The sequence below is a fragment of the Accipiter gentilis genome, chromosome 15 (genome assembly GCF_929443795.1).
Source record: "Accipiter gentilis chromosome 15, bAccGen1.1, whole genome shotgun sequence".
In the NCBI taxonomy this organism is placed as follows: Eukaryota; Metazoa; Chordata; class Aves; order Accipitriformes; family Accipitridae; genus Astur; species Astur gentilis.
The window spans coordinates 20,979,983-21,223,775 of record NC_064894.1 but is presented as its reverse complement, the minus strand read 5'-3'; the positions used below and the strand labels follow the sequence as shown (position 1 = coordinate 21,223,775).

Genomic DNA, 243,793 nt, shown 5'->3' with positions numbered 1-243,793 from the left:
CCTCTGGGGTACAGAAAATCCATTCTCTGAATTCACAAAAGCTTTGGGTGCATGCAGCTGCAAAGAGGCATCAGTGATTGCTGTGCTCAGAATAAATGAAAGACTGTATGATATACAGTAGACCACACTGTAGAATTGCAGGACCCAGAAGCCTTCAGGTGGCCACTCAAAATGAGTTGTCACTTTTGATGTTAACCATTTGGTTGAAAGTACCTTTTCAGCTCACAAGGAGGCGATTCATAAACCCCTCAGCTGTGCCACAGCAGAGCACCATAGGACAAACCTACAAGGAAACAGAGCATGCGGTAAGGCCTACTGGTGCCACATCCCAAACAACTATGGGGAAAAAAAGAAAAAAAAACAAACCCAGAATGCCCATATACTGCAATTATCATAGAATGGTTTGGGTTGGAAGGGACCTTAAAGATCACCTAGTTCCACCCCCCCGCCATGGGCAGGGACACCTTCCACTAGACCAGGGTGCTCAAAGCCCCATCCAACCTGGCCTTGAACATTTCCAGGGATGCGACAATGAAAATATAAAAATATGAAAATAGGATATGAAAAAAACCCCCACGAAATAGAAAACATGGCTGTGTAGCTAAAGACTACATGTTGAACACTTCATGTGGGAACCTGAACTCTCTTGCCCGTTGGTCTCTGTACGCAACACTGGGAGCAGACAAAGCACGTCCCTTTCTGCGGGTCATCCCCAGCCAGCCAAGGGCCCTGGCCCAGCGCGGGGAGCGCTTCTCCTCCAGCCGGGCCCTCTGCCCGGCCCACACACACCGCTCTGGGAGGTGACAAGCACCGAGGGGGGAAGAGAGGCGGCAGCCCTTCACCCAGCGGAAGGGCTTAGGGCGAAGAAAAAGAGGAGATGTACCCTGCAGGGCTCAGGGCCGCTTCCCCAGGAGCCGACCTCCCTCATCCAGACGCCCCTCACCTCCGATACCGCTACCCCCCGCCAGACCGCCACAGCCGTCAGGCGAGGAAGCCGTGTGGGAGGGGGAAGGGAGAGCCTTGCCGCCCTCGCTTTACGGCCCGGCGTGTTTTGCGACGCCCAAGATGGCTGCCCCCAGGGCACAATGAGCCCGCTCCGGCCGCCGCCGCGGCCGCTGCGGGGTCCCGCCGCCCGGGGCTGAGCCGGCCGCTGACGGCGGGGTCCTCTGGCCGCAGCGAGCGAGGAGGGGGACTCGTCCGAGGCCGCTCGGCCTGCGGGGCCCCGCCGGGGCGAGGAACGGGAGAGAGGAGCCGGCGCCGGCGGGCCTCCCCGGGGCGGCGGGGAGGGGGGGGGGGGGGGGGGATGTGGGCCGCCTTGCTGCGGCGCGGGGGCCGCGGCGCCGGCGGCCTCCGGGGTCTGGCGTCGGGCGGCCCATCCTGGAGCCAGGTGGTGTCGGAGGCCGAGAAGATCGTGGGGTACCCGACGTCCTTCATGAGCCTGCGGTGCCTGCTGAGCGACGAGCTCAGCAACATCGCCATGCAGGTCCGCAAGCTGGTGGGCACCAAGCACCCGCTGCTCGACACCGCTCGGTAAGCGCCCGGCCCGACGTGGAGAAGCTGCCCACCGCCCCGCCGGCTGCGGGTCGGGGTGGGGGGGGGGTGGGGTGTCCGGGGGTGCTGGGGTCTCGGCGGAGTAAGGGCCGGCAGCCCTCCGGAGGCTTGTCAAAACTTGGGGGAAGTTTCGGCCTTCGCTAGCGGTCAGGAGCCGAGGCCTGGGTCGGTGGTCGGCACCGGGCCCTCGGGCGGGTGGGCGCCGTGGCCGGAGCGGGTGCCCGAGGGTGGCTGCGGAGGTGCCGTAACCCCAGCGTGTCCCCAGGGAAACCCTGCCCCGAGGCGCGGGGTTTTGCGTGGGCGGCTAGCTCTCCGCTCCAGGACCTTCGTTTCCGCAACAGGTCTTCTCTTCGGTTACTCTCTGTCGCGCAGAAGTTGCTTCGGCCTAATGCCACGCTCAAGGGATGCGCTTCCCCACGCGACGTGCAAAAACGTCCCTTGATAGTGGAAGAAATGTGGCTATCTCGCTGACGGTTACGTGGTTTTTTAATATTAAGAACGATGTTGCGAGGAAACCAGTGGAGAAAACGGAGGAACTAGTCAACTTCAAAGCCCAGAATGACGCTGCTCTGAACCGTGTGTTTTGTTACTACGAGCTTTAAAAAACATTGTCTGTTATGGAATATCCAGCTGGGAGTTTTTGTATACTGTTGAGATTTTTAGGGTTGCTAAGCTGGTTATCCGTACTTTCATTTTTAAGGGAAACTGATGGAAGACTTGCATTCCTGCCAATAAGCAAAAGTTGGAATTGTTGGGCAGTGTTTTCTTTGACTGTAAAACAAGAACTGATTGGCAGTGGTTTTTTAAACAATGAAATGCCAGAGGCTTGACAAAAGAAGTGCAATTTTCCAGGGGCATTGAGTTGTGGGTTTGGTTTTTTGGGTTGGGCTTTTTGGGGGGGGGGGGGGGGGTGAGGGGGTGGTGTTTTTTGTTTGATAGAACTTGTTTGCTATAACTGCAAACATAGCAATGTTAATAGAACCCAAGTTTAATATGCACAGTATTTTTGAACAGGTGTAAACCAAAAATGAGCATTTGTTCAAAACAAATGTTCTGCTTTTCTTTTAAAGAATAAAAATTGTAGCTGTGTAGTGGTCCTTGGCAGCTCCACAATTATGGTGTAACGATATAAAAACAAGGTTTGTTTTTCAAGCTCTCTGTCTCTAAATCTGGTTGTCTTGAGTGAACAAAGGGAGTACAGGGGACAAATGTAGCTTTTTAAATAAACATTATTTCCAGGGATGGGAATTTAGATACTGGCTTTAAGTAGACTTTTCTGAAAGAAACAAATCAACTTCTTAATAAAAATGGAAAATACCTGACTTTAGGAAATGCTGGTGGAGGGGATTTTGTTGAATTGTTAATAAATGCAGGTTGTGGTATTATGATAAGCTTAGCAAAGATTTTTGTTTTCTTTTCTAAGAGGAGGGACAAGAAGAAAATGTTTTTCTGCCTTTGGATCCAACTTGTAAGGTTGGTTGATGGAATGTGGGGAATAGGAGGACCGAAGCGTGATGTGTTTGGGCTCTTAAGCTTCCACTGCAATTGTAGAAATGTCATAGAGACCCGCAGTGCTAAAGTGGAACTTCAATGTTAGCTTTAGAGAGTCTGTTTAATGTGTAGTGGTTGCTGGCTTATTGTGAGTTAAGTTTAAATACAGTACTTTGGGGCATGGTTGGAGGTTTCATGGTGGAGCTATGATGTGTAGGGGGTTTTTTTGTTGTTTTAAGTGGGCTGCTTCGGGCTGAATTCTGTAAGCCTGTGGCTTGTGGACACCAGTAGGAATACAATCATGCACGGGGTCAGTAGGATTGAATCAGTTCATTTTTTAAATTCATATGTGTTTCAGAGTACACTACTAACCTGATGTGTTGTGCTGGAAAAAAAAGTCAGTATTTACTCTCATAAAACTGAAACCGTGTGCCCTTATTTTGGATGTTCTTATTTGGCTTCACTGGTATTTCCAGAGGCTTCGTTGCAGATGCATTTCCAGTGGCCTTGACTTTTGTATTGTAAGAGGAGTTCATTTCCTGCTGACAAGTTTTAGTACACCTGTAGCAATGCACAAATTGTACCTCGCCTTGTTTTATGGTATGATTTTGCAGTAAGGTGAATTTTGACCTTGTTCTTTCTTGATAATCTCTTTCTGAAATTTGGCTGTTGTATGTTTGACTGTAAATGTGATTGATTTTAGTTATGGGTCTGAGATCCGTAGCAGGTTAGGAAACAGGTCTTGATTTTTCGATACTAGATACATGTTTTAAATCTCTGGCTCATTACCCATGCTTATAGAGTAACATAGGTTTCCCCTTGTGTGTTCAGGCAAATGTTTTAAAGCATGGTTATCTAAAATATGTTCTTTGGTGATTTTTTTTTTTTTTTTAAATCTTAAGTGATTGATATGTTCTGCAACTCTAATCTTTCAGAGTGTGAGTGCATAAATACTGTGTACATGTATTAAGTACTCCAACACTTAAGGGGATTTTTCTATTTGTGGGAACATCTGAAAAATCTGAGCAGTAAAATTGATTAATTGCACGTGCCGTTTCTCAAGTTTCTATTCATTTATTTTTGAGATTATAAGTGGTGACAATCAGATTATGATTGCTTGCTGTCATCTCCAGGCAATATTAATTTTCTTTAACCTTCTCTGACTGGTAGCATTTTGTCATCAATGTTTTTGTGTCTACCCTCCCTTCCTGTCTTAATGCTTTGCTAGCCTTTGAAGACTTCCTTAGACCATTAGAGGCTTCTTAAGCATTGGTAGAAAACCCTCTGCTTTATCTGTACAGAATAGGTCCTGAGCTGAGATGGCATAAGACATAATTGCCACCACATTGAAAGCCTTTAGTGTAACAGGAGTACTGATGAGCATTTTTAAGATTTTGTCGAGCTTTGAGTCACTAGGCTGTTGCAACGTGTAGTCTGTGCTGAGAGACTTAAAGAAGGCAGCTTAAAGATAACCGTCCACGTGAGACGGGACATGTGGAGGAACAGCTGTTGGGGCAGTATACGTTTCTCTGATGATCCCATCCATTTCTTCCTCTCGTTTGGATGTGACGGTGGCAGCTCCTGGATGTAAGTGCCTGCCATGAATCAGGACTGTAGCAGGTGTTCTTCTGGGATGATGTGTGACCCTGATACCTCCTACCAAGCCTGTGCCTGGCCAGCAGCTTTAAATCTGTGAGCTATTGCTGACTCTGCTCTTGGGAGGGCAGACATGGGTAACTGAGTCCTACAGTGAGGGATTTGGGAGTTCTGTAATCCCTGCGCTAAAGTGGAGTTCATCTCTTTTTTTTTTTTTTTTTAATTTTTTTTTTTTGATATCTTAAAAGTTGGCCACGTGAAGTGAACGTCCTCAGTACTAGCTTTGCCAGACTTGTTAGAAAGAGGGTGAAATGTGAGGGAAGGGTTACATTTCATTTGAGAAAGGCTAATGTCTAGTGGTTTGCAGATCATTGGAAACTGGGGTGTCTGGATTATATTCACAGCTGTGCTTTTGGCTCTCTTGACTAGGGCAAGTCACTTAATTTTTCATACATGTATTTACTGTAAGATGAATAATGCAGCATCTGTTTTCTGGAGGTGTTACACTTCATTCATTACAGCCTATATTGATCACTGTGATCTCTGAGTGGAAAATGGTGTATAAGAAATATTAATAAAGAATACTTCAAACAAATGCTATCATTAAAATATTCAACTCTAATGGATACTCTGGAAACAAAATTGCAATCTGACTACTTCTGGATCTTTCTGTTTGTAGTCCTGTGAGTCACTGTACAGTTCTTCAGAGCTTTCAGTTTTCTTTCCCTATAACAAAGTGTTTTCAGCAGCTACTCAAAACTAACGTTTAAATTTTTTTGCTCTTCAGGCATTGTTGGACTAAAGGAAAACTTTTTCAATGCATGAACATATGACCTCCTTTTCAGTTGGGAAGCAAACAAATCTCCAGTCTTCTCTCTCCTCTTTCCCTCTCCTTTCTAGGCTAGCATACATCCTTCTTAATATAGGAAAGAATCTGTAATTGGCACAGTGATCTACTTTTCTCAAATACATAGTGTGAATAACGTTTTCTTGGTTATTTAATCTCCCGTGAGAAGGGTATAGCTTGCTGCAGATTGTAAACAGTAAACATTATGGCCAATGCATCACTTTTATAATATCACTAAATGAAATGGAACACTTCATACACGTAAAATTATTATGGGATACCATTTAACTGTAGCCATTCTGTCATTAGCATGTGGGAGGAATGATTATATTTTAGTTCTGTCAGAATTGTTTGTTGGTGATAAATGCTTAAGTAGACTTAGTTATGGTTTACGTGGATTATTACAGAAATAAAAAGCCTCAATAGACCAGGTTTTGTTCTGTTGCAGCCTGTTCCATGTAGCTCTCTAGCCATTTTAAGCACTGAACATAAAATGCAATCCAAAGTAGCTTCAAGATTACATGCTTTTCAGTTAATAAGTCAGACAACATTGGTTTCCTGATAGCTCTGTTTCTTGTAACTTGTATCTTGTAACTTCAGATGCGGTGTGCGTTTGCCCTCCTATGTAGGTGACTGATTTCAGCATAGACCTAGGGATTTGTTCCAACCTAGTGTTGGTAGAATTGTTATTGTCAATTTTATATTTTGTCTTAACAGAATAGTGACCTTAAAACTATCCTTTTTTATAATTGTAGATGCTGTGTTTGACTACAGGTAGCTTTTTAGCAACTTGTTTCAAATGTTTTTTTTCTGGGCTAGAAAAATAAAAGTGTCTATTTACTTGGCAGTGGCTAATGAGGTAACTTTCTCTGAAAACAGCCAGCAGCTGGATGCTCAAAGGGACAAGCAGAGAGTCTGGTCAACTTACAGCTTCTAGAACCAAAACGTACTACAGTCTTTTTAAGTTTTACTGAATTGCTCAATCTGTAACTGACCTTGGGGGCATAAAGTCCCTCTCCTGCTGTTGCTGGATCAGAAGTTAAAACACATATGCATTCACTAAATTTTATTATTTTTTTCAGCCTACTGTAACACTTTGTAAAAAATATTATTTGTGGTAGAGAGATGTGATTTTTATGACTGTGGTCACAATGCCTGTGAAGTTAGCTATGAGGTAGCAGTTGTGTCATTTCTTATGTTTACCGCAGAGATCTGTTGGAGTTTCTGGAAGCACTGGCCACCAAAGCTAGCGTGCAGGGCACCTCTGCAGAAAGTCTTAGCAGTGATGTCAGAAATGCAGAAGTGTTGTTCCTGCTTTTGATATGTTTGCTACTATTTGCAAAACTACTGAAGTTCTGGCACTTATAGGAAGTTTGCCTTTGTCTGGGAAGACTATTTCTGAAAGCATTCTGTATAGGTGATGGAAACAGAGGTGCTCTCAGGAGAGCTCCAGTTGAAGCACTGGAGTTAAATTCTTGCTTTGACTCACCCCACCAAGAAACTTCTCTCTTTTAAGAAAGGCTGGTCTCTCTTAGCTAAGTTAGGTTTTGTGAATATCTTTCAGTCAGTTTTGATAGACTTTAGTAACTTCTAAAACCTTTATCCTGTTACATCTCTTATAAATGTTGGTACTCCCTAGGGGTTTCTGTTACCATACTCACCATCAGGTAAACCGTTCTTAGACACCGAAAATCACTTTCTCGTGTATTTTGGCTGAATAAACTCACAAAGAGTTACTGTGGAAAAGTTAACTTTGGAAGGTAAAAAAGACATAGAAGAAATTAAACTGTTGTAGGTTCACATAGGCACTGAAACTTCCTTCTATATCTGATTCCTTCCATGTTCTTGTACCTGTGGCCTTCTCTGTGGTTTTCAGTTAGCCACCACTTAATATTGTGTTGTACAGTTAAGGGGAAGAGAGAATCCATTTTTGTAGGTCACACTCATCTTTTACGCTGTAGTAAGGTGGCATGGCATGAATAGATGTGTGCTGTTTGTTCTTTCTCCCATATTTTGTTTTTTGTTTCTCTTCCTGCGTAAGTTTCACTAGTGTACATTTTTTATTCGTTTTCTGCACCAGCAACATTACATTCATATACTTGAGTACTCATATCTGTCAGTTATTACTGCTCTATTGAAGAGCTGTCAGTAGACTCCAGAAGATGAGAGCTGTGTCAGAATTTGTACACTTGGGCTTGAGGTTCACACTTAACGTTTAAGAGGCCTTAACTTTTTTTTTTGGTAAAATGTTACATTTTTGTTGGGTTTGGCAGCAAGAACTCATTCTTGAAGGTAAAGCATATTTGCCAGTCGTGTGTGTGTATTAAAAAAAACAATTAGGAACCTAAACTAAAAAAAGCCGACATATATACAATAGTATTCTGAATGAGATAAGTTGATGGTCTTAAGTTGTAGTGGCCTTCCTGTTTGCGACCTCTGTAGTGGGCAAACTAGTATAGTGATAAAGGCATCTTGAAGGAATAAAACAGTGTTTACTCAAGTTTGGTGCTTTTATTCTCAAAGATTCATTCATTCTTCCTGCCACCCCCCCGCCCCCCACGTGAGTAAGCCCTAGCTCAAGAACTAAAGGTAGTCATTGTCATGATCATGGGTTTACTACAAGTGTTGGGAGAGGCTGAACTGATGAGTAAACAGCTAGTTTTCAGCTGTAGTGGTGCTGAATTCTTGTCTTGTCATGCACTGATAGTATTTGTGTGGAAGAATTTATGCAAAGGATGTTTAATTGTGTGGTACAATACCCAGTTTTGCTGAATATTTTGCCACTATAAGCAAAGTAGGATCAAGCAGCAAATATGCAGTATGGATGTGCAAAAGCGAGGCTGCAAATGAAATTCTCTTGCGTTTGAATAACTGTTTTTTTGCAATGATTCTCATTTAAATATCTGTGTTGAATCCAGGTTTCTGTGCTTATGAGGAATGTATTATTTCAGCATGTGGGGTAGTCTTAGTAAATGAAGTGTGTTTGGTAGATGATGCTCTTTGGGATTTTCTGATAGAATTATTTACAATGAAAACTGATATGCTGTCCTGATATTGATAATTTCTAGTATTTTTTATAGGAAACATGAGTCTGAAGATTTCAGCAGAATTTCATGTACAACTCATTCTGATTAAATGAAAGACTTTGAGATTTCTTAAGCTTGGGTTTCAAGCATGTGAAAAAGAAACTGAATGTATAATGAGCAGATCCAAGTGCCAGTCAGTCTCGAAAGGACGTAGTGTACCACACCTAGAGAAGACTTGGTTTTACTTTATGCACACAGTAGCCTAAGTATCTTTTTAAAATAAAGGTAATTTTTGAAGTCCATATCTGTTCTTTCTTGCTTTCAAGTACAATTGATTCGGAACGCATGTGAATATTGAATACCAAGTTTAATGTACCAGTGAATGACTGTTATGTCAATGTTTGCTCTACACAGGAAAAAAGTACTGAGTAACTGGAAATAGTTTCAAAATAATTCTTTCTGTAACCCAAAAGAGGGTTACCAAAACTGCGTTTATGTAAAGCTCAAATGAGAACCAACATCAAAGAGTAATCAAAATTCATATTTGGGTCACTGGAAATGGTTTTCACTCAGTGGATCTTCTATTTGGCTATGGTAAGTTAACTTCTTTGACTTAGAAGAATAAGGGGAAAAGTACTTTTCCTAGGGCTTTTACTTTTTCTTAGGTCTATGTTTTGTAGCTTGCAAAAGTGTTCTCCGCTACTTGAGGTATTTCCCCCTTTTGCCGCCTTTTTTGTGGATGCTGCCTCCACGCTGGCTTCTCTCATTGTTTTGGAGATGCTGACAGAAGCAGGAGACCCTGTTAACAAGTCACCATGAGCATTTTCAGAACTCCTCCAAAAAACATGGGTAACACTGTATCCTCTACAGCACTTTGTAAATCTATTCAGGAAAATACAGAGTTCACAAAGGACAAACCTAAGCTCAGGAGTTAGATGTTTCCATACTTACACTATTGCTTTCTCCTAGGGGTGGCAGACCATTGTCTTAAATTATTAATATCTTTCCTTTACCCCACATCTGAGTGTCTTAGTTTCCCTCAGGGTAGGCAGACTGTCTGCAGTGCTTGCCCTAAAGGAACTACTACTAGAGACAAACCTGACAGACTATAAAGGAACACCATGAATTTAAAAATCGGATCTATTACAAAAATTAAGTTTAAAATCTGTAGCAGCTGCTTTGCTGTCCTTGAATTGTCCCTGCCAATTCTCTGGCATTGACAATCACTTTAGCTTAACTTTTTTTCTTCTCTCTTGCTGTGTGAAAGATTCGTTTAAGGAAAGAAAAACCGATCATATAGGAAAGCTGGTGAGACTCATTATACATGAGCTTTTAGCAAACATGTGCTGTGTGAAGTAGCTAGATTTTACTTATGATAGATAGGGCTTAGAAATTTGCCTCAATACCTAACTTAACTGAGAAACTCTAGGACCTGTTCAGCCTGCTGGATTTTCTTCAGGTGAGCCACAGTCATGATTTCTTCAAACCTCAGCTATTCCTAAAGAAGCATCAGGGGCTCCAGCTTTTCCATTCGTTTTTCTCATTTCTTTTCCACTTAAATGACAAGTGATGGTTGTTCCCGTTTTGCTTTCTTGTTCCTCCAGTTCCTTTCTTCAAAATAGCACTAGTTAGTTCTTCTCCATGGCTGTTCTTCCATTTTGGGGAAAACAAAGAAAGGTCTACAGGTAATCCCCTGTTTCTTAATAGAGTGGAAGTGTATAGTAAACTTCTAGCTTTTGTTCCCCTCTTCTTCTTCCCAGCTAGGCAAAGAAGTCATACTTGGAAACTACTGATTCAGCTTTATACTTCTAGTTGAAAAACACGAACAAGCAAACCCCATAGCCTTCACCCCCAATTTGTTTCAAAAAGTACTCCCTTTAGAAGGAGCTTTCTTCAAGATCAAATAGAAATGATTTTTGATTATTTATTTCTTAAACAGTCCTATAAACATGAATTGATAGGCTTGATAGCTGCCACTAAGTATGCTCAAAATTAATTAATTTTCTAGAATTTGAACACTAAAAAAAAATAAATAAATTTCCCCTAACAACTGCCATTATTGTTTTCCTAGACTTTCACACTCATGATACAAACTTGCTGGAATGACAGCTATCTTTTTGATTAACTACCTGTTCAGCACACTCTACAAAATAATTGTTATCAAAGGGTTAATACTTCTATATGTTGTCACTGGTCCTTGAAATAGCTTACATATTGCACCTTTTAAAAAAATATAAAAAAAATCTGTATTTCAATCACAAAGTAGGTCTGGGTCTGTAACAGGATGTGCTTGTGTAGACCCATCCTGCAAATGCATAGTCCCGATTAAGGCAATTTGAGGGTAATGGTCCGTGCCAACACGCTTTGTGTCTGGTTGTCATCTGAATGATTAGCTAGTAGCAGAAGCACCATAAGTAGTTGATTTGGTAAGACTGCTTTTAATCAAATTTAACAGAAAGTTCAAGTTGCTAAGAGCTAAACTGAATACTTGTTAGGCCAAATACACAAGGCAAAGCTTTGTGATCATAAGTGGAAAATCATCTCTCTTTTGTACGTTTGAAAAATGATTGTGCTAGCATGTATGTTTGTTAGTGGTTATTTTTTTTCCCAAAGTTGCATTGTGTTCATGTTAAATTAGTGTTGAACTTTGAGACTGAGTATGACAGAGCCACCACTTTTTCATATTATGAAAATTCATATATTTTCATAGGCTAGAAAATAAAGGTACCTATGATATATCAATGCAGCCTGTGTGCAGTTTGTAATACAGGGGGAAGTTTTCATCTCAGTAACATTCCCATCTCTGATTCCCAACTGCTTTTCATTTAATGTGGTTTGTGAAGATGAAGGTATACTGTGTGCATATTTTAAAAGGATTTTAGTGATGTTAATGCTACATTATGAAGTTCATATTTGGATCATTCTTTTAGAAGTCGACTTGTGAATGTGAATCTGTCTGGTATGACATATTTCAGTAATTAAAAATTAATCTATAGGAAAAACATAGCTTCCCCAAACCTGTGTTGCCCTGTGGAGGTGAAGCTGAAAGTGTAAAGAGCCAAGAGATCAATTCATCATCTGTTCTTGGTCCCCGGCTGTTAAAGCCAGAAATACCAGGGAGGATGTATACTTCATGGTTTTTTGTCCACAGGAAGAATTTGTCACTTTCTGATTATTTGTAAGTTTAGGTAGCATGGGAGTGATTGACAGGCTCTGCAAGAAATCAGATGTCATCTATCAGTAGGAGTGATAATGCAGAAAGACTGTTTTCAGAAATAGGGCTCAGAAGACTTGAGGAAGCTGGAAGTATGGAGACCTTTGTGGTAATTGTGGGGGAAACCTTTCTTCCAGTACACATTTATGCAAGGAATGGAAGGCATTAAAGAAGTTTCTAGTATGAGAATTTACAGTATATTTTATGTGTCATTTGTCCATAATACAACTTCATAAAACTGAAACAAATAGTCTTGCCAGTTGGAAAGCAGGAAATGAATCCATGTAATGACTATGATGTGTTATAGCAACCAAGTTTTAAAATAGTCAAATTCCAAAATAATGTTACAAAAATGACATCAGAGGGAAAAAAAGTATTATGTGTTATGTTATAGCAACAGAGACATAGGCTTGTTTGTTTGTTTGTGAATCACTTGGGATCATGTTGCTGCCTGTGGATTTGGGGGCGGAGGGGGGAGGAGGGCTGGAGTGTATGTCCTAACACATAGCGCATGTTCGAAGGGGTGTGTGGGATTGTATTTTTTGGCCATCCTTGTTCCTGTGACACTTTGAAAAGAGCTGAAGTTAGGTTTTCCTGTTTTGAATTTATTTTCAAATAAAATACTAACTGAATATTCACCTTCTCATTTGCTTTTCTACTTTTAAGACTTTAGGAGTTCCCTCGAATCTTCTGGGTCTTTTACCAGGGCTTGTCAGAAAATGATCAAGCTTTAGTAGCAAACTGTTACGAATGTAACTTTAAGAGGTTTGGTTTTTTTTATTAACGTGAGCGTAATGTTATTGATGGATGCCAGCCTGCAGTGTGAAGTTCTTGCGCTTCCCAGAGCAGCGGTGAGATTCGCAGTGGGGGTGCATGCATCCCTCTGCTACCTTGCGCTCGCACCGGGCTCCGAGCCGGGAGGAGCTGCCTGGGTGGCGAGGCAGGCTCGCTCTCTACGCCTTCTTACCCGAGTGCCAGCGAAGACTATGGAGATCTCCTTGTAAGGAATCGGCTTGCGACCGCAGTGTATGTCTAATAACTATGTGACTGTGAATGGTTGGTAGCATAGCTCTGTGTCAGATTCAAAGTGTGGACCCAGAAATGGGATGGGTTGTATCTTGCTCTACTTGCACAGATGTTCTGCTCTGTAAGATTGGTGCATGCAGTATAGCTCCTTTGTTTTCATTTGAGGGCTTTGATTTCTAATTTTGACAGGTCTCATCCTCAGTGCACAGCGTTCTTTCAGATATACCATCTTCCTGATAGTTAATTTATCCAAAAAAACTTTTTCCGATAACTGCTAAGAATTAAACATGCATTGCAACCAGAAGTTGAGGTGTCTTCACAACTAGAATTGTTCTCCTCTCTTTCCTCTTGTGTTGTAATTGCCAGGTGACTGGCTTGCAAGAAATATCAAGTCTGGATTAATATATTGTCCCTGCGTGGTACCACTGCTTCACATTACCTTGGTGTGCATGTAGGTATTAAATATTGAAAGCTGTTTTCATGTTCTCATGTGGTGAAGCTCTGTGTAAACAAGTCTTATTTACTGAGCAGTTTAGGAAGCATGTACACACCGGTATGCCTTAGGAAATCTGCCATTTAAGCCTTTGTCCTCATTTTCTCTGGGTATGATAAATGGAGTGGTAGACAAGGAACTGTAATAGTGAATGTTATTGAGAGGAAGAAGCATTGTCCAGAGAATGTGAAGAAAATCTGTTTAAGCTCATGAATAACTTAAATGCTTACCAAATACTGTCACTAGACCTCATGAAACATTTTTCAATCTGCTATTCAAAGGAATTTGAAAGCAAAAGTCTCTCGTGTTGTATAAAGTAGTATCTTTGTGCTTTAAAGGTTCGTACCCCATGTTTTAAATCTGGAGACAAACAAATATAAGCCTTTCTTAAAAACGTAATTATTAGGAAAGCAAGAAGATCCATTGAAGAATGAAGATATATTAATACTTTAAATCTACATAGAATGGATGTTGCTGTGCTGCTGTAGAATGTAATGCAAACATTCAAAACCTGTGAATGGTGTTGCTAATTACTGAGGGAGTGCAGTTGTGTACTTCGCATTTAAAACATCCAACCAACAAAAAAAAAAACCAACCCACTTTGGGAAGTGATGATGTGCAAGTTTTATTTGTTTTCAATCTCCAAACATGTATTGTTAAAGACGGCAGTTGCTCAAACCTTATATATGTTTAACCCTTGCCTTATTATGAGTGATTTGGAGATGTTTTTACACTTCTATATGAAGAATGGAAATTCCTTTCCTTCTTTGCTGGGTGCTGAATGAACCTTTCAGAGCTGGTCTAGGTCTAGAGAGTTAGAGAAAGAAAGAGCTAGGTAGCTCTCTTTTAGCTCTAAATTCCCTATTTATGATTTTTACGAATTCACAAACCATTTAATATTTATTTATTTTCACTACTGAGACACAAAAGGCAGAAACCTGCAGGCTGGTTATGGCTAAAGGAAGTGTAACTGTGGGTAGCCTATTGTGTTTCCTTACCTGATGTAATTTTATTTAAAAATGAATTTTTGCATTAGGTTACCTCAAAAATGTCATCATTTGTTGATGCAAATAATTTTAAATTCTTCCCTCCCCTGTGAATGATGAATTATTCTTTCATGAGAGATCTAGATTATTTTAATTAATTACTTGGGGGTTTACATCTTTAAATTTTAAATTAAGTTACAGGTGAGTTAAGCTCTTCCCTGAGGAGCTTTTACTGTTAGCAGTGGAGAAGGATAATATTTGCTGCATAATTCTCTAATGGGCTGTTGTATGCTGCTCCTTTGAACGAGACTGCTGTTTTGCTTTTGATTTCTGGTCTGTGTCCAGCATTTCAGGGAACAACTTGGACAATTAGAAGATATCACCAGAAACATATTTTCCTGTCAGCTGTGGAAGAGAAAGATTAAGACCTATTCAAATATATTGCTTTGTGCAGTTGTTGAGGACTGCAGAAATTTAATGGAAAACTAAATGAGGCACTGATAACCGCATACATGAAATTTTTGTAGACAATGGGCAAAATACAGTGACAGGTTTATTGGTGTTAATTTCATATCCTGACTTCAGTAGGTATTTCCCTTGCTTAAACTATTTGTCATGTATGTATATCACTATATACAGTTATAAAAAGGTAACCTTATCAGTTGCTTATGGGCTGTGGAGATTGAGCCAATGCTTATTTTCCTCTACTCGAGTATGATTACTTGTTGAAGGTACGATACATTTAGGTCATATCTGGCATGTGTTTAAACTGAGCCTGAGACTGATTTATGAAAAAGAGGGAATAACAAACCTAAATTGTGTTTTCCCTTGTGTGGCTATTGCAGCCAAGCTGCAATTTATTTTGTAGTGTCTTAAATTATGATAAAAGATACATTCATAAAATAAAGTAGGGTAAAGAGTTCAGTGATTAAACTTTTTTTTTATTGTTTTAAAAGTTAGCTTTCATCGTTGTGCCTTTAATTGTGTTAATTACCTCAAAGAATTTTCTTGGAGGCTAGTTGAAGAGCAGAATCAAAGGGGAAGGGAAATTGCCTTAAGCAAAGCCTTTTTAGTGAGAACATTCTTACAGTAAGGTATGGGAGACACATCACTAAAACAGTCACTTTTAAAATCCCCGCCTCTTCATACTTTTTTTTATTCTTAATATTTTTGGTTTCCTAATAATCTTCCAGAATACCATATTTCAATGCCTGCAGCCAATCGTAGAGAGCAGTGTTTGTCCTGTAATTGAAATTTTCTCATGTATTTTTATTTTTGGTATCTGTTGAGGACAGGATAGTAAGTTAGATGAATTCAGTTGTAGAATTTGTTGTGCTCTCTGGGCTACTTTTTTTACCTCCTCCCTCAATGTTCAGCGGTTAGAGTGCTAGCTTCCCATGTAAGAGGTCCAGACTCTGTTCTTCATTCTGCCTGTGTGACTGTTGGCAAGTCTTTTTTTCTGGGTAAATTGTGGCAACTTTATTTGCGCAGCACCGTTTAGGGATATGGGCCCAGAACCCTGGCAGGAGCACACTGCCCCAGATACCTCGAGGTCAGAACACATGTGTACGTTCTGCTTCCCACTCCATTGTGCTGTGGCAATCCCCTGAGGAGGGGGGGGAAAAAAACAAAAAAAAGAAAGCCCTAGCCTGGAGCCACTGCTTACCAGGGTGCAAGAACTGGAATATTAACAGAAAAGTTCATGAAAAATTTTAATGTGGGTAATTGCATTTTCTGAAGGTGGGGGTTTTTCTGTAGTTGGGTACCCTAGGAAGCAAGTGGTTGGAACTCGCCCATGATGTTGTGCAACTGATATACTTCAGTTCTGTTGTGCTATTTTTTTAAATTATTTTTTTTTTTACCATCAGTATTGTGAAGTCCTGCATTCAAACACTACTTGCAGTCACTTCAAAAATGCTTAGGTTTTTTCACTACAAACGACATAAGATTGCTTTGGTTATTACAAATTCAATATAACTGTAAGTTGTTAATGTTGGAATATGGTAACAGTTTGGGTTGTCAAATAGCGAAAACGTTATTTACAGGGAATGTTGAAATTCTTGATGCCAAGTAAATGGGAACTTTTTATGGGCATCCTGTGATACGAAAAAAAAAGAAAGTCTTTGTTTATTTCATGTGTAAAGAAAGTTACATCCAACCTGATTTACTTATTTTTTGCTTCATGCACAAGTGGTCCTAACACACTTTTAGACTGAGGCAGAAAGTAATCTCCAGGTAACAATATTCTGTGCTATTTTAAGGATGTATGCTCTACTGATGATTTTTAAAGCACAAAATAATGATGACATACCATGCAGAGGTCTTGCTTGCCTGAGGCAAATGGTCTGAATGCACTAGATGCAGACTTCTGTTTGCTGATGAAAGTGTTGAAAAGGAGCTAGGTTTCATTGGTTTTGGTTGGGGTTTTGTGCTTTTTTTTTTAAGTGACATTTATCTCTTTTAATTTGCTATTAATTATAATGCATTCAATTAACAGCTGAAATTTTATACACAGAATAAGAAAAGAAGCATAAGACTTCTGGGAAAGAAGTTTGAAGCTCAATTTTGGCAAAAGTAAGGTTCAGTTGATTGCTTGATAATGGCAAGAAGAATGCCGGGCAGTTTGGACAAAGTGTGCCAAGCCAGGGGCAAGGTAGCTTTTCAAGCAAAGTATAAGGGTTCTGACAGCTTTCCTAGCAAGTGGGGAATAGGAGTGTTACCACTAAATTATTAGAGGAACAGCTAATGAGAGAGGAAGGAGTCAAGAAGGCTATGAAACCTACAGTTTTCAAGAAGGAAAAGTAAGAGTACATTACAGAGGTCAGATTAAAGAGGAGTCAGGTGGAGTGCATGTGTGCTAAGGGCTGATTGTGGTGAGGTTGTCAGAGATATGTATGAATCAATTCCAGTTTGTGTCCAGAGCATTCCAGTGGTTTCAAGAGGTTTTCGGCTGTGTAGTGCTTTTAAAAGCTAAGCACGGTGTATGCTCTTTTCATCACTTTAAATTGAAAACAACAGAAATATGTAGTTCAGTGGACTAGCAACATCCCTTACGGACAGCAGTTCATGAACTTTATTTGTCTTGCAGTGCACGTCTGTATTGGGCATACGTGGTCTGACAGCCTTTTTTCAGCATCAGTGTATACCTGTAGAGTAAAATTGGAAATACTTAGAATTTTTCATACTAATCTTCAGAGAACATATGATACATAGAGGAATGCAATGTGACTTTTTATAATTGAAGAGGTATGTGAATAATAAGCTAGAAGAACTAAAGGGAAGGATAACCTTTACTACTTAGAACCTTTACGACTTAAAACTGTGACGTAATACAAAAATAATGGTGGTGTCTGAGTGTGCAAGTGATCGATCATTAGTGTATTGCAAATGTATTTGGGCACAGGAATAGGAAATGCTTTCCTGTTCTGTTGGAACTTACAAATATTTAGTGTAATAGCTTTCTATTCTGTAGTGAAGTAATTTCAATTTTAGTTCCATGATTTGCTGAGGGATTTAATAGTTCATCTGAATCTTGTGTTGACTCTTGTAACAACTCTTGCAATTTGAATCTCTGGAATAGAGGTATTAAAACTCTGCAAAGCTTTTCCTTTGGCAGGGGAAGTTCTCAGGTATAGTGGGCTCTGAGAAGTTTTACTCCTGTTGCCTTAGTCATTGCATTCTTGCTTTTCAGTCTTCTGGTTCAAAAGAGCTATATAGAGGAAAAAAAAAAATATATCTGTAGCAAAATGAGAGAGAGCAAGAAAATCCCTAAGAAATGGGAATCTCCTTTTCCTGGAGGACAAATGAACGCTGTACTGAAATTGGGGAATATTGTGGAAAATGAGGTTTGCATCAGACTACTGTGTCAGAAATTGTAAACCATATAGTCACCAGAGTTCAGAAATAAATCAAACCAAATGTTTTTTTCTTAATTTAGTATCAAGAACATTTGTTCTGTATAGGATTGGTACATAAGATATATTTATGATTGCCATATTATGGTTATTTGAGTTTTAATTGCCTCTTTTTGGGAAGAAAATTTTTCAAGACGGAAGGAGAAAAAAAAATCTTTGCACCTGTGAGAGGCTGGCTGATACTTTTGTGAGCTTCTATATACTTGAGTTTTTAATGATTCAGGGGAAACTTGCAGATCAACAGTTTTATTGACTTAAGTGAAAATCTTCTTTCTGGATATATTGCATAGTTTAGTTCAGAAAGCATGTGAGAAATCTTTTTGTTTTGCTTGGCTGCTAAGTGATGCAGTAGGATAGTTTTAACAAGTGGCTTAAGGCTCATTGTGTTGAGTGGAAGAAGCAGAATTGGCCAGAGAGATCTTGGATTGTGGTTTCACAAGCAGCTGAGTTGGTCTGATGGCTATTACTGCTGGAACGGAGAGATCATGCTTTTTTCTTCCCTGCTCTTGCCTCTGCAGGTCTACCCCTCCTGTGCATTGGCTATGGTGTTGGCCTGGCCTTTCTGTGAACTACTGTAATTTGTTAATACAGGAAAAGAGAAGAACAGATGTTTTCTTAATTTTGTGTTTGTTTTCTGTTGTGCTGATCTGATTCACTGGTGGAGGTGATTTAATACGTACTCTCTTTCAATACATAATATTTAGGTTCCTTACTGAGGCTGCTTTGTTGTGGAGAAATTACTGTTTCCCTTCCTGTGTCGGCAGTCTGTAAGGACACTCTTGCCCTGGCTTCTGAAGTAGAATCTGAGCTTCTGAACTCTGCGGCACCTCGTGTGCTTCTTCTAGCTCTCTGCCATTTCTTCTTTAGCTAAAATGAAAGAAGCTTTAACAGTTCTCAGTTTCTCTCCTTGATTCCAAAACATGGATGAATGGCCTTGCATATTGTAGTTGTCCTTTGCTGTTGCTGTTACTGCAGATGGTTTCATTTATTAATGTAGTTCTACAAATAGGCAACAAAGAGTAGTATCAAGCCATGGTTTCAGGCATGTGTCTAGATTTTCTGTTTACTCCTTCACTTCAGGATCGAGTTAGTAGGGGAGCACAACTGTTGGCATTCCTCGTATGTGTCTGGCGGGAGCGATCCTTCTCTATTTCGTGATAATTTCATGTTAATACAGAGCTCAGTGTAGGAAAGGATGTGTTTGTCTTTCACAGGCTGTCTAGCCTTGTGAGGTGAATAGGTGTCAAATATGCCTTGAATATTTTAACAACTAGTTTTGTCTCAGCCTTAAAAAGAAAAGGTTACAGATTTAAGTTCCTCTTAAGGATAACTAAGGTCATGCCCAGTCACCTCAACATGTTTTCTGAAATTTAAGTTGCCTTAGGAACTAAATACATTTCAATGCTATTTTTTAAATACCTTGTCTAAATAATCTCAGATAAGCTGAGATGAGAATGGCTACCCTCCCAGACAGGGTAAGTGGGATGCTTAAAATCTTCCAGCTGTTTGTCAGATACTTAACTCTCTGCTCTGAACTGCTGTACCATCTGTCTAGCTAAAAAAGGTGCACTGAGCAAGAAGAAAAGCATCTTTCCAATTCAGATTAGTCTACTGCATCCTGTGAGATAATCAAGTCACAGATGATTACGGGAACAGTGAATTTTAAATTTTGTAGGAATAGCTTCATAAAAGACATGAAAGATGAAGTTTGAATGAATTCAGCTTTTGGGTATCTCAAAGGAGCAACATCATACCATCCTAAATTTAAAGTCACATTTTTGTCTGCTACGTGACTTTATTTGTTATTCAACCTTGCATCTAGGTAATAGGTTTTGTTTCCTCTGTAAAATGTGCCATTTTAGTCAAATTAATGGTGTTAACCATCCAGTATCTTATGTTCTCTATTACAAATGCCTTATATTTGATGAATAAAGATTTTTATTTTTTTTCCCCTGAAATTTCTGAAGAGATCTGAAAGGTGCAGCAGGAGGACAGGGTAAATTTTCTAGGTTTGAAATAATCAAGATGCTTAAAAGATGAATTCTACCGTACAATTCAATGAATATGAAATGAATGACGTGTAAAAGGCCTCCGACAAGAAAAATATGAGAGAAATTTCTTAGCCCCTAGTGCCATCTGCAGGGTTACTGCTGGAACAGCCAGGGAAGGTAGGGGAACAGAAATTTGGGTGGCAGTTTGCAGTGTCTGATAAGAAAACAAGAAATTGTCAGTTCCGACAAAACCTGATTAAACACAATTTCTTTGTCACTCTGAGTTTCATAACAATGTATATGTCAATTTGTTTTCAGCTTGTGGGAGGCATTAGGTTTTTGGGTGGGGAATACACCGTGTCATGAGGTTTCTCAACACATTTTGTTTTCTGCTTCTGCAATAGCAGGTGACTTAACCAAGCGTTCTTTCTTTAGACTGCTTAAAAGAAATATCCATTATTTAAAATCATACATCCACTATGAGCCATTTTTGGGATGACTGGCCGTTTGGCTCTGCTTCCTTTTTGAGAGCCGCCTCCTCAGAGGGGAGTAATGGACCCTAAGTATTTTCCTTATATTCCTCCATTGGCATTTATGTAAAGGTGCATGTCAGAAAAAATGCTGTAAATCTGCAGCTCCCCTGCTAGGTCTATTTTTTTGTGGTATTGGAAAAAATTTCTTTCCTCCACAGACCAGCAGACAAGCTGAGTGTAGACACATGTGCTAACAGTAGGCAAATGATGTATACATGAAAGGATATAAATAATAACCAAGAATAATCAAAGTTGGGGTTTTGGGAGAGGGGGGAGTGTGAACTGAAACCAAGTGAGGGTAAGATGGAGGTGATAGCGGTGATGGTATCGGGAAAATTGTTAAGCCCTGCGAAGTTGCTGTTGGTTAAGAGTACATACCTGCTGTTTGGCATGTGGCTTCAGCAAGACGTCTGGGAGCGTTCCCATCTGCTCTGCAAGAGCTTAGAATTCACAAAGAATGTTTTCTCTTGCCTCTTGCTGACAGGAAACTCTCCCTTGTCAGAAGCTGACCTGACCTCAATTACTTACCTATTCATCACTTTCCTCCTGACTATTGTAACGTGATCCTCCTGGGCACGAAGCCTGAAGCTCCTCAGAAGCTCCAGCTGGTTTAGGGTCGTCTTGTGTGTCATCTCGGCAGCACTGGCTGCCACAAGTTGAATCTGATCTTCCTTTCTATGTTGACTTTCTGCAGAACAGCAAGCTAAGGTATTGGTCCTTAATCTTCGGAGTGCTTGCTGATTGGGGTTCAGCGTGCACAAGTTGCAGGAAGCTGCAAGGGGAAAGCTGCGGCTGCTTGCTGTGCCTTCTGGCATACTGGAGCCCTTTGGCGTAAAAATTGCATGTGGCAGAACGTTCTCCGGGACTGGTCTCCTGCCAGAGAGGTAGGTCCCTTTGGGACTAAGGACCTCTTCAACCTGCATTGGGTAGTTTTCTGATAGGTGTCTGCTGTAAACAGAAAGTTAATCATGTAAATTTTTGGAGCATCTTGGACTTGGAACAAAAACTTCAGTCTGGGTGTTAACATGTCTATCAGGTTAATTTTTAGTATGCCAATGTCTGTATCTGAGCTAGTTGCTGTGGACAGCCTTTATAATGAGCATAGGGTAATAAGTGTTTCAGAAAGCACAATCTGTGGCACCCTGTGCTATGTTACCAACAAATTCTTGATTGATATCTTTTTGAGGAGCTATGCAGGAGAGGTGAGTGATGCATGCTGACAGTGTTTCAGGTCTACAGACATCACTACTTCAGCTAAAACTGTGTGCATCTCTAAAATTCAGTAGTTACTTTATTTGAAGGAGTCTTTGGATCAGTGTAGGGAAGTGGATTTGGGAGGGAAAGATTTCAAAGTGATATTAGAGGTCCATTGAGGACTTTATTGCTGCAGAAGTGGAGAACAGACATACAATGGTAAGTCAGGTGTACAGGGCGGTCCTGTTTTTTCATCGTGTGAAAATCTGAATCGGGAGACTGATTCAGAACCTGAATCCCAGGAGAGCAGATTTTTTTCCCCAGATACATGCACTACCACAGAAGGGACACCAAGACTTGCACAACAGAAGCGGGGTTAGTAAAGCGGCTTCAGCACTGAAGAGTTTACTCATGAGGCTGTTCTGATGATCTCCTGAAAGCAAGAAAGAAGCACTCTAGCAGGACCATGGATAGGAAGAGGCAGAGGCCTTACTTTTGTAAGGACTTTCTTTGTAAGTAAGCTTTGGCTTCTTTAAAAAAAAGAAAAAAGCTGTAGTAGAACTATGTGTGCATGTGAAAGACTGCCTCTCTGGCCTGATTAACCTAGCATTATGTTTCAGAATTGTAAGAAGTCTGCAATTTCTGAATCAGTTCTTTGCTTGCATCAGACCAAAACTAAAGTTCTGAAGTTAATTATTGCTCCTACAAGCCACCAGAGAAAAGTAAACAAATAGAAAAACTTAGATGTATTGTAAGCGTGCAGTCTTTGTCAAGATGCACATTAAACAAGTAGACTCGTGGCCTTGAGGTCTCCTAAGAATGCTATGCCTTTTTATTCTGTCCTTTTTTTGATGAAAAATAGAATATGAAAGTGAACTTCTGATGTAGATCAGCCATTATCAGAAAGCAAGTGCGTGAAGAAATGATGCTGGTGCTAAATGAACAAATTATGGGAAGGTTGCCATTGGGCAATTACTCATTCTGCACATTTGAAAGGCAAGTGTTTGCTCATACGAGAGCATCTGGAATGAGATGTTTCCATACAGAAACATCAGTCCATTTCTTGTGACAGTAGTATTTTAATCTGCAGGATAATGCTGGCTTTCACTGTTGTTTATGTCCTGTTTGTTTGATTCCATCTTGGTTTAGAATATTATTGGTGTTTAGAAAGCATGGAGGATAAAGAAGTCTCAAACAGCAGGTTGTAGTATGTCACATCAGTTCTGCTTCATTAAAAAAATTGTCCATTCAAATCTTTTAGAAGTGGAGCAGGAATCAGTGTTTATTTGCCATTGCTTATTAAGAGCTAAGTAGGAATCATAAACAGCTTGAGATCAGTAGAGCAGTTTGGGCAGAGCAGAAGATATTTCATTGTTTAAAGGTGGATGCTAAACAAAGTGTCGTGTACTGTTCTTTAGCTGAACATATATGTATATAAGCTCTCTCTCAATAATTGATTTCCAAGGGCCTGTGGAGAAGAGAATAATTCCATTAGGCAAGTTCTTGTAATGAAAACATATGTACTTTTGGCCCAAGTTGTCCTCTAATTTGAATTATTTTCTTCAAAAAGAATTTGCCTATGGATGCATGCACACTAAAAAACAAGGTTAACATTAGCATGAAAGAGTAAAAGCAGATGCCAAAGTTGACCCTCGATTAGAAGAGCTTTCCTCTCAGTTTTAAGTGACACGATTAGTCCTTCACAATGACATGGTGGGGAAGGTTTTCAGTGCAGCCTGCAAGAACTCAACAATGAGTTCCTGTTCACAATGGGAATGGCGTAGTTAAATCCTCATGCGTTGTGCTGAATGTCTGTCATATCATGTCAGTTATTAAGATATGAACCTACTGGGCAAACCAAAGAGTGAAACTTAAAACACTTTTCAGGATAGTGTTTTTACAGCTATTGGAAACTTTTATATTAGCAGGGCACCAAATTTATGTTAAGGTATTTGTGTGAATGTTTTTCTTTCTATGTCCCTTTATATGTGAGAACTTCAGAGGGTGCTGTAGAAGTTATTAGGACCAATAATTAATTTTGTAAGTTAGCTATACATGTATATTCGTTACTTGTTCTGTGCTGTGCTTGGATTGCAATGAATAAAGTGACATTTAAAAAAATCCATACAGTAGGGTGCTTATGTCCTTACAGCTTAAGTAGTCAACATTTTGGTATTTCTGTTCAAAAGCAAGAACATAGAGAAAGATAGAAGATTTTTCTCTGTAACCCTCCTAAGATAATTTGACAAAAACCAATTATTATTCTTCCTTTCATGGCAGTGAAAGAGCCTGCCTGGACTGTGAAGACTTTGGGTTCAGGGTTTTGGTTTCATCTCCTAGCTTCTTTGAGCCTTTTCTCCCGTCTCTGTCTTTTCTTGTTAAAGAAAGAAATAACTGAGGCACTTTTTTGTTTTGTTGTCGTTGGGGTTTTTTTTGTTTTGTTAACTGGATTCATGGCTGCAGGAATCGTGCTGGTAGTGAAAGTCCTGAAAGTGAATTTGTTTTTCTAGTGTAGGGCCAATCTCCTGACACAAAGCTTTTACTCAGCTAAAGACAGAAGCACCAGCTGATAAAAGTGGAAGATTGCTTTGTGGCCAGGAGTCAAGAGAAGCCCCAGAGCCAGAGAGAACAGGGAAATTTCCCTGTATGGATTCCTAGTTAAAATGTAAATTGAGGCACTCCCATTTCCTCTTACTTTATCTAGAACCCTCCAAGAGACCCTATACCATAGAGTTGTGGCCTGATGGGATGGTGTTTTGCTGCATTTTTGAGAAAAGAAAAGACTTCCATCAGAAGTCAAGTGCCTTTTGGAGAGGAGCAATCAACTCCATTAGGACACCTTTTACTCTGTTTCCTCACCTTTTTTTATTTCCTTTTTTCTCTTGCATTCGTCTTCCCTTCTTTCTGCAGCACCTTCCGCTTGTTCAACAGTTGCATGTTGTTCAAAAGGCTTCTGCAACAGCTTTCAAAAATGAAAAAGTGAAGAGCTCTGACCAGGAGCAGAGGAGATTTTTCTGACTGTGGGCTACTGTGCTTATCTTGAGAACTGCGAAGACGTGTATGGATCCATATAGATTAAAACACTTATAAAATGGACATTTGGATCTCTTAGAGTTGAAGGATGCTTTTATGGAAAAATTTCTGTTCTCTGAAAGTAGCTGGATCTTTCCAAGCTGTCATGAAATTAATTTGGGTGCAGATTGTAGGAATATCTCACTTTAAATGAGACACTGGTGTCATTTTTGTATCCTATTTAACAACAACAACAAGAAAATTAAATCCTACATGAGAAGAGGTGGGCAGATGTTAAACACAGACTCGCAGTGGTCCTTATATTGAAAATTCTGTGAGTTGCCTCCATGGATTAAACATGTATTTAGCTGCACAATAGTGACTTTAGCAAAACTGTGTGCTAAATTTTCAGGATCTGCCCTTTGTATTGTCAGTGGTAGCATACTGTAACTGTACATTACCTCAACACATGTGATTGAGTCTTAAAACCAGAATTGTTTATAAAGGGTGTGCAGTCAGCTTACTGCTCATAAGATGAGCTGTAAATACTGAATAATGTGCATTCACCTAGCCCAGAGCAAATGCAAAATAATGCAATGTAGCTTGACCTTTTCTCATTGCAGGTTAACCTGAGTCTAATTATCTTGGATTTGCCTCAGGCTAAGAGTGGACAGGAATCACAGCTTGGCTGAGTAGTAACTTTTTAATTCTTAGTAACTTGCTTTTGTGTTTACATCCTGGTCTACTAGCAGGGAGGCAAGGAATTGGGGGTGGAACAAAGGAGGATAAACCAAAAGTGCTTGTAGCAGCAGTGGTAGCCACCTGCTATAAGTCTTAACTGAAGTTCAGGACCCATCTACTGGGTGTTGTGCTATAGAGTCTTCAGTAATTTACAGTCCAAACAGCTTCAGGACCAATCCTGAAAATAAGAGGGGATCAGCAGCACTGGTTGGGTTTTTTTCTCTCTCTCTCTCTCTTTTTTTTTTTTTTTTTTTCCTTTTTGACATTGTGAGAAAATGAAGCTGAATTGTAAATGTGCAGTGTCAAAACTTACACAAGTGTCTAAAGTGAAGTTCTAAAGTTTTAATTTTGTTTGGCTTTGTGGTTTTGGGGGAACTACATCTTAACTATCACATTTATTTCTTTAAACTTGTGTAATATTTATTAACAGTTATGAACATGGTTTCATTTCATAAATCTGTTTTCTTCACTGACTCCAAATGAGGCACTGAATTGGGGATTCAGTGCTCCATCTTTAAAGTTTAGAACAAAGAAATATCCAGTTTTAAGAGATGCTTGTTTTTTTCTGTGCCCTATAAATTCATAAATTTGTTACTTTGCTCTGAAAGTACTCTAGATAGGCTTAACAAAGTAAGCTCTTGGTCATGTGCTGAGGTAGCTGTTGTGGCAATGCACTATCGGAACTTTCCCTTTCAAAATGCCAGTAGGTGCTTTTTTCTTTTTTTGAATGGTAAGTGCTTTCCTTGCTGTGTGTTCTGCAGTGAGATCTTGGTCATTGCAGCTTGAGATACTGGTTGAAAAATTTGTAGCTTATACTATCAGGTCACTTCCAGAAGTTCATGCAAATTTTTGAAGGTCTGAAAAACAGGAATTTCACTACCTTGTTGCAATTAATGTGTAAGGTCATGAAACTGAGAAATATACAGCTATATTCTAAATTTGCAAAGTGCCGTGTAGCTCAGCATGAAATTCTGTTTCACAAGTTATCAAAAAATTCACTGTGTAAGCTTAAAACCCCACACTTACAAATAACTTAGTTAAGCTAGTGATGGTATGTGCCAGGTATTCTCAATGTGTTTATGCCTTTATTTTGAGTGTGGTTCAAAATCTCCAACACTTCAGTCTAGTTTTTGTAGCTAGGAATAAATATACCAAATAAGCAGCCTCCAAATGGAAATGGATTTATGCCATAGCTTTTTATGCAGCCATAGCAAAATGAGAAGTGAAGTAGGGAAGTCTTGACTGATGAATTGGACTTCAAAACTTGCTAGCAAGTTTGCCATGAATTATTTGAAAATGCTGTGTATCTCTGGACATATGAGACTTTTCATAACGTGATGTGGACAATTTAATGCTACACTTGCCATGTGTGCAGCAGCTATAGCATCCCTGGGGACCTGTTGAAAAGATTCAGAAAAACATTCTAGCTTTATTTTGAAGAAACAGTAGTCTTTTTTTTTTCTTGTTAAGATTATGGCCAGCATCCATGTTATCCTGTTTCTTGACTTTGCTTTGAAAAAATAGTTTTGGTCTGGAAAATCACCAGTTTTACCCTGAAGAAAAACGTTTCTGTAGAACTGTAGGGAAAAGGGTGAAGTCTGAATTACAGTACACTTGCAGTTTTGTTGCATTTTTTCCTTCAAAAAACAGCCTTCTGTTTTCATCAGAAACAGCTTTACTTGAAAGTATTTTCAACACCGCTTCAGACTTATGTGGGATCTATAGCTGAATAAAAAACAGTATAAACCCATTCATTGATACTTTCAATAAAAATTTTGAGCCAAAATCTGCTTGTCCTTTTTGACATCAGGAAAAATTTGTATTGTACTTTGCAATTGACGTAGCAATGTACAGTACATCTATTAATACACAATATTTTGCAGTTGACCTAGGAGACAGAAGGATCAACCTATTTATTGATTGCTTAAATGAAAAACTAACCTATTCACAGCCCCCACTCCCTACATAAAACTAACACACTAGACCATGTGCACGTTTTGTTGGTAGTGGATTTTTGATGGGTTTTTTAATAGGAACCTACCTAGTAATGGTGCTTCGTCTATGCATGGAAATTGACTGGCACAACTATAGCACAAGAAGCTATTCTGGAATAGGGTGTAGACTGTCTTACAGAATAGAAGTGGCTTTATTCCATAACAATCGTGGCCCTTTCTGAAGAGTGCAATTATTTAAAATTGCTTTCTTAAGTCATGTTCACCTATAGTTGCTGACATGAGTAGTTTAAAGACCTGTAGCAGTGGTCCTCAAGCAACATCTTGTGAACAACTTGCTTATGTGATTCTTTGTAGCCCTGGGAAAGAAAAAGTTAAAAATGATGCTGCCACTGCTATATTGCCATGGAGAGCAAGTTACTGTGATAACACTTTGTAGGCCAGCTTGCTGAACATTTTCCCTGGGTCGGCAAATGTTTTGTGTCACTGCTCTCTAGTTACTAGTGATAAACTTCATTCTTTAATTTGCTCTGTTTTCTTGTAAGAGAAAACAGTTGTCATCTTTTCAGTTAATGGCTGGTGATGCTCAGGATGTGGTACACCTAACTGAATTTATCCTTTCTGCATGTGTTCCAGTATAAGAAGCCTTGATGAATGGTGGAGTCCGTGAATAGGGTTCAGGCCTCTTGAGGAAGAAAGCAAAGGAAAGCCAGTGAACATGAGCTGTGCCCTCTAGTAATGGATGTTTTGGTCTCCTCCTGAAAGAAAACTATTTGCCTGACTCCTTGAACGGTGCAGTAGATCACCTCATCTCACACGTCACCAATAATGTTTAAGGACATGCTTAACTGCTACCCAGTCTCTAAAATTTTAATTATTTTGCACAGAAATGGGATTGCTGATCACTGACCTGCAGTAGCATGTAACATTAGCCAACACTGTTGGATATTCATAACCCTCGGGTTTAGATGAGGACACATCTCTAGAGGCATTCAAAATGATTGGCCACGAAATCATGCAAGAGCTCAGTGCCTATAGTGCTTATATCTGTCCATAACTTTGTGAAGGATTATTCAGCTTGCCTCTGGTGGTATGGCAGGAGTGAGTGACCCAGCACTGTGGTGGCTCTCATCCTCTTTCTTCAGCAGAACCCAGCACAATGACTTAACAACAGTTATTCCCCTGCACTGGGCGCTCCAAGGATAGCTTCTGAGCTCTTCCAGAATAATGTGCTTCTTGGAAAGACAGATGTGAAAAGAGAAAGCAGGTATTGTTAGCTGAAGTGTTCTTGCTCTGCATCTTCTGGGACTTCAGTTCCAGAGGAGATGTAGGGAAATTTTGGAGTTTTATTATTCCTAGATAATAGCAAAAACTTTTGTTGAAAGATCGTCTCACTGAAAGAATATTAATAACTGTCATCTTTCACTAACCTTAATAGCCAAGGGGGGAAACCTGCCTCTAAATCAGTTGAAAGCAAGGTATATAATTGGAAAAGGAAAGTAAAGCTTTTCTCAGGCTAAGTTTTACGCTAAAATGTAACAGATGTCAGAGAACAAATGTACTCAAATGTGGAATTTTCTGTTGATTTCATGTGAGAGGTACAAAAAGTAGTGCTGGACCTCAGTCAGTTATATCCCAGGGTCACTAAAAGAAAAGAATGCAATTTTTGCCTTTCACTCTTTTCTAGTATGCAATGTTTTTTCCCTTTCCTATGTGCTTGATGGAATCATTTTGACTGTAAAATTTAATTGGCTTAATGCAGTTTGGCATGACTGCCACCTTTTCTGAGATGAGATAGGAGATTGTCTCTTCAGTGCTGCTTCAGCAGCCAACCTCTTCCTCCTCCTCCATTCCCAGCTTGCGCAGGGCTGGGCTGTTTCTGGAGAAGGAGTTGGTGATTGTTAATCTACCTACGTGTAACCTCTGCCACAAGAAGAGCAGCTTCAGTGGGTGCTGTGACCTGTGGCACAGCTGGCAGCCTAGTTTTGTCCTTTCTTCTTGCTTTCCTTTCAGTCCTGTCCCCCCCCTCCTTGGGCTATAAGAGTAAAGACAGGAGCTTTAGCATGTGTGGCAGTAACTGCTGCGGTGAGGATGAGCAAGGTTAATAGCAGCATGGTGTAGGCGAAAAAAGGGGAGGTTGGGAGCCAGCACTGCCGCAGGATGCACTGGAGAATGGTCAGTGAGGGAGTAGCCCAGAGCTCTAGCCCAACCACAGAAGTTGCCAAGGTTGTGTTTTACAAGGGCATCCAGAAAGTCTCTGTAGCCTAGATTAAGAAGTTGTTAACCTTAAACTGTATTGTATTTTTTCTTAGGGATTAAGGATAGTGGTGATGAGGAGAAAAATTCTAACTTCTAAAATAAAATATAGTGATAACAACAACAACAATAATAATAAATCAATTGGACACTGAGTCACATTCCCCAGAACAAGACCTTCTTGGTATTTGTGGCAATACTACCTTGTATTACACAGCAGACACACGTTCCATTGTGTATACAATGCTGCATTAGCTATGGTTCTTTTATTACATGTAGATTGTGTTGGGAGAGATCTAATTTGAGTTGCTGTGTGCTTTGCTACATATAATTTCCAAGGACAGTATCCTGGTGATGTCTAGTTAAGTAAGTCATTCCTCTCCCTTCCCCTCTATCTCACCCTTCAAGAAAACTGTGCAAAAATTTTTTGCTTAGAAAAAAAAGAGTAAATAGTAAGATACATGACTGGACCTTCAACTTTCAGGAAATGCTGATGTTGTGTTTGTAGTCTTGTATATATTCTTTGAATAGTCATGGTACCCTCTTAGATGAGAGAATAAAATGCATTGGATGCTTTTGGTTTTCTGTTTAGCTGCAGTAACCTCCAAACAGTAGGTTTGTAGCAGATACCCAAGAATAAGAGAGGGTGCCAGGAGCATCAAGTCCAAGCTATTTGAGATAAGAGCTCATTTTCTTTTATTAATGGTACTTCATGCTTTAGTTAAATCAGTCCTGCAAAGAAGTACAATCATACAAGCTTCATCACTCTGTTAGAGTTACAGGATGCAGCTACTCTCCCTGCAAAATTGGAAAGAAATACAATGTTAGCAAGGGAGTATTTGTTCCCATCTCTGTTCATCTCATAAGTTACACTGAAAACTCTGCTAAAAAGAGAGATAATTCTAAGAGACTGTCAGAAGAACTCTAATTGCACGGTCCTAAAACTGGGAAGTTACTATTCACTACAAACCATTTTTCACATGAAGTTGATGGAAGATCATGACTCAAAGGAAGAACTAAAGTCCCAAGACAAGCTCTTTTTGCATTAGCACATTGTATATTTACTACAGCAGTTTTAATAAGAGAATATAATGCAAGAGTAAAACTCTATTCTGAGTGTTTATGTTCATGGCTACTATTATATTTTAATATAACAAGCATGATCTATGTAGATATAAAAGTACTGCATAATTCCTACATTATGAAAAAGGGAAATTATTTGAAAAGAAAGACTTTGTGCTGTTTTATAAATTATTGACTTGAAGTAATTCAAGTCATCAGAGTCTGACATTTCAGTAACTTTGGATATACCTGGAATTACAGATTGTGTATGTTAACTTGTCATTTATACCAGCTAACTTGGATTTTCTACTTCATGCACTGTCTCAAATGCTCTTCTTCTTCAGAGCTTAACTGAAGTGCTACAAATTCCTAAGTCTTTGTTTTTGTGGATTTTGAAGACAGGTTTGGTAAAGTTGATGCAGCATCATTGACTGACAAAAAAGAATTTAGATGTTCCATGTTTAGGTGTTATCTTATATAAATGCTGTTATACACTTCCTATACTATTTTACACGAAAAAATGTTTTACAATTTTGTGTTATGATTCTTCTGCAAGCATAATAGGCCTGGTAAGAATGGGACACCAGTACTAAAAAAATCGTCACACAAGACTGGAGCACTAGTACTACAAAATCATTGTCACAGATGGTAGTAGAGAACTTGCAAATAAAAGTTAAAGACAGTGGGATATTGGGCTTATCTTAATGTGGAGTCTTTGAAAGACATATTGTCCTAATACTTGAATGTGCACTGGAATCCTGGTCAAGGACACTATATTCTAGTAAATTTAATATTAAGGTTAGCAGATGAAACATACCAAGAATGGGCATGTTTGTCCTCCCTTTTATTGCCTGGAAGAAGCATTTACGTTAAATCATGACATTGTCATTCAAGTCTCTAGATGGCATTAGCGATGTCCTCTGACAGTCACCAAATTTGTGTCAAAAATGAAGACTGTATACACTGTTTTTGTTCTTTTGTCAAAATAGGCTCCATGGAGGCAATTCTAAAAAGGTCAATAAGGGGAGCTAATTAAACTTTACTTGTTGAGAGTTTGCACCAGGATTGACATTTTCTATATACAGTCTATTAACATTTACAAGTTCTTATTTTTAGATTTCTGACTTATCTATAACTTTCAGATGCACCCTTGACAATTGAATTATCATTTTCGGTCATTAAAGCTAGAGAACAAGAATCTGATTACTTAAAGACTACAAACTGCAATTTGATCTCAAGTTCTGCTCAGTGAATATAACTAGTAGCTACTGTTGTTATTAAATTTAGTTAGCATGCGTCGTTCTAGATCCTGCCATAGTGTTAAAGTGCCCTCAGAAGTTGCTGTGTTTTCATAGCAGTGATTTTTAGTACATGAAGAGAAAGGACTTCTCATGAATGGGTGTTTCTGTATGTATTTGCAGTGGTTGACAATGTGAAATACATTTGCTTATGGATATCTTTCTCTGTATTTTTGCTGTGTAAGTTAATGAAACCATATAGTCTTCTCTGTGAGATAACAGGCTATCAGTAATTTGAAATTTAGACTCTGTCCAAGATGGGCAAAACTGTGGCTCTCCCCAAAGATGTTATTGTTGGGACTTATCCTGCTTATTGAGAAGTGTCACCGTGGTACTATCATTCTGTTTTGTAGCACTAGTCAGCAGAATTGTATTTCTGTAAAGAGAGCAGTGGTTTTCCAAAAGTGTGCAAATCCCAACATGGACCTGGAGGATCACATTTGATTTTTATCTGCTTCGCTCTCTTGCTCCTATTCCTTCAGGAATAGGAACCCTGACTCATAACTGATTTCAATGTGTGGAAAGAACCGATTTTGTTCTTTGAATTTTTAAATTTGGGAAAGTTAAGGAGAATGGTAGGCATAAAGTCTAGAAGAAAGCTTGCTGTAGTCTTATCAGCCTATAATTAAAGTTGTACTTCAGTACCTTTTAGTGTTTGGGGGGTTGAACTGAAAGCTTGCCTAGCAGGTTGGACAGAAAAGCCAGGCTAAGCCTCAATATATATTGATGGTCTTTTTTCATCACTGGCTATTGCAGGTTTATCTGAAGAATTATCCAGGTTATAAAAAACAGTGTGTGTGTGTGTGTGTGTGTGTGTGTGTGTGTGTGTGTGTTCTTGGGTGTTTTCTTCCTTCTGAGAGACTGAATAATGTTTGTGGCAGGAGGTGGTGGATCCGTAATTGTCTTTCCACATAAGCACCTCTCCTGAGGCTGGGCCATTAAGGAACAGTATAGATGGGTAGGAGTGCATATGCAGATGTTTTTTGTGAATTATGTTTTGCCTCTAGGTCAGAATGTTCATTGTGTCTGGCGATTTTTGTACAGTTTCTACTTTCTTTCTTCCAATGGAGTAAAGTGTTTTCAGTTTCCTCACAGCAGGGTTGCATGCCTCTGCAGAAGTTTATCATGAGAGGGAAGACCTTTATGATTTTTATTTTTTCTTCAGGAATGAGTAGCCAAAATAGAATAAAGCATAGAAACAGATACTGTTTTTAGGAGAGAATCCAATTTCTTCATTTTCTGTCTTTTCTTTATTTCTGATCACTGACACTTCACCACAAAATTCTAATCACATTTCATTTCAGAAACCTCAGGATCTGCTGTGGCTGGCCTCATTGGCAGAAAGGAGACATCTGAGCACAAACACAGAGGCACCAAAAGGTTCTAGCGTTCTAGCTGGCTACCTTGTAGTCTGGTGAAGAGAGAAAATGAAATCTGAAATTTTTTTGGAATGGCGTCTAACAATGCTAAAAGCAGTATTTGCCAACTGGCAAAAGCAAAGTTGATAGGTAAAGAAAATTGTTGAGAACGCTGTGTATTATAATTGTAGTGGTACTGTTAATATATAATTCCAGTGACATGCTTCTTAGATATCTGTACATTTTTCATTTACATTTTGACATTTAAATTTACATCATTTTATGATCCTGTAATTTTACAGCTCATCTTACATACGCTTTTTTCAATGGCAAATTGAAATAACAGATGAAGTGTGCTTAACTTGAGTAAAAAAGAAAAAAATGTTTAGTGGGATGGGGAAAAAAAAAAAGTCGTAGCACACAAACATATTCCTTGGCTGTAAGCTTGTATGTGCAAATTAGGCTCACTTATGAGAATGACCTTTTTCGTTTTTTCTTGTGCTAACATATCCAAAGGAAAGTACATATGGTTTCTCACAGTATTAAAACATATCCCACTGTTGGCATGGTAGGGAACACAGTTTGTAATACTAGAGAACTTGCCAGCAAACTTCAGTAGAAATATAACTGGACTATTGGATTTTTGGTGAAAGTTTAGCAAGCTTGCTAGAAGTACTTTGACTATGATCCAAAGTTAAGTTCTGTCTTTCAGATGTAAGATAATATAGGAGAAAAAAAATTCTTTATCTCTTTTGTCATGTTCTATCTCTTAATTTTTTTAAAAAAAAATAAATTATTTTTGTAAGTCAAGTATCTTGGAAGCATTTTCTGCTGACGTATGTGCCCTAATATTTGTCTTTTAAAAGAAACTTAATAATTACACACCTGTACATTAGAGATACTAAACAACACTGTTAAATATGCAGTCAAGTGGTAAGAAAATTTTATTTGAATGCACGGTATTGTTTTGACCAAAGATAGCCAAATAGAAGAATAGAACAGACTGGCATTCATAAATTTAAAATCGTGACCGTGCAATTTTAATGTTTTTTTCCCCACACTGAAATTGTGTAGAGTGTACTTTGTTCATCATATCAAGCATAAGCTCCTCAATTAATCAAATGATTTTATATGTAAGTAGTACAAAATAGCTATTTCTAAAATCTTATAGAATGATGTAGGAATTGAAGTGAGAGTTTCAAGGCTGTCCAGTTGTGCTGAGATGGTAGCTCTCTGGTCCTCAGATTCATTCACATTTACTTATGGGAATGTTTGTAGTTGCATGTCATAAGCAGAATGTAGTTAGCATTGTTGTAATGATAAATCAAGTCATGGCACATCAGGCAACGTGTATATTGGATTTTATCTTTTCAGCTGTCTCGTGAACTAAGTGAGGTCAGGCATAGTTGGTGTTTAGCTAAAGTAACAGCTGGAGAACTGGTAGAGGGAAAACCAATGTTAACAGGTAACTTGTTAACTTGTTTTTGCAAGTCAGCAGCTACCAATATTGACAAAGTATCATTTGGGAAAAACTGTTTCTTAGAAGCTGCTAAATTTGGGGTGAAAGTTTAAAAAGATCCTGAAATCTGAGATTTGATTTTCTTATATATTTTTTTCTGCAGATGAGATGTAGCACTACCAGTTCTGTGCAATAGCTGTTACATGTTTTCTGGAACATTTCTGTTTTTTTGGGAAGGTGGTGGTAATTTGTCTCAACCACTTTTTTTCCTTAAGGTCTTGCTTTAACTTTTTTGAGTGTATTGCTAGAGGTAATCCCGAAATGGTATTTGTATTTCATTCCAGAGGTGGCTTATATAACCGAAAAACTAAAAGATAAAATAATGGAATACTGGAAATCATTGTCTTTTTTTTCATAATTGTATTTCCCAAATTTTTATTTTTTTTTCTGAAATGTCAGTACACTTGAGAGAACAAAAAGCCTGGGAGTTGTCATAGTTTTCAGTGAGTTACGTCTTTATAAGGGTTCCTTTTGCCATTGACAATAGTAACAGTTTGCTTTTGGTATAACTAAAGAATATTTGAAATAAATGTAGAATTACTTTCAGAAGCATTTGACATCTTTTGTCAGTAGGGTGTTGTTGGTTTGCATAATGTTACCTTGTTTGGCTGCAAGCAGCATTTTGTTGATCTTCATTCTAGAAAAATTGAGGTGGTTTTTTTTGTTTGTTTGGTTGAGGGGTTTTTTAGGATAAAGGTTTAGGTATTTTTACCATAATGTTGCATTGCAGTTTATGTGAATGAGAGTATTAAGCAGAAACATTCTTTTAGGTCTTTAAAGAAGAAATAGATATTCTTCAAAATAAGCTGGACTTCCTGTAGCAATTTGAGTTCACATTTTTCATGTAACACAAATTCTATTATAATTTGTCTAAGATTAAGCTACTGCTGAAAATGCCAACTCTATCCTGAGTTACTCTCAATGGAAACTTTTAGTGTTGTGAGCTACGTGGCAGGATGTGTACTAGGTTAGAATAAAATGTCAGGCACACCTGGTTAATTACATAATAAAAACTGCATGTAAACTACATGTAAAAAACATTAGTTATCTTCCTGCATGTCACCAGCAAAGGTTTCTCTCTCCTCACACCCACTCCACTTCGTATTGGTAAAGGTTTAGTATTAGTGCTGTATTCCTTTGTCAGAGCCTGGCATTTCATTTTTATTTATCTCTGTATCTCTTGGAGGCAGGATCAGATCAGTGACTTAAATTTATTTCCTTGTGACTCTTAATTCTGGGGTAATTTTGCTTCTGGCAGCTTCACCTTGAGCTCTCCTCAGTTTTCCCTAGGTGGTGGACCTTGGAAGATCTTTATTTTCAGATTGCCTGAAGAAGATTCCTCTATTTTCACCTTTCCTATTATGATGTTTGTCTTGAAAGTTTTTCCAAGGTTGCCTGACTTGCACAGTGAGTAACAGTTCTCCTTGTGCTGTAGGCACCTGAAGTGGTAGATACGCTTCTTTAAAGCAAATTGACAAGTCTGGCATGTCATTAATTTTTCATTTTTCTTTTCATTCTTGCTTCTACTCCAAGAATGACATTTTAGTAAGGTGCCCTCCTTTTTGGCTGTTCGTTCTTTCCCCTCTCTTAGCAGTGCTGCTTTCCACTTATTTGTCATGCAGTCGAGGTCGCTCCAGTTGGGAGAAAATAGGTTCCTGCTTCACATTCCAGCATTGCTTCCTCTTGCCAGGTTTTTCTCGTGGAGTCCAGTAATTCCTACAGACTATGTTCCTTAACTTTGCCCTCCAGAGTCTGGCACCAGGCGGTCCAGGAAAAATTGAGGTGGTCAGTACCACCAATGCCTTTTCTGAATAACTACAAAACTTTAGTACAGCAGCTCCCTTTCTTCTTCATTTATGCTACTGTACTGTCTTGAAACTGTGGTTCATCTTTTTGTATTACATCTTATGTAAATAAAGCAGTTGGTGTGAGGGCTGTGTTGTCTTATGTTACACGTGACATGTTTTTGCCTTTTGCTCTCCACTCCATTCCAAATTCCGTGGTGTTCAGTATGCTCACCAAACCGAAGTTCAGGCCCTTCACACAATGCTTGTTCTGGTTTGTCCCCTCTTTTAAAAAAAAGGGCTCTGTGAAATTGAAGTCTCATTTATTTGGAATGCTAGGTAAATGTTTTACCCCTACCTATGTACTTCCAGCTATCTTTGTAGCTTCTTCTTTGCCCTTCTTGAGGGTAGGAGTGACACTTGTTTTGTTTTCTTCCAGTCCTTGGGAACCTCCCCAAGAACACCATGACTTTTTAAAGATTATGGAGTGGTCTGGCAATAATATCAGGTATTTTCTCCAGCACTTGTGGGTGCATCCCATTGACTTGTGCACATCTGATTTGTTGAAATGTTCCCTAACCTCATCTTCCTCCACCTGATATGGATCAAGCTTATATATTAAACATAAAGAGTAACGCTGAATTTATGTTATGGTGGAGCTAAATCACCTGGAGCATGAAAATGGTGGGGTTTGGTGTAGCCAGCAGGTGAATAGTATCCTAAAATGATGAAAATTTATTGGGATTGCTGGAATGTTGATCATGGCAGTGGGCAGTGGCTTGATCCATGAAGGCATAGACAAGAACAGGGACTTCTTGTCATCTGAAAGTGTACTTCTGAACGGCCTTGTGCAACGAAACCGAGCTAGGAATTTTATGCTATGTAGCATTAGGTATCTACAGTTTAAGCACTGTTGGAAACTGCTGGGATTTTGGCAGAATGGACCCAACTGATACCAGGCAAATGATACACAAATACAATTTAACAAACAGATAAATATAAAACTAGCAACACAAAAATTGTGTGTGATTATCTATCTTTTGAACTTCTTGCTTAACACAGTCCCATTTGATGTGCAGGAAGACTTCTCATCAATACCCTAGCACATTTCTGGCTTCTCTGTGCATATTGAATGCTTGTTATCCTCTTGATCTTTGTCAAACATACTCAAATCTTTAATAGTTCACACTTTTTGCAAAGTGTATTATTGGTTGTTTTATGAAGTTGAGTGGGTTTTGAGAGCTTTGCATTGTGTGTGGATTTTTTTGAATCTCAAGCTTATTAGTGATAACTGCTGTGATATTGGTAGCAGATTGGATAAGAGTGGACCTGGAAATTTGTATTTGGGGTAGAGAAAAGATAACTTTTGGGTTATTACATTTGTCCTTGAGAGATGCTACTGCTTAGGGAAAAAAACACCAGACTTCACAAATTGTCTATTGTTTATTTTTAACTATTTTGTGGGAATTGTATGTGCAAGCACTGATTGAAATGGCATGAATTTCAGTGGGAGTTGCATCAGAATTAGTGATATTTTTAATAGTTTGATAATAATTCGTAATCTGGTTAGAATACAGGTGATACTTTGATCTAAAATGTGTAATTTGGGCTCCTGACATGCAGTCATTACACCTGATGGGAGTTCTGCTTCTGCCTTTCCTCTTTTTTTTTTTCCTGATTTATGACATGAAACATATTAAACAGCTAAAACAGTGGAGGAATAAGCTGCATGCAATGGCAAAAATCTATGTTAGCTTGCGCTGTTAGTAGTGCTTCAGACTTTTCCAGAGAGGTACCAAATCAAATGCTGTACCAAATCAAATTCTTTTCATACTTCCAGCCATCTATGAAATAAGAACACTGGTATGTACAAGTGTGCCATAGCTACAACTGAAAGATTAAAATTTGAAGATTTTTTTTATTATTATTATTATTATTATTTACAAATCACCTGCAAGAATAACCTCTGCTTATTATGGCACAATGAAGGTAAGTTTACAGTTTGCTGCATCTTCTCTGAATAATTCCAAATGTAATACAACAAAAACGTAATTCTAAAGTACGCTTTAATGCCAGTGGGTGTAAATATAGTCACATTTCTATTTCCTGTTCGAATTCATTATTTTAATCCCTGTCAGATTCATATTTGTGGTAGTAATGTACCCTGCATGGCAAGTGCTGAGAAAACATTTATAAAAAGCTTTGCCAAGGAAATCTGACTATATAGACTACAGTGACTTTACTGTTGAGAATCTTCATGTGTTTATGGAAAAAAGGTACTAGTTAAGCAAGTCTGATTTGTAGATTTTTGTTGCTCAAATACCCAAATTACTTAATAATTCTAATACATGAGATAGGGTAGTACAGCAGTTCTATTGATATATTGGCAAAGAAACAAACATGACCGGTCTTTACCATCTGTTTATAATGCTATATAAAGAAGACCTTACTGGTTGCCATGGAAACCAGCACTTCCAAAACCACAAGTGTTTGCTTAAAATCTCAAGCCTTCTAAAGTCTTGTCTTTTCTGAGGGTAAAAGAATAGAAAATCTCTAAAGTTTTCCAGTGTTTTTATTTTTTTTTTTTCTAACGGTTGCTTCACTGTAAAATGCTTTCAGTATTTTGTGCTGTATCTTCTTTCATGACTTCATAAATTTAAAGCATACCACTGGTAACTTAATGAGCTTATTTGATGCTTAGCAATGATGCAGGAAAAGGGGGCAGAGATTTGTTGGGGTTTATGTTCATCTTTGTAAAAGGCGAACAAGCCTGATGGTGATACTGACACAGCGGAGTGAGAACTATGGAATTTGGGTGGAGGTCACGTTGAAAATACTTCTTACCTGAGTAAAAACCCAGATTTGTCTTAATTCTCAGAGTCAGCCACCTGGGTCTCACTGAAAAGACTCTCTAGAATCAGTAATCTAGAGAAAAACATCAAATGAAGATGATAATGGTAAGAGTTATGGTCTAGGTTTGTCTGTGTTCTCCACTGTTGGCTTAAAATTGATTTTTTTTTTTAATTTATTTTTTTTTACTTGGAATAAACCATTGAAAAGCCCTCAGTATATAGTATTTAGAAGTATATACATTTGTTGTAGTATCTGGGAGTATTTCTATTTCTTCCCATTTGTAACCATGTGTATGTATATCTGCCTTGCATTCTGTCCTAATTCTACACTGTGTTTAAGGTGGGTTTTTTTCCCCACCAGTTTACAAAAGGCTTCTGCTGTGTATAACCACTTAACTCTAGTAGATAGTGACACATGTAGAGGTGCTGCCATTTGGAGTAATGGTGCTGCCTGGTTTTCAATCACTTAAACCAATTTCTCTTTCTATTTAAAAGGAAGGTTTGTATTTACAGGACTCTTGGTGTGTATTTGGCTTAAGCTATTTACAGTACGTGAGAACAATCCATTGAAGCACAGAACTTGGAACCTCTTTTTCACGGCTAGTAAAGAGCCTTCAGTGTTTTTAAGGAATAAAGATTTATAATGAATTCATCTGAATAATGCTGAAGATCAGTTTGGTTATTTAGAAATATTGTTGAGTACAGAAGGTTAAAAGAACTTTTTCAATCATTCTGTAATGACAATACATATCTTAACATTTTTGCCTTTTCATGTTTCATCCATTTGTAAAACACGCTGTGAGCATTTTTAGTGTGAGATAATGGGCAGGAGCTGACCTATTTCATTGTTACATTTCCCTAGTAGAGTTTATTTAATGCGAAATACATTTTTATGACAGGCTTTACAATTACAATATTGCTGAAGTGACACTGGACCTCCAGAGGTGCCTGAATTCATTAGCCTTGTGAAGCTAATCATATTTCTGTCATTCACAGAACTTTTCCAAAATATTTGTATTGCTTTCACTAAGCAGAATATTCCTGTGTCTGAGAGTGCCTGTTTTCAAAAAGGTAGTCTTGTGCTTGAGTAGACCTGTTGATATTGGTCGACAGTGGGGTGCTAGACCTCCCACAAAGTTTAAATAAAGTCAATATTGATGGAGAAATCAGACACACCAAAATTAGGCTTCTGTCTAAGTATTTGTGGTTAGGAAAATAAGGGTGCCAGACCTGCAAGCTGCTGCTGGTCAGAGTAATTGCACTCAGACACTAACTGCATTTTTTGGTATTAGCTTGCCTGCTATCCACATCACATTCCAATATCAAGCCAAACACTGACCAGGAGAAACAGCAGAGACTGGCAGTTGGTTTAAAAATACATTTTGGTGGTTTGTTTTCTGTGTCCTGTCTTGAGTGTCATCCTTAAGGTAGTCCTTTTTGCCCTGCCCGTACCACTCATAAGATCTGATGGTTAGAGGGTAGAATTATTTTTTTTAAATAAAAAAAAAAAAAAAATCTCTGAATAATCAGTATCTTTGAGATAAATGTCTGATTATAGCTGCCCTTTATTTTTATAGTGGTTTTTTTCTATGTCCATAGTTGGCTGGTTTCAGATCTTAAATGACCATGCAACCTAAAACCAGCTCTTTTGAAACTTTGGTTTCAAACTGTTGCTGTGCGTCTTCACTCGAATGAAGAAGTTGGTGGTTCCCTTCTTTTTACCAAGCAAAACATTTTCCACTTCATCCTCAGCTGGTCATAAGTTTTGCAGAAAAATGGGAGTTTAGAATGTCTTTTTGTGTTGCTTTTTTTTTTGAACAGCAACTCCTCCCATTCATCCTAGGGGATAACCTATCCTAGAGGAAGCAAGTACATCAAAAAACCTGTAAAATAATATGCAAGCGTGTAGCTGATCATCATGGCAATAGTTCAAATAACCTCTGCCTTTGGGAAACCCAGTAAACCTAGTAGCAGTGGATGGTAGACTGATATGAGTGTCTAAATGGGATTCTACAGGATCCAGGAAAAACTAATTCTTTCAAGAATTTGAAGGCTGTATTGGTTTCTGGGAGCTGTAAATGCTCAAGTACAATGAACTGCAAGTACCCAGGGCCAAGTATCAGTATTTGCTTTGTACCTGCCCAAAAATCTGTAGTTTCTTAAACTTCATCTTGATGATAAGATTTTATTTTTGTGGCATCTTGCCCATTTGAATCTCCACAACTTTATTTAACCTTCTGACTTTTATAGTTTCCTAGAAGGGTCCATCTTTTGTGATCATTGCTGTGTTTAAAAGGTTGTTGGAATTTTCTTCTTGAAAGTAGTAGAATAGGTGGGATATATACTAAAGCCTGAAGAAATAGGCGCATGTAGCAACTCCAGAAAGAAATCAGTCTCTCTTCTGATATTGAAGGATGCTCTGACTTTTCCTAGAAATCCTTCAAAAAGTTATGTCCTAAGAGCAATGAAGTGATGAAAATTTGCATGGAATTTTTAAACTTTACTTAGGAACTGTTTCTCCTTGTAAGCAAAATCCTATGAAAACTGAGCAGCTATTTTCTACTCTCATGGAGTCACTCAGTTGGAGAGGACCTTAGGAGCTCTCCTCCAGGAGCTTCCTGTTCTACAAGGTATGCTACTGCAACCTTCTTCCAAGATAAAGCAATTAAAATCATCTTTGTTGTGTTTCTATTCAGTTTAGGTCTACAGATCTGGCTGTGGATGTTGGAATGGACATGGGGTTTTAATGTGTTTTGAAGATACATTGTGCAGAAGGGCATTTAACATATGCTTGAAACTTGAGTAGCAGGTGAAAATAAGTCACTATAGACTGCTGTTAGCATACACCAAATATATAAAATTGAGTGCTCTGAGGATTTAAATGTATGCATGTTTGAGTGTGGTCATATGATAAATCCTATGATTCAGGTAAGTGCATCTATAATGCAGCGGTTTAACATCCTTTTAAAAAATGAGTATGTCAGAGAGTTTTCTCTTATTTACTTCTGACAAGTCATTAATAAAGCAAATTGGATAAAAGCCCTGAGGCTGGTAGAACTCTTGCATTTCTAATAAAGAAGCTGACAGTCTTGCCGAATAGCTCCATGCCTCACCTCTAGCACTAGATATAGAATTGTCAGTTATAATTTATTTTGAAAAAGTGTGGGGTTGTTTGGGGTTTTTTTAACAAAGGTACCTGCACCTGTAACCATGAGTGCTCAATCTATATTAAGCAAAATAGATGTTACTTTCCCGAGATGTTACAGATTTAAAACTGTGGTTATATTGTCACATTTGGGATTGTCAGTTTGAATAGAGGGGATTCTGTTTCAGAACAGTTTGTATTTCAGCTTAAAACTAGCCTGTGTTTTCAATGACATTATCCTAGGCTTATAAATCTTCTTCACCAGCATAATTGATTTTGGTTGTGTTACAGACTTTACCAGCTGCTTTTTATTAGAGCAGTGCGAACAGGTCATTTTTAAATTTTTTTCTCTTCTCCTCCTTTTGTTTGACATCTGAAGTGGGAAGGTAGAGGAGTGGCTGATCACCACCCGTGTCTCTCCCTGTTTTCTTTCCCCCTGTAGCTGCACGGAGCTTGTGTATGACCTGGAACAAAATGATTGATCTTGTCAGTGGGACAGCTGCAATAAAATGCATGGAAAGGAAGGGCAAAAGCGCCAGAGGAGGTGAGGAGGGCAGTGATCTGTTCACTTCAGCCCCTGCCATGGCTGGAGCACACACCTGGGTGGTGGTGGAGGGGCTCCCGCTGGGATAACTGATGAAAGGGCTGCAAATCCAGCAGCTCTTGTTTGCTTCCATCATGAGCAGAACATTTGGGAAATACTAAAAACATCTGGCTAAGCATTTAACAACCCCTTTTTGACCCTTCCAAAATACCTTATCACGCCTGTTTAGATGGGAAATATGTTCTGTATTCTTAGTTGTTAAATTCGAACTAGCACTACTACCCATAAGCATGCTCTCTTCTGCTACGCCCACTTGCAGAGTCAGTTGACTTCACAGTTGCCTGTGCTTTTTGGTTTTTTCCCCTCCCACTTAGTACCATGAAATTTCCCTCATGTCCATTTCTTCCTTACAGTAACTGTTGTATTTGCCGTATTTCCTTTCTATTGTTTAATTTAAAGAGTTTAATTAAATGAAAAAAGTGGTAAGAATATTAGCTGGTTTTGTCTCGTGCAAATAATTTAAAATCTTTGCAGTATTTAAACAAGATACGATCAAAAATACAAATGGTGCTTGCAATAAATTGCCTTTTTTTTTTTTTTTTTTTTGTAATGTAAATTACTGATGGAGTTAAACCTGACAGTTACTGGAGGTTAATATTTTAACTGCAAAGTCTACTGAAATGGCTGCACATGTGGAGAAATACAGAAAGCATTAAGTGAAATACTCATGTTTGCTTGATTTATTCTCTGCAGCAGACGGACTCTGGTAGTAGGAGGTGTAATTTGCAGCACATTAGCTATTAGCCAGTGTCATTGCTTGAGTGGGTGGTGTGAGTCTCTTGTGCCTGTACAGTGTCATACTGCGCATGTGTCAGAGCTAGGCGCTTCTCCCCTGTGCTGTAACATGAATTTTTTCTGAACGTTGTTCTGTGTTTAAAACTGTGAATCTGCCAGTTTTCCAATGGGTTATTCTGTCATATGGATAATATCTGGAGTAAATGCTTTTTGATTTTTCTTTTTTGGGGGTGTTTTCCCCCCCTTCTTCCCCCCCCCCCCCCAAATTCTTAATGTTTTGCAAAACTGAATTGTAGAAGCATTTGACTTACCTACCTTTTTTGGTATGCGGTTCCCTGAGGATGAAGTATGTAATTTGCAAGATACGCAGCGTGTAACTTAGAGCAATCAAAATTGTGCTAATGTTTCTTTTTGGGGTACCTTATGCATGTATGTGTGGTGTTCAGCAGAGGTTTTCCAAAAGAGTCACAGCTTGATGCATCTCTTTTGTGTGCACAATTTCACTTGGGTTGCTTTTAGTTCACTTTTTTCCCTAGAGGCACCTGTCTCCTGCCACATACCCATCAAGACTAATTGCACCATCTGGAAGACTTTTGTATAGCTGTTACTTGTGCAGAATATCTCTTGGGAGCTTAATTCAAAATGTGAATGTGACCCCTGAAGCCATGTCAAGTAGCTGCAGTAGTTTCTAGTGTCTAAAGGATGATCACCGTAGGCTTTATTTGTTTCAAGTCTAATGTGGTTTGCTTTAGTATGGATATGTTACATGGCAGTAACACAACTTCAGTCATGTTTTGAATGGAATTAGACTTTTGACTACTGATTTAGAAATTCATAGAGAATCCTGTCTAAAATTGCATCCAAACCATATGTAACGTATAGGCTATATGATTAGGTGTAGAAATGACAGACATGTTGCTCCTTATTGTTCCACTATTTGATTTTTATGTCCTGTTCTTCCCCCCCACCCACATCTGCACTTCTCATTAATAGTTTTCTGCTAAAAATGCAAGGCGTTCATTGCTAGTGGTGTTGCAAGCCCCCTGAACAGCTCTGAACACTTATTTCTATTATTGCTATGAAAATGTTCAAGTATTTTCAGCATAGGTAATTACTTTCTGCTGTTCCTCACTTAGTCTGAATCAGGTAAAAGTACTGTAGTGTTTCACTTTTAGTGGTATCTATCTAGGCAGTGGCTTATTTAAAGGCCAGTGCTTTCTAATCCTGTGTTGAACACCTTTCTTCTCTATTTCTGTAATATCCTGTCCCTTGGCAAGCTGTAGAGCACTAGACATGAAAAACCAAAGTGTTCTGTTTGTTAAAAGTATCACTATAATTTGCTGTATTTTGTTTTTAAAAACAAAAAAAAGTGTTATTCATTTCTCATGGGATCCTGCATTTAGTAAGGCACTCTGATTTTACCAGCGTACATATGTGGAAAAAAGCAATTTTTTCCTAAAAACTCTTTTCTTCAAAAATAAGTTGTAAATAGTGTTGAGGGAAATATATTTGTATTTAGTTGCATGATCTGCGTAACTTGTGTGGTTGTGAGTAATGTGGTCAACTGACATTCAAGCCAGAGAAGTACTTACACCACCACAAACAATTATGAATGCTGTGTACAGGATGTATACACACTATATATTATTCATTATATGTATTTTCTGTTTTTTCCTGGGTAGTTTAATGTTCATTGTGGCTCTGACTTTGGAAATCTACAGAATCTTAAGTGTTTAACTCTTGGCTGCACTTTGTTAACTGCATATTGGAACATGGTAAGAAAAAACATTTATTTGTGTGCTTGGTGAGAATAAAGGTACGCAAGTTATAAATTCATAGAATGCTGAAGGCAAGCAGCTGTCCCTCCTTAAAATCCCTCGCTACATGTACCTACTAAACAAAATGGAGGTGCACATTGCAGGACCACAGAGTGTGCTCTCGGGGAGAGTTCTGAGCTGTGCAAGCTTTCCTGGGGTTGAGTGGTTGGGAAGTACTGCAGGACTGGTCTACAAAAGAAATCATTGTCTGCTCTGGAAGATGCTATATATCTTCCTTTCAGTGGTTCTTATGCTGTTTTATTGAGGGTTTGTTTTGGTTGGTTTTTTTAAAGGATCTTTGAGGATGGAAGAAGTGGGAGCTGGTGGCTCTGTGACATGGTTTCTCCTCAGGAAGTTATGTTTGAATCTTGTGTGGTAAATAGTAAAATCTGGGCTGAACATCTTCCACTAAAACATTGATTACCCATGTTCTCCTAATTTTTAGAAACATTTAAATTGGTTTATTTTAAGATAGCTAGCAAGGTGATGTGTTAATTGCTATTTGCATTTTACTGCTCTGTTAAGAGAGACTAACATTTAATTGCATTACTGCAGTTCAAGATCGGTGGCTAGTACTTGCTTTTGGCTGAATTTCAGCTTTGACTGTAAACGTTTGGTATCCACTTGGTTGTTAAAACCTCAACTTAGTTGAAGCAAACTCTGTAACTGTCTGAAGCCATACACACTTCCACTCTCTTTTGGAAATTTGGTAGAAGATGATACCTTCTCTAACACCACGGCTGCCCATGTTGCTGAGCGTGTGGGGTACACCTCATCCTTAACTTGCCCTGGGTGGGCCAGCCTGTTAGTCTGCGGGTGAAGCAAAGGGGATGTGGGCAGGTTAGAAAGGCACAGAACAAAAAGCCATGGCCTCGTTAGACACCACCAGAGCTAAAAATATTGTGGGTTGTGGTAGCAAGCCGTACTGGTCTCCTCTTATTTTAATTGATAGTGGCATTTGTAGGATGTAGCTGCACTGAGTGTGAGCTCAGGGCTTCTCTGGAGGGGAATTGTTAGCCTGGAATCAGTGTGGGTGTGGAGACCAAGCGCAGTAGCTGTCTAGCACCAGCTACCTGGGTGGACCCACTCATTCTCCTACTAGAGCATGTAGTTTGGGCCATTCCCCCATCACTGTAGAACAGGCTGTAAAGACTCAAGAGAAAACTCAACATTTGCATTAGCGCAGGAACTTTCACACATAAGGGTGCCATTTAAGTGATGATTTTCTTTTTTTTTTTTTTTTAATGTTCATGTGTCTGTGTACGTGAAATTAGTATACGTAAGATATTCTTGCATTGTGACGTGTTGTAAATGTAATTAAAAAAATCCAGATGAAACTTTAGGTTGCATCCACTGTTTTCTTCATTCAAATGTATTTCCAAGATCAACATCTTAGATTTTCATTAAGATGTTTTAAAGACTGTTCTGTTTTGATTTCCTTCGGTGATTAGGGCTAAAATTATACTCTGGAATAAAATGAGTTGAAGTGCTTAGTAATCTGTGATGTAGTTCTTTATATGATTTGTTTAACAAATGTTTAGATGATATTGGAGATACGGGCCCTTATTTATTGGAAATTAGTTTATGAATTTAATAGCATCTGGAATGTATTATCCTTTCTTCTAGCCATTTAGCCTTATTGATGAACATAGGAAGTAGAAAGCAGCTTGACCAGGACAGGAAGAATGCAACTGGAGACATTGCAGTCAAAAAGGAAAGCTAACCATCCTTTAAAGCAGGTTAATTTCTGAGATGGTGTCTCTAAGTGGTCATTTAGAATTGTTTTCAACAGATGTGTTTGGGGGGGGCAGTTTCCTTCTGACCCCAAATTTAAAGATGCAGCATTTGAAACAGTTATTTTGTTTAAAACAACCTGTCTGTACTTCATTTATCTCTAACTTTTACTTTACGTCTTTCATCAGGTTCTGCAAAGTCTATTCCTAATATACTTAGACATGTTATATGTATTGTGCAATCTGGTCATAACCTCTCTGATGTAAACAGTTTTCTTTCAGCAGGTTATAGATTTTGGTTGTACCTTTCCTCCTTTCCCTTTCTTCTCTTGAAGTATGAGGCTTCTTTTGGTTTTTTTGTACTTCAGACAACAAACTGAAAGCTCTTACATTCCTGTTACAGTGGATCACATTGAATTATTCTGAAATACTCCTTTCATGGCTTGACATGAAATGCAGGACATATGCTGCTCCTTGGAAATAAACCAGATTTAATCCTGAATACTTGCTTTTCTCTGCAATAGTAGTATTTCATTGTAAGTGTCAGGTAAAGGATGACAAAAGATCACGATTAATAATTGCAGCCTATTTCCATGCAAACGTGAATATTAAAGACTTGAAATTATAGCAGCCTGACATCTGAGCCTTTCTTTCCACTTTGATAGGACCAGTGAAAATGGATTGTGGAAACATGCTTTTTTTTTTTTTTTTTTCTTTCCTTTTTGCAGGGGTTTTGTGTACGATAGCCGAAATAATTTACAGATGCGAGGTTTGGTCATATTGCTTGTTTCCAAAGCTGCTGGACCCAGCACGGCAGAGCTCTCTTTCCAGCACAACATGGTCAGTGGAATTTATTCCAGGTATGTAGTAACTTTCTTTAGCAAGATGCCCATCAAATGTACCTTGGTGTAACTTCATGGTGGTATCAAAGCATCTTAAGTTGCCCACTCAACTCTCAAGGAAAATTGGTACTTACCTAATCGCAAAACTTTGTTCCTCAGGATTATTGTAAGCTTTCCAAGGTGAAAACCATTTCCTACTCTTTGTATAAGCTCTTATAATATCCATGCCTGTATCTTAATTGTGGCTCTTGGGCACAACAAAATTAAAAACATTTGAATCAAGATAATTATTTGAAAGTTTATGTTAAAAGGTACTCGGAATCAAAAAAGTAAAGATGCTAGAAATTTTTTTTTTAAAAGAATATTTTCATTTTGAGTTTCTTGGGTGTTACTCATGTACACCTACTTACTAGGAATTTCAGAGTCAGATTGCCAGTCTTGTGGAATACCAGTTGGTTTTACTGAACAGGTAAGTTTTGCTCTAGCCCCTTTGAATGATATTTTCCCATGAAACAGCAGTGTAGAATAAAGTTTTTACCTTCCATGTGTCACAGTGGAGTTACTGAGCCTACCATTAAGGTTCCTCAGGCTCTCACTGAGATAATTCAGCTAGCTTCAAGTTCCTAAATATTTTTTTTAAGTATTTCAAGTAAATTACTTAATACTAGTAACAACACTAATCAAAAATAGTGGTGGCTCTCCTTTGTATATTTGATAATTGACTGTTCCACTGAAATAATAAGTGAGATCTGGTTGAAAAATTGTGAAATTTGAATTTTTGAAATCCTTTTGAAAAGCTGTGAGTGTTGCTTGGTTGAGGGAACAGACTCAGATTTTCTATTAATTGTGTTTCTGACCACTGTGATGTATTAAATGGAGATGCACAAACTTAGTGATATGTTTGTATCCTGATTTGGTTTAGAAGTGCAGAGACAGAATTGTAAATTTGAAAAGACCAAACACATAAAGTTAAAATACATGTAGTATCTTAAAATAACAGAGAAGAAAAATATATATGAATGGGTAAAGACAGAAATAACAATAAGTAAGAAAAAAGACAAGGCTATAAAAGAGGCTTGTTATGGAGTGCTGTTTTGTCCCTTTAGCTGTTTAATTCCATTCTTGTTTTGTTTTGTCCTTAATGTCCCCTTAGGGTTGTAAAATTTTTATATTTATATGCAAATCATGCTGTATGAAAGCATAATTCTAGTTAGTTAATTATGGCACAGGAGGTATTTTAGTTTGTTTTGTAAATGATTAAAAAAGTTTACCTTAAATATGCCTCAAAAGGAGAGAAAAAGCATTATTTTTTGATAACTAAGTTCTTGAGTATGATGATTCTGACCATGGAGGTAACGTTTGAGCGTTTAAAGCTGCCGTTGGGAAGGTGAGTAGTGGAAGTATTCATTAAGGAGCAAATAAGACCTTGAATTAATAATGAGCCATTTGGTGTAAATGGACATCATTGGAACTATGCCAGTTCAACCAGCTGAAAATCTAGCCTAATAATCTAAGTTTGAGCAAGTCAATAGCCATTATAATATCTAGTTCAGAGTTACAAAGGTACTCAAAAAATGAAGCAGTTTTGAATACACCCACACAGGTTCACTTAAGGTTCATTACTGTCTGCAAAAGTGATAGCTATGGAGTTGTTAATTTAAATGGATTTTCAATGACACTTTAAGCCTGTAGCATGGTGTAAATATGAGCGAACTGATGCACGCTAAGAGAATGCCGTAGTGTTGTTTCATTTTGTGCCATAGTGGCCAGTTCTTGCCCTCTACTGAAGTCGCTGTGGTCTTTGCCTTTGACTTTGGACCTCCTTTCTTTCTTTAAGGTACTTTTCCAAATACACTCTTAGATGTGAGTCTGATTTCTGATTTTGATTTCTCCTTTGTATAAAGCTAAGAGAACAGGCAACTTGTAAAATTGTGATCTTAAAGGGCTTTTGTGATTGTTTTATGTATTACAAATAGTGTTTTACAAACTGCTTTCTCCTGAATAAGAACAAAAGGAAATAGTTTTCCATTAGTACATTTTTGTCTGCTATCTTGGTTACAGTGTAATTATATATGGTGTGTATATTAGACATACATATCAAGGGCAAAGTATATCCTTCAGTGACGTGAAGTGAAGAAATACCCTTAATCCTTTATTGTTCATATGTGTCTCCAGCTTTGGAAATAGATTCTTACAGATTTTCAGCTCAGCTGTAAACTATGCAGCTCTTTTTGTTGCCATGCCATATAATTACTTCATCTTTATATATAATATTTTGCTGGAAATATTATTTCTGGCACTGTAATGAGCATCTTCATTGCCTGATACTTACGTACTGTGAACGTTAGATTGTGGACTATTAGCTGGGATATGGCTCACTTGATTTTAGGGTACTTAGTAGTGATTAATTAATTGCATTCCTGAAATCCGAGCATGAGCTAAGTTGTTCCAGTACTTGTCAGCAATTGCACCAGCCCAGTCTTTCTTTTCCCACTGTTTGTGTTGGAACCAGCTGTTGTGCTCTCTTTAAATATTCAGTCCCACAGTGGATAGCCAGGTTATATCAGTCCGCTATATCTGGTACTACACTAAATGTAAAATCTGTGAGCAGGAAGATGTAACAGTGCAATAATTATTTAACTTAGAAAACCACAAAAAACCATGGTAGACTTTTTCATCCTGGAATCTGGCATGTTCTGCATAACCTTTTCTCCCTATTTCATATTCTTGAATCACAATATAAGCAAGCAATACAATAACTGTAATTAAAACAGAAATATACTGAGAGCTGAATTTGGACTAGCAAAAAAAATTTTTTTTATCCTATTCTCCTGTTCTCTAGATATGTCAATGCACGGGACAATTGACCTAAGTGTATAAAAATAGATTAGCTAGCTGTTTAGCTGGCATCTGTTTTTTTACTGGTACACAATGGAACAAAACTGATGCCTGCTACCAGAGAGCAATCTTTTCCAGAATAATGAAGATTACAATTTAGGTAGTTACAGGAACAGGGCTAGTGTAGTTATATGGTGCTACCTCTGGCCAGCATTGCCTCCAGCTTTAGCACTTCATAATTTGCGGGAGACGTGATCTGCCCGCATTAAGCTGGGGACACGGGGGGTCACTGTATGCAAGGATATCATAGTAACTGCTGGTTGCCTTATGAACTATGCTGAAGATAAGGGGGGAAGTGTTATAAAAGCCTGCTTGGCATGCTTTACTTCGTACAGCCACCTCCCTATCATGCTGCCAGCAACCTGACTTTATTCCTATTGGCGGGGAAAAGAACCTGGCTTTACTTCCAGCTCAGCACCAGTGATCCCAAAAGAGGATGAAGAGGAGAAGTAGCAGCATGATAAACAGCTCTATTTCAGCTGCTGGACAGATTTCCTAAAGTTGAAACTTTCTGCTGGTCTCTTAGCCTTTAGGAAAATATTTCCTTGGCTACAGAAGCCTTGCAAATGTAATGATGAAGTGCAGTGCTCACTACAGAGTATGCAAGCAGTATCATGTAAGGGTTGATGTCATTGCCTGTACTCAAGCAAAGCGTGCATCCCATATTGTCTGGAAACTCATTCCTACTCCTGTGCTGAAGAGAACACAAAACTCACTTTGGGTTTAGGCAGAATCTAAGTAATGGTAATGTATCATGCTAATAGTATCAGAGAACACCTTAGATGTGACACAGGAGCCTAGAGCTTCATAAGAGCTTTGAGACACATTTCATAACTGTCGATTATACTAGTCTGACACTCCTCTCTGTGGCCTTCTTTCAGAGCAAAACTCACTTGGACAGCCGAGTATGCAGCTTGCTGTTCTTTTACTTTGCGGCTGGAAGTGAGGTTTTTAATTGAAGCTCCAGGATCATGTGGTTTGTAAACACTTACAGCTTTATGCTTCATAGTTGGAGCTAGATTCTTACAGTTGAATGTACCAAGACTGGCTTTGGTCGTCTCACTAAATATCCGAAGGGCTGTCTTTTTCTGTTCAAGTCTGGCACTGTCAGACACTACTGGTTGGGGACTGAGGAATCTCCTTGGCTTTATAGCGAGTAATGAATTCTTGACATAGCCTCTAGATTGCAGTTTAAAATGCAAGTGACACCAGAAAATAAACTTATGTCATGTCTTCAGGCCTCGGTATCCTTGGCTCTAATACAAATTATTTTCTTCTCTCTCATGTTTTGCTGCATATTTTTTTTTTTTTGGTCATTAGTGCCAGTTTCTAAAATACCCTCTAGTACTGACATCCATTGAGTCAGCTCTGCAGATTTCCTTGGATGCTTGTCAGAGGTTTAAAAAAAAAATAAATTTCAAAATCCTTTTTTCAGTCAAATCTGCCTGTGCATTCATACTGGTGAATCCTATGGTCATTGACAAGCAAAGACTTTTTTATTCTACCAAACTCAGCAAGTGTGTGTCTGTGTGTGTGTGTAGAGTGGAATATAGAAAGTACTGTTTCAAATCTGTACTAACACCTGGTAAATCCAGCAAACAGACTGCTGGATTGGTACTATAAATACTGGGTTCTGTCCCTCCTCTTCTCCTTCGGAATGATGCAGCTGGCCTTTAAAGCTCCAGGAATTAATTGCCTGCAAGGTGAACGTGCTTTCTTATAAGAAGAAGGTACTCGCTGGATAAACTTGTCTCTGAATCAGAATTCTTCCTGCAGCTTGGAAAAGTGATGGTAATACTATAGTGACAGTGATCATGAATATATACTCCTTTTACTGAGTGTTTTAGTAATGATTTTGGAACCAACACTGATGCTGCTTCCAACAAAAGCCCAATTTAACAGGAAGTTAGCAGCAGAAGCCAACTCCTTGTTATGGTGATGGGTCTTTTGCTTGTCGGGTTCCAGTAGTAATTCTTACTTAAGTGGCCTGGGTATCCTTTTTTGGAGACGCTCATACACACACAGGTCACGCAATCTGATTTCACATGCTCTTTGTCATTGTGGCTATGCCAAAGTCATCTTGTTCTTACCTTCTCTAAAGGAACATTGATTTGCAACTTCAGGGTCTCCAAGAAATACCAGATCTTAACCAGAGGACTCATTCATCCATTGGTTGCTTTTCCTCTGGAAGTTTCTTTGGTTGCAAAGAAGTCAGGAGGGGGTAGGCACCATTCCTAAGGACAGAGGACATACTGTTCTGTCCCTTTGCAGTTCCATCTAGCTTACTCCTAGCTTTTCTTTGCTAGATATGAAAACAAAGCTTTCTCGTTATTTCCTTCCCCTGGGTTCCAAAGAGCTTTACGCCATCTTCAGAGAAAGTTCAACCTTCCATTACCCTCCTTTCCGGGTCAACCAGATGCTGCTGATAGTACATCTAGGCTCACAGGATAATTCAAGTTGGAAGGGATCTCAGGAGGTCTGTAGACCAATTTCCGGCTCAGGGTCAGTAATGAGGTTAGGCTCATCTAGCTTTCTTTATGGAGGTTAGGTCTTTCAAGAACATAGTCTTTTTCACAAGATGATAATCAAAATATGTTTTAAACAGATGAGTGAACTTTCTACCCCCTGCCTGTAGCCTCATGCTCTGCGTTTAATGCTGTAGTTGGTGAGCATTCATGAATATGTAGCTCACAAGAGGCCACAGTGGTGTTGGCATAATCTAGCCTGTTAGGTGTCCTTAAGGTCATTTGAGAGCTGAAATATCCAAAGAACTTTCCGTCCCAAGATTTTCAGAATTAGTAACATGGGCTATGTCAAGGCCTACTATGAGAACACAAGCATAAAGGCTTTGTCTGTCTTAGGGATACACCACCAAAAGTTGCTGTGTATTAGCGGGAACACTAGGAATCTCTTGCATTTCTCATAGGTGACAGCTCACCATCTGCAGCTCTATCTCTTCTTTCTCCAAAACCCATGCCATGGCAGGCGTAACAGAGGTGATGCTGTGCTTGTTAGAGCAGTCTTTAATTGCTGTATGCATGAAAGGCAATCAGGCTGCCTCCAGGGAACTGAAGCTATGTGAATGATGATCCTTGGACAACTTCAGTCTGTAAAGCATAGTCAAAAGTGTAGAGGTTATACACTGGTTATAGTATGCGTTTGAGACTTGCAGTCTGCACAAATTTACACAAATGGACGTTGGTTTGTTGACTTTACTTCTATATGTGTCTTGGACTGCTGTTGAACTGGGATTTTATGGTTGAGAGGGATCTTAAATGGCAATACTCTGCTTTGTGTGTTAGCATAATAGTGTATGAGGTGTGAGCACACCTTCTCTGGAAATTGAGAAAATGTAAAAGGTGTTCCACTTTGAGTGATAAACAGAATAAATACTCCATGAGGATGTGCACCTTGGGCTCTGCGTTCCCCGAGAGCTGCAATTATTGGCAAGTAGCCTCTGCTCTGTCGTGAATGCAACCAAACAGCTGAGAGATGATAGTGCTGTTCTTGACTCAGAAGACTGTCACATCTCCAGTTGGAGTAGACAACTACAAAGTGTGAAGTGCTACCTTCTGGTTTAGGAACAAGTAAATGTTACTCTGGCAAAGGAGGTCTTTTATTCTGTAAGCTATATCTTCACGTGCTCAGCTCACCAGTAAAGTTTTGCCAGCAAATTCTTTCTACTGTAGACAAGCTTAAAGACGTTTAATTTTTAATAATCGTTTAAATGCTTTCCAACTGAAATATAAATATATAATCTATATTTGATTAATTAATAGTTCTATGCAAAGAAATCAGATAGTCTCCCTTTAAAAGGAAGAAATGAAAATGCAAATCTGTTACAAAGCCTCTTGGTTAATAAGCCATGGCAAACGTGTAAATTTTGGTGAAGGCGAGATCAATTGTATTGTTATAGTGTAAGTGAGACTTAGAGATTGCCTTGACCTGTTTGCTACTAAATTTTAGAAAAGCCTTCTTTCTACCTTGCATGGTGTAGTTTTTTCTGTGGACAAATTCTGTTTGAGAGTTATTGCAAAAGACGAAACTCAGATGAAATAAAATCAAAGAGTGACCATACAAATTATGATTTGGGTGCCTATAAACATACAAAGAGCATGAGTGTGTGACTTTTCACCTCGTCTTCGCACCTCACGCTTCTTTCAGTTTCTGCACTCTGAACTGTATAGCATATTAACTTGTGAGATTGGATTTGTCTGTTTCTTACCTTCATATTTGGAAGTAAGTGATGTCTGACTTTATCATGGACTCCTGTCATGTGAAGAGTACTTCCATATTTGTGAGAAGTTTTTTTGGTTTGGGGTTTGGTTGTTTGGTTTTTTCCGTTACCATTTGTCTGAGTTTACTAGTAAAGGAAAATAAATTAGATTTACTCTGACCTGGTACAATGCAGAGGGAGTGGCTCTGAACCAAAGTTTGGAAGACTTCATGCTGCATTGCGCTTATCCCCATCAATGATGTAAATCATGATAGAACATGTTTAAACAAAATAAAAAGCAAGTAATGAGAAAAATTTAGTAAGACCAATAGTGTATGTAGGAACTCAAAACTCGAAGAAGGCAGAACTTTTTTCTTTTGTCTGGTTTAAGTATTCAAACTGGGAATTTTAGTGCAGAATATCTGTTGCACTTTAAATTCACACTGCCTTATTGCATACAAGCCCTGGGTCTCAGCTGCAGATATTGCAGAGATTAATCTTATTAATGGAACTGCTAATTGGTGTTTGACTTCTAATTATAGTAACAATAGGCCATAACAATCAATCCTCACCTTTACTGGGACACATTAGGACTCTTTATCATAAAAATGATTTCCTTTGGGACTAACTGTACTTATTCCTATCTTCTGGAAGGCTGGCTTTCAGTGAAGGTGCAGTATCCCAACTTGCATGTACTTTGGAAGCCTAGCTAATTAACTGGTAGAGAAAATGCATGGTCCTAAAATAGTCAATATTTAAGTACATTAAGTACAATGCTCTTGACAAAATTATTTGTTTGAAAGATAACGGGAAAAGTATGTCAAAATATGAGTAGTGGTGTCTTTTATAATCTTTAAGAAATGTATAGTATCCTTTGTAGTTTTCCCTTACTTTTAGTGAGAGGAAATCTAAGCGATTATTCTAAATTATTCTATTTAGTTTTTGCTCTCCAGGATAAATCCTGTGAGATTATTCATCTCATTTACAAGACGAGTCTCAGGAGATGAAAAGCACATACAACTTGATTACATATTCCTATTGATCATCTTCTACACATAACAATAAAAATCAACTCCAAATACAAATCTAACAATATTACTAATTCATTACAACCAGTACTTTTCTTCATCAACTTTTTATTGTTTTTAGCATACACAGCATGTGCAAATACAGCAATTATGTGTTGAATAAAAAAAGGTCCTCTCCTTATGCTGTAGAATAAATCAAAAGACAGTGCATTAAAGCTAATCAAAGACTGTGCAGAGGTATGGCAAATCTTGATCAAAATAAATCTGTTTAGCACTAGATAGCTGAGCAAGGTATACTCAATATGTATATTACAAAGGGGTTTTGTTTCGTTTTTTAAAAAGGAAGTAATTTTTCAGTATCATAGAAAGCAGAGTAGGGTTGGCTTACCTTGGAGAAACCATAACGCTGCCTGCTGTCCTGTCTGTCTGTCCAGCCCACCCTTTTCCTGGACCTTCCTCCTCCCACTGTTTGTGAAGTGAGTACTGGACTGCCACGATGTGCAGCATAGCATACTAAACTAGAGCAGCACTGATGAAATTCTGCAGTGGGTCAGGAGCAGCTGTGGGAGCAACAGAGTCCTGCCTTCACCCACGTGGGACCTTTTCAAAGAAAGGCCAGATGACCTGTGTTTAACAAGACCTAGCACAGTCTTCCTGGCGCATGGCATCTCCACGCACCAGAGCGCTTTGCCAGAGCTGTCCTTTGCTGGTTGCTGTAAAATCTTTCCCTTGCAACAAATTTCTGCTTGAGAACTTCCACATTTTTCTTAAAAAAAAAAAAAAAAAAAAAAAAAAAAAAAAAAAAAAGATAAAATAGTATTTGTGAAGAGAAATTTCCAACCATCACCTAAGCACAATCCAGTGCTGTCATGAAAGCACACAACAGCTCTGGGGACTGCTTATCCCTCGGAACTATGATGTCAATATGACCAATTGCTTCACAGCAAGTTCTTAAGTAACTGTATCTACGTAATTTATTTGTCCTGCAGTCCCAAAATATCTCCTATGCTTTCCCATCTGTTGAAGTACCAGCTGTCCTCTTCCCAAGCACAACCTATTAACTTCTCCCTTGATAAATTTTACAATGCGATTACGCTGTTTCAATACAAATTTCTGCAATACTCGGAAAATTGTAGCAATATGAAGTTAAGTATTACAAGGCGTACTGTAGCAATTAATTTATTTTCTTAATATGACTTAGTACTCTGATATAATGTAACTGAAGATATTACAAAATTTTTCATCTGCTGGGGTGGAGTTGAGGAGGTGGTCTTCATTATACTCCACAAGTATATGTTTATAAAAATATATACTGATCTTTGGCATATTTGGATATGTATGGGGAATATGTTGTTTCTGTAGTGGTAACAGTTTTGGGGTTTTGAGTATGAATAAGAGTGGGCCTGACTGCTAATGAATGGTGCCCTCCTAGTTCAGAAGGCATCCTTTTTTGCTTAGAGTTCATGAGACTGTATAAAGATTGTACAACATCCATTCTCTTCCACTTGAAATAACAGCATGTTCTGGACCCTGATCACATTATACATTAAGTGAATGAATATTTGTTATCATTTCACTGGTATCTGGCCTTTAACTTTCAGTAGGTTTTCATGTAGAATTTTACAGCTCTGAGATGCTTCTAAAGCAAACGATAATTTAAAAAAAAAAAAGCAGCATATTATTGCAGGTGGTGTAGACAGGGCATTGTGTTGCTGGACAGAGAAGCTTGATTATTTGTAATATATTCCAATAGAAAGGTGGGCACGTGAGTGCATACAGATAGCAGGTAGATAAGGAAAATACAAGGAAAGAGAGAGAAGTTATCAGTTATTGTAGTGCTGTAGCCAGGATTGTTCATGGTAATAAATTTTCTTTGTCATGAAAAACAGGAAGAACAGAGGCAAGAGAAGATTGCCTAAGAACTTTTCGTGTGTGGGTTTGTTGTTGTTGTTGTTATTGTTGTGTTGTTTGTTTTCTTTTTGAAAGTGGGAAGAAAGTGTTCTAAGTTGAATTCTGGAAAAGAATGTCAAATAAAAAATTCCTTATTTCAGAAACTGAATTTTCTACAGGGGCTGACAGCTGGATTGGGAGAAACAAATTTTTTTGACTGATTCCCTTTTAAGTAGACACTGACTGTGAAATAAAAGTGCATGCTGACATCTTCATATAGTAGATCTTCATGGTCACAAGCAAAGTGGTTTTCTATTTGATACAGTAGTGGAAGAGAAATTACTAAGGAACAAAAGCAAGAATTAACCTGATGGAAATGACTCATTAATAAAAATTAATCATCTTTGCAGAAACATTTTCAATGGGCATGAGATCGTATTTCAGTAGATTGAAATGGAGAATATTAGTCCTTGTTATGTTGCACCTTGGCTGTTAGATTAAGAGGAAAGTTAAATTGTTAATTAAGTTAATAAAAGGTTTTAGGTATGGATGGATTGCAAGACTAGCAAATCCGGATTTGGAGATAATGGTTGCATTCTGAGTTTAAGTTACTAGAAATACGTATGATGACAGTGATCAGTGATTTGAAAAGAGGAATAAGGAGTTGGAGAATTAGTGATAAAGATTTCAAGAACATGAATACAACATCGTTTTCTAACCATGTTGTGTTTGAGACGGTGCTTAGGCACCCAAAGAAATTGGAAAGATGTTTTTTTCTAGGGTTTGCAGCAACTGAAAACTTCTGATCAGCACTGACAGTGTGATTATGGAGCACGTTCAGTGCACATGAGATTTTGGGAGCTTGATTGCCCAACACTTGAAATCCATTAAAGTATTTGCAATTGTAGCTTTTAATTTTTCCAAAGACTTGGCCAAATTTGTGTAAATTTTTGTGGAAAGAAGATGTAGCCAAACAAATTATTCATCTAATATTTCCAGAAAGGGAAGAAACATAAGAAAGTTTCAGATACTGTACAGTATTTCTGATTTCCTTCTCATAAATTGTTGTGTTTTACCAAAACAGTGTTCTGTGGAAAGCTTACTTCAGTATCTTCTAGCTGAAATTTCATTCTGGCTTCTGATACCCATGCAACAAAACCAGTACAGAAAGTTCATGTGCTAAATTCATGTGCTGTTCTAGTCAGCAAACTGAATTTTAGCAAAACTACATCAGTGGCTGCCATCAATAAATGATCCTATTTTGTGGACTCGGGTAGGAATTCTACAGAAATTAAGTTTGTTCTTGAAGGTGGTTTATTAGCGTATAGCTGTCGCTCTACCATCACTCACTTGGGGTTAATGTTGCTTGAATTGGTTGATGTCATTTTATCCCTTATATCAATCTGTGTAGATTGAATCATTCTGGGATGAAAGGACTGAAAAATGAAGGCATGAGATTTTGAGATACCTTATAGAACTGCTGTAAGGAAGGTAAAAATAGATGGAAATTATGCCAATGGTATAATAGTAGATAGGTCTTTTTCATCAAAAGACACATTTTCTCAATATCACACGATACTTGATTTGCATAAAATATATACTAATATTAATGATAAAACTTTGCGGACATCACCAGCACCAAATGCTTGTTACTGTGCTGATATGGTCCCAGAAGCAGCAGTCGTTGCCTTGCTCCAAAAGGTTTATTATCCTTTCCCTGCTGGCAATTCTGTCAACACACCTGGTGTAAGGGACAAGGTCTCCGAGAAGTCTGCCGTCTCCCTTTAGCTATTAGTCTCGTTCCTTGTACATGGCAGGCAATATCCATCTGCTGCATACTTCTGCTTTGTGAAAAGCAAAAACGTTCCTATAATAAACCATTTTAATATATGGTATTAATGTCCCCATCCAGTTCTGAACATTGAAAGTTCAGGAGGGGAGAGGAGAGCAGGTGTGATAACCATACTTTTAATTGCTGACTAACATAAATGTGGTTACAGCTGTTCAGAATAGGACAGGTTTCCTTGATAGTGTAAGGTATCTGTGGTTGTGCAAAAAGTGTATGTTTTTATTATCCACCACCACCACTGTGAGTTGGCTATTTATTGGTATTTCAGAATATAGGGTATGTTTTATATAAGCATGATAAAAAAAAAATATAAATTTTTATATATGAAAGAAACCCCAACCCTATCTGGTACACCGTATTCTGATGATTCACATTTTATTTTTAAATGCCTTTCCTGTGCAGTTAGACATGTGAACAACCTATTCTCTTAACAGGAGTGCTCATTTATCAGGTGTTTGTTCTTCACTGCATAAAAAAGGTTACCTTCTTTTCTCTCACATAAAAAGGTTCCATGTATTTCAAGTGTCATTAGTAGCAGAGCTTTAATGTCAAGGTTACTGCACCTTAACTTTCAGCAACATTGAATGCAATTATAGACAAACTCTTTAGAGAAACACTTGGAGAGGTAAGTCATGCTGGCGGTCTCTGCATAGTTGACAGTACACAGGAATGGGGATTTCTGTTATGTTGGCTCAAACCGTCTCCCTTAGTCATTGCAAATAAAATGATAGCCATGCTTCAAAGTCTTGGAGGGCCGAGAAACAACTAATATAAGGCAAGAGAAAGTATGGTCTTAAAATTAATTGTTAGTAGCCTGTTTATTCCATTTACCTGCAAGTGAGGCCTTTTATTTCCCTTCATATCCTTGCAGTTGCTTTTAGTGCAAATATTTAAATATTTTGGTTAAATAAAACACAGAATAGTCAAAACAATTTTTAAACCATCGTGTGAAATCTGTTATGGAATAGATGCCTGAGATACAGTTGAAGGATACTTCTTGTTGTGGGCCTATAGAGCAAATCTGGGTAATCCTGGATGGATGGGTGTCCTGGGTGGTGCCTAGCCATTCCATAAGCCGTCTGGCTGACACATGCTGCCATCATAAGGGAAGGAATCTTGGTCATTTCCATAACAAAATATGTGATTTTTCTTCATCACTGTGTTCCTTTTGATTTCTGCTTTGGTGACAGCACTGTCATCCAATCCACAAATTAATCCTTTAGTCCATACCTAATCTTTTGATTTTTTTCATCAACATACCTTGTTCAGTTTGAGTTTTACTGTCTTTCCTTGCATCGTGTATCCTACCATCCCATTTTTTACAAGGCCGTGCTACAGCAGCGGTTGCCAAAGCTTTTGATGACCTCCTATCTTGCTTTTTTTAGACTCCTGTTTACAATACCTGCTACTTGCTCACTTCAGTAAGCCAAAAAGAAGACCTTTATGCTAGCTCCATTTTAAACTCTTCTTTTGGCTTGCTCTTCTTCCACCCCATCAGGTTAAATGGTCTTATTTTTACCTTCAGTTTTTAAAAATGTAGTACTGCTGTTTTAAGGAAACGGTGGTGGTTCTGTTCTTTCTAGACCACTGATAGTTGCACAGAGGTGAACTTGCTGGCGCTCAGCTTTCTTGGAATTGGCCACTGGTCTTCCATTTTTGAATTAACATTAGAGAATTTAAAGTTACTCTGAATTGTCTGGAAACTTAGCGTGAAAATAACTATGTAAAACTCCTGCATAATGTTTGCTGTGTTCTGCTTACACCTTTAAATTAGTCTGATGCCCTTCGGGTTTTATAATGAATCAGGGGCTTGCATTTGTTTCACATTTGCTTCGTATTTGCTAGTGTCTGCCTGCAAAAATGCCACCTTGTTGGGGTAAGTAGTTCTGTCAGTGATAAAATGAACTGTACAAATGGCAGGTAGTAGAATGACCTTGATGGAAAAATATTATTGATAGAAAACTGTTTACTGTATTTAGTTATCAGAGTACCTGTTTGGTTATCATAGACTTGTATTGCCTGGAATTAATGGAGTTCTTTTTAATTTTGTAAGCTTTTTTTTTTTTCTCTGAGACCCTATCAAATAAACCATGCTTTTTATCTTTCAAACAATTGCAAAACATGGGTAAGATTTGTTGGCTGGTTTAACTAGGAAATTACCTGGAGGTGTGCTGTTAATGTTGTTCCATGTTCTTTAACCACTGACTAAGCATTTGCTGAGGATGCAGGAAGTCTAGGTTTGGTTCCCTCAAGTACTTGAAAGGATGCAAATCGCCAGTACTCCTCTGTCTGAATTTTCAGAAAAATCTTCACACAGGGATATAGGACACCTAGGTCAGGAATACCTGAGTATGTAATGTTTCCTTCCCAGTAACTTTGTGGAGCAGAAACTGGAGTCCAGGTGTCCCACCTTTCTCTCCTGTGCTCTCCTGGAGACTGACCGACTTTTTTTTTCCCCACTCTTTTGCCATCTGGCTGAATGAATAATTCAACATTTTGCGTAACGGCAGAATAGCTCGGCAGGAGTGGCCCAGGAAGGAGGTTTAAGGATACCCTGGCCTTGTGAGCCGGGTGGCTGCCTGATGCGAGACCCAGATTTCCAAGAGATGCTCTGCATGCTTCGACAGAGGAGCTTGGACTGACAAGCTGGTTCTCTGCAGTCGTGTTGTTAGGTGGCACGTCCAGTGCTCGAGCCCTCCCTCTCTCTCACAGTTTTTTGACTTCCAAATGCTCGCTGTTACTTGGAGTTTGGGGGACACTGGGATGTTTTTAAGCAATAAATGTATCCTTGCTTGTGCTGACAAATTTTCACATTTGCCCCGTTACATCTTTTCACCCCCATAACACAGAGTTTGCTCTTTTAAAATAGGCTATCTTTCTTCATGGCAAATGACAGTGAATTTCATTCTTTTTAGTATCCTGTGTTAGATAATAGGTGAGAGAATAATAGATTCCAGAGACCTTTGATCCACCATTACTGTAAAATAAAAATACAACTTATTTTTTTTTTCCCTCTGACCATAATGATTTTAACCTTGTGTACTAATTTGAATGGGCTTGTGGGGGCAGAGTCCTAAATGAGACACAAATGAAGGAAAAATTGCTAATGCTGCCACTGTATATCTAATGAGCACTGTGTAATAAACCATAACCTCTTCAACGTTTCTGTGGAAAATGGTGTGATTATTTTGGATGGCTGGCCCTTTGTGTATGGCTCATTACCATCTGGCATAATGTGTATTGATATAGCCTGTAATTGTCAACTCTTATTTGACATGCTGCCTTTAATAAATATGACTTGCATGGCTAGAACCCCCTCATGTTTGTATGGAAAACTGTAATTAAAGAAAATATGTATACTTAGGTAAAATACACACCCTTATATACATAAAACAATTTTGTAGATGATCTCTGTTTTTCTTTATCTTCTGTTCTTTGTGGGAATACGTGTATATTCCCAGTATAACGCCAAATACATTGCATCACCAATGTGGATACCTAAATGTGTGCAGACAGACATGAATCCCGAACGTAGGTTGTTTCTTCTTGCAGAACTTGCCTAAAATGAATTTTGAAATGTTTATTCTCTGTGTGCTGTAAGATAGAATTAATATACCTGTGGTAATAGAACAGCTTCCCAGCCTGCTGGTGGCTTTGGACGCTCCTGTGCTGAGAATGGGAGGTAACTGTAGTGGGCAAAGTGGCTCTGGTTTTGATGTTTCTCCTGAATAAGGTGGCTGAAGTAAATGCATTTGGAAATCCCAATGCTGCAAGCATGTATACCCCCTTAAAAGAAAATGGGCATCTGGCCAATATTAAGTTTTCAGATACAGGGACCAACATGATCTGCTGCCAAATCTAAGTTGTCTTTTGTTTATTTTCTGAAAAGTTTCCTTCCCTTGGCTTTACGGTTCGTGAATACATGAATAACTAAGAGACATCGTTTTGATAGTCAGATTGGCTTGCATTACAAAACAGGCCACAGGATTTCCCCAACTTTAATCAGCTTTAATACTTGTGCTTAAATGGGATTTCGTCAGGTGTTAACCTTCAATTGTGCCATTGTTGGAGAGTCCATCATTGCTCTTTGTAATAGATTTTGGAAAGTGCCTTCACCTTACTCTTCTCTGGATTTGCTTAGGTTGAAGCTACTGGATCTTATTTTATCTTTGCTTTATAATCTGAGTATTTTCTTCTCTTGAATTTGTTTTCTGTAGTGTAGATAGTTAAACTTTCTTTAAATGGCTGTGACCAAGTCAATCTACAGATTCAGTATCAGCCTTCTCCTTACATTAAATAGACAAATTGAGAAACTAAATCTGTTTTCCTTACTCTGATTGTTAGTATGACTCTTCTCAACTTTTTCCTGGTTTCCCAAATTCTTCCTGAATGAAGTTTCCTGGTAATGATTTTTACTGGCATCAGGAACCCAGGTTTGACAGAAACACTAGTTTTGCTAGTATTCTTCCCTTAATCATCAGTGGATCTTATTAGCCTTTTTGACCACAGTGGTATCTTAGCTGGTTATCTGGCATGATCTGTTCCTTCACCCCCCTTCTACCCTTTTCCAAACCTTGAGTGTTTTCTTCCCCAGAGAGTCCCTAGTCCTGTATGTATATTGTCTGCTTTTTGTAATTCTAGCTGAGATCTTTTGATTGATCTTTTTTTGCAATGCATATTTTTACTTGAGTAAAGCATATTGAACCAGCTCAGTTGACTCTCTGTTGAGGATGATTTGTTCTCTTTGCTGTTTATCAGCTATGCCATTCCTTTTCTGTTGCCTTCTCTCCTGAGTGCAAGTTCTCTGGACCTACTAACTGTAAAATCTTAACCCCTGCTGCTGTTCATGTGCATTATTATGGGCTAGAAGATATTTATATCTGATTGTGTAAATATATTGCTAAAAATATAACAGGTTTTCTAAAATCCCTTGCCTTTATGTTGTTATATTTCTGCCCAACCTTACCTAATGCATCAATGCAGTTCTTAAAATTCATCTTGGCTTTGAGGGTTTCTTAGTATATCCTTTTTAAATTGCCTTTGCCCAGCTCCCTGTCCATTTCTGCATTTTCTTGTTCATTCCTTTATCAGTTTTCTTCCTTGCCTAGTTTCTCAGATTAGCATTTGTTGCTATCAGTTTTCCAGTTTGAGCTAGAGAGGGAAGGAATTATAGCTGGTTTGGCTTTGTCTAAACCACAATTTTGGGGCTTTTTGTTTTGTTTTTAGTCAGCTTAGTCTTTTTAACTGGGGAATTGGGGCTTTTTGGTCATATAGCAAAATATTCTTGAATAGTTTCCAAAAAGTATTCACATTTTTCTGTTTATCTAACTTACTCAGCTTGTTTTATCCTTGAAAATATCACTTACGTATAGTACTACATGCTTCTGAATATTGTATGTAATATTTGTAAAGAATGTTTGTATACTGGTTTTGAGTATATTGTTTTCATATAACAAGGGTATTGGTCACATTCACTTGTACCTAAATTCTTAGTTCTGATATGAACTTTTTGTAGCAAATTAAATTTTTAATAGAGAATTCAAGTTGAATGTGACATTTCTTGAGCTAGGAAATTTCCTTTTAGAAATTCAAGCTAGTGATGATATATTATATTGCCAATATACATTATTCAGAGTATTCAGTATTCTCATGTAATATCTGCATCATTATTTACTAAATGAGAGAAGTAGGTCTTTAGAGAAGTAAACATCTTAGCTCTTGTTATGACTTGATGTAGTGTTTGATATGGTCTACATGGCTGTTAATATAATCTATGGTGGCCACCAACTAGAATTTCAGCTTGCCTTTTATTTATTAGGAGTTTAAGTCTTAATAATTGCCTTATAAAAAGACAATATTGCATTTGACAGCTTTACTTCATTTTGGAAATGTGAATCCTCCCATAGGGATAGTCAGTGATTTTAAGATGGGAATTATAGTATGTGATTTTAATAATGTCAAATTTTAATAAATTTGACAGTATACTCATAAATGAGTAGCTCTAATTTTTTATTACTGATTTTTTTAGCATCAGTGTTCAAGTAATCCAAGAAATCTTTTTCCAGATATCTTAGTAATTTTTTCTTTACATCTTCAGATGAATACTCTTGGTTTTTCCTTTGGTTGATTAGTTAGGCTAAGCTAGCTAGTCCTTCTTTAAAAAACAACAAAAACAACAACAACAACCAAACAAACAAAACCCAAAACCCCCAAAAAATCCAAAACCCCCACCATAAAACCTAAACTGTAAAGCCACTTCTTTTTTACAATACTTATGTAGTACCAGCTCATGTCTAGAGTCTACTTTTCTTCTCTAGCAGTGTAGAAAGGGTCTCTGAGGAAAGGAAGAGTAATTGACGTCTCCCTTTTTAACACTTTCTAGTGCTTATGAAATCTGTAATAACTGAAATAAGATGCAAAGCTATTTAAGTTTCTCATGTCATTGTCTATGGCACTTAAAAAACACACCTAGGCTTGCCACCATGTCTCACATCTGAGCAATGCAAATGTTCTTTTAACACCTGTCCCTTGCAGAACGTCCTTTGCATCCTGCTCGCTATCGAAGTCCTAATGTGACAAGATTTGTCTTTACAGCAAGTGTATCTGGCTTCTTTCTTACCTTGTCAGCCCAGCCCGCCTGCTCCTCATCTGTTCATACAGCTGGATTGTCACTGGTTTTCTGGATCTTACAACAGTTAGATACTTCTTACTGTGCAGGCTTCCTCTTGATGTTCTCTTCTTTATTGGGCCCAGCCTGCATGTCTGCCTCCAAGTCCTGGAAAACATCAGTTTGACTTATTAATTCTGGTGGTATTTTTCTGCTGGCTTCTCTGATTAACACTTTCTCTTTTTAAACTGAACTTGACGTAGTGATTCTTACCAGATCTTTGTCTAGATTGTCTCACCTGCTTGCCAGAATTGCTGCTTTTGCTTCCAGGCTGGGAATATTTTTCTTTCAGCCTGTGCAATTTGAAAGGGGAATTGCCGTGATGGTGCCATCCAGCACAAGAAAAATGTGCTGTGCTGTAGGTTGTGGTCACTATTACTTTGCTGGCCACTCATGCCAAATATAGGAGTAAGCCAGACAGAGCCTACAGACTCTGAAGTTCACTGGTTAGGGCTTAATTTTGCTGGGAGATGATGATGCAAATGTGGATCGCTTGCAGTCCGGTGCAGGCAGCTGGCTCCAAGGCTTGAGGGCTCCTAGGTACGCTGCGGTGACACGGCGGTGGCCGTCTTTGCACATCAGCGGCACTAGTTGGAAACTAATGCAAGGTGGTTAACTTTCATGTTGCTGTCTGGAGTACAAAGCAGGAATTGGTTGTTCTGTGGTAGACCCAAATTAATTATCAGGGAAGTCAAGACTGCCAAAACCCTTCTTCATAATTCCTGCATTAAGAAAAGGAACAGGAGCCTGACTTTAAGTGCCCCTCTCCCGCCCTGCCGACCACCCACAATGCTAAGGGAAACTGGCTTGCTGAATTCAAGTGAACATCTGCCCACTAAAATTCAGAAAACATTTTCAAATCCCATAATGGGCTGAGGGAAGAGCTTACTGACACAAATCAGGGGGAAAAGAAATGAAGCAATATTCAGTGGGGGGGAGGTAGAGTATGAAAACGTAAGATCTTCTCAGGATTAAAGAAGGAAGAATACATGAAGGAGGATAGGTAGAAGTTTTACTTCAAAAAATTTGTGATGCTAGGAAGGGAAGGAGATGAAAGAGGTAAGATATGTAGCCAGTTTAAAAACAAATTGATTGACAGGAATGCAATTAAATAGCATACTTGGTAAACTTCATAGAATTGATGTGTTTCAACTTCATTTATCCCTCAGGTAGAAGATGCCACTACAGTAGCTTAGCGACCAAGATAGGAGGAACCACAGAAGTCTTAGTCTCCGACCTTGTTAAAGGATAACAGTGGGTAGATATTTTCTGCTGGATAACAGATACATGAGTCATGGTCATACAATGAATATTTGGTGCTGTGCTTAAGTCTGCTGCTTTATCCTGAACGTTTTTCCTGTTAGTGAAACCGCAGCACCTACCATACATGTTGACTGGTTTAAACACCTCACCCCACCCTTTAATTTCTTGTAAAAGAGGCTATACACATGACAATGAGACTTTCCATCACCATGATGCTGTTTATTACTCACTATACGTTGTTCCTTTAATAGTGGTTTTATTAACCATGGCATTGACTTTGACAGGTGAACGGAAAAAATTGGTGTAAAAGTCGCTGCCCTTTCCTGCTGTGTAACTAAGTGGGTTGTCTTGGTGCAGCACAAAGACTAGAGCATACAGGATCAAACTGAATTTAGTGTATGCACCTTCTTGTCTTTACAAAAGTTTTTCTTTCTGTTCATTGGTCACAGAAAAAAAGTGAAATCAGATACCAAGTTCTGGCCAAATACATTGTTAGCGTTTAAGATTATTACTTTAATTCTTTAATGAATGCTTTTTTATATGTAATTTCCCATTAAAGAACTATGTCATTTTTCAGATTCGTAGTTATATATAGATTATCATAGTTGTCACTAAAATGGAATGGATGCTGGTATTTTTTTATGTATTTATTTTTAAAAAAATCCTACATGTAAGGCTTTTCATCCAAATTCATCCTTTGTTTATTGAAGGGAAACTATTAGATTGACAATCACAGAGAAAATGATCAAATCTTGGGTGTATACTGTTAGTTGCTTTAATTCAAAGGTTCAATGATAAGAGTTCTTACAGAATTTTTGATCTATCAATTCCATTGTCTTTGTTCATTGCAGTTGCTTCCACTGCTGAAAATTTTAGAATATGGATTTTTAGTGGCTAATCTAAGTCTTTGGTCTATTTTGGTGAAATATTATGCCTACTATTAACATTTTAAATTATTAAATGGTTCTTTGAATAACCTATCATCCTTTGAGAGGGCCACTGTAGTTCTAATGGTTAGCTGATAATGAAAGGTAAACTGACTCAAGCTTTCTTGCTGTTACTGAGAGCTTGAGTTTCCATCGCAAATACTGCAGAGGAGTATTTAGGCTGAAGTACTCTTTTGTTCGCAGCAATACAGTTGTGCTATTTAATGTTTCTCTTTTATCATATATTTTGTAAAATGCTATTATTTCTTTTTAGAGTAGGACTTGAAGTTAGGGACTGAAGTCACTTTCAGGAACTCTTAAAGAAATTGTACTGGCTAAGGTTTCATAGCTGCAAGTCCTTAAAGATAACACAAAGAGGGTGTTCAGGATGCCAGGAAGGAACACTGCAAAATTAATTTTAAAAAGTTCCATAGGAAATTTACCATCAAAACCTATTTTGTTTCCACAGGATTTTATTTCAATATTTTGCCAATCCCCCTTGCCATCTCATACAGTTTTGTGTAGGCTTTAAAATTTGTGGCGAATTCTGCATGAGATGTTCATCTCCATAATAAGACCATTAATAACAGTGAAACTGTGATGAGGCAGACTCCAAGGCATACAAATAGGAAATGTTAATCCAAAATGAAACTGTGAAATGCATTTCTTGAGATAGAAGCATATTTGCAAAGTTTTTCTGTTAGTTTTTTATTTTTGTCTGTAGATGTGGTACCCATATGAGTGTGGGGTTTCTACAAAACCTGCATTCCTTACTTTGGTGTCCCAGCAACAGGATGTTGCAGCTACTGCGGTAGTTTATAAAGGCATATATACCCTTATAAAAGATTTCTTGAAGTCTGCTCAGTAGTTTATCAAAGTTCACCAAAACGTACTTGAATGTCAATAATCTGTGTGCCTTCATCGGAGGAGGGCAGCAAAGAGGAAGAATAGAAATTGCACTCGTTTTACTTGTTGCAGGATCTAATTGTCTATTTAACTTATTTTTTGCGTTTTTCTAGTATTTTCCTGCAACCTGGTGTTTCACAGTCCTAGAGTCAATATAGCTCCAATGGACCTTGCTGAAGAGTTTTTTAATTGCTTGTGAAGTGTTTCCTTTGTACTTTCCAGGATGACATTTACAGCTTGAGGAGCTCATAATCTAAGGGATACTTTATAGCAAGCATTTTACAGAGGTTTAAGTTGGGTATACTGGTACTAAAAGTGCAGGAACAAGGAGTCAAGAGCAGAAAGACAAGAGGCAGCTTACATGCTGCTCCCTTTCACACGCCACAGTCCAGAAGAGTCTGTGAATTATTAAGATTTTCATGAAGTAAAAAGTAGAGCAAAAGAAGAGAGCCAAGAACAAGTCTGAGGATCTTACAAAGACTGGAAGGGGCGGGGGCGGGGGGGGAAGTATTCACTGAAGTGGTAGATAGTTGGCTTGAAAGGGTAATAAGCCAGTATGTCCTGTTTACAGAAACACAGGTTGTGGAGTTTCCATCCTTGGAGATATTAAAAAGCCACCAGGACATGGTCCTGAGCAACTGTCTCTAGGTGGCCTGGCTTGAGCAGCGGGCACGGACCAGATGATGTCTAGAGGTCCCTGCCAACCTCTACCATTCTGTGATTCTCTTAGTTGAGGAGGAGAGCAGGGGACTGCATTTCACAATAAACTCTGCTTAAATAATGCACCTAACAGTGAAACTTGTGCCTGTTTGACTGTGACCCACCAAAACTTCTTAGTAAGGTCCCCCAGGTACTGTCCAAGCCTCTGTACCATCCTCTTTGGAGCAACCATTCCTGCATGATTTTTGGAAGGGGAGAAACAAAAGGTGATTAGGGCATGCATGGAGCTCAAAACAGTATCATCTCTCAAAACATGTTGCCTGTAAGTGGGGTCTCTGGAGCATTTGGTCATGGTTTGGAGGGAGTTCTTGCTTCAGAGGTGAAGGCCATGGAAGTAGGTTAGCATTAGGTGAAAGAGCTTTCCCAATTCTTAGCCTGCTTCCATTTAGGAACTTTGGGTGTTTTAAAAAAGTTGACTGTTTTCTCAGTACTACCTTGCTAGGGTAGGTAATTCTTGTGGCAACCACTTCTTTATTGTGTGAACGTGGGCTCTGGAGCAGGAGCAGGGTGGAAGCAGTAGGAGTTCGTAATCCCATTGCCCTGTTGTTTCTGCTTTTGTACTCTGTCGTATGTTGTTCTAAAGTCTAGCATTGCATAAACATTAATTTTTTGTATTTTGGGATTAGCTGCCTTCAAGTACAAGATTATTTAATCACTCAGCTGTACTTCAGATCGAGAAAGCTGCATATAGTATTGCTTTAGCCATTCAAGAGCAGCTTCATTACAGTGGTTTTGGGGGTTGGGATTTTTTTTTTGTTGGATGCTGGCCTTTACAAAGTCATGTCAAGAACCTTCCTGTATGCTTAGCAGCACAGTGGACTTCTTATTGCGCCTTGGTATTATGGAGGTTACCACAAAAAAAGTTAAGAAATCTATTGCCTGGGATTTCCACAGTAGCTCTGGTTCTTATATTTTTAGTTTGCTAGAGAGAGAGAGGGTGGAAGAGCAGTGTATAAGATCAGAATTAGACGCAGATTATCTGCCTAATATGGTTCTCGTTAGTACAAATAATATGAATACCGTTTGGAGAACAAACGGATTATAGAAAAAGAAATGAAAACGTCCAGATCCTGAGCATTTGGAAAGCACGACACTGATGTATTTGTGTAACCTTTTCATGAAGAGCGATGCTGAAGTCAAAGAGGGGATTTTGATTTCCTTCATTAAAAGCTTATTAAATGAAGAAATAGGACAGTCGTTGTTTTGCTTCAATAGTTGGGGGTCACAGAGGCGGGCCTGATCTCCTCAGGATATTAATGCCTGCTTTCAGCTGGGGGAAATGAGCCGTCGCTTGAGTTAGCTGCAGCTTTATGTGCTCGTCACTAGGGATCCCCATATGTCCTGGGATCTGCGGCAGTCGGAGATGGCAGAGCTCGGCAGCAGGGAGCAGAGGGCTCTCATTGCTATTCCGAACAGGTAGCTCGGCTCAATCTGCCCAGAGCAAGTCTGTTTAATGTTGATCAGCTGTCCATCTGATAAACCGAATTGATATGGACATTTCCTCCAAGGGCTGCCCTGACAATGACAGCAGGAGCACGGGGATGTCTTGTTAGTCTTTTTCTCCGAGCTTGAAATTTTATTAACCCTTTGTTAGAGCCGAGCCAAGCGTGGTTGCAATACTACGGCTGTAGGTTGTGCGCGTTTCTCCCTTGCCTCTTTGAAAAACAGCATCAACCTTCGATTTTGTTGTCTACGTGCAGAATGGCTAGCTGGTTTTTTTTCCAGATTGTTTTTCTCTGCATGAGGCAAAAATTGTGAATTATAAAGGCAGCTTTTAAAACAGCTTAGGCTTTTTGTGTGACAAAATACGCTGGGAACTTTTGTTTATCCTCTGCCCCCAGCTTGTCTACCTTTTGCATGCCTGCCCAGGCTGTGTGGCTCTCCTAGCTCTTCTCTCTTGCTAATTGGCACAGATCACTGGCCTGAAACAATTGCTGCTGGGGCTCTTCACAGGTCAGATATATTTGGGGCAGAAGGTTACTTTAGATTAATATTGTTCCGGGCAGTTGCAACACATCTGCACTGTCCAGAGGAAACAGTATTAATTTACTCAGTACTATGCTGGTACTGAGACAGAATCTAACGTGAGCATATATCAGCGGGTATAGGTGTATGCGAAGGTATGGAGCAGTTTGGTTGCTCGGTGGATCAGTGCCTGGCTGCTTTTGAATAAGCACAGGGAGCATAACATGCCTTTGTGCTCAGCTGCAGTTTAATTTGAACTTTAAGGCCTTTTAGTCATCTGTCTAGTTGAGGGCATGCATTGCCCTCATGACATAAAGGGAACTGCTTGAGTCTGAAAAGATGTGAATTTGCTGAAGATTGGGGAGAGGGGGGCTGTGCGTATCTAGGTTTGCAGCATTAAGAGGATGCTCCAGTCCATTGCTCTGTTCCCCCCTCCCCTTGTGCCTGCTCACTTATGTCTCTTCATCGCCCTTTTGTAGTTCTGAGCTAAGGTGACATCTCTGGGCTCCTTGGAGTGACAGTCACTAACTGTTGGGAGCTACAGGGTTGAATTCTGGGAGGAGGGGAGGAGAGGGCTGTGCTAATGACTCTTTTTATGCCTTTTCCAAAAAATGAAAAATAGAGGGCAAGCCTCTATGGGATAACCTCTGTGGCAAGCCTCTCACAGGGATTTGAAACCCCTAAATTCAGAATGTAGCACACTGTGTGTTGAAATAAGAAGTGATTTGTAAACCTATCCAAATAAAATTGGGTCTGCCCCTTTGCTGGACAATTGCCTTTGCTTCTTAAGACTAAAACAACCAGTGAAATATCATTAGTACACAGTTTTAAAATGTTCAGCTGTTTCTCCTTCCTCCCCCTGCGCCCTCCCCCCTTGGTATTATTGAACTACAAGGTATCCTGTTATTAATTTAACTCTAATTTGAGCAGTCATTGACTGCAGCATTCTTATGGTGTTCAGATCGGCTTGCTCGTGACTCCCCTGCTGATATGCCCTTTGTTCCTTCCCATCAGTACTTTCTGCTTGGCATTTTCCTCATGTCAGTGTCCCTCAAGCTTCTACAAGACAAAACGAAAAAAGAAAGCACCATGAGGACTGTATTGATTACTTAGCTTTATTTTGTGAAAGAATTCAAACAAAGGGCAGCCTTCCTCCAAATGGAACCTGTGGTACCTGTGGCTTACCTGGAAACAGTTAATGATAGTACTCTGTGCTTAACACTTCCCAGTTGTGGCTTCTAGAAGTATGTAGAAGAGCTACATGATAATTCATAAAATATCTGTTTAGTGCATGTGGTTGGCTCCCCCCCCCCCCCCCCAAGAATCTGTATATTATTCATAGCATCAAAAACAATTGTACTTTTTGTTTGCTTTCAGTCAAAGAAGTCTGGCTGAGATTACGGAACTGATCCACACTGCCTTTCTGGTGCATCGTGGCATTGTGAATATTGGTGAGCTCAAGTCCTGTGACGGCCCACTGAAGGATATGCAGTTTGGAAATAAAATGGCTGTTTTGAGTGGAGATTTTCTTCTAGCAAATGCTTGCACAAGCCTTGCACAGCTGCAGAATACCAAGGTAAAAAGAAAAAAATTCTTTTACTGCCAGAGCAAGTAACTATTAGTGAATCTTCCGAAAGAGAGGCTTTTTAAAAAATAAGCAGTTATGATATGTATGTATATATGGAGCATCCTTTACAAATCAGCATACTTACATTATAGCTGTAGATGGATTGACAGGCTGCTGCTGCTGTGAACATGTTTACCACTGTCCTGTAGAATTACTGTGGTGTGGCCTTTAATATACATTCTGAAGCAAGTGTAGTAATGGATGAGTGGTTAATTTGGTGAATTTAACGTATATGCAGTAGCATCCTCAGGACATGTCAGACTACACCACCTCTGGCAGACTGCCAGCTGAAGACATGTTTGGTTTGTTATTTTGTTCTACCTTGTGCTTTGTGAAAGGTTTGTTTGTCCTAGGGAATTCTTGAGGGAAAAAGCTTCATTTCTTTGTCTACACAGCACTCAGGTGACTTTTTACTCTTAATAAAATTACTTTGTTAGGCACTTGAATGCCCCTGAGTATTGGATTGCGCTATTATTGTGGGTGTACTGGCTTCTAAAGGGCAGCTGCAATCCAGCTGCTCAGCCAAACTGAAACTTTACAGCAAAATGTTTTTCATTACAAATGAATTATATATATGTATGATCTTAGACAATGAGACTGATGAAAACCTTAAGAGATCATCTCTATAGTCGGTTCTTCTTTTCCCCAGACAGGATGAGCTACACCAAATCATTCTTGATGTGTTTGTCTAGCTTGTTCTTAAAACCTCCTGTGGTGGGGAGAGATTCCTGGGCATCCCTGTGCCAGCCTAGTGTAACACCTAACTACATGTATGGCTGAAGAGCTTAAGTGTGCCATCCCAGTGGAAACAGAAAACAATTCTTTTTTGCAGGGGTACTTTTTATACATGTAAAGATTGCTGCCATACTGTAATGTAAAATAAATGCTTGCCATGTGTGCAATTGTCAATTATCAACATAGTTTTAATCCTGACCTTAAGAAGTCTATTGTTTTTAGATTCTTGTGCTAAAGCTCCTCGTGATGGTAGTTGAGTATTTCTGTACTGCTTTGATCATGGGTGTGACAGTTTCTCTCAAAAGTGGTGTCATTTTGTAACAGAGCTGAGATTCAGGAGGAGAGACAGAAAAATTAGATGTCAATCTGCTGGAATAGTGGCTTAAGCCATTATGGTGATAACTGGTAGTAAGTATTAAAAAAAGTTTTAAATAGTGCAAAATTTTAGTCATACCATAACAAAAATGGGGCGCAATTGATATTACTAATTATTGTTGATTTATATATTATTTTTTTTTTTTAGTACTTGGTAGGATTCTCAAGACAGACTAAAGGATTTAACCTTACATCAATTTTTTGTTTCAACATAAGAGGAAACTTTTAGAAAATGTAGCACCTATTACTTTGCATTTAGTACATCATTAAGTATTGCACTAGCAATGTATAATCCCTGAAGACTTGCCAGGAAACAAGCCTAGAGTGAAATGAAGCACAAGTGCAGAGAAATACTTTTTTTTTTTTTTTTTTTTTTTTTAAAAAAGCAATCATTATACTGCATGTCGGAAAATTCTGCCAAAACATTTTAGCACTTTTTTTCATTTTTCTGACATCTAAATACTTTCATAGCTTCTACATACGATAAGTGGGATGCCATTATGGAAACTGATTGACTTAGTAAATTATTCTTTTTCATACGTCTAACCCTACTAGCAAAGTTAGAAAAATTGAAGTACAAGCTATAGAAATCTCTTGACAGGTGCAATGATTTAAACATACTGTATTTATTCTTTTGTAAGTGATGAATTTTCAAATCTGGCATCTGTTTTTCAGCAATGTGAAATAACTGTGACTTTTTTCCTTCATAATGTTTTGTTTTCTTTTATGTAAAAAGTAAAAATCACAGGACTGCTTTTTTGCTGGCATTTATTTGGTAGCTCAGCAAACTGGCTAATGAAATGAGCAGCATTATATTGTACATGGTACTGACCATGGTAGGCTAAAACCTCTATAGGCATGCATAGCTGTTGTAGAGACTAGAATTTAAACTAAAGAGGGTTTTAACATTAACTGAAACCACTGCTATCAAGATAATTTTATTGTGCTGTTAAACTCTTGTCTGAGCTTGTGTATGATGCATTTATCTCTGTGCTTCTCTCAGGGCTGACAATTAGATGTGAAATTCTGTAGTCATAATGAAATGCAGAGCTATTTTATAATTGCCAAGGGTAAAATTAGCAAAGTCAATTATTTTCCCTTAGGCTTTTCCCTGTAGATATTAAAAGGCTGCAAGGTAATTGCCTTAGGTAACACTTTGATTTTTAAATAACATTAAATATAGGAATTGTTGTTGTTAATTCGTAGTAATTTTCCTCTTGCTGCTGTTGTAGAATATAGCTGTAATGACATTAAGATTCAAGGCTCAGGGTTTGTGTTTTGGGGGGTTTCTTTTAAACTAGTGCTTATACTTCTTGCATGTTTGCTGAAGTTATGCAAAAGAAGGGTTTGGGGGCATGGTTTGGGTTTGGTTTTTTTTTAATGTCTGAGGTACAAGAACTCTAGATTTCTTGAAAATTTCAGTTAGGAAGCCTCCTGTAAGATAAATTCTGCTGTTGTGCTATTATAAAGTCATCTAAAATTTTGGTTTTTGAACACACGTAATAATTCAGAAGACAGCATTCTCATTTTTCACTTTGTGAAATTATGAGATGTTAATTATGATTACAAAGTTGGTATTGACTGAGGCTTAAAGTACTGAAGGGCAGATGCAGCTGCATAGTACATTTTTGTAACCATGACAAAATTCTGTTTATTCAGGTAATAAAAACAGTTTAAAATTAACAGTAATTAAAAAAAAAAACCACTTTTACAGCTACAAAGCATTAGATTGATCAGATCACATGTATGTACAATTCTTTTGTACATTTGTGTTAACTTTTTGATCACCTTACATAATCTATCCTTTTTTTTTTTTTTTGTCTGCTTTGTATTTTGGATGGTGGCTTTTCTTGACCTGCTGATTGTGGCAATAAATTATGTTGTTGATTGAAGATGATATGGATAAAAACTTACTTAACAACTGCATTGCTAATCCATGGATTTTAGAACAGAATTGACCCCAAAGATGAATTGGGTTGGGATCTTTTAGTAGTCGGTATATCAGCAGTGGGTTTAGGAATGGTGAGCCTTTGACAAGGAAGGGCACGGCTGGGTTTTGCTACTTAAATAACAACACAGTAATGCCTGGTAATGTGCTGATTTATTGGATTGGGATGTGTTTTATGGAATGATGGGGTTTTGATAGGTTTTCTCATTTTGAGGTTGCAGTGTTTTGATATTAGGATTGTGATAAGATATTTGTAAAAGTCATTGTAAACATGTAGATGTGGGAGAGGTCGAAAAGTAAATGATGTTTGCCTAACAAAATAAGGTACCTCCCAACTAACTTGTGGGATATGTGACTATATGCAGCTCAAAAGAAATATTTGAATAAATTATTAAGACGTGTAAGAGGATATGTTTAACAGTTCTTTGTTGCCATCTGAAGGTAATATATCTTTAACATTGGTTATCTTGCTTTGCCTAGCCAAGGCTATGTGGTTGAAACCACTAACAGCAACTTTTGTTGCTTGAAAATCCTTCCTTGAATCTGGTAGCAAAAAGTGTTAGTTTTGTCTTTGATTGCTGCTTAAGTAACCTTCACTTCTTGTAGTATTTTTAGGGTGGCACTCAGATGCAAGCAGCAGAAGTAACAAGCATTAGTTGGCATTTTTGTCACCAGTCAGCCAGATATGTAATATGGATGTTTTAACACAAGTGGTGTGTGAATATTGACCATGATATTCTCAAATAATGTGCTTTTTCAGGGTATATCACAAATAAGTTGGAAGAAAACTGTTGCAGCATTAAAGCTGGAGCTTCCTAGAGCATCAGTTGTCTTGTGAAACTATGGAGAGGGTGCATAAAAGATGTACTTATGACCAGTTTTGATCCTCTCACACTCTGAAGACAGTGATACGTAAAACTTTAGAAGGATGAAATGATGCATTTTAGTGCAATGCTTACTGTGATGTGGTGCTGACTAAAGAAAATGATAAAATAATCTGAAAATGCATTGCTTGCAACTCCATAAACTGATAGGAAGGCATCCTCTTGTATTTAAAAAAAACCCACCAAACACAAACCAACCAACCAAAACCAAAGCACCAAAAACCCAGCATATCCAAAGCAAAAAATACCCCCCCACACACACCCTCCCCCCCGAAAAGAAGAAAGAAAGGGGCGGGGGGGGGGGGGGGGGGAGAGGGAAGCCTAGCCCAAAACCCTGAAATACATGTAATGGTAGTGTTCTCCATAGTTCTTATTGAAATCTTAAGAATGACTCTATTTTTCCCACTATAATTCAGTGAGCTCTTGTTGGAATAATTAAACTGTTCACAGAAGCACTTCAAAATCTGCAGCCTGAAAGCTTGGAACTGAATATAAGAATCTTGTCTGTCAATGCAGAGCTCTGCCAGAAGACCACATTATAGAACCGCATTGTTTTATTAAGCATTATTTGTTTATAAATAAACAGTAGCACAGATGTAGTACTTATATAGTGGATGCATTTCCTTATGTGAAGTATATGTATTCCTAAAGGCACAAATGTGTTGTTTACAAAATAGGCCTTGTGTTTGCATAAACATCAACAAGTTATTCATGTAAGCCTTCTATGTCTTCCTGTTGCAACACTCTGAATGTACATTGTGCTTCATAAAAGAGTTGCTTATCTTAAACTATGGTTTCTACTTCTGTAGCATCACTTGTGGTCCTGTGGGGAAGGCTCAGTTTTGAACTTGAGCAACTTGGTTCCTTGTTGACCAGTGAAGGATATGGAGAGCATCTCCTTTCTGGAATTATGCCAGTTGCTCTTTTGATGTAAATTGACGTTTTTGAGAATTGACAAGCAAGTCAGCTAGAATCTACAATTTTAATTTTTAAATGTCATTTAAGAAAGGTAGTACTTGTATCAGGCTTTTTCTTTTCCTGAATGGTGTCAAGAGAAGAACGTAAACTTTAAAAAAATATTTTAAGTATTAAAACAGTGAAGAGTCATGGATTGGCTAAAGAAATGATTCCTAGAACCAGTGGCAGTTTTCTGGTCCTCTCTTCAAAACTGAAAACTTATTCTAAAGAACATGAAGAGTGCACACCATCAAGAATCCTGTAAGAGATATCCTTTTTAAGAGGAAATGTCTTGTTACCAATGTGAAGGCAGCCATTAGCAGCCACTGACTTGTAGTAGGTCCAAATTACTGTCCCTCAGAACAGTACTTTTCATTTTGTTTGAGGTGAATAGAGGCTGTTTCTTGGTAAATATAGTTGTGAGATGAGTTATTTTCAGAGCAATGAAACTTATTTTGAAAGTGTTATTCTTCATTGTTTTCTCTGGTGGAAAATGTTAACCATAAATACCCGCTAAGTATATTTACCTTATATTTTACATAAAGTAAACAAAGACCCTTAACCTGAGTTTTCCTTCTGAAATTCAGTATCTGTATTGATCAGAGCAGGACAGATGAAAAAATAATGGAGAAAAGGTGAGGACCAGAAGTAATGCGTTTGCTCCCAGTTACAGTGTTAATATAGAAAACTGATGCTGGTAATAAAACCATTTTCAAATCCTGTATATATTTTTAATTATTCTTAGCTCTTCACCTCTGCTCAGGTCTGTACTTCCTTTTTCTTGCCTGATACAAGCTGCTGTTAAAATGATCAGCTCACAGAGCAGCTAGGTGGCACTGAGGCGTGAATTTGGTAAAAAGCAGAGATCAGGTTAGATTGAGACCCAGGTTATGAAGTTTGATAGTGAAGTTGAGTTCTTGAGAGAAAAAAAAATGAATAAAAACAACTTTCAGAATATTTTTTAGAGAGCAGGATAAAGAGCTTTTCTGAAGTATGTTATCATGTCTGCCTTGCTGTACCTTCCCCTGAGGCACTGTTTGATGGTGACATACTGGACTAGATGGGGAGTAGGACAGTATCTGTATTGCTGAGTATTTTTTATTCTAATTTAGTAATTTAGAGTGCCACAGGGGCGTGTCTCAAAACCAGACACTACTGAAAAATATAGATAAGTTTAAAGAGTTCTGAACTGATTTATGAAAAAGTACACTTAAGGAGCACTCTTTTATCTGGGTAATGGGGGAGAAGAAAACCAAGGCAGAATTGTAATGTTTTTGAACCTTTAACCTAAGAGGAGATGACATAAGACAACATAGCCACCATGACTGCATTATTACAGAATAAAGCTCTTCTTTGGGCAGCCCTAAATAAGTATTCTGTATCTTAAAATGTTGAGATGTATGCCAATATTGAGCATGTAACTTAGCATAGATTTTATTGGAGAATGCAAACACGCTTTCAGTACTGAGAAATACATTGTTATGATTCATATATAATTATGAATCAATTCTTAAGAAAAATGTTACTAGTTTTAATAATTACTTTTAGGGTGCACCAAAATTTACTAATTTGCATCCACTTCTGAGAGGTAAACTTGGTTTTAGTTTACCTTAAAGTAAAACTTAAGAGACTGTAATTCAAACAAACTGTATGTCTGTTTAATGGACATGTATTGTTTTTTCTGCCTAATGTTCTCAAACACTGGATTTTTAATAAGAAGATGCCTTTACTAAAGTTTAGTTGACAGTCATGTGAAGTTCCTTTGGTAGCAAAAAGGCACTCTTTATAATAGTTGATGAAAATTTAAGCATTAGGGGGAAAAAAAATCCTGTATGGTAGAGATAAATGATGAAAACGTATTGGGATCAGTACTTGGTAATAAAATTTTTCCCGCACTACTGCCTTAAAACTTTTGTCTAGCATTTCTGCTGTCATTAGAGGTAACAGTTCTTGTGGTGATGATGATAAAATTGTAGAATGATGCTGGTAAATCTCCTAATTACTGCATTGTGCTCTTCCCATTGGCCCTTTCCACGCTTGTGTCAGTGGAACAGTTCCTTAGCAAGTGCATCATTTGCCTTTGTTTTCAAGAAGTAAATTTGTAGCCCCTAAAATAACATCTGAGCAAATGAAGCATGCAGTTTTCTGAATCTTATACAGATTTTTTTTATTTCACTTTTGCTATCTAAAACTGGTAATATAATTAAATATTTGTAAAATTTCATTACCTTAATGGCTGCAGTTATATGTTTGAAAAGTAATCTTTCAGAGAAGTCAAATTAGAGGATTAGGTGACACGGCTTATTAACTTATTAATTTAATTGAAATTCTAAAAATTAGACTTAATCTGTAATTGTGGTAATAGGTTAGAAACAGTCTCCTTTTTGATCTGTAAGGGTTCTATTGCATTGCAGTGAATGTCAGTTTTGAGATTACAACCACTTAACTTTGTTTTGATTCCTAATCAGTACATTCCTCAAACAGGTCTATCCTTTACCTTAGTGGCCTTTTGCACCTGTACTGGTTTTTAAAGCTAATGCTTATATTAAGCTTTCCCAAAGCTAGACTCCACTGGGGTTAGTATAGGTCTGTGTTGAAGAAGTTTATTTTTCTGTGGTTCTTGGCCGTGGCACTGCTGGAAAATTTTATGTTTAAAATCCAGTCTTTTTTCTGTCCTCCCACTTCTGCATGAAAAAATAGTTTGGGGAAAAAAAAAAGAAAAAAAAAAAAAAAAAAAAGGGTGATTTCTGCCACTTCCCTTATGGACCTGTATGACTTGCAGCCAGTGCCTTGTAGCAGAATGACTGCCGTGGAACATGGAAGGACTGAGATTGAGACTGATAGCAAAATATGTAGTCATAGGTATCACTGTGAATCATCAAGTCTAAGACTGAAGCTCTTTCCCAAAAATATACTGCAAGAATATTTGGAAAGCATCGAGGCATGGAGCTATCAAGAACTGAATTGTGAGTGTTTGAGATTCTGTCTCAATGCTATGTTGACTGAGCAAGTAACAGTCTCAGGAAAAAGTTACCTGCTCAGTTCTGATAAATTTTCAATAAACTACTAAAGATTTTCATACTGGTTTGCACAAAGTCCATTTAATGTTCTTGCCTCTGAATCGTCTCACTTAACAGTTTCCTCAGCTTGCATCTGAATCTGCCTTCCTCGTAGTATGTCGGACATGCCTTTCTGCTTCTCTGGTCTGCCCAGCAGATCAAAGTCAAAGTTTACTGCTTGAGTTCCTGAATCAAATACCTGTCATTATTCCAGGTAGGTATTGTCCTCCTCAGAGGTAAACCACACAGCTACTTCTGACACATGGTTAAGTAGTTCTTTTTCTGATAGAACTACTGTTTGCCTCATTCTAATGAACAGAATGGCCTGGAAAATATTAATATGCTATCTATACATGAAAAAGAGAGGGCTTTTCAGAGATGACTGTTGAGCATCAATGAAGAAGAAAATGAAAACTAATTTGAAGAAACTGAAGAAAAAGCTGATTTTGTTGAGGGGAAAGTCAGAGGTCACTCAAGATCTCAGGATAATCGCTATACCTTGGAAATGTGTTCTGGATAGTTGGGGTAGCAGTGTCTGCCTCTCTGTTGTTTGCTCCCTTAATGTATGACACGGAATTGACAGTTGTCTAGTGGTAAAGGCAAATGGCTTAGGAATCAAAAATATTTGCAGGCTTTGAGAGGTATATCGTGTGTGTACATATATATAAATCAATTTAATTGAATGTTAAGGCCAAATTATGGAAGAAAACTTCTTGTGTTTTGTTGTTGTTTTTTTTTTTTTTTAAAAGGCAGATCCTCTCACTTTTCAAAGAAGAAATTGCTTTTCAAAGGTTTAAGGCAAACATTAAAAAGTGGCTATGTTTGATATTTCCTTAACTGTTAATAAGAAACTGTATCCAAGATGTTGATCACTGCCAGAATATGTAGGAAATGGATATTCAAAAGAAAGCAAAATTTATTCTAAGAAATTGAAGTATGAAAACTTGTGGGTTTGTGCTGTTTTATTCTGCATGAGATGCACACTGTGAGAAAGGACTCTCAAGAGCCAGCAGTTCTGCTGCTTCATTCACCACTTACTTAGAATAGGTATTGGCACTTTCTGGGTTTCTTAAAGCAGAGATGTTCATTACAGCTCTTTCTTTCACAGCCATGAATTACCATCATAGGGGAGTTCATTGCTAAATAGCTTTAGCTCATACACAAATTATAAAATGAAAATGAGTTTTCATAAAGTTGTGGAAGGTGATGTCCTCCATGAGCGATATTTGCGATGCCAACTTCATTCTTTTTATAGCTGAAGCACTGGAAGATCACAAGTTCTGTTTTCTTGGCTTTATTTAAAGTCTGTTTCTTAAACATAATAAGATTCATACTGAGAGTGCATGGTAGGATAAAAAGCAATCAAATCTGTTTCTGGTGAAATACTGTCTTAACAATATTATCTCAAACAGACTTTTTTTTTTTTTTTTTTTTTGAGTAAAGACTTAATACATACCAACATCCATCTTTGGGTTGGTGGGATCTTACGGAATATTTGGTTCTCGAGGTGGACTTTCATGACAAGGCAGTTAATAAACAATTTTGCAGAAGGAGTGGAGGTCACAGTGGTTGGTATATAGTCAGCTGTCCATCTGGAGTACAACTTCAACAGAGAATACACTTTTAAAAAGTGAAAATAGATTTTTGTGATGATTCTGTTGCAATTCAAAGCTGTTAGCAGTAGTGATAAAAATCTATGATTTGTCTGGATGGCCTTTCTTAGTCTCCCAAGATCTTAACTATTCATAAAAGGGAAATCTGTTCCTAGTACAATCATAAACTTAACCCTTCCCTAAGAGAGTATTTGGCATCAGCTTTGTAGCCTTGGCTTTATTATTTCAAAGACAAGAAAGGTTATTATTACGTGTGCTGCAGATGTGAGTATGCAAAATCATGTGTGGTCCTCCTCCACCAGCTGCTGGTATCAGAGAATGATTGAGGTTGGAAGGGACCTCTTGAGATCATCTAGTCCAAGCCCCCTGTTCAAGCAGGGTCAGTTAGAGCAGGTTGCCCAGAACCATGTCCAGATGGCTTTTAAATATCTCCACAGATGGAGACTTTGCAACCCCTCTGGGCAACCTGTTCCATTGTTTGGTGCCCTCACAGTGAAGTGTTTTCATGTGTCCAGTTGGAATTTTATGTTTTAATTTGTGCCCATTGCCTCATCCTGTCGGTGGGCACCGCTGAGAAGAATTTGGCTCCCTTTTCTTCATTCCTTCCCAGCAGGTGTTTATACGCATTGTACTACTAGGAGAGGTTAAAATATATGTGTCCTGTAAATAGAGTGATAGATTATATATCCTCCCCTCTTTTTGCACTGCTGTAAAGCTTATCTTTAAAATGAACCTTCCCAGGGTCAAACTTTTACTAAAAGTACCTTTACATCTGGAGTGGCTTCAGTGCAATAACATACTATAGTGCATAAAATTACAGTAATGTAGATGAGTTAACTGTATTTTAAACAAAATGCTGAAGTATTTGACGTCTTGTTGCCTAGCAAGAAGATTGAATCTTTGGATGCACTGGAACTGGTCGATAATATTAGTGTTTTGAAATTCAGCAGCATTTCACTTGGAGTCCAGAATCTGATTGCTGCTACTCCTGGTACAGTGGGTTGTTGATTTGCTAGTTTAACAAATATCTGCAGTTTCGTTTAGTTGATTCCATCTAATAGGTGATTCCATACCATCAGATGCTAAATGGTATTACTTCTGATTCACGTTTGTTCAGATAGAGTCTATGCAAAATAGTTAATAACACTTGCAGGTATAATTGCTGTCAACTTGGAGCTGATCAGATTTATATTTTTTTAATTCAGTTTAATCTGCAATTCATTTGTGAACATATCCCAGTTCAATGGTTGTCTGTACCAGCATGACTGGAAATAGTGTTTTATAGCCATGCTCTTCTGCATCATTTATTGATGAGAGGAGGGTTTTATAGCTGCAGAACCCTGTAGTCATGATACCTTCTTTCTTCACTGTTTTGTATAGAAGAAAGTCGTGTAATGAAATCACCCCATCCAAAAGGGTCAAGCTGAAGAAATCACATACTTCTCTAACCTGACTCACTCATCAACAGTTGGTTGAGTGCAAGGATCTGCTGCATTGGATCTGCAAAGATACTAATACACTGTGTAAGGTACTATGTGGAGGTAGAGAAGGGAAAACGATGTTTCTTCTGTTGGTTATGTTGTCGTTAAGGAAAATGACTGAATTATGCACTAAAAGTCTTTATACTAGGAAAAACCCCTTCTGTGGATAGTGTTGCATCAGCATAAAAAGGGTAACTAACACTGTTGAAAATCCTTAAGGTAGACTGACCTTAAGGTAGGTATTTAATAATACTAGCAATATTCAAATTGACTGCTGCTGATTATTTTGAAGGATTTTTTTATGTCTAGGAAGTACCTTTTTATCAGGTAGTGGGTTTGGGTGATATGTTTACATTGCACATAGGATTTTGCTACTAATTCATCATTAACAGGGTGAAGAAAACCATAAATGTATTTTCCAAGAGCATTTAAAACTTGCTAGAAAGCACATCACTGTGAGGAGTCCTTTCTGTGTGTTTCAATTAAGTGAGGGACAGCTTCAAAAAATAGTAAAGCTCAAGATGATTTCAGATAGCAAATCCAATAGGACTCAATAAAAATTATGTTTAAAAAAAAAATAATCTGTAGGCTAGTACACTTAGTTACCTGTACACTTAGTTACTGAGTTTCATCTTTATCTTGCTAGTGTTGCAGTGTTTCTGTGTCAAATGCAGGAGAATATTTGATTTTAAGAACTTTCCGTGGAATTTTTAAGTGTGGAAATATTTTCAAAAGTTAACACTTGTTTGGGGAGGGAAGTCAAATGCAAATTGAAGGAACTTTTATCTGTATATTTAATGTTTCTTGACTAATTTTCTTCTTTACTTGTATGGAGAAGTCTTGCTGTGTTTTCAAGTCTACACATCAGCAGCAAGGAGTAGGGTCTGTCACAGATGTATGAGGAAAGGGTACTGTTTCAACACTAAGGAAAGAATTACATGTGGTCCTTCTTGAAAGGAATTTGGCAAAGATAAGGAAGTTTGTCAAATAGAAATCGGGAAGGATGAGTAACAAAGATATATCTATTGTTGTGTTCTTCCTAGTGCTGTTCCCTGTCCTCCCACAAGAGCTTCATCCTTTCCCTGATGTTCCTCTTGAAAATATCTGGTGGAGTCTGGAGAGACATTGTATTACTGCTCTGAAATAGTGGTCTGTGTAATCAATTCCATTTCAGCTGCTGAATTTAAAATAAAACCACCACACATTGACTGGAGCTCAAATTTATTCCTTTTTTTAAACTAGAATGAAAAACAGGAAAAAATACATATGCAGTGTTATATTGCAGTGAACTTTAAACAAAATATTTTGAAGACAAGTAAAGGGAACAAAGTGCTTGAGTTCCTAAACTGATGGCAGCAGCGTCTTCTTTTCATCCAGGTGTTTAGAAATCTTGTGAAGGATGAGTGGGGCCCAGAATCCATTTTTTTACTGTGCTTGAAGGAGTCTGAATCGTATTTTCTAACTTCAGAGAAAGTATTCTACCAATATATCTTATATTCTGTGATTTCCCTGCAGTCCTTCTAGCTTTAAAGTTTCACTTTAATTAAAATACACCTCTGTTTTTTTATAGACGGAGCTGGATTTCCCAGGGCGGTCAGCTGCAGGCAAGAACCGTGCTGCTGTACCTATGACAGGGATCACATGGCCCTCTTCTGTGTCATCATGTATACAGAATGCTTTGGGAATTCTGAACCCTGAATTATATTATAGATGGGTCCTCAGTAAACTACCTGAAAGATTTAGTCTGATTTCAGAAAAAGAAGGGAGGAAATTCAGCGTGTGGTTCATTGAACATCCCGAGTAATTTTCTGAACTGCTAAGAAAATTACCACCATTTTATTTCTTCAGTCAATATTTAGAAAGTCTGAGCTTGAGAAACTAGACTCAAAGTAAATTTAAAGAGCCTTGAAGGGCTAAAGCTGTGCATTTTTGAGAAATAAGTTACTATGCCAGGAAAGAGCAAATTCTCACCAAACTTGTGGTCTTCAAACCTACAGAGCTCTTCTAGCATTGAAACACAGCACAGTCTTCTGGACTATTTCATATTTGCACGAATTGGGGAGGTCAGAGGATGAGTTCTGTCTTGCTATAGACTCAGCAATCACATGCTTGTGTCCAGAGTTTACATCATGTTATACGCTTAGTCTGCCTAGATAGTAGGAGAGATTTTTAACTTTAACAATCCACCTCTTTTCCCTATGTTCATCCTAAATTGATGGCCTTTGCGTTGACCTTTTAAAAGCAGAAGAGATTACATCTCTACACAAGCTGTTGGAGTAATACCTCCTTAGAAAACAGAAAACAACAACAAAAAAATGAACACTGGCAGAACTGTTTCAGAACATGTGTTTAAAGGGCGTGAAATTATTTGCATGTGCACTTGTCACTTGCAAGTAATGGGTCATCCGCTGGGCAGTTTCTAGCCCTGCAGATGCTCTGGGGAAGCAGAAAACACAATGCTTTGGAAGATGCTGATGCAGAGTAGAAAATGAAAAACAGAGTGGAAGTTTGTTTTCTCTTGGTATGATGTTACTCCTGCTCATCTTGAGTACCTAAGAGGGACCAGGCTTCTCAAAAACTTGTAGAGGATTGAAAAAACAGTGGGAAGAGGGATTATGAATAGGCTGCCTGTGGTCTCTTTTGAGATGTTGCTGTTTTCAAGCACTAATTCCGGCAATCCTTTCTTCCCTTTCCCCATCTTTGAACTTGTTTAAAATGGAGCTCAACCTTCAAAGGAGAAGAGAAGAAAGCAGTTGGGAGCACTTGATTTTTCATCTACCTTTCCGGCTCTTCAAACTTGCTTATCAGAAATGTCAGCACATGGAACAAGACACTGGCCAGGCGGAAAGGCGCTGATGAGAATAGAGACAATTTGGATACTGTTTTCTGCTCTTCCACTGGCGTACTGCATAATTTTGGGGAAAATCAGTTCCCTGTCGCTGTTTTCCCCTTACATAAGGGTGTCATAGGCTTGCCAAGCTGGTGAAGAAAGCTTTAAACTAAAGTTGCCAGGGGAGGGGAACCTCAATCCATCCCACTCCTACCAGTTTGATGCCAGTGCCAGCAAAAGATGCCCAGTGCCTGGAGAGGGATCACAGGTCAGCAGGAGAGCACCTGAAGAGCAGCACAAAGGAATTCCAGCCACTCCAGCCAGTAAGTCAGCTTCATCGGGAGCCCAACCTAAATGCCTCTGTGCAAACGTACGTAACCTAAATGCCTCTGTGCAAACGTATGTAGCATGGGGAATAAACAAGAGGAGTTAGAGACGTGTGCATGCCTGCAGGGCTATGATCTTATTGGCGTCACAGAGACGTGGTGGGATGGCTCCTATGACAGGAGTGTTGGAATGGAAGGATACAGGCAGGGGAGGTAAGGAGGGGGTGTCACCCTCTGAGTCAGTGACAAGCTGGAGTGCATGGAGCTGCACCTGGGGATGGATGAGCAGACTGAGAGCTTATGGGTCAGGATTAAAGGGAAGGTAGGGACAGGTGACATTATAGTGGGGGTTTACTACAGGCAACCCAATCAGGAAGACCGAGGGGATGAGGCCATCTGTAGGCAGACGGGAGCAGCCTCATGTTCACAAGCCCTGGTCCTCATGGAGGACTTGAACCCACCCAGACAGCTGTTGGAGGGACAACACAGCAGGGCGTAAGCAAGCCAGGAGGTTCCTGGAATGCATTGATAACTTCCTTCTCCAAGTGATAGAGGACCCAACAAGGAGAGATTCTGTGCTGGACCTTGTTCTCACCAACAAGGAGGGGCTGGTGGGGGTTGTGAAGCTCAAGGGCAGCCTTGGCTGTAGTGACCATGAAATCATGGAGTTCAAGATCCTTTGGGCAGCAAGGAGGGTGCACAGCAAGCTCGCTACCCTGGACTTCAGGAGAGCAGACTTTGGCCTCTTCAGGGATCTGTTTGGTCAAGTACAATGGGATACAGCCCTGGAAGGAAGAGGGGCCCAAGGAAGATGGTTAATATTCAAGGATCACCTCCTCCAAGCTCAGGAGCGATGCATCCCAACAAAGAAGCAGTCAGTCAAAAACGCCAGGAGGCCTGCAGGGATGAACAAGTAGCTCCTGGACAAACTCAAACACAAAAAGGAAGCCTACGGAGAGTGGAAGCAAGGACAGGTGGCCTGGGAAGAGTACAGAGAAACTGTATGAGCAGCCAGGGATCAGGTTAGGGAAGCTAAAGCCCTGAGAGAATTAAATCTGGCCAGGGATGTCAAGGACAACAAGAAAAGCTTCCATAGGTATGTTGGTGATGAAAGGAAGATTAGGGAAAATGCGGGCCCTCTCCAGAAGGAAACTGGAGACCTGGTTACCCAGGACATGGAGAAGGCTGAGGTACCCAACAACTCTTTTTCCTCAGTCTTCACTGGCAAGTACTCCAGCCACACTGTCCAAGTTGCAGAAGGCAAAGGCAGGGACTGGGAGAATGAAGAACTGCCCATGATAGGAAAAGATCAGGTTCAAGGCCATCTAAGGAACCTGAAGGTGCATAAGTCCATGAGACCTGATGAGATGCATCCACAGGTCCTGAGGGAAGTGGCTAAGCCACTATCCATCATATTTGAGAAGTAGTGGCAGTCTGGGGAAGTTCCTACTCACTGGAAAAGGGGAAAAATAACGTCCATTTTTTAAAAGGCAAAAAAAGGAAGACCTAGGGAGCTACAGGCCAGTCAGTCTCACGTCTGTGCCCAGCAAGGTCATGGAGCAGATCCTCCTGGAGACTGTGCTAGGACAAATAGAAAATAAGGAGGTGATTTGGGACAGCCAACAAGGCTTCACTGAAGTCAAATTGTGCCTGACAAATTTGGTGGCCTTCTATGATGGGTTTACAGCGTTGGTGGATAAGGGAAAAGCAACTGACATCAGCTACCTGGCCTTATGCAAAGCATCCAACACTGTCCCACATAATTTCCTTGTCTCTAAATTGGAGACATGGATTTGACGGATGGACCTCTTGGTAGATAAGGAAGTGGCTGGATGGTCGTGCTCAAAGAGTTGCTGTCAAAGGCTCGAAGTCCAAGTGGAGAGCAGTCCAGTGGCATTCGTCAGGGGTTGGTATTGGGACCAGATGTTTAACATCTTTGTCAGATGGACAGTGGATTGAGTGCACCCTCAGCAAGTTTGCTGATGACACCAAGCTCCGTGGTGCAGTTGACACGTTGGAGGGAAGGGATGCCATCCAGAGGGACCTTGACAGGCTTGAGAGGTGGGCCCATGCAAACCTCATGAAGTTCAACAAGACCAAGTTGTGCAAGGTCCTGCACATGGGTCAGGGCAATCCCAAGCACAAATACAGAGTGGATCATGAGTGGCTTAAGAGCAGCCCTGTGGAGAAGGACTTGGGGGTGTTGGTTGACAAGAAGCTCAACATGACCTGGCAATGTGTGCTCACAGCCCAGAAAGCCAACTGTATCCTGGACTGTAGCAAAAGAAGCGTGACCAGCATGGCGAGGGAGGTTTCTCCCCCTCTACTCCACTCTCTTGAGACCCCACCTGGAGTACTGCATCCAGCTCTGGGCTCCCCACCATCAGAAGGACATGGACCTGTTGGAGCGAGTCCAGAGGAGGGCCATGAAGATGATCAGAGGGCTGGAGCCCTGTGAAGACAGGCTGAGAGAGTTGGGGTTGTTCAGCCTGGAGAAGAGAAGGCTCCGGGGACACCTTATAGCAGCCTTCCAGTACCTAAAGGGAGCCTGCAGGAAAGATGGGGAGGGACTTTTTACAAGGGCCTGTAGTGATAGGACAAGGGGTAATGGCTTTACACTGAGAGAGGATCGATTTAGATCAGATGAAAGGAAGAAGTTCTTCCCTGTGAGGGTGGTGAGACATTGGAACAGGTTGCCCAGAGGCTGTGGATGCCCCATCCCTGGCAGTGTTCAAGGCCAGGCTGGATGGGGCTTTGGGCAACCTGGTCTAGTGGAAGGTGTCCCTGCCCATGACGGGGGGGGGTTGGACTAGATGAGCTTTAAGGTCCCTTCCAACCTAAACCATTCTATGATTCTGTGGTAAAACAGGAGGGAATAAATTTTACAGGGCATGTTGATTGCTTTCAAATTTTCTGATGAAAAATGTTGCATAAGAGCTAGTCAGTATATTATTGACTGCATGAATACTACTGAACCTGTAATAATTTTTCTTCCTCTGTGTCAGTTTGGGATGCAGAGGAAAATTATGTGGTTTCCTCATTTCTCATTGCTTTCCCCAGTGCTCAGGACCCCAGGCCACTGATGTTAAGCAGCAGATGCTTTTCATAGATCGGATTAAGGGTTGATGAAGTAACAGAGCCTCATGCAAGCATCCCACTGTGCTCTTGAAACTGAAATTTCATTCCTGGTAGTGATATGTATGGCCTTGCATTTACCTTAGAAAAATATTATTAAAAAGAAAAGGAGATATTTGGAAAGAAGAGAGGTAATATTAATACTAAATTCTCGCTAACATATAGTGTTCAATATGTCACTGAAGGCATAATGGTATTTAATATACGGATTCTTCTAAATAGTGGATGTGTAATTCTCCAAAGATGTTTTATAAACTCTAAGAGGAAGAGGTACAATTGTTCACAAATGTTTCGCTGAGATTGTTTTAAGTCAGTTAAAATTGCCTTTGAGAGTAGAGTTGCACTAAAAAGAGAGAGGCGAGGTGGAAAAAAGAAACCCCAAAACAGGGTCCTGCTCAGTCTAGAGTTTCAGGCGAGAAAGGAAAAAGGTCTAGTTATCCAGAGCCAGCTGCATTGTTAAAAGTTCATACTATCACTTTGACATTTAGAGTAGGACTCAGTGTCTTTGTAAATTCCTCTTCGTATTACCAGTGTAGGTCTCTGAGCTCAGACCATTTCACAAACCATAACATTTTTTAGTGAGTGATTGATCTGTATTATGTGTCCTAGCCATCAGAAGAATCTTGGGATGTTGCTTGTATAAACTGTAATACAATCTGATCCTGGGCATTTAGTTACAGACTTTCATAGACCTATTGGCGATACTCAGTCCTCCTGGATTTGGGAATAAGGCTTATCGGATACCTTTAAAAAAAAAAAAAAAAAAAGAGCAGGGTGGGGGGAGAAAAAAAAAAGCCCCTCATTTTCTCTGTTCCCCACTTAAATAACTCAACACATCTGGTAACACTGTAGGATCATTGTCCTTTCAGTTCCTCTGCAGCTCATATTGCTACAATATTTCTTCGGTATCTAGTTCCCTAAAGGGCAATGTGAATTTTTATTTTTTTTCTTAGGCTGTTTTTATAGGTCTTGCAAATTAACCCATATGCATTGCAAGAAAAAACATGACTTTTAATCAGCACCATTTCTAAAGTTAGCGCTTGCTCTGTGTATATGAATATGTATATGAACCAGTGTTTAAAAAAAAGAAAATACACAACCTTTCTGCTAGTACTCAAAACTAGCATACAAATGTGTTTTTATTATCAAATAAAGTATGCCTAAATGTTGGAATATCTTTCTGTTAGGGGTTTTATCATTTGGCTTCTTGTCTTCAGTTACAAGAATGATAAAAATGGAAACTATATCTTTTAATTCAATAAGAACTACGTTGAATTTTAGGAAGCAAAAAGAGGAATCAGATATAGACTCATACGCATAGGAAATTAAACATTCAAGAAATTAAAACTTTGTGAGCAACTAAAGGGGTAGCCTTAAGGTGTGCTTATTTGAAATGCCTGCATTTAATTTTACAATAAATCTGAGTATTTTGTTCCAATTAAGACAGTTCATGTGCATGACTTTAAATTGTACAGTAGTTCCAGGGAGACCGTGGACTGCTTGTTTTACATTCTGGATCAAGTTCAGATTTTTCGGCTTCGCTTGAATAAAATAAAATAAGTCTGAACCCTGAAGATAATACAGATTGATAAATCTGATTTAAACATTCCCGTGTTGCAGACTTTCAGTGTATGTGGTACAGCTGAGCCTCAGGCCATGCACTAAATACATCCACAGTGCATTCCCAAGGCACCCGAATACCAAATGATCACATTTGAAAGGTTACCTTTCTATGGATTCTGACTTTTCTGTATTAGCCATGAAGATTAGAATTTTAACAGCTCCCAATGAGAGATATTGTGAAGTATTTACTTGGCAGGAAAAAAACAAAACAAAACAAAGCCCAGATGAGGTACCGTCTCATATTCATGAACTGGGATTTATTAGTTCTGTGAACATCCTTGTGAGAATACACTCCATAGTTCACACTTTAGAAAAAACAGTCTTGTTTTTCATTTATATTAACTTAAAACTTTGATAGAAGAGTTACTGTAGTAAAGGTTTTAGCAGAGAGACAGGATCATGCTTGTGCAGAATATATCCCAGTAAATCCTGGAGTCTTTTACAACTAGCTTTCTGCAAGGAAAGTTGTGACCACTTATCTCTCTGGAAACCTGGCAGTAGCTTTGTTAGTAAATTTGGTGATAATTAAAGATATAAGGCTTTTTCTCCTTTCTGTTTACAGGTCGTGGAACTCATTTCAAGTGCTATTGGTGACTTAGTTCAAGGTATATATTATGAAAACTCAAAATCATCTGAGGTAAGAATTTCAGTAGTTTTATGTACCCAAGAAGTTTCGTGATATTAATGTGTGACTACCATAAATAGGATGACTTTATCATCTGTTTGAAAGGAGGAGGGAGACGGAGGAAGAGAATTAGCTGCAGTCCTAGTGAGTTTCAGCATTAACATCATTATGATACCTGTGAACTCTGATGAAAGTTTCTAGAAATGCTCAAGGAGGGACTATTTTATTTCTGTAAGTGCTTAATAAAATAATATTACGTGTCACTGCCAGGAGCTCTAGACATGTCTTGCTATGGGCTTTCCAAGCACTTCCAGAGGTTTCTAGTCAAGGTTCTGTTAGAAGTATTTATTACAATGTTCTCAACATAATTAATATTTTCATGTTAAATCTCTCATTTCCAAGCCCAAAGATGTTTACAAAATGCTTCATTCCAAACTTTTATCAGGTCCTTTCTTCTCCTGAGTGTTCACCTTTTGATAGTATAAACATGAATTTCGTCCTGAAGCGGTATGAGTGTAGCACTGTACTCTTCTCCACCAGAAATCACCATGCACGCATTGCAGGAGTCAGCATGGGCAAAGACAGCAGCTGCCAACGTTTCGCACCAAATAATTTTGTATTTCTTCAAGGGCAACTACAGATGTACTATGTTATTGTTTAGCAAGAACTGTAATGAAATTTTGTCAAATTAAATCTAGGTATTTTTGTCTTTACTGAAATACTTAAGGAAACTTGTAGACATGTCTTGAAGTAGGCTTGCTTGGGCAGGGTGTTGGAGCAAAAAAGAGTTCTTTCTTTCATTTGCTATGACTGTATCTTAACCCATGCAAAGAATTGATAGTTTAAAGTTGCCATGACCTCTGCAGGTTTTACGATAGCAAGTTTTCACTCACTGAGGAGCAGGGTGTGTATGTGAATATCTACCTTGAAATCCACTGAGGTAGATAGATTTCCTTATAGTGAAGCTGTGTCACGTGCCTAGTTTGCCTCGGAGACCTGAATCTTAAAATTCAGTAGGTGAAATGGCTTGAAGATTGCAGAGATATATGAATTCATTTATATTCGTTGTGTATTTATATTTGTTGTGTAGTTGGCTTACTATTGCCGTGTTTAGCATGTAAAAAAATTAATACCTTAGTGGAAGCCCTGATCGCATTGGTTACCGCTACAGTAGATACCTGCACTGATGCCTCTGCACCAGCGAAACCCCAGTGGGCAAGCGGACCGTGCCGTCAGCTAACAGCGGCTGGGCTCTGGAGGGTGCTGGTGCACCCAGCGACTCTGCTGGTCAGTATCTGTCTCTCCTGCTCTGCAGCAGCAAAGACGTGTTACTAAAACTAACCTCATTTAAGCTTATCCCTCTCGTTTTGATTGAAACCAGTGAGGTAGGAAGGTGTCACGCCAACGAGCTGAGCTCTTCCCCCAGAGGAAGCGAGAGCCTCTAGCAGGAAAGCGGCAATGGCATCCCTGGGACGCGCCTGGGGCCACGGGCTCGCCAGGCGGCACGGCTGTGCGCAGGGGACCACGGGCACGGAGCATCCTCTGGCACCTCTCCAGAGGGGACCCTGGGTGGAAGCGTGGCAGTAATGTGATGTTGGGAACTTGGTGGTCCTTCTGCACCTGCTGTGTTTAACCTGTGGATAAACAAACTTCAGCCTTCGGGGTTGCTCCCAAGTACTGTGCTCGAGGTTTTACGTTAAAATAGATGATGGCATTGAGATTTTTGCAGAGGATGTTTAAAATTTTGTTTTCCGTATTCAAGCAGGTTTCTAAATACAAGTAGATCCCAGATATGTCACATTTTAAAAAAACAACTACTCTTTTGTGTGTAGAAGTAAAGCTCTGCAAGTTCATCTCGGGAATGAAACTGCGTTTTATTTTAACCATATTTATTATGTCTACTGAGATACTTTTGACTCCCCTTGTCTCACCTGTATAAATGAGAAATGTTGTGGACTCTTTTGGGTTCCTGCCACTGCAAAAGGTCTTAATCTTCTTTTTCTTAGTCTTTCTGTTTATTTTCTGTTGCATTACTGAAGCACTCCACATGTGTAGGTTGCAAGGGAAGTGTGAGATAAACTAAGCACAGCTGCATGATGTTTACCCTGCCCTGGCCCAATTACAAATAGCAAAGACTTATTTTGTTTCAGTGACTTTTTCTGTCTAAGGAGAGTTGAAAGTACAGTATACCATTCATAAGGGGAACCCAGTTGACTCAAATCACAATTAGTATGGTGGTATAAAAGATACTGAAATTTACATGACAGTGTCTGAATTCTCATTATAATGGGTAGTGCATGTCTTCTGATGAGACCTAGGACAAACAAGTGTGGGACCTGCTTTTTTTTTTTTATCTTGTCCTCTGAGAAATTTTGTTCCATGTTGTATATGAGACATATCCCCGCTGCTTTCCTCACACTGTTCTGCTGAAGCAGTGTCCCATTCATGTCCTGAACATCTCTATAGCAAGGATTGCCAAATGGGCTAGGTCAGTGGTTGGTCTGTCTTATCGTCCATCCCCAATTGCAATTTGACTGAAACAAAAATGTGAACTACATTTCCTATAGGTAAGACAAATGCTTTAATCTACTTCGCAACTAAATCTCAAAAGTCAAGATTATTATTTTTTTTTAAGAGTAGTGCATAGGGATGTTAGTAATGGCATTTTCATTGCTGGGAATGTCTTAAATTTGGAAAAGCGGAAGGATATCCCCTCACCTTTTTTTTTTTGTTGGTGGTGGTTTTTTGGTTTGTTTGTTTGGGGTTTTTTTTGAGGCAGGAAAACTGTACTTCATATGTTAAATGTCTTTAACGCAGTTGTTATAAAGCTCCTCAGTACCATAAAACAGACTTAATTTGGCACCAAGTTGTTTCGAGCTTTGCTAGATGTCTAACTAGATGGTAGACAAAAATACAAAAATAACTCTGCAAAATTCACCTTTCTCCTCTGAGACCTTAAGTTCATGTTTACCCCCCCAAAAATGTTTCAGTTTACTTCATTTGCATGACCCAGTAGGAGAATTAGAAGAATCATTTGACCTAAGAAGACTGACCTTATTTACTCTTGAAGACATATAATGGATATAATTATTTGACAGCTTTCATTACCACTTTTTTTTCTATGTAAAACCACATGCAATCCTACAGCCATCCCATTTTAGTACATTCTGTTTGGGCATTCTTCATCTTGTCTGCATAGTGAGTCATTAGATCTGTGTGAAACGGGGAAAATAAAGATAATTTTTAACTTTTCATCTTTATTTGAAGTGACAACCCAAACTACAAAGTGTAGGCTTTGGTTGCAAAGACAGCCTGAAGGTTAGGGCTGCCACTCGTGTTCAAAATACTGAATAGCTGCTGTGGTTTAAGACATTGCAATTAGCAATATTAAGCTAGTGTTTTGGACTGTAAGCTGGAGCAGAAAAGGGTGATGTGATAAAATAAACCTTTGCAGCTTTGTGTGCTAAATCTCCTCTCAACCCAAAATTCTGTGAGTGAAGGACATTATTGCCAGTCTCTGTCTGTCCTTCCTAAATCTAGGTCTAATTTGGGAGTAAAAATTTGTACCTTAGTGCAAAGATGAAAGCTGTCTAATCTGGCCTTCACTCAGGATCATGGTACCTATTTTTAACAGAAAAAAACATTGCATTGAGTCTGTTTCCTACTTTCTGAAGGCTTCTAAAAGGCCTGAAGGCCTACTGAAGGCTTCTAAAATGTTTTCTAACTCACAGAATACTGTTGCACTTTTAGAAACCTTCTGTCTTAATATCCCAGATCATTTAACGAATACTAATGCAGAATGCTTTAACATCCCTGTCAGTTCACTGAACAGGGACGAGAGATGCAGGGAAGCCCAAGGTCGAACAGCAGAAACGAGAGGAGGACTTGAGTGTGTCGGCTCTTGTGCTTCACCTGCCAGACCATTCTTGCAATCTTAAAGTGTTTGGGACTTTCATGGGAAACTGCTTTGTTGGATTTTTCCCTTGCCTCTAGAATATCTAGCTGATGCTAAATATGCATTACCAAAACTCATTTTTAGTGTCAGAACGGGGCTGTTAAATAAGACAAGACCATTTCTAACATGTTCCACTGATGGCTAGAAGAGCTGTTTGGTATTGATGAAATTTTCAATGCAATTGTTTGAAAATTGTGCATAACTAATGTGTAAAAGAAGTTTAAAAAAGAAATACTTAGTGGCAAGTACTCATTGTACCAAGTAGTGAATTAACAGGTATTTGGTTTAGACTAAGGCGGGGGGGGGGGGGGGGGGTGTTAATGAAAATAAGTTTATTTTCCAGCAAAGCACAGACTACATGCAGTGAGTGGTACCAATTCTTCTTTGATGTTTGGTCACCAGTCCCGCTTTGAGGAGTAATGTTTTGGGATACTGCACGTGTCCATCAACTGGACTGCTATGAGTCTATGTTATAAGTAAAGGACTTGCTTATGAATTTTACCATAGGAGGTAAATCAAATGTATTTTGAGTCATGTAAACCAACTTTTAGCAGGGCAGCAGTCAGAGTCAGAGCTTCCACTTTTATTTTTTTAAGCAAATGTTTCTCTTGTAAGACAAAAGGGAAGGATAAAATATGGAATTTGAGTAAAGAGCATCTGTGAAAAGAATGGGTAAATGTGTCAGAGGGGAATAAAAAAACCAGCATAGCTAGAAAGAAGGCCAATGGTATTTGTTTACTGCTTTTGCTCTTTTAAATACTAAGCTTTTCCAGAGAGATTTAAAAGTAACAGATGTGGAGAGATATTTAAATTTACTATAAGTTTTCAAACTTTTTTTTTTTTTTTTACATTGTGTGTTGCCTTTTTTACAGTGTCATGACAAAAGTTTTAGGTAGTTGCTGGCATGCTTTATTGATCCATTTGCAGACACCCTTGTTGCTCCAAAAGCAGTGAAGACATGTATTAATAGACCAATAAAACATGCCCTGTCATGTTCAGCAAGCAGGAATACATCTGTTGAAAGCTTATGTGAACCACGTGCAAGATGTTTTGCAGGGTCTTACTACTGGTACAGAGATTCATAGTTGTATTGGATTTTATTTATGTAAAATAGAAGTTCCTGAACTGAATTTAAAGCTTTAAAATGCTATTTAAAAATATTTCTGTGATGAGACGACTAAGAAAGAGCTGCTATGGTATGGAAATTAAAAAAAGGCTCAAACTGAAGTTTTACATTGAAAAGTCTCTGACTTCTACTCCTTTCTGGTTTTGTGCACTCTTAAGACACAGTTTTCATTCATATTTTCCTTAATAAGTTTTCAGCTGAACTGCATATAAGCATCTTCTTTGGCAAGTCAAATCAAACTGAGTTACTGTAAGTGCCACTTTTGTACTGGGGACCCTTCCTGATGGTTATGATTGCATATTTTGTCCTGCAATTTCATTTTCTAAAAGTTTTTTGTCTTGTGTTGTCCAAGATGATTGTTTCAAGCCCAATTTGAATTATGGAAGTAGCTTAACAAAAAAACCCTCAACTAGCCAATTTCTTTCTAACAAAACAGTAACTGACCTTGCCATTAGTAAAATGGGAGCACCCTCAGCTGTTCTTAATTTCCCATAGGAAATGATGATTGACAGAGCTGGATTTGGCTATTTTCCCTTTACTCCCATGCTGACATTATCTAAACTGTATCTGGAGTTGGCTGCTTTCTTCCAGGGATGGTGAGGGGTTCGGCTCTCTTCATCCAGCTTCTGCTACCCAGACAGCATCAGGGTTGGTTGTGATCTGGACACATTTCTTGGTGACAGAACTTGTGAATGGGGTCGCTCCATAGGCATTAGTTACTCAAATGTCTGAGCACTGTCAACTACAGCTAGAATTGATTTGAGTTTAAAAAGGCTTTTATATGAAAGGCTGCCAAGAGTCTTCTAGGCCAACTGATGTCCACTTTTATATTTATCCTTTGAAATACCCACTGCTGACAAAACAAAACGAAGCATACAAAAAAAAAGTGAAAATTTCTCTAAAAATAATAAGTGCTGTCACAATGTCAGATTTCACAGACTTTGCAATCTAGAACTAGTTTCATTTTTCCCTTGATGTTTTAAAATAGTGTTTAGAACTTGTCATACATGCCCTTGCTGTGTGTGGTTGGTGGACAGTTTATATATAAATGTGAGAGTTAAGCTTGGGAAAAAATGGCATTTGGATTGTTGGAAAACTTTGCTGAAGAAAGGTTGTGTCTGCTTCTGCCTTCTTAAGCAGCAGAAGCTTTAGGGGTATGTGGTCATAAGACATTCTGTGATTAAAATCTGCTGTATTTTGGCTTGCAAGCTCATATGCTAAACCACATCCATATGGGCATAATGCCTTTTTACAACTAACTTCTTTCTGTAACACAGAGATTCGCAATACCTGTCTTTTTAAGATTTCAATACTGTATCTTCAAACATGTCTCAAATTTTTGTCTTTTTTTTTTTTTTAAGTTAGATGTCCATTTTGGATGCTTGAAGCTTCTACATGATGTTCATGTAGTAGACAGTAACTTGTGCCATCACTCTCAATCCTGTGATGAAATTTGAATTTGTTTAAGAAGAACATACTTTTTGTAACAAATCATAGAATTAATTTCCTTGTATACATCGCGTTGCAATGACTGTTGAAGCTTCTTCAGTTCCTGCAGCTGTTATTTGATAATGTCTGCATTTCTGTTACTGCTCAAAGGCTCCAGCAAGCAAATGTTTTCAACTTACGGGTCTTCTGAAAGACTTTTTAACTTCATAAGTTGTTTCAGGATACCTTTCTAGAATATTTTTGTCTTGGTTGGATTTAAAACAAATAATTATAAAAATCACTGCCAATTTTCAATATCATCCAGCAAATTTTAGTAAATAGTTTTTTCGCTGAGCAGATTGGTTGTTAAGGAAAAGATTGTGTTGCGTCTTCCAAGAGCTCCTGATTTTAAATTTAAAATAAATTTATCTGTATCTGAGTGAAAAAAAAAAAGACTTGATATATAGGAAACTACTTGAATTAAATGCTCATTTTGACATTTTGCCAGTCATGGGAATTTGCACATGCTCTGGGCTGACTTAGGATATTAAAACAAAAATACTACAGTAAAATGAAACACAAAAGTTAGGCTTGACTTTGTAAGTTATCATATACATAACAGCAAACATGTGGTTTCTCTGTTCTTCACTTCCCTTGTATAAGTTAATAGTATGTCTGAAAGCAAAGGCATTTTGATACAGCTCTGTGTTACTTGGCATTGCAGAATTCTCCTACTTTTTCCATTAGTCTCAAATTATCCTCTCCCTTGTAACACAGCACTTCTGGGTGATATCCATAAGGGAGGAAAATTAGAGCTGAACGGATGGATTCTATTTCATTTGTTACCGATTTCATGACAGATAATACCTTGCTGGAAAACTATAGGGTCACACAGAATTACTTCTTGCTTGTTTCTAAGTAATTTAATTGACGTCACTTTGAGGGAAAAAGGCTTGTTATATAAGAGGGTTTTTATATTACTCTTTTAAAGAGTACCTTTTGCCTTAGCGTATGCTACAGATTTGGCTGAACTGAGAAATTACAAACTTTTTAACGTTTATGTGCTTGAAATTTTTTCTGTATTCTCATTACTGCTTTTAGTTTTTTCTAAGCAAAGTAACTGTGGTCTTGTGGGGTTTTGGTTTTTTCCCTCTTTAGAGAGTACCTAAAGGTGTGACAGTAACATGTGTATGTGAGAGAGATTGAGTCATGTCTACCTTTGAAGACCTATTAGTAAAATAGTGGCACATTAACACCTTGTGAGCCAAAGGAGCTGCAGCTGAATTTGGGTTTGGGGGGAAAGGGTTGGATCTGTGTTAATTAAAACACTTTGTGGAAAGTAATCCAAATTAGTATTTTGGATACAAAGGATTTTGAGAAGTGTTGAGTATCTCTGACCTTAAAGTCAAGGCGATAAAGTTCACTAGAGGCATCACTGACATCTCTGTCAGTCCCCTAGGAAAGTTAATACCCGACATTTCTAAATCACAGCTTTATTTGTTTATTTTTTAATACTGTCAGTCATTCTTTGCCCTTAATATGGGAGTAGAAGAGGTACAAGTCCTCCGTCACAGCCCTTCATTTTTCCAATGCAGATCTATTAGGCCTTTTAATACCTTTAGTAATTACTTTTTCTTGACTACAAAGGAGAAATTGTAGGGACTTCTCAAGTTTGTTTGGGATTGTTGGCTCTTAGTAACTGGCAAGGGGCTGAAATGCAGACGTACTCTGGGTTTTTTTTGTCTTTTTTCTTTTTTTCTTTTTCCTCCCCAGTCCCTCATGAAGAATATAGTTGGCTGTTGATGTTCAGTGCAATGATACAGTCATTAAGAAAAGGATCTATGCTGAATTTGTTGACAGCTCCACTTAATTTGCATTGTTGTTTTTCAGCAGAAAATGAAAACGTCGTTTGTTGAAGCTGCCAGTGTATTTATTCTGATACTTTTCTCTACTCATCCCCAAAAGAATGCCCTTCTTTATTTGGCACTGTGGCACCCAGAGTTTTGTTAACTCGCCACGTGTCGCTTTATCCTGTGCCACACTGTTGACTTCTGCAAGCTGACACAGCTGCAGTTTTGGTGTTTTCATGTTAGCCTTTGTTTCATTTTCAGGAAAACTGTCTTACAGATGATATCAGCATATCGAGGTGGAAGGAGCAGGTTTTCCTGTCACATAGTGCCTTGCTGGCAAAGAGCTGCCAGGCTGCAATGGAGCTAGCAAAGCACAGTGCTGAGATTCAGGACGTGGCATTTCAGTATGGAAAGCACATGTCTATGAGTCATAAGGTACGCCTTTTCCTTTCGTTCTGGGATCTTAAATACAGAAAGACTTGTAAGATGTGTTGCTTTTGAGCTCTGTCGTATATTGCCACTATGCTGTAGGCTTTTGCCAGCAGGTCAGTGATGGTGAGAGATTTGACTGGTGCCTGGTGTGAAGATGTTTGCAGAAACTGCTGGTATGAACAGTGCTTATGAATTGGCAAAATCACACTCCTGGCAATGTAGCTTATTTCATTCAAGGCTCTGTTAACATCCCTCTAGTGCATCTTTCTGCAGCAGCTTAAACCTTTACCTTCTCTGCTCCTACGTTCTTCCTAAAGCCACTGTCCCAGTAGCGGAGTTGCAGGAGGAAGCACGTGTTGGCTCTCAGCTGCCACCATGCAGAGATTTGTACCAAGAGGCTCAACTGCCTGCAGCAGCACACAAGCTGAGGCATGAGCTGCAGTGGCTGAAGGACCTGCATACGTTGCCTTCTGAATAATCTGCTGTGGAGGTAACTTCCAGAGGGGTAGCTGGAGGATAAGGAAGGAGGTCATCAGATATGGGCAGGAGCAGCCTACACCTCTGCAGCAGTAGGATTTCCCAGAGAAGGCCTCTGATTTCCATTAGATGTCTTTCAGTCCACAGCTAGAGTTAGTCCAAAGGAAAACGCACACAGTGTGGAACTCAGATCCTTGGCACTCTTGTTTTGCCCTAAAGATCCGCTCCTACTGTATTGCACTGCTTGCAAGTATAGACGTAGCTTGAGACAGGCAGACAGACCTCCCATCCACTTCAGCTGAGTTGGTTTAGATAGTTTCTAGTTCGTCCAGGAGAAGGAAGTGGTTTTATAAAGCACAGCTTTACTGCCATAGAAATGCCACTATATGCTATTACTAGGTACAACTCTACCAGAATTGCTTCCAGTGCAGCCTGTAGCCTTCATATTTTGTGTATGCTTTAATACATTCACCGTTGACATATAGTTGCGTATAAAGGATTGCATAATTTTCGTAGAAAACTCCTAGCTATGTAATGTTTCCTTTGTCAGAAGTACTTGGGTACTAGAAAGTAGAATATATTACCCTTCACAGATTAAAAACTGTATCCTTCCCACCAAAGATTGGATCATTCTTTCCTTTATGCTTTTTCTGCTTCCTGCCACTCAACAGTCACCTACCTGGCTGTGTCCCATCACTTGCCCAGCTCTGCAAGCTGTCCTTTACCCATTTCTTTGCAGATTCTCTACATGCTTCTCTTTACCACAACTTTCTGCCACTGCAATGCTTTCAACATCTTCCTATCCCTCCCCCAAACTTGAAAAAGTGCAACCAAGTACAAGTGTCAAAGCAGAAGTGGTGAGTAGGTATAGAATCAGGATATGGACCTTGATTTGGTGAGTGGGTGGATACATACAGACTGTTCCTGGGAATTGAAGAAAGATGTTCTTCTCTTTCAGCTACATTCAGACCTTCAGCCATTTGTTAAAGAAAGTTCTAGTGACACCATGGCCTTCAGTTTGAATTCTGCTCCTGCAGTCCTCCATCAAGAATTCCTTGGAAGGGAGGCATGGATTAAACAGATCAGAGAGGTAAATTAAAACACTGTTTAGAATTTCCTAGTTTTGCCGTTTGTATCTCTCTTCCTATTGATACTTTCAATCTGCAAAGAAACTTAGAAGCAATGGACAAGACAATATAGAGGTTAACTCTGCTGTCCAATACTTAACATCTCTCTCTTCCACACTTTCAAGAGGGGGAAATCCAGGGACCTGACAGTCGAGCTCTGTCAAACTTCTGTGTGTCAGTGTAACAAGCGGACTCATTTGCGTGGAGCATATGTGTGTTCCTCTGCACTAGTTGTGCAGTCCCACGTCTTAGCTTAAAGCTACTTTCACTGGCAGCTTAAAGCAGAGAACTTCGCGTTACAGTGGTTGAAAGGTAGGCACGCATTTTCTTCTCCCAAGTTGGCTCTGGGAGCAGTAATTCTGGATAGGGGGGAAAGATCTGGGGAACTTTGCTTCCTGACCACTACAAAATATTTGTGAGATCTAGCTGGCCGATATCCTTATTCCTTGTTGTCCTAATTCCAGCTGTTCTTTTCCTCTAACCCTTAGATGAGGAAGGCAATAAGAATGAGATAGCTACATGGTGTAGACCTTTTTTATGTATCATGTTGCACAGCAAGATTCAGGGCCATGAATAGCTTTCTGGGTGTTGCTGAAACACAAATAGATAATTGTAGAAGGCAGCAGGGAGTGAAAGGGGGAATGGCCAAAATGAAGCATTCTGTTGAGTTCCTGCATCAGTTGGATATGTTTTGTTTGTCTGAGAAGCGGTGATGACTACCATTTGGAAATTCCTGCAGTTGTTACCCAGATTTTTCAGTAGAAAGGCTGCTGCCTTCAATAAGAATCTAGCTCTATGCAAGCATATTCATTCAAAATGTGCTTGCCGATGGCTTCTTTCGTTGCTGATTCTGAAAGCTGGACTCTTGGGTAGAGGGTGTGGAGTCTGAGCCTCTGCCTAGTTCTGCATTCATGATGGCCAGGTTGCAGCCTGCCTTCACATACCGCAAGCAAGAGGCATAGTCTCTTCAGCAGTGAAATTTTGGGACGTATATGCAGAATCTACAACTTTACAGTGGTATGGAGTTGGGGGACCTTAAAGTGAAGCAAACCTTTTGTTATTTTGAAATTAGGGGCTGGTAGTTTATAATGTGTGATGAGGAATTTTGGAATTCTACAGTCTCGAGACAAGGCTCATATGTAAGTTGAATGTATGGATTTGGATGATTGCAGCTGGAGAAAAATGGTATTACCACAGTGTATAAAAGTTCTGAAACAATTTCCCATCTGCAGAATCTAGAGGAGGTTGCAGGACTCCAGGAGTGCCGTCTGTCTGCTTACTAATTCTCATACTAAAAATGGGCATTATAGAAAAAATGAAGCAGTTCTTTCTGAAGTTGGAGGGGGGGGGTGACATGCTCTATGCAAAAGCATCTATTAACTACCACTTTTGCTCAAGACAGAGTAGAACACCTCATCCAGGAGCCCTTCTTGGCTTTTGTTGATTTAGAAAGGAAAATTACATTTCATTAACTACAAGCTTTTTGAGATATCATCCATAGTCACATTCACTATGTGACATTCAGTGTAGGCCAGGCACTCAAAACAGATACTTTCTCATGTTGGCAGTACTCACAAAAGTATGCTCATAAGCCACCCTCTTGTGCAATGTAATTTGTATGGTTTAAATAGGCAAAGCATGCACAGTGTGCTCAGTCCCTGTCAGGTAGAATTTTTCTTAGTAGCTGAGTTTATGACTAGGCATATGGGAATCACATTAGGGACCTTTAATTATTGCTGATTAATCTGGCTTTTTCCTGTGATTGTCTGCCCATATAAGCATTCATACGATGGATTAAGGGCAGCACTTCCCCTTGGCAGCTTCCTTCTCCTGCAGGAAGGTCTTGGGGTTCACGAAAGTGGAGGTAGAGAACCCCATTGGCCCTAGCAGCCTTCACAGTGGTATACTGCTCAAAAAGCATGTGGCTGGCACTCGGTGCCTGTCATGCGTATCTTAGGTGAAAGCAGCGTTTCAAGAGAGGTCACGAAGGATGCCTGAGCTGCTATGGAGTGCCCAGAACTTGTGTGATCGTCTCACCGCAGTTATCTTGTCAGAGGTCCAGATACAGTTGCTGTTCCCAAGGTAGCCTTTTGAGTGGAGATAGCCATGTGCACCTTTCTGCTGCTGACCTTTTAAAAGCCCCCTTGTCTCCACATTTGGAAAGAGCAAAACATGTCAGATATCCAGGAGCGGAAGGTTGCATCAATGCTAAATATATGTGTTTTGAGAAAATTAGATTCTGATTTGGATGAAATTTAGAGGCTGCCTTAAAAGGGACTTGGGTTGTGTATTGGGGGAAGCCTTGTCATAGGAGGAAAAAAATGTGTAGGTATATGTACGTGTGTGTATATACGTGGAGATACACACACACACACACGAATGAATGATCCATAAAGACCCCAGTCTCCCCTGTTCTCACTGACCTCACCACCAACACCCTCCACCTTTGTGCATTTAAAACTAAAATGCCCAATGAACTGTTTGGTCAAGTGTCTATTTTAAAAGGATTATGGGTTGGAGGGTTGGAGTAGAGTCCTGAAATGTTAAAAAACAAAACAAAACGAACCACCCAACCTTAAATGGTTCCTAGGAAACACTGTGGTACACAAAGAAATGCTTGAATGCTCTTCAGACTAAGTGTTGTAATAGTTGCTGAATGCAGTCCCACTGAGCTTTTGGAAAGCCCTGTATTCTTAAAATTTAGCAGCTAATCCAGGATTATAGGATGGAGAATTTCCTAGGGGTCAAAAGACAGAAGAATTGGTCACTTTTAGCCACTTAAAGATAGTCTTGCTAGACAAGAGGAAAAATTCTCTGGTTTTAACAGGCATCCAACATCTAAGCAGTGAGGTACAAAAGATCAAAATTTGAGTGAAGAAATTAAGCAGAATCTCTCAAGAACAGGCCTAGAATCCATCTTATCTTGTAGCATTTGTAATTTAAAAAAGGAATAACTCGGAAACCAGAATCATCTCATCTAGGCCAAGGTAATCCATGTGCCTTTCACCATATCTTTCTAAGCCTTCTCAGAAGAAGCAGGGCTGGAAGAAAAGAATTTATCAAATGCTTTATCAAGTATTTCTCAAGTGTAGGTTTTAAAACATGTAAAAGGGACCATCTCATCTGAGAAAGAAAAGTCAATACTGGAAAACATCCTGAAAACCTGCTCCAAAAGCATTGTCTTAAACCGTCCACTTGTGGTCTGCTTATCTGATGCATTTTGAGTAATTTCATGGGGGATCTGGGGATCTTTCTTGCTGGCAAGGTGAGTTGATTTCATACCACCTCGTTTATTAATGAAGAATGTCATGGTATTATTGTCCTTCACTACTGGCACCGGTGATCTTTGGCGTTCAGGAGGAAGGCTGAGCTGAGTTGGCCGTTCATGTCTCTAATGCGCTGGTAAGCAGATGCTTTTCTTTGAGGGTCCAGAGCCCCAACATTCGGAGGCTGAGCTCCCTGGCCAAGCAGTGAGACCTAGAAAGTTATCCAAGTTTGACAAGAGTGCATACCTTTTGCAAATGAGGCTTGATACCTTTGAGGAAGCTGAACCAGATGCAGAAGTCTGATGTAAAAGGAAAAAAAGATCTGTGTGTCTGAGATCAGGGTCAGTAAAAGTCAGAGCCAAACTACTGTGAGGAGAAAAAAAAAAACCAAGAAAAAAAGAAAAGGTGCAGTTGTAGTAAAGAAGGCTTAGGAGACTAATTAGATGAGTTTGCTGCTTGGAGAAGCACCACTGCCATTGATTTGAATGCTTGAGAGGAACAGCATGAGAAAATATTCTTGCTGTTTGTAATGTGTATTAGGTGCAGGAGGAGGCATGCTGAGCACACCTTTTCTGGTATTGCTAAGGCTAAAAAGCATCTTCCTCAAACGTGTTGGCAAATTCTCCGCTGCAGTGTGAATCTGCATGTAGGCAATCATTTGTTGAAGAACATATTTCTGGTGTGTCTGATATACAATATAACTACTAGATATATTTTGAAGAAGCCGTAAGATCCAACCGGTATGAATAAAAGTTGGCAAATCAAAGAGATGGGAATACACAAATAAGGAAGCAGTTATTGGCAGTGGTTTTGCTACTCCCAAATGCTATCAGGCTGTTTTCTTAATATGCATTCCAGAAAAGCTGTCTTTTAAAAGCTTAAAGAGAGTAGTAAAGAGGTTTTGTGGATCAGTCCCCTTTCTCCTTCAGAGAAATCAGTTCTGTTATCTACTGTTTTCCCTCCTGTTCTGCTTGCTTAGTTTCTCATCAGTTCTTTTCTCTATTTTATTTTTCCTCTTGTACAAAAATTAATTTATCTTCTAAATCTGTGCCATCTCGGCAACATCTCTTCAAAGCTGTGCTTGCCGCATCGCGTTCCTCTTCAGTGCAGGCCTCGGCTCTTCTCCTTGTGCCAGCTGGCCTGCTCCTCTTGGCTGCTCTCTGCGGTCCCCGCAGAGGACATGGAGAGGTAGTGGTCCTAATCTACATCTTTTCAGGAGACATGTTCCAGAAGAACTGAGGCTTGTGGTTTTCCCTTGTGGAGGGAGGCTAGAGGGAAAGAAACGGGTGGTAGGGGGGGGTTGTGGGTTGTTTGGTTGGGTTTGGGGGTTTTTCCCCTCAATGTGCCTGCAAGGAGAAGAGCTGGAGTTGGATGAGGTGATAATGATCCGGCTGGATCTGACCTAAGGGAAGGGCTTCAGGTCGGTTAAGCAGGAATGCTCTGGGTCTGGCAGAGCACTGCCACTGGGTGAGAAAGACATAGACATCTTCTGTTCTCATCGTCCTGTGACAAAATTGAGGAATTTGGACTACATACTTCTCTGTGTCTGGGCAAGAAGAAATTTAAAATTTATTCATGCTTCTTTCTGAATGTGTTAGGAGTTATAGGTTGTCTGTATCTGCTGCTTAAGGGTGATGCTGATACTTAAATACAATTCTAAACCAAAAGCACCTCTAACCTAGGTCTAATAGTGCTGACATGGTCCTGACATCCTCTTTTGAGAGCTCTAGACTATTACCTGTGTGCAAATCACTATACATATACGGAGAGTTCTCTTTTAAGAAAATAAATCCTGTTATTGCTGATACAACGTATAGTTTATTTCAGTTCTCATGGGAGAGATTAGTTAATGCAAACAGCAAGATTTCTTAAGACCAAAATATTTTGGATTCAACAAATGTTTAACTACAAGTCATAATGAAAAACCTAAAAATTACATTGAGTATCTGCAGCTCTCATCTGAAACAGAACCATGTTTTATAAGCTGGTAACACATTTGGTTGTATTTTAGGGTTTTTCCGTATCAGATTCCTAAAGAAAGTCAGTTATATTTAAAGTAGTAGCTCTTTTAATTGCATTCTTTATTCTTGCAACTCTAGTTTGTAGTACGTAATGTCTTATATAAAAATCTCTCTTTCTCTTTAAGGCACAAGGAAAAGGAAATATAATGGACTACAAGAAGGTTAGTAACTTGCATTTAAATCTCATTATTTTTAACGTTTTTGTAGTATTTTCAAGGATGTTCTTGACAGTTGAGAGAAACTTCCTTATTAAAGTCAGGTTATAATTGATGCGTGTATATATGGAGGGAGAGAGAATGGCTTGTGCAATTTCTTCATTTTAAAATCCAGTAATAGTCAGCTGTACTGTAAATATCAAATGCGGCTATTGAATAATATTTTTTGCCATTATTTATCCTGTTTACTTCCCCAAACTTGAAACCAGGCTTCTGATGGCTTTTGCTGTCTTCTTTTTCTGCAGTCATTTGCAGGTTAGCTCCCATCAGTGGTCTCTATATATTCATAGAATATGCTGTTACTTTTTTTTTTTTTTAATCTCACCTTAATGCCATGCCATCTATTAAAAAATGCACATACAAATGTTTTATAATAATTTGTGTTTCTTCCAGTCCCCTTTACAACTTTTAGCTAAGTCACCACTGTATTTCCTACTGGGACTGCTCTATATTAAAGACAGACCTGAACTAACTAGCATATCTACTGAAGGTAGCTGGGACACCATAAAGCTCTTGGAGAGCTGCAGGAGGTGGCTGAGAAGGTTCTCCTGGTTAAATACTGGAGCACAGCATGCTTGTGGTGGAGATAGAAGATGACATTGTGTCCCCAACTTGCTCACTGAGCACAAGCTTGACTTGTTCTGGGTCTTAAGTAGATCATGAGGGTCCAGTTATCTCTAGCATCAGTGGGAAATAATATATAAATTATTGAGCCACGCACATGATTGAGAATTGCTCATGATTGCACTGGGGCCCAAAGAGTGTTAGAGCTATGACTAATTGCTGCTAGTATGGAAGGCTAGCACGCAAGTACGGGTCAGGCTTTTATTATAATTATTCTGTATTAAGAAAATTTGTAATTTGGATTAAAAAAGCTCTCTGTCTTTCATTCCTCTTAGAACATAAAAAGGATCTCAACCTTAGCTTGCTGTTTAAAATCATTGTGCTTTTAGGGGTTTTTTTCTACCATAGAAGAAAACTGATACAACTGTGACTTTCTAAAAAACTGAACGTGCTAAATTTCTTCTTCTTCAAATGTGTCTGAGTATGTGAGACACTTCTATGAATGTTTAAGCTAGGGTACTTGCTTTTGTAAGTCTAAAGTGGGTTTTCTCTTTTTAATTGTTACAATTGTGATCCACCCAATGTAATTTCAGGAGGGGGGGGGCGGTTAGTGGGGAGAAGAGCATCTAAAATTGCTTTACTGAATTAAATATTTTAAATATTTGTCAGTGTATTCTGTATTTTGACTGAAATTATTTCATATTTGAGATCCTTCCCATGAAATCTAAAAACTCATAGTGTGCTTAAGCAACTTGGACACTTGAATAAAAGGAAAGGAAGGGGAAAAAGCCCTTCAAATTTTGTATTTTGAGCAATTGACTTCAGCCAGAAGGCACATGATTTTACTAGCTCTGGGTAATCATCTCTTACACAAGCACAGGTATTCTGGGTTTAGTAATGACAGTGAAAAAATGTCCATGGTTTTTGTGAGCTCAAAGCAATAATCAACTTTGGTTTTGTAGAAGTCAGTTTCAAAACTATGATGTCAAGTCCCTCTCTTCTATGTTTCTAAATTTAAAATAAAAGTGTTCATTAGTTACATCCATACTAAATGAACCCAGTAACCTGTAGCTCACCGCAGCGTAGTAGCTTAGCCAGTACATGCACACAGCCAATAAGAAGGCATGTTGTGCAGTACAAATTAGTATTTCTTTTTTGCCCTTTGCTGTGTTGTCTTTATTTCTACATTACTAGAGTCAGTGTTCTGCATGTTGCTCGGTCTCCTCTTCTCAGCATCAAGGTCCCCTCTCATCTTTCTATTCAGTTGCTAGAATTACTTTAACGTTCCTAATCAAATCTGGGGGCTTGTTTCTTGTTGAATCTCCAAAATATCTCCTCTTGAATTTTGTAAAAGCGTAGGTCACCAAAATGAGCTGTAGAACTTCTGAAAATTTGTATTATTTTTGTTTTCTTAATTTTTATTATGAACTTGTGTGCCACTTAGTTGAGACAAAAATGTTCCTTTAGTTGAATTCATGAATATATGTATACAATAATTATTAGCTGTTTAGCCTGCTTAAGAATATTTTACCTTGCTCACTGTGGCTTTCAATTAAAATAATGAATGAAGTTAAATTTGAGAAATTGAGATCCACTTATTTAACATGCCTCCTTGAAAGGCAAAGGTCTTATTTCAATTTTGGGACTGCTCAAGAATTTTGAATTGTTCTTTTGATGCATGTTATATTAAAATGGTATCCCTGATTTTTTTTCACTGACAAAAAAATATCTAGATAGTACTAGTAAATTTAGTGAGGGCTCTGACATAAATAGAGAAGTGAAATATTTTCTATTAATTTAATTAGGTCTGAGACTGTCATGTCAATAAGGTCACTATGTTCTGCAAAATTTTTTAGTATTTTTTTTTCTCCCAGCTTTTCTCAGTCTTTTTTATCAGAAGGACTGTGATATCACAGAAGGCTTATTTTTAAGGTCTGTGTTTCTGAATATATTTTCTCGCATTAGTATCTAAATGTTTCCCTCTTTCTTTCCCCCTGCACCATCACACCGCATCCAGACAAATTATTGATCTGTCATTGTGGTGTTTGAAAGTCTCTTCCAGAGATGAAAAAGTAGTTTCAGCTCTGTTTTACTGTTGTTTCTCAAATAACAAAAGAAAAAGTACCAATATATGGCAGGGACAAAATTCATGTATGTCATTGAAAGAGACAGCAACTTTTCCTGTCACCCTCATTTGTCTGTGGGATTTTGGCAAAAAATCTCAAGACTTTTTAAAATCAAAAATGTTTTATCCATTTTACATCTACTTTGCATGCAAGATAAGCTGCATAATTCTAAAACAACAAATTGAGATTCTCAATTTAATTGTTACCATTTTATAATATTGATTAAAAACTCTCCACTGAAGTCAAAGCCTTAATGGTGCTTGGCATTATACAGTCGTTAAATGAGTGTAACAAAGGCACAACTAGTAGCAGAAATGAGTAAGCTAGGAATAATTCTTGTTTTCTAGCCAAGGCTCTGGAAAAATTATAAGATAAGGCTAAATAAAGAAATAAATCCTGTATTTTGCAGCCAATGAGTATGCTACTGCAAGGATTTGTTGTTTTCCTAAATGCAATATTCAGAAAAGATAAATTAAGTCAAGTGAAAGAGGACATAGCAAAACTTTTTTTTTTTTTTTTTAACTGTCTCCCTGTCCATTTGCTCTGCTGTCTGCTATAGAGGCCTTTCATCCCAACTGGCATGGGAAATATGGTACATCAGCACAGCATGCTGTGGCATACTTTGTTGGTTTGCATATGAAACACTGAGCGTGACGTTAACACAGGGAGCAGATTTTGTACAGTAGTGGAAGTAGCGCGAGTCAAGAAGTGGTAGATCCAGCCATTCGTTCACTGCATGGCACTAATGTCTTGACTTCCCATGTGGTAGGAGAGAAGAAAAACGGGAAAGGTCATGTTCAGAAACAAGGAGGTTTCTCAGTGGTAGCCTACTGTCATGCAACTAGTAAATGACAGTAACACAGTGCCATCCAGTTGCGTTAGCAAGAGCTGCATGGCTCCCCTTCCCCAGCTCACCGTTGACCACCACGGTTAGTGCGTTCATCCTGCTGCAGTGCTGTCTGCAGAGCAGGTTTACAGTCCCATGGCATAAATGAGATTAGTCCCGCGGTTCTGTTTGTTTAAATGCCAGAGAATCATCATGAGATGTGTCATGGGACTATAGGCCATAGACTGTTCGCTCTTTTGTTCCTGAAATGTAGCAAAGAGTTAAAACCAGAGCATTGTTTGTAGACGCTTATGACCTGTGGCAGTTTTCCACGAAAATTTGTCTTGTTTATTTTGGAGCAGCCGCTGTCATTAGTTCCTTTTGTTACGTACGTTAAAAAAACAGAATACTCAGTGATTTAATGGGGGGGGGCGGGGGCGGTATGTGTTAGTAATATTACAAAAGCAGTCAAAACCATTCAGAAGCAGCAACTTCCTCCTTTGTTGGAATTAACCATATCTGAATTAAGAAGGTGTACATCCAGTACCAAAAATCAGTTGCATCTTTGTTTTTAATCAGTGGGTATTTTCCATGGCTGCTTTGGGGTGAGAATCCAACACAACTTTTGTTTCATTAAAGCAAACAACTATCACATCTTCTAACATAAATATCAAGTTAATTGCTTGTGCATGCCAAGATGACAATTAACAATCAATGTTTCCATTAATGTGATTTAAGAAAGTCATGCTTTTTGGTAAAAAGGCATCGCTTAACTACCATTGTTTAGATTTAAAAGCTAGTGGGCCTTGTTAAGTTCATCATGAAAGACGTGGAAAGGCGTAAGGAGGAGGAGTTGGTGTCTCTTCTAAAATATTAAAGGGTCTGTACAATCAATCAGTGTCCCAGGATGACTTATAATTTTTTGGCAAAGTGTACTACAAGAACTGCGTAACAGCTGGAGTAGCAGCGTTCCCTGTAAGCAGGCCATCTTTCCTCTGCTGTTGGAGGTGACTCTCTCCAGATTTGGTCCCTTCCTAGATAGTGTGTTTTTGAGTTTGAAGTAAAAAGGTAGTTTTTCTGTTTGTCGGATGAGTAAGGAAAATAAATCCTACTCTACTAATGGAAGTTTCTGCAGGGTGTTTATGCACTTTAAAGATGCATTTCTTTACCTTTTGTATAGAAAAAGTTTCTAAGAAAATATTGGGTAATACTGCCCCAATTTCAACTGGCGTATCATGCTGCATATAGCCAACAAAGATTTATTTTTTAAAAAAATTATCTTGGACATTATGAAGTCATGCAACTGAATCATTGTCCAGCCCATTTTGAGAAGGGCATAACCCTGTGTCCAACCACAAAAACTGTGAAGGTGGATGCTGAGACATTCCAAGGTACTTAAAAAAAACAAAGGAAAAATTTGACAAAATTGATCTACTAGCTATGAAACATGTTAGTACCTTTTCAAGGTGACATTTCAGCAGTCTAAAACATCAGTGCTTATTGAGCATGGTGTTCCCACAAAAGCGAAAGCAAATTTAGAAAAGCCAGTGCAGAACACTGCAAACACTTAAGAGCATTACTCAGTCACTTGGCCACAGATTAATTTAAATTTTGTGGTTTGGGGTTTCGTTTTGTTTCAGTGAGTGCTGTGCGCTTCAGAAATTTAGAATGTTTTAGTTCATGATCAGAGAGAATGCATGATATTTGAAGACTTCAGTATATAACAGATTTAGCTGTTTAGGATCATTCTTCTAAAACAACAACAAAAATCTGAAGTTACTTGTTGATATCTTGTCACTTAATTAATGCTAAGTTTGACCACAAAAAAAAAAAAAAAAAATCCAAGAATTTCAGTGTTGTTATTCTCCCTTTGCACATGAAGTCTAGTACAGGCAAAATACCACATATTCAGGGAGTCTTCCCCCCCGAATTTGTTGTTCCCTACAGGTAGAGCTATCTGAAAAGAAACTGCTTTCTTTTGGCTAGGAAATAAGGCAGAAATATCTCAGCAGAGAAGACTTGAAGTTAGTTGTCTTTGTACTTGAACACCTGCTTAGTTTTTGTCTCCTTTAATTCTTCAAAATTCAAAAGTCTCCAAAATCCAGCAGCCCAGGCTTGCCTCTTTGACCTCTCTCTGCCCTCAGACAAGCCATTCTGTGCAACAGCGATCCAGAACAGTTGGTCTGAAAGGCAAATACTTAACTTCTGGGGTATGGAGGAGAAATTTTCTCTTTGTCTTTTTAAAACAAAGGGACTGGGAAACGTAGTACTTTGAACTCTTCACAGAATCATACAATAATTTAAGTTGGAAGGGACCTCTGGGGGATGTCTGGTCCAACCTCTCGCTCAAAGCAGGGCCAGTACAGGTTTGCTCCCTTGAGTTTTGATTATCTGCAAGGACAGAGGTTTCACAGCCAACCTGAGCAATGTGTTCCAGTGCTTGACCTCCCTCCTGGTGGAAAGGTATTTCCTTGGGTCTAATCAGCATTTCCATGCTGCAACCTGTGCCCGTTGCCTCTCACCCTTTCCACGTACACCTCTGAGAAGAGTCCAGTTCCGACTCCTTGCCCATGAGGGGGGCGGGACAGCAAGAACAGCTTTCTAAAGGCTGAACTAAGCAATTCCCAGCATTTCCTTGTAGACCATGTACTGCTCCAGCCCTGTGTCATCTGAGTAGCCTCCTACCGCACTTGCTGCAGTATGGCAATGTCTTTCACTTAGTTGGAAGCCCAAAATTGGGCACAGCACTCCAGGCACGGTCCCACAAGCCCCAGATAGGGCGCAGTAATTCCTTGCTGAAATCACTTGTTAACACAGCCCAAGAAGCGATTGATGATCTTTACTGCAGGGACACACTGCTTGGAGAAAAAAATACGTGTGTAGATAACTAACTATGAAGGAAAAAGAGTGTAGTCGAAACATCAGAAAAACAGGATATGGACCTCCTGGCGTGTTGGTCATTGATTTGAATCTGCTTGAATGTTGTCAAATCTGGTTAGAGGCAACTTCTGTTGGATTGCTGTCCCCAAAGTGGGGTCGTTTACCTGGTGTGCAAGACGCCAATATACACGGAGACCAGAGGTATTTTATTCCAACTCAGGTTTGTGCAAAGATGAGGGCTAGGTGGCAATCCACAAAGCTAGCGCACCTTATACCTAAATGGGCAAGCAATTTATACAGTTTAGTTTTACATATTTCGTTTCCAAAGTTCTTCCCCAAAACTGCTGTTGGTAGTTGCTTATCTGCCACAGTTTCTATCGGGCTAAAGTTTTCTCCACTTAGAATTAAAGGTACAGTGTTCTTTCATTCTACAGCTATCTTTTTGGTCTTGAATTGGGTTGGTGGTCATGATCTCCCTCAGCTGCCTTTACCTGTCCCCCAGTTACCAAAGATCTTTGCTGACTTCATGCCTATTAGCAATTATTCAACTTCCCGTGCCTCCTGGGGTAGGATGTTCCTTTCTTATCAGTCTTTTAGTTCTTCTTCAGGGGCACAGTTGTTAGCAAGGCATGCATGGGTTATACAAAGGGTATCCTGTTTCACAAAACCTTTGTGGCCTTTTTAACGTGGCTTAAGTACATCAGGATGACCGTTTAGTACCATATGTGAAACTAGCAGTTGGTTTTGAGATTCACCACCACCATCACTGTTTCATTACACTTCGGATATTTGTAACAAATCAAAAGAGTTTAGAAAATTCTAGAATCTAAAAGCTGTGTAAACCCTGTCAAGGCTGTTAATCCAAATGTAGAATATCCCTTATGAATGTGCCTAAATACTTAATTAAAAAAAAACACCAAACATTAATGCTACAAAGTAGGAGCAGGAATGCAAATTCACTACAATTTTAGATACGGTATGACCTAGACAACACAGGTTTTCTTTTTATTATTCATGCATGCTCTTCTGCAGGAAATAATCCCTTAGTTTTAACGTTTTACTGGCTCATAAGCAGAGAGATGGGACATACAAGCATACTCCTTTGGTTTTATGGTGGATTTAGAAGGGTAAGTCAGCGAACAGAGTACAAGTAAAGTTGTCATCCATAAGCATCCTTCTGTTCCCACATGTAGGGCCAGAACCATGAATGGACTATATATGGTTACATGGCCATTGCTCCAAAACTAGCTCTATTTTGTCCAGTAGCTTTCAACGTGAGAGGTGGAAGCAGTCCTGAGACCAAGGCATTGAACCCAGATCCTGCTTTTCATAGGAAGCGGCTGCTGTTCCGGGTTTTGGTTCCGTTCTTGGCCCAGCAAACCTCAGAGGGTTGAGTGGAAAATGCCCCAGCTCCAACTATTTGGTGCTTATGGTTGTCTCCTGAAGGACAGGAAATGGAAGCTTGAAGCCAAGGTGCTGATACAAAACTCTCCTTTCCAGTGGGCAATCTCTTTTCCAAGGGGCAATCTTCAAGGAACAATCAATGGCTTGTTACCGTTTATTTGCATTTATTTGCGGCTCAACCTGGCTGCGCTATTGCAACGTTATTCTTTAAGCTGAATTTAAATAACCAAAACCCAGTCGGTGATTTTTTCAGATTCATGGCACCTTCAGAATGAAGTAGGGCTTTAGTGCCAATGCTCTGAACAAAAGCTTAAAAGTTAAAATGCAGTATTCCAGCGTATCTAGCAGTTCAACTGGAGAAAAGTGTGTCAAAGCAATCTGTATTTCGACTTGTATTCAGTTTTAATTATTGAATGCCACTCTGAAGAAGTTCGTGTTTTAACGATGGATGAAATTGTTCCTACAAGTGGAAACATGTTTGATGCACAAAACGATGCTATATAAGTAGAGACTAAAAGAGCAGATTCCTTTATTTAGAAGAAATTAATGAGGGAGCTTAATTAAAGCTTGTAAAGCAACAAATAAAAGCAGTTCATTTTGCTTTTCTGTTTATTGGCCTCAAAAATTAGCTGTTCCTACCCAAATGAAATTAAAAAATAATACATCTAAACTGGATACATTGATTTTTTTTTTTGATGTACTTAGTTTGTGAAGTTCATTACATAAAATCATTGAAGCTCAAAAATTTAGAGTGTGAAAGTGTAACTGTAATACAACTAACACTACAGCTGAAGTCTTAAATTAGGTGGGTTTTGCACACAGCAGGGCTACTGAAGCCTGGTTTCCTATGGAGTTATATCCTGTATTTCTTTAATAACTATCCCGCTACAAGAAGCCCAATTTGTACTCTCCCCCCCCCCCCCCCCCTTTTCTTTTTTTCTTAATTTTACAACCCCAGCTGAGAAACAGGTAGCATGCAGTCTGGTTAATCCAGACTGGTTTGCCTCGGTGTATGCTTACTTGAGTCAACCAGCTGATTCTGCAAATGTAATATAAAACAGGTGTGGTTTTAGGGGCTGTAAATTGTTCATGACATAGGATGATCTCTAACTGAAGAGCTGAGGAAGGAGCTTGCTGTATGAGCAGGTATTTTTCATTTTGAGGTTCCTTGAACTTTTCTTGGAAACATTCAATAGCGGATTAGTCTGATTTTTGTATAGTGGTTCCTCTGCCTATAGTTTGACACCAACTTTGCAATTGTTTTGGCTTCAAGGCACTGTGTGTGTCTAAGGGCTTACACACACAAGACAAGCGTGTAAATGGATTGTGTCCTTGCATTAGAATTCTCCCCCTTTCCAGATTTTGCTGTTACAAGTAAGTCATAGTACGTATATGCAATCATACATGCTTAAGCTAACCTCCTCTGATCTTTGACCAGTTTGAAGACTTTTTAGGAGCTATTTTCTTTCCTGTTTACGCGTCAATATATACTTATGTGAGTATTACAAAGTATGCTAAACCTTTTTAATCACCTTTTGCAAATCAGCAGTGTTTGCTTCAAGATGTGTGTGTTCTGCCATCTCACAAAGTTGTGCCTCAAGGAAGGGGGAAGAAACAGCTTCTCACGCTGCTGGCGTACCTCACCTCACCTATCCCCACTTTTGCTGTAGAGCTGTGGTTATATGGTCGATTCCCATTCGTTAGAAGACGTGTTGAATTAGCTATGCAATGCATTTATGCCTCAGGGCAAGTTCCTTTCCAGCGCACAGTGCAGGAAGATTCTAACTGAAGTGGAGAATAAAATTTTTATGAACTGGGACTTGAACACTCATGTGCTGTAATATGCTTTCAGCTAATTTCATCTTTAAATACAGATAATGAATCCACTTCAGTTTGTATTCAGATAAGAAATGTCATTCATTCTGTATGAATGCAAGTATCTACATAAAATGGGTGACTTTTACAATTTGGTCATAGCTTAGATATTTTTTTTACATGATTTAAACTAGAAAAATAAGGTTATACTGATGTATTTGTAAATGAATTGGGGCATTGGGCTGTGTGTTGGAGGAAAACATAATTTATAAAAACCCTGTATAATTAGTTACTGTAGATACCTGTGTTCAAGAAAAGCCCTTTTTTAAAAAGCTGGTATGGTGATGTAAGCCAGCTATGAAAGCCAGGTGGGGCACATTAAAGGTCATGAAATGCTGTCGTGCTTTTGGGATAATCAAATCTCAAAGATCCACCTGGACTTAATTCCCAGGCTCTGGCATGAGGCATCAGGCTGGAGCTGGTCTGAGGACACCTGTATTTTAGGTTGGAAAATGTAACAGTGTTTCATGACAGTCTCATGATGCTGTTCAGGAAAAAAAAAAAAGGCAATTAAAAAGCCCTTAATAAGTGTGATTACTATTTAGAGCTTCAGCTAAGTTGAGGTACTGGGGAAAAACAACATGTTTTGTTTGTGGTATTTCATAGGAAATTTAACCTGTCACCCAAGTTTTTTAGGCGCCAAATCTTTCCAGCAGCTTGCCATGAAAAGTCTGTTATTCCATGAAAATACTTTTTCTCATATGATGTATCACCAAACCATTGTCAAATTCCCTAACCTTTACAGAAAAGGTTGAGTTTGCATGGATATAGCTCAGTACGATAAAAGTTTAACACATCCTATTTTACTGACAAAATTTGCTTTTGTCCATTGTAACAAATGTAATCATATGGTATATAAATAGAAACCTGTATTACAAAAGACAAGAGTTCAACATGTGGCATCCTGTGCCTGTTTCCAAAAACAGGGGATGGAATGGGTGTTCATAAAATCCAGTTTTTGACTGCAGAAAATGAGAGCACGAGTGAGCAGCTGGTCTGCCAGTTCTGCACAAAAGCTCCCAGGCAGTGGCTTAGGTATGCGATGCCCAGATATTTGAAAATGTTTTGGGTATTTTGGTTTGTTTTTTGTTTTGCCTTTTTTTTTTTTTTCTTTTCTTTTAAATTAAGCATGCCCTTTGGAGAGCCAGCATCTTTCAGGTGATGAAGTAATGGGTGATGTAGTTTAAATTACCCGCAGTTTTGCTGTAGTGGGGAGCCAAAGCAGAGGCAGGCGAGAGTACGCGCGGGCTTTGTCCGACGGCTGGCTTCGGTTCTTGCCTTTACCTCGGGAAGGGGCGGTGGATGCCCTGCGCTCTCGGAGATAATCGCGTGCGCCGGCACTGCCGAAACCCACCCTCTTGTGCCTGTGTTTTCCGACAGCTGCGGGAAGCGATCAAGGCCGGCAAAGGTGTGACTTCTGCCATCGACCTCTGCCGCTGCCACGGAAACAGAGCGCTGGCGGCCCTGGAGCGCTTCCCTCCCTCCGAGGCCAGGGCCGCCTTGGCCAACATCGTCTGCGCCGTGACCAGGTTCTCCTGACCCGCCGCCCCGGGAGGACCGGCTCTCCCTCCCGGGCAGGAGCATCCCGGCGGGGGTGCCGACGATGCCCCGCGCCGCCGGTCACCGCATCCGTCCCGTCCCGACGGAGGAACGCGCGCCGACTGCCAACGACAACGATGACAAAATTCAGGAGGGGGGAGGCAAAAAAAAAAAAAAAGGTCACAGCCGGCTTTCGCTTGTCATGCCAGAAGCGCACTTGAGGCTGCACCGGTAGAAATAATTAATGAGTCCCGTTTCCGTGACCTCAGCAAATGGACAGGAAATAAGTCGGTATTGATTGGGCACCGGCGGGGACGGCGCCAGGGCGGAGGCCGGTGGTTTTCCTGCCCGAGGGAGGGATGGAGGGGCGTGAAGATCCAGGTGTCACAAGAAACCCGCTCAAACCTGCCCAGAGAGAGCGAGCTGCCAAAGCCGGGAATTAACGTACCCGCTTATCAAGGGGAAGGGCAGTTCGGGGGATTAATGGGGGAAAATCCTCTCTCTGTCTGCATGCAGTCATGTCTCCTCACACTGTTTTTATGTATTCAAATGTAAAATTACCCTGTGCCTAATGCTTTCCGTATTTGAGAAACTTGCTGAGAAAATGTGTCAAGCATGGTAAGTAGGAGCTTTAAAATATTTAATCAAATATTAATTTGGCTCTGTTAAGGGAACTGATTGCCTGGGTTTTATATTGTGCGTATATAATATGTTGCTCTGGGTCGAAGAATGAGGTACTTCCAGCTCTTCTGGGGGAGGGAATATCCCTTCCTCGGATCCAGCAGTTTGTTTCAACACAGTCTTACACAAAAGAATTTCCTAGGTTTGTGACACTTGCGTTCATTTAAGCCAAATAAATGTTAATTTGTAAGGCTAGACATCGGCCTTTGGCAGAGAGGAAGGAGTAATGCTCTTCTGTGAGTACAGTCTTTCACCGCACTGAATAAAATGCAGAAAATACTGGAGAAGTTTTGAACCTCGGTGTGTTGAATTTTAAAGTCCAATTACAGACAGCATATAAGGTGTATCAGAAGCCTGCAATTTGAGACTGTCTCTGTTTTGTTCATAGGAGATGATTTTTGTGGTTTGCATGCATGCAATCTGAGAACGCCGTTGACAAGAAGGCTGAGTTTACATAAATGATCTAGATTGAGACTCAGCTACCTTTCTTCCTTCTGTGGTGTAATTACAGCCCAATCTGGAGACAGCTAGCACAGCAAACAGATTTCATTACATCCCTCACTCAAACACTAAGTGGAGTTATTTCTGTTAAATTCTCTCCTCCCTCCTTCTTCCCCTGCACTCCTTCCCCCTGTCACACAGCTTGTTTGTCATAGACCAGCGTGTTGCATTCCACCAAATCCAAAATATAAATAAAAACTCTATCTTCTAAAAATATACTGAAAATACATCCTGCATAATGTACATAATAATCTGTGTAATATATGCCTATATTATACCATAATATTATATGTATAATAAGCAACCTTGAGACACAATCTTTGTTTAGGAGCAGCATCCAGAACTCAGGACTCGCTTTGTTCTGGAGAATGGCTTCAACACCAGACCCCTTCTTGCTTGCACTTTCTTTCTCATGCCTGCCCTGGCATTTTCTTTCTTCCCAAGACTGGCACTTCTGCCTGAGTTAGTGCTGTTGCTGCAGCAGAAAGGCTGGAGGCAGAAGAGGAGCACCGAGAAGCGTGGAGGAGCCCAGCTAGTGGCAGTCGCAGGCATCTGCCTTAGCTAACCACTGTAGATTCTCACCTGTGAAGTTCCCTGAAGTTCTGCTAACGTAAAACTTGTGCTTGAAAGAAATACCTAAATTCAACCAGAGTCATATTTCAGCTTTTTTTGGCTCTGGTTTTTACATACTACATATAGTAGGAGCCATACATTATCTTCTCTTTGTCTTTTACATCTATGCTAATTGGTTCATAATGGTTTAGGGGTGCAAGAAGCTTGGGTCTGCTGGAGATATTCTGAGCCATCTCACCCCAGTTCTGTGGAAGAAATATCAATCATACTGCAAAACTGTGTACACCTGGTTTATTTTTTTCATGAAAGTACAATTTTTTTATTTGTACTTTTTACTAATAAAGGGAAATCAGCAAAAAATTAATGACTTTTTTTGTATTTTTATCACCAGAATGTTCTGTTTGCTCTTGAACTATTCTTCAACCTCAATTTTTAAAAAAGCAACATGAATTGTCCCTTATCAATGTTACCAAGTAATCTTATATTTAAGATATTTGCCTGTAATTGTTGAGAAATTTTTGTTGTCTTGTTTCCTCCAGGTAAACTACAAGCAAAGTATTATACCTCTCTGTCAAACTCTGGGTGAATTATTCATTGCTGTGTATTAATATACTCCCCACACCTTATACAATTTCTGAGCAATGGTGGAACCTTAAGGCTGTTCTGCTTTTATTTTTATCTCGATTCCTTTTCCCCCACCTACCTCTATAAGGAAGTCAGGGAGAGGGAGGCCTGTGGTCCGGGGGGTGGCTGAGGAAGGCATTAATGCCATTTATTTCAGTTATCCAGCTACTCAACCAGACGTACCTATCAGCTGCTCCTCTGAACTTATTCCAAGTATTGTATTGCTGGACTATTCCACAGGTGCACAAAATACAGGGCAAGGTCCCAACTGCTTTTTAAACCAAACTGAATTCATCTCCTACAAAGAGCACATCTGCAGTGGCTAGAATGGCTGTTTCATAGGTCTGTGATGGAAGGTCGTTTAACTGCCAGCCGAGTACTTCCAGCTCCACAGTTGTGATAAAGCTGTATAGGAAGGTTGTTTTGAAAATGAGGTGCTTAGAAGAATAGAAGTGGCTGGAAGGGACTGCTGAAAGTCCTCTGGTGAAATATCCCACGTGAAGTGGACTGTTGCCTGCGTGAAGTCTGGTCTGGGAAACCACCAGGGATGGAACTTCCACAGGTTCCCCATGCAACCTGTCCCAGTGCTGCTCCACCTTCCTTGTGAAGGAGTTTTCCTGATGTCCAGCATGAACCTCCTTCACCGTGGCTGGTGGCTGTTGCCCATTATTTATCACCTGCCACTGCCAAGAATTGTTTGGGTCCACTGTCTTTTAGTCTTTGTTTTCGTCTTTGTTCCTTATCCTGCAGCTGTGTGCAGCAGTTTGATTGCCTGTTAGCCTCCTCTTACCGGTCAGAGAAGCTCCAGCTCTGTCAGCCTCTGCTGGTGGCCATGTGTGCTAGGCCCTAACTAATGGGGTAGCCCTTCAGTGACCTGCGTGACTTTCATATCATCGCTGTTGGGCTGTGAGCCCAAAATAGGCCCGTTTAGGAGCAGACTCACAGCCTGTGGTAAGGAGGAGAACAAAATTTTACCCCAACGTACTGGGTCTTGCTATGACAGAATTACTTTTCTTCATAGCATCCCATATGGTGCTGTGTTTTGGATTTGTGACCAAAACAGCGTTGCTAACACGCCGATGTTTTAGCTATTGCTCAACAGTGCTTGCATAGCACCAAGGCTTTCTCTGCTCCTTGCTCTGGTGCCCAGTAAGTGGGTTGGTGGTGAGCAAGGGGCTGGGAGGGGGCACAACTGGGACAGCTGACCTGAACTGACCACACAGATATTCCGCACCAGGTAACGTCATGCTTAGCAATAAAAACTGGGGATGTGTGGAGGTGTTCCAGGAGGTCCATTGCTTGGGGACTGTCTGGGCATCAGTTGGCTGGTGGTGGTTGCTTTTGCATCACTTGTCTTTGTTTTGTTTTCATTTTTTTCCCTTTTACCTATTAAACCGTCTTTAACTCAACCCATGAATTTTCTCACTGTTGCCCTTCTGATTCTCTCTGCCATCCCGCTGTGGGGGGCAGTGAGTGAGCAGCTGTGAGGTGCCTAGCTGCCATCCAGGGCGAGTCAGCCACAGCCCTTTCTGGCACCCAGCATGGGATACATAGGGTCCGAGATAACAAGACATTTGACTGGACTGTGCTAGAGGAAACTTGCTACACCTGTTTAGCTGTTGCTGGTTATGCTGTTGACTTATTTGTTCTCGATGCAGGTTTATTTGTTCCCTTACCCGCTCCATGTCATGCTCCCTCTCTTGCTGTACATAAATTTGAGAGCTTGTTAAAGGCTGGCTTTGGCTTTTGCAGTCTGCTGTGCCGCATATCACTTGGCTGTGCTTTGCCCAAGAGAACTATGACAAAAGCACTGGTGTTTGGGCCCTGCCTTGCTGCTGTCCCAGTATTTCAGGAACCATCTCACTGAGACAATTAACAATTACACCTTTTCCCTCTGAGAGCCAGTTTGTGGAGGAAACAAAGAAGGGCACCTTCCCCTTCATCCCCTGCAGGGTAATTGCTTTCCACCTTGTTACAATGACTCTTCAGTATTTTGAACATCCCTGGGTGATCACATTGCTGCGCCTCAAGAATCTGTTTCTAGCTTTTTCCTAAGGTTAACTGACTATTTAGGAATATCACATAGGGATGTGCCATGAGGCAATGTGGTCATGGGTGGCAAGGTGCGTGGGAGAATATGGGCAGGTATCTAGAATGGTTTTCACCTCCAATGGTGTGAGACTTGACCCCCGAATAAGTGCAGGATCCTGATGAAGTGACAGAACATTTGAGAAAAGGATGCCCTGCTCTGTGCTAAAAGGACACAACTTCTCGCACCGTGCGGGGCCTGCCTACACCTACCGAGTGCTGTTCAGCACCCTCAGTGGGGAGAGAGGGTCTCTGGATCTGAAGACGTACAAATGGGCATCGTGGCTAAGCCAGAGACCCAATGCTCAACTATATCAGTCACCCCTATAGTCAAGAAGAAACAATAGAAGCAGAAGTCAACTTGTTCAGTCAGGGAGGAAGATGCTTCTCCAAAGAGGGAGCAGGAGGAGGAATCAGAGAGGCAGCTGGTTGTGCAGCAGAGCAGTCACAAGAACAGGAGGGGAAAGAGACAGAAATCATAAATGAGCCAGAAATCACCAGCTCCTTATCCCTGAGTAAGCTGCAAGATAGGCACAAAGATTATAGCCATCAACCTGGTGAGCTAATTATCAGCTGGCTGTTCTAATGCTGGGATACTGGGGCCAACAGTCAGGAATTTGAGGGCAAGGAAGCCCAGCAGCTGGGATCCCTTGCGAGGGACTGGGGCATCAACAAAGGGATTGGAAAAGGAGCAGCAATCGGTAGCCTCTGGAGGCAGCTCCTGTTGAGCACAAAGGAAAGTATCCCGTTAGGGAAGATCTTGTAAACTATCGAGGCAAGCAGATAACCACCGAGAGTGGTATCCAGTATCTGAGGGAATTAGCAGTGGTGGAGGTGATCTACGGGAGCCTAGACAACAACCAGGCATCTGAAGGTCTGGGTGAAGTCCAGTGCATGTGGTCCACGTGGCAGAAGTTTGTATGGAGCAGACCATCATCGTACACCCACACCCTGGTGCTAATGATTTGGCCAGACATCGAGGGTAGATGGGCCGGCTGGCTCCAGCAATTCAAAGAGAATCTCTCTTCCACCCCAACCTTAAAGGCCTGTGTCTCAGCTGGGGAGAGACTGTCCCAACAGTTCCAGGTATTCAAAGATAGCGTGGCTTCCTTCTCGCCCATACCAGCCATCATCTCGGCTACCAAGTGAGCTCAAGGGGAAGGATACCATGGGCACATTTGCGTGCCACTCTGTGGTTCTGTCTGCATGACCACGAGGAGGACGTGAGGAGGTAGGATGGTGAACCCACCTGGAAGCTGGGGTATGTGAATTGCAAGGAAAAACAGTGGCCAAAAAGGGTCCGTACAGGAAAATCACTGCTCCCGTTGCTGTTGAGCAACTCCCCGGACAGAGTAGAAGGACGGATCTTCCTTCTGACCCGAATAAGGAACTTCTGGTTTGCAGTTACAAGAATCAGGTAATGAATACTCTGTCCAGGAACAGAGGGGCCCTGCCGGGCAGAGGAGGGGGACAACCGGGTTTATTGGACTGCATGGATTTGATGGCCTGGCACACCTGATCAGCTGGCTGTGCTTCTCTTAATGTAACCCAGCGTGCGCCTTGCCTTATTTGCAATAAAGAGTGCACAGGTGGCCCATATTCGGCTTAGCATCCAACTTGATAGAGGTTGCTAAAAGATTGAAAAGCTCTTTTTAGTTTAATGGAAACATTAAGGAAGCATTCTCAGTTGTCAGGGAATGCTTCTTGCCCCAAGCAGTGTTAAAGATGCCAGACCAGCCTGCTCAGCGGTAAACCTGCTGGCGAGATCTCTCCATTGCTTTTTCTTCTGAGCAGAGAGTGTTTGAATTTTCATAGATGCAAAAGGCTAACTCAAGCAACTGTGTGTCACGCTGCAGATTATCAAGGAAGTGGCTTCTGGGTCAGATCACCAGCTGTCGCCACTCTCATCAACTACTTCAGTTTCATAGAAGAGTGAGGCATCAAACTTTTTTTTATTCTTCGTAGTCTTCAAAGTACTTTTACCTGCAGAGCGTCTTATGAAAAAGAAAGAGCTAAAGCTTTTCAGTCTCTCAAAGCAGTTCAAAGGAAAGAATATTTCCAGTTCTGGAAGTCATCTGTTCTGACAGTCTTTGCATGAAATTGTCTTCTTTTCCTTTCAGAAACCGATCCCTAAAATGCATTAATTATTTATATAATTGGCATTCACGTGTTTCTTTTTTAGGGTAAGCCCATTTTTTTCTCAAGCTAGGAGAAAATAGCCATCAAGCTAAAATTCTGACAGCAAATGCCTTTAAAATCACCAGAAAGACAAAGCGCAAAGCTCGCTGTAAGTTGCGAAGGGGGGGAAGAGGGTGACGAACAAATTGGCTGTGGATGCACCAAAGCTTCGCGCAGTCACCTTTGTCGGCGCCTTCGGGCGTTTGTACTTTGCGCTTGGCTCTGCCCGCAGCTCCCGGCGTCGCTGCCGAATTCCCGGCCCGAGCCGAGCCAGAGGAATGCTCGGGCTCCCCCACGCGTAGGAGAGCCGGTCTCTGCAGTGCGTGAAGATGACTTCGACTCCTTCCTTCCTTCCTTCCTTCCTTCCTTCCCTCCCTCCCATTTGCAGAATGCTTTTGTCGGGGTACGTCCCTTGAGGAAAGGCAACCTTCTTCTCCAAGACAGAAACAGCGACAAGACGGTGTACTAACTAAACTGGAAAGCGGGATTTATTCTACGGTATTCTGCCGACTTCACACGATGGCAGTGCAAGTCTATCTGCACTAGAAAAGAGGGATCGTATCCTTCGGGAATGTTGCTCTTGGCTAATAGGGACAGACAGGTGTCCCACTGGTAACTAAAACAGTAGTTCTCAGATTTATCTGGGTTTTTTAAGAAATTTATTTATAAAGTTCGATTTGAGGCATATTTTGATATGACTGTGTAAGAGCATTGCAATGTAGCAGCAACATTATAAAAACCCCTTACTTTAAAATTTTCTTCTTTACCCTATTCCACTCTGCCTTCCTCCCCTCACCCCTTCCCCCAAATAGCAAAGACAAAAAATACCCTGCTTTATTATTAGAACAACGGTCAACATTTTTAGCTTTAAGATTGTGCACAAAAGTGAGTATTTTACTTGCACTGAAAACAGAATCTTGAAACTAGACTTTTTTTATGCCTTCGACATTTACAGCAAATGACTTGCATCAACTGCAGGGTTCAATTTTTAGCAGTTATTAAACGTCAAATTATAAAAATGCAATGTTATGTAGAAGTAATTAGAAAAATCTAAAACAAGTACCGATACATTAGATTACAATTTTTTTTTCCTCCAGAAAAACATAAACACTCATTTTAAAAAGCTTTACTGTCTGCAGATGAGCATGATGTTTTCTATATGTGACTAGCTTATCCAAAACAGAGCGTGATTAGGAAATGAAGCATTTTTCCCTCTTGGCTAGTTTTGATGAAAGCTCTCCAACTTGCACATTGTGTCTGAACATTTCTTCATTCATAGCATGTGCCCATCGAAAACTGTTTTCTGTTTGCAGCATTTCAGCTGTACTATTTATAAGCTAGTTGAACAATGCTAACTAGAGGCAGTAAAAGGTGTGTATTTCATATGCAAATCACTAGCAATAATTTTCTACAATTACACTTAGTTGCTTGCATCATTATTTTCAGCACCAACATTAAAAAAATGGGTTTAGCACAAGAACATTACAGAAAAAATGCCTGTATTAGTAAGATTTATTTTTAATCGAACGATTTTGTTGCTTTTGTCAGCCTATGGAAGTTACGATGTTAACATTTTATATCAATGTACAAAAACTATGAATATCCCTACCTCTGCTGAGATGCTGTATGCCCACAAGCTATAGATGGCTTTTAGATGTCCATATGCTAAGATAAGATATCTTTGCAGGAAAATAAATAGGGTTTAAACATCTAGTAATTGTTAAAGATGACTGCTGCTGCTAAAAATGGTCACACTACTAATGACTGGAAGTATTTCTTATATAAACTTTTATGAAAAGTAATTGCTTTCAATCACATTCTGTTGTAGTAATAACCACTAAGCAGGCGGAGTTTTTTCTGTTCTTGTCAACCCAGGTCCCCACACCTACATTTTTTATTAAAAAATCAGTCCAGGCTAAATTTTCCCAATTTCAAAGGCAAATTTCTGTTGCATAAAATGCATTCAGTTTTTAAATACGTGATTGTTCTCAAAGTCATGCTTACCGTAGGGTATGACTGCGTTATACTAGATGGGCTATAACTACATGGCTTAAAGCATCTAGTAGCCACGAACCAGAGATCCACGTTAATGCAAATTCAGAAGAGAAGGTTCCCATCTGCCCAAAGAGCAAGGTTCAGGAGTAGCTTCCCAATGGTAGTGAGGGTAAAGACAGAAAAGGGAGGATCACTATAGCTGCTTCTAAAGCAATGACTTGTTTGTGAAAGGGATTGTATAACATGGTGGCCATGATAGAAGCAGCTGGGACTCAAAAAACATAGAAAGTCTGTTTCAGTTTCAGGTTCTGAAACAAAGGGATTCCTTCTATAAGGACTTCTACAATCTGAATACTGCTACTTCCATTTAAAAAAAGAGAAGTGTTTACACAGGGAAAAAAAAAAATATATATAGTAAATCAGCCAGATGAGTTCTCAAAGAAACCTAGTTTTCTACATTGCTTACAAAAAAAAAATTTAAATATTGTTGCAAATATTTGAACTTACATGTCTTAATGAGGTATGAGACTATGCAATAGGTCTGAAATACTATTTCTCTGTGTAATGGGCAGGATATGGAACAGAATGTTAAGCACACAAGGAGAGTGCACTGTTTGCACAGGATTGGGACATGTGGATGTCTTTGAAAGAAAGGACATTCCGGGCTATATTTACCTCCTTTGGACGTCAGACAGAATTTTGACAAGTAGACCTTTATGGGATAAATCTTTGATCATTCAGAGTTAGTTACGGTGTAGATAACACAATGACTGTGCGTTAAGCGAGCATTACTTCTTTTTAAATGCAGAGCTGTGAGATAGCATACAATGGCGCAGTTCTTGGCTGAACTACCATAGAGTAAAGAGAACTGCAATTTCATTGCCAAGAGATTAAAAGCGGCTTATGTTTCCAAGAGTGAAATTGCTCAGATTTGTCAGTTTTTAAACAGTTTTGGATGCAACTGATGTATAAGTAAACTGCTGCAGCACAGAAGGAGATTTTACGTTGCTTACTGGGTTAGTTACTCTATTCTTGAAGCTCCTTTACATTTCTGTTCTACTCCATCTTCCACTGCAGCTTTGATCTGATTTTTATTTTAAGCTTTTATATCAAATTCTCCTTCTTTTGGTGCTCAACTGTTGCATATCTGCCGTCTTGCCAGTACGCTCTGGTGCTACTTCAAGCTAGAAAAGGGGTTTTTTTTATAATGAATGTTCATTTCTTCAAAACTTTTTTTCTGTGAGCTAAACTCTTAAGTGTAAGATTTCCAACCCACATGGACTGGGAGACAAACTGGCTTGTTTTTCAAATCCAAAGATGCCACGTGGATTCTCTATTTTGATATCCTTGATTCAGCAAGCAATACAATTACAATATTTCTTGCCCATCTCCATGAAGTCTAGCTAAATAACAGTTTTGAAAAGTTTCCAACAGCATCTATCATTGTATCTAAGGACACGATGCAGTGTTGTTATAAAATTAAAAAGAGACTATCATGTAGCAATTTTGTTTCTCAGGGAAAAAAAAGCAATTATATTAACTAGCACTCTAAACTGGTGTTTCCCAACCAGTGTAATACGTTGTTGGCAGAACCCTCCAACACTGCTTGCAGCCATAGGAAGTTTAAAAATATAAATGAAGTTCAGGTGTCTGCCACTGTTCTTTTCTGCCTGGGTTATAGCAATGTATGGATATTGCCCGCAGCACGTTACTTGTTCAGTATTGTTGCCTGTGGGCCAACAGAGGTTCTAAATATTACTGTGCAATGTGTCCATACATGTCCTTTCAGTCTGACTGGCAGTGAAAAGCATTAAGGTATGCAAAGTTGGTTATCATGTTGCTTTACGAGCTATTAAATACTTCAGTTTTTATAAACTTTGATTTGCAGCCACATTGTACTGCAAATCTGATGAATTATTTGGACTGATTTTTTTTAATGGTGCCTTTCAGAGTCTCTGAAAGTCCCAAAAGTCACTTTGGTTTTTAATTTTAATCCAAGGTGGAAGATTTCAAAAGCTGTGTGCTTTCTTTTTTTCTTTTTTTTTTGGCAAACCTATTCAGTCTCTTTGAAGTTTATTTATATCAAATACACGCCTAAATAATTTAAGGTGAATTCCAAGCTGCCTAATTTAAGTACCTGCCCAATTTCGGTGAGTCAGTGCCTGACTCCTGACATCGCGCAGACAGCGTAGAGTTCGGCTGGACACCTGCCGCAGGGGCGGGGGGGCCAGCCGACCTGACTTCCCTCTAGAGCACAGTCCAGCCCATTTGACCCGGTCCATTTGAACCCTAGCCAGCGCGTAGGAACCCGCAGTCGATATTAGCCTCCGTCCGCTAGGCAATCCCCAGGGCAAAGCACCCTTCCAGCAGCAGCTTTCAAAGCACGCTCAGGTAAAGAAATGGTGCCGTATTCCAGAAGACAGCTGCTGGACTCTGGGCTGCCTTGCAAGAGGGGGCACCCACGCCCACCTGCTGCACGTACGGTGTGGCCGGCCGCACGGGCATCACTGGAAGTCATCCTGAGAGCAGGCAGAAGGAAGCCTGGTTATCCGTGGGGCTTGTGGTTTTGGGCAAGCGGCTTGTTTTCCCATGAGGGTCTTAACGTAACATGCATATAAGTTGCAAGGAACTGGCTCCACACACCGAAGCGCTCTCACCGCTGAGGCTGTTTCTCATCTGCTTTCTTTCCGGACTCCATGACTCTTGTGCCTGGCTGCAAGGTGGCCTAGTTTCAAGACGTGTGGCAGAGAAAAGTGATAGACGACGTACCGGTACCATAGCAATACTTCTTACGGAATCAAACTGCTGAAAGTGTTTTCGACATCTCATGCCTCCTGAATGCTGCAGGTTATTGCAAGGATCTACAAGAAAGAAGCCTTGCTGAAAGTTTCGGGTTGGGTTCTTGCTTATTCCAAATGTATGCAGCGCAGGAAGCAAAAAAGGCCTCTAAATTTAGCATTATTCTTCTGCTCCGTGTCGTTGTACTAACCTTCAGCAAACGGAGCTGTTCTGACTCCCAGCTCGGGGCCCACCGCAGCGACGAGCACTGCCAGCTCTGGCAGCCACCGTGGTTCCTCGCCGCTGTCCAGGGGAACCTCTCGCTGACTAGATCCTTTGAACTAAAGACAGAGAGGGCATTCTCCAGGGGGAGGGCCTGGCACCCGACCGCTTCTACGGGTAAACGTCTAAGGAGCCTCCATTAGTCCTCCCTGATAGAACTGCATACAACTGCAAACAGTGCTTTCAGCTTTCCAGGGCCTCTGAAGACATTCTTTTGTTGGTGGCGATGGCTGAAGTCTAGCTGCAGTTTGGTCAAGTAAGTAATGGCCCGCTGTACTCGAGAGCAATGGTGATTTTTTTTCCTAAAGAGTTCTCTTGCTGGAGCACCACAACTCCCCTCCCCAGTGACCTGGAATTTTCCAGAGATTGCCGCAGTGTCACAGAGTAGCTTTTGAGCCAAAGGCATGAAGGGGGGAAAAAATGAACATTTGAATAAATGACTTGTGTAGCGCAAGTTCAAATGGTGAAAAAAAATGGGACTTGCCTGGCTGGGAAGCCAATCTAAGCTTGCTACCTGCATTGCCTGGAGACAACTTGGCTCACTCCCTTTTCAATGAATGCTGTTATTGCAACAATATGCTTGTGCTTCTTTATGCTTAGCTGAGGCCCTTCAGGTCTCCTCCTGGGCTTGGGTCCCTAGTAGCTACAATGCCTCAGGCCAGCACTATAGAGCAGAAATGAGGTGGAGTTCAAACTGGCAAGTATTTTCTCAAGGGCTCTGAAATTGAGTTTGGGATTCCACTGGTTTGCTCTTGCCTTATGGTTGCCTTTCCTTAATCCCACTAAGTGAAGCATTCAAGTAAAAAAAATCCAACTGAGATCTAGCACTACTTAGCAGCTGGGCCAGGTGTTAAAACACGGTACCCTTTAAGTAAACCTTCAATTAGCTTTACAATAACGGCAGAGGGCAAATCGTACCATAAACTTCAGTCTCCATACTGCTAACAGAAAAGTTATCAGGAAGTGCTCTTTATCTCTAAAGTGTGAATGAACCGCTAACTGCAGAACACTTGTCTTGTTAATAAAACGTATCCTTCATTGAAGTGATTCATCGGAGGAGTTACAATGCTAGTAGTTCCTGCTTTTAAGGGCTCCTTTGAACAGCTGTCTATTAATAACAATAATAAAAAGAGCAGTCAAAGTTAAAATCAACAAACTATTATCTGTTAGGATTATTCATGGAATATGACACTGTAAACATGCCCAAAGCCCTAAATGCCAAATTTAGAAGAGCGACATAAGTGCAAGAACGAAATTTGAGAGAACTGCTTCTAAAGGAAGCACCGAAAATCTGAAACGGTGCGGATTTTTTTATTTTCAGAGCCACTCTGTACTGTTCCGTTCTAAGGAAATAGGAAGTATCTAGGAAAGTGCTGAGTTATTTATGGGTCAGAAGATTAATCTGAGATTTTTTTTCAGACAGTTATTTCTCAATTGACTTGCATGTTTCTGTGTTTGCTTTTACAAAAAAAAAAAAAAAAAAAAGTAGGCTTCTTATAGTGAAATGCAGTTTCAGAGCTAACACACAAAAGATTTATCTCTTCAATTTACAGCAGTGCTCAGAGCTCATGTGTTCTACCTGCACATTTACTTCCCTCTTGCCCGGTGTGTAGTTGCCTTGCTACTTCTAGCTGATACATCCTTCATGCTGGGAATCCATCACCCCTCGTGGCAGGAGCCATCCTCGCCTATTTATTTTATAATAAACACCTTTTATAAGCACCTTTCGACTTAACTCCTTTCACACTGGTAGACGTGAAACAATTACAATACAATTAGAGCACTCGGCTGTGTGCTTTTATTAAATGGCAAAATGAATCTATTCAACGGGAATGGCAGCACCAGCTGAGTTTATTGTGCAAGTAAAACATCTCACGAAAAGCTGTCAAGTTGGGTATGTTGCTAATTTCAGAGTCGTTACATATAGCCAAAAAATGTAATTGCCATAACTGGCCATAGGTTACAAAACTGGAGTCCCCTCTCCCACATTTTTTATTTTTTTCAGTCTTTGGGGAGACGGTTTTTCTAGAAGCTGTTAGCAGAAAGGGCACGTACGATTTGCCAGACTACTGTAATGGCTTACGTGGTCCTGTCAAATTCAGGTAAGATAAAATCTACAAGGATACTTAATTAAAAAAGAACGCGATCTGTTTTAGAAATCACTGCTGCCATCCGCCCCCCCCCCCCCCCAAACGTGAGGCACGGAAACGGTCTCTTGTTAAACAGCGGTGCAGGAAAAGAGCATAAACTCCTTAAGCTTGGATGTGAATTAAACCAACTTACTGAATTAACTTCCCCCACCCACCCACCCACCCCCAAGCATAGGCTTAAGCCTAAGATGGCACCAAACGCCGGCCTTTCCTGCTGGCAATTCACGCAGAAATTCACCTAAACGGCGCGGGCTGCCCGCCGCCGCGTTCCTGGCCGCTCGCGGGGAAGCCCCGCGGGCCGGCGCCCCGGCCCGTTTCTGTGAGAGACCCTCCCCGCCGTCCCTCTCGCACCGCCCGGTGCCCGCCCCGGGGGGACTCACGGCCGCTACGGGGTGACCGCTTATTGACGGGCTCCGCCGCCGGCGCCCAGCGCCCGGCCAGGTGCGGCCGCCGGATCGGCAGCCGCCGCGGCAGCCCCCCTCCGCTCGGCCGGCCGCGGCTCCGCCGCTGCCTCGGGACGGGACGGGACGGGACGGGACGGGACGACCCGGCTCGGGACGACCGGGCGGTCCCGGCTGTCTCCCCCTCGCCCCCCTCCGCCGCGGGGCGGCGAGACGCGAGTGGGTGGGTGGGTGGATGGGTGGGCGGGCGGCGGGCCGTTCCCCTCCGGCCGCGGCGGGTAACGGCCGGCGCGCGCGCGCCGTCCCCGGCGGTGCGGGGCCGCGGGGCCTCGTGCCCGCTGCCTCCCGTCACCGGCCGTGGCCGCCGGCCGCGGCCGCCGGCCGCGCGCGGTCACGGTCTCTCTCCCCTTCCCTCCCCCCGCCCCGCGGCCGCCCGGCTGCAGGGGCGGGCAGCGCACGCGCACACTCGCCCCCACCGCCTCCCCGCGTGCACGTGCGCGGGCCGCCGCGGCGCCTGCCGGCGGGCGCCGCCACGCGAGACCGCGACCGGCGGAGACACCCGGCCCCGCGAGGCCGGGGCCGCTCTTCCAGGCGGCGGCCGCCTGCGGCGAGCGAGCCCGCCCCGTCCCCGGTCGATGTCGCCGGTCCCGGTCCCCGTCGCGGCCGGTCGCCGTCCCCGAGCCGCGGCCCACGTGCGGCCGTGCCCGCCGCGGCGGCGGGGGCGGGGGAACGCGGCGGGGGGGGACGGACGGACGGACGGGGACGGGGACGGGGACGGCGGGGGCGGCGCCCGGCGGTGGGGCTGCCCGCGCGGCTCCGAGTGGGCGGCGGGGCGCGCGCGGCGGGGGCGGGGGCGCGCGGGGGGTCTCCAGTGGGAACCGCGCGTTCCCTGTGGCAGCGCCGGGAAGGGTGGGGGGGGGGGTGGGGTGGGGAGGAGGGGGAGGGGGGAGAGCGGCCTGCTCCTCCCCCCTCTGCCCCTGCCCCGGGGCGGCGGGTGGCGCTGGCCGCGGCGGCTCGGGGCTCAGTGTCCTTGTGCGGAAATGACACACGGTCCCGTCACGTCACGCGAGAGCGCTGCGCGCGGACCCTCGCACACAAAGAGCGGGGGGGGGAAACGCGGGCACCAGCGGAGGCCGCTCCAGCCGCCCCCGCCGCCCCCGCCGTACCGGGAGCTCCCCGCCGTACCGGGGCTCGCGTGCCCACGCGTGGAGCCGAGGTAAGTCTCGCTGCCGCCGCTCGCCGGCGGGGCGGCGGGAGGGGCGCCGCTCCGCGCAGCCCACGGCGGGGAGCGCCGCCCCGGCGGGTAGGGGAAGAACGGGGGGGGGGACGGGGACGGGGACGGGGACACGGACCGCGCCAGCGAGCGAGGGACCGGCAGCCGCGGGCACCCGCCGCCGCCGCCGCGGGGCGCGGGCTGCGGGGGGGAGGGGGGGGGCTCTTTGTTCGTTGCTTGGAACGTTGCTATAGCGGGGCGCGCGAGGGCGCGCGCGCCAGGCCCGGGTGCCTCCATCTGCGGGGCGGGGGAAGGGGCGGGTGAGCGGAGAGTGGAACGGTCACGCCGCCGCCGCCGCCTCCAGACTCACCTTACCACCCCCCCCCCCCCCCCTCCCCTGCGCGCCGGCCACATAGATCCGCCCGGGCAGGGTTCGGACCGGAAGCGCCAACCGCCGCCGCCGCCGCCTCGGGCTCGTGGGTCTGACCGCGGAAGCAGCCCCTCGCCGCCGCGTGCGGGTCGCGCGGGGCGTCCCTCACCGCAGCCCCCGCCTCCGGGCGGGGCCGCGCCGACGCGCCGCTCCCACGTGGCGGCGGCCGCCGCCCCCACCCCCTCCCCCCTTGTCCTCCGCGGGGAGCCCCGGCGGCGCGGGGGCGGGGAAGCCCCGGCAGTGGGGGCTGTTGCCGCCTCCTGGTACCGGTTCCCCCCCCGCCCCCCCCCCCCTCGCCCGGAGCCGGCGGGGCCGCGCGCCCTGTCGAAGCGAGGGCCGGGGTCGGGTCCCGCGTGGCACAACCGGCGTCGAGCGGGGGGGGGGGGGGGGTGTGTGATCCTGCGGTAACCCGCGTCGGTTCCCGGTGGCCCGTGCGCTGAGGGGACCGGGGAAGGTCACGGCGGGGGAGCCGCCCGCATCGCCCGCTGCCTCTGCCCTACTTTCCCCTGCGGCGCGTCCACCCGGCCCTTTGTCAACAGAAGGGAACAGACTCTGGACCGGCGGAACGCGGGCCAGCGGCGGCCGTGAGGTGGCTACCACGGAGCCTTCCTTGTGGCAGCCCCGCGGCGCGGGTGGCGGTGCCGCCCGTGAAACCCCCGTGTGCGTGTGCCCGACCCCCGGGGCCGGGACGTGCGAACGGGGAAGGAGAAACCTTCTCCCTGCTGCTGGCGGGTACCTGCCGAGTCATCGGATGAGGGATTGCGTGGAATAAAACAAATAGTTGCCGGTATACGTCGATACGTTTTGCTTTTCTCTCCTGCTAAATCAAACTCGGCGCTGGACCAGCTGCACTTCTTATCTTTGCTGAGCGTTTTCGTAGCGTAGATGAGTCCGGCGGATAAAAATAAAGCTGAGCGCGGTTTGGAGGAGATTTTAAATCGCCTGTACGAAGTTTCGTTCAGGTGGAACAGTACTTTAAAATAAAAGCAGAGAACGAGAGGAGGGAGAATGAAGCACTGGGGGAAACCAAATGTTTCAGATAGACCGGGCGAAAACACCTGATCGAAGGGAAACCAAATTGATGCATTGATGCTGGAAATAAATTAGGGTAGTATTTTGCTGACCACTGCAAGATTAAGTCGGTGTTTGATAAAGTACGGGAGACGAGTTGAAAAAACTTCAGCACCTTGTGGGAAAACTGAGTGACTTTTTTTCTTTTTTTTTCTTTTTCTTTTTTTTTCTTTTTCTTTTTTTAATTTAAACTGCATCTGCAGATGTAACTAAAATGAAATTTTTAAAAAAAAAAACAAATTGAGAACATGCCCTGTAAGTCCTGTTGGCAAAACGCCCTTGTTGCAGGCTGGCTTCAGTGGAGACTTGAGGCTTCCTGTCCTCCTCCACAGGGCAGCAAAGGAGGTTTTCAAACTATGTTAAGTATAGGGATTTTATTGTCCGTGAGGGTAATGTTTCCAACAACATCTGCTGGTTCTTTTAAAAATATTTTTTCATAGTTTTAGAACTTGTTATACATGTATTTGTAGTCAGAACATGATTGTAATGTTGGAATGCTGTTTTCTAAGGTATTTGATCTTTCAAGTGTCAGTACTGGATATCACGAATAAATTTTACTCAGAAGCTCCACTCTTGGGTCACTAGCAGCACCCTACTATTCCAAAATTGATAGAATACAGAGCATCTGCTTTTAGTATTCTTTATATTGTCTACTTAAATTTTACTCATCGTTCAGTTAACTGAGGCAACATTCTTATTTCCCAGTTTCTCTAGGATGGGTAGTCAATTTGAAACAATTATCTGTTGTTTTGGGTTTTTTTTTTAATTAAGGTGGTTTCAGGTGTCGGACTTCTTCAGCCTGCTGCCTTTTCAAGTAATTTCCAAGCCTTTTCCAGATTTTTGCTCAGAAAAGTCACAAGTTAGAAGGAAACCTGACTAAATATATACAGAGTACAGTCAGCTGTACAAATCAAACAACACAGATTTCCCCCTCCCTCTCCAATTTCTGTCCGTTGTAATAGTTTTAGGTGTAACTTGTAACATTAGTAAGTAATGTTTCAGGTAGCATACATACTGACAGTGACCCTTTCCAGTTATTTGCTTATTCTGAACATCGTAGCAATGAGTGTGGTGGTGAGGTTTTCAGCAATAGAAGGATACTTAAATAGAAAACTAAAATATTAATGAAAATGTTAAAAAAGTCCAGGAAAAAAAATTTGCATTGTTTTGGTTTTTTGAGAAGGCCTTGTCAAAATTCTATAATACGTAAAGTCAAATCACTGGCCCCTAGAACTGAATAGAAGGCAAACATTGCCTCTAAGAAATACATTTTACGGCTCAGTTTTGGAGTGGTATTTATGTGTAATTCCGTTGAATTGAATTTGAGTTGCATTGTTTTTTACAAATTGGAGGAATCAAATGTACCCCGAGGATAACTGCAATACTGAAATTATTGAACCCAGTGCTTACAGCTAGGAAGTAAAAGATGCAGATTACTTGGCACCCCAAGCAGAACCCAGAACTCGCAGTTCTCTAGGTTTGCTTTCTACAGCCCAGCAAGAGAGCTTTCCAAGAGACAGCCTGGAAAGCAACGCACGCCCCAAGCAGGGGCAGCTCCTGGGTATCCCGAGCAGAAGCGCCTGCCTTCAGTCCCGTCTCCTCCTGGGACTGCAGGGCTGCGCGTTGAGAATGGGTGTTTGCTCTCGTTATTTCAAAGAGTTGTGCAGGAATCATTCTTCTGAAACATCACAAGGGACAATATTTTGTGCTGTCATGAGGTGGTTAGAGCAGCCCTCCGCTCACCTGCTGAACAAGACGGGACTACTTCCACCTACCCACACCAGCTTTCAAGACTCTGGGCTTCCCTTGGGAAGCATCGGTCGCTTTCTGTGTTTTATCCAGTGTGCGTTTCATATGAAATACAGGCAGAGACCCAGAGACAAGGAGCAGGACCTCAGACACTTGCCTGTCCGGTGAGTGTCTAACTACTAGATTGATTAATCATTGTCCCTTGCTGAGGATTAATGTACATATATACAATAGTTTTGGTTGGCTCTGGGTAAACCACACTCTGATTATGTAGCATAACACCATTGCAATTTTGTGATAAAGTCCTGTTACAGGAAGGCGTGTGTAAGAGGAGGTGCTGCTTTTGGCTGTTAAACAGCAGTTCCATGTACAGATCTTGTAAAATTTAGCCAATGTTACCTCCTCAGAATATCTGCTTTTTTGGAACTCCCATCATTTATTTAACTTTACTAGGTTACCTGCACTTTAAGAGGAGTGCTGTATCTTGTCTCACTGCATGCTGAAAGCGAGGGAATTGAGCAGCTTATTCCACATACGCTATTTTAACACATATTTAATGTTACTAGCAAATGCCTGTATCTTATCCTTTGACCAAACTGTAAAGAACAATTCACCTCTTCAGAAGCAAATGACACTCAAATAGAATACTTTTCATTGAAGCCTCTGAGTTTGTTATATGAAGCAATGTACCACCATGAGGCTTTAAAAGGAATAAACATCTCATAGTACATAATGTCTAAACCCCTATATTTTTAATAACATTCTTATAGTCGATAATGAAGAATTAGAGACATTCCTTCCAACCTACACGAAGATGCTAAAATATTTAGTGGGCTGGTGTGCCTTCAAGAAGCAGCATCTACACATTTATTGTGCATTAATGAACTGAACAGTACAATGTTGTACAAGCATTTCACTTATAAATAGCAAACTTCTATGAAACTGATAACAGGCATTCTTATTGCATTAAAGTATATTAGTTAAGACAATGATTCATTTACATTTGTAATTATAATTAACAAGTGTTAAGAAATAAGAATTGGTTTCCACATACAGCATGTGTGCACTTTTATGCTCTTCTACATGGTTTTCATGCTCTTTTTTTTCTTCAGTTGTCACAACGTATTACATTAGATACGAGAGTTTGCAGAGTTACTTCTTTAGTTACAAACAGCAGAACAACAATATTTTTTTCTGGTGGATTTTGTTTGTTCGTTTGTTTTTAAGTCAGAACTTGAAAGTGATCAATCAGGCTCTCTTTCAGAATGATTGCAAAGGCAGAGAACTGCCTTGATCTTACATTATCAGCAAGAGCTTTTCTCTTTGCATTGTACTTTTACGATGTTCGCAATCATAAGACAGGTGGGGAAAGCATCCTCCAAGGCCAACATGTGAGTAATTGTTAGGTGGTAAATAGGAGGAGAACACACCTCATGGAATGGTTTAATTTAGGCTTGTGATTCAATTTGGTTTTAGGTATCAGTAACTAGGTACACTTCTATGCTACTTTTAAGTAGCATTATGCATGATACTGGATGATTTGAGACTGAAATGCATTTAGACTGTCATTTGCAATTTGCTCCCTTACTTACAAAATCTTTTGTACCTAAGTGCTTTAAATCCTTAAGGCTTCAGTGTATATTTTGGGTAGGCACATTTTTGATAAATGGGTCGCATTTTTTGCTCTCCTTGCAGAAGCAGCATCAGGGTGGTAGTTAGCACTAAATGCACAGAGAAGCATTCCAAAACCTGGTTTTTTTAAGGTATGCTTCCGTGCTTTGGAACTCGCAGCATTGCACTATGCATTGAGCTTCCCTGTTAGCCACGGGTAATACCATTTCAATGTTGAATGTCGTTACCAAAATGGTACAATGATACAATTAAGTGTCATAACTTGGTAAGTCTTTTGAATAGAGGGATGTGTCTAAGTGATACCGATGGAGGTAGGGAGTCCTAAGTCTCTTCATTGAGCTGTCTGTCTTGTTCCTTGTCTGATCTGCTGGTCTTCACATTTGCCCTCCAGCATGCCATAACCTGGTGATTAGATCACTTTTCTAGGATTTGGGGACCTGAATTCTTGTCTCTGCTGCAAAATAAAGAGCAGGAAAGTAAAAAAAAAAAAAAACAAACCCAAAACCAAACAAAACCAACCAGGTTTTCTGGCTCCCAGTACCTCTTTAATTAAGCACTGTGCCATTGGTAAGTGAAACACTTATTTATGACTGTCCTCTATGAAAGCCTGAAAGTACTGAGCACATTCTGAAAATGGCTTGGCATCTTAACCAGTAGGCCAGATGCAGAGGAGTTCCTAGTGCAGCAGTCCCAGCAGGGGTCAAAAAGTTTTGTGTATGTGGTCCACCAGTCCACTATAACCAGCTACAAGTTTAGCTGGTAGTTGAGTGGGATTTCTGGATCTTGCTGTGAATCACAAGATCATAAATCAAACACACATAGATTGGTGTCTAGGGTTAAACTGTAATGCATATTCAATTTATTAGAAGTAGGTTAACATGAAACAGGAGGACACAATGCTGTATATCATGTCAGTCCTTTGCAAATAGGCTCATCCTGTATTAGTTTAAAAAGGAGAGTATCCTCATTTACATGATTGCAGATCTAGGTATTTTTATTCACTTCTCTTAGAAGAACAAAGCTTTAATCACCCTAAGGAAACCGTCCTTTTTGGCTCATCTTTTTTGGCTGTTTCCAAAGTGTCCAGATGTGTGGGTGGGTCTGGAGGGCTGAGCCCAGAGGAATGTTTCTGTCTTCTCAGGTGAGCGCTGGCATCACAAAGGCATGACACCTAGCAGTGGCTCAGCACAGTTATCTGTACAGTGCCAGCACTAGTAGCTATCGAGGCAGTTTAGAGAGGAAGGTGAGTACGTGCTGACATGTCAGCAAGTTTTTGAGACATTGATTACATAGCAGTTATAAACTACATACTGTTTTCAAGAAGACCGTTCTCAATAGATGGAATGTAGGCAGTAAAATCTAATGATTTATTGTTTGTGTTGTGAGGATGGGGTCTGTTTACCTCTTCCTTGATTGTTGAATTTGTCCAAGTGCTACACATCTTACTGTTTATCCTGCGTTAGATAGATAGGTTTAGCTAATGACTGTACTAGAAGCGGACTGCCGTTAATCAAAGGCAGAGTGTCTTTTGAAGAAAAAGTGCGAGTATTAGCTATTTGCTTCATTTTTAGTGAACCAAAGAACCCAGAGAAAATGCTTCTAAAATAACCTGGTTCACAAAATATTTACAAGCAAAATCCTAAAACTTGAAGTTTAAGGTTTATGTTCATATTTTGTAAAGCATGATTTTTTTGGCCAATTCAGGTGGAAATAGAAGAAGCTTCAGCTAAAATTTAGACATGCTGATGCTTAGGCTACAGCGCCAGTTGACTTCATTAGGATCAGGATCTGGCTGTTGACGTAGCTGCTGTTGTAGGTCTTTGGTATGTTTTTGAATCCTCCTTCCAGATCCTCTTTTCACCAGAAAATAGGATGCACTGCAGCATCCATCTGTATCCCAGCGAGATAAAGCTGCCAAGGCTGGTTGCTCTGCCGGTCAGTCATGGCTGCAGACCTGGGCTCCCAACTTCAGCACAGGGTGTTCACTCCTTCCTAGAACTAGCTAACTGCTGTCCTGTAGATAGCATTGAATCAGTATTAGGCTAAGGATGATAAATATATTTATCTTCTGTTTTGAAAAAAGACATATAAGGTAAGAATGAAATATGACATTGTATACTCAATGTGACAAGGAACAACGGTCAGGTGTTTGCTTTACTGGATGGATTTCTTACTCAGTTGCTTTTTGCACTATTTTGTCCCAAGTTCTCTCAGGTCTTTTTTACTCCATCTTTGTTTACGCCCACAGTCTGGGCCAGAATGCTACCTCAAAAGAGATGTTGACACTGCTGCCTTTTCTACAGAGGCAATAATTATTATTCGTAAGTACTGATTCACTGCAGACTGTATTTTAAAGAATCTGAGATGTTTTATCTTTAGTGGACTTTAAACATAATCAACAAAATTACCATTAACCTTATGTAGACAGGCATACGTGCATGGACATGCTCACGCACACACACAGACTTTCCCCCTTCCCATAGACCCTAATATCCTATGGAAGCAGTGATACAATTGCTCTGTTGATATCGCTGTGTCTGCTCACCACTCAGTTGTGAGTCCATGGCTACCCAGTTTTGAAGCAAGATGGTGGTGTAAACATGATAAGTGAAGTTTCATGAAATGGTTGAACCAAGCCAGTGGCTTGCTGGTATGACGGAGAGAGAGATTTCAATTCCTCCTTTCCGTCCCAAACCTCATGCATGCTCTTGAGCCGGGCCCGATTACTTGCCTTACCCTTCACCTGTCTGAATTATAAGAGAAGTAACCCGGCAAAGAAGGAAGGGAGTTGTTTTCTGTCAAGTTTTTCAAGCTGGAAGAGCTCGCTGAGGGTGAAGGTGGGCACCACGCGTGGCTGGGGGAGCAGGTGGAACTGAGGCAGGAGATCAAGAGGGGCAGTTGAATCCTGTCTCTTGACAAAAGCTGTTATATGTGCTTCATTTTCATAGAATACCTAAGTTCTTACAAATCTCACAAGGATGGCGGCAAACCAGATAAGAAGAGAGATATTAGTAGGGCTCCCAAAAGGAAAAGGTTGCAGCTCATGCTTTGTTTGGCACCAAAGAGTTCAAATATGAAGACCAGTCTTTCTAGGCCTCATTGATTCTGAGGCTGGTTTTGACTATTTGCTTTTAATTGTATTCTGGCAGTTTTCAAATAAAAAAAAATAATTCAGACTAAGTAATACCACTTTGTTTCATTTGTGAAACAATGTTTTGACTTAATGTTATTTGACCTGAGTTTGGGATAGCTTTGGTCTTGGTGGTGTTGCCTTCTTTAGAAAGTTAATTGTTAACCAGGGTATGTGCTTTGCTTTAGTTTTCACTTTTTTCCAGCTTTAAAGAGTGACTCTTCAGATCCTCATTTATTTTCTCCTTCCAGTTTGCTTGTATTCTCTGAGAGGAATTCTAAAGCATTCTTCCTATTTGAATAGCAGTAACAGCAGGAGTTAGAAGGAAGATATAATTCCCTATATCCCCTTCTAAATATTTTGTGTGGTTCCGCCTGCCACTACCTTTATAGTCTTCCCTTCTGGCTCTGTGTTCACCATTTTTCAGTGTTTTGCTCTGATAGAGCAGTCTGGGATTATGTGGAAAGCCATTTTGATTTCCATTACAGAATATTCTGTACTAGTATCAGCTGATCTGCTTATTGTCACCTCCGGCCTTCACGAAAAGACTGTGTCACACCTCTGGAGCACTGGCACATGTTGGCCTTGTACCACATCCCTCAGAGCTAAGCCTAGTGCGGTGTGGAAAGGTGTAAGAAAGATCAAGGCACCGAATATCAATGTATTTGGGATATCAGGGCAAAATACGAACATTTAGTACTACGTGCTTTTCTTAAGGCCCAACGTAGCTTTTTGATGGTACTATACGAAGTACACTGTCTTAGGATTTTTCATAAAGATCTGTAGCGGCTGTGTCTAAATTCATTAAATACTGTTGAGTTAGTAAGATTTGGTATTAACCCTCACTAGTGCTTATCAAGTGGTTTAGAAGGTGTGTGCCACAATTTCATGCTGTTACATCTCTACACAGTTTGCAAAAGTTTAAGTTATTATAGTCCTGTTGAGCTGGCATAATTTATATGTGGATCAATTCATAAATGCAAGTCCTGAGATAGGGGATTATGGTGCGTAAAAGGAGTAGATATCGAAGGGGTTTGTAGTAGCTCTACATCCAACTGAGAGAGACTTTTTCTGGTGATGTGAGGATGAAGACAATCTCAAGTTATCCTCTCGAGGATGCCCTTCACAAGGCTGTATATAGGGGCCATGTTGAAGATTAGCACATCAAAGGGTATTCTGGCTTCTAGAGCGGCCCACTATGAGCTGATTTTGTAACTCCCATCTTTTGTTTGGGGAGGTGTGCTACCCATTGTAGTATAAAATCTTATCCAGAATGGGATCTCATACTTAGCATTAAGAGCCATCAGTTGCTGCCTAAGAAAAATTCATAGCTACACAGCATTCAAGTGTTTACAGAGCTTTTTAACAGTATTGTGAGTTAAAAAAAAAAAAAAATTCTATTCAACACTATTCAGAAGAGAGGTAGAGACTTTTTTTCCCCTCCAAAACAGATTCTCTTTCTTCCCCATCTCTTTTTAAAATTTCATTATAATTCCAACTCCAGGGCTGTACATACACTTTTGATTGATTCGTTTTATTCACTTGCTCCAGCCAGAGAGAAGCCTGTCTTGATTTCAGACCTTGGCTAAAGGGTAGGCAGGAACAGTTGAAAGAAAACTGTTTGAAAGAAGAATGTAACTGTGGAAAATGTAATAATAGTCTGGGGCCAAGTAAACATAGTGCTGTGTGTAGATGAACATGAGCGGTGTGTGACAGTTTACGAGTCGCCGGCTTACTAGTTGAGAGTGTCAGTTTGCATCTGTGTGCCCTTTAACGGTCAGTGAGGTTTGGTTAGGTTGTTTGCTTTGTAGATCTCCAGAAGATTTAGAATATCTTGTAGGAACATGTTGGCAGATCGATGTTTGCCCCCAAGTAACTTGCAAAATTAGTTTTCAAGGAAACAGAAATACAGCTGAGTCTTTCATGTGAGAAGTAATGCTAAAATCATGCTAGAATAATACATATATTTGTTTTTCCTTACAGAAAACATTCTCAGAATATTTAGAGGCTGACAGAAAAAAAGTAGTTACTGGAGATCTGCAGATTGCTCTGCTTGAATTGATGCAATCCATATCAAAAGATCAAAGATTTTTTAAATGAAAACTTAACTCCAGCATATATATTACAGTTTATGATGAGTTTTCCTTCATCTTTGACTTTGGGTCACCCACAATGACAATATAAAAACATTTGACTGTAATAAGAAGTAGTGACTTGGTACAGGATGGAGAGTTTAATACAGTAAACTTCCATTTATATACTGCCAATATACTTTACAGAGAAGGTTAAAATGACTTTTACTTTTCTCCAAATTGGGAAAAGACATACAGTTTTAAATACTCTCTTAGCTGTCTTGATGTTGTCTGCAGTATAGTTTGCGTGTTGACAGGTCTATAGATGGCCATGGAATTTACTGAAAATAGCTAGTTACTACAAGCATACAGACTGGAAATTATCTGTGGGCTGTTAATGCCCAATGGCTTTAGATTAAAAGTAACTATAAAAATGGATGTAGGTATTTCCTGATTCCAGAAGATGCTGATAATTATTTTTGGGTTTTTTGTTTGTTTGTTTTTTGTTCTTTAGTGAGATAGAAGATGAATTCAGCTGAAATCACTGATGATGATGAAGGTAAAATATTATACTTTGTGTAATTTATGATCAGGCAAAAATACTTGTTGAATTAAAGCCTTTGTAACCTGATAAAGAATGCACTTGGATGAAGACAAATTACATTAATGTTTTTTAAAAAGCAATCTAAAATACACCATTGTTACTGATTACATCCTTCCTCCCCCTCCAAAAAAATCTTCCTACTGTAACTTTATTTATACTTTAGACCCTTTTTTGGGGAAGAAACTGTCATTGACTGGATGACTGAATGGTTCCTAGCATAATAAAAACTTGACTTTGGGCTTGGCCTCAGCATACACTTATTGTACAAGTCATAAAAAATAATGATGTTCTTCAAAACACATTTTCATAAAAAGAAAAAAAACACAAAAGATTGTCTTAAGGTTGTCATGGTTTTCTGGAGTGCTTTATCTTTCTAAACCTTCTCTTTTTCCAGTAAAAATTCCTAAAACGAGCGTGAAAGTAGAAACAGAAAATGAAGATGAAGCCCTAGACTGCTCAGTAACATCCAGATCTGCTGAGAAACACTCACTGGATGGCGCAGTTACTTGCCTACAGGATTCCAACAAACGGAAACAGACCTCACTTGGTTGTGATGGTTCAGGGAGCCAGCAAGATGTCTTACCCAGTGTGAAGAAAAGACGCTTTACACAAGAGGTGACTTCTGTATGCATGACTGTGATTTTTCTGTTCATATTTCATAGGCTGAATTCATTGCTGCTATAAGCAAAATGCAAGTCATTTAACTAGATTTGCTTTAGTAATGAGTTTGAGGGAAATATGGCTGATCTTAACCCAGTTTGCACATATTACTTGTCTGGGTGTTTCTTTAAATAATGTGGGAGCGATCATATCTATGCAATACGGCTATAGATTAGGTCATTCATGTGAAGTATAGTTCTGTTGTTTGTAAGGGACTGTAGGAGCAGGTAGTGATTTGGATTGGCTGAGCATGACTCTGTTTACAGTCCCTCTCATGTCATACAGTCCTTCAGCTGGATCCTCAGAGGTAGAATCAGGGCTGTAATTCTTCTTTCTGTGACACAGATTTCGATGTCAGTGAGACAAGTATAGATTTGTGTATTATTTGAAAGCTAAAAATGCAGGGATGCAGAAGACTTCAACGTATCAAGAGCAGGATGTACTACAACTTCTGGTGCAGCATCCCACTTGTGACAATCCAGATGTTTGTCCAGCTGGTGAAGGAGATGACTGGTCACTTCTGTTATCCTGTTCTAGTGTTTCACCTCTTTAGCAATTGGAGATTTTCATTAATCTTTGCTGAAACTGAGCAAGTTTCTTTTTGTCCTTGTTTGTTTCAGTAGGGAGATCAGTGGTCATCTGTTCCTAGAAAAGTCTTCTGCACATGGGAAAATTGGTGTGAATATTTTTGTTGTTCTTTTGATATTCTTGAAAGGGTAGTGTCCAGTGTTGGATAGTCACATCTCTTATAACACCCTCTAAAGCAGTATAATGACCTCCTGTTTTTCACACTCAGCACTTTATTAAAATAACCTAGATTCAAATTCATCCTCTTTCGGATAACTTCAGGCCCTGGGTTATATTTAGTTTATGACCTACTCTAACGCACATATCCTTTTCTGCTGTTCTGCTACCTAGCCAGTTATTCCATGTTGCATTTGTGCATTTCATTTCTCCTTTCTAGCCATAGCTCTTCATTATTTTTTTTTCTTGACTGTCATCTCTGACTTTTCGGGGCTGGTTTTTTCCCTGAATGCCTGTGGTAGGTAGGTTTTAATCTTATTACATGGTTTCTTTCTTTTCCTTTCTCTTTTTACAATTGTTTTACTTACATTCAGATTCTTAAAAGAGCTTCATAATGGTCTCTGAACTGTGCTTGCTTTGGATTTTACTGTTTGCCTTGAATAAATTTTAAAATTTAATTTTAAATGAATTATAACTTTGTACTTAGAATATCAGAAAGTGACCCAGTAACAATGGTGAAAATTCATTCTTGACTGACCCCAGTGAATCAGCATGTTTAGTTAAATAACCAACCAGAAATAGTCCTCGATCCTAACAACATTTTTAAAGTTAATTACTTTTCTAATACCAATATTTTGGTTTAGCTGATGACTTCATTAACTATTTCTGTTTAAACAGAGGACAAAAAGTTAATTATTTTTGAGAATATTGTGCTTGTATATTTTTACTACACATCACATAGGTATCTATGTATGATATAAGCAGAGCTGTACTTTTTATGTTATATAACTGTACCATTGAGCTGGTGATTGTATTACTAAATGACTTGCTATCAGAAGATATTTAACTTTTTTAAAATTCTGATTGTCACTTCATAACCAGAAATTAATTTTCCCTAATTTTCTTTTAAAAAAATAGGGTAGCAGATTGTAAGTTTAAAAAAATTGTGCAAGCCATTTCCAAGTTCTTATGTGTTTGATAGAATCTTTTTATGTGTTTCTTGTTCATATATTTATTCTTCTTTACTCATACGCTAGAATATTATGCTTTGTATTCTTATAGATATTTAGACTTTGTTTATTAAGCATAATAAAGGTCATAAATTAGCTGGACTTCAGCACTGAACAGAGCAATAACTAAACAACTTAAAATTTGGCTTAGGACTCAGAGATAATGTGAGAGACTATTTCACAATTACTTATATTGGTCAATGTTTACCAAAATACTGCATTTTGCAAATGTTCAAAGAATGTATATAATACAAAAACTTGCTGTGCAAATGTAGTATAAAAAACAGCACTGTCTTACGTACATTGAGTCTCATAGAACAGTATTTTTTCTTATTTTTTGATGGTACATTAAAACTGTTCATCTTAAATGGGTGTAGTATTATCTGAAAGACATTGATGTTTAAAGATTAGTGTTGCAGAAAACTAATTAAAAATATTAAATACTAATTTAATTGGAGAATTTATGAAAAGCCATGTATTTATGCTGTGGATAGTGCTGTTCCCAGATGGAAACTGTATAAAGACAAGATAATTAAAAGCAAAAGGAAAGAAAACGAGAATGCATCTGAAATAGGAAATCATTTAATATAGGCCCAAATGTGTTGTCATCTGTTAGTCAAACACCAACTATGTGTTTCTGAAATGCAGATAACCAAATCTGTCCTGCAACCAGATCCAAACACTGTGAGTTGTGTTAGTGAAAGGGCAGAAGTTCTGCTGCCATCACAGCAGAGACCTGCTGTAGTTCTTGGCGTGAACACTTCTCTTCCTCCAGAGCACCACGTCCAAAACCGAGAATGCAAACTTTCACAACACTCACTGTAGAAGCGCAATAAGATACTTAAGACAATGAATTTGTGCTGTTTAATACACATTCTAATATTGCTTTGCCCTGGCTCTGGGTGTGAGGTGTGCATTAATAGAAGTTACCCCCACATTGCCAAGTTTTATTATATGATTAATTAGGGAGAAGGTACGACAGGAGTTGTGACAAGAACACAGATGACTGGTGGCCCGTGCCAAGCTATTTAGTAGAAAAGGAATTGAATCATACTCTGTATGTGAAGGAATATTTGGAATATTCTCTGTAAACAGGAGTGTTAATGGAAGAGCTAGCTACTTAGGTAGCAGTGTAAGAAAAGTATTCTCCAGAATTGCAATTTTATTTTGTTCTTTTGATCTAAAACAGAAAAAGAAATCTGTAATTCAGTCTCAGTGTCTGACTGGGGAGCAGAACTATGTTTACTGTCAGTGGAGATTTTCATGACCTTCTTTCAGGTGATGTCTGTTTGGGAGAGCTCTATTACCATCTAGAAATACCTCTGTTTCTCCACTGACAAGTATCGGTGGTGTATGACGACTTCAGTCCCAGCGTAGGAGCCTATGGTTAGGTGGGAGCAATGTGCATCTCAGTCTGCTCACAGTTCGGTCTCTTGTGTCCTGGTATTTTACAGGTCACAAATTGCTGATTTAGTTAGGGTATATCATACCACTTGCTGGGATTAAAGTTCACCCTTTAATAGCTGGTGGTGTTACAGGACTCTGGTTCCTCGCTGTCCTCATAGCAAGTGTGCTTTAATATGAGTGAGACTGGAGGGACAGTCTTCTAAATGGGACCTGGAAGTCAGGTGCCCTAGGCATCACCAGGGCTAGGGATTCTGCACACTGTGAAATATATTGCCTTTGTGTTATGCTTTCATTTTATCATCTGTCCATCCATACAGCTTTGGATGTGAAAACATGAGGTTTCATGTGTAGGGTCGTGTGATGTGAATGAGACCAGAACTTGCGGGAACACAACTTCAATTTAATTGAGTCTGCTGATTTTTAAACTTGGAGTGGAAACCAGCTTGTTCTTTCTGAGCCTCTTGAGTATACATTGCATTAGAAATTAAAAAGTAATTGGATTCAATTTGTCACTGCAGTAAGCAGATGCCAAGTGTGAATGAACATAGGGACCAGATTAATTTCATGAGTGTTACAGTTCTGTTTTTTCAGAAAGGAACCGTAATTCAAGCTCCTCACTGTAGGGCGTAGTGGGGTCTTCACTAGAATTTCAAATTGCTTGTAGCTCTCAGCTCAGACCTCAAGTCTGTGTTCCATTTGTTTTAACACTTGAATGCAAATTCTGTGGTTTTTATCTAATTAGTGTTCTGTGGAACAAGCCAAGCAAAATGTTTCAGTACAGTCTTCTCTAAAATCTGTGAGTGTTTTCTCATGTTTGAATTCTGTATGTTGGATTTTGATTCTGTTGTGTCTACTTAACTTCCTAAGAATTATTTGTAATATCCATGTGTTTGCAAAAAACCCAACCCGCCCAAGCCCTGCATATTTGCTGTGAGTTGATGAAAAAGCTTGCTTCCAATTTCAAACAATGAGGAAGAGTTGGTAATTATTGAGAACATTAATTCCTTAAGAGCTCATTACTGTTTTTTATATAAAATTTAGAAAATTAGAAACCACTGAGTCTAAACTTCCCTGCCTTTCAGAAATAAATCTTAGGCTTCCCTTTTTAAAAAGACCATAGCAAGGTGCTTTTCACTTTGGTTTTAAGTTTTTATTATTTAAATAGAATACTTTTTTAAAATTACAGTAATTCTTAGAACTTTTTAGGAGTTGTACACCATTATAAAGATTAAAAAAACCCTATATAAACCTTTCGCATCAGAAAGATGAGAATAAGCATAATTTTGGTGTCTTACAGCCTTTGCTGTTTTCAAAAGCTAACCTAAAGAGAGTGCTGGAACATTAAATGCAGTTGTTGGAGGCAGTGGCAAGGTCACAGGACTAGGAGTCAGAAAATCTAGATTCTATTCTTGGCTCTGTTGCTGACTTGTTGCCACCCAAATTCTCTACAGCCCAGGATCCTCATATGCAAGGTGAAGCATAATGATACTTAATTTGGGAGAGTATTTAGAGCTCTGTGGGTAAAGAGTACTAAGGATTGTTATTGCATCTCTATTCCATGGAGAAGGCCATAAGCCAAGACACCAACAACAAACTTAAATAATACATTACTGTATTTTTATTTTTCCTAGTGAATTTATTAATTTTGATGTATTTAACACAACTAAGTCCTCTGGAGAAAATCTGACTTTGCATATTTATGTAACAGTGCCTGCTTAAGGGGCACATATTTATAGCTAATATTTTTAAGGCAGTCTTGCTAATACAATATTTCTTCATTCAAAGGGCCCCTTTTCAAACATGAGGAACAGAGATACTGGCTCACCCACTCAGGTAAATGCAGAGCAGCCAAACAAGAACAAGAATCCTAACGTATCGTGGCTCTGTGAAGAAGAATCCTTCAGTGACATAACCACTCCATCTTACAAAAAACCTCTCTATGGCATCTCACACAAAATCACGGAGAAGAAGAACCCACCAGGAGCAGAGCAGTTTGCTTCTTATGAGTTGTTTGAAAAAATCAACCCCAGCAGTCCCTCGCATCTTCGGACTTTGAACGACCAACGCAAAAGGGACTCGGCTGCAGCCATTGCCGTAACAGCGGCCACCTCAGATTCTGACCCAAATATATATTCTTTGATACAGAAAATGTTTTACACGCTTAACACCCTCAACACCAATATGACTCAGCTTCACAGTAAAGTTGACCTGTTGTCTCTGGAGGTTAGCAGAATTAAAAAGCAAGTCAGTCCAGCAGAGTCCGTTGCAGACTTCAAGCCTCCCCCAGAGTACCAGCTGACTTCTGCGGAGCTCAAACAAATCATGGATCAGAGCACATCGGGTGGAGACCTAGCTTGCCGGTTGCTAGTGCAGCTCTTTCCAGAGCTCTTCAGCGACGATGAGTTCAGCAGAAGCTGCAGTGCATGCGGCTTTCTCAACAAAAGGAAACTTGAATCTCTTCACCTGCAGCTTATCCGTAACTATGTGGAAGTTTGTTATCCTTCTGTGAAGAATACAGCTGTGTGGCAGGTGGAGTGTTTGCCTCAAGTCAATGATTTTTTCAATAGATTTTGGGCTCAAAGGGAAATGGAAAACAGTCAGCAGAATGTGCAATTGTCCGGTTTTTATGAGACCGAACAGGTCGAATCCTCTCATTTTATGGAGGACAAAGAGCAAGAGGAAGCTTTGTCCTTGGACAGGAGTAATGCCATTGCCTCAGATTACATGCTGGATGCTCAGGATCTCAATGAATTTTTAGATGAAGCTTCTTCTCCAGGGGAATTTTCTGTTTTTTTGTTACACAGATTGTTTCCAGAACTCTTTGACCACAGAAAATTAACTGAAAGGTACAACTGCTTTGGAGACTCTGGAAAACAACTGCTGGATTCTCATCGGCTTCAAATAATCCGTAGGTACACTGAAATTTACTTTCCAGATGTGCAAGAAGAAGAAGCCTGGTTGCAGCAATGTGTTCAGCGAATAAATGATGAGCTTGAAAACACGTATATGGATGGAAGTGAATGTGATCAGATGAGAGATGACTGTTACGATTCTTCTAGTTTACCAGATGATGTATCAATCATAAAAGTGGAAGATAGTTTTGAATATGAAAAACCTGGCAGACGTTCAAAAAAAATTTGGCTTGTACCCATAGACTTTGACAAACTTGACTTTCCCCCTCCCGATTTTGATGTCCCTGTCCCGGATTACCTGTTGAACAAAGAACAGATTAAAAGCATATATGAAAGCAGTCTTTCCATAGGCAACTTTGCCTCTCGATTGCTTGTTCTCTTATTTCCTGAACTATTTACTCATGAAAACTTACGGAAGCAATACAACTGTAGTGGATCTTTAGGCAAGAAACAGCTCGACCCCACTAGAATTAAATTAATTCGACATTATGTGCAGATACTGTACCCCAGAGCAAAGAATGACAGAGTGTGGACATTGGAGTTTGTTGGGAAGCTTGACGAGAGGTGTCGACGAAGAGACTCGGAGCAAAGGCGCACGTACCAACAGCAACGGAAAATCCACGTGCCAGGGCCTGACAGGAGGGAATTTCTCAGCTATGCAATAAACCCTGAGAGGTTTCGAGAAGAATTCGAAGGGCCGCCGCTGCCACCGGAAAGAAGCAGCAAGGATTTTTGCAAGATACCACTCGATGAACTTGTTGTTCCTAATCCAGACTTCCCTGTGCCTTCTCTGTATTTGCTGTCTGATAAGGAGGTAAGAGAGATAGTGCAGCAGAGCCTGTCGGTCGGCAACTTTGCTGCCAGGCTTCTCGTAAGACTCTTTCCCGAACTCTTCACTTCGGAGAATCTCAGACTGCAATACAACCATTCAGGTGCTTGTAACAAAAAACAGCTCGATCCTATCAGGCTGAGACTGATCCGTCATTACGTGGAAGCAGTTTACCCTGTGGAGAAAATGGAAGAAGTATGGCATTATGAATGTATACCGAGCATTGATGAAAGATGCCGGCGTCCTAACAGAAAAAAGTGTGATATACTGAAAAAAGCAAAGAAAGCAAAAAAGTGACAGGCTCTTTAAATTCCTAAGACTTTGACCACTAAATTATTATCAGGATTATGCTTTGGTTTAGACTGAGGGGCCTGTCGGGAGCTGAGGGTGCTCAGCATCTAGGACAGTCAGGCACTAAGTTTGTTGCATTTCAATGTGTGCGTTGCATCTATGTGGCACTGCAGCAGTGGGAAGCGGCTTACTACGTTTGTACATGGGTAAAAGCTATAAGTCATCGGTGACAGAGCTATCAATGACTCGCTAAGAGCATGATTTTCACTGGTGCAAATACATGTATCAAAGCTGTATTACTCCACTCCCCATTTCTGCATCTTCCTTTTTTATCACTTTCTAATGATAAAGTGTTTTTTTTAAATCATTGTGCTCTTCAGGGGCAGTTTTTCATTATACCCTTATAAAGAGTCTTGTTAGTTAATTTGGAGGTTGAAATTTAAACTTAATTTAAATTTGAAAGTGCCATGTTCATTGGAAATCCTTGGAATATTAGACTTTGCTTCTACAGTAATTGCAGCTTCACATTTGTTTTGTTCTTGATGATACTGAGATAATGAAAATAATAATATTGTGTCAAAGAATGGGTCAGCATGGTGTCATTTGCTTTTTGACTGTTACCCAGGTTTTATTTCTAAAATCAAGAATTAACTGTTGAAGAATTGAGACATAAGCATAGACACAATGTGAATGGTTTTTTGTTGTTGTTTTTAATACTGACACCACAAGCTTGATCCTGCCCCTGTGAGTTCTTTTTTTGTTTTGTCCAGTGTCACTGCTGGCGTGACTGAGGATGGCTCGTCTGAATAAAGCCAGCAGAACAGACCCAAGCCTATACCCGTGGAATGTCTTGCCATTGCCTGCTTGCCACACTTTTTGTAAAATAACAGAGACAACAACAAAAAGACCTGAAACAAGAACTTAAAAAAATTTTAGACCTTACTCTCTAGCAAAATCATGATTCCGAAGGTTTCCAGTATTCATATTGAATTGCATATATAAAAAGTACGTGCCAAGCTTAGTTTTGTGATGGAATTCAGTGTTTCAGGGTCCCCACATATGAGCTGTGGTAATGTAACTTACTCTTTGTGTGAATGCAACACCATCTGGATATTTCGGGTGTAGGGATATTGAATTCTCTCACTTTGCCAAATTGATTTAGTGTAATTAGTAGCTATTTGGAGACATAACTGTGTATGTATAACGTAGATTCATATGGTTAAGTTTGCATCATTAATATGTTCAAGCCTAACAGAGACCACCCAGAACCCAATGTGAATTTGCTGTATGAATTGTCACTGGAGAGTGCTGCTTTAAAACTAGTTTTCCTCTCTTTTTTTTTTTTCTTTCTTTTTTTTTCTTTTAATACTGATAGAAATGGTGAGAGAGAGTCAGACATGGATTTTTAAGACAGTAAAGGCAGTGGTCGCTTACTGACCATTGCTGGAACACCTTGAAGCAATTGTTGATGTTCTCTGTGGTCCTTTTTTGTTGTTTACTTAGGTGGGTCATAGTATCAAATTTAAATTCAGTTCCAGTGTAATTTTCTATTTTAGTATTTGTAAGAAAGTATAAAATACTTGATATTTTTACTTCAGATTTTTAGAATTTATTGTTCTTAGAGTCATATTGATCCCCTTCTTGTAAAAGCAAAACGTTTTTCCTAATGGCAAGAACTAGTAAAAGTATTATGTTAAACTGGGAGTAAATCATAATAGATCGTAGCATTTGCTCATTTCCCCCATATGCTAGCAACATTCTCAAAGAATGTATGAAGAAAGTCATGAATGTACTAATTAATACACTGATACTGTTTATATCCATTTAAATGTTTCCTGTTGGTTTAAATAATAGCAGACCATGCACAAAATGGATATCAGAGCAAATATGGCTATAATAAAATGAAAACATTTTACCAAAGATAAAGAACTGATACCACAATGTCTGCATCTTATCTTTCATTTTAGTGCATAAATTTAGCAAATTGAATGTATCAGAAACCAAGACTTTCTCTTGTAATTGTATGCTACCTAGCACCTCTGTGAAATTTTTTACATGCACTTTTGTGGGAGATATAAAATGACAGAAATTATTAACAGCTGCTTAATTTGTTGTTGCAAATGGCTGGCCAGAAGGTAAGAAATATAATTATATTTTCTTATCTTAATGTCATACACATTTCACCACTTAGTGATGTCGAAGTTCCCAGAAGAATTCAATATATATTAAACTTTTCTACAATTGACAGATGTTACTAGTTAGCATGCAAATTTGAGACATACTGACTTTTACTGTAGATGTTGACATTAAGTCAAATCAGTCCATTCATATTATCTACTAAGAAGTGAAAAACCAATTTTCACCCTTTAAAATTACATTTTTGAAAGTGGGTATAGAAAGATTTTCATTTGTTTTTTTCTCTTCTAATTTCTGTGTACATTCCTTTTATCTCACTCTTCACAACCCTTTCGTGACTCATTTGATTGTATGTTTTATAACTTATATCAAGAAAATACAGACATATGAATAGTGACATAGTTCACTAATGAAAGCTGTTGCAGTGCACCCGAAGTACAGCCACTTCATCCAGTTGGTCAGTCTTGTAAATAAATTAAAGGTATATTATTTTCATACAAGAGGAATGTTGTCTGGTGATTGCTTGAGTACGAGCAGGAAATTTTTCCTATGAAGTCTGTTACTAAGATCTGAGATGATAACCTTAGCTAGTCAGACAATACATAAATGAAAAAACCCTGGTTTGCTGCAGCCATTTAAAAAGATTTTTTTTTCAGACTTTTTTTGTTTAAAAGAATAAACTTACCATTTTGAAAGTGAGGCTGCGATAGGAAGATTGCTAGATATTGAAGTGTTTGGAACATACATAGCCATGCACATACTGACTTCCTACAGATGAATGTTCTGTTCTTTTCTTCAGGTTAGTAAACCGTGTTAAGGTGAATATCAAGTGTCTCTGTCTACTTCTTATAGTTTAAGTGTATCAGCTTTGGATAAGCATTGAATAGCCCACTTCTAACAGCTTTCTAAAAGAAACGGTGTAATATATCACAACTATATTTTTGTGTCTTACCCATTTTCCAAAATTAAAAACTTCTTACTTAGAAGTTCTGTAAAAGATGTAAAACAGCCCATAAAAAGGGAGATCAGGTATGCATCAGTTTGTTGCCCATTAACTGTATTCAGCTGACAGTATCAACAAGTTTGCAAATGAGAAAAATCTTTACTTGGAAGTCAGCCATGTTGTTATGCTGATGCATTACACCCACCAAAGTGTTTCATGTTCTAGGAAATGTTTGTGACTAGTTTTTTTCTTATCTTCAAAATGCATATAATTTATTTCTAGGTACATTTTTTTAAAATTTGTCATTTGTCTCTTTTCAGTTATTTTTTGATATTTATATTATGTTATAGCAGTGAGGAACAGATAATTGTGTGCTCCATGTTCTACAAACGCACACTGGGTCTAATTTCATGCTGGAAGGGGCTAACATGAATTCTACAGCCCCAAGAAGCACAGAAAATAATATGCAGGCTTTATTCATAGTCTATTTTTATTCAGATTTTGTTTCACTGATTAAAGGGATGTGGAACAGCTGGAAAATTCAATGTCTTAAGCTTGCCTGTGCAGAGGATGGGGCATAATTGACAAGTGTTCTTACTTACCATGCACATTTTAGTTGATTGCACTTAACATCTATGGGAGAACAAGCGTGGCAGGTTCAAGCCTATGATTTTTCTGAGTAAATGAAACAAACTCCATCACCATCATTGCCAAAATTTCCTCACTTCCTCGGTTTGACTTCCTGATATTTTTCATTGTTACTGCAACTCGGCACCAATGGAGTTACGGGTTTTTCCTTAGGAAGATGCTGAAAACATCTTTTTAAATGTGCTTGAAGTTGTTTAAAATGAATAGATGAAGTGATGGTTTAGTTCCCTCTCTTAATTCTCTCTTAGGATTGTCTTTGCTAAGAAAGACAGAAAAAGAACGAAATCCGCATTTGTTTGTCTTCATTCTTTCCTACCTACTGTTTTGTCCTAGTAAATATTAAGACAGATAAATTTCTAGTAATAACAGTGCTTTCAAAACCCTCTTTTTACCCTCTCCATTATAAAAGTCATTCATCTAAACTTCTCACTGGTAGTGATAGTCTTAATTTCATGCAGAAATTTCTCACAGAATACATAATACTCATCATTAACTTTGTCACAGCCGATACAGATCCTGTTCTGAGGCCACCTCTCCAGCAGCAGAGCTCTGGCTGAAGGAAGGAGCTGCCCTGGGCTGGCCAGTGCCAGTGCTGGGAGCAGATGACTACCAACAAAATCAAAACTCCCATCACATTCACATTTTCCTTATACCTTATCTGACTGGCAGGAGATTAGCCCTTACACTGTATTATTCTTATCCAGCATATTCCTTTTCATTTTTGTCATTTTTTAGGTGCTGCCTTTTCTAGTTAGTGGCCATAAAAGCCTGTGACATGGCAGACCACCTGCTGACTCCCAGTTCCTGATCAGTTCCGTGATGGGGCTGTGGCCGCCACCGAGCATTTTTCTTCCATTAAAAATTTGGAAAGAACTTGGATTCTCACAGGAAGGGAAGAGCTGTAATAGAAGGGAGAATGTTCTGGAGAATACAACATGTTCTTTTCCCACTTCTCCTCTTCCTCTGCTCCCCCCCCAAGACAACCATGAATAGAACAGACCTGTTTTGGGCTTTTTTTACTAGGTTTTCCTTATCTTCCTTTTAAAAATTTAGCAACAAAAAAAAAAATGGGCAAAATCATGTGTCCAGTCACACTAAAATTTGTGTTAATAGATGGAAACAAATTGTAATTACTGAAGACTGGAGGAAGATCAGCTGGTTAATACCTCCCCACACACAAATGTCAAGTATCATTCCCAATTTCCTTCACAAATTTCATTATGGCAAAACGACTGTCATTGTTTCCAGAGGGATTTTGTAGTCTTGTGTGTTCGTGCTCACTGCTCTGGGAGGCAAAATATTCCTTCAATTGTTACACTTTCAGGAATGTACCACTTCAGTTAGCTAACTCGTAAGGTAGTGCATTAGCAAGGTCTACAAATGTTTCCTGTGAAAAGAAAATCCCCAGGCACCAGTCAGCAGTAGGAATGAGTCACTCAATAGGATCACATCCTACACTTGAGATCTGATCCCTTGTATAAAATCCAGGAGTTTGGTTTTATGTCATGTAATGTTGTCCCTTGTCTCTCTTGCTTCCTATCTCCTTGTTCCAAGAATTTAAAAAAAAACCAGGGTCTCCTTGAAGTGCTTGTCTATGTATGCATTGAATACTGAAGCACTGGAAGCTAAAGAATTTTAGCTTCAGCAGTACTCGGGTTTGCATGGCTCCCACACCCCACTTTTGCATTCCTTTCCCCATGCATGCCATGGTAGAATGACCACAGTGAATTGGCCTGTGCAGGCTGTTGAGTACTGCAATTTGGTAGGTGTTGAAGGTAGACTGTCCAGTTCTGACATGGCCATCACAGAAAAAAAACCAACCCCAAGAAGCAAAACAAAAGAGAAAAAAACCCAACCAAACAAACAAACAACAAAAAAAAAAAAACCAAAACAAAAATAAAAACCCCCAAAACAAACAAAAAAAATCAACCCAGAAACACTTTGGTCCTTTTCTGTTCTATGGAAAAAAGAGTTGCCTATTATTTTGGAAGCCAGAGGGGTCAGAGTATAACCCCCTTCTGTCTGCGTTGGTCTGTAGGCAGCGGAACTCGGGACCTATTCAGGAGTGTCAGTATGAGCCTGCTTTAGTCGACCAGGCTGACTCTTCTGCCAGACCCAAGTCCGACTGCTGTGTGAGCAATTCCCTGCTATTCCTTCACAGGATCTTCCCGTGCCCTGCTCCGTAACGCAGGCTGCCGCACGTGCAGCAGATGCTGCAGCGTGTAACATCGCTCCTGCAGTGGGTGAAACGTGCAAAGCTGTCAGATAACGCTGCGTGCTGTGCCAGTGACAGCTGGGTCCTGCACCCACAGCCTGACGGTGCCTGCCTCTTGCAGGACCAGGCAAAGCCCTCTGGATCAGGTCATCCCTCTGCGCAAGGGCAGGCACGCTGGCCACTCTGGGCTCCACGCCTGACAACCAGCATCAGGTTGGATTCCTCTGTAGTTAATGCAGAGGTGGCTTGGACAGCAAAGTCACCTGGGCAGCCTCCGGTGAACTTGTCAGTCACTTCTCAAGCCACCCAAAATTCCCTTTGTGACCTCTCAGCAGTACCTCCACAAGGAAGCCCTTTCATGTAGTTCATCCACCATGCAGACTAAGAATGGCAGATGCCCGTGTCCTGGAGCAGGAAATTCACTACAGCAGTGACAGCGGGGCAGAAGAGGCAATCCCTTCCCAATTCACGGTCCGTACCCTGAACTCTGAGCAGGAGGAAAAGCATTTGTGTGTCTCCCACCACTCAGTACTCGGTGCCACTAGAGATTTGGTAGTTGACCAGTGGCAGATTCTCTGTTTTGGGAAGATCATTAAAAAAACTTGTTCAGCCACTTCTTATTACTTTGCCGTGTCATCTGCCCAGACACTTGAGCATGTTATCCGATGGACTGAATCACCTTAAAGTCATGGCTGATGAAGGGAAGATGCACAGCTGATTCCCAGATAAGTTTATGTATGCTTTACATACACACAGTCTATGTGAGCCTACCTTGTCTAAAAGCCCCCTGAAGGTCTGTGTTTCAGGTTTGGTAGCGGGGGGAGCTACAGGGCTGGCTCCTGGGAAAAGCTGCTCAAAGCTTCCCTGGCTCCAGGTGGGACCTGCCTCTGGCCAAGGCCAAGCCCATCCGTGGTGGTGGCAGCACCTCTGGGAGAAGAGATTTAAGAAGGGGAACCTGCAGTGGAGATGGAGATTGGAATGTGAGAGAAAGCCCTGTGCAGACCCCGAGGTCAGTGAAGAAGGAGGGGAGGAGGTGTGCCGGGAGAGGTTGATGCCCCCACAGCCCGTGGTGAGGCGGCAGGCTGTCCCCCCCAGCCCACGGAGGGGAGCGGTGCAGCAGATGCCCACCTGCAGCCCGGGGAGAGAGGAGCCCACGCCGGAGCAGGGGTTTGGATGCCCCCCAAGATGGCCGCCGCTCCCTGGGAGAGCCCGCGCTGGAGCAGGCTGTGACTGAAGGACTGCAGCCCGCGGAAGGGACCCACGCTGGAGCAGGGGAAGAGTGAGGAGGGGGGCAAGGGGGAAGGAAGGAGCAGCAGAGACCCCAAGCCCTATTCCCTGTCCCCCTGCACCGCTGCAGAGGAGGAGGTAGAGAAAATCAGGAGTAAAGTTAAACCTGGGAGGGATTAAACCTCCCTCCCTGTCCTTGTCTCGACCCACGAGCCTTTTGTTATATTTTCTCCTCCCCATCCCACCACGGGGGAGGACTGAGTGAGCGGCCTTGTGGTAGTTTGTTGCCAGCTGGGCTTAAACCACAACAGTCCGGCAAAAACCAGCTGTGATGTGCCTGTTCCTACACCTCTCAGAACGCATGCTGGCTCTGCTCGCCTGTCACTCACGTCAGTCATTAACCAAGCCTTGCCTTTCTTTAGCTCACAATCCAAATATTTAAAGGCTGCAGAAACGAGCGTAACCTGCTCAGCAATGTCTGGCCCCAATAAAAAGGTCTGATCGATAAAAAAGCTTATCCAGGACAGATCGATGCAGCCAAGCGGAACAACTGCTCACCTTCCTGCTGTCATAGTTTTACTCTGAGATCACCCTGCCTGTGACTGAAGATTTCTTTTCTGAAGCCAAGGGCTACAGTTCTCTCTCCAACCATTTCAATCCTGAATCCACAGAGGGTGCTCTCACCCATCACAAGACTCCTCAGGAAGTCTGCCTTTCTTTTCCTTTACTTTGCTGATAGCTCTAGTGGATCAACACTTAAAACCTATGAAAGCCTTTTTCTATCTTCATCTGTCAGTGAAGACCTGGTTTTGGTGGCAGTGATAGAATAACAGAATGGTTTGGGTTGGAAGGGACCTTACAGATCACCTAGTTCCACCCCCCCTGCCATGGGCAGGGACACCTTCCACTAGACCAGGTTGCCCAAAGCCCCATCCAGCCTGGCCTTGAACACTGCCAGGGATGGGGCATCCACAACTCCTCTGGGCAACCTGTTCCAGTGCCTCACCATCAACATAATAAAAAACTTATTTCTCATATCCAAGCTAAATCTATCCTCTTCCAGTTTAAAACCAGTGCCCCTTGTTCTGTCAGTACAGGCTCTCGTGAAAAGTCTCTGTCATCGTTGGGAAAGGGCTAGGTCTTGATTGCAAGTTCTTGCCTACTTTACTTCCCAATAGGCTTTTCTAGAAGTTAAAATCTAAGGTTTTTGGCCTAATACTGTATTCATATTCTGTCCAATTCAAGAAATTACCCTGCTTGTGCTCTTTCTTATGTCATTGGCTTTCAGGGATGCAACTTTTCTGACCATCTTGGATGCCAGGCAGGTGTTGGCTTTTTTTTGTTGTTACCATTTTTATCCTACATGTAACAGACCCTTTCAGAAAGTTAATTTCTTCATGTCTGTACCTTGGCTATCCCCAAGTCCCAAAGCATTTCCAGGGTTTACAAGTGGGGTCCTATTCTGGCCCTGTAAGCTCTGGTGTGTAAGCTACTCCTGCTGGAGGTGACAGGCAGTGTGACTGTACATACTGATAAGCACTTGACAGGTGACGAATGGTTGCTGACCAGCAACGGGAGCTCACCGACGTTACTTCTCACATCTTTCTCCTCGTTTCTCTCAGCACCCATCGAGATTACGGCAGCCGCTTAGAGTAGCAATGGTAAATGGAATTGGGGAACAGATGATGCATCTGAACTGTTTCTTTCCAGAACACTTGGTGCAAGCTCCAAAAAACAGAGTGGAGATTGCAGTGCCCACAATGAAAGTACAGCCTGCCACGTTCCTCTGGCTGCTTGCTATGCTGAATCCCTTCACTTCTGCAGTGTAAAGATCACCAAAATCCCCTAGGAAAGCTTTCCAGGATCATGTCCTCTTAAGAACCAATTTTTTTTAAAAGGTCACTATGCCTCTAACAGATTAACTAGATGTGTATCTGCATCTTCAAACATCTACACAATGATTAAAAAAAGCCCAAACCAGCACAGATTTTAGCTATGCCTGAAGAAAGCTAGAAATTATATTAAATCCTGCACTCAGCAGCCGCCACCTCTGAGGCTATGGACAGCAGCTGGTTGTCACGACCCAAGCTGGACAGACCAGGGAGTAGTGTTGAATTCAGAATTCCCTCGGGCTAAATTAGGGTGAAACTACACCAAAGGATCAGTTAAAGATTTTATTCACGATAGAAGCAAACTGAACGGGGGAGGCACGGTAGTAGGTGGTGGGGTTTCTCACAACAGGAATTGGCATGAGACTACTTCTGTAAACCGTGTTACCCGTGGTAACCTACATATATCAATGCAGGGAATAAGGAGATCCCTCCTGTTGAGTCAGGAGGTTGAAAGCAGATCCCCTTGCTTTCTAGACTCCTTCTCAGAGGGGAGCCTGGGGGCGGCTGGATTCGCTCATAGTCCCAGGCTTGGTCAACAGGTTTGTGTCTTAAAGGGATGAGGTGTAGGGATTGTGGAAAAGGAAAAGGAAAGAGAGAAGAAGACAGAGAAAAAGGAAAAGAGAAAGATTTCACCGGCCCTGGGTCCAGCGTTGGTCCAGCCAGCCGAGGGGTCCGGGTCTGGTGGGCTTGTACACCTGGGCCTTCAGTTTGTGTCCTTTTAGCATGCTTGCCCCTCCTTCGGGTGGGCACTCAAACTCATTAGGCTAATGAGCAGTTTGTGAGCCTTTGGGCTTGGGGGTCGTTTGGGGGGTAACTTCCCCTTCCCTGCAGACGTGGCTATTTTTTGTTCTCTGTATCAGAGCAGGGAACTGGGCACCCTCCAGCACACCCTCCTCGCCCCGTTGCTGGTGGGTGCTGATCGGCTGCTTTTCACCCGGGGTTCCTTGTTATGCAGAGTTTGTCTTTAAGCAGAATTTGCCCCACCACAATATTGGAGGCAGTCTCTTGCACTGGACCAGCCTGCTTAAGCACAGTCATTGAGTTGCTGTTGGCAGTTGAGCCCAACAGTTCCAATGGGCTCCTAACCAGGTGAGCACTATTCCTCCTCTCACCTCAGAGACATTTTACGCAGTGAAAATCCCGTCATTACTTTACCAGAGCTTTTATGTGTACCTGATAGTCTGATGCTTAACCAGAGCACTAGCTTTGCTTTGTAAGCAAGTTTCTTGCCTGCCCATTTAGATTTCAAGAACACCGAAGAAAAAGCATCCTGGAATATGCTCCTGCTGCCTGTTCTGGGCTCTCTTCTTCCCTGCGGGCTCTCCAGACCAGGTAGGGAGCAGACCATGGACTGGATGAACAATACCTACCTGCTCTTACTGGCCAGCTTTCCTGTGGACACACACCTGCATGTGGCTGTCTAAACATACATAAACAATAAAAATTCTGTCTGCACCACAGTTCATCCAACAAGTTGCTTGTGTCGGGAGAAGCACATGTTCAATGTTACAAGTGCCAAGTGGGTACACCTGAGATGCCTGTCCTAAGTGACAGTATTTTCCTGTAGTAATATAGACATGAGCTTTTCATCACAGTATGGTCTGACCTTTGCTCAGATCTTTACACCACCTAAGTATTAAATATTATCTTAAATGCCACACTGAAATGAATATGTGACAAATGGAGATTTCACTTTCCTCTGCACGGTTACCTAAACAGTAAAAATCAGCAGTACTACACGCATCTCCTCATGGATCTGCCTTCTCCATTAGAGCACAGAATCACTGCCATGATTCATGCTGTCACCGTGAAGCTTCCTCCTTAGAAATACACAGCTGCAATCAGCATCCTTCTGTATTCTTGGTATAGTAGCAGTGTAGGTAAGCACAGAGTTGGTATTCTTAACCAAGATCAAACTAATAATGAAAAAGGAAGCAGTTTACATAACTGGGAGTTTTATCCCTATTATCCGTAACTATTTCACAAATCTAGAGATAAAACTAAGAAAGCAGTTCTGCTTGTTGTGATGTCAGCTTTAATGTAACCTTTCTGATTAACAAAATCAGACAGCAATTAAACAGTGATCAACTTAGTCTTTATTGGCTCGTTGTTTGTAACATCTGTAAGGAAACTGCCTGGAAATGTAAGGGGTGGATCTTTTATGCCACAGTACTATGAAACAAAACTAACAGCAAAAAGCAGCAGGCTTATTGCATGAATACTGATGTACACAGCAGAGGGAGATAACATTCTGACACAAGCCCTCAAAAAAAGGGTACTGTAATTTTGTTTAACCAAAATTTGTATTTAACAACAAATATGGTTTTCTGCAAAAATCTTATGCTGCCACATACAACCCCGTTACTTAAGTACATCCTGTTTGGGCACTTTTAAGTTTTTCCAGCGCCTCAAAATTACTTTGTATTTTTCACTTTCAGTTTTGTCAGATACTTTTTTTAAGACTACCCGCATAACTACAGCAGTTCCTGTTTCTTTATCTTCACCTACTATGAAATCCAGCGTGTCACCAACTTTCACCTGGGAACAGAAAGAGAAGATGAGTGATTATAAACATTCCCTGGGGAAAACAAATACCCACAGACTATGTCCCATTTTAATTTTGTTCCTTTCCATTTAATATTCTTATCTCGCAGGAGAGGAAGAAGGCAGGCAATACTTGACCCAGTATAGATCCTCCAGCTATGAACTTCTAGGAAAGCCTTAGCAATAAGCAATTAAAATGTCCCATGACCTTCTCTGCCAAGAGCTTTACCCTTCCTGTTCTACAACCAACACCTAACTCTGTGAAAAAGGTGTAATGTAGTACGTTTTTTTTCCTGAAGGGTGTTTCCTGCCAATCTTTTTGTATCAACACAGACACAAAACAGCAAAATGCAAAGTTCTAGCTCCCACCTTTAAAACAGTTTAAAGTGTTTTAAAGAAGAGAGTCCTGGTCAACTGCTCTTCTCCTAACTGTGCTCCTGTGTGCTCTATTACAGAGTAACCTTTCCTGAGCTACCCCAGTTTCAATCCCTATCATCAAACTTTCTCTTTTTCTTTAATCATGTGCCTGCTCCACCAGTATCTCAGATTTAATCATTCCCACTCCATCAACCTCGCACCTATCATCACTTCCTTCAACAACTCGGAAAGTTCTGTCCTTGCTGCTGTCTGCCTTCTCCTGACTTTCAGCCTTAGATTTTGCTCCCTAATAACACAAGTCTCCTGTCTGCCTTAGGCAGTAATGCCTTACCAAGAGAATCATAGTCACACACACACAAAGCTGGAAGTGGTGTTAGCAATGCCATTAATTCACCTTTGCAGAGCGATTTAGAGGGAGAAGAGGAGGTCATGCCTTAGTTATTTTCTTGTATGGTATTAAAAGATTTAAATTTTAAAAAGTCTTACAGTTCTACTTTTCTTCCATAGTTTTTCTCCATTCAGCCTGAGTTCATTATTGTAGAATGCATCTTCTACTTTACTGAAGAAAAACAAGGTTTTATTGCATTTACAGTGTGCAGCAGACCAAATGCAATTGTTTCTTTGCAGACACACAAGAACACCATTCATGTGCAAGGCACATTTCCACAACTCTCATTTGCGCATAAAGGATACGTTTATTTAAGGTCAGGACAGACTTGAACTGGAAGTAAAGAAAAAGTCTTTCATAGATATTAAATGAAATAATAACAGTTGCTCTGAGCCACAGGTGCAAGCAATAAAAAGCTGTTTCTGACGACCTGTCTCCTGAATATCCAATGCATAATGTCCCCTTTCCTGCACCAGCCAGTTTAATAATTTTTAAGTGATCAAGTTATACTAATACTCTGTTCTAACAACACTGCAATATAAGGCTTCTGCAGTTTGCATTAGATCAAACACTGTGATATATTTATAGACTGCACATTTACCTGGTTGACCTAGTATGTTAGGTTTATACTTACCATCACCTATTTCTACAGCCATTAAGTAGCATATTATTTTACTCCCTCAATCTCAAATTAGATCTTTCTGTATTACTTAGTATTTTGTGTTGTCTTCATTTTAAAGAAATAGCAACTGACAGAAAATGCCTCCTCAGCAGTCTTAGAAATATCACCAACAGCGAGAAGCAGAGAACAGGCTGTTTCAAGGGAGTTAAGGTGAAACAAACAGGAACACCCATACATCCAAAACATATTTTTAGACAGTCAAAACAGCTACACAGAAAAAACCCCAGCACCAAATACCGAGTTATTCCAGCAATAAAAGTGTATCAAAACTCAAATTTTGCATGACATCTTTCTCATCAGCAGGTTGTTTCTTCCATACTTACTTTCTTGCAATGTCTAGACCAGCTTTCATGATCACATCATATCGAAGAGACTGCACTACTTTTTCAAGATCCTTGTAATCTTTTACTACGTTGGGGTCATTTTCAAATTCATCTTCCAAATCGCTCTCCTCTTCATCCTCTTCTTCCTCTTCTTCCTGTACGGTTTGTCTGCTCCTTTTAGAGCTTTTGGTACTTTTGTTCCGCAGAGAAAGTACTGAGATATACTCTGGAGAAAGTCTTAGCGCACAGAGTTTTACTGGGGAAAAGCTGGAACATCTTCTGTAGTTTACTGTGCTTACTTGACAGCTACAGAATACGCTTCTCCTCCAAGAGGGACATAGTTTATTAGAAGGGAATTTCTCCCACAGTCCAAACCAGACATTTAGTTTTCTAAAAGCCGTGATGGGGAGTCTGAAGCCAGTCATATTATACCCTAAAATAAAACAAATATTCGCATGTAAAAATGAGCAACTGCTTTGAGTACTGGAAGGATTTCTCCAGGTACGGCATAATAGTTACTGCAAAAAGATGGATTATCTAGTTCCTCACAGCGCAACGCATCATCTAAGAGCACAAGGCTATACTGGCTTTAAGATCGGCCTTTCTCATACACTGTCCACCATTACAACAAGCTAAAACACCAGATGAAAAACAAATGCTAAAACCCCCAGTGGAAAACTCCGGTCACAATTCCTTTTCTGGTGTTCAGTATTAACTGTCCAAACACATTTGTGGCATTTTCCTCTCTACATCTGAAATACAATTCACAAAAGAAACAGAAACAAAGTTAACTATGTCATAAAAAGCACAGGGAGACCTACATTTATCACAACTCATTCTCAATAAAAGCAACTTGCTCAACAGCGCAAGCAAGCAAGCCCAGAAGAGTTGAAAGCTGCTTAACTTCAGTTTCTGTTTGGACCACAACACTCCTGTGTGGCAGAGTGCTGCAGAATGTTCCCCCCAGTTTCTCTGAATGAGATTTAGCATCATGGTAGAGTTCAGGAGAACTAACACCGCTCGACGTACTGCAACAGGACCAACGCCAGCAACAACAGTCTCAAGTGCAAGCTCCCCAGTTCTGCTCCTTTCTGGAGCCATCTCTAACCTGGGACAAGTAGGTGGAAACACCACCACCCCCCCAAAAAGAAAAACAAACCCAAACCAACAGATGTCTTTCAACACTCCTAGAAACTGATTTACAGTCCCTCCTAGCTAGGTGGAGCACTGGCTTTTATTATGGCCTTGTAAGTGTGGCAACACGTGTTTCTGCATGAGACTGGAGTTTGTTCTCCCCACACCCAGGTGAACTCTGCCGAAATCTGAATGAGGTGTCTGTTGTGGTTGGGAAAAAGCCCTGATCAATGGGGGCAATTACCGGCCAAATAAAAATAGCCACACCTCCCTTGGCTTTTTCGTATTTAAATATGTAAACTCAAGAAATACGACGTACGGTTTTTAAAATTTAGGCCGGTGCGATCATCACGGAAGACTTACGCCTCTGCTCCGTTTGGGGACAAACTCCCAGAAGAGGGATCCGAACGTGTAAACAGTTACTGTCAGCGCTCGATTTTTGTGCCCCGCTGAGGCAGCCGCAGCCAGGCGGGCCGACAGCAGGCCCCAAGTGCGAAGGGCGGCCTCGGCCCCTCACGAACCCTCACGCCGACGGAGTCTCCCCACCGCCCGCCCGCGCGGGGGGACACAACCCTGAGGGCGGGAAGCCCCTCCAAAAGCAGGCAGCCAAGACGACGCCAGCTTTCGCGGCGTGCGATGGGGACCCGCAGACAGCCCCCCCCCCCCCCCCCCGCCCCGGGGACGGCTCCTGACCCCGCCGGTAAGGCCCTCGGCGGCGGGCCCGGGGTGCTCCGGCTTCTCCGGCCGCTGCCCCAGCAGAGGCCGCGGGGCGCGGGCCTGCCCGGCGCCCAGCCCCGCCGCCACTGGGGGCCCACGCCGGCCCCCGCAGCTGCCCCGGCCCCGCCGGAGCGGAGGCCCGGCGAGGCTCGGGGCGCAGCGGGCCGCCGTTACCTGCGTCCTCCAGGCGCCTCGGGCCCGGGCCTGCATTCGCCGCCGCCGCCGTCCCCGCGCCGCCGCTCGCAGGCCGGAGGCGGAGCCGCCTCAGCCCGGGCTCGGCGCCCTCTGCCGGGGCCCGGGCCCGGCGGACCGGCTGCGGGGGGGGGGGGGGAGTCCGGCGCTCCGGTGCGGGAGCGGCGGCCGGAGGGAGCCGGGCGGGCGGCGGGCTGAAGCGGGTGCCCTGCCGCCCCCTCCTCCGGCCCGGGGCCGGAGGTCGTGCGCCTCGGCGCCGGCCTCTGTCCCCGCCGAGATCTGTCCGAGCCGTTTCCCGTTACCGTTTTCCCCATCCTTATTTTTTTCCAGCGTGCGCTTTTCCAATGTAGGCTGGGGTTTTTCGGGGGGGGGGGGGGGGGGAAGCGGCAGAGCAGGGGTTTGCCTACGGGGGTGCCTCGGCAGCAGCTTCCCCCCCGGCCGGCTGCGGGGCCCGGCTCTCCCTCCCTCAGCGCCGATGCCGCTCTCCAAAGCTCGCAGTCAAAGCACTCGGGAGTAATCGTGTTAGTACTTCTCATGTCGTTTTGATTTGACACACCTCTGGTTTTCCCTTCGCAATGCTTGTTGGAGCATTTTGTCTCCTACCAGACCAAGCCCCCCCCCCCACCCCCCCCGAACCCGGGTGCCGAGGGCCAACCCCAGTTTCCAGCCCCTCAGGCTCTGCCCAAACCAGAAAGCAGTGGAAGCCTCTCACTGGGAAATGACTCCAGCAGATGCTAAAGTTTCTTGACCACAGATTAATTTGAAAGGCTTGGCCACCGTGACAATCTAATCCAAATCCCATTGTGGCCTGGGTTTCCCATGTCCTTACCTTTGTTACCTTCCTTCACGTTATGTCTCCCTCTTTCGCTCCACATCTCCATTACCGGTGGTCATCCGTAATCCCTTCTCTTTGGAGCTCAGAAACTAGGAGAGGTCCATCCCTCCTTCTGCCTTCTTCCAGCTTTCTCTCTGCCACACACAGACCACACCTCTCCTGGTGCTTCTGAATGCTCTGATTGCTCAGCACTTGGGGAGTTCTCTGTACCTGTACAAAATGGGTACAAAAAGCAACCCCATCACATTGGCAGCATCTTGCCCTGATGTAAATGGCTGTACAAGGTTCAGGGTAATTTTGGCAGATGGAAGAGCTCCTCAGCTTTAAAGTTCTGCTTTAAAATGCCCGTCATCTCACCTGACAGACCAAGCCTCCCTTGGAAAATTATCAGCAAATACAGCAAGTGATATAACTGTGGAGCTACTGCTGCACAGCAGCTGTGCAATTAGCATGGGCCTTGTAAGCGATTGCTTACTTTTACACCTGTATAAACTTTGTTGTAAAATGTTTGAATGAGAGTTTTTTATGTCAGAGATATTTTGTAATGGAGCAATTCCTTGGCAAAGCTATTTCCTCTCCTTAGAAACCTCACTGGGAAGGAAACTGCAAACATCTTTATGACTTTATGTATTTTGAATGTTCCAGTCCCAGTTCTGTGAGATTCTGACCAATTTCAGTTGGGATTATAGCTGTTAGCTTTTTAGCACTTTTCCCCTGTATGTCTTAAAATATACATACAACCTTATTGAGGAAAAAAAAAAGTTGGTAACTTACTTGCATTCATAGTGGCACATAGTGAGTCAGAACAGAAATTAATATTCAAACAGTGGGGATTCCCTGAGCAGAAATGCTACCACCTCTGGTAGCATGCTACCCCCTCTGGGGGGGGGGGGGAACCCCCACCCAAAACCCAACACACACCCCCTAAACCTAGCTTTCCATACACCCCATTCTTTTCAGAGCTCTTAGAATTTGATTTGTCTCACATAGGATTAAAGTAATGCTCTAACTAAGAGTGAAGGTAACTTACTCTTAGTAAAGAAAGATATAAGTATTGGTGCCTTACTAGGCTATTCTGGCATTATACATCTTTACTGCATATTCCTATTGAAAGGCAAGGTAAAGAACGTGCCTAAAATCACTCTGTGGGGGAAAAATAAAATATATTCTTCAAATATGATGATACAGTGGCATCTTACCAAAACCAGAAAGTAATGTTCGGTATCCTTTCCTGCAGGTCTTACAGTTTGCAGAAGGTTAATAGTGTGGCACTCAAACAGCTCCCTCTCCAGTCATAGAGGAAATGTAACCTGGAACAGGCATCGTGCATCTGATTTATCTCATAACTGCGCAAGCTCAGACAGAGACATCATGTCTGTCACACTTGCTTCATTTCCTAGTCCAGCTATATGTGTGACTGTTCTAGTTGTACCAGTTAGAAGGTACATCATGTTACTATTATGTCTTGGTCGTGAAAGCAGATGCTTACCAAGCTTTTTGTCAGGATTCATTCAGCCCCGGACTGTAGAGGACCGTCAGTGTCACACGGGTCTCCTTGTCATCAGATTCCCTCCATGCCACAGAGTAAGAAGGGACATGAAATCTCTCATCCTTAAGATTTGTACTCCAGTTGTGTGAGGTCTTGGCAACTCCCAACCTGGGTCATCAAGTGCATTTTTTTAATGACCAAAAAGGCAAAAAATGAAGTTAATATTAATTACTCCTGCTTTAATTATATGAAACTGTAATTATAACCAAGACGTTTTGGCGGGTTGAAGACCGCAGTATAATTGTTCTCTTCTTCCAGTTTACCATTAGATGGCAGTGAATAGCTCCCTCTCAAAGCTGCCACAAGCTTCTTCCTATGGCTATTCTCACAGGATTGCTTCATTTTTTTTTTTTCAGTGGAGTCATCTCCTTTCTAGGAAGCGTAATTCCTCTCTTGTTTACGGTTTTCATTTTGTGTATTTGTGGCAGGTACACCCCCCACACACACCCGACAGGAAACGAAATTTCCCTGGGCAAGGAGGAGAGGAAAAAAACCCCAAACCCTAGAGGCCACAGGTTGAAAATTGAACTGACCAATCCGACATGCGCCAGGTACACTGAAGTGTTGACCTTTTGGCCAATGGGGATTAAAATGACCAGAGATCAGATTCGACAGGGGTATAAACGGGGTCCTGCCGGAGGACATTTGTAGCCAGTCCTCCTCGGAGCAGCAGGTCTGCAGTCAGGGACTCTCCCCTTGGGTCGGGACACCACCCTGGGTAACTCCTGCAGGTTGAGAGCCCTCATCTTTCAGGTGGGTAATATGCACATTTTGAGTCATCATTTTAAATTTTAAGAATTCTTAAGTCGGCTCTGTAGTACTAATTCCCCTTACATCATTGAACCTGTGGTTCACAGATGCCATCAGAGTTCTAACTTTTTTACTGAAGAATAAATCTGGGTTTTAACACCTGCTGAATTTGGTTGTACGAGCCTTCCATAACAGTATTTCAGTATACTGCCTATGACATTCACTCACAAGATTAATCTTTCAGTTTTGATAGCTCAGAGAGAAAATTCTTAATAGCTTTTGACCTCTATGTTGGAATCTGTTACTGGGAGTTCCCTCCCCACCGCCTAGGGTTTTTTGTTACCTTCATTTTCCTGCAAGGTTGGTCAAGTGACGGCAGTAGATCTGCTGACACTCCTTGCATCTCAAAATAAAGTTAAGACTACCATGTTGCCATTCTAGCCCTGTGAGTAGCTCTGACTAACATTCTGCAATGCACATCTCATCAGATTACTTGTCACTGCAGATTTAGCTTCAGCATTACGTTGTTGGAACCACACACCTTCTAAATTACACTGCTTATTTCAAAGTGTACTGAGAAGGTGAATGGACAGTGTTCTATGCATATTTATGCAGCCCGGGAAACCACAGTGTCCCCATGTGAACATCACCTTTAAGTTTGTCCATATTCATTTGAATAATGAGCTAAAGCTCCCTGACTGCTAATTCACCTCTTCCAGTGTCACACCTATTGTAACTGCTTAGATGTTCTCTTAGTCCATAGTCTGGAGGCAAATCCTCTAGCTTGTTACTTGCATCCAGTCTGTGACCAAATAATCCTACCATCTCTTTCTCTAAAGCCTGTCTCTGAAAGCTAATCTTTCATGCAGCCGAAGCTCCTTTTCTAGCCCTTCCAGTGCTGCCTTTTCAGTTGGCATGCTGGTCTAAATGGGTTTCCCTTTCTCATACATTTAACCATATGATCTACTGTGCCATTTTTACTATAAAACATTGGTTTTATTATCAACAGGATACCTTTAATGCCTCCAGCCCCCATGTACACTGAAACTTGGCTCTGTGTCTCTCTGCTTACCAACTCTTTGTGTTGCCATTTCATCTCTTGCAGTAACAACTGCATTCTGAACTTCTGTCCACTTTTTCCTGCAGTCACATTGGCAACCTGCACAGACAGTCCCTTTCCAGAAGTGAGCGACGTCTCACAAAGCACCTTTGCTTACAGGTTACTTATTCCTTGAAAACTCATCTTAGACATTATAGATGGATAATTAGATGAGTAAGGTAAGGTGGATGAGTTTCAGGTATTGTTTTACATTTCTTTAAGTGATGGAGATATAGGCACTTGATAAAGTAACATTCTTCTTTTTTTCCCCATCCTTTTCACTACCTGACAATTTGCCTATTCTTTTACAGTAGAAGGCTACGCTGAGCCATAATGAGAAAGAAAATGGAGGTGGGCAGTGCAGACTGCTCTGACTAGTGCTGAAGAAGCTGATAGAGGCCACCCTAATCAGTCAGAGCATGGCGACCCACCTAAACCAGAAATACATAGCTACCTTGGCAGTGAAAATCAGTGTTACGTCAGTGGTTAAGCAAATGGGAGGAAAACAGTGAGTAACTAACTGCAGTCAGCCTGGTATTCAATCCAGCTACTCGGAGATTAAAGGCTGCACAGTTTCACTGCTAATTCTTCTACTCCCCCATTTGGTGAGAGGTTTGCAATGAGATTTGTTTGGTTTTCTCTCACTTTCTTGTTTGTCAGTTGTCTAAAACATGATAATTTTTTTTTTGTAGGAAAGGTTAATGTACTGTTTCCTAAGACAGGCTTTCAGACTTTCATTCATTCTGTAGTGAACATGCTCAGGTCCTGCTGGTTTTGGTTGCCGCTCTAGGATTTATCTAGCTACCACTAACAGTGGGTGGCAAATGCAATAAAAAGGAAAAGCAATCACTTAAGCATTTGTTATTTGAACCTTAATTCTTGGCCATAAAACTACACATTCCATGAGCAAATGTTAATTAGTTTGAATTATTTGTTTACTTCCATGTTTCCTCTGTATTCTCCTCCAATTAATGGCTTTACTATTTAGAATATAATGTTCTTTTCTCTAATTGATAGCAACTGATTCAAGATATATGCATGCAAGTCTAACATAATTAATTTCCAATGAGGAAATTTAGATTGTTCCTCCATCTGTGTACAATTAAAGTTTTCTTTTTTTTTTTTTCTCTCTTTTTTTAAATCATGTTTTGTGTCAGGTTTGCTTTTAAAAGCAGAAAAAAGGCTGTTCAAAGTACTTCAGCTTCCATCGTGGCTAGGGGACAAAGTTGCCTTGATTAGCATTTATAAATATTACTGCATTAGGAAATAAAAAATTATCTGTAGGTTTCAATACACTTCTGATATATAAAAAAAGAAATAATATAAATAAAGTTGCAAGAGGGAGGAATAGAATGTCAGAATAATCATATTGCTTGGTGTCAAGGCTATCTTGTCCTTTCACAGAGTCCAGCTCCAGAGGTATAAAAGATGTGTAAATCACACAGCAGGAAGATCTGAGACAATCTGTCTCCCAGGGAAGTGTGTCCTTTCAAAACTTGCTATTTAAACTCTGGATGTTCTCATCACTGTGTGACCACTCCTCTGCACCTTGCCTAATGATACTCTGTGACAAAGGGTTCACCATCTAAAAGATACATGAAGTCTTAACACTCTTAGTGACACACAATACATGTTTCCTTTCAGCACTTCATCTTTTCAAAACCTAGACTGGTCCCTTTTTCTGTTATGAAGTGGGAAGAAGAGCTGGTCTACCTTCTATAACTTGTCCATTTATACACCTTTTAATCATATTTGTTCTTATTTTTTCTTCTAAAATAATCAGTTCCAACTTTCTCTGTTCCTGTTTATCAGATTTCTCCATGTTTCATTCTCATTAGCTTGTTATCTCTGCCTGTCCTGTACTCAAAACTAGAAATTACCCAGAAAAGGTTACAAAAGAATAAGCCTTTCAGGATGCCATGCAGCAGTCATGACTAGGAATGAATTCTGAAACTGAGTACTCTGTAAGGCAGCTCCCTTTTTATACAGATATAAATATAGATTATATTTATTATCTTTTTGGTAACTGTGGATAAAAATCTGCCCTGTCTAGTGGCAAAGAGAAGGCAGTAAGCGAAGAGGAAAAAAAAAGCAAACAATAACAAACAAAAAAGGGAAATGGAAGAATACTAGACTCAAATTGCAAGATACAGATTTTCAACACTTCTCAAGAGAAGATAAAGACTTCCACTGTTACCAGAAAAAATGCTTGGTAAGCAGGGCTAAAAGCATAGGTCATGAAATGTGTCAGGGATAGAAGAAATCCCAACAGTCATAAACTAATTATGGTGGTTAAAATGACTAATAAGAATGCAGAGATTTTCAGTGAACAGTTTTTCATTTGTTTGGAAAGAAACAGAATGAAGTAGTAGTATAATATCAGGATAACTAACTTTTCATCCACTGGTAAGAGAGATAATGCAGAATATCGTACCCAATGGGAGAAATCACAGACTTAAAGAGCTAGCACTCAAGCTAATGGTGAGAACTTGGTTGCACTAATTGCTATTAGTAATAAGTCTTATCATAGAAGGAAAATTCAAGGAGATGGTAAAAGTGCTAACATTGCACTATTGTTCAAGATATGGAGCGAGATAATCTCAAAGTTGCATCAGATCACAAACATTATGAAACTGCTGCTGTTGCAAAAAAGACAAATTTCTTTCTAAGCTGCATCAACAGAGTTGTTGAGTGCTGAACTCTCAGCTTGAGTAGAGTGTGCTACTTTGGACAACATGATCTAATGAAGATAGATTTGAGAGAGTACAAAGGAAAGGGACAAAATTGCATAGGAATCCTATGAAGAAAGTTTCAGGAACTGAAACCATTCCTCAAAATAAGGGAAAATATAGTGGTAAATGTCTAAGCTAATCATCTACACTCTTTTGATAGTCAGTGAAGAGATGTAGGCATCTCCAGGGTGTGATTAATCTGTTTCCCTTCATCATCTAGAAAGATTTTCCAGGGAAACTCACTCAGATGTAGACAGCTGCTGCACGCAACCCTTCCTTTATCCTCTCAATGAGAAGTGCTTCATATGTTTTCAATCGGTAAACACTTTGTTACAAATCTGGCCATCATTATTATCTGTGCGCTTTACTATGGTGATGTAATTAATAAATCATTACTTTAAATCTGCCGCAAAGAAGGCTTTGTATTAAGAGAAATATTCTACAAAGATAGTTGTCAAAGAAACAGGAGGCCTATGGGCTGTGGAATACCCTTCACTGATTTTTTCTGAGAATTATGTTTAAACCTGCCTCAGATCAGAAGATGGAGACATGACCTTTGATTATTTTTACTTCTTCATGTCTATAGACCTGTTAGCTCACATTATGGCTCATGAGTTGAAGAAGAGCCCTGTCTTGGTTTTGTCCCATACCAAGTGGCATTATCGCAAACAATTCCTGAGCATGATTCAGGGGTTGGCCCAGGCCAGGGACAACTACCTACCAATAGGCAGTTTAGATTCAGCCTCTGTTTTCTGGAGGCTGGGAGAGTTTAATAGTATGGATGTGGCTAGACATGCCAGTTGGCCTCAAGGCCAAAGAACAGGCTCTGCTACCATTTAATTTGTTTGTATTGATGTCACCCAAGAGTTTGTTTGACTTAGGGAGAAAGATGTGCTTTCAAGCACATCTGAAGCCACACCTAATTGTGTAAGCTGACATCATGCCTTGAAGTCTACCCAGAAGTCAAAAGATCCATGGGTATTAGGGCGGCAACTCTTAAACATTTCTTCTTGGGACTATTTCTGGAATCACAGTTTCACTTCTGCTCAGAATTCCAGGCTTATGATTCCAGGGCTGGAAATCATAGCTTTGTTTACTTCCATAACTATATACCACTAATTAAGCAGCCCAATGCTTTTTGCATCAGATCAACATAGAAGGGAAACAGTGGCACTGCTGGAATCCTGGTGTAATGAGGGTCTGGATCATGACAGCAAGGCCCATGTCTGAAGACACGTATAGTTGAATCCAATCAACACTTATTACCAAGTGGAGATTTACAGGACCACCAATCATGCCTTCCATTAAAAGCTCTGCTTACATAGATTTAATATAAACCCTCCACTGGAAGAGGGAATGTAATCCTCAATATATATTCCAAGTTCTTACCCAAGATACATGCCAAACAGCTTTGTCCGGTTGTCTAAAATCAGTTTCAACCAGCCAGCTTCCATCAGTTTTGTTCTGCAATGACAGTGAATGTACAACTATAAGGACGAGTGCTTCAAAAAAGCTGGCAAATTTTGATTACACGGTTGGAGCTCTGATGCTGCTGCAAGATAGGTCCTTTCCACTAAACACAGAGCAAGAGAAGGGCCAGCCTAGCTTATCAAAAAGATAGTGTTCCTACTATTAGGAGATATTGACCTGTGAGTTTCTCAAGGCAAAATCCATATGGCAAAAATGGACATCAAAGAAACTTGTCACCAGATGATGTCAGCATAGATCAGCATATATGGGCTAATTGATACACACTGTAAAGCTGGATTTCTCTCTTCAAAGTTGTCTTTTGAAAAAAGATCAGGTTCTAATATATAAATGCATAACATTCACACATGGGTATTAACTAAAATAACTCATAATATGACCCAGGTGAGTACCGAGAGCTTTAGTGCACTCTAGCATGAGCTCGAAATGGATGAAGACCCTGGGATGAGCCACAGGGTGTAGTGAGTTCTAGTCTATGCACAGCCAAAGAGAGTAAAGAGCTGGTTGGGAGCACAGGATCCAGTGACTCTCACTGGCAATTTATGCTCCTAAAATATATAAGTTTAGATGGATCGAGACTGGCAGCTAAAAGGCAAGAGTAAATTAATGGTTAAGTCAAAATTAGTTCTCATGAATTCCACTCAATGTTCTGGCTACACTTATTTTGCTAAAGCTTGCCCCAATTTAAATACACTACTTGCATGGCTTGGAGACTACTTCTCTGTTTCCTTTTATAGATCACTATTTTTTTTTTTTCTGACTGTCATTTTAGCTGATCTTGTTTGCTAATGCATTATACAAAGCAGCACAAGTTTTGCTTCTGGTGACTAGATTGAAAGTTATGCCTATTGGAAAGTTCAGTCAAGTCAAAAGTCACCAGTAGAATATATAGATGAACTTACATTTAACCCAAAAGATCAAAGTAATTTTTTCCCTTCTCTTTGTTAAGCTTTCTCATCAAATATTATGTATTTAACTGGGAGAGGTGCTGAGTACTATTCTGACCCAGAAAAAAGCAAAGGAAGCAGAACAATGGGGATTTAGCAATAATATTTGATACTATATCTCAGCATCATGAAAGCTCTTAGAGCACATTGCTACCAAAGGATGTTTGATTTAGAGAGTATATTGTCTTTTCTGACAGAAAAAAATCAGAAGTGCCTTTTGGCCACCAGATAGCAGTGCTTCACTTTGTACAGTTCTCAACTCGATTACAGGATTTCTTGCCTCGTAGAAAAATCCATATATTGGGTCCTGGTCTCTTGCTCAGATACATCTTTTGCAGACTTCATTATAGACTACAGCCGAAAAAAGTAAAGATTTTGGAATTAGGAGTGCAGGCGATTTATGTGTTCAAGAGGAATCAAGAATATTGCAGCTTTCCTGAATGGGGAGAGTTGGTCGCAGAAATCTAATGTAGTGTAGGCATTATAATTATAATTTCCAATGACAAAAGTTTCAAAGAAAATCTTGGGCTTAAAATATTTTTAGCACTTTTGCCTTGCTGCCAGTACATTTCCTTATTTGCATTAGTATTTCATGAATATTTCAGAAAGGCGTGTTTTTTTGGCCTCAGAACATAAACTTAACATAGTTTTATTATTTCAGTAATTCATAATTTCTGCCAAATGTTTTAAAACCTCTGCATTTTTATTTTTAAATAAAGGAACAGACTTTATAATGTTTTAGCAAAAAGAAAGATATCCCCATTTTCACTGAAACTTGTTAAAACACCGAAAGTGCAATACACTATATAATAATAATTAGCAGTTTTATAATGCTGTGTTGGTTCATGTCACCTTACAAGAACTGTGCACCATCCTCATTTTTTACAGATGCAGTTCTAGACCTCAGGTAAGATGCACTGGGTAGAGAGAATGGGAAAAGCCATCTGATAGTTATTCCCTCATCCTCATCTGTCCCAGCTTTGACATTAACATGTCTCAGCTGCTGCTTTAACCTGCAGCAGCCAGTTATGATCCCACAGGATCATGCAACAGCTGCATCACTTCCTTTTCTCCCAAACAAAGCAGGAGAGATGATAATGGAAACCATCTCTGTCAGCTTTACACTAGAATATTCTTCGCTTTGGCTGTTGTAGAGCCCTAACTGGATTCCCTTCCTTTTGCATCTCCTCCAGGGGATCTGGTGTCAGAATAGTGTGAGCCCTCACTTTATTGCTGTGATTCATGTGGCTTCTGCCGCAGGGAATTTCACTTTTCTGTAGCATTAGGCATGTCTACTGAGTGAAAAGATCACCTTCCCTCCCATTTGTGATTTCATGTAACTGTGACGACTAAAGCAAACTCTTTGCAAGGAAAAGTAGTAATAGGAAAGTTTCCAGCTTTCTCACCCCTCTTTTATTTTAAGTCAATTATAGTTTCCTTTTTTCTCTTCCTGTATCTCTCTAATCATGAAAGCCCATCTTCTGGTAACCAGCTTTCAGCAGACAAACAGTGAATATTCAGGGACATAAGACCCTCAATTTGATGACTATTCCCATAGTTACTCTACAGATAGACTATGCCTCTAATACTTGGGAACCGGACTCTGACTATGATCAGGGATGTATAAAAAACAGGGAAATGTTACTTCATGAGTGCTTCAGGCTTAGCGTACCTCTCAGAAGATCTTTCATCTTGGTATAGAATAAGGATTGATATCTTGGGTGGTACAGCTGGCAAAATGCCTTTATTCCTGGAAAAACAAAATAACTACAGCTTTGTCAGGCATTCTGAAGCAATTAGTGTGGGACTGGGTTTAGAATTACATATTTTGCCTAACACAAGTCCCAGCATCCAGTCCTGCAGCATGTCTCCACATCTCCTGTGCTTCAGGACCGAGTTCTAGCAATGCCCTCAAAAACTCCTGAAATGCAGTCCTGCCCCTGGAGACGGCGAATGAGTTATGTAGTGCTGAAGTTTGATATCTCCTCACACTTTGTTCTGAGATAAATATGAACATACACCATTTTAAAATCCTGAGTCTGAGCTAACAGACTCTTCTTTTAAATGGAAGTAACTGCTTTGTCACAATAAAATCAGCACATCAGTGTCTCTTTTTGTAGTTTATAAAGCGGTCACAGACTGTTTTTGTTAATTTGCCCATACACTGAGATACCTGACTGATTTGGTGAGGCATTGGCACAATCAGTCTCCAGCCTATTAAGAGAGGAGATACAATATAACCCCAGCATCTACCCTGCCAGAAGCTAGAACCCTACATACTCACAGGCTACAGCTGGAAGAACCTTCTGTTCCACTTGTTACACAGGTTTCCTACTCTTGAAGAAATAGTGGTAATAATAAAATATTCAGATCCAAAGAGAGCTTGAAATTGCAGCCTGCGGCCTGAAGCCTGAGCGCTAGTGGCAAGGCGGCTCTGAACAAGACGGGCTCTTAACCCCTCAGCCTTTTACCCACTGGTCCCATCATTTTTCCGGAAATATGTACAGCTTTCTTTACCTTTCCTTCCCTCACCCTCGATTTGAACGTTTAAGTGAAAAGGCCTGATGTTGTTATAAGCATAAGCGTTTCTCCGGAGTGACTCCAACTCAGGCTCTGCAGCCCTCCGCCAGCCCCTCAGTGCCAGAACGCGACGCCGGCACCAGACGACGACCCCACCACCGCCTGCGAGACCTCAACCGGGGGAAACAAAGCCCTCGGCTCCGGCCAAGGCAGGCCAGCGCGACCCGAGCGCCCGCCGGCAGGCAGCAGGGCCCGGCTCGGGGAGGGGAAGCGGAGCCCGCCGGCCTGAGGGGGCCGAGGCGGAGGCAGCGACTTGTGGGCACGGAGGGCGGGAGCGGAGGTGTGGGGAGGAGGAGGGGGAAGGCGGCGGCGGGGCGTCACGGCAGCCCGCGCTGCCATAAAAAGGCCGGGCGGCGGCTCAGCCGCGCACCTCTCTCGCCCGCAGCCACAGCGGTAGGAGCGGCAGCAGGAGCAGGGCGGCCCGCGGCGGGACAGCAGCAGACAACGACGGGCATGGGGACGGCGCTGGCGGCGCGGCTCGGCCTGGGGCTCTTGCTCCTGGCCCTCCTCCTACCCAGGCAGGTGGGCCTCGGAGCGGCTCGGCGCTTCCCCTACCGCCGGCCCGAGTGCGAGGGACAGGGAGAGCGGCCACGCCGGGGCCCTTCCCCGGCTTCCCCACCCGCGACGCCGCCCCGCAACCCCAGGCGGTCGGGTCGCCTCGCCTCGCCTCAGGAGCGGGGTTTCCCCGGAGGAGCCGTTGGGCGCGTGGCCCGTAGGGGTGCCGCCGCCGTCTCACAGCCCGCGGCGGTGGGGGACGGGCGGCTCCTCCGCCTCCGTCCCGGGGCGGCGGCGGGGCGAGAGGGAAGCGAGCCCGGGCAGCCCCGGCTGGGGAGGGGGGGGAACCCGGCGGCGGCGGCGGGTGGGCTCGGCCCGCAGCCCTTCTGGCGGCGGGGGCCGGGATGGGCTGGGGCGGGCGGCGGGGGCGAGCCCAGCGCCCCCGGGATGGCGGTGGCGTGGGTTACCCCGGTCCAATTTAAAAAAAAAAAAAGAAGGACAGAAGTTGGAGTTCGGCGCCTTTCTTCCCCTGAGGTCCTCGAGGGAAAGCCGCGGTGTGAGCGGCGGAGGAGCGTTCGCTCCCCCTCTAAAAGAAGGGGAAGGATCCCGCCAAACCGAGTTAGCTCCGGGAAGGCAGGAGTGTTGCAGCTGGAAGGCGGCGAGACCCTGCTCTGAGTCCATTCCACCCCCCCCCCGGAGCGTATGGGGCTTTGTCTCCGGTCCTAGGGCTCGGGTCGTGGCGGCAGTGGGAGGTCTGGGGGCTTCTGAAGCAAAGACGTCGGTCCCTTGCTGCTGTGCTGGCCGAGTCGTCTTATCCTTGGTGCAGAGATGGTGAATGCAGTAGTGGTTGCCTTTCTGTAAGCAGTCAAGCCAAGGGGGATCCCAGATCGATGTGTTTGCTGAGCCTAGAGACCACCTTTTGAAAACGGCCAGGGGCGATATTAAAAAATTCACGGCAAAGGGATTGCGGGAGATTGTTTTAAATATTTTTTTTTTTTCTTTTTTCCCCCGCCTCTTTGTTTGTAAGGAAGGGCATTATCCCTTCTCTATTGCGCTCAGTGGAGTCTTGTCCTTGGCAGTGATGAGAGCAGGATCAGACCCTTTGGGTTACCGTTAAGAAGATCTGTCTGGGGTCCCATCTACCGTGACACTGTGGAACTTGGCTCTAAGCCCTTCCTCTTCCACAAAAAAAAAAAAAAAATAAATCCAGAAACTAGGCTTTCTGTTTAAAACTGAGAAAACTTTTAAAGTATATAACCAAGTGTGAAATAGCGGCAGAGACTTTGTATGAAGACTGAAAAAATTCCAGGGTGAGTTGGGACTTGCCTTGTATCCAGCTTATAGGTTACTAACTCTGCAATTCATTATTGATCACTCTCGGACTGGTTTCAACAGAAACTTCCACACTGCAATTTTTCTCCTGCAGTCCTAATTTGCTTCCAGCATGTTGCTGGTTGCCAAAACCCCTAACTACCAGAAGCTTTACACCATCCTGATATTTTTTTATGTGCTTTTTTTTTTAGTAGAAAATACTTAAAGAAAATGCTCATGCAATTTTCTAATAAATTTAACATTCACTTAATGGCTTGAGCACTGAGGGACTATAATTACTTTTTCTGCTAAAGAAAATTAATTTTCTCAGCAGCACTAGAAATATGAGACAATAAGGACAGCTTTTATGGAGAGTATTATTTATTAAACTAACTGTTCTTGTTTAAAAAAAGGCATTTGTTTTTACTTCAGCTAACTCTGTCAGGGCTTGCCAGAAGGCTCTGGTATAATACAAGTTTGCTCCCATAGAGCTGAAGCCAAGCTTGCTAAACTGTGCTTATTTTGGGGGAGCAGTTAAGTGATTCTTGCCCTTGTTTTTCATCCTCATGTATCACATGCTTCTTTCCACTGGAAGAAAAGAACATGTTAGCTTAGCTTTGAAAGTTTTCCTGTGCATGTGTAGGAAATAGCTTGATACTGGTGTTACATAGGGTGCAAATTTTTATGTTCTATCCCTATAATGCAGAGTTATGGGGGGGGGGGGGGGGAAACCCCTGTGTTTTTTGATTTTTGCTTTCTGTCAGCATTTTTTAAATTTGCTAATATTATATGGTCTTTCCACTGAATTTCCTATTTGTATGCTCTAGCATGCCGATAGGTTATGATTTAATCAGTATAGTTCCTTTGTGTGAAGTACTGCAGTTCGGTACTACCATGGCAAGATAGGAGACAAGAGCAGCTGAAATATTAAGTCCACTCACATAAGCCCCACCGCTGCTTGAAAGGAATCTCCAAACCAGCCCCAGAAACAGTATCAATAGATTCTTCACTGGTGTTTGTTCATATTTTTGTTTGTGGCTTAGCCTGCAAAGACAATGAATTAATGCAGTTGTCCGAAAGTCTTTTGTCCTAAGACTTGTCTTTGCATAGATTTACGTTTGCTCTTTTTTTAGTGTGAGGTTGTTTGAAACATACTTCTCTATTCTCTCTTTTGTTTTAGTGCAGGAATTTCATAAAGTGATAGTTATGTAACAACAGAAAAACATCTAGAAAAATGTTAGATTTATTTCTTTAACAAATCCCATGTGTGCAATTCAAAATGTCTTTGTCTTCAACTGCACAATGTGAGGCATGAGCAATTGTGCGTATCGTATCTGAGTACTGTGACTAAGTGATGCTACACATTGTTCATTACTACTAATTTGTCTTCTGATTTTAAAAAAAAAAGGACAAAACCCCCTTTTGTTACTTTTTTCCCCCCTGCATTCTAGATCTACTGCGATCCCAATGGAACAAGTCCAACACCTTCAAACAATTCTTCAGCAAGTTCCACTTCTCTGTCAGCTGTCACAAATTCAGTGAACAATACGACCCCTCAGGGACATGGAAATTCCCTTCACTCAACCACAAGTCTTCTTTTCATTCTCTCAGTTTCTCTTCTGTATTTTTGCTGTTAAGAGACTCTGGCATGGAAATGGCTATCACTCCCCACCCAGTTTCCTGAACCATCTGAGATGGCTAGATCTCTGACCCAGCATGAAAATAAATCAGTCCAAACTCTGCATCAAACCAGCTTGGTTCCACTCCATACTCAAATTAGTACCAGTCTGACCTAGAGAAGCACTCAGTATTCTGACTTTCCAAAGCTGACCAGTGTGAAAAGACTGACTTCAGCAAGGAGGTAAAATGATGAGCTCTTTCACCAAATGAGTTGGAATTTGAAAAACAAGATGGAAGCAAAAAGAGACAGTTTTGACAACCTCTGATTTAAAGCTGAGAAGAAATGCAGTGTCTTATAATCAGGATGGATAATAACACTCCACCAAGAAAAAAGGCTAGAGGGTTTACCTGCTGTTTAGAATAAGGACTTGAAGAGATTTTGTTTTCCATTTAAATTCATTAGAGTCTACAGGCTCACAGAACCACTAGAAAGCATAGAAAAGCTTGAATGGTTCTGTTTCTTGCACAACCTATATGGTTATAACCTATGGGTAGTAGGATGTATGCAAAAGAAACAAAACATCAGTGAAAAGGGTTTATTCTAGATTTAATTTGTATTAAATTGTTACAAGGCTAAAATAGAATACCAAATTTTTGTAAGAATCCTCTTATTTAACTTCTGAGTCCTAACCAAATGGCTAGCCAGGCAGGGCTAGTTTTGAAATGGCTAAAACCCACCAGTTTTCATAAGAGTTGAATTATTTATGGTGGGAATTTGAATTTGACATTTTATTTAAATTGTTTGTATATTAAACCATATGTGCCAGAGGAAGGAGGTGTGGAAACATTGGGAAAAGTACCAGGAGCTTTTTGTAAATGAATTTCAGACAAAACCCCCCAAAAAGTCAAGGGATAAATGTCTCCTCTTTCCCTATTTCTCCTCCCAAGTTCTAAAAGTTGTACAAGTTCTTTTTGCTCCTGGAACTTTCCTTGATTATGAAGGATTTATGGAATCTTTTGAGTAATATTCTAGTGCTGCTTTTTTTTTTTTGGCACAAGGTGAATAACTTACTGTTTGGGTTTTTTTTGAAGAGTTTTAATTGTGATAGTTTACTTTAAACATGGGCTAATATTTGCGGTGGGGAGAAGGAATGGGGAGAGGAGAGAAAAAAGCCAAAAATAAGAAATTAAATGATCAGGTGTTTGGAATATGAAGACTGGAGTCTTAATCTAATCACTGAACTTAAAGGTTACCTTTGTAAATACTACTTTTTTAAAAAATTTTCTGAATCAAAATTGCTACAGTTGCACAGATTGTTTCTGTATCATCCAACACTTTAGATAATAGTATCAAAGCAAGCTTTGTTGAGGAGGTTCAGCTACCTTGATGATAATACCTTGTCAGAAAAAAAAATGTTGATATGATCACATGTGAGTATACATGTCAAACATGAGTGGCTCTCAATTTTTTTAATACACATCTGTCTTTCAGTTACATTACCACCAATCCAGAGTATCATATATTAATAGCAAACTAACACAAATTCATGTCAGTGAGTGTACATGGACATTTCCTTATGCTTATCATTTGTATCCAGTAAAATGTTAATGATTGTATTTTTGTGTTTGTGTAATTATGCTTTGATTTATTAGCTACTGATTTTCATTTGGAAAAAACTGTAAATAAAACAGTGGACAGGCAATGCATTCTAGATGCACTTCCAGACACTTCTACAAACAAAAACTTGTAACTTGCCTGCATAAAGTGAATGAACTGTTAAGCAAGACAGTATATGTGATTAAAAACCTCAAGGTCTAGAAATGCTGAAGTGTAATTAGTTTTATTTCTCTGTAAGGTTTTAGTGACAATGGGAGTCGTGACTTCCACTCCAAAACTAGTGAGTGAGATTTGATTAACGTCTCTAGTAACTGTAGTAAGTTTTCCATACTTACTACAGCCTCTTCCCTTTCAAAGTATTATGCTTTTGTTTTGGACAAACAGAGCTTAAGCAGTTTTCCTTTATTTCATACTGTGGCAATGAGTTATTTTCCTTAGCACGGCTAAAGCTGTTTTTCAGCTTCTGGTTATCAAGTATGTGAATTAACTGCTTGAGGTTTCTGACTCCCACAGACTACATTAATAAGAATATCCTAATAATACAAGTTTCACCATGCTTGATGAAGGACAGAGGCTGGAAGAGGTAGAAATTTGTGCAATATTTTGCTGAAAAGCAAAAATTAACTGGGTGAGAATTCAAAACCAGATATAGTTCATGACATTAGAAGTTGTGTCTTCACTGTTTTTCAGGTGGACTCCTTTCTAATAACCCTTAAAGACCCAAGGATATTCTGAGTGGTTACCTTTACTCCCTAGGTGTGGAGAAATGCATTTTAAAATGCCTGGCTGCTTAGGCGTGCTGCATGGCAGTCTGCATTTTTCGGTGGGAAAGAGGCCCCTGGAGAGGCCTCTGGAGGGAATGCAGCACCACGGCAGGCCTTTGATTGTGTTCCTTCGCTTTTCCAGTAGGCTGAACAAACCCGAGGAGCGGCTTGAGTTTATCAAAGCTCACCTTTTGAATGTGTCTTGGAATCTGCAGGGAGTGTCAGAGCACATTGTTCCCTTGTTTAGCTTCTCTCTAAATGCTCCAAAAGAAAGCATGAAGATAAAATATTGCACCAACTGTTACCTGGCTGTGTATCTTTTTTTAAAAACATAAAACTGAAAATAGACTTTCACCAAACAGAGATGGGGAACAAGAAAGGCTGCAATGATGGGCCTTAATTCTATGATGTACCAGTAAAATAAATCAAGTATAGGAACATGTTTTTGCTAAATATTCAAATGAAGTAGGATGGTTGGCTTAATTGGTGGCATGCTTTTTTTTTTTTTTTTTTTTTTAAGAAATAGGGCCAGGTTGCCTTTTAATAGTATCTGAGCATACTTAAAGTCTCTTGAGGTTTTTGAGTTTTCACCAGACTGGATGAGTGATTTAGAAAAATGATCTGGTAACCTTTGTTCCATTCTGTTCCATCATAGAACATTGGTATTGGTGATGAAGAAATCCACCCAGGGAAAGAGGATGTGATGGATTTATTTAATGAAATGGGAAGGCGGGAGGGAAGGGAGGGGAATGGAGCCTATGCACTTTGTGACTATTTAATTTTTAAAATGACACGTATAATAGCTGGAACCAGCTCTTACCTATGCCTCTCACTTTCATGAATCTGTCCAGCTGGAGTGTGTCTGGATAATGTATATTGCAATGACTCTGAAACAATTCTGCTTCTGTTTGATGCATGGCACTGCTTTTGTTGTAAACATATGCTAGCCACATATGTCCTGAATAAAGTATAGTGCTATTATTTCAATGAAATAGCCTAAAATGAGCACTTAAAGTTTGTATGCAGCCTACTGTTCCTTCCTTCACAACATCATATTCTGAATAGCCCTTAAGTTTTTTCAAATTGCATTTTTCAGCTGGTTTAGAAATCTGCAGGGACTTTGAATGAACAACTTCCATTTGACAAAAATCTACACAAGGTGAAGTATTTTGGGCCAGATCCAGTGCTGTTATACAGCATTATATGTAAGCTTCTGCTAGTGGCTTCCTTGTTTTCAGCAAGATGAAATCATGTACCCCTAGGCTTTCTCCACAGGTGAAAGGCAGCGCGCGTGCTGCTGCTGTATTGTACTAAGTAAGGATAGCCCCACTTTGTCTACATGGAGACGTGACGTTATTAACATCTCAATAAATGATTTTTCAAATGTACTCAGGACTATTTTGACAAGACATTCCCAGCTTTTAGCCTAATCCCTCAAACATTTAGGATTTGCCTGTACAATGCAAATACTCTCAAACTGGCTTGAGACAGTGGCATACTCCCTAATGTCATTAGTACGGTGTTTCATACGGAGCCATTTCTCCCGAGACAGAAGCTGTTACGCAGCCCGTTGGCTTGTGGAAGGACTCGAGAGAAGGAGCACTTGCAGGGCCTGGCTCTTTGTCATGCATCTTTCCAAGTCAGCATTTCCCTGCACTCAGGTTACATCAGGCTCCGCTGCAGAGCTCACAATGACACCTTGTATCTGAAAGTGAGGACGTATATAAACGTGCATATATTGGAGGCAGTTTGGAGCGATTTGCATCTTGTGTGCATTCAGGTTTCGTAGGGATTTGATTTCCCATACGTGACCGAAGTGATTCACGTAGCAGTCTTTATCATCCAGCAACTTTATTGTAATGGAAACAATTGGGAACGTTTCTTGGTTTTGCATTAAAGATAACTTTGAAATAGGATCTGTCAGCTCTGCCTCTTAGCAGCACAAAGCTCTTCATTATAGAGCGCACGTTACATTTTATGCACTGTACAGCTCTACTGTGCCCCAACAGGTGAAGAGGCTAGTTATTTTCAATGCTTCATTTTACCTGCAGCGGTTTAAAGAGCAGCACTAGGCTTTCTGCAATACATGCTTTAAGATGTGGTGTTTTCATCATTATGCAGTAGCCTTGGGAAAGATACTTGATCCTTACTTTGGTTATCAGCCTTCAGTTTTCCAAGTGAAGCCCTCAGCATCCTGCTCATGAATGCGTAATTGCTCTGGTTTGGTCTTCATCAAGATGTCCGGAATGAGTGACCTGGAGCTGAATTAAAAGCATGATCAATTTTATATAGCCCAGCCCAAATCCTAAACTAACAAAATCTCATCTGTGAAGGATCATTCAATTCTCTCTTGAATCCAGTAATGCTGCTTGTGATGTATGTGCTACAAATACATGAATAAAACATTTTCAAGCTTTTCAGAAGCAACCCAAGTCTTTTATGCTTTTGGCTTAGCAGGAGCTATGCTTTAACAACTGATGGGTGTACAATATAAAAATTGAACATGCAGCAGAATTAAATCGTGGTAGCTTGGTTTTGCTGCATAAACTGAATGATCACATTCCACCAAAATCTCTCTTGAATGACCTAGTGTGAAAAGTATTCTTTATGTGGCACAAATTATTAAAGGAAGCAACGCCTCTGTAAAGCAATTGTTCTGTTTCCCTCTTTTCAACAACTCTGACTGAAAACACAGCATGGACTTCTTTCAGATCGCTTAGTGTGCATAGTCTGGACTTAAAGTCTGTGTTCATTATACTGAAATATGTAAACGTCACATGACAAAACCTGTATATTTTTTCTACTGAATTGTATAAAATGCAAATGGTTTTTGAGGGGTAAGACTGAACTCTGAGACCGGAGGGATAGATACACCAGAGTACAATTACAAATGCATATCGTCTGATTGATTAAACTAGTAGGATTCAAAACTGATGTAGTACATACAGCTAACTAGACCGATTAAAGCCATAATAGCAAGGATTAAAAAACAATTTTAAAATGGGTAGAAACCATGTTTTGAGGACCCTCATTGTTTTAGGAGTCAGGGAGAATTTCCTCTGCAAGCAGATTACCTGGTAACAGTTTAGTTACAAAGACAGTCTGAGGCATGTTAATAGCTTGAAAATGGACTTCATAGAGTATGATATAGAATATAGACTTGATGGAGTCTTTGCTCAAACACGGCAGTTTCAGTGTTTTAATGCTTAAGTACAAAGAAGTGGCAGTTTCAGTGTTTAAATGCTCAAGTACAAAGATGTTTTTGAATAATGAGCAAGAAAAGTCCTTTGGCAGGACTGTGAGAGTAACGCAGAGACGTGATGGCATTATTATCCTGAGACACAATGATGACATTTGATGTCATGTACCTACTGATGATGATATTTGCTGTAATGTATCTACTATCTACGAATTTTTTTATATGTTTTCTAAAACCTGCTGGCATTTAGTGTCTTCTTGTAAGTTTCCAATAGTATCTTCAGATTCCTTTTTAAGGCTATTCTCACCACTCTGATTTTGTTACCTTTCGTGTTTCAGGAAACTAACAGAAAAACTACATGCAATGCAGCATATTTTTGCACGTTGGAATTAGTAATTGCCTCCATTCCAAAATTCTCCGGCTTCTGTAAGGTATGCCCTCTTGCAAAGTGCTACCAGTAAATAAGCTAATGTGAAGCATTACCAGGATGACAGACTTGTTTTTTTTCCTGCCAGTCTGTGAATTAAAATACCAAAACAACACTCGGTCATTTTTAGGACACAATGCAAACTCCACAGTAATTTAACCCTGTTAATCTGGCACTGATCTAAGCCCTCTGCCACAGTTTCACAGTAAGCAAAAGCACATTGCTAACATAGTGGAGGAAATGGATGAGAGGTAAAGCATCTACACAAAATCCTGTGACCCGACCAAGACGTCAGCTTTGATCCCAAAATGTGTGATCTAATCTGGTAGGGATATGTGGATGTCACTAGGTAGCTGATAGGGGTCTGTGACTTCAATTAGTATTTCAATGTGTTTACATTTAGCAGGTCTGTTCTTACTCAGCAATTCAGGCTGACATTGTTCAACTTCTACTTCACTCCTTTTTTTTTCCTCCAGTCCTATATCATGTGTTCCTCAGAGCAGAGGCTGTCATTGCTGAGTGTCTGCAAAACTCCTACTAGCCATTAGCTCTTCGTCAGCAGGTTTTACACTGCTTTCCGTAACAGCAGTAATTAAAGCCCAGGTCTTCAAAGGTAATTTGGTGCCTGACTTCTAATTCCTATTGAAATCAGTGTCCTTGTGGGTTGTAGTGAGACTACCTTCTGTGTAAAATTAGTATATAATACTGAAAGCTTTTACAGACCTCGTGGGAGCTCTGCTTGTTTTTCAGGGAAACAACCACTAAGCACCTCTCTTTTTTGATTGCCTGCTTGCTTGTTTTCTCTATTATAGAACCTATGATTGCTATGGCAGAAGGAGTGTTTCAAGGAAATATCTTTCCACCAAGGTGGTGATGTTCATCCCTGCTACAGCAGGATGGAAGGTTTTTCGGAGTTCACTGCTGCCTGGCCTCTGCAGCCTGCCTGCACTCCTTCCACGGGGAAAAAGCCTGCGCCGGGCTCTCACGTGTCGGGGTCAGCGCCGTCCCAGAGCAGCCACACTCCTTCGGTGGTCCAGCCCAGGGACGGCTGGGGGCTGCAGTCAAGCCCCAGGCTTGGGCTTGAGCCAGCCGTTGCACTGAAGAGCCAAACGATGGGTTTACACCGATTTCTGAGAAGGCAGAAGGAGGAGCTGAGTGAGAGGCTAGTGAACTGGGAATCTGGAAAACGGCATTCTCTTCCAGCTGGACCCTTCTCATCCAATTTCCAGTAACTCAAATACTGTATTTACTCTTACTTATCATTTATGTTATCGTAACACTATAGCTAACTGCTTTGAGATGGTCTCGGCCCTGAAGAGCCTGCAGTCTTACTTCAAAAAAGGACACGTCAGCCGTGTAGACGAGGAAGAGCGGGATTCCTCACAACCTCAGCACGCCCCAGCCTTGGGAACCTGGGGGCAAGGGGTGCCCTCTCCCCTCCTCCCCTCCTATCCGGAGCCACACAAGCCGCCCTGGGGCGAGAGGGAGCTGCTGGCTGCAGATAAGGAGCAAATGCCCAGGGTGGGATTGCAGCTGCAGGTGTCACCCCCCGGGGCGGACGCTGAAGCCGAGGGCAGGGAGCACCCCGGCCGTGGGGAAGCGGGGGCCCGCGGTCACGGCATGGGCTCCTGAACACCCCGGCTGACGAGAGCGTAGCCAGCAGGTTGCGAGCAGGTTGAGGGAAATGATGGCTATCTTTTATTCACCTCCCACGAGACCACATTTGCAATACGGCGGGCAGTTTGGGGACCCCCCGGTACAAGAGTAGGCTGAGAGAGGCCAGAGGAAAGCCCCAGCGGCGGTCTTGGTTCTGGAGCGTGTAACGTAGGAGGAGAGGCTTGGGGAGCTGGGTTTGTTCTGCCTGGGAAAGGGAGGAAAAAATTGGGATTTAATTGATGTCTTGCATGTCCTAAACAGCCGGGTGGCAGGCAGTATGGTCTGGTGGGGAAAAGGGCAGCATCACTGAGGGACTGGAAAAAGAAAGAAACGTCTGAGAAATGCTTATAGCAAATCCTTCAACACAAATCTTACAAGCCCTGAAGAAGTCCTGTGTCCAGTTTTGGACACTGCAATTAGCAGATATGAACTGGTAAAATTCAGAGTAGAGCAATGAAAATCATGAGAACTGTAGATGGAAGAAAGTAGAAAAAAGTGGAGCATATTCAGCTGCAAAAAGAGAGTGGGAAGCATGATGAAACCTGCATGTAAAAGACAGTTACTAAGATGTAGGGAATAACCTGTCCTTCCTGTGTGCTCTGAAGAGAAGAGGTCACGTACTGAAGCATTGAGCTGGATTGCTGGGGGAGCTTGTGGATGTTTCTGAAAGCAGGTTAGATAAACATCATTTGGGAATAGTTTAGATCTGGCTGATCATACCTTTGGGCAAGGGGAGGGCTGGATGGCCTCTCACAGCCCTTTTCCCCCCCTCTGATTCTAGGGTAATAGCATTGATGCAATCCCAGAGCGTGAAGAGTACCTCTTCAGAATCCCTCCTTTCCTCTCAACAGAAATCTTCTGTGTAAAATGTCCCTTTAAACCAAGTAATCTGAATGAATAATGCTGACCTGCTCTAGTTTCCCACTTCGGTGAGTGCTGCCTCCCTGAATCAGTCACTTGGGTATTGCAAGTTCAGATGGATCCTCCGAGATCGTCAGCTGGATAACGTAAACAAATTTAAATGTGGTGCCTGAGTGAGACTTTACTTCTCTGTGTGCCCAGTGTATAGCTCTTTGTTTCCACTGTGTTAACATAATAAATATAGCCACAGGTTTCTGCAGGCTTGTGGATTTATGACGTCATTTTGTCCTCTTTGGTGTCCGTTGTCAGCAGTCAAGGGAGGTTTGGAAGGATCTCTCCTCAGCTGGTGATAACAAGACTTGTGGATATCTCCAGCTCCAACCCATGCCTCCAGTTAGCGAATTCTAATAACTAGATTGTCCATCCAAGTGCTTGGAGTAGTGCTATACTGGGTGTGTTTGAAAAAGGGCTAACTAACACAGCTCTACCACAACCCTAACCATGGGAGGTGGAAAGTGTGAAGCCATGTGTCTCTTGCGCAAACAGACGTTGGTCTTCCAAGGCAGGAGGGCAAATTTCGTCTTGCACAGCACTCTTTGGAGATGGAGATCTGCAAAGCATACGTCAACGAGGCTAGTGTCTCTGCAGCAGATGATAATGGGTGCTGTCTTTACCTCAGGTCTACAGAGAATCTTGTGTAGTGGGAGACAAAAGGGCAGAGAAGCCAAGGATTTGGGGGATATGGACAAGCTATATGGCGTGGTTATGTAGGACTGGCAGAGTTGTTATAAGGACAAGGGGAAATAAAGCCGGGCAGCTTGCACGGGTAAAAGTCAAGTGATTTTAATGATGCCGCAGGGTGGGGATAAGGAATTGTCAAATTACTATTTCACTGCTTTTTATTGCCTTTTAATGAACAACCCCATGAACACTGAAGCTAAGGGAATTCTGGTGTCTAACAGACACCTTCTGTGTGAGCTAAGCCTTTAGAAAGGCTCACTCTCACATGAGACGAGTGTATGGTGTTCCCAATTTCTTAACTGGGGTTTTTCAAGGATGCTTCTCTTTTCCCCAGTCCTCTGTTTTCACAGGGTGAGCAGGAACTTAATTCTGTTTGGGATTTTGACCACCCTGTTAAAGCTCGTTGAGATGGGACAGTGGGTTCCAACATATGAATTAAAGAAATGTGAAGATGTACATGCACTGCATGGTCATGGAAGCTAAAAGTCAGTTAGCCAGGCTGGAAATTATGGGAGTTTTAAATAATAAAAAAAAACTTTCATCCACTTGATAGCATGGGGGAGAGGACAAGGAAGAGAAAAACAAGTTCAAAGAAGTTGTTTCTCAATGCCTCTTTCCTTGAAATATGCTACTGTGTGTAGCAACACTTAAACAAAATGATGATAAGACGTTTGTCAAATGGCCCAAATTTACTGTGCTTGAAATTGGAAGAGGAGTTACTGAAATTTTAGTAAGTGCACAGGAGACCTGAAGCTCATAATATACTATGAAAGGTTTGTTTGTTTTGTCTAATTTACATCTTTCAACCTTTCATTTTCTGTAGAAGGAGCTAGAGTATGAATTACTTTTTTAACGCAGCAAAGATTTTCTAAAGGTTACTATAGTCTCTGTAGTCCATTCAGCACATTCAGAATGCAAATTAGTTCCACATCAGAGTCTTTTTGTGAGGCTTTCCATTACAGGGGGACAAATAAAGCACTCAAATTTCTTTTTTAATTTTAGATAAAGGTGGATCAAAAAGTGGATAGATCTCTTTATTTGTATTTTTAAGAGTCTTTAATACTTTTTCCTATCAAACATGAAAAGGAAGATAGTTACATTTCTAGGTATTTGGGGACCTCTTTGAAGCAGTGAGCAAAGGAATGCGTAATACTTTGAAACTATTTATTATTGAAACTATCAATTATTTTAACATTTTTTCAAAGGCAAAACAGGATCCTCACCAGACCAGCTATGTGTCTCGTTTTTCTTGTTCTGACAGATTGTCTATCTATAGTAAGAAGATGGTCAGACTAGCTTGATGTTTAGCACATGATACTTTTCATCTTCAAAATGCTTTGTGAACATCAAGCAAGCATATCAAATTATGTTTCTCTAGTGAATACTTGTGTTGAATATAGGCAACGGATCATGTCTTTTTGTAAACTCTTGTGGGAGTCATTATATGCTAGTGTTAATTTGAAAACCTTCTGAATATTAAGTAGGGCAAAATTAGACTTTTTTGGCAAAGTAAACTAAGACCTGTTGGATTTCTAATGATTAGTAACATTGTCTGCTGAAGGTTTAGTATTACTGAGGCCTGGTTTTGTAATTTTAACTCAGGTTTTTGTTGAAGTCAAAGACTGCAGCACTGAATTCTGATTGAAGCAATTGTTTTATTATTTGCAGTGTGTAGGGGCTGATTAAAGCTTTCGTGACTCCTTTTGTTCTTCTTGTTCTTGTTCACATTTTGCTACCACTTTCAGGGTGCATCAACAGAGGTGAAAAATCTACCTAGAATATATGCTGCGGCCTGACAAGAAAGGCAGGGAATTTACCATGAAAACCTTATATCACAGAGGTTTGTTGTGAGAAAACCGTGTTGGGGGGGTTGCTTATTCTCTAAAGAGCTCTAATTTATCAGGAAACATGGTTTTTTTCCGCAGAAGAAATTCTTACTTTTTAAATAATTGTGTAGAATTGATGCCTTTTACAGATTTCTGTAAAAATTCTGTTATCTTCCTCTGTTTTAAAATCATAAATGGATAATGCAGACATTGAAATATTCTGAAGTTGTTGAATCTTTACAAAAGCTCTGTAATTACATTTATTATTAATGGTTTTCATTAGTAAATTCTTTGAGTTTACATTGGTCCTTTCATCCAAAAGGCTTATGGTACTATATAATAAAACATCCGTTACATCTTAAAAGATCCCTGGAGGACAGATGAGTCCTCAGACTTGTCTAGAGATGTGAGGGAGGAACTGAAGCAAAGACAGCTTACAAGACAGGAGTGGTGAGCCAGTGGCAGAGGGAAGAATAATTCTCATGAGGCCTGACTTCTCCCCTTATGTTTCAACAACCTGATTTTTTTGCGTGCAATTTTGAAAGAGCTGTATCTACATCTCGCAACGTCGCAAGCATTGTTGCAGAGGGAGCAGCCTCCTTCTGCCCAGGAGAGAATGAGACAGCTGGAGAATGAGGAAACTGGGGATTTCTCTGGTTGGACCCTGAACAACTGATCCTGGGGTCACAGAGGCTTGTGCTTAACATGGTGTGGTGGTGGGCATCTCCTTTTGCTCAGCTCCTGGTAGACCTGATTGCCAGAAGCTGGAGGCTGTGTTACTTGAATTATGCACCTGAATTCCTTCTGAGTTTAAGCCCGTGATACAGCTCTGCTTTGGCAGCATTCTCTGACCCCTTTGAACAGAGAAACAGGCACTGTGGAGCTAACATCAAATGCCACTAACCTGTGACTTGGAAAAAGAGCCAAAAATGAAGTCACCAGCATGAATTGCATCAGCTATCCTGGATGTGCAATTTTTTTCTTTTACTAGCAGAGAGAAAAGATGTTCACAAGACCTTGTTTTGTGCTTTCTACCCACCTTGGCACTGGAACGCTGAATAGCTTCCAGTTAATCACTAATTTGCTGGAGCTAGAGCAAAAATCAACATCTACAGTTCTGGGGAAGTCAAATGCCTGTTTGTCATGAATGGCTTCTGCTAATGGCATGATCTTTAATCTTACAAATAACCAGAAGTTTGCATTGATCCATGGGAGAAAGAGGGAAGGATAAGTTACATATTACATACTGCACCTCACTGATGGACAGATTAAGCTTCTGTCCACAGTACTTCCTTGCAGTGCAGAGACTCTTTTTTTGGGGTGAGTAATATCTTGGATGACAGCAAGAATTCAGGTACTGACACCTGAATCAGGGATATAAAAGACTTCCTTTGGTGCGTAGTTGCTTTTTGCACCTTCTAGACTGGAAGCCTCTGTTTCTTTTTTCAGTTCATCATGTTAGAGCAGCTGGCCTCCGATGTTGGAGCTTAAGCAAAGGAAATAACACAGTCTTTGAGCTGGTTGCCTCCCAGGAATCTCACTTTGCATCTGTTCAGGGAGGAGGAGAAATTTGACTGTTGCTAATGGAGTCACTCCGCTTCAGGTGGGGGTAGAATTATTCACCTGCTATTTCCTCCGGAAAGCAGGGTCCTTTATCAGGTGAAATAATAGCAGTATTTCTCATGGACTTGGAAGTAGTGTTCTATAGGAACTGGACTATCTTCTACTGAACCTAGCAATTTCTTTGACTTTCCAGACTTGCCAACGTTAGACTGCAGTCTAACCAGTTCTGCTACTAGTTGAGGTGGCACTAGGAGCACTACACATGGATTACAACCCTGCTAACAGTCGCATAAACATCAAGGAAAATGCCCCTGCTGCAAAGACCTTACACCTGAAGAAGCTGCCATTTGTTGTTGCTGTTTTGGGGCAGATACCTGTCTTTTTGTATCTCATTGTTCATTTTCACTTTTTAATTTTAATCTCAGTCCCTCATATCTGACAAATATTTCTGTCAGAATTATCAGATGGGTATTCTTGATTTTTTTCCCCCTTTAGGCTGACTATATTCTACCAAAAAGCTCGTATTGTGAATGGGAATTATTCCTTTGCTTTGAAAACCATGACACGTTCAGATATCCATCTCAGCTCTGGGCACCATGAAAAGCCTCAAAAACTTCCAGCACCTTTTCAGTTGCTGCCTTCTTGTATTTCACTGCTGGAAGCGAGTCCTTCAATCAGTGACATCCATCCATTTCTTTGTTTTAATGCTAATCGTTTGAGGATACTAAAAATGATGAAGCCTTTATCTGACAGCTCTTCTCAGACAGTTGCTGACCATCATTCACAGTAATCCCTTTCGGTTGTGTGCACATACATAAATACGCAGTGCTATCTGAACTGAAGGGGGATGCAGAAATCACTCTTCTGCAGCGCTCCCACCTAGGGCAGCTCCAAGTGTGGGGCTGGAGCACCTACGAGTGTGAGAGCCGTTGCTGCACTTGATCTGAGTCTGCTGCCCAGGGTCAGAGGCTTCTCTGGCCCGTTGTAGCGGTGCCTGAGCTGCACGACTCCCTTCTGTAGGGGGATGCTCTCAGCTTGGCTATGGTGTTACTGAACTACAAGAGGTCCCTCTCCCCGCACACGTGTTAGAGTACGTGTACGCGTCTGATAACGGGGACTGCGAGGACTGTACATCTGAACAGTGGCAGAACAAAGGGAAAGTTTCATTTTTCCAGAAATGCTCTCCTACCCGTTTCCTGCCTGAGAGCCCAAAGAGGACTTCACACACACAAAAGCTAAAGAGAAAGGAAAAGGCCATCAAATTGTACCGGTCCATTTAAGTCTGACCTTCCTTTTTTCTCAAGGAAAATTTTTTGGCTTTAATTGTTTTGATAGAGTAATTTCTTCCAAATTCTTTCCTCTCAATTTGTTTCCCTATCCTCAATCCAAAATACAACTAACCCACTGCTTCAAGTGGGAAATCTTTTTACAATAAATCAACAATATATGAGATACAAAATAATCTATTTGTGCATCGTCTTTGCCTTGAAACTATAAATAATTTTCTCTTGGAATCTAGCTTCACCCTTTTGGGCTGAAATAATCCAACTTGTCATTCATTCCCATTAGAGGGTCACTTGGATACAAGCAAGCACAAAGCTTTTGATGACTCAGGAGATGAATAAGTTCAGGAGACTTGAAATGAAACACTTCCATTATACTGACAGTAATTTCATATGACCATATGAACTGGCTGCAATGTGGTGAGGAATTGGGACAGTAACACAAAAGTCCACCTGGCAGAAGAATAACATGAGATCTGTTTTAAAAGGAAAAACTTGCAGCATCAACCTACACTCTGTCCTGATTTCAGATGAAAATTACACTCAAAAAATACAAAAGGCCAAAAGGTAGATAGACAATGGAAATTCTTTCTTTGTTCCTGAGAGTGCACTTCATGCAAAGGCAACATTTTCTGAATCTTATTGACACTTTTCACTCTAAATGTACCAGTTTGAGGCAAATAATTTATTTTTCAGAATAGTCTATAGTTCTTATGATTGATAAAACAGACACCTAAAGTGGTGGGAATCATCATGCAACGGAAGGACTGTGGGATATTCTTAGTCTGAAAAGTTCCCATCCAATAAGAGTCTAAATTGTGTGAACTAGATTGACCGTAAGGAAAACTGAGTCCTGACAGTAAATGTCAGGAAAGATATATTAAGGTACAGTAATGGAGTTAGAAGATAGCTTTTTTTTTTTTTCTTCTACTGCAACTTCAATAATTACGTGCACAAAATGTCTACTAAGTGTCTTTTAAAAAGACATAAACCAAGCTAGACTATTCTGTATATAAAAGCTTGAAGTAAACTATTTAAAGACCAATTGGATATGTGTAGGAAGAGAAATTGATACAAGAGGTTCCCAGACACTTTGTAATCATGAAACATGTTTTAGTACAGTGATTATTATTTTTTTCTTTTGGCTTTTTAGGAGAATTAGGCAAAACATTCAGTGAATTCTTACCTTATTTTATTGCAATTTTTTTAAGGAAAACAAGGCGGAGAATCTGCATCATGCTTCCAGTCACTCTTTCTTGAATGACCAATGCGGTTGACATGAACGCACCTACTTGACCCCCTGTCCTGTGAAGTGTTAGAGCAGAACTGAATGAATAACAGCCATTCCATCCCATGGAAAGTTCTCGAGGTTTTTGAAGTCTCTTTCTATCTTTTGTGGGAACAAAATACAAAGCAGCCCCTTTCAAATGCCTTTGTGAAGGAGAGCTGCGTTGAAATGCTAAGTCTGAGATCAAAGACATCAGGTATCCAACTGGGGGTTTTCATTTTAGTCACAAGTGAAACTCTGTTGAAATCATAGAATCACAGAATGGTTTGGGTTGGAAGGGACCTTACAGATCACCTAGTTCCACCCCCCCTGCCGTGGGCAGGGACACCTTCCACTAGACCAGGTTGCCCAAAGCCCCATCCAGCCTGGCCTTGAACACTGCCAGGGATGGGGCATCCACAGCCTCTGGGCAACCTGTTCCAGTGCCTCACCACCCTCACAGGGAAGAACTTCTTCCTTACATCTCATCTAAATCGATCCTCTCTCAGTGTAAAGCCATTACCCCTTGTCCTATCACTACAGGCCCTTGTAAAAAGTGAAATGTTCATGTTCCTCAGAGATGTTTCATCTTTGATGTAGTGGGATATTTGACTAAATACCACTTTGTAAATGTTCTGACCAGGTGTAAGTTTTTTGGTGCCAGGAGGAGAGGAACTTAAGTGGGGAGAGCTGATAGACAAGGAGTTATGAAAGGCCTGGAAAAGGAACGTGAACACTTAATAAGGTGTTAGCTCTGTGCAGGATCCAGCCTGCTTAAATAGAGACTTACGTGCCCAAAGCCTAAGGCTCACACAGTAACCCAGTCTGTCTGCTGCTTGCACTGTAAGGCACCTCTACACCACGCTTGAAGATTTCCTGGGCACTTACCGCAGTCACCTCTTCACGCCTAAAAGCAGCTCTCAGAGGAGAGGCAGGTACCTCGCCCTCCCCAGAGCTGTCACGGCTCAGGCAGGCACCTGAATGGCGTGACTGCTCTGGGGTGGCCCCAAGGGCTGGATGGGGCTGGGGCTGCGAGTCCCCCTCTCTGACGAGTTAGCGTGCGGGGGGGACAGGACAACCTGCTCCCGAGGAAGAGTCAGGCTTGGCTGTGGTGCCCACGTCCTCATGCTCTGTGCCCGTGCGCAGCGACCCACAGAGGCGAGGGTGAAATTCTCCAAGGGCCAGGGGTCAGAGGGCTGTCTTCAGTGCAGAAAGTCTAAATTCAGTCTTTCTTGGGCTAAGCAGGGTTTAGAAATCATGTCTTCTGCCTTATCAGATACTCTCCTCATGCAGGGATGGAGACACCTAGCACTTCGCATCGGTTCTCTCCACTCACACCAGAAGGAGCAGCTCCATACACAGAAAGCCTCCCTGTACATCTCCAGAGACCGTGCTGGGAATTTATGCAGTTAGGGCAGGCGGACTGACCGGTACCCTGCGAGGGACATAAAGCATGTGGGATTTTTGCAAGGCAGTGTGTAAAATGAGCGCTGAAGTCAGGTCTGTATCACAGCTCTCTTTCTGTATTCTCCAGCCTTCAGCATCAGTAGCGGTAAGATCAGGTTTTTTGTATGATGATGCTGCCTTGCAAATATATTGATGCGTGTTCGTAATTGTAGGTGATGTGATGCGCAGTGCAAGTGACACCTCATCCTGCTGCAAGTGGTGGGTGTGGAAAGCAGTCATTGTTTTAAAAGACATCTGCATTTGCGTAGATTGTATTAGTTTTACGTTATACAGGTAACTGGAATTGAGAAAGTACAGTCTTGTGGAAATGGAAGTAAAAATCAAATTAAACGCTGGATGGGAGAATTTTTGTGTTCTGGTCTAGTGCAATTACAATACCTGCTCAGTATTAGGGAAAAGAAAAAAAAAAAAAACTGGCAAAGCTGGTAAGGTTTGGAAAGTCATGGCTTTGATCTCTCAGGTATAGTAAACTAGATCAAAAAGCATCTCTCTGTGAATCACATTTTCAGGCACCGATAATAACAGAAAATCAGGAACCCAGAAATAAGCTTATTTAAAGTGTTGCACCGTGCACACACACACATACAAATGGAACATCTGGATGTGAATGCCACTGTCTATGGTGGATCCTCCCCCATAGCGGCTAAAAATATTTAACTTTCATCACATGGACAAATACAAAAGCTCAATTACTCTTGGAGATTCATATGTAGTAAACTAGGAAATTAGAAACTGCTCTTCAGAATGAATTACACGCAGAGATGAATGTGATCCTCACAAAATCTTTCAGTTTTGTCCCAGAGTTTGTCTTTAAAAGATGGCTTAGTGCCAAAGCTACTGGCAAGTATTTATGGTAAGTCAGTTCCAGCTCTACCCTACACACTATTACATCTTTGGCTGAATAGTTATTTCTGTATCCCATTCCTCATCTGTAGAAGAGATGTCGTATATCTTTTTCCTCCTAGAATGTAAGTTTCTTTGCTCTAGTACTGTCTTTTATAATGAGTAGGGAGCAGACAATCTTGTTTAGTGCCTCTGAGCTTCCAGAGTATGCAATAATCAGTGTTAATATCTTCAAATTGAGGGAGTGATTGGATCTAGCAGGCTGCTTTGTTGTTTGTGTGTTGTGTAATTATCAGCATTCATTACAAACAGGTATGTCTAATTTTTCCAGCTCTCAGCAAGCTGACTACAATGGTGGTATTATGGGTTGGGTTAAACTGACTAGAACTGGTGAGTGAAATGGCTGCCCTTCTGTTACGAATAAATGCAACAAACAGAGCTAAGGCAGATTAAAAAACTAGGGAGTAAAAAGGACTTGTTCAGTATGTGAGCTGTGGATTTGAACTGCTCACAGAGGAGCTGAAAGCATGGAGCTTTGGCGGGATTTCCCAGGGTATTGTTTAACCATGTGCACTCAGGTCTCTTCAGTGAGCAAACAGCAGGTGAGAGAGAGGCACAGAGAACAGCAAAATTGGAAATATGGTCTAAGAAAATGCATGCAAGAGAGAAAGCATTTAAGCAGCGGCGCTAGGAACTGAGAGCAAAGAAGCATCTGCTGTGCCCAGACTTACTGGGTTTTGGCCGGCCCGTATGAATATAGAGGGTTGTATCAAAGAGTGTCCTCAGTTAAAGTGCTCCCCCAGTTATATTTCATCAGGAAAAGTGTTCTTGCTTGAGCACACTGCTGTGTATCTTCCCTGTGGTGCAAATGGGAGGCTGAAGCTGCACCGACAGTCTGCCTGTCAAACTGCTTGCAAGTGAGTTTATAATCAGTGAGAAACAATACCTGGGAAGGAAACATTTTTTAAAAATGAAACCCCCTCATTCCTAGACATATCCAGGGGTGCTAATATTTAGAAGAGAGGAATATCGTTACTCAAGGGGATACCCGACCGTTGTTTTCCTGTATTTTCCCTGCTCGTCTTTGGCACGGGTGTCACAGCTTGCCAAAGAAACCTGATGCGCTTACAGGCACAAAATCATAGCCTGTGTTTTCAGGCGTGCAGGCGAATCCCCTGGATCCAGAGCAGCCTGTGCCGCACTGGGCAGCCGCCGGTTTACAGAAAAGTCGCAGTTACCGCATGGTGGGAGGCCCTGGGGACGCAGGGAGGGAAATCACCCGTGCGTGTCTTGGGTGCCGGTGTGTCGGGAACAGGGAGGGACTGGGTGCATTCCCCAGGGGACAGACAGCCCCAAACCAAGCCCTGCTGCCCAGTGCGGGCACAATCGCGCCTTTGTTCGCTGGGGAGGGAAGGAGGGTAGCTCGGTGCAGAGGGTGCCATGGGGAGGGCTGCCAGGTGGCAGGCAGGGCTGCTGCGATGCCCTGCCCGGCACAGAGCTGTGGCTATCGCTGAGCGCAAGAAAGAGAGAAAAAAATCAGAACTGAAAAGCTCTTTTGAAAGAAATTCTCCAGGAAAATGTGCAAAACCAGGCGCTGGCGCTGTTTTGAAATCCAGGGCAATGTTTCGCTTGATCACTATAGTAGGAGGAGAAAGCAGAAAGTGTTAATTTTTCATTCATACGCTGGGGGTGGTTCGGCTAGGGGGGAGGTAGAGCTGTGCTCTGTGCAAGTTTATGTAGGTTACTGTGCCAAGAGAAATTATGAGGTGTCGCAGAAGTGCAGTTAGGAGAAATCTAATACTCCTGCTAATAAAGGCAGATGTTACTTGTGTGCCACTACATAATTCTTACATGCCCCCAGTTTTGCAGCTCAGAGCAAAATAAAGTTCAGTCAGCTAAAGTATTATCTGGGAATACGCAGAAAGGTAATCTTTGTTGCACAGTTATTCAGCTGAAATGGGTTTAAGTACTTCACATACAGTAGACACCACTCTTGACATTTGCACACGCCGAAGAAAAAACATCTTGTTCACACACTTCCTAAGTTTGATATAAGAAAAATAACATCACAGCTATGGATTGTTCATGCAGGTCAAGGTCTGAACTGCAGGAAATAACATCAAATTTTCAAATTGCCACTGGTGATGCAGTGTAGCCATCCAAAAGCAGAAGTAAGAATGAATTTAAAAGTTTCTTTGGCTGCAAAGAGACTAAATTGTGGGGATTTTGAGGTAGTATTTGGTGTTGGACTTAGTCTGGCCTCACTAACTTTTTGTTTGATCACTGCAGTCATTTCAAAAATTGTATCCTAGGCACAGGGCAGATGATAGAATGCCCCAGTTCACCCTATATAAACATTACCAAGACTGTAGCAAGGGTGCTGAGACAGGTGTTTGACTGTTAGAAAAAGTCCAAAGGGGTATTTCCCCTGCAAGTTTCATTCTGCCCTTTATTTGTGTTTCTGCATGCTGTTAGTCCCAAAGAGCACTGGCCATATCAGGGTGCTACAAATTCCTTCCCCCTTTACCACAGAGAGTGTCTTTAAACCTGGTTGGTGCTCTGCAGCCAGCTTCTGATCTCTGTTGCAATGACGGAAATGCAAGAAGGATTTACTGCACTGCCCAGGGTTTGCTCCTGCACAAGCAAAAGGAGGAGTGGGAGGCTGATGGGCAGAGGCAGCCAAAGAAACAGCTAATGGGGAGGCACAGCTAAAAAAAAAAAAAAAAAAAAAAAAAAAAGCAAGAAGAAAATGTATAGCAATATTTCTTTTTATGCATAATGTTTTATTTAAGTCTCTTGATGATGTTTTGTGGGTGCTTTCTTTGGTTCTTATTTTTTAGTTTATTATCATAAAAGCAGGTTGTGTAAGGTTTTCAGGTCTCTCTGATATAGGCGTTGCTTAAAAAGATGACTGAATATTCTACCCTGTGCTTCTGTATATTTTGCTTCTCTGTGCACACTTTGCTCTGTGGATAGTAGTTAAAATTCTAGTGGGCTGCCCTCCTATTAAAATACCTTTAATGTTTTATTGGGATACCTCCCACTTGAAAATGGTTTAACACATAAAGGTGCTTTGCTCATTTGAGAAAAAATTAAATTGTATTTCTGATGCAGAGGCAAGATTGTTTGGGCATCTCTCCTGTAGATTGGTCTTTATGCAAATAGTGCCTTGGGAACGGGCAGATGAAAGTATTTCAGGGCGGGATGGTAATGCAAATATTTCATCTACCTGCCTGGGAGTGCTCTGCTGCAAGAAGGGAAACAAGCTCTCCTGCATGTTGCTGACTTATCTCTTTCTGTCTGAAAGTTCAGTGTCTGCCCTAGCAAATAATTACTCATTTAAAGTAAGGAAAGAACGTCCAGTGTGCCTGTTTCTGAGCGCTTTGCCTTAAAAACGTAGATTCAAAAGTTTGAATTGCTGTCTCACTGAGGATGGAGAGAGGAAGAAAAGAAGTAAAACTAGAAAGGGTGATGTGAACTAAAAAACAAGAGAGAGAGTGGATGAAATCTGAATGTCAAGAAAATGTAAGCCTACTCAGTCTTGAATGACTAGAACAGGGTTTTCTATGACTAGGAAAACACATTGGGAAGCTGCTCATTGAAAAGAGCATTTTCCAAGCCAGTCTAAGCAAAAAGAAAGCTGCACTTTTGTAAAGGGAGGAGAGACCAGACCGTCCAGGCTGGGAGCAGAGAGGAGCAAAGAGTTCACCTCCAGAGATTCTGCTCAAACTTTTTCCAAGAATGAGTCTTGGCTGGGTTTGCTCAGCCCTCATTTTAACACAGTTGTTGACTGTCTGCAGAAGTCTTTCTCTAAGTGTTCCTAGTTTTTTGTTGGTTTTGTTTGTTTGGTTTTGGTTTATTTTTTTGTTTGTTTGTTGTTTTGGGTTTTTTTAATTAAAGCCTATGGATACTGCAAAAAATGCTTTGTGTGTTCAAAGTGCTGCACGCGTGTAACTGATGCCGGTGTGCAACTGCTGACAGAATTGTGGTGGGACATTTGGCTGCCTGGGCTATTCCCACCACAGCTACTTCCAGCCCTGGGAGTCTCCTCCAGGGTCCTGCCAGGGCTCAGGACACAGAGCCGTTTTTCTTGGGAGGCAGCGTGGCACATTGGTCCTCATCCAGTGTCGTCCTCAAAGGGACAGTGGAGCATGATCCATGAATTGCTGAACATCTCAGGGAGAATCAAAGACCCTGAAATCCACCTGCAAAGTCTCTCAAGGAACTGGAAGATTTCAGGGGGGTGAAATAGAGTTAGCTCCAGCTCTGCTCGTGCAGGACTCTGAGCAAAGGCCTGGTTCAGCACCAGACTTCAAGCCTCCATTCAACAGTGTCTGTTTATGCTCCATGGAGATGCCTGCAAGGGGTTGACTGAGCAAACTTCATTTTTCACGCCAGCATTTCAAGTTGACAAAGGAGGGAATGGCACCTGGGGGGGTCTGTGGATAATTTGAACACATAGGTATGTGTAGAAACAGCTTGTTGTAGCTACCAGTAACCATGGCATGAATTTTCTGTTTGCCATCCTTACACAGCATTTTCTTTGTCACTGAATTAGGCTCCAAACAACTTGCTGTTATCCTGGTTGCCAGTGTACCCGCAGCATGCAGCAGTAGATTAAGGGAGGCACTGTGAAAGACTGAGACACCACAGTATTGCAAAGAGCTAATGGGACTTTCCTCATTGGAAAGAAAATCCTTTTACTGCCCCATAGAAATGGCTAAAACCTTTTACTCAGCTTCTCCGCAAGGAGCAAGATGTTGACAGCATGACTTCAGAATGTATTATCCCAAATGGTTTCTGTAAACCAGACCTCTGCCACTACTATTTTGGAATGTCTGCGTAATAAATATAATTCCAGCTATATAATTGAAATATTATTGCTGCTTCTCTCACGACCTTAGTTAACAGCCTGCTGCAAAACAAGAGTAAACTTGCAATTCCAGTGCTATGGTACAGACCTGCTATGTTTACCTAATTTAATCAAAATGTCTGGAAAACAGTCAGCATCTGAAGAACAAAATGCCTTTTGCTATTGTGCAATGGCTTTTACTGGAATCTCTTCAAGTACTACTGAAAGAGAGCAGACATGCACCTCTTCCATTTCCCCTCCCTCTCATCCATCTATCCAGAGGAGAAGAGCTCATTTCCTCCACTGATTTAATTAAGGAATGAAAATGCAATTTGAAAAGGAAGAGTGGAACTGAAGATTTATTTTGATATGCAAAAATCTGGGGGTTTGCTTGTTGGTTATTTCGTTCTCATGTCTGGATGAGGAGGGTCCTCTGAGGGGTGATAGCTACTTGGAGCAAGTTTTGTCAGATGTGTACTGTCCATCTTCCAGGCTGGAGAACTGATAAGGCAGACGGGGAATATGATGGCTTGAGTGTTGCAAAGGGGATAAAAGTAATTGTGCCTAGAATGAGCAGGCCATCAGTCCCAAACAGAAATAGGTCTCCATATTTTCTGCAAAGCACTATTCAGAAAAGTAAATGGAAAAAATAAGAGGGAAGGGAATACAGCTCATACTTACAATTTAATTCCACCGTCAGTACCCATTTTCTAATTGAATTAAATTTTCAGGGCAGAAAAATGGGAGGGGAGACAAATTATGGAAGTATGGCATATTATATTATTTACATCAGAAATAATGAGTGGTTAGATCTGAGCTGTAGAGGAAAGTTAAGGGAGAAAGTTATTAGCAGAGCACCAAGGGAAGTGTCTTTGAACCCAAATTTTGAGGCCTTACTGAAAGGTATTATGCAGGGTATTAAATACAAGTTAATGTGCTCAATAGGGAAGGTGCGGGGTGGAAGTATTTTTGTGAGAACACTCTGGGAGTTGAATAAGGCGATTGTGTCATTCCTTCCCAGCCTTCAAATTTCAAAGAGATCTATTTTTTCATAATTAAGAACTGAAGGCACCAAAAAGGTGGCTGGTAGCTCTCTGTAGTTGTGCGGGGGTGAAAATAATTCTAAGCCGGCTGTAAGGGGGAAGAAGAGATCCAGGTGCCTGGGGCAGGTGGACACACCAGACAGTCTGCTGTTTTGGTGGCAAGTGAAATTGCAGCTGGGACTTGCATGCTGCATCTCAAATGCTGTCAAAAGCACTGCAGTCCTAGTTCAACCTGCTGTAAATGGTATTTTAAAGGGTCTTTCAGGTAGGAAGGAAAGAATCCTAATGCATTGCTGTGGCCAGCAGACATCCCATGATTACTGAGGATGTTAGTGACTTCTCCAAAAAAGAGGGGGTGATAGGCTGAAATAAGGCAGTACGTCCATGGGCATCCTGCTAGCTGTCAGGGTACCAAACATCACCTGCAGCACAGCTTAGGATCAAGACTTCTGAACTGGGAACTTACAAGCCATCTCAGCTGTCAATTTAAAACTAAACCAAATGAAGCTGCTGCCTGTGAAAACGGCCAAAAAAGCACATGCTGAAAGGTGGGAATAAACCGCTATTGTTAAAATGTTGAGGGATTATTTGTTTCGTGTTTTGTTGTTGTTGCTTCTTTGTTTGTTTGTTTGTTTGCCAGTATTAAACAAGAAAGCAACTACAAAAGCTGATTTCTTTTTGTTCTACTTCTTAAAACTATCCCTATTTGCATTGGCAATGTTCTTATTACCTGGAAGCCCAGCCTGAGCGAGACTTCACAAGGAAGATGGTTACAAAAATGACTCCAAAGGTGGCAGTATCCTTTAGGCAGCAGGGAGCGAAGGTAATGCTTACACCTTCCTTGCACCTGGCTCATATGTCAGCGATCAGGGAAGCCTAGGACAGTGTTTCTTATTAGGTTTCTGTAATACGATGCACACTCAGATAAGTAAGCCACTCTTTCGTCTGCGTCTGTTGTGAGAAAGGAAGGGGGATCTAGGTGAGTCTGGTGGGGTTTCTGTCCTCTCCCTTTTTGAGGTTAGAGGCTAAGAAGAGAAGACTGTAATGGCTACAGGGAGGCAGTGACCAAGAGCAGTCAAAGGTACTTCTGTAAGCAGTAGTTCTGCCATGTGTACTACCTTAGAGAGAGTCTCTGACAAGATGTACTTACTGATAACATTCAGCCTTCTGCAGGTCTTGAAAAGGAAGATCAGAGGATTAGGGAGATGATACTGGAGGCAAGGGTGGAGTTCAGGTGGAGATGTGTAGATATTCTGAAGGAAAGGGAAGAGCAGCTGCATAGGCTGCACAAAATTTGCGCAGCAAGAACACCTAGAGCATGAACTGCTTAATAAAGAGGGTGACCATCCAAGAAAGAGGAAGATAACATCTGGTGGAGTAGATTGATCTTGAAACATAGACAATCACAAAAACAAAAAAAGAAGGAGGTGATGGCGGAGGAGGGAAGACATGATGCATGTGAAGAAGACATGGAATTTCCATCAAAGGTCCAAAGTTACAGAGAGTCTGTGAAGAGAAAAAGGCCAACCATGAAGATTGCCAGACTAAACTGAGCATCTCTTAAAAAAAAAAAAAATCCAAACCCCCAAGCAGAAGGTGGAGAGCTTCTGAGGAGTGGAGCGGTGGCTGTTCACAAACAGAAGTTCCATTTTGCAAGTTGAAAAGTGTAGTGATGAATCAAGACTTGGTGAAAAACAAGCCAAGGCTTGCAAAGGATATTAAAAATAAACCATGAAGGATCCTACAGCCATACCAGTAGAGGGGGTACAAAAGAATTTAAGCTTTTACCCTGGCATAAAATTAAGAATGTGCTAATGAAACCTGTTTATGATGTGAATTTAGAAGTACTGGTGGTGTGAAGGAGAATGAGAATGTCATGCAGAAAACATGAGATGACAGTAAAAATCAAAGAAATAGAAATGCAATGAAATTTAATGGAATGAGGTCAAATTCATGAACAGTGACTGCTAATAGCAGTTTATGCTATAGGATAGGGCTGCACAAAATGAAAGGAAGAACAAGATTCATTGTCTGTATAGTACAGTTATGAGAGAAGGAGGAAAGGCATCTAAAATTCAAGCGTGAATTCAAGTGGAACAGTCACCAGAGAGGGCTAAGAGAGCAACTACAGAGTCTGTAACATGTAAGATCACAAGATCCCAATGAAATAGCAGTGGAGATGCCTATTGGTGCGCACTATCCACCGTAAACTTTCACAGTGCACATGCACACGATGCATTATAATCTTTAGTGGAAAGGAGAACCAGGGCAAGGCTGAAACAGGAATCAGAAGAGTAAACTAATCATAAGTAACTCTGATGATTTATAATCAAGAAGTCATAGTTGTTTATAAGTAACAATAATGTTTTTAACACTTATGCAGTGAACAAGCTAAGGATAGGATTATAAATTTCTAACTGTTTGAGGAGGGAGATTCTGGGATGACTCTCCAACAGGAGCAGTGAGGACAGAAATTGTAACTTGTTCTGTGATGGAGCTTGAACATCTTACAGAAGAGTATTACATGTTATCGTGCTCTGCAGGAACTGGGAACTGGATTTAATAGACCTTATAACTTCCTGTTTCTAGGAAAGAAGATAAAAAAGGGACAGAGGGAAGCAAAATGCCAAGGTCGAAGCACAACAGAGAACTATTCAGGAACTGGGAATCCTGGTGGTTTCTTGAAGTGAGGGTCATGTCTGGAGTCCAGACTGAATGCATGTCTACAGCATGCAGATAAATGTCTGCTTGGGAACCAGTAATGAGTGGGATGACAGAGGATTTCCCTGGTACCTGCTTTTCCCTTTTCATTGCCGCTTGACTACAGAAAGGCTTTCAGCTTCATAACCATACCACATTTCGGTAGCTTCTTATCTCTAGAGAACAGCAAATGTTGCATCTTAGAGCAGCCTCTGCAAGAATTAGGCTAATGCCCCCAAATGGTAATTCACTTGAGTTCCAAACAGTTTCAGATTTGACCCTGCTTACTTATTAGCCAGCTGTTTTATTCACAGTAGCGTGTGAGGAATGACTGTTCTTCACTTGCATACCAGTATTCATCTGCAAACTAAATTTGTAACTTGTTCTACTTAGCCCAGAGAAACAAGCAAGAGCACGTGATTTTAAGTGATGGGTTATATATTGTAGATGGTGGAATGAGCTGGGGGCACTTGAACATTTTACGAGAATCTACAGTATCAATACCCTCCAATTTGTGTTGGTTTACTCAGGCAAAAAATCTAAGCGCATCAGACACCCAATTTGTAGTGAATTGGTTAAGGCAGCTGTGACATTTGCCTTTCTGCTTGTGGTTATTCAGCCTATCTACCACCTCACCAAGCTGAGCACATCCAAGTCAGTCTGGGTGGGGTTTATGTCAGAAGCAAACTGGGGATGATAACCTTCGCTTTGGCAATACACAGAAAGCATCCTGTGTTCCTGAAACAGCTGCTTTGAGACGCTCTGGTGTGTGGTATTAGGAAAGCAAAAGTGCTGTTGCTGCCCTCCTGTTTTATTATATTTGCCTTTGGAAGCAGATTGAGTTTGAGAGATGATGCAATGGGGCTTGAGGTGTTAGCTTGGATTTTCCAGGTTTGTCTTCATGAACCTCACACTTTATTTTCATGTGTACTTTAGAGAAAAGTTTGTCACCTGCTGCTTTTGTTGTTAACCACTGCTGAGACAGTGTGGCTTGATCCTGACCCAGCACTGCGATAGGGGAGTGGGAGGACCCCCAGCAGACAGCCTCGTAGATGATAGTGTCAGCACATCAACAGCCAATGTGAGAGCTCAGCACTCGCTGTGACAAAGGACAGCTCGGCAGAGAAGGAAGGAGATTTCTGGGGGTTTATAAGGAGCTGCTGCCCCCCACATGGAAGCCAGCAGGGTAGCAAAATCTAAGATAGTCTTTGAAATATTAGAGGTCAATAAGGGGGGCATTGGAAATGTAAGCCAAAATTTCAGTAAATGGAACATGAGAATCTTCATGGGCTACTTCACCTGGGCTGCTCCAATGGCTCAGATGTTCATGGTTGACCTGAAAGAGGAAAGGGGACCCTATTGAGAAGCGGGGAGAATGAGTGCGTGTGTGTGTGTTTGCGTAGAAGTGTTTTCGTGCATAGAAACTCCCCCTAGGTGAAAGTTTCAGTGCCTAGAAAAGGGGGCCGTGTCCTGGAGACACTAGGAGAGGCACCATGGTTTGATAAAGCCTGTGACGTGACGTGCAGGTTTCGGGTGTGGGTGGTGGGGTGATCCATGCTGACCAGGAGACGTGCTGACAATGAAGAGCTGGTGGAGTTCAAGAGGTCTGTATTTTGCTGCATGCCGAGTAAGATCCCTGTGCTATACACAGCGGTGATCTTGAGGCTATCTGTTGCCTCTGCTCCCTGTAATTCTCTATCATGAGAAGTCAGCGAGCACTCTGGCTTTTACTTTTGTAAATTAGAAGTCCACCTGTCACTGCAGTTATGGGATCACACTCATCTTGGTTCTTCTCTAAAGACCGTTCCACTGATGTTATCACCTCTCTTAAAACCCTAGGCTCTAACCCTTTTATAAGAGAAGTAACTGTCTCCTCCTTTATCCCACTCCTACTACCTGCCTAGGGTGGTCTTTTGGTGCTGGCCAGAAACACTAAGCCACTGCTTGAAAACATCTAGAATGACTGCAAGGTTTGCTCACTCATAAATAACAGGTTTGTAAGTGTAATTTCTTCCTTCTGTCACTTGAAACATGAGCCTGAAGTCTTCAGTGTGTTCATGACAACACTGATGCCAAGTTCGGTTATGCTAGATTACATGGGAGACACTGCTGACTCTTCTCAATTTATCTCAGCCTGTCCCTCTCTGTTATCCCAGGGAACAGGAGGGTGAGGGAGAAGTGGGATAACTTGGGTAAAGCAAAACCAAGGATAATGCAAAACCTTTGTAACTGAGAAAATATTTACTTGGGTTCTACTGACTATGTTCCTGCTCTTCAGACCTAACTCTGCCTATCTGAATTAGGTGAAATAAGGGTTAAAACCTGCTTCTGCTCTGGAGCCACAGCTTGGGGCATCCCAAGAATGCTGGATCTCATTTATATTTGTACCACACCTGGCCACAACTCAGTCATGGTCTGGTTAAAGCCTCTAGATGGTACGTGATAGACCTGGCTGCTGGGGTGTGATACTCACACAGCACGTTTCCGTCCTTGAGACGGAGAATGTGGAAATGAAGGAAACTATCCCTTCCCATAATGCGCCTGGGTATTCCTCTGGTGTGAATGTAAAATATTTCTATTTGGAAAATGTAGCTTTGCAATTGAAATGAGACCTTGATTTAGAAAAACATTAGTTTCCAAGTTGCCCATGGGCAACCACTGGGAGAAAGTGGTTGCGAAGGTGGTACCACTTTCCATTTGACTGTGGATCTTGTGTGTGTGCTGGAGCTCTGCTCCCAGGAGGCCCCACACCCACCATGCTCGATTATTTTGGGATGTGGTGGGGGAAGGCTGGAGACTGGGGAGAGCCCACTGAACACACAGGGTCTCTCTCCTCCCTCCAGCTGGTGGCTGGCAATGCATTCCCACAATAAAATTTTTAATTAGAAACCTTTTGCCTCAGGAGTGAGTATGTGTGGAGCTAAACTTTCTTCCTGGCTTCAGTGAAGTTTCGCTTTCTTCCCTAATTATTTGTTATTTTCTTTCTTCAAACAGGTGCGAGATACACTCCCTTTTCATGCTTCTAAATTGTGTTTCGTCAGCATGGGTGAGCTAGTTGCCTGTAAGGCACAGTGCAGTGCTGCGCTGCCTTTTCAGAGTGGTAATTGGACTGGTGAAATTTGTGGGAGTGCAGGGGAGGTTTTCTGTACCTGCTTTTGTATGATACAGTACATTCTTCTCAGATTAAACATTTACTGCAGAAAAGTCGGCTTACCGTTGTATGGATCAGTACACCTGCTTCGCTTAGCAAGCTGCAGTCTGGATGGGCCTGGCAAGAGTCACCTCTTGATGAGAACCGGGAGCCGCACAACTGTGTTCGAGCTCTTGGATATCTGCGACCCGAGCACAGCTTCTTCACAGTTCTTTGGGGATTTAATTTGATTTTTTGCTGTTGGCTTTACTGCAGTGTTAAAGTGCAGGGATTCCTCTAGCATACAGATCTAATTAGGCAGAAATATAGAAAAATCAGGAAAAAATCCTCTTTTCCCTGAAACCCAACAGTCCAGTGAGTGCCACATAATCAGGTGATATTTAGAAAGCCTTAGAAGGACAGAAGAAGCTAGCTGAATGGCTGTCACATTTACAATCTGTATTTCAGGTCACGTGAAAGAGAAATTTGGGGAAAAAATCTGGACTGTGCACATTTAGTTTCTTTTGATAGAAAATTTGCAGGTATCAGCCTTTCACGTAGACAATGGCAACGTTACTGATACACACTGAGACTGGAACTTTATTTATGCGATTTCTTTTTTTTTAAAGCCTAGTATTTATGAGGATTAACTGCAACACATATTGGACAATTAGCTCATAAATAATCAGAATTGTACATTCAAGTATTACCAAGCATCTGCATGCAGACAGAAACTGCAGCTGACTGACTGCTGTGCCTTCCCAAACAATGGAACTGCTTCATATAATAAAGAAGGAAAATTAAATTTTCTGTCTAGCAAAATGGGTTTTTTCTTTAAAGTACAAGACAGAAAATTAAGAGATCCAGACATCGCCTCATTTATGAACATACAGATGTTTCTGGCAGTTTAGTAAGTGATGCAATGTTTATTCTTTCAATAAACTATTTTAAATTGGTTGTTAAGTCATAGTTGTAATTCGCATGAACTACAGGGAAAATCAGAACGGCTGCAGCACCTTTTCAGTACCAGGGCTTTTAGCTGTGCCCACTGCTCTGCACGGCACGCAGCTCACACGAGTGCTTCACGCTCTGCTTGTACATTGCACAACACAGGCAGGAGAAACGATGTGGCAATTTTCAGACCACTGCAATGCTTAACTTTGAGTGGTCTGCAACTCTACCTGCTGAAACCTGCAAATGCCACGTCCCTCTAGGTGCTACTGGCCAAACCCAGAGGGTGATGTTTATATCCAAATGATATCAGTGACCTCCCTGGCTCTCCGTGCTGATGGCAGTGGCTCATTCTGCCACAGTACCGAACACAGACCTGTTGCTCTACTTTCCAAGGCCTCTTCACAACTTAAGCTGTTTCTAAATTGTAAAGCTGGAAGAGCCATCCCGGGCAGACTCTCAGCAAGGCATGCTAACACCAAATAGAAGTGACAATTTTTTTCAGAAAAAGAAATTGTTCCTCAGGAGAACACTAATTATTTTGGAAAATGAGTGAATATTTTCTTCCAGAATCTTCCACCCACCCAGAGTAATCCTCTTCTCTGTGCTGTCGGAATCATCTGTGCTCCCAGTTCTCCTCTGCTAGCCATCTCTCCTCCACACTGGTCACTCCTTGCCATTCACGGGACCGCTTGTGACCCGGCGGTTCCTCATGCTCCAGCTCCCACGGCACGGCCGCAGCGCCGTGCCCCAGCTGCACTGGGAGCGCGCCGCATCTGCACGTTTTTTCCCAAAGATTTATTCTCGTGCGGAGGGGTAAGCTATTTTTTTCCCCTGTGCAAAAGAGAAGAGCCTGTGAGTGGGCTGCTGCCTGTGTCACGGCAGAGCAGCTGGCAGGTGGTAACTTGTTTCTCCGCAAGAAAGAGAGCTGCTCCTCAGCCTTCCCTGCCTACCCAGCTGCACCGAGGCTGGGGCTTGCCTGTGGAAACAGGGCAGGAGTCAGAGGTTTGGGAACGGGAGGCTGTCAGGGGAGAGCCGTAGAGCGGGCAAGGATGGGTCCGGGCTGCGTTTGGGCACTTGGGACGTGCAGGATTTGTGGAAGAGATAAAAAGCGGGGGTTTGAAATGGCGTGTGTTGGTTTGGGTAAACCGGTGTAGAGAGACTGAAGGGGAACAGAGGACAGGCAAACTCATTATTCTTCAGAGTAGCTTCTAGCCCTGCCTTGGGCTGACCCTGCTCCTACAGCTCCTGCTCTGGGTTTGGAAGAAGGCACGAACCACACCGTGGCTGCCTCCCACCCTCTTGCACCCATCCCCGCAGTGCCCGGTCACCTCCGCGAGGCAAGCGGTGAGCTACAGAACTCTCCGCCACCCTCGGGCTGCCCGTGCTGCCTGTTTCTCATTCAAAGGTGGGGAAGAGCTAGAGCCTTCACGTTCTCCTAGGGACGGGGATGTCTTTATACCCTGTCTGTGGCTGTCCATTACAGTGGGAGTTTTCCAGGACGGAAGACATATGCCCACCCCCCCACCCCAGCCTACTAGGGGGAATAAGGTCCCAACTTTATTTCTGAGGTCTTTATCAGAGTATAATGTTTTTCCTACTTCTGGTAGTGGCTGGGAAATCGTAGTTGCCACTGTAATCCGCAGGAGTTGGAGACACTCGGCACTTCTCTGGATCGACCCTGAGGGGTGGGACACCTAACTTGGGAGTCTGGAACTTGGACATCGGAGCCTGAGCTAGTCACCCTAGCCGCTTATTTATACATTAGATAAAGCTCTCACTTCACCTGTTTTCCTGTGGCACAGAAGGCCAGCATGTTTCAGCTAGTAAGTGATTTAAACTGCAGCCGCCAGTGAGTCAAAAATCTTTCTTTCAGAGACGATGCGTTTGGCAAAATTTACTTCTGATCTGTCATCGCTCTGATAAACTGCTTTTGCAAGGAAGGCCAGCCTTGCAGTCAGATGCTCAGGAGTATGTCGCACTAAATTGCTTCTGCTATTTGCTGCACTGTTGACTGATGGCAGAGAAGACATGTGGCCACCTCCGCTTTGGCTTCCCCAGTTGCCCAACACCCTACCACTTCTTTTAGATCACAGGAGCTGAGGTTTTTGAGGCTTTTGTGGGTTTGGTTTGCTCTAGGTTTTTAACTGTTCTGGAAGGCTCCACTGAGATGCCACCCAGACTACAAGAGCAAGGATTTCCTCAGCAAGCCCTCCTCTCTGATGAAGAGATGCTGTCAATAGACCCTGCCTTCTTCAGGCAGGAGAGACAATAGGTTTGCTTGGCAGCATCTGAATGTTTATCAGGTATTCTAAGTTCATTAAATTAAATGGAATGAGGCTTTTAGCAGTATTATTAGCAAGATGAATATAATTTAAGAGAGTAGGAGAGTGCTTCATTTCCTACCTTTAGCAATAAACTGAAAATAAAATGTAAATGTCAAGTGGTAATGTGGCAGTGTGCTTAGCAACCAGACGATCAAATGTTATGAAAATGCCAACAGCAGTAAGTCAGAACTGCATGCCTGTGTGTTTGTGTGCGTGTAAATAATCTTCCTTCCCTTTCTAGGACCTAAGTGTTGGCAAAGGTTATTTTGTTCCTTTCCACTTCTCCATTTGCGTGATAATTAGCTTAACGAGATTAAAGGATAGCAGAGAGCCAATATAACTTTAATAGAAAGGCAGGCCCAAAATCTCCAGATACAATAATATGCCTTTATATTAGCATGGCAATCAAAGTGGTATTAGGCTGGATAGAACTGTGACAGACTTTTCAGACTCTTCACAAGGCTGAAGTTGGTATGAAGAGTGGATATCTGATAAGCATGACATTATAAGAGGTGCCCTTAGGCTTTGAGATAAAGGTCAGCTATGTTTATGGGGATTTAGATAAAAAAAAAGTATGTAAAGGGACAGCCTCCCACCTTAGGATGGTTGTAAGCCCTTCATGTCCATTGGAAAATCTTGAGAGACAAAGAGAAGGCACTCTTAGGCTTTGGGGAAAACTTTGACTCATCATGAGGAAACAAGGGAATTATTTCACAAGCTATCCAAGCTTTTGTGCGAGGCATTAATATGGACTCGCTGACCACCATTTCCCTGCCTTCATGTTTTCCTGATTATACCATATTACATTTCTTTCCTTTCTCAGATATTTGTAGAGTGTTACCAGTCCTTGCTTGTATGCTCTTAAGGGTTTTTCTTTTTCTGTCGAATCAGCCCCTCTAAGGCATTATACATTTTTTGTTGCTTTTCGCTGAACCACCTGTATTTTATCAATACCTTTCTGGCAATAAGTTACCAGGTCTCACTGTGCTCTCTGAAGAGCGATCTCACAGCTGCATTTTATAAACAAAAAAGATTTTTTTTTTTCCCTTCAAGCCAATTCAAGCAGCCTGCAAAAACCAAAGGACTGAGCTACTCCACAAGAAAGCTCTTCCCGTGGCATCGGCGATGTGTAAGTTTTATCCATGAACATGCAGCTAGATGCAGTGCTAGGGAACTGTGAACATCTACAGGCATTACTAGCGGAAAAGGGCCCCAAGTTTTTTCCCAGATGGTATGGAGGTTTTTGGAAAACCTGTTATAAATGTAGTGCAGATAGACTGCCTGCTACTGCACAGCTTCCCAGTGGAACCACTCACTGGTTTGAAGGGTTTATAGGCTGAAAGACAGGTCCTGGATAAATACAGTGCCTTGTTTAGCTCTTTGTAACTGTTGGATTGACTCAATCCTACTCAGCGCACTCTGCTTCACCCTACCCCTCCTCCTGAATTGATTTTCTTCTCGTGGGGTAGGAAAGCGTTGTTCACCTGGGAGCGATAACCCCGGGCTCCTGCTGTCCTGCCTGCCTTGGCTCTCAGCCCGGGCGCTGCCTGTCTCCTTCCCATTTCACCCCTCTCCCTCAAGAGAAAGGCTGCAGATCCGAGCAATGTTCTGTGTTGTTATTCATCACCAAAATAAAAGCCAAAGCTCTCACTGACTTCACTGGGCAGAGAAATTCATGTTATTTTAGGGCTGCTATTTTTTTTTTTTTTTAAAATAGGAAATAGATGATTGGATCTATTGTGTTGTGTGTTGTCTATACATCCAGTTGGATCCAAATGAAGGTTTGGGTCGTGAAAGTACAGCTGTCATCAGTTAACCCAAAAGGGAGGCGGAGACCAGAAACATCTAACATCTTTTTCAATCTCTCATCTCCCCTGCGCCTATGCTCAAGTGCCGTACTGTTTGGTAATGACTAGATCTAGGCAGGAGCTGGACTATTCCTCTTGTGAGAAATTCCATAGGTGCTCAAATCTTCTTTGTTACAAAATCGACTACAGTAAAAAAAACCAGTCCTTTTTTCTGTGGAAAAAAAAATCTGAAAGCAATTGATGGGAAACAAAAATGAAACTTCTGATTTGGATGGTTGTCTTAAAAATTTTGAATGTTTGAATTTTACAAGGATGGAAAAGTTTTACGAGTCTTTTTGCAATGGTAAATGAAAGAGCATCTGCTAAAAAAAAAAAGAGCAGATGCTACTTCTAAAGATAGTATTTGCATTCCAACTTTCTCTCAAAACAGATCTGCCTTTCCCTTTAAAGAAAATTTTCCTAAGAAAAATCTCTTGCAAAGTAAGTGGCTGATGTCCAGTAGCTTATTTTTCCCACTCATGTTTTGGTTTGCTTAGCTCCTCTAAAGACTTCTGGGGTGCAAAATCCTCTAGAAATATCATGTACATGGGTTACTACATGGCAAATGTGGAACTTACACTGCCATGAAACCACTGGTAGGGATTCTGCAGGCTGAGGGCCCCTGGTGCAGCTGGCTCCAGGCTGTGCGCGCTGCGCTCGCAGCACAGGCAGTGACAGCCACTTCGGCATCGTCCTCAGTGAAGCAGCAGCGTGTTGGCTTCCATGCTAGAAACCAGAGAGGGACTGGATTTTAATGAATGTTATTACTAGAAATATCAGACCTTTACAGAAAAGGTAGGTTTTGAAATCTAATTAACTTCTTCCACTGAGTAAGTTAAGGGAAAATAACTGTAGCCTTATTCTTTCGCTGTTGCTGCTGTTTCATACCAGATCACCAGCAGCAGAGGACTCTGATATGAAAAGTTTAAATGGAAGTCAATACAGGAAAGCAGAATTCCACCAATGTAATGACCAATTTAAGTTACAACGATCTGAAAATAGCAAACAAAGCTGACTAACAGAATGACTATCTGAGCAAAAGGAGATCTATTGGCAGTGCTTAAAAACTCCTTTCAAGTCTTTGACTTCGGCCACGTGACTCTAAATCGTCACTAGCATCCTTTTAGCATCTCCGATGTATCAGGGTTGCTAACCAGTGCAGCGTACATACCGTTCTGCGTAATGCTATGGTGTTCTGTCGCCTTACGTTAATTGAATTTTTGGCCCTGTCGGTACTGATCCAAATCTGGTCTGAGCTATAATGCTGCAATTCCCTCACCTTCGCAAAGTTGCACTGGGTGCAAACATGGATCCACAGCCCAAAGAGTTTTATTCTGTGCAATTGATCTGTTCAATACCAGCGGGGCACGGATCACTGTAGAGTCTCTGATTTGCTGGAAGAACTTGGATGCAAGGAGGAAAAGTAAGCTAAACGGGGAGCTTGGAAATTTGGCCCAGACATCAAAGCTGGGAAGAAGTTAAAGTGTCAAAATATCTGGACAGCTGATATAAGAAATTCCTGGAGGCCTGAACACCGCTGCTTTCTGCAACAATGCAAATTACTTTTGCTGGCACTTTTGCTGCTTAATGCCACTTGCACTCAATTAATAGTGCCTATGTGCATAATGTAAGTAAAATTGCAGTAGGCAAGAACATAATAATGAGTCTGCTTGCTCTCTCCACTCCCAACAAAGAAATAATGCAAGCCATTAGTTTCTCCTTGATGATTTGAAAGCCCAAATACTGCATTTGTACACTCTGTGTGTCTTTGTGGGTATTGAATTATGAAATTTCTATTAGGTGGATGTTTATGACATTGTATTTTAAGGATTCATGACTAATTTTGTTGTTTTTTCCAAAACATCCATAGCTTTGATTATTTTCTTTTTGAATATAGGAAGATTTTTTTAGGGATTAGATTCAGCATCACAGCCTGGGGAATTTTTTTTAATATGCTTGCTGGCGCATGTTTCACAGCTCTGGGTTGTTTTTTTTTGTTTTTTTTTTTTTTTTTTTTTTTTTTTTTTTCCCCCCAGAAGATTTAAAATGAATACAACTGATACCAGACTTCTGCATGGCAATAAATTATTTCAGTGCAGTTGTCTTCTGTCATTAATTTTAACTGGTAATATTTTTACCAAGACCTCTCTTCACTGCTCTCTAAATTGCAATTACTCTCCTGAGCAGGAATAAATGTTGTCTACCCAAATTCTTCTGTATGGTTTTATGTAGACTTAATTTAACATATTGATCTCATCTCACTCCAGGCTAGAAGCAGAGCATCTCACATGGTCTCACATTTTAAAATTAGTTCTGCCAGATTCACTGTGATTAATTTTTCAAGAGAATTTAACTTTCAGAAATAGGGGAACTATCAGAGGGTTCGTCTTAATGAAGCTGTTTCCATTCTGCTCCTCCATGACTGATAGGTTTTATCTTAACTAGTTAAACAAAAATGCTGTGACAAAAAAGGAATTTTAGAGAGAAATAATCTCTTAAGATACTCAGTGTACTGGAATTAGTGCTCTTCTCTAGAAGGCTGAGTATGTGAATATATTCATATAATATTTTTTCAGAGGGTTTTTTGTTTTATTGCAATGTTTTGCATGGAACACTTCAACTGCCATTTAATCAGCTTGATATACTTTCTTAGGAAGATTAATAGATTTACAAAGTTCCTAAGAGGATTTATATACATTACTAATCACAAAGCTTGGAGACTGGAGTAGTTAGTTTTTAAAAACCCAATTTAACATTTTAATGAGACTGCAAACATAGTTCTGGAAAGTTTGCTCTCTTTTGTATGTGTGTGTGCGAGGAGAGAAAGAAAACATTTTCTGCCAAAATGTCTGTGAAATGCTTCTTGCTAGGTACATGGTAAATGGGCTGCATCTAGGATGTCAAGTCCAACATCTGGCCTTATGGTCTTTTTAATGGGGTGGGGTACATAGGATGGGTGCTGCGAACCCAGCACCAGTGATGGGCAATTCACAGTGAGAGCCCACAGCAAGAAAGCTTTCCAAACTGTTCGGTCAACTCTTTGGAAAAAAAAAATAAATTAGCATTATGAAATAGAAGAGCTGTACAATTAAATGTCAAACCCCGTCACTCTCTTCTTGTGGTTCCTTTGATTGCCCTGACACATCCAGCCAGGCCGGAGCGCAGTGTTAATGGGCTCCTCTGCCGGCACCCACCTCAAAAGCAGGCTGGAAGGCTCACAGGGAAGGAGGGAGAAGAAAGGGTTTTTCAGGATTACAGCTGGAGGCACTTTGAGAGGCAATGGCTTAAAAAGAGGTGGAATCTTCCTTAGAAAGTGAAATATTTATCAAACTCCGAAAAGCTTTTGCATTCACCTACTCTGATCTTCCAGCTAACATCAGCCCTGGACTTTCCTTAATTCCCATTTGGAGTCAAGCACATTCTTAGAGGGAAATAATTATAGCTTGATGTTTTTAAAAAACTTGGAGTGATAGAGAAGCTACCAGAAAACCTGAGAGCCTACTCCGGAATCTGACAGCACGTACACTTAAAACCTTGCACCTTCTTGCTTTGTCTACCCTTGGGTTCCTGCCTGTTACACTGAATGGCTCTGTACCTCCAGTCTTGTTCTGTATGGCTGGTGTTTATAGCAAATACACATTATCTAGATATGTAGTGAGCTGGGACTTGATCAAGACACAGAACTCTGGATAGCTGTGTTTAAAGTATATTTTCCAGTCCTTCAGTTGTTCTTATGGCTTTCCTCTAAATCTCATCTTGTCTATTAACCTCTATTAACCTCTTTCCACAATTGCGAGCACTAGAATTAGTCATACTTCTCTAATAGCACTCACATTCCATTAAAAATACAGAGGCAAAACAGCATCTTTGATGCTGCCCTGTACTCCTCTTTGCTCAGCATGGGATCACGCTGTCTCTTTCAGCTGGTTGCATCGGAGATCTGGCTCAGCCGATGGTCCCTGGCCGATACCCAACTTCTTATCAAAGATGCTCTTTCCTGGAAGAGAGGCTCTCGGGCTGTGAGTCTAGCCTGCGGGCTTTGTTTCTAGGTGTTTAACTTCACTTTTTCTGTATCTTTGTGTTCAGTTTTCCAAATATCTCCAGCATTGTGCCCTGTCTTCCCAATTGCTCCCCTTCTCTTTTCTTCAGATTACTTGCATACTTGGGTCAGTATCAGTTTTCATGCCTCCATTTCACCAGTAAAAGTGTTGCAGAATGAATACCCGTGTGAACCTATTAGAAACCCACCTTTTCAGTTATGATTTCTTGCTTATAGGACCTGTGCTTGTAATTTTGAATCTGGTGTTCAGTGTTGATTCTTCTTTCCTCTAATTTTTTTACTATATTGTAATATCTTATGTATACCTGAAGTTATTATATAAGTGATATTATAACTTTATATCAGTGATATAATTACTTTAACAACCAAACGTGTAGTATCACAAAAAAGTAATCAAATTTACTGGGCAAAATTGATTTTCTGTAAGTCTGTATTACTGGCATTAGTGGTCTCATCTGCTTTTATATCCTATTAATTGTTTCTCCTTTCAGGTATTCAGTTATATTGACTAGGATTGTTGTCCAACTGATGATCCAATGTTTATTTATTTTAACTTCCTTCAGAAAGTTTTGGCACAATATTAGGTCTCTTTCCAACCTTTAGAACTTCTCTAATATTCAATAAGTTATTGAAAATCAGACATATTTTCTGATTTGTATAACTTCTTGACGAACTCTTTTAGATATTTGGAAACAATTTTTCAGGACTAGAATTTTTTAAAAAATACTTTGAATTTGTTTAGATTTAACTATTCATCATCCTTCTCAGTTACAGATCAAATAAAAAGGTTCTTACCGGCCTCCGATTTAATGATACTATCTGGCTTTTTTTGCAAATTGAAACTCAGAAAGGAACTTTTGAACTACAACTTCCTAAATAAAAAAAAGCAAAACTGCTTTAAAACCAAGGCAGAAAATGGAGCCGTAAGTCAAATAAAGTTATCTAATTAGAAAATATTAACAGAATATTTGGATAATCCCACAGAGGGATAATGAGTCTCCAGAATTCCTGTACTTTCAAAGTTATCTGGTTGAAATCTCCTTGTATATCCTTGAAAAGACTTAAGCGTAGCCTTGTATTTCAGACATGTCTTCATCAGGTTAGTGGAAATACAGAATACCCAACTTGCTTAATGACAAGCGTGGATTAAGGCAGAGAGAATCTTTGCTCTGAGACAGCATTTCCAACGAGAGAGAGAAAGAGAGAGGGAGAAGTGCCAGCAGGAGGGAAGGGTGGAATAGGTTGCACTTGATTTTAGAAGCTGCAGTGTTGCCTGCCTGGGAGGGAGAGGACTCCCGAGGTCCCTATCCAGCAACCAGGGGCAGGCATGAGACGAGCTTAGGAAATACTCCAACCTCATGGCTGACTTCTCACTGAGAAGCAGGTGACATGAACAACCAGGCTTGCGAGGAAAGGTGAATGACGGCTTTGTGAGCACCAAGAAGCCCTCAGGGTGCATTGCAGACTGCAATTCTTTGGATCAGCAGAGTGGGAACTGTGCTACTACCACGTAGCCATAGTGGTAAACGAGCATATCTAAAAATGAAATCATGCAGCACTTGGAGGGGAAGTATGTTGTGCTGTGTTTCTCTTTCCCAAGGCCTCAGATGTGCTTCTTGCAGGTCGGGCGTATAGCGCAGAGGGATAAATAGGTGGTGAGGCAGAGAGATAGAGCATCCTTTATGGCTTGCTCTCTTCTCCGTATGGCATTTCCTCACCTTCCTCACCCAGACCAGGCAACAAAGGAGAGAACTTACTAAAAGCCTTGTTTGCCAGAGCAGTTTTGTTTTCTAGTTGTTAACAGCACACTAGTGGAATAAAACTTCTGCTGCCTAAGGTAAATTTGCTTTTGTAATAAAAATGATTTTACAGTGAAATTCAGAAGTCAGGAAATTAGACCCTTCCTGTCAATCAGCCCTTTCCTCCTCTTGCCTCAAATAACTTTTGAACATATTGACCAATTCCACCCTTGCCTGACAGAAAGATATGAGGTATTAGGCTCCTACTAACTTTGTCAAAAGAGATGCTGAGTGGCAGTGAGGAACCACCCCAGGTTTGATGGAAGCTGCAGCACGTGCTGAACCCTTGTTAGCCATCAGAGAGTCCACACTGTTGCTTACCTTCAGGATGCAAACCACAGGACATCAGGTTTCCATCAGGTAGTTCACAGAACAGCTGCCTGTTGCTTTGGTTGTTCATTCCACATCCCTGTAGTTCTTAATCAAAAACATTAATGACAGAATGGTTACCTATTTGTACCTTTATTTATATAATTATCTGGACTTGAAAATAAACCTGCACTGGCCCTTTTTCAGTAAAGCAGAACTTTTTATTGATAAAGATTCCTGGAAGTGCGTAGCTCAGTTTGCCTGTAAACATTTTTGGTGCTAGTTGATGTTTATGCTGTCGCACTCTACCCTGAAATGCTCTTGGTGAGGTGAGTTGGTCACTCGTCTGTGCCACCAATAACCCTTTCTGGGATGAAGTGGGGGGGCTGGTTTTACTGATCAAAAGCTAATCTACCATCTGCAAGATTTCAGAAAAAATACCGTTCTGCGATATTACATATCTGTTACAGTCTCTTTTTTAGGACCCATTTGCATCTCCAAAAAGATGAAAAGGAGTTCAGATCACATGAATCGCAGTCCCAACCATCCTCATGAAGACAAGCTGATTCGGTTTGTTTTCCAGGAAAAATGTTTATCTAGGTTTATTTCTTCAATTACATTGAAGCCCTGATTTGTAATACATCTCAACGGAGCAGTTACAGAAGTCCTGTGAAGAAACACAAGCCACCCTTCATCCAGGCGCATTGTTAAAAAGACAGCAGGGTCACTTGGATACATCTTTTAGAGGCATTGAATTGGTGTGAATTACCAGTATCGCATGCATACCTTCTCTCTCCAGCTGTGGAGATGAGAGGAAAAAAGAGGGGGCTGGAGGGGGGCTCCACATGGGCTGTGCCCCTCTCAGGGCTGAGCCTCAGCCCGCTGCGACCCTACGCCTGCCATAGACACTGTCGTGTTGGAACAGCAACAGCATCGTCTTCGGTCACACTGCTTTCATTGCATCTTGAGCATTACTGAACTTCCCATGCAAATGGCTAAGTTAGTTAAGCAAGAGCCCCATTAAAAGTATTTTCTTACTCTCTGTACAACTCATTTAAGGGAAAGTGACATTTCTTTTTATTTTGATGTAACAAGTTTGCTTAAACCCTCGGGTACATTGCTCCCAATTTACTAAAACTTCTGCATATGCCTAACATATTCTTTCAAGGATAACTTTTTCAAAGTGTAGAAGTCAGCTTAGTTACCATCAAAGCAGTAAAATCCAGTATTTCAGTTTTCCTGTTAAGGCTTTATTAAGTCATTAATTGTGCTAGTGCCAGCAGGGTATCCTTGCTAATTTAAAGAACAAAGGCAGTTATTTTGTAATACGCACATTCCAGGACATTTAAATTATTGACCAGGTATGTAAATAATTGATAGCTCACAAACATATCAGTGTAAGAGCCCTGGAAGGCGTCACATTCATTTGCCAGGGAGATGGTGGGGTCAGGACTTCTGTAGTGAATAATGATTCATTCTTTCCTTCCCGACTCAAATGCCATTATCCTGCTCAGCTGCGTGAACAATACGTTTAGGCTCGAACCAAGGAATAAACCCTTGACGCATGCACTAAGTACGAGGAACATTGTGTAAAGGTGCCTTTTAGTGATAAACACGTGAATCTGTTTTCGTTTCTGTCCCGGCCCCAAGCTGAAGTGGCCTTGAGAATGAGGAAGCCCTGTGAATTTCTCAAAGTACGGGCTGGCACAAAGAAAACAGCTGTGTCTGTAAGGAAAACTGACTCCTACGTGTCACCCCCTCGCTGCCACCGCTCTGTGCCATGCCCCCCCGTGGACCCGGCAGCTCTGCTCCGGCACAGCCGTCGTGGGCAGGACCCCACTACGGGCAGTGCCAGGGCTGCTCGCCACGGCACAGAGCCGTCAGCTCCTGGGGAGGGCGTGGGAACATGCCCCACATCCAGCCTGCGTGCAGTCCGGGAACAGAGGTGTTTTGGGCTGGGGATTACAAACAACAGCGTGGCCACTGTTGTGCCAGGCACTGTAGTGCCAGGCTCTCTCTGCTGAGGGACACCAAACCATCGGTGGCATGGGAGCAAGAGGCGGCCCTTAGGCAGTGCCCTGCACAGGCAGGCTGAGTTCCCGTCCCCACACCGTGTCCCTGGCACAAGGCTTGCCAGGGCTGCGTGCGTGGCTGCCGTTTGGGTCTCCGTTGGAGCCAGCCGAGGGAGGAACGTGGCCGTGGACCGGGCAGTGCCCAGGGCGGTCCCCCCTGAGGTGCGGAGGGATGTGGTGTGGGAAGCAGTGTCAATGAGCTGTGGATCCACAGCACCACACGTGAGCAAAATCCATGCTGCACAATTTAGAAACATGCAAGCGCTTATGAAGTTGACCAGCAAAACGTGATATCCGAAAGCATATAGGCTACTGGAGAGGCAAAAGCCCTCTGTCCAGCCTCTGGAGTGGGAAATTCATCCCTTTTCTTAGCAGCTGCTGTTGAAGCCATGCCCACATAAATATTGAAACGTTTTAAAAATTCTGTTGATGTCACCAGTCTTTGAGGGTGATGCTTTTTCTCACCCAGCTTTTGTGCTGACCCTTTTTTCATATACCAGGTTTAGCCCAATGCCTAAGATGGAAGAAGGGGGGCACTGAAACATGAGAGGTGATGGGTGACCTAGAAGTAGAAGTGCAAGAGCGTGACGAAAGGTGACCTGAGCTCACTCCGGGCAGTGGGGTGCTCCAGCAAAGGGTGAGAAGACTGAGGAAAGGCCAGTGGGAAGCCCAGAGGAGAGGCCATCAAACGAGAGCAGAAACCCTTCATTAGGAGGGAGACAGAGTGTGTCCTTCCTCACCAAATGAGAAGAAGGAACAACTGAAAAGTCAGGAATGGTGCGGGAAGGTGAAATGTAAAGAAAGAGCCTGAGGCTGGCGCAGGGAGAGAGTACCTGAAGGGGCCAGCAGCCACAGCAGCCTGGGTCAGTGCTCACCCAGGGCGAAGGAGCCTCGCCACGCATCTTCCTCATGGGTCAGATTTTCTAAGCGCTAGTTATTCCCCTCTTATATCTCTCCAGATTGGCTTCCCTTTTGTCTTTCAAGCGAAACACTCCAGAAGGGACTTAATATAGTACCTTCAGGCTGAAAAGAGTGGAGTTGTGCCTCATGTCTCCCACAAATGGTATCCCTTTTAGTGTTCCCCAGGCTTACACATCTTCATGCTACTGATACATATGGAAGTTTGGACCCTTTTAACCCCACGTCTCTTGCCAGTCCGGTGCTCCTTGTTTCGTACTTGATTTTCTTCTCCTTCTGCAGTGTAGCGTTAGCAGTCATCTTTGCTGAATTTCTTCATAGTGATTTCATACCCTCCCTCCAAGTTATTATAGATCACTTTTAGCTCTAACCCTGTCCTCCAAAGCATTTACAACTAACAGTTTGGTGTCATCCACTCTGTGTACCATCATTTAGTTGTTAATGAAAATATTGAGCGAAGGAGAGCAGATGCTGCCAGCTCTCCACCTGACAGTCTCTCTCCCCATCTGACAGTGACTCATCAATAACCCCTCTACTAAAAGCAGGTTTTCAACTCCTGGTGCCCATACCTAAGGCTGATTACAGCTAGACGGTGTTGCTAAAGCTTGTGTATGAGAATGTCATGTGCAACGATTGTACGTCATGTATATAGCTTCCCCCTTAGTCCACAAAGCTGGTTACCTTGTCAGAAAAGGACACTAGATTTGTCTGGCATAAGTTTTTGCCAAAACCAAACTATTTGGGCTGTTTGCTTAATCCCTTTGTCATCTTCTGGGTACACGCAGACTGATTGTTCCCTTGTTTTCCCGGGACACTGGTCAGTCTGTTCTGGAATTACCATGTCCTCCTTCATATCAGATTTGCCATCTGTAGACCTCTCCTCTCTTCCGCACAGTATTGAAAATAATTGGTAGTGATTTGAAGGTTTTGTTGGCACGGTATATTGTAACAAAATACACTCATGCACACCTACCCACCTGGGGAAAGGCTGGGTGATGTCTCAGCCAGAATCTCGTGAGGGTTTCAACAACTGCCAGGTCTTCCCCAGCTCTGGGGAGGTCAGCGATTGCTCAGGGGAAATAATCCAGTTGTAGATGAGAAATAACCTCAGGCAGATGAATGTGAGAAATGGGGAGTGGAGAATTAGGCCTCTTAATGACAGCAGTGTTTTTGACAAGGTGACAATAGCATGGTATATAGGAAAACTATTTAAAAAAACTTCTCTTGTGAGAAGGTGGGTCTTTCTGGTAGTCTTTCTTTTTGCTAACTGCTGTTTTCAGGCACAAAAGGAAAAGTATGATTTAAACCTTCCTTTCCAGAAATTTTTCATTTTGGAGGATCCTGAATCTCTCTGTTCTTCAGGGGGTTATTTTCTCAGTCCTGGTTACGGATGATGTCCAGAAATTCCTCAGTCAGGGAAATTGATGGCACTTGTGTTCCCTCTGGTCCCTGGTTCAGCTGGGGGCAGACATGACTGCGAGAGTATCAGGAGGGAAGATAATAATATACTTAGAATATTTAAAAAGACTGAGGCAATAAACAAATTTGAAGCCAGCTAGCTCTCCTATGCTTTTGAAGATCTTTTCTTAGTCTGAAGTGCTTTAATATATATATCCTATGGAAAATACATGTCCCCTACTGTGTGTAGCTGAACATCACCTTGCTAAGTCTAAGGTAATTACCCTAAGCTGTAGTTACAGCACTGGAGAGAAAAAGGCCCCTTTAGAAGGTAATTCATCAGACCCACTTTATTTACATCTCTTTATGAGTCATTCTCTTGAGGTACCCGTAGCTCACTATTGAGTATAAGTGGAGCCCAGGATGACGTGGATAACTTCAGGATGTCCATGTTAGATAAGACAACTGTTCATCAAGCATGCCTGAACATGTTTTAAGAAATACTAAGAGGTTTTGGGTTATTTCAGTCTTTGATTTAAAAAAATACAGTACCAGCACTAATATGAGAGCCATAGAAAGCAACTTAATACGCTTTAGCTGGAGGCTGTAGAGCCCAGGAGGATTCAGTAATATTCAAATTTCATTCTTCTGAAAGGCAAACTAATTACGATCGTCAATTTTCATGTTACAAAGCTTCAAGCAAATGCAAAAGCATTCAAAGATCAGCCATTTATGCTTTGCATTCAGCACAGAAGTAGCTGAACATTTGTTTTCCTAATCTTTTATGCCTCCTTTATTGTCATATGTTGTTTGACATTCAGGAAATAACACAATGTTTTAATCAACAGCGTAAGATTGCATTAAAACTTGATGGCCCATGGCTTAATGGCAAAACTGAGTAATTAAAGCTGTGGCGTAAGTAATAGTTGGAGGCAAGTTCTGGTAAGATTTCTTCTGCAAACAAGGGAACTTCCAGGACTTACCCACCCATGTCCAGGGACACAGAGGTGGAGGAGCCACTTGTATTGCTTTCCTCTGTCTCGGGCTGTGTAGTAAGCCCACCAGTAACTGCACCTCCAAATAGTCATGCATAATGCAATACAGTACTTTTTCTGAGGTGCAGCCCATGGCGATGATAGTAGCAAGATCGTTGTCTAGCTTGCCAGACATGCTACCTGTTGGGCTGCTAGTCCCATAATTGGAATAAACAGCAGCGAGAATACCGTTATTGCTAAATACTGAAGCTGCTTCTGGTGCAAGCAGAGGAGGAAAACTCTGCTCTGACCGCCCCCACATAGATATCATGTATCCCTGACAAGTTAATGGGAGGATTTTGATTACAACCAAGAAGAAAATCCATACCGAAACAGCCTGGTATGAGATAGGTTTTCTATTGTGTACTGGAGCTCTCTTCCTCCTCTCTCACTGTCACAGGTCACCTAACACGTCAGGTGTGAAAGATGCCTTAACCTTCAGCTTTGCTGCCATGTCCCACATAAAGCATGTTTTAAAAGTCATGTCTAGGGTATCTTGTTTGCAACATCTTCCAGCTGCATGTAATAAAGTAAAAAACCAGTTCTGGTACCTTAGAAGAACATTGCCTTCCTGGAAATGTTTGTCATCCACACGCTTGCGCCATGCAGGTCTCTCGGGTTTGCCTACAGTACGTAGTGGTTAGAAAAGAGAGTGTTGTGGGAAGGAAGAAGGTCACACCATTTTCTCTCTCCCAGCTCTGCTTTTCATAATGCTATCAACTCATGGGTATGGAAGCGTTTGAAAATGAAAGCTTTGAAACAAATGCCCATATGCCAACATCTTTTGAAGGAGTCAGGGAGTGAGATGACATAACCATGGCGCTCTGAGGACAGTGTGTCACAGAGCCCTGAAATTTGGTTGGATCTTTGGAATAACTGGGACAAGTGAGGCTACACTGGTGATGTGCTGAATGATGCCTCACATACCTCTGGGGCTGCATTTCCACCAGCAAATTGACCAGAGAGCTTAGAGCTCTTCCTTTGTGAAATGTAGTCATGTTACTTAATAAAAAAGCTCTCTTTGTAATATTCCTAATCCCCCTATAGAATTCAATATGCATTCATTTTGCTTCTGAAAAATGGCTTTTGAAAACCTTAAAGGTAAGATGTGCTTATGGTTTGTAGCACATCAACTGTAGCATCCTGTGGGTTCTGTCCCTCTTCCATAGAGCATTTCCTCAGGGCATTTTCTGAAGGTGTTCATTCATTTCAGTTAGATTTCAAAATGATTTGGACTTGGGTATGGATCTTGGGGATCATTAAGGAAAAAAAATAAAATCCTGAGCAATGTGAGCTCTTCTTCATACAGTGTTTGCTTCCAGTCGTACCTTCCTCACGTAGACTGAATTAAGTTTTTCATTTTTCAAAAGGAATAACGTGATTGCAGCAGCAGTACTATGGCAGGCAAAAGGAAATCTGCAATCCATATCCTTTTCATTGTTCAGTGAAGAGTGATTAGGAGCAGAGGAGCAGATATTTACCACTGCACCTAAACCTGACCCTATGGTACTTTCTTTGGGAATTAGAAAAACTTTCTTAAAGTATTCTTTAGGATACTGCTCTGGGTCCAGAGATAAATTTAGTGACTTTAGGTCCTACATAGTACTTCTCAGCTGTCTTGTAAAAATAGTATTTTTCTGTGTTACAGCATAATAACTATTCTAAGTAGTAAAAATAATGCAGTCCCTCTTCTTACTACTTCTTTTTTCCTTTGTGGGATGTAGCTTTGTCCTCTGTCTATCTGGCTATTCCTGCTGGTTAATAAATAAGGAAGGAAGAATCAACCTCTGATCTTTGAGGCCTTTCTCTTAAAGGCTCAGCCCTGAACATGGGGTCCCAGCATCCCTCAGAAAAGGAGCTTAATTGTCATTCTCTTCACTTGCACACTAGAGGTACTCCACTGTCAGTCTTCAATTTCTGTATTTCATATGAGATGGACGGAAGAGATAAAGTATGCACTGAAATTTAAACCATAGTTCACCTCATCAGTCTGTAGCAGCAAAGATGAGAAGTCCACACTTAATCTGAATAAAAAGATTGCCCTGGCTGTAATAACATTCATTTGTTCATTCATGTTGCTCCTTGCACAGAAAGATCATCCAGAAAAGAAAAAACTGATTTAGAAGACAAAAATAAATGCATTTACCTAGCAACTGACTGGATTTATTGCAGTACTTGCTGAACCCCCTGTGGAGCAATTCTTATTGATTTGTAATGGAATGGAATCAAAAAACCTTTTTCAACTGTAGATGTGCTGTCTGTGAGACTGAAACTGGTGAACCGTATCATACCCTGTTCCTGGAAACCTTTCTGCTCTTGAGATCAAAAGAAAAATTAAAGTGTTTTATTATTTTCCTGTCCTTTTCATATGCTGATATCTCTTAGCTCAAATAATTTAGATGCTTCTCAAGTGAAGTTGGCAAAGGCTTCAGAGTGGGAGAAATTATTTACTTGTGTGTGCAGGTTTGCTACCAGGCGGTATTCAAAAAAATAACCACGCTAATTATGGGCTGAGATAAGGTCTACATAGTCTGGTTTAAGTTAATCATAAACTGGGTTCTACTAGGTTGATTTCTGCCTTTCACAACACCATTAAAAAAAAAGAACAACAACCAAAACCAACAAAACCCACAACCTCTCTCGTAATTCAGACCAAAGGTTCAACAGGAAAGGATTAAAGGTGCTTGTACTGAGAAAGGCTGTGGTCAGTTATTGCCTAATGATCTCAGAAGGCTGTCTTGTTATGGCCTGATGATAGCATCCATTTTTGCTTTGAGACCATTTAGATGTCCATACTGATAAGTAAAAGCAGATTCCAGGAAAGGCAACCCCTCCTCCCCCGCCACGGTAGTATTTGGAGTTATTCAAACAAGAATGGAAAAAACACACTGAGAGCATTGCTAGAAGAATGATCTAATTGGGAGAGAGAGAGAGTGAGCTGTAAAGCTGATGTAACAGAAATGATGGGAATAGACATGTCTGAAAATACTTGAAATTTATGGTCTTCTCACTTTTTTTTTTATACTCTAGAGCATCACGATTTACATTCAAACAGCCTGGTAGGTTTAAATTTTAAATGAAGCTGGCTTAGAATTATGAATAAGGCCATTAAGTATTGCCTTAATAACCTTTTATTGCATGGAACAACTTCTATAATTGCAGAGGGGAAAAGAACTTCAAGCATTTGCATTTGAGTAATTGATGGGCAATTTACAATGTTTGTTTTCTATTTTCTGGGGAGAAATGAAAGGGCCCTAATTTTGTTGTTGACATTGGCATATAAATTCAGGTGATAAGTAGCTTCTGGGAAAGTATACAAGGTGGTAAAATGTGAAGCTGAGTAAGAAAACAGAGTTTTAAGCAGCTTTTGTTTTTCCTCTTACAAATCTGTGGGGCGTTGCCTTTTTATACCTTCTGGTGTAGAAGAACAAAAAATTCAGTGGTCCTTTGAAAAGATAACCTCAGACCTGTGTATTACACTGAACAAATTTTGAGCTACAGCAACCAGTAGGCAAGCTAGACTTATTTACGTGCCACAGTATTACATGTCTGAGTGCTTCCTGTAGAGCAGCCTGCTACAGCCGAGGTAATTGTTTCTAACTTTCAGTCCGAAATGTGCATTTCCTTTTCAGTAGATGCTATCTGAGTGCAGCAGCGTGAAGTTCAGCCTGCACTGACTGCAGCCTGTGCTTGCCGGTGACTCCCTGTACACACAAGCTACACCAAGTTGAAATCTACACCCGTACTACTTCTGATACATAAACCAGCTCATTTAAAGCTTCCTTGGGCATCTCTCTTTCTTGGAAACCTTAAACATAGGTGTAATGTCAACTGAAAAAAAATGTAACTGGAAATGAAAGCCATGTCCTGGGGAAAACTGCAGGCTTTCTCTTCTAGTGTCCTCATATACAGCCAAGCTTTGCTGCGGGAATTAAAATCCTGGGATTAAAATCTTGGTTCGTGGGTAGGGCCACAGTTTTCAGTGGCTGTGGCAGATGGATCAGACGTGTTATGTAGACCATTGCAGCAGAGGAAAGAGGAGGATGCTCCATGCTGTATGGCAGGACTGGAGGTTGAGAAGGTGCTCATCCTCCTATTGGAGTGACAAAAGGCAGGCAGCCCTGGCTAGGCATTAAGTGCAGTTTTCCTTGCAAAAGAAAAAGGTTTTCACTACGATTGTTTGCCTAACTTCCAGCAATCCCAGAAGACTGCAGAAAACAACTGAGAATGGGGGTTTTGAAGCTCGATACAGAGCTGTCATCTGCAGATGATAGTCACAGACTGCGCCGGAACAGCTTGTGTTACAGATCCACTTGTGACATTTTTTTGCCTTTTTTCCTGTGCTGCTTTCTTCTTTTTTAGTATTTTATGTGAGATCATTGTTACCCTAAGATGCCTGCTAAGTTCCTATATAGATCTCATTGTTTTATAAAGGAGCATAAGGGAAGATTTTTTGGTTGGGTGGGTACACCCCCCCCCCCCATCTTTATATAAAAAGAAGCTGTGGCACAAAGATTGATGAACTTGCACACCGTAAGAAATAGGAACAGGTCCAGTTTTGCTCATTTCCCTCTACCTTGGCATCTTACCTGCTGACTTGCATTTGGTCTTGTACAATAAACAGCATAGCTAATGCCAAACTTAGCTCTGTGCATCAAGGCTTACTATGGACTGCTGTGCTCTTCATAGCCACTAGCCACTTCATTCAAAGCTCTTACCCATCTGTAGTTTCCTAGAGGTCAGTTCTTGTGTTTGCCATACAAAGGCTGACATATTCCCTTTGTTATTTACTTTCACAGTTTGGTATTTATTGTTTTGACAAGTTATTCCAGTCACTTTCTGGATACCTGTTCAGGTAGAGTCAAGGAGTCATCTTCGTTGTCATCGCCATCATCAGGAACAGCAAAGACACCAGGTGGGGACAGGGCAGGAGATAATGTGGGACTGTGTCTTTTTCTTTTTCCTTTTCCTTAATAGTGCAGAAACACTTATGATATTTTTTTTTGCTCCAGGTTGGAAAATTCCTATCAAGCAATCTCTTTGGAGTAACAGTAAATGCTCGCTTAGGGAGTTGGTCAGAAGGATGGCTTGATATGCAGTGTGCATGACTGAAAATCTCTTCTGATGCCCCCTCCCCTTATTTATTACTAAAATGGGTAGGGGAATAAGTCACAAACTGAGCGCAGAAATTTTTTCCTATTATTTGACTCCCCTCTGTTCATAGCAGTGCTACACTGTACGCCTCACTCTGTGCTCTCCCATGGCTGCAGAAAGCTTTTCTCCATAAAATATGCTCAAGCTAAAACTAAAAGTCAATACATCATGGGTCTTAAAAAAAAATAATTAGTAATATTAATGGGAGGAAATTGCTTCTACCACTTACCATCACTGCCTACATTCTAAATCACATCTTAAGAACACACTGTTGATGCTGCTCTTTTTTCACTTCAGCATTGGCAGATGTCACTGGAATAAATGTCTTGACGAGCAGTTGTCATAACTTTTTTTCCTCCTCCTTTAGATAGTAACTGACGATAGAAATGCCAGTTTTCCCACACACTGTCGTATGTTTAGGATGCATTATGTACTAAATTACTTTGAAATAGTTGGTACAAACTAGCTGGCATCTCTCTGATAACTCCTGAGGAAGCCAAAGATAACATGCATGCACTTTTAAATTATCTATAAGCAGTCTTGTTCAGTTTTCAACAGTGAATGCTCAGCTGTGTTTCACTTCCAATACACTTTTGTTTAAAGCTCATATTTAAATGTGAATGTAGTAGTACATGGGGAAAAAAAGGAAAGTAATGTATATTGTTAGCATTTCCACAAATTTGAATAGTTTTGGGTTTTATACTTCAAGTATGAGAATGGAGCATAGAGCTAATTAAAACAACAACAACAAATTTTGAACGAATTTTAAAGTAGGATCTAAAACTATAAAGTTTAAAAATTATATTCCCTTGAAAACAAATGTAAATTGTAACTTTGAATGGTGTTTTGCCACTTTGCCTTTAAGCACTGCTTTTTCTCTATCAACACCCAAAAGACTTTGGTAAGAAAAGAGAAATGGAGAAACCGTCTCTGCAATCAGAGCTCTGCTTTCTAATCATAAATTGCCCCTGGGCCCATGGATAAAAGTTGATAAGACTTTCTTGAATTTGAAAATGACACTACTTACTAAGTTGTTTTTTTATTAAAATGAGACCTAAAAAAGACCTAGATGAATAGCTATGACAAAGCTCATAGTAAAGTTGGGGAAATACTTTTACATGAAAGAAGATTGTAACACGACTGCATAGGCCAAAGAAAAATATGAATAAGGGACCTGAAGCATGGCCCTGCAGAAATGGTCCCCACAGATGCAAGGACACCAGCTGTTGTCCTTATCCAAACATCTGTCAATAGAGACATTGCAGGGTAACTATCCAGTAATAATGTCCCAGAGTATGACTGCCACAATATGTCTTAAAAAAGGCTGTAGATGGCTGTTTCTCTGATTATCACCCAGGCAAGAATTTGGGAGATGCATTATAATAATAATAAATAATAATAAACTGCAGATTAGTATGATTCAAGGGCAAGGGGAAGATTTGCAAATACAATTTTGGGGAAACCCCAAGAAGGGACCTGGAAATTGAAAAGAAAAGAAATAACAGGTTTGAGAAGCTGAGACTCTCTCCTAAGCTCATATCTTGAGGGATGCAAGAAAATGACAAATACTCAGGTACAGCTGGTCTGATAGATACGTAGAGATTAGTTAAGTAGGTTAAATGTGTGTTTCTTTCATTTCTGTCTTTAAAAAGCCTTTGAACTGCCTTACTGCTTTTGGCTTCTGCAAATAAACATAAAAACAAATGAAAGTATTTATCCTGGCGTGTGCCAAGAGTGATTTTGGGATATTAGTTAGCATCAAGTTATTCCGCGGTTATCATGATAATCTTTGAATCACACAAGGACCCTGGCACTTCAGTGCTTTTCCCCAAAGCAGGGAAACTGAAATGGGGTACATTCACTGATGATGTTGCCAAGTCTGTTTGAAAGTTGGTTGCATGGAGTTTTAAGTAGGCGTCTCTTCAGATGGCAATTTTAAACAAAGAGTACCTGCTGAACCCCAGACAAATCTGTAATCAGGACTTGCCTTGAAAACTATAATCAATATGTTGTAAATAAATGTTTGGGAAACTGTGTTAGAGAAAGTAATAACCTGCCGCCTCAGTACTTGCTCTAAATCAAAATGTTTGTTATCATGACCTGATGATGGTAATTTAATTTCCATCGTACACAGAATAAAACAGACAAGTGATGCGTTAATGGGTCCTGGGCACAAAGAAAAACCCAGTCTAAATAACTAGGGTAATACCTCAGTGTACTTGTCCTAACTCTAAAGATATCTCACAGTCTATATAATATGGTAGACGATCTGGAGGATGCTTCACAGCAGCTCTGTCTGAGGACTACTTCGCATACAGTGTTCAGTCTCCGTTTACAGAAGGGAAGCAGGATTTCCCTCCACAGCCCAGACCTCTGTCAGTCACTTGTGTTCAAGGCATTTTCCTCTCCTCGCTTCCACTTCGCCATTTACTGACCCATAAAAGAAGCACCCTGGTCCTTCTCCTCACCCATCATTGCTTGCTGCCATACAGCTCTGGCAGGGCCTGGCATTCTTAAGCATCACACAAACTCTAGGTGGAAATATAATTTTTTTTGTTCCTGTATATTTGCTCCTACAAACTGTTCACCTGTATTCTTTGTCTGGATTTTGTAAACAGGTGCATTTATTTGCTTTTAGTTTAACTTTGCTCGCCTTAGAGCAATTTTAAATTAATTATCTGAACTCTTGTAATCCCTCTGGCAATCTTAAAAAATAAGATACTGGCTGGTTTTTAGGTTCACAAGCTCTGTACTATATTCCACAGGTTATCTAAATTCAAACAGACTATGTCTCTACATGACTATGAAGGACAGTTTGAGAGTTGGTTAAAAAGGGGTTGGGAAGAAGAAATGTTTCCCACTTACCACTGTCAGCCAGGAAAGATCTCTTGCATGTAGCAAACAAGGAGAAGCACACCTCATCTCCAAGGGCACTTTAAATTTCTCCTTAATAGATTGATTTCTCTTCTGAAAGGAACATCATGTGTATTTTGAATATAGGACAACAGTTCCTCAGTTAAGTATTGACTGTGATTTAAAAGTGCATGAACAGTTCCATTCTTTTAGTTTATCTTTTCTTCATTTAATCCATTTAAATTAGGAAAAAAAGGAGATGAGAAGGCTGTGGTAGGAAGGCAGAAAGGAGATAAATACAGCTTTCGGATAGCTAATTGGGCATAGCTGATAGCATGCCTGTGGTAGCATGGCATCGAAGAGCATTTACTCCTGGTCTAAGGAAGGTTTGCAGCCTGTGCTCAGTTTTACTTCAGGTACTTTATAGGTAGCACCTGAGCCAGCCAGCTTAGGCACATTGACTCAATCTGCACTGTAGCAACTCACATAGTTGTAGCACTCATTTAATGGGTAGAGTTTTGAATATTCATATGGAGCTAATTCTGCTTCCTGGAAAATAAATGGAGTGTGACTCTTGGCTCCAACGACAGGCAATCACTCACCCCTCCTTGAATATTCAGTAAGACAGTATGGCTTGGAGTATTGTATATGACAATTTTAATATGATATTTGGAGGGGGTGTGGATTTTTAATTGGTAGCAAAGTAAGCAAAAAGCTGTGGTAGGGCACTGAAGACTAAGTAAAAATACAGTTGGCTAGCTTAACTGTCATTCACAGAGAAACTACATGCCTTTGGTAGTACGATAGAATTGAAATATCACTATATTACATATACTTATTACTGTGAATCAGCCTCCTGACTGGTCCATGGCAAATGAATAGGCACTAAGTTTATACTTGGAAACCATTCACTCTCACAGCTGCATATCCCGTAATCACACACTGTGGAAGGAGGGGCGGTCCGTCCTCCCCCCATACATTATATTGAATCTCATTGTTTAATCAACCACAGCTGGGAAAGGATGAGCATTCAAAGAATTACTTTCTAAGTATCAGCTGAGAAGCCCTGATCATAGTGTTGCAGATGGCTCTTTTCAGCTAAGTAATTAAGTATACTATGTAAGAAGTAAGTATTGCATACAACAGTTGACTAAACCCTAGTAAAGAGTAGAGGAACATTTTTACAATTCCCAGAAGCTGGACTCTTTGCTTTGAAGCATTCCCTAAAGGTGACTTTATGAAATGTAGCCACTCCTGGTAGTGGTGATCTTCAGGTTTCCTTCCTCTGGTTCTCATGAGGTGGGAGGAAAGAGATCCCAGGCCAGATGCTCATATGCTATAAATTGCCACTGCTCTGCTGAGTCTCAGCCTTGCTAGGCCAGTCTTTGCCACCTGACTAGCAGACCTAAATGAATTTTGTAATTATTATAAACTTTTAATTAGAATGGATTCTCCTGTTTCATAGGTGGATTTAATTCTGAAGTGGAGATAATAAAAAAAAATATTCCTTAGAACAGATACAAGAAGTGCCATGTTATGTTATACCCTTGAAAGTCCTTTTCATGAAGCTATAAATCATAATGCCATAAAGGCAGCATGTATGGAAATTTGCTGATTATTCAAGATCCCGATCTTGCACATTAGTAAGCAAATTTAAAAGATTTATCTGACTAAACATAGATGTCTACATCTGAGCTACTCACCTTCAGCTGTCTTCATAGTGACAGAGATAGTTGAAGACAAAAAAGATTCATCATTAATAAGATTCATGTCACCTGAGAGTAGATTTTTAAATTTAACTCAGAAAAATTGCTCCTTCAAAGTACCTATTTCCCTCCATCAGATATAAAAGAGTTCCAGAGTGTCTAGACATCTGCAGTATAATTATCTACATGTTACCTAAAGTGAAATAACCCCCATCATCAGCGACTTCAAGTTTTGCCTGCAATCACAGTAACAAAAATGATTGGGAATCCATATGGGTGCAAATACCAAAGCTACCTAAACTGTGATACTGCTGAGATTCCCTGTGATACTGTCTATATTTGCATTGCAAACTCAAGAGAAGCAAAACCAGTCTGTGAAACGCTGCAACACCCCTTTTCCCTCAAATGCCAATGTCATTTGCCATATGTCAGTGCAAAAGATCCCTCTAAGTAGGCAGCAGTGTTGAGTTTTGTTTGCTTGGACGTGACTCCTGTTTCCTCACCGTAGCCTACAAGAAATCTAAGTTATTTTCCAGGATGACTCATTTGGAGCATGCCTTTTGTGACAGGTCTCTGACTACGTTAATGTTAGTACTGGGTTTGAGTTTTTTAAATATGAAGTACAGAATGCTCAGCTTTATTGCTTACCCTGAAAATCTCATTGGGCTATTGGTGAAGGTTATGCTGAGACAGAATCACAGATTTATGCTTTGTTTTGGTGCAGGTTGGAATCTGCTGGCTTCCATCATCTAGTTTATAGCACCTTCATGATCCAAAAATACCATCAGTCTATGGCTCTGGATGTCTGGGACGGAATAGTTTGTTTCTACTAGCAGACTTTGCAAGGCTTAAAGTGATGCACCTAGGGTTGGTTCTAGGAGGCAGCAGATACTAAAAACTCTTCTGAAGGCGTTAGCAGTCATTGAGTTTTATTTGGTGCCAGGGTTGGAACTGAGAGCAGGATCTGCATTTGGAAGATGAGTGCCGAAAAGGTAATTTTATCACAAGGTCTGGCCAGATACTCATGTTTAGAACTGAGGAATGGTGCCTGAAAAGACAGATTAATAATGTAGAGTGCTCTGTGCGGTAGGGTTCACGTGGGGTGTAGTTAAGGCTATACTTTGGCTTCAGACCAGTCAGAGCTACAAATGCTAGATATTTCTGGATGATAAAAATGACTTTTGGAGGGAGGCTGGGGCGGGGCTCCAATGGCAGTGTCAGGGGTTATAGTTAAGTTTGGGGTCAGTGCTTGGCCTCTCCTTAAGGTGATGGACGGCTGGGTTGGACAACTAGGCTTTTGGCTGCAGAAGGAATATTGCTCTGGTCTAGGTTATAGTCTGGTTTCATAAGAGAAGACTATTTTGTGTCTTTGTGTGGCCTGCAGCTAAGGTGGAGGTTATGGTTAGCAGGGCCTGATGGAAAGCAGGTATCTATGTGGCAATTTAGGGTCAGGACTGGTAGCCAGAGGGGAAGAGCTCATTCTTTTTTCAAGCTGTGATAAGTATCTTGGGACCCTAACTATGTCTAAACATTGGGTTAGTGTAATAGACAGCAGGACCAGAAGAATGATGTTTAAAGGTGCAATACAGAAGGCACTGTGGACTAAGATACAGGCTTGTGCCAGGAGGCAAGAATATTTTGTGCTTCTCTACAGCCTGCATAAGGCTTTCAAAGATACAATCGATTTTAAGGCTGGAAGCAGCAGAGCCTGAAATACTAGTTTGACTATTTGGATCTTTAAAGATGCCATGTCTAGGAATCAGGCAGGTGTAGATTTTGTAGACTCATAATTCCTTCTATAACTGGAATCTGGATTTTTGAGTACGAGGCCCTTACGAGTTTGGCTTAATCCAAGAACATGCAGACTCTGTCTAGGATGTGCAAGAGGTGGTGAATGGTCTTCATATTATTTCAGCCTCCTCCAGAAGGCTATACACAGATATATAAATGATGCATGTGTGTTTGTGTACTTTATTTATTTTCTGTGTTTGAGTAAAGGGTTAATAATCTGTCTTGTGCTAGGGCTGGTAGAGTTATTAACAGCAGGACCTGAAGACATTAATTCA

General features: G+C 40.9%; 4 protein-coding genes across 7 annotated transcripts; 3 read left to right on the top strand and 1 right to left on the bottom strand.

Moving 5' to 3' along the window:
* Positions 1–1,299: 1,299 nt before the first annotated feature.
* PDSS2 (decaprenyl diphosphate synthase subunit 2) lies at positions 1,300–123,273 on the top strand. Of its 2 annotated transcripts, XM_049818086.1 has the most exons (8): positions 1,300–1,530; positions 48,459–48,590; positions 74,278–74,476; positions 94,056–94,130; positions 102,739–102,912; positions 104,345–104,476; positions 109,926–109,961; positions 121,071–123,273. In XM_049818086.1, the coding sequence occupies exons 1-8, from the start codon at positions 1,304–1,306 to the stop codon at positions 121,227–121,229; spliced, it is 1,134 nt and encodes a 377-aa protein (XP_049674043.1). In that variant the 5' UTR covers positions 1,300–1,303; the 3' UTR covers positions 121,230–123,273. The 2 variants fall into 2 exon arrangements, with proteins under 2 accessions (XP_049674043.1, XP_049674044.1); XM_049818087.1 differs by lacking the exon at positions 94,056–94,130.
* Positions 123,274–136,393: 13,120 nt separating this feature from the next.
* BEND3 (BEN domain containing 3) lies at positions 136,394–157,882 on the top strand. Of its 3 annotated transcripts, none has more exons than XM_049818088.1 (4): positions 136,394–136,696; positions 147,292–147,336; positions 147,776–147,996; positions 152,988–157,882. In XM_049818088.1, the coding sequence occupies exons 2-4, from the start codon at positions 147,303–147,305 to the stop codon at positions 155,238–155,240; spliced, it is 2,508 nt and encodes an 835-aa protein (XP_049674045.1). In that variant the 5' UTR covers positions 136,394–136,696; positions 147,292–147,302; the 3' UTR covers positions 155,241–157,882. The 3 variants fall into 3 exon arrangements, with proteins under 3 accessions (XP_049674045.1, XP_049674046.1, XP_049674048.1); XM_049818089.1 differs by lacking the exon at positions 136,394–136,696 and adding an exon at positions 142,743–142,818; XM_049818091.1 differs by lacking the exon at positions 136,394–136,696 and having other exon boundaries at positions 147,194–147,336.
* Positions 157,883–166,368: 8,486 nt separating this feature from the next.
* Positions 166,369–170,734, bottom strand: MTRES1 (mitochondrial transcription rescue factor 1). The gene is made up of 4 exons (XM_049817704.1): positions 170,636–170,734; positions 168,611–169,043; positions 167,704–167,776; positions 166,369–166,833 (listed from the first exon to the last, which is right to left on the bottom strand). The coding sequence occupies exons 2-4, from the start codon at positions 169,033–169,035 to the stop codon at positions 166,657–166,659; spliced, it is 675 nt and encodes a 224-aa protein (XP_049673661.1). The 5' UTR covers positions 169,036–169,043; positions 170,636–170,734; the 3' UTR covers positions 166,369–166,656.
* Positions 170,735–182,974: 12,240 nt separating this feature from the next.
* Positions 182,975–189,416, top strand: CD24 (CD24 molecule). Its single transcript, XM_049817705.1, has 2 exons — positions 182,975–183,155; positions 185,891–189,416. The coding sequence occupies exons 1-2, from the start codon at positions 183,087–183,089 to the stop codon at positions 186,074–186,076; spliced, it is 255 nt and encodes an 84-aa protein (XP_049673662.1). The 5' UTR covers positions 182,975–183,086; the 3' UTR covers positions 186,077–189,416.
* Positions 189,417–243,793: the final 54,377 nt, after the last annotated feature.

What these genes read in the sequence shown, in the direction of transcription:
- PDSS2 (XM_049818086.1), top strand. Translation starts at nt 1,304, where the DNA reads ATGTGGGCCGCCTTGCTGCGGCGCGGGGGCCGCGGCGCCGGCGGCCTC. An exon ending in ACATGTCTATGAGTCATAAG is followed by an intron (nt 102,913 to 104,344) that starts GTACGCCTTTTC and finishes CTTCTCTTTCAG; the next exon opens with CTACATTCAGACCTTCAGCC. An exon ending in GGATTAAACAGATCAGAGAG is followed by an intron (nt 104,477 to 109,925) that starts GTAAATTAAAAC and finishes TTTCTCTTTAAG; the next exon opens with GCACAAGGAAAAGGAAATAT.
- BEND3 (XM_049818088.1), top strand. Translation starts at nt 147,303, where the DNA reads ATGAATTCAGCTGAAATCACTGATGATGATGAAG. An exon ending in AATCACTGATGATGATGAAG is followed by an intron (nt 147,337 to 147,775) that starts GTAAAATATTAT and finishes CTCTTTTTCCAG; the next exon opens with TAAAAATTCCTAAAACGAGC. An exon ending in AAAGACGCTTTACACAAGAG is followed by an intron (nt 147,997 to 152,987) that starts GTGACTTCTGTA and finishes CTTCATTCAAAG; the next exon opens with GGCCCCTTTTCAAACATGAG.
- MTRES1 (XM_049817704.1), bottom strand. Translation starts at nt 169,035, where the DNA reads ATGACTGGCTTCAGACTCCCCATCACGGCTTTTAGAAAACTAAATGTC. An exon ending in GGTCTAGACATTGCAAGAAA is followed by an intron (nt 167,777 to 168,610) that starts GTAAGTATGGAA and finishes GTTTTTCTTCAG; the next exon opens with TAAAGTAGAAGATGCATTCT. An exon ending in TATGGAAGAAAAGTAGAACT is followed by an intron (nt 166,834 to 167,703) that starts GTAAGACTTTTT and finishes TTCTGTTCCCAG; the next exon opens with GTGAAAGTTGGTGACACGCT.
- CD24 (XM_049817705.1), top strand. Translation starts at nt 183,087, where the DNA reads ATGGGGACGGCGCTGGCGGCGCGGCTCGGCCTGGGGCTCTTGCTCCTG. An exon ending in CCCTCCTCCTACCCAGGCAG is followed by an intron (nt 183,156 to 185,890) that starts GTGGGCCTCGGA and finishes CCTGCATTCTAG; the next exon opens with ATCTACTGCGATCCCAATGG.